This window comes from Orcinus orca, chromosome 19, assembly GCF_937001465.1.
Source record: "Orcinus orca chromosome 19, mOrcOrc1.1, whole genome shotgun sequence".
Lineage (NCBI taxonomy): Eukaryota > Metazoa > Chordata > Mammalia > Artiodactyla > Delphinidae > Orcinus > Orcinus orca.
In genome coordinates this window covers 45,534,555-45,812,064 of record NC_064577.1, presented here as the reverse complement: position 1 = coordinate 45,812,064, position 277,510 = coordinate 45,534,555, and the positions used below count along the sequence as shown (strand labels likewise).

The 277,510-nt window shown below is 53.2% G+C and overlaps 10 protein-coding genes and 1 long non-coding RNA gene across 32 annotated transcripts; 5 read left to right on the top strand and 6 right to left on the bottom strand.

The window, feature by feature from the left end:
• Positions 1 to 163: 163 nt before the first annotated feature.
• TMEM92 (transmembrane protein 92) lies at positions 164 to 4,992 on the bottom strand. 3 transcript variants are annotated; one of them, XM_004282621.3, is made up of 5 exons: positions 4,796 to 4,960; positions 2,226 to 2,251; positions 1,328 to 1,417; positions 990 to 1,185; positions 164 to 751 (listed from the first exon to the last, which is right to left on the bottom strand). In XM_004282621.3, exons 1-5 carry the CDS (start codon positions 4,862 to 4,864, stop codon positions 638 to 640), a joined length of 495 nt encoding a protein of 164 aa, XP_004282669.1. In that variant the 5' UTR covers positions 4,865 to 4,960; the 3' UTR covers positions 164 to 637. The 3 variants fall into 3 exon arrangements, 1 of the variants encoding a protein (XP_004282669.1); XR_007473721.1 differs by lacking the exon at positions 164 to 751 and having other exon boundaries at positions 1,054 to 1,185; positions 1,268 to 2,127; positions 2,226 to 4,953; XR_004478552.2 differs by lacking the exon at positions 164 to 751 and having other exon boundaries at positions 1,054 to 1,185; positions 1,268 to 4,992.
• A 60,514-nt stretch (positions 4,993 to 65,506) lies between these two features.
• On the top strand, positions 65,507 to 81,556 carry COL1A1 (collagen type I alpha 1 chain). Its single transcript, XM_004282622.3, has 51 exons — positions 65,507 to 65,740; positions 67,241 to 67,435; positions 67,568 to 67,602; positions 67,703 to 67,738; positions 67,827 to 67,928; positions 68,771 to 68,839; positions 69,074 to 69,118; positions 69,278 to 69,331; positions 69,513 to 69,566; positions 70,087 to 70,140; positions 70,261 to 70,314; positions 70,644 to 70,697; positions 70,785 to 70,829; positions 70,946 to 70,999; positions 71,120 to 71,164; positions 71,332 to 71,385; positions 71,636 to 71,734; positions 71,821 to 71,865; positions 71,963 to 72,061; positions 72,191 to 72,244; positions 72,389 to 72,496; positions 72,574 to 72,627; positions 72,895 to 72,993; positions 73,177 to 73,230; positions 73,317 to 73,415; positions 74,049 to 74,102; positions 74,304 to 74,357; positions 74,475 to 74,528; positions 74,628 to 74,681; positions 75,126 to 75,170; positions 75,262 to 75,360; positions 75,620 to 75,727; positions 76,158 to 76,265; positions 76,474 to 76,527; positions 76,742 to 76,795; positions 77,008 to 77,115; positions 77,203 to 77,256; positions 77,376 to 77,429; positions 77,569 to 77,730; positions 77,819 to 77,926; positions 78,080 to 78,187; positions 78,294 to 78,347; positions 78,454 to 78,561; positions 78,985 to 79,038; positions 79,153 to 79,260; positions 79,603 to 79,656; positions 79,949 to 80,056; positions 80,148 to 80,430; positions 80,537 to 80,727; positions 81,013 to 81,255; positions 81,371 to 81,556. The coding sequence occupies exons 1-51, from the start codon at positions 65,638 to 65,640 to the stop codon at positions 81,515 to 81,517; spliced, it is 4,392 nt and encodes a 1,463-aa protein (XP_004282670.1). The 5' UTR covers positions 65,507 to 65,637; the 3' UTR covers positions 81,518 to 81,556.
• Positions 81,557 to 90,667: 9,111 nt separating this feature from the next.
• On the bottom strand, positions 90,668 to 100,374 carry SGCA (sarcoglycan alpha). Its single transcript, XM_004282624.3, has 11 exons — positions 100,337 to 100,374; positions 99,754 to 99,812; positions 98,752 to 98,874; positions 98,494 to 98,648; positions 98,229 to 98,301; positions 97,688 to 97,886; positions 97,099 to 97,261; positions 95,987 to 96,195; positions 95,759 to 95,785; positions 91,130 to 91,322; positions 90,668 to 90,823 (listed from the first exon to the last, which is right to left on the bottom strand). The coding sequence occupies exons 1-10, from the start codon at positions 100,357 to 100,359 to the stop codon at positions 91,142 to 91,144; spliced, it is 1,212 nt and encodes a 403-aa protein (XP_004282672.2). The 5' UTR covers positions 100,360 to 100,374; the 3' UTR covers positions 90,668 to 90,823; positions 91,130 to 91,141.
• Positions 94,245 to 95,080, top strand: LOC117197750 (spermatid-specific linker histone H1-like protein). The gene is given in 2 exon segments (XM_033410996.2): positions 94,245 to 94,805; positions 94,808 to 95,080. Coding segments are annotated over 2 exon segments (525 nt in total). The 5' UTR covers positions 94,245 to 94,483; the 3' UTR covers positions 95,011 to 95,080.
• Positions 100,375 to 113,155: 12,781 nt separating the features above from the next.
• On the top strand, positions 113,156 to 129,327 carry PPP1R9B (protein phosphatase 1 regulatory subunit 9B). Of its 4 annotated transcripts, XM_004282625.4 has the most exons (10): positions 113,157 to 115,050; positions 118,728 to 118,860; positions 120,177 to 120,297; positions 122,163 to 122,267; positions 123,300 to 123,435; positions 124,024 to 124,176; positions 124,287 to 124,340; positions 126,856 to 127,085; positions 127,418 to 127,514; positions 127,706 to 129,327. In XM_004282625.4, exons 1-10 carry the CDS (start codon positions 113,677 to 113,679, stop codon positions 127,757 to 127,759), a joined length of 2,457 nt encoding a protein of 818 aa, XP_004282673.1. In that variant the 5' UTR covers positions 113,157 to 113,676; the 3' UTR covers positions 127,760 to 129,327. The 4 variants fall into 4 exon arrangements, with proteins under 4 accessions (XP_033267002.1, XP_033267001.1, XP_049558618.1 ...); XM_033411111.2 differs by lacking the exon at positions 127,418 to 127,514 and having other exon boundaries at positions 113,156 to 115,050; XM_033411110.2 differs by lacking the exon at positions 127,418 to 127,514 and having other exon boundaries at positions 113,156 to 115,050; positions 126,837 to 127,085.
• Positions 129,328 to 132,779: 3,452 nt separating this feature from the next.
• On the top strand, positions 132,780 to 147,648 carry SAMD14 (sterile alpha motif domain containing 14). 8 transcript variants are annotated; one of them, XM_033411116.2, is made up of 11 exons: positions 133,544 to 135,704; positions 136,028 to 136,204; positions 136,941 to 136,995; positions 141,485 to 141,651; positions 142,085 to 142,373; positions 143,098 to 143,185; positions 143,276 to 143,350; positions 143,457 to 143,616; positions 144,832 to 144,951; positions 145,039 to 145,194; positions 146,005 to 147,648. In XM_033411116.2, exons 3-11 carry the CDS (start codon positions 136,953 to 136,955, stop codon positions 146,158 to 146,160), a joined length of 1,254 nt encoding a protein of 417 aa, XP_033267007.1. In that variant the 5' UTR covers positions 133,544 to 135,704; positions 136,028 to 136,204; positions 136,941 to 136,952; the 3' UTR covers positions 146,161 to 147,648. The 8 variants fall into 8 exon arrangements, with proteins under 8 accessions (XP_049558626.1, XP_049558624.1, XP_033267013.1 ...); XM_049702667.1 differs by lacking the exons at positions 133,544 to 135,704; positions 136,028 to 136,204 and adding an exon at positions 132,784 to 133,487 and having other exon boundaries at positions 141,485 to 141,646; XM_004282626.4 differs by lacking the exons at positions 133,544 to 135,704; positions 136,028 to 136,204 and adding an exon at positions 132,790 to 133,487.
• Positions 147,649 to 147,906: 258 nt separating this feature from the next.
• PDK2 (pyruvate dehydrogenase kinase 2) lies at positions 147,907 to 164,354 on the bottom strand. 5 transcript variants are annotated; one of them, XM_004282627.4, is made up of 11 exons: positions 164,052 to 164,354; positions 162,063 to 162,204; positions 154,816 to 154,887; positions 154,284 to 154,468; positions 153,723 to 153,812; positions 153,456 to 153,533; positions 151,024 to 151,100; positions 150,835 to 150,933; positions 150,559 to 150,666; positions 149,776 to 149,889; positions 147,907 to 148,977 (listed from the first exon to the last, which is right to left on the bottom strand). In XM_004282627.4, the coding sequence occupies exons 1-11, from the start codon at positions 164,167 to 164,169 to the stop codon at positions 148,837 to 148,839; spliced, it is 1,224 nt and encodes a 407-aa protein (XP_004282675.1). In that variant the 5' UTR covers positions 164,170 to 164,354; the 3' UTR covers positions 147,907 to 148,836. The 5 variants fall into 5 exon arrangements, with proteins under 5 accessions (XP_004282675.1, XP_033267017.1, XP_033267019.1 ...); XM_033411126.2 differs by having other exon boundaries at positions 163,960 to 164,072; XM_033411128.2 differs by lacking the exon at positions 162,063 to 162,204 and having other exon boundaries at positions 164,052 to 164,182.
• A 3,807-nt stretch (positions 164,355 to 168,161) lies between these two features.
• Positions 168,162 to 198,563, bottom strand: ITGA3 (integrin subunit alpha 3). 2 transcript variants are annotated; one of them, XM_004282630.4, is made up of 26 exons: positions 197,091 to 198,561; positions 189,778 to 189,905; positions 189,379 to 189,458; positions 187,011 to 187,260; positions 185,385 to 185,471; positions 184,816 to 185,023; positions 184,161 to 184,357; positions 182,412 to 182,500; positions 182,149 to 182,285; positions 181,895 to 181,981; positions 180,881 to 180,948; positions 180,670 to 180,806; positions 179,924 to 180,073; positions 179,735 to 179,832; positions 179,289 to 179,436; positions 178,941 to 179,015; positions 178,251 to 178,330; positions 178,064 to 178,141; positions 176,901 to 177,003; positions 176,612 to 176,794; positions 176,309 to 176,431; positions 175,456 to 175,569; positions 174,400 to 174,498; positions 170,776 to 170,901; positions 170,274 to 170,415; positions 168,162 to 169,519 (listed from the first exon to the last, which is right to left on the bottom strand). In XM_004282630.4, exons 1-25 carry the CDS (start codon positions 197,294 to 197,296, stop codon positions 170,305 to 170,307), a joined length of 3,162 nt encoding a protein of 1,053 aa, XP_004282678.1. In that variant the 5' UTR covers positions 197,297 to 198,561; the 3' UTR covers positions 168,162 to 169,519; positions 170,274 to 170,304. The 2 variants fall into 2 exon arrangements, with proteins under 2 accessions (XP_004282678.1, XP_033266999.1); XM_033411108.2 differs by lacking the exons at positions 168,162 to 169,519; positions 170,274 to 170,415 and adding an exon at positions 174,201 to 174,290 and having other exon boundaries at positions 197,091 to 198,563.
• A 10,481-nt stretch (positions 198,564 to 209,044) lies between these two features.
• Positions 209,045 to 251,461, bottom strand: LOC125962204 (uncharacterized). Of its 2 annotated transcripts, none has more exons than XR_007473723.1 (3): positions 250,620 to 251,461; positions 222,701 to 222,836; positions 209,045 to 209,527 (listed from the first exon to the last, which is right to left on the bottom strand). It is a non-coding gene; the product is annotated as an uncharacterized LOC125962204 (long non-coding RNA). The 2 variants fall into 2 exon arrangements; XR_007473722.1 differs by lacking the exon at positions 250,620 to 251,461 and adding an exon at positions 244,032 to 246,228.
• Positions 249,940 to 255,148, top strand: DLX3 (distal-less homeobox 3). 2 transcript variants are annotated; one of them, XR_004478559.2, is made up of 4 exons: positions 249,940 to 250,503; positions 251,544 to 251,734; positions 253,306 to 254,529; positions 254,863 to 255,148. XR_004478559.2 is itself a non-coding variant. In XM_004282631.3 (3 exons), the coding sequence occupies exons 1-3, from the start codon at positions 250,179 to 250,181 to the stop codon at positions 253,651 to 253,653; spliced, it is 864 nt and encodes a 287-aa protein (XP_004282679.1). In that variant the 5' UTR covers positions 249,940 to 250,178; the 3' UTR covers positions 253,654 to 255,148. The 2 variants fall into 2 exon arrangements, 1 of the variants encoding a protein (XP_004282679.1); XM_004282631.3 differs by having other exon boundaries at positions 253,306 to 255,148.
• A 12,473-nt stretch (positions 255,149 to 267,621) lies between these two features.
• DLX4 (distal-less homeobox 4) lies at positions 267,622 to 274,798 on the bottom strand. Of its 3 annotated transcripts, none has more exons than XM_033410846.2 (3): positions 274,311 to 274,798; positions 270,694 to 270,890; positions 267,622 to 267,842 (listed from the first exon to the last, which is right to left on the bottom strand). In XM_033410846.2, exons 1-3 carry the CDS (start codon positions 274,573 to 274,575, stop codon positions 267,735 to 267,737), a joined length of 570 nt encoding a protein of 189 aa, XP_033266737.1. In that variant the 5' UTR covers positions 274,576 to 274,798; the 3' UTR covers positions 267,622 to 267,734. The 3 variants fall into 3 exon arrangements, with proteins under 3 accessions (XP_033266737.1, XP_004282681.1, XP_033266735.1); XM_004282633.3 differs by lacking the exon at positions 267,622 to 267,842 and adding an exon at positions 267,849 to 270,289; XM_033410844.2 differs by lacking the exons at positions 267,622 to 267,842; positions 270,694 to 270,890 and adding an exon at positions 270,937 to 271,874.
• Positions 274,799 to 277,510: the final 2,712 nt, after the last annotated feature.

Genomic DNA, 277,510 nt, shown 5'->3' with positions numbered 1-277,510 from the left:
CAAAGCATCTGTCAAGATCCTCTCCCAGAGGGTGGCCCACGGAAGTACTGTCCTCCCAGGCTCATCAACGGTGGGATTTCAGGCACAGTGACCCCCCCGCCAGCTGTGTCCCCCAGCATTGCCTGGGCTCACCTCCCCACACAGTCACAGGCAGACTCTCCGATTTAGTGAGAACTCATGTTGCAGGGGAGGGGAGGGTACAATGGCGTCTTCTCTAGTCAGGTAGAATGGAAGGCAGAGCCCAGGGAGAGCTCAGGCAGTCCTGTCTCCCAGAGTGCATCAGCTCCCTCCAAAACATCTCAGAGCTGGCCGTCCAGTCCACACTCGTACCGCCAGAGCGCAGCTCCCTCCACTCTCAGAGCACCTCGTTCCACCGCTGGGCACCTCCAACTGTTCACGTTTTCCTCCAGGCAGCCTCTACCTTGCAATGGCAGGTGAGGGAGGGGTGGACATGTCACTCCAGACCAGCCCTTGGGACAAGAGAAGCAACTGGCGTGGAACCGGGGTAGGAAAAGCAATAAGTTAAAGCCGAGAATGGCCAGAGGTCTGGCACGACGGGCGGGGGCGAGTCTCTGGCTTGATCCAGGAGGCCCTGGGGAGGAGGCGGCTGACGACAAGGTTCCAGGCAGGAGGTGGCTCAGAAGGCGGGGTTGTCGATGCCTCTGCGCACCCCTGCGTGTTCTTCAGGCCTGAAGCTGTAGGGAGGGGGTGGCTCCACGGGGGGCAGACCCACGACGGCCTTCAGGATAATCTGCAGGGAAAGGAGGGGACAGAGGCTTCTTAGGGCCTGCCACTGGCCACGGCCACCCATGTGCTGGTGGTGGCATGTTTACCAGGGAGAAGGGTGACCCGACGCTGGTTGCAGAGCCCTCCCTAGGGCCCAAAGGCTTGGCGTAAGGACACCCTCCACTGCCCCCGTTGCTCTAAAAATCTGAATGGGGAGGCACAGAGAGCCGAGGGACAGGGCAGGGGTTGGGCTGGATACCAACCTCGCTGTAGGGGGGTGGGGGCTCACAAATGGATGCTGTGACCCTCTCTGCGGGAGTAACGGGGGGCCGTTCTGGGGGCCCCTCATGATCCGTTGGGGGGTCCTGCTCCGACTTTCTGCAGTTGCGACAGAAGCGCTTAGCCAGGCCACAGATGCACAAGAGGGGTATGATGATCAGAAAGACGACGACAAAGATCCTGGGGTAAGGAACCACCAACGTCAGCCTGAGTCTCCAGCCATGCCCGCTGCACCTCCCTCCCTCCCCTGACCTACACCCACCCCTCAGCAGGAAGTCCAGTCCAGTCCTGGGTGGGCCAGAGGAACCGGCCCAAGGCTCACCTCAAGGGGCCAGAGAAGAGCTGGAACTGCTCTGGCTGGTACTGCTGGCAGCAGCTGTTACCACAGCAGCTGAACCCTTTAGGGCAGGTGCTGCGGACCGGGTCAGAGAGAGGCCATCGGTACCAAGGTGGGGAGGCAGAAGGATCCCAGCTTCCCTAAAACTCACCCACGCGCTCAGGGCACGAGCCGCACCCCTAGCAGGGTGGAGGTACAGGCCCCCTGGGCTCAGTGGGAGGAACCTGGGGCTGGGATCAGGACCTGGGTTTCAGGCTCAGCTCACTACTGGCCTCATGCACTCGTGCCAAGTCACATTCCTTGCTAGGCCTCACTTTCCTCATCTATAAGATGGGTGGAATGAAGGTCCTGTCGACCTCACTGGGCGGGTGTGGGGACTGAGTGTTGTAGTGGCTACAACATCGCTCTAAGGAGATGTAGAGGAAGAGGGACAGTGGGGAGGGGCCAGGAGCTAATTCCAGGAAGAGTGAGCTGGTGCTGGTGGCCACGGAGCAGGAGGTGGGAGGGACACGGTGTCCCTGGAACATCCAGGGCTGACTGCTGGAAACACTTGGCTGCCCAGAGGCCACCCCCCTCAGCCCCTCCTCATCGTGCTTGGGCTTCTCAGCGTTTATAGAGTGAGAGTGTTTGCCCTCGCTTCCAGGGAGACCCTCAGAGGGGAGGTGGCCTAAGGCTGGCGTCAGAAGGATGGGGATTGGCCCGCAAATGTGAAACTGCCCGTGGATAGGCTGCTGGAAGGAGTGAGGGGCGGAGTCTCCCTCTCTGGGTCGGAGTATGGCTTCTGGCTAGAAGGGGAGAGGGTGAGGATGATGAAGGCAGGCAGGGCAGGATCTGGGATGTCTCCTCCCCACAGTGGAAGTTACAGCCCAAATCCCAGACTTACAAGAAGAGACCACATGTGGCTGCAGCCTGTGGAAGAAAAGAGGCGGAGGTCTGGGTCATAAACTGGGGGCTGGGGTTTCCACCAGGTGCTGCCCAGGTACCTCACTGCTAGCAGGTCCCAGAGGATCAGCATCTTCCCCCACACTTGCTCTCCACCTCCCTCCACATGTTCCCCGGGTCGGTGGCTGCAGCCCCAGCGCCACCTCGTGGTCCCAGCTGTCCTTCCTCTCCTCACCACACCTCCTGCCACATTTGCTCACCCCCAGGTCTGTAAGCTCACGGCTTCTGACCACCCTTCCAACCCATCCCCACCACGGCCAGGACTCCAGCAACCCCCGCGCCCACTCCGTCACTCCCAACACTGCTGCAAGTTTCTATCCCACACATCTGAACACCTAAAACCTTGCTGGAAGCCTCCTTCAGTGGCTCCCTGGGGCCCAGACACCATGACCAGCCCTATCCCCCATTCCCACTCCCCCTGGCCCTCCTGCACACCCACCCACTGGGAGTTCTCTGAACACGTCTGACTGTTTTACACATGCCTGCAGGAACAAGCTCCTCCCTCCCTCCCTCTTCTGCACTAGTTCTGTGCCACACGGAGGCTATCATTACGGAATTTAACCTGATTAATAGCAAATACGTGCGTAAGCCCTGCTTGGAAAGTTCTTTCCCCAGGTATCTGAGAGGCTGGCTCCAGCGCCTTCTCTGACCATCTTCCTTAAAATTACATCTACTCCCCCAAAGCACTCCCTTTCCCCTAACTGTGCTTACTTTATCTGCATAGCTCTTGTCCACATCTAACATACTATATATTTTACTTTATCTTGCTACTTGTTTGTCTCCTCAGTAGAATGTAAACCCCGCCAGGGGAGGGATTTTTGTCTATTGAAAACCAATACTCACGATTTCGGCAGACTGAATGAAAGAGCACTGACAACCTGGTTTCCTTTCATCCTGGCTGCTCCCAGACCGTGGGGGAGGAATGCAGGTAGAGGAACACAGCAAACGGGAGGTTATCTGTCACCCCACCCCAGCCTCCAGGGAGATGAACAACCATGGCTCAAGAATAAGAAGCCAACTTTGGCGAGACCACCATGTCTTTTTTTTTTTTGGCCGCGCCACCAACATACAGGATCTTAGTTCCCTGACCAGGGATCAAACCCGTGCATCCTGCCGTGAAAGCGTGCAGTCTTAACCCCTGTCCTGCCAGGGAAGTCCGAAGACCACCATGTCTTTATACCTTGAAATGACAGTTCAACTGTTAACGACAATAACAGTAAAGCTAAGATACCAATGACAGCCAATAAGATTGGGGCTGATTCCCACAGGTCTTGGCCAGTGGGCTCAAGAGCAGGAATGAACCCCTGCAGGTTGGCCCAGAGAGGGTAAGGTGACTGCAGAGTTGGGGACAGCCCACGGGGTCCAGGCACTCAGTGTACCCCCTTTCCCTCAGATCCCATCCCCTGTCCCTCCCCCTTCTCCTGGCCCCCAACTAAGAAAGACAAGCAATGAACAGGTTTACGGAATTAATCCTGAGCTCCTGTTTGGAGGAGTAGGGGATCCTCTCCCAGATCCTCTTCCCCCACCCCCATTTTAAACAGGTGGTGGTCTCGACTGAGGTGGTGTCAAGCGTTGGGGTAACCTTGGGTAGTTTCAACTTACTTACATGCGCACTGGGGGCATTAACAGCCTGCCCCCTGGAGTTGCCGGGAGGAATCAACAAATGCTCAGCCTAGTGCTGGCACCAACCCACCACCGCTGATGATAGAGAAGGAGTAACAGGGCTTCTGGAGCACAGCCGCTCAGCAGGCAGTGAATGTCGTGGGGAGCAGGCCTGGGCCTTCCCTCAGACTCTTACACAGAAGTTAAAAACCCATGTTCTAGACCTATGTCAGTTTCTAGGATAATCTCCCATCCCAAAACTGGATAGACTGCCCCCATCACTGGGGCAGGGAGGGATGAGGGGGTGTTGAAACCCTGCCTCATCCTCGGAAATCACAGGTTTCAGAGGTCACCCCAGTCTTGGGTCAGGCAGCCAGGTCAAATCCTATCACCAGCTGTAATCCTACCCCCACTCCTAGAAAGGGAAGAGGGAGCCTCCTTTCCTCTAGGGCACAAGCAGAGAAACACAGTCCCAGAGAGGGCTAGGACTTCCCCAAGGTCACCCAGCACTGTGAAGAATGGAGCTGGGGAGATAGGCTGACCAGGCGTCCAGATCTCAGTCCAGACCTCAGGCCCTCCGCTAGTCCCCGCTTTCTGACGCAGCGAGAAGGAGCCAAGGCTAACGTGAGGGTCAAAGTCCCCAGTCACCAAGAGGAGTTAAGTGTCAGATGACGGTGGGCGCGAGTAGTTCCCACGACACAGTCCCCCACGAGATGAAGGAACCCAGGCCTTCTCAGGGCCTCCCTCTGCTCTTACCTCCCCGGCAAAAAGAGAAAGGAAGTTGCTAACTGCATGTGGTAACGAGGAAATCCTGACAGTGGAAGGTGGTGACCGGGACCCAGAAGCAGGCCCCTGACCCACAAGAGTAGGGCCCCGAAAGTTCCACAACTTTACCTCCCAAGCGCTCACCTGTTGGAGGCCGGCCAGCAGGCCGAGCAGCAAGGTGGGTACTAGGCCAGGAACCCAGGTGGCTGACATCCTGGCAGGGGGGCCACTGAGCTTCCGTGTGTAGGGGGAAGAGGGGAGAGGCGGGGCCGCGACCTCTCCCACGACTCTCCACCTATAGGGCCCCGCCTCAGGATGGGGGCGGAGCTGATGCACCGGGGTTGGGCCGGACCGGGAAGGGAGGGGGAGGGGAGGGGGAGGGAAGGGAGGGGAGGGGGAGAGGAGGGAAAGAAGTTTGGGTTGGGTTTTGGGAAATGGGAGTTAGAAGAGAGTATCTGATTAAAAAATATTTTGGTGTCAGTTTAAGACTGCTGAGCTACCCCTTCCCAACCCTCAACTGCTCCACCCTCTAAGTGATCCCAAGCTTGAGAGGGACTGCTGCGCCTACCAGATGGACAGAGGATGCAGGCAGAGGGAGCTGGACCACTGGAACTCCCTTCCCACATGGACTTCTGGGGGGCAGAGGTTGAGGGAGAGAGGAAGCGAAGGCCCTGGAGTGGATTGAGGGGATTACAACGGAGGGAGGTGTCACTTTTTTTTTTTTAAGTTTTTTGGCCAAGAAGGGAGGGAGGGGCGGCCTGATTGATTTCTGGGTCAGGAGAACCTAGAGTAGAGTAGTACCCCGCCCCCACCCTCCCTGAAATCCTGGAAGGAGGTGTTGGTACACTTCCTCCACTTGACTACAGTGGAAATTAAGGCCCCAGGATTCGGAGACTAGTGCCTGAGTCCGCAGCTGGGGCCGAGCGGAAGCCAAGCGAGCTGGGGCGCGTGCGAGCAGGTCCATCCAGATTTCTGGAGAGGCCCCGCGGACGCTGTCCCGGCCGGGTGGGGCTGGATTCAGACCAGCGGCGGCCGCGCCCCGCCCCGGAGGCGTGCTGTGCTTCCCGGATCCGACCGGCAGGTGGCAGCATCGCTCAACGCGGACTTTCCCCGGAGCCGGGCAGCGCGGGGCTGGGACCTGGGGCTGGGTCTCCCTGGGCTCCCTACAGGGGGACCCGGCTGGAGTGTCCGGTGGGAGGCCGTCTCGGTGGGCGATACGCGAAGGGTGAGAGCCAGACGCCCAGACACAGATGAGACGTAAGGAGACCTTGTGGGAGTTGGAGAGATGGAGCCCGGACCCCTGAGGACGGGGGCGAAATGGAGATGGTGGGTGGGGTGCTGCTCCCAGACCTGGGGAAAGGGGGAGGGCTCCAGGAGAGGATCAGTTCCTAGGTATTTAGACGTCTCCTGCTGCGTCTCAAACCTGACTTTGCCACTGAAAGCTAGCCCCAACCTAGTAAGAAAGGACAGCCGTCGTCCTTTGGCTTCTTTTTCTTTTTTCTCTCAGCACTTTCTCCTTATCTCTGTTTCTCATCTCTCCCAGTCGTGTTTTCTCGGTCTTATGTTTAACCTCTCCTTGGTCGGCCCCATTTCTCCCAGTCTCTGTTTTCCTGTTTCAGTTCCTCCCCATCTCTGTGTCCATGCATTTTCTCTTCATTTCTACATGTTCCCTGTTTTCCCATCTCTGTTTCTCCTCTTTGTTAATCTCTGTCTGTCTCAGTGGAGGTGTCTGTTTTTCTGTCTCTGTTTCCATTTCCCTTGTCTCTGGTTTGGTCCTGTGTCTCCCTGTCTCTGTGTCTGTTTCTCACCAACTCTCCTGGTCTCTCTCTCTTTCTCTGTCTCTGTTTCTCATTATCTCTTGGCCCCTAAGGACAGAATCTTCCAGTTTCCTGATCCAAGCTGAATTGGGGTCTGGCCCCAGAGAATGCCCTCTCTATTGGAAGTTCCTGATCTTGGAGAAAGGATGGGGGGGGCACGGCATGTCTTTCCTCCTCCCCCAGCGGTTGGCTCTGGACCTAGCCCACCCCTCTGCCAAGGTGGACCTAGTCCAGAGAGTACTAGAGCTTTCTCCTAGCAGCACCCACGCTGCTGCTTCCTTAGTGAATTTGTTGCTAACTTGGGCTTCCAGGGCCCTGCTACACCAACACCCAAGACCTGAGACACCCCTAACCTCCTGCCTCTCTGCCCAGGCCTGGAGCCCTGTGGAGGTGTGGCCCTTAGGGGAGAGGAAGATGGGTGAGCTTAGGGGAGGAGGGTATCCTAAGGAGTGGAATGAGGGTGCTGAGAAGGGCATGGAGAACCTTGAGGGGTAGACGTGGGAGGCTGAGGAGGTGAAGGGACGAGGCAGGTTGGTGCCCTGAGGAGGAGGGCAGGAGGATGACGCCGCTTCCTTCAGGCGTCCACCGACACAGATGTCGCATTGCCAGACAAAATACCGGATGCCCAGATAAATCTGAATTTCAGGTAAACAATGAATAACTAGTATAAATAAATATGTCCCATGCAATATTTGGGGCATACTTATACTAAAATGTATTTGTTGTTTATCTGAAATTCTAATTTAACTGGGTGTCCTGTATTTTTATTTGTCAAATCCTGCAACCCTACCCACATCCCTAAAATGTCATAAGAGAATAGCTACTCTATCCTCTGCCCCACATCTCCCCAGTGGGAAAATGAGGCTCCTGGGCAGAGTCCAGAGGGCCTCTGGAATCTGCCTCTGGATCCCCAGTTTTTTTTATGACATCAGACTTCCTTTCTGTGCTCCTTCCTGCATATGGGAGGTGGGCAGTCCCAGCTCAGGCCAAGAACACCAAACCCTGTTGCCAGTGTCACCATGACTCCCAGGGCCCCAGCATTCCTGGTGGGTGAGGTCGGGTGGGGGTGAGGGCACAGTGGGGCCCCAGACTGAGCAGACCCGGGGCCTGTTCTTGTCTAGAGGCAGGAGGGTCCTGGACAAGGACAACATCTGTTCAACACTCAGTCTGGCAGTGGGTGGGCAGTGTGTGCACACATGTACGTGTATGCTCAGACATCCAGGGACATACGGGCAGGGAGGCCCAGAGACCTCATGCAGTCAGTGGATCCTTCTAGATTCCGCTCCAGATTCCATCTGGGGTTTCCCCGAAGCAGCAAAGTTGAAATGTCTTCCTACTGGCTCAAGCCTCCCTGGCCCATTCCATAAAGAAGGAGCTGATTGTGTGCCCTACAAGGGCCCAGCTGCAAGGGCCTTGGAGGTCAGCTGGTCCACCCGCTCTCTGCTCAGAGAAGCCAGCTGGAGCCCAGAGGGGCAGAAAGGCCAAGTCACAGGGGACACTGGGGCTGAGTCAAAACCAAACCACGCAGGTCTTAAGACCCCACACCCAGTGGCAGCCTCAGAGGCGGCACACATGTCGGGGCTGGGGAGCTGCTGCTTGGGATGGAGGAACTCCTCACTGGAGTGGGAGGCCTTGTGCAGCCTGGCTCAGCCCAGGCCCAGGGGCCGGGCCCTGGGGAAGGGGCAAGAGTCAGGCTGAGTTCTGTTCGTCTCAGCCCCCTCCCTGCCATACTGTGGTGGACACTGATACCCATAAATGACTTATGGTGCTGGGCTGGGATCTTTCCTTGCAAAGTCCCCAGAGTGTTCTGCCGTAAGCTGGCTCTCAGTCTGCAGGGACAGTGTTAGGTTGTGTTCGTAAGTGTGCCACTTGCTATGGCGTGCGGGGTGATCTTAGTCAAGAAAGCGAACTTCTTTGTGCCTTTCTAAACTCATCTGCGAAGCGGGTGCGGGGGTGGATAACAGTACCTCCCTTGTCACTTAGGGTCATTGTGAAGATTAAGTGGCTCAGTGTCTGGCATAGAGTAATGGTAAATAAATATTACCTTAGTAAGAATAAGCTACAATAGCCAAGACATGGAAGTCACCTAAATGTCCACCTAAATGTCTGGCATAGAGTAATGGTAAATAAATATTACCTTAGTAAGAATAAGCTACAATAGCCAAGACATGGAAGTCACCTAAATGTCCATCAACAGATGAATGGATAAAGATGTGGTGTATACACACACACACACACACACACACACACACGCACACACACACAGTGGAATATTACTGAGCCATAAAAAAGAACGAACTAATGCCGTTTGCAGCAACATGGATGGACCTAGATGTTATCGTATTAAGTAAGTCAGACAGAGAAATATAAATATCATATGATATCACTTATATGTGGAATCTAAAAAATTGATACAAATGAACTTATTTACGAAACAGAAATAGCCTCACAGACATAGAAAACAAACGTGGTCACCAAAGGGAATAGTGGGGGAGAGATAAATAGGAGTTCGGGATTAACACATACACGCTACTATATATAAAATAGGCAAACAACAAGGACCTACTGCACAGCACAGGGAACTACTCAATATCTTGTAATAACCTATAATGGAAAAGAATCTGAAAAAGAATACATATGAATCACTTTGCTGTACACTTGAAACTAACACAAAATTGTAAATTAGCTGTACTTCAATAAAAGAAAAACACACAGAAAATAATAATAAGCAATAAATGTTTCAGTCCTGGCAGAGGAAAAGGGCCCAAAGCTTTCTCTCCTTATTTCACATGGAGGCAGAGAATGAGGTGCTGAGGATTAACGGTCTTGCTTCCCTCTGAGAATTGTTCTCAGCCTTTCTGGATGGGCCACCCAAAGTCCAGCTCCAACTTCCCCCAGATGCCCTGCTCGCTAGCCCCCTCTGCTGTCCATTAAGTGCTTTGGGCCCCACCCAAGGGCCAGGTCAGAGTCAGTGGGATGGGTGACCAACCTCAGAGGATGACCTTGTGTGGACTACTAGAGGGCCACAGGGGACCGGATATGGCAGTGGTGCTGGGTCCAGAGATTTGAGCAATTCCCTCTCTTCCTGGCTTGTCTCCCGCTTCTGCTCCCCCAGCTGCCCGCTGAGCACCGCCTGGGCTGGCCTCACAGTGGCTGCCCCCGCCGCCCTCATGGGGGCGTGATGTGCTTATCACAGTTGTCCCTCTGCCACTGACTGCCCCCATCCAGTGTGGCTCCCCAGGGCCATCAGGGCTGTCCTCAAGGCCTCCAGCCTGGTCTCCTCCTTGCCCCTGTGGGGGCATGTCACCCTCTTATTCCCTAACTTCCAGAGGCTCCCCACTTCTGCCTGAATAAAGTTCCATCTCAGGGAGACCTTCACCTGAGGTGGGACCTTGGGTCCTTCACCTGTCCTCATGGTGTGCTCGCTCTCCCTGTCCTATGTTCTCTCCAGCCACACGCCCAGCCCTTTCTGCTTCCCTCCTTTCCTCTGCACCTTGCACACGTGCCCCATGCCCTCCCTGCAACCTAACAAATTCTGATCCATCCTTCAAGGCTCAGCTCAAATACCACCTCCTCCAGAAAGGCTTCCTGGACTTGGATTCTCCTGCAAGAAGTGATGGTCCCCTCCCTGCTCACCCCCACGCAAGCCTTTTCTCTGGGCCTCTCTGATGCCCTTGGCCATTCTCGCTGAAGATGTGTGTACATGCCCTAATGTTCCCACCAGGCTGCAGGGGACCGCCCAGTTCTGATTCAGCTTTCATTTCCCATGGTGCTTTGTTCCAAGTAAACACTGGCTGCTCAGGGGCCAGATTTCTCCCAGGGGATGAGGAATTAATTCTCAGAGTCGTTGGTGGGGGGCCCTCGGTTAGGGGGGTTGTTCCAGACTTGACCGGGCTCCCCACTTCCACGGGCTGTGTGGTTTGGGGAATCCACCTCTTCTGCTTCCTGTTTCCTCCCCAAGTGTACACATACCCCCCGTGTGGGTGAGATGACACCCCAGGGACTGAGCAACTCCTACGGGGCGGGGCATGCTGCAAGGAATGCTCGGCTCACTCTACACCTTCCAAGAGAGGCAGATGCATGCTAGGTCGCCAATAGGAATTCCTGGCCACGAGACCAGGGTCTGAGTCTCCTTCCCAGCATCTTTGAAAACTGAAGCCCACCAGCCTGTCACTCATTCTCGAGGTGATGGGTGTGGGTGTGGGGAGATAATGTCTTGAACTGAGCCCCGGGCTTAGCCACAAACCCGTGAGCCGGGAGGATGGAGTGGGTCATGCCACCTGACAATTAACGGTGCAGGGAGCTTATTATCCTAATGAGTGGGTTGGAGGAGCTCAACTAATGCTCACCTTCCCGGAGTCTTAGCAGAGACAAAAACGTCATTTGGGAGCCATTATCCTTCCAAAGTGTAGGTTTCCGGGGCACAGCCAGGGGTGGGAGGGGAAACACCTCCAGTGGGTAGGTGGTGGGGAGTCAGGGGGAAGGCTGAGCTAAGGAGCTTCGGCTGTCTGGGGTGGCAGATGGAGCACAGCCACTAAGACTCAGATGGGAGGGGCTCAACTCAGGTTAAGGGTCTTCAGAGCCCCCCAGCCCTGGTCCCCTGCTTCTGGGGCTCCTTCTCCCCAAGTCTTCCCTGCCCCTCGCCCCCTACAGCCCCTCTCCCACCCCCACCCTCGATGTTGACTTTTAAGAGATAGGACTCTGTAGTTAGAGAGAAGAAAGGGGTTGAGGAACCCCTAGGGCCCCCACTTTGTAGCTCTGCTCTTGTTGGCCCCTTGAAAGAGGGCTCTTCTACACCCTGCTCGTGGGTGCCTCTGCTCAGATCCAAATGTTACAGGGGACTGTGGTTAGACTTCAGAAGAACTTCCCAGTCCGAAACAAGCTGGGGGTTCAGGGCTGCCATCGGAAAGGGTGGCCCCTCTGTGGGCGGGGCATATTGAGGGGAGGGCTTCTACAGAGTCTGGGGACTGAGACTAAAATGCAGAGAAAGCACAGCTTGGGACATCCCTGAAACTGTTCACCAATTAGGGACCTGGGAGTTAGGCGAAGAGTGAGTGTGAGCAGAGGGGCGGGGAAGCGAGGTGGGCAGAGATCGCATCCTTCCGCAAATCACAGCTCGTCTAAGCAGCCACATCATCTGGCCCCCAGCCCAGGACAGACTTGGCTGGAGTCGTGTGCATGCACGCGTGGGTGGGCGCATGCAGTGTGCGTCTGCATGTGTGTACATACGTGTGTGCACACCACCCAGCTTCCTGTGAGGATGTGGCAGCCCTCTCGCAGCACCCCCCAGCTTCCTCATCCCCAGGCCAGCCTTTAGTGGGCTGCCTCCAGGGTCCCCCTCACCCCAGTGGCCCTGTTAGCACTTCCTTCCTCCCTTGTTAGCACCTCACAGCCCCTCTTCCTCCTCGGCCCCTGCTGCCCCTGGAGAGAGGCCCGTGGCTTGCAGCCCAGTTCTCCTCTTCCGACTCCGCTTCAGCTTCTATCTTCTGAAGCTTTGTTCTTCTCCCAACCGCTAAGCCCCCTGCCCTCTCCATCCTCCCTCATCTACCTGGAGAGGTCCTTTCCTGAACAAGCCAGGCTGGGGGGTGAAGTTGGTGCCCCTACAGTTCAGCACACACTCCTCCTCCAGGCTGAGGCACAGACAAAGTGAGCCCCTCCGTCAGCCTCTCCTGCCTAGAGGGTGGGAGAGTTGGAGAGGGAACCCTGTTCTAGGGACCAAAGCTAAGTCCTGGTGCCAGCTGTGCCGCCCTCTCTGCAGCGCTGAGGTGGGGAGGCGGGTTGGTAGCGGAGAGGGATGGGGTAGAAGGGTCCCCTTCTGCCCACCCCCTCCAGGGCTGCTGTGCCTAACCTGAGCCTGGGCTGCCGAGTGGGGCAGGGTGGTCCAGTGGCCAGAGCCAGGCTGTCGGGCTGCCAGGACTGCAGGTTTCCTCTACTGAAGGGCCCCTTCCCAGCCAGCTTTGATGTGTCTGCGAGGTTAGCGAAGGATGTTTGGCTTCAGGGCCGCGTGCCAGGATAAACTCCCTCTGCCTGTTCAGCGGTTGGTTCGCCTGCCTCCCCCAGACCAGGGCCTGGCCTCCCCCAAGGCCAGGGCTGCCCGGCCTGCTCAGGGGGTGGGCACCGAGTAGCTGCGGTTACTGCTACCGGGGAGAGGCCCCGAGGTCCTTGGACGTCCATCTCAGAGGCTGGCGCTGGTGTGCCCACCTGCCTGCTTGCTGGGTGACCAGGCACCTGGCCCAGGTGGGGTTGAGGGGCCGGAACCCAGCTGCTAGGAGGGGTGGGGATGAGTTGCAATATGGGGGAGGGGTGTCCACGTGGAGCTGCCTGCACAGGCTGTAGCTCTTCCAGATGTGCTGAGGCTCCAGATGTAGGGATGACTCAGCCTGGAGCGGGGAGGGGTAGGCGATCCATTGTGGGGGGTGGTGAGCAGAGGGAAGGGAGGGCCCCCCGAGCAGCTGCCAGCTGCTGCTCCCCTTCTTCTGGAGCCCCCAGCCCCCTGAAGCCTGCGGGCCGGTGGAGTGGTAGCGGCCCAGATGTGCAGCCCTCATTTCCAGAGGGGGAGAGGAGAGATGAGGCCTCAGAGCAAGGGGCCCAGCTAGGGGGTCGCCCATCACCTGGAGAGAGAGAAGCTGAAGGTGGGGTTCAGCAAGTGCGGAGGGGGGCTGACAGAGGGGGTCGGGGGGACGGAGATGCGGGCAGGGAGAAGCTCAGGACTGAAGCATCAGAACCCCTCAGTTTCGCTTGGTGTGGGTGTGTGGAGCTGGAAGGAGGGTACAGAGGACGCGTCTGTGTGCGTGTATCCTCATTTCGGGAGTGTGGGTTACACATGGGCAGGGGTATCTTGGGGTGAGCATCTTTGTGTCTGACTCCTATAAGCTGTGTTATGAGCTGGGTATTAGAAGGTTATGTGCATGCTGGGCGTGGCAGGCTGTGGGGACATGGTCCCTGCGGTCCGTCTGAGAGAGAAAGAATGTGGAGACAGCATCTGTGTAGTATTGGCGGGGTGGAGGGGGTCGCGGAGCAGGGGGTTGTGGTGGTGCACACTTGAGTGAAGCCATGTGTGCCCTTCAGTGCTGAGGGTGGGGCCCTGGGACCTGGGGAGTCAAGAAGTGTCAGGCACACTCGACCAGGGCTCCAGAGTCCTGGGGCTTCCTTCACCTCTTCCAGCCTCCGCCACTTCCTGGGGGCGCTTTTGGGGAGTTTCCAGAACCCTCAGAGCTGCAGTTTCTCCTACTGGGCCTGGCCCGTGTGATCTCCTCTTCTCCTCTTGCAGGGCAGCTGAGAGGCCACTGAGCTTGGGATTGGGTGGGTGAGGGGGGGGAGTGGCTGGCACCTTGTGGGCTGCAGCGCGAGGACCAGGTGTGCAGCTGGGCTGGGTGCCTCTCCGCGCACCCCTCCCTCAGCTCCACAGAGCAGCTGTCCCGGCCTCCTCTTTGGCCTCCAGGAAGGTCTGCTGGCTGGGCCTCTGGAGCTCCCTGGAGAGCCCCACCTGTGCCAGCTGCCCATGCCAGGGTAAACAGGGCACTAAGTGTCTGGGCTGGTGCCGGCGCGAGCTGGGCGATGCTTCTCCACATAAGGCTCACTGTGGCTTGGGTTGCCTCCTCCAGCTAAATGACAGGCCTGAGCCTCAGGCCCCATAAACAGTGTTTTCTGGGCAGGTGGGGGTCATGGGGACCTGGTGCACAGACGGATAATCAAGTTTAATAGGGAGACACGTGCCACATCTAAGGAGGGCTGTTGGAGCCCCGGTCAGGTACGCCTGGGCGCCTCTGCCCCCCTCAGGCAGCAGCTCCAGCCCGCTGCTCCCGCAGGTTGTTGGCGCCCACTTTCCTTGTGAATGAAAATATCCCCTCGGCGGTGACGGGGCTCAGTCAGCTCATCGCGTGCTGTCCTGTCCCTCTTCACAACCTGTCGGTGAAGCCCGGAGAGGGCGAGCCCTATCCCCTAAATCACCCGCATGAGATGTGAACTTGGATGTGTCCATGGTCCTCCAGACAGCAAGACCACTCCGCTCTATCCCTGGGCCATCACGCTGCCTCCTCCTGAGACCCAGGCCTGAAGCCAGCTCCTTTCCGGGCTCTCCCAGCCTCTCCATTTCCTCCCCCTTCCCTCCTTCCTTGCTCTCAGCTCCTGTCCCCCCACCTCCTCTGGGGCTGAGTCCAAGTGAGAAGGGGACACTTATTTCTCTGCCCTCTCTCTGGACTCACCGATGCCCACCTCCACAGGGCAACTGAGGCTAGAGGAGGTGGGGGGTGAGCCCCAGCTCAGCCCCAGCAGTGCCTCCCCCGAGGGGCCGGTAAAGGCTGGGTCTCTGGGGGAGTGGAGCAGGCTCCCAGGGGCAGAGGAGAGTCCCCGCTCCTGAGGCAGGCGGCAGGCCCTTCACCCATTCCCCTGGAGAGCAGGGAAGAGGGGCCGAGGAGCCGGGGACAGTGGCCAGTGGGTAGACGTCCAGGCCCACGGGTGCCACGCAGTAGAGACGGGGCTCCGGAAGCTCCCCTCCCTTCCTCTGTCATTATCCATCTCAGTGTGCATGTCTCTCTCTCCCACTCTCTTCTCTCTTGCCTCTTCCCTCCCCTCCCATCTCTACTGCTTGAGGGGAGCAGCCCCAGTGTCTGAAGCCAGGTTCCCAGTGAGGACGGTGGCTTTGTCCAGGGAAGTCCTTGTCCTAAGCCCATGGTCTCCAAAGAGCCATGTCCAGCTCCCCCCTTTCTTGGCCCAGGCCCTCCCCCAGACCCCCTTTATGTCCGGGGTCCTCGGAGCGAGAACCACTCTTGCCCTTGTCAGGTGGTGTGTATGGGGGGGTGCCCTGTATTTAGAACTGCTCCCCTAGGCAACCAAGGGGTAAAGGCAGTGCTTGCTGTCTCTCTCTCTCTCTCTCTCTCTCTCAATCTCTCTCTCTCTCTTAATCACTCTCTCGCTCTTCCTCTCTCTCTCTCTCTCTCATCCCTGGGAAGGCAGCACTCTAGGAGGCTGGAGCCTGGGCTGCATTTCTGGGTGACCAGATGCCCGGTGTACACAGGACAGGACAGATCTATGCCGTTGCTTAGGTGTAGTTCTTAGCAATGCCCCAAAGCACCCTGATTTGGACTACAAGTTATATCCCCATGGTCCTGTCAGGCCTGGAGAATCTCACAGCCTCCCTACTGGCTTCCACCTCCCGGGAGAGCAGTGTAGCCTGCTTGCGTCTCACCCAAGGACAAGGAGGCCAGACAGCAAAGCGGGGAGCTGTATAAATAGCCCATTGGGGGGAGGCCCCCCAGCATCGGGTAGGGCGGGTCTGCTTGCTGGAGAGGGAGGAAGGAGAGTTGTGGTTGCCCCCAGGCAGCATGTAATTTAGGATTTATTTTGGGGCACTCTTTCCAGCTCTGGGTGGGGCTGAGGTTAATTTAAGGGTTTAATGGGGTGGGGGTTGGATGGGGAGGAGGAGAGGGAAGCCCTCCCACTTGGGCCTGCCTGGGAAGAGGGTCCTTTCTGAGAATCCCCTGCCCTCTCTCCCTGAGTCCCCCGCGGAGGCCCTCACAGACCCCTCTGGACCCACCTTGTCTAGCAGCAGGTGGTGGTTTGCCGTCCCCTCCAAGGCTTGGGGCTCCAGGTCATGGGTCCCAGCCCTCCTCACACCACCAGGCACCAGAAGCAGTTGATGGTTGAGGGAAGTGATGATGGCCGGTCCCTGCTGGAGGGTCCTTGGGCTGGGGACGCAGCCGTTCCTGGGAGGTTTCTGAGCCACGTCAGCTCTTGCTCCGAGATGCTCCGTTCTCTGTCCTTCCCCAGGGTGCTGGGCTCCCAGTCTGCTGGCGGAGACACAGGCTCTGCCCTCGGGAGCCCTCAGTCTGAGGGGAGGCAGGACACAGGCTCTCCCTTCAGAGTGACCAGTCATGTCATTGTTTTCTCTTCAGCCTTTATTTGTTTACAACTGTATAGTCTGTGTTTCTTCCTGGTACTTAAGCTCTGTGATGGCAGGGACTTCATCCTGTCCCTCAAATATCTTCAGCACTTGCTAAGCACAGAGTAGGAGCTCAGTAAATATTTCCCACATGAATGAATGAATGAACAGGGAAACTGTGTCTGATCGGAAAGCCCTGGATCAAGAGGCAGCAGTGGACAAAGTATGAGGTCTTTTCCCTTGGCTTTCTGGGCCCCTTCACCTTGCAGCCTCCTGCCCCCTCTGGGCCTACTGTTTGAGGCCACCAGCCACCCCGAGCTATTGGCTGCCACCCGAATGTTGGGCACCCCTTACATTCCCTCCTCCTGCAATCCCTTCAGCTCCCATTGCCACTTGACCAAATCCTGCTAGACTTTCAAGGTCCTACCCAGAGTCACCTCCTCCATGAAACCCGCTTGGATCTCTCCACTGGATTTAACATAGCTGGTTCTCTGTACCTGTCCTGTCACTGCATAAGTTGGCCAGGGTCATTGCTTCTCTCTGCCCTAGACCATAAGGCCTGGGGGTCAGGCTTGCCTGGAGCCGTTCTGGAGCCTGGCACCCCATGGGGGCTCAATGAGAAGAGGCAGTGAGCTGCCCCAGCGTCCAGATGGAGGTGTGTGCTCCTCTCGGCCCCAGCTTCTAAGAGCTCTGGGTGATCCTCTGGTGAGAAGTATATGTGATGGTTGTTCTTCTTGGCGGTGGGGTGTGATTTCTGGAGCCAGGAAGGACAACATAGACCCGAGGGGGGTTGGGGTGGCACGAAGTTTCCCTTAGAAGGATGTTGGGCCTTCTTCTGGTCAGAGAGAAAGAGTGAGGTGAAGGAAGGCATGTGGGGAAGCGTTGAGGGGACACTGAGGCTGGGGGAGGTTGGTGATCAGAGACGGGGGAGGCTGTGGGACAGAGAGAGGGGAGACAGGACAGAGATGGGTGAGGGGCCAAAAGCCTCTTGGTCCCTAGACCACACGTCCCTTCTCAGGTCTCATCCCACCTCATCTCTGTGACCGCTGAAACTGCTGGCCATGCTTCCTTTAGGAAGCCCCCTGGGGGCTTGGGCGACCCCTTACTCCCCTGATTTCCCTCCTACCTCTCTGGTTACTCCTTCTCCAGCTCCTTTGGAGGCTCTGCCTCCTGCATCTCCCCTCGGGTTTGGGCCTGGCCTCTTCTCCGCACACTTTCTCCAGGGGCCCTAGTGGGCGTTCCCCTTGGATCCCAACAGGTATTTCACGGTCACCGTGTTCAACAGTAAACCACTCAGCCAGATGTGCGAACCAGCTCTCATCCTTCTGCCAGTTGGTCACCAAGTCCTGTGACTCCTGCTCTCAAATTTGGTCAATCCAGCCATCTCTTCCCGTGCCACTGCCACCGGCTACTGTCACTTCCCACCTGGACCTCTGTGGCGGCCTCTTATTCACCACCCCACCTCCAATCTGATCACTTCCCAACCAATCCTCCACACTTCGTCTGGAAATCTTCCTAAACCACAATTTTGGTCATGTCATCCTACCCGCTCTTCACTCCAAGTACTCCGGCAGTTCCCCATCCATGACCTGACTCCTCGCAGCGTCTACACTCCTGTGGGCCCTGCACTCGGCTTGCCCTCACGACTGGCCCCTTTGCAGGTGCTGTTCCCTCTGCTTGAAACTTCTAGTTACAACTTCCCTCCCATCCTGGTCATCATCGGACTCTGGGAAGTCTTCCCTGATGCCCTTCTCCTGAGCTTGGGTCAGAAATCCCCTTCCAGGGGCCGCCAGAGCCTTACTTTCCCCCGTCAAAGAACTCGTCGCATTGAATAGCGCATCTCTCTACTTCTGGAAGCTCCACTAGAGCGGAGACTGTAACTGCCCACGGGCCTTGCGCAGGCATAGTTCCATAGATGGAATATTCATTCAGGGGAGACTTACAGGCAAGAAGGAAGAAGACCGAGGGTTGCCTCCCTGCACCCGCCACCCCCCACCCCCCACCCCCACCGGGCTGGGCCTCTGAAGGCCATGAGGTGGCAGAGGCTCCAGGACTTGGGGATGGAGCAGGAGGCCTTGGTTAAAGTTGCTGGGGTACTGGCTCTGGGGTCAGAGCTGAGGCTGTCTCCCACCTGTGCTGCTTGCCTTGTGGAAGCTGGCCTGCCCAGGAGACACACAGAGTCAGCAGAGAATTCCAGCTCTGGGCCTGGAGGTAGGAGAAGGCCTCTGCCTCCCAGGGTGGGCCAAGGCTGCCTACCGGCAGCCACCAGCAGCTTCAGTGGCAGCCTGGGGTCCAAACAAATGCCACTAATAGATATGACCAGCATCTCACCCCAGTTCATGGCCAGGCCCAGGGAGAAGATGCTGCTGCCTGGTGTCTACAGACAGCTTCAAGTGGAGATCTTTGAGAACTTGTTTTCTACCTTAAAAATTCATAAACATTTTACTTCTTACCCCATACTATGTCCTTGTATGTTTTTTTTTAATTAATTAATGTATTTATTTTTGGTTGCATTGGGTCTTCGTTGCTGCACACGGGCTTTCTGTAGTTGTGGCGAGTGGGGGTTACTCTTCGTTGTGGTGCACAGGCTTCTCACTGCGGTGGCTTCTCTTGTCGTGGAGCACGGGTTCTAGGCGCGTGGGCTTCAGTAGTTGTAGCACACAGGCTCAGTAGTTGTGGCTCGTGGGCTCTAGAGCGCAGGCTCAGTAGTTGTGGCACACGGGCTTAGTTGCCCCGCAGCATGTGGGATCTTCCCAGACCAGGGAATCGAGCCCATGTCCCCTGCATTGGCAGGCGGATTCTTTTTTTTTTTAAATTAATTTATTTAATTTATTTATTTTTGGCTGCGTTGGGTCCTCGCTGCTGCACGTGGGCCTTCTCCAGTTGCAGCGAGCGAGGGCCACTCTTTGTTGCAGTGCGCAGGCTTCTCATTGCTGTGGCTTCTCTTGTTGCAGAGCATGGGCTCTAGGCGCGCGGACTTCAGTAGTTGTGGCACGTGGGCTCAGTAGTTGTGGCGTAGGAACTTAGTTGCTCTGCCTTATGTGGGATCCTCCCGGGCCAGGGCTCGAACCCGCGTCCCCTGCACTGGCAGGCAGACCCCCAACCACTGCGCCACCAAGGAAGCCCGGCAGGTGGATTCTTAACCACTGTGCCACCAGGGAAGTCCCCCTTGTATGTTTTAATATCAAAATAATGCTTTAAATCACTTACCATTGGGGAAATTTGGACATTCTGGGAGATGAGGCAAATGATCAAGGCTGAGCTGTTCTTGCCCTTTTCCTGGGTTTGGAAAGAGTGCAGGACCAGGAGCCATCAGCCCAGGTCCTAGGCCCTGCTCTGTCCACACTGAGCATGACTGCGTGTGCTGAGCCGGTGATGCCGCAGCTTAAGACAGTGGCCGCCATTAAATGGAGCAGTGGGTGTGAAGACTTAATGACTCACACATGGAACCTTAGGTGCCAGGCTGGCCGCCCCTTCAGGGACTGCAGAAGCGGGAGGGAGCAGCAAGCCTGGCCCCACCGAGCTTCCTGGGAGCAGCCTGGGGGTCCAGGCAGCAGCTGCCCCCTCTCAGGCTAGAGGAAAGGGTGAGCTCACCCTCTGGCCCAGGGAGAGCAAGTGGGTAGGAGAATAATTAAAATGCCAGAGGTTAGGAGGTGAAGTTTCTATGGAAAGAATGAAGGCCCAGTGCTGTCAGCTGCTGCTTATCCCAACCCCGCGCTCTCTGCCAAGCCCACATTTGATTTTTATTTCGGGAGCCGCCAGCACAGCACTTGGAAGGGAGCGGAGAAACCTCACTCCCGCTCGCCCTGCCACGTCTGGAGCTGGGGCCCCGCTTGGGGGAGGGGGCTCCTGGGAGCCAGAGGAAGAGCCTAGAAGTCCAGACCCCAGGACCAGGCCAGCCTCAAGGATCGGGTGGCGGGTGGGGCAGGAGTGGGAAGGGAATGAAGACCCCAGAAGGATGAAGGATATATCTTCCTGTTCTCACTGGCGTTTGCTCCTTCGCTTCACTCACTTGAAGCTGAGGAAGAGACAGGTCATCCAGCCTAGACCCTGCATCCTCGCTCCCACTTTTGTCCTCTACCCTGACTCCGGGGACTTCTGATGTCCACTGGTGTGTGCATATATGTGGAAGTGTTCTAATTCCAATCTTTTCCCTCATGACTTGCTGTGTGACCCTGGGGAAGTCACTATCCCTCTCTGGACCTCGGTCTCATCTGTGAAATGGGAAGTGGATAAGATCAGCAGTTTCAAACTGGGCTCTACAGAGGCGTCTGCAGGCCTGGGCCCTGCCTTCCCCAGACCACCCTCTCCTGCACATCTCTTATCTGCCTCTTCCAGGGACTGGGGAGGTGGGGGCAGCCGCTGGCCCATCCCCTGAAGAGCACTGAGCCCCCTCTTCCTGCAGACAGGAGCCGCCGCTGGGGCCAACTCGCATTCTCCCGCTCTCAGCTTTCTCCACTGCCCATAATACACTCCAGATGGTTTCTCCATCTGAGAGCCGAGGCAGCAGATTCCAGAGGGAAAGTGGTTGGGCTCCTCTCTGGGCTCCCCTTTCCATCAGGCTGGAGAGAGGAGGCCGGGGCCAGGGACTGGGGCGGCAGGAAAAATGGAGTGGGGGTGGTGCTAGCTCTACAAGAGGACGGATGCGGGGAGATCCCCCCAGGCATCTCACAGCCAAATGAGGGGCTGGGGACAGTAGGAGAGACCATGGGCTGTGCTGAGACGGAGGCATGGCCCAAAGCACCTCAGGGATGCCAGCATCCCTGAGCTCTTTCTCTGACTGGGCAGCCCACCAGGGAGCTGCTCGGGGGCTCCGGGCCCTGGGGAGGAAGGCTCTCCAGTGTTCCCAGTGTTGGGGAAGAAGCATCACCCAGTGAGCCACACACTTTGGTTCCAGTCCTGCCTTGGCTACCTCGAGACTCTGCAACTCTTGAGGTCTTGGAGTCTCAGGTTCCTCGCTTGTAAAATGGGGACAGCGAATGCTGACCTTGGGGTGCCGGTGAAGGTGACATGGATAATGTACAGAAAGGCCGCCGCCACATCCTCAGGTGTTCAGGGAATGCCCTGAGCACACAGCTTGCCTCTACCTTAGGAAAAACCCCTGTGAGGGGAGAAAGCCTGTCCCAGTCTGACGCAAATCCCTCCTTCTGCAGCTTCCCAGTGGTTCCCTCTAGAACTCCAGGGGGACTTTGAATCCCCTCTTTGGAGACCGTTCTGGGAACAGCCTTGGCAGAGACGGTGCTCTGGGCCCGAGGCTGAGCCCAAGCCCAGAGCTCGTCTCCTCCCAGGCCCCAGCCCCCTACACCTCAGACTCAAGACTTAGCCCTGGGCCTGGAGAGCCACGTAGAAGCAGAGGGGGTTGAAGGGTGGGCAGTCTGTCCCCAGCCAGGCCCCTCCTGCCCCTCCACTTCCCTGCCAGGGCAGCCTCCCAGCCAGGCTCACCGTCTCCACCTCAGCTGTACCAAGGGGAGCGCTTCGGTTTTTCCACCAGAAGAGCCAAGAGCAAAATGAGAAACAAAGCCAGCCGGGGGCTGCCGTCCCGCTGCCTGCCCCTTGGTACATGGAGGAAAGGGGAGAGCAAGCCCCCAGCCCCTTCCCTATGCCCACTGCCGCCCTCCACCCAGGACACCGACCTGCTCTAGGACCCCAGGGGCAAAAGGTTTAGCTGGGAGGGAAGGGGAGGACCCTCGCTTCCCCACACCGACTACGAGGCAGACAGTCTGTGGTTCTCCAACCCAGCCCTGGAAAAGAAAGAGCAGAGAGGCCGCCTCGTCACTTCCCCACGCTGAAGGTGGTGATGGTGGTGGTGGCGGGGGGGGGGGGCAATGTCAGAAGGGAAGGGACAGAGTCCCTGCTCTCAGGAGCTCCCCGTCTAGACAAAGAAATGAGACCTCTGGGCCCCTCCTGCTTAGAAAGCCCCCCTCCCGGGGCTTCCCTGGTGGCGCAGTGGTTGAGAGTCCACCTGCCGATGCAGGGGACGCGGGTTCGTGCCCCGGTCCGGAAAGATCCCACATGCCGCGGAACGGCTGGGCCCGTGAGCCGTGGCCGCTGAGCCTGCGCGTCCGGAGACTGCGCTCCGCAACGGGAGAGGCCACAACAGTGAGAGGCCCGCGTACCGCAAAAAAAAAAAAAAAAAGCCCCCCTCCCTACCCAGCCCCCTCCCTCTCATTGAGCTCCCTCCCCACTAAACTTCCTCCCCTCACTGAGTCGCAGTCTCCCCACTGCGTCCCATTCCTTCTCCACACCTCTCCCCACCACGGCTGCCCCCTCTGTAGGGACCTCATCTCCAGCTACTCCAGGAAACCGCAGCCCCTCAGAGATGCAGGTCGTGTCCCACCTGGCCTCCCGTACACCTGGCGGGCACCTGGCAGTGTCCCCTCGAGTCCAAAGCCCACCCTCCCCAAGCCAAGGGCCCACCCTCCTGCCCCTCCACCCCTTGTTCTCCTGGTGCTGCCCTCACCTGCCACTTGGCCGCCTCCTTCCTATCTGCCCGAAGATGCACCCTAGTGTCTCTCCCCCTCCTCCACTCCTGAGACTCCAGTCACCTTGACTCTCTCCTCTTCCCAGCTGCGCTTCTCAGAAGAGCTTCCATCCGTCCCTCAACCCGCTCAAACTGGCTTCCAGCTGAGACCCTGCAGAGGGCCACACCCAGAAATAAGGGCAAACTAGACCAGCTTCATCGCATCGAGACGATTTACCTGTACTTTGGCTGCCAGAAGGAAGTGAAATTCTCTGAGGAAGAGAAAATGGCCACGGGAACCTCTACAACCTGTCACATACAAGGTCCACCTTTCAACAAAATATTGCCAGGCGGCTCTCTTCCTCTTCCTCCCCCACCTCCCCGACTCGTTCTTTTTATTTTCTCTTCCCTTCCCTTCAAGAACAGTTCAGTGCAGAAGCCTTTAGATGGGCCAAGCAAGGTAGGCGTCCCCAGGGTGGGGGGTGGGGAGGGATGCAGTGGCCCAGCACATGGTTTGGGAGCTCAGGTGAAGTAAGGAGGGTGTCTCCAATGGAGGAGAGTCAGAGCAGACAGACAGAGAGAGACACGAGACAGAGAGAATCAGTCAAAGCTCAGTCATATGGGCAGATAGGCTGGCCCAGTGTCCGAGCTGCAGCAGAGAAACAAGAGCATCTAAGCAGGATGGCAGCCTGGTCAAGATAAGGAGGACGTCCATGTAGGGTAGAGCTCAGTAGGGCAGACTGCACCCTGAGGGGATGAAGAGGGCATCTGGCCAGGGTGGCCAAGCACTGGGAAATAGAGTCACGGGGTGAGAAGGGCATCCCTAGAGGGGTGGGGCAGGGTGTCCACAGGGGAGCTTGGGAGGGTGTCAGAGCTTGGTGGGGTGAAAAGCGCATCCATGTGGGGGGAGGGGTGGTGTGGGTGGCCTGAGGCAGGGTGTCAGAGCCCAGGAGGGCTGAGCGGGGGTCTGTGTGAGGTGGCGAGCGGTGGCAACAGAATATGGGTTACCCACAGTAGGACTGACCCAATAAGGGAATTTGTGGAGAGAATGGACTAGGTTTCTCACTGTTGGTGAAAACTGTTGTAAACATGGAAGAGGAAAAACTAGAATGAACCCTGTGGACTGGAATTGGAGGTAGGAGTGAGCACTTACGATTTTCAAAATAAATAGATACAGAAATAAATGTTGCTGTGTGTGTATGTAGATGTTTATATTGTGCATGTATGTGTCAATGCGTGTACACTTATGTTTCTATTGAATACCTACGTATATTTCCCAGCTCCATTCACTGAGAGGGCGTGAAACAGTTACATCTTAATAAGAATTAGCATAACTAGCACCCACGTCTGAATTTTTAAAAATATTTATTTATTTAATTGCACCAGGTCTTAGTTGCGGCTCGCTGGCTCCTTTAGTTGTGGCATGCACGTGGGATCCAGTTCTCTGACCAGGGATTGAACCGTGGCCCCTGCACTGGGAGCGTGGAGTCTTATCCACTGTGCCACCAGGGAAGTCCCCACGTCTTAATTTCTGACTACCACTGTCCACTACAAGGACCTGGGGCTCCTTGGAGAAACGGCTGATTACAGAATTGGAGTGGGGAAAATACAAGGTAAGACTGGATCATCTTGTGCCAGAAAGTAAAGTACTCAGAAATGATTAATATGACCCAGCAATTCCATTAGGAAGTATACCCAAGAGAAATGAAAACGTATGTCCACACAAAAACTTGTACCTGAATATTAAGAGCAATACTACTCACAATAGCCAAAAGATGGACACAACCCAATGCCCATCAACTGATGAACAGTTGGACAAAATGCGCTATATCCATGCAATGAGGTATTAGTCAGCCATGAAAAGGAATGAAGTAATTATACATGCTGCAACTTGGACGAGCCTCTAAAACATTATGCTAAGTAAAAGAAGCCAGTCGCAGAGACCACATGTTGTATGATGGCATTCATATGAAAATGCAGAATACGCAAATGTACAGAGACACAGAGTCGATTAATTAATGGTGGCCAAGGGCTGAAGTGGGGATGGGAGGATACGGGGATGATAGCTAAAGGTTATGAGGTTTACTTTTGAGATGATGAAAATGTTTTAAAATTGACTGTGCTGGTGGTGTAACATACCTGTGAATATGCTAAAACTCATTAAATTTTACACTTAAAATGAGTGAATTGTATGGTATGTAAGTCATACCTCAGTAAAGCTGTCTTTATTACTCAAAGGATGATGGAGACTTTTCAAAAGAATACAGAAGCCAGCTGGAAGGGACTTCCATTGGCTGGATATGGATAATTTGAGCATTAAAGTAAATTATATTAATGAATTATCACTGATTGAATAAAATAGGAATCCAAGACTCCATACGGACATAAAAAAATAAATACACAGAAAGTTTGTGGAGGAATGGGATATTTACATATTTTCAAAGCATGTCACCACAAAATAATTATAAGGGGAAAAAAGAGTAACTTTACAGTGGTACAGTGGAGAAGCCTGGCAGACACCAATTTAATCAAATGATCAAAGGGAAGGTCAACAGTAATGAGACAAATTAAAATCATGTATCACCTGATAGGATGAAATGAGAGAGACACAGCATCACTTCTGTGATATTCTTGCACAAACACATAACCTGAATCTAACCATGAGGAAACTTTGGACAAGCCCAAATTAAGATAGTCTACAAAGCAACTGGCCTATAACCTGCAAATGTGTCTTTAAAGTGCGGCTGGGCCCATGAGCCATGGCCGCTGAGCCTGCGTGTCCAGAGCCTGTGCTCCGCAGCGGGGGAGGCCACAACAGTGAGAGGCCTGCATACTGCAAAAAAAAAAAAAAAAAAAAAAGACATAAAACAGACAGTGAGGTCCATTGTAATCAAATTGCTGAAAATGTGTGACAATGAGAAAATCTTTTAAAAAGCCAGATGGTAAAAGGGACATTACATACTGAGGCACAAAGATAAAATTATCATAGACTTATTGTGAGAGACTATACAAGCCAGAAGACAGTAGAATACATTGTTAAAGTTGTGGGGGTAAAGGGACTATCAACAGGTCTCTAAACTCAGTGACAATATCCTTAAAATGAAAGTGAAATTTTTCACACACCCACAAAAATGTGAGAGAATTCATCATCAGTCGACCTACACAATAAAAAATATTAAAGAGGGCTTCCCTGGTGGCGCAGTGGTGGAGAGTCCGCCTGCCGATGCAGGGGACGCGGGTTCGTGCCCCGGTCCAGGAGGATCCCACGTGCCGCGGAGCGGCTGGGCCCGTGAGCCATGGCCGCTGAGCCTGCGCGTCCAGAGCCTGTGCTCCACAACGGGAGAGGCCACAACAGTGAGAGGCCAGCGTACCGCAAAAAAAAAAAAAAAAAAAAAAAAAAAAAATTAAAGAAAGTTTTTCAGGCAGAAGGAACATACTAGATGAAAATTTAGATCTACACAAAGGAATGAATGAACTAGAAATGGAAAATATGTAGATAAATAAAAAATATATTTTTCTCATTTAAAAATTGTTTAAACATAATTGACTAAAGCAAAAAAGATAACAATGTACTGTGGGGTAGAAATAAAATGTATAACAACAATGACACAAAGAATTGGAAGGGGAAATGGAACTACACTATCGGGTTGGCCAGAAAGTTCGTTCAGGTTTTTCTGTAACATCTTATGGAAAAACCTGAACGAATTTTCTAGCCAACCCAATATTTTACGTTTCTAACTTTTACATAAAGTGATATAATGTTACTATGTGAAGGAAAACTGATAGGTTAAAGATGCCTATTGTAAACCTTAGAGCATAGGTCAGCAAAATTTTTCTGTAAAGGGCCAGATAGTAAATATTTTAGATGTTGAAGGCTACATAGTCTCTGTTGCAACTGATAACTCTGCTGTTGTAGCATGAAAGTAGCCTTGGACAATATGTAAATGAGTGAACACGACTGTGTTCCTATAAAATTTTATTTGTAGATTCTGAAATCTGAGTTTCAAACTATTTTCTTATATCCCAAAATCTTCTTTTGAAATTTTTCAAACTATAAAAAATGTAAAAACCATTCTTAACAAACCCCCCAGGCAAAAGAACCCCCAATAATTTACATAGATACCTCTGAAGGAGGTGGACATAACTTCTTACTCCTTAAATGTGGACTGGGCATGGTGACTTCCGTCCAAACAGTCCAGCATGGAAAGGGATGAGAAGGGTAATTTTAGAGAAACCTGACAAACACTGCCCCAGCCAGGTGGTCAAGGTCAACATCAACAGTGATAACTCATGTTGACTGTATGTACCCTTTATATGATGTGATACAAATGGCAGTTTACCTCTGTGGTCTTCCTTCAGAAAACCTATAACTCTAGTCAAAGCATGAGGAAAACATCAGAAAAATCCTAACAGAGGGATATGATACAAAATATCTGACTGGTACTACTCAAAACTGTCAAGGTCAGTAAACAAGAAAAACAGTCCAAGAACGTGTAATCACTAAGAGGAGCCTGAGAAAACATGTTGATGAAATGCAGTGTGGTATCCTGGATTGGATCCTGGAACAGAAAAAGGACATTAGGTAAAATGTAGGTGACGGATGAATGGATAAACAAAAGTGTCCATTGACTGATGAATGGTTAAACAAAATGTGGTATGTACACGCAATGGAATATTATTCAGCCTTAAAAAGGAAAGAAATTCTGACACATGCTGCAACATGGATGAACCTTGAGGTCATTATGCTAAGTGAAACGAACAGGTCACAAAAGGCAAATACTTTATTATTCCATTCATATGAGATGTCTAGAGTAGTCAAGTTCATTGAAACAGAAAGAAAAATGGTGGTTGACAGGGGCTGGGGGGAGGGGGAACTGGGGAATTGTTTAATGGGTAGAGAGTTTCAGTTTTGCAAGATGAAAAGAGTTCTGGAGATTGGTTGCATAATGATGTGAATATACTTAACACTACTGAACTGAACAGTTTATAATGGTTAAGATGGGGACTTCCCTGGTGGCGCAGTGGTTAAGAATCTGCCTGCTCAATGCAGGGCACATGGGTTCGATCCCTGGTCCGGGAAGATCCCACATGCCGCGGAGCAACTAAGCCCGTGCATCACAGCTACTGAGCTGCTCTAGAACCCGTGTGCCACGACTGCTGAAGCCTGTGCACCCTAGAGCCCATGCTCTGCAACAAGAGAAGCCTCTGCAATGAGGAGCCCACGCCCCGCAACGAAGAGTAGGTCCTGCTCACCACAACGAGAGAAAGCCCACGCCCAGCAACAAAGACCCAACGCAGCCAAAAATAAATTAAAATTTTTTAAAAATTAAAAACAAAATGGTTAAGATGGTAAATTTTGTGTTATGTGTATTTTACCACAATTTTTAAAAATCAAGGAAATCTTAATAAAGCATGAACTTTAGTTAAGAATAATGTGTTCTTAATTATTCATTAATATTAACAAATGAACCATGTTATTAATACAAGATGCTAGTAATAGGGAAAGTTGGGCACAGGATAGATGGAAAATTGTACTCTGTACAATATTCTGTAAATCTAAAAGTATTCTAAAAAATAACATTTGTTATTTAAAAAATTGTTACTTCAAGGGCCATAAAAAACAGGCCATGGACCATATGCTGACCCCTGCCCTAAAGCAACCACTAAAAATATGTGAAAGTAGTATAAGTATTAAGACTTTAGGGGAAATAAAAGGAATATTTTTAAACAGACAGTTAATTAAAAAGAAAGCAGGAAAAGAGGAAAAAGGAAATGAAGAATACATGGGACTAATAGAAAACAAATAGAAAAATGGTAGATTTAGACCCACCCATACTAATAATTACATCAAATGTAAATGATCTAAATGCTCCAAGACAGAGATTATCAGACGGGATTAAAAATAAACAAACGGAAGACCCAACTATATGCTATCTTTAAGACTGACATTCTATATTTCCACAGAAATGATGTAAACTAGAAGAGAATGAAATGATATATGTGAAGTACTGTAAAATAACTGGCAAACTGGCAAACAAGTGAAAATATCCTTTATAAATATATTTATTTTATTTATTTTTATTTTTGGGTCTTTGTTGCTGCGCGGGGGCTTTTCTTTAGTTCCTGCGAGTGGGGGCTACTCTACGTTGCAGTGCACGGGCTTCTCATTGGGTGGCTTCTCTTGTTGCAGAGCATGGGCTCTAGGCTTCAGTACTTGTGGCACTCGGGCTCAGTAGTTGTGGCTCACGGGCTCTAGAGCACAAGCTCAGTAGTTGTGGCGCACGGGCTTAGTTGCTCCGCGGCATGTGGGATCTTCCCAGGCCAGGACTCGAACCCGTGTCCCCTGCACTGACAGGTGGATTCCTAACCACTGTGCCACCAGGGAAGCTCTGACAGTATCCTTAAAAACTGAAGATGATTCTGGTCCAAAATCTAAGGAGCTTGGAAGTCATAACTCCATACTAATAACAAAGAAAAAGCTAAACAAACCAAAAAATCAACACCCCCCTGGGATCTATCACGGAGCAGACTACTCCCTCCCAAACTGGACAGCAGACAGGCAGGTACAGAAAATCACAACTTACCTAGCAGAAACCTCTGCAGGAACCAGTGCCAAGGTAGGAAAATCTAAATTGTAGTTGATGAATTTCAAGAGACCTACTCATAGGACTATAGATATTTCCCTTCCCCCCACACCTCACCACCATACTAAAGGCCTATTTACTGCAATTCCTTTTACCCAGCACATCGCATCTGGTTATCAAGAAAAAATTCCAAGGCATAATAAAAGGCAGAAAACACAGTTTGAAGAGACAGACCAAGCATCAGACTCAGATGTGGCAGAACTGTTGGAATTATCAGAATAGGAATTTAAACAACTATGATTAATATGCTGTGACGGTTAATTTTATGTGTCAGTTAGATTGGGCCAAGGGATGACTACATAGTTGGTAAAACATTATTTTGGGGTGTGTCTGAGGGTATTTCTGGAAGAGATTAGCATTCGATTCAGTAGACTGAATAAAGAAGATTTGCTCTCACCAGAGTAGGCAGGCATCATCCAATCTGTTGAGGGCATGAATAGAACAAGGAAGAAGGAAGGACAGATTCTGTCTCTTTCTTGTTCAGTTGGGATGTCCATCTTCTCCTGTCCTTGGACACTGTAGCTCCTGGTTCTCAGGCCTTTGGACTCCAGGACTTTCACCTGTGGCCCCCAGTTATCAGGCTTTCAGCCTCAGACTGGGAGTTACACCATTGGTTCCCCTGATTCTCAGGACTTTGGACTCAGACTGAATTATACCACTGGCTCTCCTGGTTCTCCAGATTACAGACAGTAGATTGTAGGACTTCTTGGCTTCCATAACCGTGTGAGCCAATTCCTATAATGTTTCCTCATATATCTGTATCTATATCTCTACCTATCTATCTATCTATTTATCTATCTATCTATCTATCCTATTGGTTTTGTTTTTTCCACAGAACTCTGACTATACTTATGCTAAGGGTTCTAATGGATAAAGTAGATAGCATGCAATAACTGATGGACAATGTAAGCAGAGGAATTCTGAGAAAGAATAAAAGAGAAATATTAGGAACCAAAAACACTGTAACAGGAATGAAGAATGCCTTTGATAGGCCCATTAGTAGGCTCATTAGTAGGCTGGACATGGCTGAGGAAAGAATCTCTAAGCTTGAAGATGTCAATAGAAACTTCCAGAATGAAAAAGCAAAGAGAAAAAAAAAAACCTGGAAAAAAACCCCAGAATAGAATATCCAAGAACTATAGGACAACTACAAAGGGTGTAACATATTCATAATGGGAATACTAGAAGGGTAAGAAAAGAGAAAGGAACAGAAGAAATATTTGAAGCAATAATAACTGAGAATTTCCCTAAGTTAATGTGAGACACCAAACTGCAGATACAGGAAGCTCAGAGGAAAACAAGCAGAAGAAGTGCCAGAAAAAAACTATACCTAAGCATATACTATATTCAACCTACGGAAAATCAAAGACAAAGAGAAAATCTTGAAAGAAATCAGAGGAAAAGAGCACTTTACCTGTAGAGGAGCAAAGATAAGAATTACATCTGATTTCTCAGAAACCATACATGCGAGAAGAGAGTGGGGTGAGATATTTAAAGTGTTGAGAAAAAAACTCACCAGTCTAGAATTCTGTACCTTGAGAAATTATCATTCAAAAGCACAGAAGAAATACTTTCTCTAGAAAAATGAAAAATGAGGGAATTTATTGCCAGTAGATCTGCCTTGCAAGAAATGTTAAAAATTCTTCAGAGAGAATGAAAATAATATAGGTCAGAGCATTAGAGAAAGAATAAGTGATGGTAAAATAAAAACTTTTATTTTTCTTTCTTTTTTTTTTTGGCTGCACCGTGCAGCATGCAGGATCTTAGTTCTCCAACCAGGGATTGAACCCGTGCCCCCTGCCTTGGGAGCACAGAGTCTTAACCACTGGACCACCAGGAAGGTCCCTTATTTTTCTTATTCTTTATTAATCTAATATATAGCAGTTTGTTAAAAATAATAATAGTAAAAATATATTTGATTATATATGCCTATGTGTATATATATACCTTATATAAATATTTATGTGTAAGTGAAATGAATGACAGTGATAATACAAGGGACATAAGGGAATAATTAGGATTATTTTGTTATTATAAGGTACTCACACTACTTGTGAAGCTGTATACTGTTATTTGAAAGTGGACTTGGGACTTCCCTGGTGGTCCAGTGGTTAAGAGTCTGCCTTCCAATGCAGAGGATGCAGGTTCAATCCCTGGTCAGAGAACTAAGATCCCACATGCCATGGGGCAACCAAGCCTGTATGCTCTAGAGCCCACGTGTCACAACTAGAGGGTCTGTGTGCGACAACTACCGAGTCCGTGCGCTCTGGAGTCCACGCGCCACAACTATAGAGCCTGTGCACCACAACTACTGAGCCTGCGTGCTCTGGAGCCTGTGCACCACAACTAGAGAGCCAGTGAGCCACAACTACTGGACCCACACGCCACAGCTAGAGAGCCCACGCACTGCAACTAGAGAGAACCCCATGTGCTGCAATGAAGAAGCCCGCATGCCACAATGAAATATCCTGTGTGCCACAACTGGGACCCAATGCAGCCAAATAAATAAATAAATAAAAGTACTTAGAATAATGTCCAGCACATAATTAAAAAAAAGAGAAAGTGGACTTGGATTAGCTATAAATGTATGTTGCAAACACTAAGGCAACCACTTTTTAAAAAAGTATTATTAATATTCTAAGAAAGGAAAGAAAAATGGAACCATGTAAAATGTTCAGTTAAAAGTACAAAAGACTATATATAAAATAGATAACCAACAAGGACATACTGTATGGCACAGAGGACTCTACTCAATATTTTGTAATAACCTACATGGGAAAAGAAACTGAAAAAGAATGAATATATGTATATGTATAATTGAATCACTATGCTGTATACCTGCAATTAACACAACATTGGAAGTCAACTATACTCCAATAAAACTTTTTTTTTAAGTACAAAAAAATTTTTAAATCTTTTTAAATTAAAAAAAGTACAGGGACTTCCCTGGTGGGACAGTGGTTAAGAATCCCCCTGCCAATGCAGGGGACACAGGTTCGATCCCTCACCTGGGAAGATCCCACATGCTGTGGAGCAACTAAGCCCATGCACCACATCTAGTGAGCCTGTGCTCTATAGCCCACGAGCCACAACTACTGAGCCCATGTGCTTCAACTACTGAAGCCTGTGCTCCGCAACAAGAGAAGCCACTGCAATGAGAAACCCGCGCACCACAACGAAGAGTAGCCCCCGCTCGCCGCAACTAGAGAAAGCACGCATGCAGCAACAAAGACCCAGTGCACAAAAATAAAATAATAAATTAATTAATTAATTTTAAAAAATTAAAAAATAAAAATAAAAGAAGTACAAAAGGCAGAAAAATTGTGGAAGACAAAAATAGGAACAAAGAACAAGGGCAGTGAATATAAAACAGAAAGTACGGTAGATATTAATCCAACTATATCAATAATCATTTTAAACATCAATAATCTAAATACACCTATTAAAAGACAGATTATCAGAGTGGATCAAAAAACAAGATCCAACTCTATGTTGTCTACCAGAAGCCCACTTTAAATATAAAGACACATATAGATTAAAAGTAAATGGAGGGGCTTCCCTGGTGGCGCAGTGGTTGAGAGTCCACCTACCAATGCAGGGGACAAGGGTTCGTGCCCAGGTCCGGGAAGATCCCACATGCCGTGGAGAGGCTGGGCCTGTGAGCCATGGCCACTGGGCCTGTGAGCCATGGCCACTGGGCCTGCGCGTCCGGAGCCTGTGCTTCGCAACGGGAGAGGCCACGACAGTGAGAGGCCTGCGTACCGCAAAAAAAAAAAAAAAAAAAAAAGGAAATAGATGGAGAAAGATATATCATGTTAATGCTAATCAAAAGAAAGTAGGAGTAGCTATATTATTTTCAGAAAGCAGACTTCAGAACAGTGAAAGTTATCAGGGATAAAGAGGGGCATTACATAATGATAACACAGTCAATTCTCCAAGAAGACATAACAATTCTTAATGTGTATGCACCTAACAACAGAGCATCAAAATTCATGTGACGAAGACTGATAGAACTGTAAGAAGAAATAGATGAACTACTATTATAGTTGGAGACTTCAACATCCCTCTATCAGAAATGGACAGATCCAGCAGGAAGAAACTCAGTAAGGACATAGTTGAGCTCAACAGCACCATCAATCAACTGGATATAAGTGATATCTATTGACTACTTCACCTCATAGCAGCAGAATGCACATTCTTCTCAAGGTCACATCGAACATACATCAATACAGACCTCATTTTGGGTGATAAGACGCATCTTAACAAATTTAAAAGAAAAGAACTAATACCATATGTGCTCTTTAGATCACAATAGAATTAAATTAGAAATCAGTAATAGAGAGACAGCTGGAAAATCCCAAACTAAACAACACACTTCTAAATAACACATGGGTCAAAGAAGAAATCACAAGAGATTTAAAAATATTTAAACTAAGTGACAATGAAAACACAACTTATCAAGATTTGTAGGATGAGGAGAAGGCAGTGCTTAGAGGTAAATTTATAACATTGAATTACATATATTAGAAAAGAAGAAAGATCTAAAATCAGTAACTAAGCTTTGGCCTTAAGAAACTAGAAAAAGAAGAGCAAATTAATTCCAAAGTAAACAGATAAAAAAAATAATAAAAATTAAAGCAGAAGTCAATAAAATCAAAAATAGAAGTCAGTAGAGAAATTCAACAAAACCAAAAGGCTGGTTCTTTGAAAAGATCAATAAAATCAATCAGCTTCTAGGCAGGTTAACTAAGAAAAAAGAGAGATACACAGATTACTAATATCAGAAATGAAAGAGGACATCACTACAGATTCCAGGTACATTAAAATGATAATAAAGAAATATGATGGACAACTCTATGCCAACAAATTTGATAACTTTGATGAAATGGACCAATTCCTTGAAAGACACAATCTGCCAAAATTCACACAGGGAAAAATAGACTATTTGAATAAGCCTATATCTATTAAAGAAATTGAGTCAATAATTAATAACCTTCCCAAACAGAAAGCACCAGGGCCAGATGGGTTCACTGGGTTCTTGGTGAATTCTACCAAGAATTTAAGGCAGAAATTATATCCATTTTTTATAAACTCTTCCCAAAGATAGAAGCAGGAATACCCTCTATCTCATTCTATGAGACCAACATTACCCTAATAGCAAAACCAGACAAAAACATTACAAGAAAACTACAGTTATCTCTCATAAACATAGATGCAAAAATCCTCAGCGAAATATTAGCAAATCTAATCTAACAATGTATAAAAAGAATTATACACCATGACCAAGTGGGATTTATTCCAGGTATGCAAAGCTGGTTCAATATTTGAAATCAAATTAATGTAATCCATCACATCAAAAGGCTAAAGAACAAAAATCACATGATCATATCAATATATATAGAAAAAGCATTTGACGAAATACAACACCAACCATGATAAATATTCTCAGCAAATTAGGAATAGAGGGGAACTTTCTCCTCTTGATAAAGCACATCAACAAAAAACCTACAGCTAACATCATACTTAATGGTAAGAAACTTGAAGCTTTCCTGCTAAGATCAGGAAGAAGGCAAGGATGTCCCCTCTCACCACTGTCTTTCAGCTTGGCATTGGAAATCCGAGCCAATGCAATAAGACAAGAAAAGGAAGTAAAATATATACTGATTGAGAAGAAAGAAATGAAATTTTGTTCACAGATGACATGATTGTCCATGTAGGAAATCTGAATCAACCAAAAAAACCTCCTGAAACTAATAAGAGATTATAGCAAGGTTGCAGGATACAATATTACTAAACAAAAGTTAATTGCTTTCCTATATACCAGCAATGAACAAGTGGAATTTGAAATTTTAAAAACACAGTATCATTTATATTAGCACCCATAAAAACTAAATACTTATGTATAAGTCTAACAAAATATGTACAAAATCTATATGAGGAAAAAGACAAAACTCTGATGAAAGAAATCAAAGAAGAACTAAATAAATGGAGTGCTACTCCATGTTCATGTAAAGAAAGACTCAATATTGATGAGATCAGTTCTTCCCAACTTGACCTATAGATTCAAAGCAATTCCAATCAAAATCTCAGCAAGTTATTTGGGGGACATCAATGAACTAATTGTAAAGTTTAGATGGAAAAGCAGAAGATCCAGTAATGGCAACACAATATTGAAGGAGAAGAACATAGAGGATTAACACTACCCAACTTCAAGACTGACTATAAAGGTATAGTAATGAAGACAGTGTCACATCAGTGAAAGCATAGACAAATAGATCAACAAAACAGACTAGAGAGCCCAGAAATGATCCACATATATGTGGTCAACTGATCTTTAACAAAAGAATAAAGGCAACATAATGGAGCAAAGATAATCTTTTCAACAAATGGTGCTAGAACAATTGGACATCCACATGAAATAGTGTTTCTACACACAGACCTAACACCTTTCACAAAAATTAACTAAAAGTTAATCATAGACTTGAATATAAGGTGCAAAACTCTAAAACTCCTAGAAGATAATATAACAACTTACCTTGGGTATGGTGATGACTTTTTAGGTATACCAAAGGCATGATCCATGAAAGAAAGACTTGATAAGCTGGACTTCAATAAAATTAAAATTTTCTGCTCTGCAAAAGATACTGTCAAGAGAGTGAGAAGGCAAGCCACAGACTGCGAAAAAATATTTACAAAAGACATATTTGATAAAGGACTGTTACTCAAAATATATAAAGGTTAAAACTCAACAATAAGAAAATGAACAATTTAATTATAAGATGGACCAAAGATCTGAACAGACATCTCACCAAAGAAGATATACAGATGGCAAAGCATATGAAAAGATGCTCAACATTATATGTCATTAAGGAATTGCAAATTAAAACAATGATGAGCTACCACTACACACCTATTAGAGTGGCCAAAATCCAAAACACTGACAACACCAGTGAGGATGTGGAAAACAAGAACATTCATCATTAGTAGGAATGGAAAATAGTATAGCTAATATAAAAGACAATTTGGTGGTTTCTTCCAAATCTAAACATAGTCTTACCATATGATCCAGCAATTGTGCTCCTTGGTATTTACCTAAATGATTGAAAACTTATGTCTACACAAAAGCTTGAACATGAATATTTATAGCACCTTTATTCATAATTGCCAAAACTTGGAAGGAACCAAGATGTCCTTCAGTAGGTAAATAGAAAAACTGTGGTACATCTGAATAATGTACCACAGTTTATCTGTTATTCACTGCTAAAAAGAAGTCGAGCTATCGAGCCATGAAAGAACATGCAGGGACCATAAATACATATTATTAAGTGAAAAACGTCAGTCTGAAAAAGCTACGTACTGTTTCCAACTATATAACATCCTGGAAAAGGCAAAACTATTGAATCAGCAAAAAGATCAGTGGTTCCCAAGGGGAGAAAGGGAGGTGGAACATGACATTTTTTTTTGGCAGTTGAATTATTCTGTAGGATACTTTAATGGTGGATACAAGATATTTTTCATTTGCTAAAACATTAAAGAAAGATGTAATCCAAGTTTTACACAAACTCTTCTGGAGAACAAGTGAAAAAAAAAAAAACAAAAAACTAGAAACACTTCCTAACTTTTTGGTTGAGGGCAGCATAAACTTGATATTAAGACCAAACTAGGACATGACAAGAAAGCATAGTTACGGAACAATTTCTATAAAAAAATATAAAAATGCTAAACAATATAATAGTGATCAAATAGTAATAATACATCATGGCACATTTGAATTTATTCCAGGAATACAAGGTTGGCTTCACATTTGAAAACCAATTATGTAATTCATCACATTAAAAGTATAGAAGAGTAAAGTCATATTTCAATAAACGTGTAAAAAGCATTTGATAAAAATTCAACATTTATTCATGATAAAATTTTTTACCAAACTAGGAATAAAGGGGAATTTTCTTAATCTAATAATATCAAACAGAAAATTCTATAGCAAATTTCACACTTAATGGTCAAGTATTGAAAAATATCTCCTTGAAATTGGAAAAAATTGAGGATATCTACCATCACCACTTCTATTTAATATTGTATGGGAAGTCCTAGCCAGTACAATAAGGCAAGAAAAAATAAAAGATATAAGGCTGGGGCTTCCCTGGTGGCGCAGTGGTTGAGAGTCCACCTGCCGATGCAGGGGACTCCGGTTCGTGCCCTGGTCCGGGAAGATCCCACATGCCGCGGAGCGGCTGGGCCCGTGAGCCATGGCCGCTGAGCCTGCGCGTCCGGAGCCTGTGCTCCGCAACGGGAGAGGCCACAACAGTGAGAGGCCCGCGTACCGCAAAAAAAAAAAAAAAGATATAAGGCTGAATAAGGGAAAACAAAACAAAAAACCCCTGTGGCTAGGGGACTTCCCTGGTGGCGCAGTGGTTGAGCGTCCGCCTGCTGATACAGGGGACACGGGTTCGGGCCCTGGTCCAGGAAGATCCCATGTGCTGCGGAGCGGCTGGACCCGTGAGCCATGGCCACTAAGCCTGCGCGTCCGGAGCCTGTGCTCCGCAATCGGAGAGGCCACAACATCGAGAGGCCTGCGTACCGCAAAAAAAAAAAAAAAAAAGAATCCGCCTGCCAATGCAGGGGACACGGGTTTGAGCCCACATGCCGTGAATCAACTAAGCCCGTGTGCCACAACTACTGAGTCTGCATTCTAGAGCCCGCAAGCAACAGCTACTGAGCCCACGTGCCTATAGCCCATGCTCTGCAGCAAGAGAAGCCACCGCAATGAGAAGGCCGCACACCAAAACGAAGAGTAGCCCCCCACTTGCCGCGACTAGAGAAAGTGCCCAGTAACAAAGACCCAATGCAGCCAAAAATTAAACTAAATAAATAAATAAATTTTTTTTTTTAAAAACCTGTGGCTATTCACCGATAGCATGATTATGTATGTTGGAAACTGAAAATAATCTACAGATATGCTATAAGAATAAATAAATTTAGCAAGGTTACTGGAAACAAGGTCAACATACAAAAATCAATTGTATTTCTATAAGCTGACAGTAAGCAATTAAAAATGAAAAAAATTCATCAACAATACATTTTTTAAAAATAAAAAAATAGAAATAAATCTGACAAAGTATAGTCATGACTCTACACATAAAACTACAGAGCATTACTGAGAGGAAAAGAAGACAAAAAAATAGAAATACACTGTATTGATAGATCAGTTGTAACAATATTGTAAAGTGATTGCTTCTTTCCACATTTGATCTATAAATTCAATCCGACCTCAATAAAACCTCATACACTGCTGGTGGGAACGTAAAATGGTGCAACCTCTTTGGAAAATAGTTTGGCAGTTCCTCCAAAGGATAAATATAATGTTACCATGTGACCCAGCAATTCTAATATTAGGTATATACCCAAGGGAAATGAAACCATGTCCACACAAAAACTTACACATGAATGTTCACAGTGGCGTTATTCATGATAGCCCAAGTATTGAAATAACCCATAACCATCAACTCATAAATGGATAAATAAAATGGGTTCATCCATATAAAGAAATATCATCCATCCATAAAACAGAATGAAGTACTGATACATGCTACCACATGGATGAACTTTGCAAACATTATACTAAATGAAAGAAGCAAGTCACAAAAGACCACCCATTATGTGAAGTATCAGAATAGGCAAGTCTATAAAGACAGAATATAGAATTAATGATTTCCTAGGGTTGGGAGTGGGGGTTGGGGAGAGGAGTGACTGCTAATGGGTATGGGGTTTTACTTGGAGGGTGATGAAAACGTTCTAAAATTGATTGTGGTGATGATTACACAACTCTGTGAATATACTGAAGTCCACTGAATTATACACTTATTTACATGGGTGATTTGTATGGTATGTGAATTAAATCTTAACTCTATTATTTTTTTTAAAAACGTCCTGAATTTTTTGGTTTTGATGGAAATTAACAAGCTGACTCTAAAATTTATATGAAAATGCAGAAGGCCAAGAATAACAAAGATAATCTTAAAGAAGTACAAAGTACAAGGACTTAATCTACCTTTTTAAAAAAATTAATTTATTTATTTTTATTTTATTTTTGGCTGCGTTGGGTCTTCGTTGCTGCGCATGGGCTTTCTTTAGTTGTGGTGCACAGGCTTCTCATTGCGGTGGCTTCTATTGTTGCAGAGCACGGGCTCTAGGCATGCGGGCTTCAGTAGTTGCAGCACACAGGCTCCGTAGTTGTTGCTCACAGGCTCTAGAGCGCAGGCTCAGTAGTTGTGGCGCATGGGCTTAGTTGCCCTGCAGCATGTGGGATCTTCCTGGACCAGGGTTCGAACCCATGTCCCCTGCATTGGCAGGCAGATTCTTAACCACTGCGCCACCAGGGAAGTCCCTAAACTACCTATTAATTAGACTTATTACAAAGTTACAATAATTAAAACAGTATTTGCAAACTTGTAGACAAATGGACCAATGGAACACAGTGAAGATTCTAGAAACAGACCCACACCTATATGGTCCAGTGGTATGATGAGTGGAAAGAATGATCTTTTCAATAAGTGGTATCAGATAAATTTAATATCCCTGTGGAAACAAAAATGAACTTTGACTCCTACCTCACACTATATAGAAAAATTAGTCCTAGATGGATCATTAATCCAAATATAAAGGACAGGGACTTCCCTGGTGGCGCAGTGGATAGGACTCTGTGCTCCCAGTGCAGGGGGCCCAGGTTTGGTCCCTGGTCAGGGGACTAGATCCCACATGCATGTCGCAACTAAGAAGACTGCTGCCTGCAACTAAGGGGCCCACGTGTCACAACTAAGGAGCCCGCCTGACACAGCTAAGCCCGGCACAACCAAATAAATTAATTAATTAAAAAAAAACACAAATATAAAGGACAATAGAAATATGCCTTTGAAATCCTAAAGGAAAACCATTTGTCACCTAGAATTCTATACCCAGCAAAATTATCAATCAGGTGTGAGAGTAAATTAAAGATATTTTCAATGTTCAAAGTTTCAGAAATTATATCTCTTTTGCATACCTTCTCAAGAGCTTATTGGAGGATATGCTCCAAGAAACAAGAGAATAAAACAAGAAAGAAGACATGGGCTTTAGGAAATAAAGAAATCAGATGTAGGAAAGAGGCAAAGGGAATCCTAAGGAGGATGGTGAAAGGAGATTCCAGCATGAGAGCTGTTCACTGGGGCTAGAGAGCAATTAGTCAGGTTTAGGGTGGATTAAAAGTCTGCAGAAGAGATTGCTTCATGAAGAGGGAACTGACAAAAGACCTGATGTGCCTGAATGTCTTGACAGGGAATATGGACAACTGGGGTTGAAACAGTGGTCATTACATAGAAAATTAAATGAACCTCAGCAACAACAAAACAAGATTAACTCCAGGAGAACGAAAAGAAGAAGAGACCATAGTACGTTACACAGCTCAGACACAAATAACAATTAGATAATCATAATAGGGTCATAAATAATATGTAACCTTACTGGGAAATGAGTGGGACTGGAAGTGTGACTGAGAACGGTAGAGGTGAGGAGTTGGAAAGCATTAAATCCTTATTTTCCACACGGGGAAGTCACAAGAGAATGCCCAAAACTGAAAAAATCAAGAATTGGCAACAAAGTTTGTTATTTAGAGATATGGAGAATCTCTCTCAAAAGTATCAGCCGGCTGAGTTGAAAATCACTGGCTCTGGGGAGCAGGAAATTACGTATGAAGAGGTACAGGACTGCTGCTTTTCTTTACGTGCCCTGTAAATTCTTTGTGTCTTAAACCATGTACATAAACATATTTGTTAAGACTTAAAACTTCATCTAAAAAACTAAATGTAAACAGCAAAAGAAAGCTTCCAGAAGAAAACAGTGGAGAGTAACAAAAGACAATAAGTTCACGACTTTAAAATTAGGCAAAGAGTTCTTAAACACACTCACACAACTAGCCATAAGGAACATATTAATAATTGTATTTCAGTGAAATTAAAGACTTCTATTTAGCAAGAAACACCACTGAGTGAAAAGGCAAGCCACAGAGTGAAAGATATCTTCAATATATGTACCTGACAGAGGTCTTATATCCAGACTATATTAAAATTATCCTACAAAATAAGAAAAAGGGACAGACAATCCAATTTTTAAAAAATGGATAAAGACTTCACAGGCTTTTCATAAAAGAAAATATCTAAATATTTAATAAATGCATGAAAAGATATTCAACATAGTCAGAGAAATTTAAATTAATACCACAATGAGGGACTTCCCTGGTGGTTAAAAATATGCCTGCCAATGCAGGGGACACGGGTTTGATCCCTGGTCCAGGAAGATTCCAGATGCCGCAGAGCAACTAAGCCCGTGCACCACAACTACTGAGCCCACACTCTAGAGCCTGTGAGCCACAACTACCAAGCCCTCATGCCACGACTACTGAAGCCTGTGCACCCTAGAGCCCACACACCACAACTACTGAGCCCATGCACTGCAACTACTGAAGCCCATGCACTCTAGAGCCCGTGCTCCACAACAAGAGAAGCCACCAAAATGAGAAGACCGTGCACCTCAATGAAGAGTAGCCCCCACTCACTGCAACTCGAGAAAGCCTGCGTGCAGCAACAAAGACCCAACGCAGCCAAAAATAATAAATAAAATAAAATTAAAAATACCACAATGAGATACCACTACACATTTACCAGAATGTCTAAAATTTAAAAGACTGACAATACTAAGTGTTGACAATGATGTGGCCACTGGAACTCTCATATTGCTGGGAGGAGTGTAAATTCGTACAATTACTTTAGAAAAAAACTGGCAATAACTACTAAAGCTAAACATATGCATCCCCTGTAATACAGCTGTTCCACTCTTGAGTACATAGCCAACAGAAGTGCACATATATATGCACCAAAAGGGCATCGCCAGTTTGTTAGTAGCCACATTACTAGAAACTAGAAAGAATCCAAATGACTGTCAGGAATAGAATAGGTAGCTAAATGGTGGTATATTCGTTCACTGGAATACTATACAGCGATGCCAAAGAGCAAACTATTTCTACCTGCAACAACAGGGATGGATCTCACAAGCATAACGTTGAGTAAATGAAGCCAGTCACAAACAAAATAGTATACTATACGTATCCAGTTACACAAAGTTAAAAATAAGCAAAGTTATTCTATAGTGACAGAAGTTGGTTTATCTTGGGGAGGACAATAATTGGATGGGGTATGAGAGAACCTTATAAGGTACTGGTAACATTTTGCTTTGTAAAAGTTCACTGAGGTGTGCACTTAGGATTTGTGCACCTTGTATAGTAATTATGCTATACCTCAATTTAAAAAATTCCTCTTCCCCTCTCTTTCCCCTTCCCTCTTTCCTTCCTTTCCCTTTCCTTTCCTTGTTTTCCTTTCCTGTCTTTTCCTTTCCTTCCATACCTGAACAATTCAGCCCTAAAGCCATTTGGTAGGCCAGAGCAAGGTAGGGGCCCATGGTGGTGATGGTGGGAGCCACAGTGGTCCAGAGCAAGGAATCAGAGCCAGAGTTGGGTGATGAGGGCGTTCCCCCCTGGGGGATGGGGCAGCTGGTATGGTCAGTCAGACTAACGGGGGTGAAGGCATCCATGCAGTGGAATGGCCCCATGCAGTTTATTAGAGCCTGGCTGAGGAGAGTGTCCCTGCATGGAGATGACCTGGCATGGGAAGTCAGAACCACAGTGTGGTTAAGAAGGGTTCCACGTATATAGGGTGGCCAGGTGTGGGGCATCAGCCTGAGAAGAGAAAGGGTGGCCCAGTGTGAGGACTCAGGCTGAGGGGCATGTGAAGACATCCATACAGAGGGGTGGCCTGGAATGGGATCACAGAGCCCAAGCAGAAAGTGAACAGAATCTACACAAGGAGGAAGTGGTAGCAGAGATGGAGATGGGTTGTAAACAGGAGAATTGAACAAATAAATACATTTATTAAGGATAATGGAAGTCAGGTTTCTTGCTGTTGGAGAAGGACATTACAAGCAGGGAAAGGGAGAAAACTAGAATGAATCCTATCATATTGGGTTGAAATTGGAGGTATCTGTATGAACCCATAATTTTCAACATATACAGGTAAATAAAAAATAAATGTAGACGTGAATATGTGTAGGTGTATGCATTCCCTAGTTCTGTCCCTTAAGAAGTCTTGGGAGCACTGACACTGCAATAGCAATGAGCACCTAGCACCCACATTTTGGTTTGTTTATTTTTTATCTTTATTAGAGTATAATTGCTTTACAATGTTGTGCTGTACAACAAAGTGAATCAGTTATAAGTATACATATGTCCCCATATCCCCTCCCTCTTGAGCCTCCCTCCCATCCTCCCTATCCCACCCCTCTAGGTCATCACAAAACATCGAGCTGATCTCCCTGTGCTATGCAGCAGCTTCCCACTAGCTATCTGTTTTACATTTGGTAGTGTATATATGTCAGTGCTATTCTCTCACTTTGTCCTAGCTTCCCCTTCCCCCTCTGTGTCCTCAAGTCCGTTCTCTACGTCTGCATCTTTATTCCTGCCCTGCCACTAGGTTCATCAGTACCGTTTTTTTAGATTCCATATATGTGCGTTAGCATACAATATTTGTTTTTCTCTTTCTGACTTACTTCACTCTGTATGACAGACTCTAGGTCCATCCACCTCACTACCAATAACTCAATTTCGTTCCTTTTCATGGCTGAGTAATATTCCATTGTATATATGTGCTACATCTTCTTTATCCATTCATCTGTTGATGGACATTTAGGTTGCTTCCATGTCCTGGCAATTCTCAATAGTAGCATCCACATTTTGGTTTCTAAGTACCACTTCTCACTAAAAGGAATTAGAACTCTCTGGAGAAATGACTTGCTCCAGAGCTGGGGCAGGTAAAATACAAAATGAGCCTGGAACATCTTATGCCAGAAAGTAAGGAATTGCTCAAAGAATGATAGGGACTATATTAGTTTGCTAGGGCCTCCACAACAATGTAACACAGACTGGGGAGCTTAAACAGCAGAAATTAATTTTCTCATGGTTCTGGAAACTAGAAGTCCAAGATCAAGGTGTTGGCAGGTTTGGTTTCTCCTGAGGCCTCTTTTTTGTTTGTTTGTTTGTTTGTGTTTTCTTTTTTGCGGTATGCGGGCCTCTCATTGCTGTGGCCTCTCCCGCTGCGGAGCACAGGCTCCGGACGCGCAGGCTCAGCGGCCATGGCTCACAGGCCCAGCCGCTCCTCAGCATGTGGGATCTTCCTGGGCCGGGGCACGAACCCGCGTCCCCTGCATTGGCAGGTGGACTCTCAACCACTGCGCCACCAGGGAAGCCCACTCCTGAGGCCTCTTTTACCTGGCTTGCACATGGCCGCCTTCTGCCTGTGTCCTCGCAAGGTCTTTCCTCTGTCCACCCTGGTGCCTCTTCCCCCTCTTTTAAGAACGCCAGTCGTACTGGATTATGGTCCCAACTTCATGACCGCATTTAACCTTAATTACCTCTTTAAGGGCCCTATCTCCAAATACAGTCACATTAGGGGTGAGGACTTCAAAATGAATTTGGAGGGGACGTGATTCAGCCCATATCAGAGACAAATAAAAAAGATAGATGGCAGTTTGAAGAGGCTCCCACTGGCAGAATATGGACGATTTGAGTATCAAAATAAATAATAATCTTAATACTGATTAGAAAGAAAGAAAGAAAGATAAAGTTTTCCCATTGAGTAGAATGACAAAAGGAATGATGGAATTAGATCATCAACATTTGGCAACTATCATAATACAAAATATTTCAACCAAGCAATATCAATGGATGCTAAAATTAATGGGTCCAAGTTGGATGAGGAATGGGACTTTATACAGTCCTTTACAAAGTACCTCCCATCAAAAAACATTAATTACAATGGGAAAAAGAAGTAACTTTAGGGCTTTCCTGGTGGCGCAGTGGTTGAGAGTCCGCCTGCCGATGCAGGGGACACGGGTTCGTGCCCCGGTCCGGGAAGATCCCACATGCCACGGAGCGGCTGGGCCCGTGAGCCATGGCCGCTGAGCCTGCGTGTCTGGAGCCTGTGCTCCGCAACGGGAGAGGCCACAACAGTGAGAGGCCCACGTACCGCAAAAAAAAAAAAAAAAGAAGTAACTTTAAGTAGATAAATGTGGTAGACACTGTCTTAATCAAAAGATCAAAATTAACACCATCAGTAATGGGACAAATTGAAATCATGCATTACCTGATAAGATGCCGTGAGATCACAGCATCACTTCCGTGATATTTCTGCCCAAAATGCATAACTTGAATCTAATCATGAGGAAACATCAGACCAACCCAAACTGAGGGATACTCTACGAAATCACTGGCCTATAATCCTCAAAATTTACAAAGTCATGATCGTCAAGGAAAGACTACTTTTAACATGGTCTCTTTCCACACTGAAAGAAACGAAAGCGGCATGGCAACTAAAGGCAATGCATGACACTAAATTGGGTCTTTTTGCTACAATGAATTTTATTAGGACAAATGGTGAAACATGAATAAATTATAGTAATACATCTATAATTTTTATGGTTGCGTTGTGGTTATTTAGTAGAATGTCATTGTTTGCAGGATTTATACTGAAGTATTCATGAATGGTGGGAAATCATGTCAGCAATTTACCCTCAAAGGCTCCAGGAAAAAAAGTTGTTGGCACTATTCTTGGAAATTTTCTGTAAATTTGAAATGATTTGCAAGTAAGAAGAAAAAATGGTGACAAAAAGCTTATAAATATTATGCATATGGAAAAAGTATGTGCGTGTCTATATGCTACCAGCCAAGGGGTGGAATGTTTTGGACATCCATTGTTTCTGCCTTCCCTAGCATTCATTCCTCCTTCCTCCAGAAACAGCATTCAGATCTTATTCTGGGGAACTGCCCCTCCCCAGCTCTTGGTTTCTGTGTCACTGGTGTGGGCATGTGCCCAGGTCAATCAGCACATTTCATCGTTTCGGCCACAGTCATTGGTTTAGGGAAGGGCCAAGTTAGCTTAATATAGGTTAACACGGGGATAATTTTTTTCTAAAACTATTGTGCAAGAGGTTCTGTTTTTCTCCTGGGGTTGCCTAGCTTTTAGAAAATAAACCTGGAAGTGCCTGAGACCACCACATGGAACCAGACTGTCCGGGGGAATAAAAGCCATTTCAAAGAAAAGCAAAAGTGAGAGACAGAGAAACTGAGTCCTTCTGACATCATTTTAGCCCACAGATCCAGCTGTACTTTGACTTTTTGGTTAAATAACCCAAATGTATTTAACTTTCTGCATAAGCCACTTTGAGTTAGGCTGTTGGCACTTGTAACTGAAAGATTGATGACTAATGTTAGGAAATTCCTAATTCAGCTGGACTGGAGTCTGTGGGGATGGGGAGGGGGAAGAGAGTTGTGGCTGACAGACATGGCGGGGCCTCTGAGCGTCAGGATTCACTAGGAATCTTGGGGCCCTCAGGGGTGGGTACTTGAAGGTGCTTTTGAAAAAGTGGTAAGAGCAGGTGGCAGGGACACAATGACCAAGCAGTAGTCACTAGGCTTGTCCCCAACCAACTCCACCTTGAAACAGCTTGCTCCCAACTCAGAGCCCAGTGGTCACACCCTTGGCACAGCCCTAACGAGAGGTGCCTACCGGTCTGGTTCTGATCCCCACTTCCAACGCCATGGTAACTGTGACTTGCATTGCTTCACTCTGCCTCTGTTTACAAAGCACCCTCTCTCCAGTGTGTGCAGTTGAGCACCAGGACAACTCTATGAGGGTGGCAGGACTGGTATTAATCCCATTTCACAGGTGTGGAAAGTAAGGCTCAGAAACGTAAAGCAACCTGCCCAAAGTCACACAGCTGTTCAGTGGCAGAGCCAAGACTAGGGGACAGGGTTCCTCTCTCCAAGTTCAGAGCTCTCTGAGCTCTGAAATTTCTGAGAAGGGGCTGAGGGATGGGAGGTGTGGTGGAAGACAGAATCCCTCCCTTTGGATTTTGGGACTGCCCTTGAGTGAATGAGGAGGGGGTCAGGCTTTCAGGGGCACATGAGCCCTCAGGAGAGGGGAGTAGGATGAGAGCACTGTCAGGGGTCAAGATGCTGGTTGGGGTAGGGTAGGGGAGCTTCACAGAAGATATTCAATTCCCAGGGAGGAGCCAAGGGACAGCCTGACGCCATGCTTCGGGCAGGGCTCTGGGGAGTCAGGAAGTGAGGCCTCCTCCCACACCCAAGGAGTGTGCTGTTCAGTGGAAGAGACATACATAGGAAACAGTGAACTAACAACACAAATACCGTTAATAGTAACTATATAGTACCTAATAATTACTTACTTATGCCGGTACTGCTTTAAGTTCTCACAAAATCCACGAAAAACTTCTATTATTAGCCCCATTTTAGAACTGAGGAAACTGAAGCACATAGAAGGAAAGTAAGTTGTCCAGAGTCACACAGCTGGGAAAAGGAGGGGTTAGGATTTGAACTGGAAGTTGGAGCCCAGAGCCCAAACTCTCAAGAGCTCCACTTACTTCTAGCATATTCACTGAGCACCCACTCTGGGCCAGACCCTGTGCTGGGAGCCAGAATGAAGATGACAGGCCAGGGCTCCGTTGCAGGGTGGGATGGGGGAGAGCAACCAGCCAGGCTGGGCTTGGGCTCTGGTAGGGGAAGTGTGGGTCCTGTGGGAGAACCCTGATGGGGGCAGGTACCCAAGGTGAGTCTGGGCAGGATGAGGCGTCCGAGACACATAAGGGGGAGTAGGAGTGAGACAGTAGGCGGAGGGGAGGATGCTCCAGGCAGAGAAGGAGTGGCCAGCACCAAGGCTCCAAGCACCTCAGTGCCTCCGAAGCCCTGTAAGGGCATCAGAGTTAAAAGGCTCCTGTCCCCTGGGGTGGGTGCGGGCAGCTTGCCGGAGGGCCGGCCTGGAGGGCGGCGGGCGCCCATTTCAGAACTGTACGCCAAAGAAAGGGGGCCTGGGGTCAGGCAGGAAAAGCCCGGGATGTTAGACCCCGAGAAAAACGGGTCTGGGTAAGTGACTGAGGATAGTGACCGGCCGGGGAGGGCGCACGTGGCGGAGGCGGGAGACGTCCACGTGGGAGAGTCACACCCTGGGAGAGTCACACCCTGGAAGAGTTGGCGGCGGGGCTGGGGGCTGATGGGGCTGGACTCGCGCGGAGCCCGACGCACTCGGCCCGGGGCCCAGGAAGGCGGCTCGGGGCTCGGGTCCTGCCCAGGCGAGGGTGCCACTGCGCCTGGGGCAGAGCGGGGTGGAAGGAGCCTGCACGAGTTCGGAAGGCCACTCTGGCCTTTTGGGGAAGCGGTGGACGTGGGCAGGGAGAGCAGTAGGGAGGCTGCTGCAGGGCTCCGCAGAGGTGTCGAGGCAGGCAAAGAGCCGGCGGCTCGAATCTGAGCCATGGATGGAGAGATTGTAGAGCGGGGAGAACTCCGAGCCCAGGGCGATGGCCGTTTGTGGTGGGGGTTAAAAGCCCCCTGGCTGTCGGATTTTAGTTTGAGGCAGATGTTGCCACTCCCTAGCGATGAGACAGAGGGCAAGTTACTTAACCTCTCTGTATCTCAGCTTTCTCATCTGTAAAGTGGAGCTAATGATATAGCTCACATGGTATATTTCACAGGGCCGTTGTGAAGACTGAGGCGATGTGAGCGCAGGGGCCTGGTATTCAGTAAGTCCCAAGTAAACCGTAGCGGTTATTATTCTGCAGTTTAGGCTGTTTTGCAAACATTTAATTGTGAAGGAAAGAGCCTTTCGGAGGGGCATAAAAGATCTTGGGTTCTGGTCCTAGACGCTCCCTCACAAGCTGGGTGGCTTTGGAGAGAAGTGCCCTGGGCTTCTAGATCCTGTGCCTATTATGGGAACACTAATAACTCCCACACCGGACTTGGGGTAGAGCAGATGGGACAGTGTGTGAGCAGGATCTGTGATCCACTGGGAGAGGCTGCGCTGGAGGGTCAGTCCAGCTGGCACATGGGCTTCCGCTGGACAGGCAGGGCTGCGAGATCTTAGCCCCTGCCCCCCACCATGGATTCCCTTTAGGGATTTCTTTATCTGCTGTGGAATGTAGCCATGTTAGGCCATAGGGAAAAATGTTTCTCACACTCTTAGTATCAGCAATCCCTTAATGGGTCTTGTGCTCACACACCAACCTCCAAGTTTAAGCAAATTTTAAAAGAACATTGTGTTTCTAAAATAATACAAAATGTAACTTTGCAAAAGTAACATGAAGGATAGGACTTCCCTGGTGGCTCAGTGGTTAAGAATCCGCCTGCCAATGCAGGGGACACAGGTTTGAGCCGGGAAGATCCCATGTGCCGCGAAGCAACTAAGCCCGTGAGCCACTACTACTGGGCCTGCGCTCTAGAGCCCCCTGCGTCACAACGACTGAAGCCCACGCGCCTAGAGCCCGTGCTCCACAACAAAGAGAAGCCACCGCAATGAGAAGCCCGCGCACTGCAACGAAGTGTACCCACTGCTCACCGTTACTAGAGAAAAGCCCATGCGCAGCAGCAAAGACCCAACGCAGCCAAAATTAAATAAATAAATAAATTTATTTTTTTTAAAAAGGTAATATGAAGGATAAATGTTTCTTATCAGTGAGAGAGGATACTGTCTGAAAATTTCCACCAGTGTATCTATGCTCTGTGTGACAATAAGGTGGCATGAGTTCTCACATCCTGTCAATTTCTTTTCTTACTCTTTATTTGTACTAAATTAGAAAATTCTAAACCACAATTATAGGTCATTAGAAATGGCAGCAAATGTTTGGTGGCTGTCAGATGGTTGTGGATTCAAACCAAACAAGAATCTATAAATCACAGAGCTGTTTCTCCCTGAAGACTGTTTTCCACTCTCTTGGACACTAGGTCAACAGGTACAAAGTTTCCAAAAGTTAGAAGACGAGACTATATCACCTTGAGAAAGACAGAGGTTGACAAATGGAGCCATAATCCTCTCTTTGGTTGAATTTGACTCTGGAAAGAATTCTTTAAATTCTGATGTAATATTTGGATGTGGTTTTTAAATAATCTTAATAATATGTCACTGATTCCTTTCTCCTGCTCAGAAACAAAAATCACCAAGTGTTAAGAAAGAATCAGACTCTCATAATGGAGCAGTCACAATGCAGTTTTGTTTTAAGAAATTCTGTTAACTTGATACTCATCAGTGAATGTAATAATTTGGTGATTTCTGGGCAATACAGATGTTGAACATACTGCCATCTGAGCAGGACATATAAGATCTTAGAAGTGGTCTCGAGTGGCATTATCAATGCCGTGAAAAATGGCTTTATCTCATCATTCTTTTCAAAACTCCTTGTGGGAACCCTTTCCTTCCACAGCTAGACTATCTTAGGGTGGAAAAGTGGGCTCTGGAACTTGCCGTCCTTGTCTTTGCATAGGATGCTGAGAAGTATTCTCAGTGAACGAGATTGGATCATAGTCACAATTTTTAGTATTTCCCTCAACTCTATATTGGGTAGGACAGAGATCCAGAATAATAGTAATTTAAACAGGACAGCAATTTATTTCTTTTCCATCTAAAAGTCCAGAGACAAGTAGTCCAGTGCTAGGAAGGTGGTTCTTCTGTATTAGCTTGTCCAGAAACCCAGGCTCTTTCTGTCTTGCTGTTCTGCTACCTTAAGACTTGCCCTCATCTGCATGCTCCAGGCTGGCTCACCAAGACATGAGGTTCCAGGCAGTAGATGGAGGAAAGTGGGTGGAAATGTATGTCCCTATAAGGACCTGAAAGTCACACTTCAGCTCACATCCCTTTGGCCAGACATTGTTGCATGACCACGTCTAGCTGAAAGAAAGGATGGGAAATGTAGTTTTTATTCTGAGGGGTCATGTATCCAGCTAAAAATTGGGAATACAATTACTGTGAGAGAGAAGGGGAAAGGGATATTGGGGGCAATAGCTGGCATTGCCAAAATGCTGGTGAAAGTTCAGGAAACAGATAGGAATTGGCTTTCAAGAACAACTTCTTTCATCCTTGGAGGAATGCCTTTCCTGATGCTCCCTCAGTGGTGATTGCCAAACAATCCTTTCAATGCATATCACGCTTCACAAAATGATCACTTGAACTTCCCTGGTGGCGCAGTGGTTAAGAATCCGCCTGCCAATGCAGGGGACACGGGTTCGAGCCCTGGTCTGGGAAGATCCCACATGCTGCGGAGCAACTAAGTCCGTGTGCCACAGCTACTGAAGCCCGTGTGCCTAGAGCCCATGCTCCGCAACAAGAGAAGCCACTGCAATGAAAAGCCCGCGCACCGCAACGAAGAGTAGCCCCTGCTCGCCGTGGCTAGCAAAAGCCCACGTGCAGTGACGAAGGCCCAAAGAACCAAAATTAAATAAATAAATATTTTTTAAAAAAATGATCACTTAAGCAAGGAATCTTTTTTTCCTGAAGCATGGGCTTTAAGTGATAAAGCTAAAAGTTATCAAATGCTTTTCTCTGATATATGAACTACACATATGCTAAGAGTGTTTGGACTCTGCACATCATTGATTTTAACCAACTTCACACACATGGGTCACCTCTCTTTTGAAAAGAGAGATGAGATAAAGCTATTTCTTCAAGTCATTGGTTATGCCGCTTGAGACCAGTTCTAAGATCTCAAGCAGCTTGTTTAGATGCCAATATGTTCACTACCTGTGATAGTCCAAACCTAAACTCAGGAGACCAAAAATTTACGATTTTATCGAAGAGTATAAGATAGAAGGACTGGGCTTCCCTGGTGGCACAGTGGTTAAGAATCCACCTGCTGATGCAGGGGACACGGGTTCGAGCTCTGGTCCGGGAAGATCCCACATGCCACGGAGCAACTAAGCCCGTGTGCCATAACTACTGAGCCTGCGCTCTAGAGCCCGCGAGCCGCAACTACTGAAGCCCATACGCCTACAGCCTGAGCTCTGCAGCCAGAGAAGCCGCAATGAGAAGCCCGTGCACTGCAACGAAGAGTAGCCCCTGCTCACCGCAACTAGAGAAAGCTGCGTGCAGCAACAAAGACCCAGTGCAGCCAAAAATAAATAATAAAATAAATGAATAAATTTATTTTAAAAAATAGAGGGATTTATTAAAACCAAACTGTTTTCTCATAATGCATGCCATTGATACTATGTGATGCCCAACACTGCCATTTGATGAAGGAAATTTGCCAAAAGCTAGCTCTGCATACTCCCTGAGAAAAATGTGTGTCATTAATAACACAGCTGTTTTACAAGCTTCTCAGATAGTGTTACTTGTATCTGTGTTTTACTAAGAGGAATGCAATTTTGAATGCTGCCTACGTAGTTTTGTTTTTCTTCCTGCCTTTAGTGGGGAAAAAAATCCATCAGTTTTGTCCTGGAAAGCTTATTTTACTTCTGCTCCGGAAAAAAAAAAAAAAAAGAAGGCTCTAATGGTTTACCAGAAAGGTCACTGTGCTTTGTTTGAAAATGATGTGAAAGGCTTCGTGGCTTTATGCCACTATTTAACAAAGTTTCATAACACACAACACACTGGGGATTACGATGGGACGGATAGCCAGTCCAATGGAGTCCAGTGTTGGTAATTCAACATCATACTAGTTACACTTTTCTTTCTCAGTTGCTTGTGTGAAATCATCATACATGTCTGAGTTCTTAGAGATTTACATTTTTTTTGGAACCAGAATCTTCACTATTTACTTTTGTAACCCTGTTCTCAGTTGTAGTATTTGGGTTACTATTTTCATCACTTTTCTTCAGTTTTAATAAGCCACTTTTTTTTTTTTACATCTTTATTGGAGTATAATTGCTTTACAATGGTGTGTTAGTTTCTGCTTTATAACAAAGTGAATCAGTTATACATATACATATGTTCCCATATTTCTTCCCTCTTGCGTCTCCCTCCCTCCCACCCTCCCTATCCCACCCCTCTAGGTGGACACAAAGCACCGAGTTGATCTCCCTGTGCTATGTGACTGAATAAGCCACTTTTGAACGACTAACTTATTTGAGTTGAGGACACTACACATCACAAATTCATAACCAAAAACCCATAAAGGGTATTAAAAACATATTGCCTGAGACAAACTGCCAAGATTGATCAACCGAATTCAAACCTTGTATCGTGTACAATGTTGAAGAATGTGACAGTTATTAAGAACATAATGGGATTGCAGTGAAAATCTTAATTTTGCAATTCAAATTTATGAGTAAAATAATTCCATCCTTTCTTCCTTGGAGACCTCCAACACCTATGGACCACTGATGGGGAAAACACAGGTTATATCCTCAAGGAACCCCAATCTTGTGGAGAGACACAGTCCCTGTCCTCAGCGAGCCCTAAGTCTGAACAAGGAGACGTACTCCTACCTTTAATTGGAGGGATACTGCTTTCTCCCCCAGGGAGAAGAGGGAGGCAGGTCACATCTTAGACATGCAGACTGGTGATATCAAGACTGGTCTTCGGACAATGGACAGGAAGAGCCTAGAAGGCTTCAGAAAAGGAGGACTGTGGTCCTTTGCAGAGAGAAGACCACTAAGAAGGGTCCTGGGACAGAGCTGATGGTGCCCTGGAAGTGGGTCCGGCTCAGACATGGATGTCCACTCTGATGATGGGTGCCCAAGTCCCTTATCCATTGTCTCCACAGCGGCTGATAGCAGCTGACAAGCAGTGAAGGGACAGGGAAAGACAGGAGACAGAAAGGTACACACAGAGAGACGGATGTGGAATCAGCCAGAGATGCCAGGAGAAGACCTGAGCTAGAGAGATACAGAATAGATAGAAGCAGAGACGTCCCTACCCTCGGCCCTGCCCCCTCCCCGAGCCCCGGCGCCCCGCTGGCCTACTCCATTTCCATCTTCCTGTCTCTGAGCTCCCATCCAGGCTTTGGCATCACCTCACTAGGTGTCAGATGCAAACCAGGACCAAGATTCACATGTCCTAGGTCACTGCGGGGGACGCTGTCTGGGAAGGGAGGAGAGCGAGAGTGGACATAGCCCCCATCTACCATGTAGTACTGGCAGGAGCAGGTGGGTGAGGCCAGGCGGACCTGGACTTTGTTCACCTCTGTGTGCCTAGGGCCTGGCACAGTGCTGGGCCCAACAGGTCTCTCAGTAGTGGCTGCTGACTGACTGAATGGGTAGTACCCAGTCAGGATAGAGGATGGGCTATAGCATAGTGCTGAGAGCCTGGATTCAAATCTCTTCTGCAACTGCCTACCTGTGTGACCCTCAGCAAGTTACTTGACCTCTCTGAGCCTCAGTTTCCTCATCTGTAAATGAGGATAAGGATGTTAACAGAACCTACATCATAGGATTGTTGGAGGCATTCAGTGAGCTACTACCTGGCATACAGAAAATGCCAGGTAACTCTTAGCCTGTATCACGGGGGTGCATCATGGGTAGCATTTTCCTGTGTCTATTACATGCACGTGTGTGTGCTCAGTGGGGATGTGGTGTGTTTGGGGAGTTGCTTCTGGGCTGGGTGACAGTGTGGGAGGCGGGTAGTGTCGTGCGATGCGAAGAGGGCTAACACTGTGGCCAGACTCACAGCTTCCCCACTTCCTCGCTGGGGGTCCCCAGCAAGGGGCTTCCCCTCACCTACAGGATGGGTATAAAACCTTCCTTGGGGGGTTGTCAGGGCCTCTTGAGACACGACTGAGGACTGTAATTCTTCCCGGTGTTGTACGTGGTCTAGTGGCTGTGTTGATTTGCAAGTAAGGGACACAGAAGGTGACAAAAAGAAGACTGATCAGGCTGTTGGAGCACGTGGGTCCCTCTGAGCTTTAGGAAGGGGGTTGGGGGCAATGCCTTGACCCTTCTGGGTCTCAGGTCCTCCATCTTAATAGAGGTATTAAGACTGACCTCCCAGAGCTGTTGTGAGGGTTAGATGGGATGACGTGTGCGGTGCTGTCAGCTCACAATAGTTCCTCGGCAGAGGGAGGGAGATGGCATCTCTAGAGTCCTTTCCAGCTGGTGCCTGTGGTCCATTTCCAGCCATGTGATGCTATGATTTTTAGCCTACATGCACACAGATGAAGTATATGTGTTTGTGCAAATAGCCACTTCTTCACACTGTGGGGAGTGCCCCTTGGCATCCATCCTGGGTCTCTAGGACCTGTCGAGAAGAGTGGTTAAGCCAGTGAGCTCCGGAGCCAGGCTGCCCAAGTCTGAATCCCAGCTCAGCCACGTCCTGGCTTTGTGACTTCAGGCAACTGACTTAGCCTCTCTGTGCCTCTCTTTCCTCTCCTGAAATTGGAGACAATCATAGCAGCCACCTCCGAGGGTTTTGTGAGCAGAACATTAGTTCAAACGTGTGCTTATGGCGTAGCCTGGGACAGACTCTGCTGTTATTCCCAAGTCGAGCTGGGCCTGAGGGCTGTGCTCTGCTGCACGATTCCCACGCCTTTCCCGGCCAACAGATAGCTCATCCCCTGGAACAGTCCTTTCCAAGCTCTGACCAGTCTCCCTCAGGCAGGAGTTCCTAGAAGGGTGCAACCTGGGGCAACATGGCCAGTGCAAGCTGCGAAAAAAATCACGCTTCCAGGGAGGCCCCAGGAGGGACAGACATTTTGGAAAGTGAATGTTTATGAAGTTCAGCTCCGGGGCGGCGGAGGGGGGGGGGGGGCGGCGCAGGGCGGGAGAAGGAGCCTCTCTCCACTCCTCTCCCTTCTCATCCCCCCTCCCATGGAACCTCAGAACAGCCAAGGGACCTGAGGGGGTGGTGGGAGTGGTCTTTGGCAGGGTCAGAGGTCTGACATTCTGAGGTTCAAATCTCATATCTCACTGCTCCTTCCTGCCCTTGCCCTGCCAGTGACATCAGGAGGAGAGAGTGCAAAGGGGCAGGAAGGCCGGGGCGGTGTGATGGGAGTGAGGGAAGAAAGCGGCTGTCAGAGATGCAGGGGACTGCTGCGCCCAAAGTAAGCAGGAGGCCATGTGCACGTGCAAAGGGGAGTGTATCTGAGTGTGTGAATGGGTGTGTGTGAGAGAGAGCCACGTGAGTTGGTGGGTACAGGTGAGTGCATGTGTGAGTGTCTGACTGGGAAGGGAACCGTAGACCAACCTCACCAGCAGGGACTTTTTCAGTCCAGACTCCGGTTTTACAGATGAGGAAACTGAGACTCAGCGGTGGGAAGTGAAAAAAGGCCCAGAGTCACTAGGCAAGTCCGGTCCTAGACCCTGGTCTCTAGACAACGAATCCAGGGCTGAGAGGGAGATGGAGGAAGGTGGGGGGCAGCAGACACATTCGAAAGGAGAGGATTGGAAACTTTTCTAACTCCAGCCCTTCCCCTCCAGCTCCTCTCCACCCCCAGTTGTTTCTTCAGGCTGGAGAAGGAGGCAAGACAGGGCTGCCCAGGAGAAGAAGGAGGGGAGGAGGGGGCCGGAGGCAGCTTTGCAGGGTGCGGGCGCCCTGTGGGAAGGGTCCAGGCGCCAGCCCCCTCCTTTCCTGCAGACGCGGACTCCCCAGCTCAGCCGGGCCCTGTCGTCCTTGGGGCCCTCGGCGGCGGCCGCGGCCTCTCTCTTGCTCTCTTGCCAGACCCAGCCTCCAATGTGGGGAGGGCCTTCCAGAGAGAGCTTGGGGGGCTTCCCAGCCTGGCAAAGCGGAGCCTAAAATGGAGGAGAGGATTAGCCTAAGCCCACCAAAGTCCTGGCCTTCCCCTACCTGCCCCTCCTGTTTCCCCACCTGGGAAATGGGAGAAAGGACAAGAAATTCGATCTGTGTGTGATGTGTGAGGTGGCGTCTGGGGGAGTCCTTTAAGCCTCTCCTCCCAGCACTGGCGAAGCAGGGCCTCACTGCTGTCTTGCACAGGGCCTCCCTCCCCCTCCTCCAGAGCCCCCTGCCTGGGAGGGGCTCCCTCTGCCCTTCGTTTGGGGGAGGATGGGAAAAAGGGTCCACGCCGGCGAGGAGACGCTACAGCCAGAGCAGGCACTCCCGATGACTCACAGGCCCGGAACGCCTTGGGGAGAGGCAGCCGCAGCGGGACAGCCCCCTGCTCAGCTGGGGCAGCTGGAGAGGACCCAGGACCTGGGGGGCGGGGAGGCGACGGGAAGGCAGGAGGTCAAGAGGCAGAGCCCCGGAGAGGCTGCAGCCTGGAGCCAGGATTGAAGGAAAGGTCACTGAGAGGTGCCTGAGGGAGGGGAGACAAGGTGCCTCTCCACTGCCATCCTGGCCATAAATCCCACTCTCTACAAGCAGGAGCGATGAAGGCTCCACAGAACAGAAGACACCCCCGCCCGGCCTTCAGGAAACTCCCTTTCTCGAGAACCGTCTGAGAAGAGGAGCATGTCCTGCGCCATCCCTTCCTGGGTCTGAGAATGATGCCTCCAGTCCTGAGGAAGCAGGGGGGTGGCTTCAGTGGCCTCCCTGGCTTCTTGCCTGCTCCAACTTGCTTCACCGTCATGCCCCCCTCCAATTACGAGCCTCTTGTTTGGGAGGGGAAACTGAGGCCCAGAGTGGTCTGGGGACACAGGGAACACCACTGCTTCCCCAGGTCTGCCTGACCTGGCAGAGTTCTGGGCTCAAGGGGCCTGTGTCCTTCTGCTCTTCCTCTCCCCGGCAGAAGATGCAGCTGAAGACTTCAGTCTACGTGGCAGGCAGAGGGGGGCCTGCGAGGGAGAGGAGCTGGGAATGAGGTCAGCGGGTTGGACAGGCCAGGCCGTGGCTGTGAAGGCATCTGGGCTGCAGCAGTCTGGAAGGTAGGGGCCTCTGGGCCAGGCCACTCCCAGACCCAACCCGCCGTCCACCCGCCCACCATAGCCTCTTTCCCGTCTGCTGCTCCTCCCCTCTCTGCAGCCCACACTCCGCCCAGGCCAGATGGTTCACATCAAGCATCTTCCATGTGGCAGTTCCACCCTGCCCACCATGCTCCCTTCCCCCTCTAGCCACATGGCTCTGTGTAGAGTTGGGGAGCAACTCTCTTGCCCTGCCCCCCCACTCCAGGTCTGGCTGGGATCCCTGTATCATATCCCTGTATCATGTTAACCTACCCCCCAACCCCAGCTGCTTCCCTGGCCCCTCCAGCTCCTGCCCCCCATGCTTCCCCCCCCCACCCACCGCCTTCTTGAAGTACAGCAGAGATCTTACCTCTAATCCCTGAATCTCAGCTGTGTGACTTTAAGTAAGTCACTTCCCTTCTCTGGGCCTTGGTTTTCTCCTCTGTGCAAAGAAGGGAGGACAGGGCAGAATAAGCTCAAAGCTTCCTTCCAACTGAACATCTATTGTTCTATGATATTCCCACCTTGAAACTATAAGGTTCTGGATCTAGTGGAAGTTGAACACCAACTTTGGAGGGGTCATCTGGTCTACCTCTTTGCCTGTGCCCAAGCCGTATTTTCTTGTTGAGCCGAGATCCACAAATCTCACTCACTTACCTTGTACCTCCTCCTCCTCCCACGGGCCCCAGCCTTCTAACTTGAGTTCGTCTGCTGTCAAGGTGTAGGTTCTCTGGACAAGTCCTTGGCAAAAGGCTCACTACCATACCTTACTCAAAAGCAGTAACTGGCTCTCTATGGCCACCAAATTGATTATGAATTTCTCTCCTTGAATTCCAAGCCTCTAGAAGTTGGCCCCAGCCTATCTCTTACAGCCTTCTCTTCCACATCTCCTCTGCCCCAGGTGCGTTCCCTCTGTCTCTGTATGTGTGTGTGTGTGTGTGTCAGCCTTCCCAGGTTTGGGGATGCCTTCCCTCCCATTCCAACCTTGCATTTCAAACCCTCCCAGGCCCAGCTCAAAAGCACACACTCCTCCAGAAAACCTCCCTTGTCTCCCATTGGCATCCTCGTCCTCCCTTGCAGCTCTCTGGAGGCTTCCACTTACCTTGCTGGATAAGGAGGTCTTATTACTACCCTATTTCACAGATTGGGAAATGAGGTTTAGAGAAATGAGGTGACTTACTCAAAATCACACAGCCAGTGCTGCCTCGGGTGAGAGGCATTTTGGGGTTTATTTTATTCCCCTTCCTGACTCTGCACCCTCTGAGGGCAGAAGTTGTCCCAGAGCTCTCCCCAATGCAAGGCTGGCCCCAGGAGGTCTGCAGTAACCATTCACTGAATAGAATTGACTAGAGTGTCTGCAGTAGGCGCCAATCTCAGGATCTTCTTCCCTAAACAGGGTCCCTGTCCAGCCTCCTCTCCTCCAGGGTACCATACCATTCAGTCTCTCTGGTCAGAAGAACAGGAGTCATCCCTGCTCTTCACCTCCACACTCCCTCACCCAATCTAATCCCAATGCCTATAAATTCTGCCTCCCAAACCCCTCTTGAATCCACCCCCTTCTCTATCTTTATCCTCTTCCACCTGGTCCGGACTCTCCTCAGCTCTCACCTGGGCACCTGCAGTAGCCACTTTCCATCACAACCATCTTTCAGTACCTGCTCCCCTGAGTGACCATGATGACCTTTGACAAATGCAGACCTGATTGTGAGCCTCCCTGCTTCAGACCCTCTGTGGGGCCCAAAGCTGTAAGGACAAAGACGAAAACTCCTGATACGGCTTCCTTGGCCTGCCTGGCCTTTGCTTCCTGTGCTCCAGCCACACTGTCCTTCTCCGGATTTTGTTAGCATCTAGAACTCGCCATGCTCCCTCCTGCCTGAGATGCCTGACACTCAGAGCTCTGTGTTCCTTTCCTTCCTAACCTTTACAGTTGCAAGTACATGTTTATTTACATGACTTCATTCATGTCTGTCTCTACTAGACATAAGCTCCATGAGAACAGGCACTGAGTGCCCAGTGCCTAGCAAAGTGCCTGGCATATAAGGATGCTGAATGAATGATTCTGGATCCTTCCTGTGTCCAAGCCAGACTCTGTCCAAAGGGCTGCTCTGCCCAGAACTGGTGCAACTGAGCAAAGTGGGATCCACCCCTGCTCACCTTCCCATCCAGGAAACTCCAGAATCCCAGGTTTGCCCAGAGGAAGAACTGGTGGCTGATGTAGACGAGGAAAGACACCAGATATCTGTGGCTGAGGATTTCTTGTGGGAAGATGGGAGTGAGGTGAAGTCAGATTAGGATTTGGACAGGTGCCTCTGGCCCACACAGGCTGCCCCTTCATTCTTCTTTTTTTTTTTTTTTTTTTCAAATCCAAGGGTCAAAGAAACCTTTGCATCTAGCCCCTGAACACTTCAACCAGACAGCCGGTGGTGATGCAAGCCTTACCCCACCTTGATCCCCCCTCTCCTAGACTGCTGAAGCTCTCTCCTCTGGTGGAGTCCATGCACGCAGGAGATAGCCACCACCCCCCAGGAATGGATGGAGCACCAGAGATGCCAGAAGAGAATACGAGAGAAAAAAGAGGGAGGGAGAAGGAGTGTGTGGTGGAGGGGTGGGCCAATGGGACAGAGGCAGAGGAGAGGAAGAAAAGAACTAAGAAAAAGAAGAAACATATGTGAAGAGGAAAAAGGTTAAAAGGTGGGGGGAGATAAAGGAATAGAAAAAAGAAAAGAAGCAGGGGATGGGATAAAACGAGGGCAGAAGTGAACCAAGCCAGACAGGGGAAAATAACAATTCAATTGATTCACTCACTCAGCCTTTAACAAGAATTGACTCAGCCTTCAGACACTGCAAATGGGTCCAGTGATCTGATGATGACCTTGACAGGTCCCTGCCTGGGGAGCTCACACGTCAGCAGGAAAGATGGGCTTTGTGATCACAAGAGTGGACACTAGGACTGTGGCCCCCAAGCCTGACGACATCCCCATCCAGCACATTATTCTCAGTTGGGACCTGGCTGCAACCTGGTGGGGCTGGAGTGGGCCTGGGGAGTCCTAACGCCACCTAAGGACCATGCCCCATCCCTTCTCTCCCAGCTTGTCCCAGCTCCTTCCCTGGCTCCTCTGCCCCAGTTTCCCCCTCTTGGCCTGGGAGGTCCTGGAGAACGTGACGGGATCTGCAGGACTAGAAATGAAGCTTTCTCTTTAAGAGCACGGACTGAAGGTTCGCTCTAGAAGAAAACGAAGTGAAGACAGGGACTGGATGTGGACATTTGAGAAGAGGAAGATCGAAAACGTCACCCTGAAAAAGAGCTGCAGTGAGAGAAGCAGAGTCCCGTGAGAAAGAAAGAGGAGGGAGGCCAGGGGCAAAACGACAGACAAGGGTGGGGTGGGGGAATGTAAGAAAAGAAAGAAAAAGAGAAGGAAGGAGGGAGGGAGGATGAGGCATCTTACAAGCTCTCCTCCCCTTCGGAGCTAAACTCCTCCCCTGAGTTGTCTGCACTCTGACCCCATTTCCTGGCCTCCCACTCACTCCTCAGCCAGCTCCAGTCCAGGTTCCTCGTCCATCACTCCACCAAAACAGCTCACACTTAGGGCACCAATCACTGCCATGTTGCTTAATCCAGTGACCATTTTACTCCCTATCATACTAAGTCTCTCTGCAACATATAACTCTCCCTCCTTCTAGAACAATCTTCCCCCTGCATACATGACACCCGCAATCCTCTCCTCCTTGCCCTCCTACTTCTCCCACTCTTGTCCTATCTCCTGTGCAGGCTCCTCCTTCCCTTCCCAACCCTTAAACCCTGAGGGTCCTCAAGGCTCAGTTCTAGCCCTTCATATCTCCTCCCTCCATACTTTCTCAGGAGATAACTCCGTCCACACCATCACCCTATGGAGGCGGGGGTCCCACATTTGTCTCTCCTCTGGACTCCAGACTCAGACACCTAAGGGTTCCCTCCATGTGTCTGACTGGGTGTCTCATAGGCACCTAACACTCAACACGGACAAACTTAATTCATCATCTTCCCTCTAAACCTGGAAAGGATGAAGAGAGGAAGGGAAATCTCAGGCCAAAGGAGTTGGGTTGAGGCTGAGGCATTGAAAGCTGTGCCTGGAACCTAAGGACCAAAAGACCCAGAAAGTGCAAATGAAAAGGAAGAAGGGAGAACCCCCCACTCCTGGGGTCTGTCCCCAGCTCTGCCCGCAGGGGTCCTCATACCAACAGTGCAGGCTCCATGAATGGCGACATATGGACACCAAGTTCTTCACTGCAGCCTCACTCTTACACCCCCTCCCCTTCTCTGTCCTCAACCCCTCTCCCAGGGACCCTCTCTCTATCACCAGTCTGGGGCGGAAGAGCATTCTGAAGGGTCAGATCAGGGAAGGAGGGCCACGGAACCTCAGCAGGGGGACCAGAGAGCTGGAAAGGGCTGATCAAACTGCTCACCAGGTACACCAACACCTGGGCTGCCTCTTCTCTTTTACCCCACACCGTGCAGTCCAGACCGGGACTTGAGGGGCTCCGGGGGAGGGGGAGCTGGGGAGCACAGGCGCATTGAGGGAGGGCACTTGGGGAAATTTGGAGAAGGAGCGAACTCAGAGCTCAGCACTTTCTTCCTTCTGGTTTTCTTCTTGAGGAATTTTTTTTCCCTAAGTGCTGATGACTTTACCATTTCTTGGGGGTGGGGGGGAGGAGATTTTGGCTTTTGCTCCCCCCACTCCAAATGCCAGACAAAGTCTTACATTCCACAAGAAGCCAGAGCTTCAGAGTTTCCTAAAGATGAGGTGGCGTCTCCTCCCGCTCCGGCCTCAGCTCCTGCTCTCCTTCCTCCCCCCACAAGTCTCAAGCCCTCAGTTCTGGCCAAGGAGGCCCAGCCAGGCTGGGAGGAGACCCCAAGCACATTCTTCCTCTCACTGTCATGCTGCAGAAATTAAAGACACATCTTGGGGCTGGGCGCCCGCCAAGCGTTTCAAGTCGAAAAGTGGCAGAGGAGGCCCTGGGCCTCAGCTCTATGCCACGTGTAAAAGATGCTTGGAAACCTTCTGCCCACAACTCCTGGGACGGAGGTCTGCAACCGGACATTGGGGTGGTGGCTATCACACACCATACGCACAAAGCCCACCCCCCAATCCCAGGGGTCCCTAAACATTCTTCAGAACCACAGGCCCACGATGTAGCACGTCCCAATCCACGTCTCTGAGTCTTAATCTCCTTTAAGGTGGTCAAGTGAGCACGGCCTGAACAGGGAGCGTGTGGGGAGGGGGCTGTAGGTGGGAGTACTTCTGGCTGCAGAAACGCAGCAAGCAGGGAGGTGGGCAGGTCACAGCAACCCTCACCTCCAGCCTGTGACTCTCCACCCCAGACAGCCATTCCAAAGGGGTGACCGCGCTGAAGGGCAGGGCTCGCATCCCCCGTTAGGGAGGGGGCGCTCCTTGTCCCTGACCCACACTGGAGGGGGCAGGAACTACCATCTCAGCCCCTCAGTCCCCAGTCCTGCCCTGCAGTAGCTGGCACCAGCCGGGGGCAGATACTGGGCCGCAAGTTGCTGCCACATGGTGGGGATAATTGATGAAGGCCTGTCCCTCCATTGCTGTCTCCAGCCCTGCCTCTCTGGAAACTCTATATTTTCCCTTTAATTATAGCCCCTGCAGTCTCCCTCTGCTGCCCCACCCGCACGGCTCATCCTGGCTGCCCACGGCCAGCCGGCCAGCCGACGTGGCTCCCTCCCCTTCTGTTCTCTTGGTCTTTTTTTTTCCTTTGCCTTCGTTGCACAAAAGCAGCTGGGGGAGGGCGTGGAGAGGGGCAGGGGGAGGCAATGGAATCTTGGATGGTTTGGGGGAGGCGGGACTCCCCACTTCCACGTTTGCAGCTCTGGAGTGGTGGGGGTGGGGAGCTGCACAGGAGGGACTGGAGTCGATGGGGCTCCGCAAAGGGATCCTCACTGCCTTCTCTTGGGTCCACGTATTTTGGCAGGATCAGCCGCCCGGATAGATTGGGGTTGGGGTCGGGCGCTGTCAGGAGGCTGGGACCTAGAGAAGGGAGGACACTGGCTTCTGGAGGCATCTCCTCCAAATATAGCCTGTTGTTCTTGGGGTCCCCACTGCCTTTCAGGGTGTAGATGATTGTCTCCTGGTTCCAGGGACAAAGAGCAATGCCCTGGGTTTTCAGGAAAGAGGTGAGGCGGTGGGAAACATCCTCTAGAATAAGGTCACTCACCTGCAACCCCATTTCATACCCCCAAGGCAAGTCTCCCCCAGACACCCAAATTCTCCCGTATGTCCCCAACGCTGAGTCCAGGTGCAGACAGAGACAGAGCTTTCTGCAGCCCCCAGAAGGAGAACCCTCGCTCTGGTCAAGTGCTCTCCAGCACAGTTCTCTCCAGTTTGGCTGCGCCGGGTAGAAGGGTCTCTAACCAGGGCCTGGCCACTGGCCATGACAGACCCTAACACAAGACCCTTTTCTAAGTCGCCGGTGACCACAGCCCTCCGCATGCAAACTTACTCCCCCCAGCGTGGAAGAGTTTTAGCGATTTCTCACCACAACCCTGCTGCCCCATCACTCAACACCAAAGCTTCCTTCTGGAGAGACCGCGTAGTCAAATTTCTCAGCCAGTGCCTCAGCCTTCCCGCCCCATCTCTCTCAATCATGCTGAGGTTTGGGGAGAGCATTGTACTTCATCCCGGAGCCTCAGGCATGGCAGAAGAATTAACATCCTGAAATAAAAAACCTCTTGCTAGCACCCATCCCCACATATCTGATCCTTAATGTCTACAAATGAGTCCTTAACCTGTTCCCCAAATATTCCTAAGTTCCATACCCCAGCCACACCAGAAGACACCCCTAAACAGGCACATCTTTTTTCTGGGTTCTCCTGCTTTAGAGGGGTGCCCAGCTGGCCTCTTCATACCCATCCCCTAGCTCTTGCCAACGATGTCAGGAGGGTGAACGAGGCATGGCCAGCAGAACTCTCTCCCAATCACCCCCAATCCTTCCATCTTTGAAAGGTTCCCAAACCAGCTCCCCAATTCCAGTTCCACCCCCCAGGTCGGGGGTCCCAGGAAGAAAGCCGAAGAGGTGCCCCTACCCACTCTTTAGCCCACACTATATTGAGGACCTAGCCGCATCCCAGCGGCATCATCTCTGGCCCTGGCTGGGCTGGGGGGCTGGGGAGGCAGAGCTGCGAAGGGGGGAGATGTGCGGTGGACTCGCTTCCCTTCCCTTCCCTCCTCCTCCCCCTCTCCGTTCTCACTCCCAAATTGGGGGCCGGGCCAGACAACTCTGATTGGCTGGGGGACGGGCAGCCGGCTCCCCCTCTCCCAGGGGCAGGGTTCCTCCCCGCTCTCCATCAGGATGGTATAAAAGGGGCCCGGGCCGGTGGTCGGAGCAGACGGGAGTTTCTCCTCGGGGTCGGAGCAGGAGGCACGCGGAGTGTGAGGCCACGCATGAGCGGACGCTAACCCCCACCCCAGCCGCAAAGAGTCTACATGTCTAGGGTCTAGACATGTTCAGCTTTGTGGACCTCCGGCTCCTGCTCCTCTTAGCGGCCACCGCCCTCCTGACGCACGGCCAAGAGGAGGGCCAAGAAGAAGGCCAAGAAGAAGACAGTAAGTCCCACACTTTTGGGAGTCTAGGGCTGTTTGGTATCTTGCCCTGCGTTTGGTCCCAGGGGTCCGCAACTTAAACTGAGACTCGGGATGCTCCGGAGGCTCAGGAATGGAAGGAAGATGGTGAGGGCTTGTCCTCGGCGCCCTGGGATAGAAGGGACCGCACTCTGGGTCAGGGTGTAGATGAACGCCCCCCAGGAGTGAGAAGGGAGGATGCTGCACGGCGCGAGTTGGCACAGGAGGAGTTCTGAGCGCGCACTGTGAAGTACTGCGGGGAAAATGGGGTCTGGACGCCGGGTGGGGGGAAAGTACGTCGAAGATGGGATGGGGGCGCCGAGTTGGGAATTTGGAGCCCAAGCTATGAGTGATCAGAAAGGCTATGAGATGATTCATAAGGAAAGATTGTTTACCCTCTCTGCAGGCTAGACAATGTTCCTGGGGCCGCGGAGGTGCTGGGCGGAGCGGGGGAGGGGGCGCGGAGCGTGGGCGGGTTGAAGGAAGAGATTCGTCGGCGCGGACTTGGTCAGGCAGAGTCCTTGCGCCCTCTGCTGATCTACACTGGGCAGTGCGCCTCCTTATCCAGCGCTTCCCCGCGCAGGAGCCGGAGCGGGAAGACCGGGATTGTTGCCCGGTGTGGACCCCACCTCTAGACCTGGAAAATAAAGTTGGAGATAGGGTAGCCCCGTCTCTAGAAGTAGCCAGTCGGGGGAAATTGCTTAGTGTCGCCCGCCACCTAGTGGCCGTCTCGGTAGACGATCCGCGGTGGGCGTGGTTAACTAACTTCATTTACTATTTGCGGACTTTCTGGTTCTTTGGCTAAGGAGTGACCCAGAGGCACTGGCTGGCTTTGGGAAACGGGGGGTGTCACTGAGAGAGGCCTTTTGAGATGTCTGGGCGCCGGAGGTTAGGGCATATCCTACTTTTACGGTACGCTTCAAGTCTCTGGGCGGAATCCCACGCCAATCAGCCCCTCCCCCATCCTCCTAGCCCCGCCCACGCCATCCCACCTGCCCCGGGAATGGGGCGGGATCCGGGCTAGACCTCTTGTCTCTCCTGCCGTCCCCTCCTTCTGTCTCCACCCAAACCACGCCCCACAAGCCTGCCCTCTGGTTGGGGAGCTTCTCTTCCCACTCCTCCACCCCCCACTCTCCCACCGAATGGCTTTTTATTTCATTTGGCTTCAGCGCAAATGGTCTGGGGTTGGAGTTGGAAGCAACCCTGGCCTAAAACTTTGTTTAAATTCCTGGGAACTGGAAAGAGTTATAGCTTCCCTGGCCAGGCGCCGCGGCCCTGTCACTGGCGCTGATGAGGAGCAGATGAGCGTTTAAGGATTTGGGGAAAGGAAAAACAAAAACACAAAAAAAGGAGAGGCGGGAAAGGGAAAATCTAAATGTGCCTCTAAGACCGAGGGGAAGGGACGGTGGGGTTGGGGTACCTGGAGCCCCGAGGTGGGGGACTCGCGCGCTGCTGACAGCCCCCCATCTCCCCCTCTTGCCCCAGTCCCACCAGTCACCTGCGTACAGAACGGCCTCAGGTACCATGACCGAGACGTGTGGAAACCCGTGCCCTGCCAGATCTGTGTCTGCGACAACGGCAACGTGTTGTGCGATGACGTGATCTGCGACGAAATCAAGAACTGTCCCAACGCCAAAGTCCCCGCGGGCGAGTGCTGCCCCGTCTGCCCGGAAGGCGAGGGTATAGCTCGGGGCCTGGGCCGGGACGGGGGCGGGGGCTCTCCCTTGCCCAGCGCAGGGGAGGCGTCTGTTGCCGGAAGCACCTGGAGCAAACCTTGCCTCTAAGCCGAGTCTCTTCCCGCCCCCCCTCTAGCGTCACCCACGGACCAAGAAACCACCGGAGTCGAGGTAATCCTCTGCCCTCGACTTTCGCCACCCCGCCCAAGACTCTTCACGGTTCTCTTTCTCTAACCCCGCTTCTCTTGTTTCTTCTGCCCCAACCCCATAGGGACCCAAAGGAGACACTGGCCCCCGAGGCCCAAGGGTAAGCGGTGCCCTCTCCCGGCTGTTGGGGCTGGAGGTGGGCGTGGCTCCTGGCCTGCGCTCACCCGGCCCGCCCTCTCCCGCTGCAGGGACCCGCTGGCCCCCCTGGCCGAGATGGCATTCCTGGACAACCTGGACTTCCCGGACCCCCCGGACCCCCAGGACCTCCCGGACCCCCTGGCCTCGGAGGAGTAAGTGGAGAGTCGAGGCGTTCGTGGAAGGCCTTATGTCACCTCGCCCCCACCCCCCCACCGCGGGGTTTTTAGTTTGTTGGGGTTGGTTTGTTTTGGCAGATGGCATACTTCATAGTATGAAATAACTTCAAACTTACAGGAAGAAAAGGAGAGAAAAGTTGCAAAAATAATGCAAAGAACTGTCACATATCCACGATTTTTCACATTTGCTTTATCAGTTTCTGTGTATAAATATAATCATCTGGGTTTTTTTTTTTTTTTTCTAAACCATTTGAGAGTAAGTTGCTGGTATTATGTCCCTTGGCTCCTGAATACTTTAGCCTGTATTTTCTGAGAGCAAGAACATTCTCTTAACATGAGCGTTGCACAATGACTACATTTTGGAAATTTAACATTGATACAGTACTATTTATTATCTACTATGCAGTCCATATTCAAACTTCACCAATATTCCCAATAATGGTCTTTATAGCTTTTTTGTTGTTGTTCCTGTTCCAGGATCCAAGCCAGGATCATGAATTGCATTTAATTGTCATGTCTCTAGTTTCCTTTCACCTGGAACATTCCTCAGACTTTCTTTGTCTTTTATGACACTGAAATTCTCTGAAGAGGCCCGTTGTTCTGTAGACTGTCCCTTAAATTGGGTTTGTTGGATATGTCTCCATGATTACATTCCAGTGGTACGTCTTGGGCAGGGCTATGCCACAGGTCATGTTGTTGTCCTGCATAGCGTGTCACATCAGGAGGCACGTGATATCAGTTTTTCCCATTACTGGTGATATCTTCTGCCTTTCAACTCACTGCCCTGACCCTGCTTTCTCATGTACTCTCTCTTCTAGAACTTTGCTCCCCAGATGTCTTACGGCTATGATGAGAAATCAACAGGAATTTCTGTGCCTGGCCCCATGGTGAGTCACCAGCGAGGGATGTGGAGGACAGAAGAAGAGCAGATGAGGATCCAGACAGGATAGGCCAGGGAAGGGATATGGGGTGGCATAGATAACTTAGGAGCTCAAGAAGACCTTTGGGACCTCAGAATCCAGAGAGGATGCCAGGCGACTGGGTGGTCTGAATGGGAACCATGGGAGATAACCTTTCCTACAGAGGCTTCATTATGGCCTCCCTTTCTTTTTCTTCTGTAGGGTCCTTCTGGTCCTCGTGGTCTCCCTGGCCCCCCTGGCACACCTGTGAGTATCCAGGCTGTCTACACCGCTTTGGGCTCTGGGCTTTTGGAAAGAGGACTGGCATGAGGGCAGGGAAGGTGCTCAGAGATCTCTTGGTGAGATGGGGGACGGGTTGGCAGGGACCTACTCTTCTAACCCTACCCCTCTCTCCCTGTCTGCCAGGGTCCCCAAGGTTTCCAAGGCCCCCCTGGTGAGCCTGGCGAGCCTGGAGCCTCAGTAAGTGCTCCCCAACTTGTACCCTCTATGCAAATACACACTCCCTCTACAAATACATGGGTTCTCCTATCGATGGACCACCATCTGGGGTCTTTCTTACCTCCTTCTTCCAATCCTAGCCTTCCCCTTCTTTTTTCCTTATCCTGGCCATTCTAACATCCTCTCTTCCTGTCTCCTCTAGGGTCCCATGGGTCCCCGTGGTCCCCCTGGCCCCCCTGGCAAGAACGGAGATGATGTAAGTAGCCCTGGTAAAGAGATACCATCTGACCCCCACCACCTCTCCATGTGTTAGGTCCCTGTAATCTCTACCCCAGTGCCCCCACCACCTTTGGGGGTGATACCCAGAGAAAGGAGGGCATGTTCTCCTTGATTCATGGGACTGCCCTTGAACAAGGAGCCTCCTGGGATGTTTCCCCATCTTCCTAACAGAGGTGGCTGTCCCTCCCCTCACCCCAGTCACCTTAAAGCAGTCCCCAACCCCATCCCCTGATGTGAATGGCTTCCCACAGGCTTAACCACTCTGGGTACCTCAGCTTCTCACTCCACGTGGTGAGATTAAGATGCTGGTGACAGAAATAAACAGAAATTCCTTTGGAGGGACGCAAAATTCAAGCAAGGGTTGCGTGGTAGATTTAAACTGAGATAAGGTTCTGGGCCCCTAAGCCTGACCCTCAACAACTCCAGGAAGACCCAGGCCTTCCATACTTTTCCAACTCAGGGGGCACGGGCACGATGGCCTTTTCTCTTTCTCTCAGGGTGAAGCTGGAAAGCCTGGTCGTCCTGGTGAGCGCGGGCCTCCTGGACCTCAGGTGAGCAGGAGGATGGCGTGGCTGCCTCCAGGCTTTGCTGCATTTGGGCTTCATTTGGGAGCTGTGTCCACAGGGGTGTCTTCTAACAGCCCTGCCTTTGTCCTTTTCTTTTCTCTCCAGGGGGCCCGGGGATTGCCCGGGACAGCTGGCCTTCCTGGAATGAAGGGACACAGAGTGAGTCACCTTTGTGTCATCTAAGTTCCCAAAGTCCCAGTATCGCATTCCAGCCCTTTCCCCAAAGGATCCTGGTGTGCGTCGTGGTGGGTGGCAGCTATATAAGTTCCAAGGGATAGAGAGTAGACATCAAAGAGAACTTCCGTCCATTGGGAAGGAAATCCCAATAAAGGGATGGAGTGAGATCTTGGGCCAGTTGGGATTTAGTCTAGCTCAGACACAGGGAGATAGCTATGATGACCTCCTGAGGTTCCTCCTGAGGTCTGGGTGGCTGTCAAGGTTGTCCACAGTCTCCACAAGGTCTCACGTTGGCCCTCTTCCTATCTTAGGGTTTCAGTGGTTTGGATGGTGCCAAGGGAGATGCTGGTCCTGCTGGTCCCAAGGTAAGAAGCTGTATGACTGTCATGGTCCTCCACCTCCCCTGCAGTCCCACCATGAATGAATTTCTAACTCTATTCTCTGCTCTGTAGGGTGAGCCTGGTAGCCCTGGTGAAAATGGAGCTCCTGGTCAGATGGTGAGTGTGTCCAGTTGTAGAAGGAAGAGAGGGAACAGGACGTAAGGGCGAGATGGGGGCTTGGGGAGAGGGGTGTGTCTGCTGTCTCACTTGGCTTCTCTTGGTTTTGTTGTCAGGGCCCCCGTGGTCTGCCTGGTGAGAGAGGTCGCCCTGGAGCCCCTGGCCCTGCTGTAAGTACTCCTGGCCCCTTGGGGGACTCCAGGTTCTGGAAGAGGTTCCCCAGGAGCTAAAGGGACTGAGGTGAGCAGTGCTCCGTGAATGTAACTGGGGCTTTCCCCTCTCTCCTGCAGGGTGCTCGTGGAAATGATGGTGCTACTGGTGCTGCTGGACCCCCTGTGAGTACAGCCCTTAGACCTCAGTGCCTGGGATTGCAGAGGGGTCTCAGTGTCAGCTCTTGGGTCTGATACCAGGGGCAGGACTGAACCCCAGGGCCTCTTCTGTCCCAGGGTGTGACTTGCGGCTGCCATCTTCCTTCTCACTAACATCTCCCTTTCATTCACAGGGTTCCACTGGCCCCGCTGGTCCTCCTGGTTTCCCTGGTGCTGTTGGTGCTAAGGTGAGACCCCCCACCCTCCAATGAGCAGGGTTCCCACAGGCCAAGGGGTGGGCATCTCCCTGCTCCCCAAACCAGAGGGACCCAGAATCAAGAGAGAAGCCCAGTCCCCAACACCTTTGTCCTGGGGTCCCCTTCTCTGATCTTGGAGTCCTGACTCTTGGTCTCCTGTCATGGCCCTTCACCCCCTGCCATCCAGCCATGAGGTTGGACTCCCAGGGTGGCTCCTGACAGGTTCTTTCTTCCAATCCAGGGTGAAGCTGGTCCCCAAGGATCCCGAGGCTCTGAAGGTCCCCAAGGTGTGCGTGGCGAGCCCGGCCCCCCTGGCCCTGCTGGTGCCACTGGCCCTGCTGTAAGTGTCACCTCCTCAGTACCCCCGTGCCTGTCCCTAACTCAGAGTCCTTGCCTGTCACTCACCCACCTCTCTCTGTGTCACAGGGAAACCCTGGTACTGATGGACAGCCTGGTGCTAAAGGTGCCAATGTAAGTATCCTGCAGGTTTCAGAGCCGCCCCTGGTGCCCACCTTCCGCCCACCCTGTGCCCTCCACTCCTGGGCTTAACTTGTTCTGCCTCCCGCAGGGTGCTCCTGGTATTGCTGGTGCTCCTGGCTTCCCGGGTGCCCGAGGCCCCTCTGGACCCCAGGGTCCCAGCGGCCCCCCTGGTCCCAAGGGTAACAGCGTAAGTACTGCTCTCTCTCTTCTGCCCCACCCCATGAGCTGGCTCCCGTGGCCCTTGTCTGGGAAGCATGAAGATCCAGGCCAGCTGAGCATCCCCACTTTTCACTCATCTTCCTCTCCTCCCACTCAGGGTGAACCTGGTGCTCCTGGCAACAAAGGAGACACTGGCGCCAAGGGAGAGCCCGTAAGTCCCCCAGCAGCCCCTTGGGGGAGGTCCAAGGAGGAATGGGAGCCCCTGGTCCTGGACACCCAGCCTCAAGCCTGCTCTGGAGCTGGTACCAGGACAGCCCCTCACCACAGGCTGCCCCCTCCTCTCTGCTGTCTCCAGGGCCCCACTGGTATTCAAGGTCCCCCTGGCCCTGCTGGGGAAGAAGGAAAGCGAGGAGCCCGAGGTGAACCCGGACCTGCTGGCCTGCCTGGACCCCCTGGCGAGCGTGTAAGCGCCCCCTTCTCAGCCCCAGAGCCGGCCTGGTGCCCACTGTCTGAGCTCACTGACCTCCTCTCCTCCCACAGGGTGGACCCGGTAGCCGCGGTTTCCCTGGCGCAGATGGTCTTGCTGGTCCCAAGGTAACCTCTCTTCAGGGGTGGGAGGCTAACCCTGCCGCTCCCTGGACATTACCTTCCTCTCCCAGATGTAGTCAACCGTCTCCCACTCCCACCGCCCAGTCATTAGTGCCCACACTGGGGCTGCAGACCTCTCTCTTCACACGTAGCCTCACCTTGACCTTCCTACCACCACCATTGCCTCTCAAAGCACCACCCACAGCCCAGGAGGAAGAAGAGGCCAGCCCATGATAAAGAGACCCTAATTATTGCTGTGACTCCCCCCACCAGGGTCCCGCTGGCGAACGTGGTGCTCCTGGCCCTGCTGGCCCCAAAGGTTCTCCCGGTGAAGCTGGTCGCCCCGGTGAAGCTGGTCTGCCTGGTGCCAAGGTGAGACCCCAGCCCAGCCCTCTGCCTGGCTTGGCCCATGACCCTGCCCATCCTATGAGGGTTCTGGAGCAGGACCACAGATCCACCTTCTAGAATGTCCTCCGCCCCAGCCTCCACTCTCCTTCTCCCCGTCTTCCACCACCCTTATCCCCCACCCCACTCACACCTCTCTGCTCCCCCTAGGGTCTGACTGGAAGCCCTGGCAGCCCTGGTCCTGATGGCAAAACTGGCCCCCCTGTAAGTATCACTCCCCCAGGCCCACATCAGTCTCCTGACCTCTCACCCTCTGTCCTCACCTCCACTTTTGTACCTTCCATCCTCAGGGTCCTGCTGGTCAAGATGGCCGCCCCGGACCCCCAGGCCCTCCTGGTAGCCGTGGTCAGGCCGGTGTGATGGGTTTCCCTGGGCCTAAAGGTGCTGCTGTGAGTACTCAGTGAGGCGTATCACAGGGACAGACACACTTGGGGCGAGGGTGGGGGTGGGGGGAAGAGTCCTTGCTCTGGGGCCACCTCTGCCACTGACTTGCTGTGTGGCCTCAAGCCACTCATTGCCCCTCTCTGGGCCTCAGTCTCCCTATTCCATAAAATGAGAGACCTCTCCTGGCTTTACTACCATTGCTCTATCCCTGGAAATAAGTATCGTTGGCCCCCAAACACACACACACGCACACGCACACGCACACGCACACGGGGATAGGATGGGCCTTTTACATGATAGTTAGCCCCAAATCTTGGTGGGTTCTTTGAGGTTCAAAAGAAGATATCAGAAGAGATGAGAGCCATTTGCAGCTCAGGTCACCAAAGGCATACAATGGGGAGAAGAAAGGGAAGAGGGTGGAGAGAGGGGCCTAAGGGGCGGGTCGTCTGGGAGGAGAGGGCTCAGGGAGAGGCCAAGAGATGGAGCAGTGGAAGCCAGCAAAGGCCTTCCTCAGGGGCCAGAGCTGATTGACAGATTCAAAAGGTCCTTAAAAATGCCACTCAAAGTAAACGGGAGGGACCCAGGAGGCCCCGGTTCCCCACTTCAGCTCCCTCAACCCTAACTCTGTCTCCCCACAGGGAGAGCCCGGCAAGGCTGGAGAACGAGGCGTTCCTGGACCCCCCGGCGCTGCTGTAAGTATCGCCTTTTGGTCCCTGTCCCCTCCCTGCCTCCGCCCACGTCACATCCCTACATCCTGCAGGAGGGATGCGGGAGGCTCCAGCCCATCCCCAGGGCGTCAGGACCCCCAGCCCCCAGGCCCCCTACCTGTGCTCTCCTCCTCAGCTGCCCGCCCACCTCACCACCCTGACCCCTTTTTCACTCTCTCCCCATAGGGTCCTGCTGGCAAAGACGGAGAAGCTGGAGCCCAGGGACCTCCCGGACCTGCTGTGAGTGTCCCTGACAGGGAGGCCTGGGGAGGGGGTGCTGTGGGGCAGGAAAGGGGAGATAGCCCCCGTCCCCCTTCTCCTGAGCTTTCCCATGACCGCAGCATTTCCTCCTTGCAGGGCCCTGCTGGTGAGAGAGGTGAACAAGGCCCTGCTGGCTCCCCCGGATTCCAGGTGAGGCCTCACGGCTGTCAGGGTGTTGGAAGAGGGGCATGAGCAACACCTCTTCCAGATTCTAATCCCTCGCTTCCCTCCCCCATTTCCCACCTACAGGGTCTCCCTGGCCCTTCTGGTCCTCCTGGTGAAGCAGGCAAACCCGGTGAACAGGTAAGAGGTAGTAGGCCGCTGAAGAGATGGGGAGTGCAGGGAATACAGAGGGAGAGTCCGGCCCCCTAGCTAATCAGACAACCATCAACTAGAGGGATCAAGGTTAGACTCGAGGAAGGACTTCCCATCATGAAGGGTGCTACACAGAGGGGAGCAAAGAGCTGCACCTCTGTGTGATAGGATCTGGAAGGAGCTGCATGGCTGCTGGCCTGGATGACTTCTTTTTAGAGCTGCTGGAGTACTCTGGCTTTCCCTCAACCCCAAGTCTAGGGAGGGTGACACGTTCACGAGGAGGAGTAGAGGGATAATCCCGGTTCAATGCTGAGAAGGGATTGGTCTCCAATCACAGACCCCAAGGGCTAGCCCCCAGGTGGACAAGAATGTTTTCTAGTTGGGAGGACCAAGGTGGGTTCTGCTCACTGTGTGTCCCTCCCTCCCGCTCAGGGTGCTCCTGGAGACATTGGTGCCCCCGGCCCCTCTGGAGCAAGAGTAAGTAGAGCCTCTTGCTCCTTCTGCCAACATGCCCCGTGCTTGGCCCCGTCTCTGCAGCCGCCTCATGGGCCCTGTCCTTTCCTTCTAGGGCGAGAGAGGTTTCCCCGGCGAGCGTGGTGTGCAAGGGCCCTCCGGTCCTGCAGGTCCCCGTGGGTCCAACGGTGCCCCTGGCAATGATGGTGCTAAGGTAAGGGCAGCACAGGGACCAGGTCTCACCCTTCCTGTGATGGGGGCTGCCTGGCTGTGACCAAAGCCGGCTGGATGTTGGGGAGGGATGGGGGGACAAGACTGGGGGGGTCCATGTGCAGCCTGAAGTTCTGGGCTGTGAACCTTTCCTCTTAGCTAGTACCTGTCTTTGGCCTCAGAACCAAGCCTGGGAGAAATTAAGAGGGGGCTCAAAGCTGTGACCCACTTCTGAGACTCCAATCTTCTTGGTTGTCATACAGGGCGATGCTGGTGCCCCTGGAGCCCCTGGTAACCAGGGTGCCCCTGGCCTTCAAGGAATGCCTGGTGAACGAGGTGCAGCAGGTCTCCCAGGCCCTAAGGGTGACAGAGTAAGTTGAACTCCCCCCTCCCTCGAACCCTGTGTGGTTCCCATCTCTCTCTGCTTCAGATCCCTCAGCATCTCTCCTTCTACTCCTTTGGGTCTTCCCCTGTTCTCCTTAATCCTCCTTCTTCTCTGGCCTCTTGGCTGACGAATCCTTACCTATAGTCCAGGCCCTACCCTTCCCATGTGTTACCATGGCAACAAGAGGTGGGAGGGGGGCTCCTGGACGAGGAATCCCTCTACACAAAACAGGAGCTTCTTAATCTAAGTTCCCCGGAATCCCCACACAGACACCTTTCCCCTGAAAGATCTTGAGTCCTTGGCACAGGTGGGGGCAGGGCAGACACAAACTGAGGAGGGGTCCCAGACACAAGCAAGATGCCATAGGTCACCTCCTTGCCCCACACTGGAAGTCTCAGGCTTTCCTGTGTCTTTAGGGCGATGCTGGTCCCAAAGGTGCTGATGGTGCTCCTGGCAAAGATGGCGTCCGTGGTCTGACTGGTCCCATTGGTCCTCCTGGCCCCGCTGGTGCCCCTGGTGACAAGGTGAGACGGCTGCCTCCCCACCTTCTTCCCTAACACACAGCTTCCCCAGCAAGCCTGGGCACAGCTCTGCAGGGGGAGGCAGCTCCTGCCATGCTAAGCTGGTGATCCAAAGGTGGGGGGCCAGGAGGGAGGAGCACTCTCCTGGGTTCTCCGCCAGGAGTATTCAGCATGGGCCCCTGACCCTGCACCTCTTGTGCCTCCCTCTCAGGGTGAAACTGGTCCTAGCGGCCCTGCTGGTCCCACTGGAGCTCGTGGTGCCCCCGTAAGTACAGAAGAGCCAGTCAAGGCTCCATACTCCAGCCTTCTCTCCCTTCGTGCCGCCCCTGGCCCTCTTTCTGGCCCTCCTCCACCTTGGCTCCCACCTGCTCTGGTCCCTGTGGAGTTCTCCTCAGGCCCTCCTTCCCCACCCTCCAGTCCGTCCCATCCCACCTTCCCCCAGATCAGGGCATCTCTCCATTTGCCTCCTTTTCTTCTAGGGAGACCGTGGTGAGCCTGGTCCCCCCGGCCCTGCTGGCTTCGCTGGCCCCCCTGTGAGTACCAAGATCCCTTTCATCTTCCATCTCCAGCTAGGCCCTGGGGCCTTGAGTGACTGGATGAGGAGAGAGGCATTGGCCTGATTCAGAGAAGGAGGGTGGAGGGGGAATTGTCTCCCATTCAAGCATCTTCCTGCCTGGAGTTGCTGTCCTTCCTCAGCTGACTTCCTAGGCTCACCTTCCACTCACCATACTCCCTCCTCCCCCAGGGTGCTGATGGCCAACCTGGTGCTAAAGGCGAACCTGGTGATGCTGGTGCTAAAGGCGATGCTGGTGCCCCTGGCAGTGCTGGACCCACTGGACCTCCCGGCCCCATTGTGAGTATCTCGCCGTCTAGGCCCCGAGCTGCCGGCAGGCTGGATCCAGGACCGGCCCAGCCGTGACGCCTCTGTGCTCTCCTACAGGGTAACGTTGGTGCTCCCGGACCCAAAGGTGCTCGTGGCAGCGCTGGTCCCCCTGTGAGTACCTCACTCTGATTCTCTACTGAGGCTCTCCCCAGCCCGCGTTTGGAGGTGGGGCGGCTGGGCCAGGTGAGGGGCTGTCCTCCCTCTGATTGCTTCTTTGTCCTTTTCTCCAGGGTGCTACTGGTTTCCCTGGTGCTGCTGGCCGAGTTGGTCCCCCTGGGCCCTCTGTAAGTGTCTGTGGTGGAGACTCCACCGGTCTGGGAGGGTATGGGGCACAGGCCATCAGGAGCACGGTGGGCCCGACTATGGCTTCCGCAATGCTCCGGAATCCGATGGATTCTGATGGCCCCAATTCTCCCCAACCAGGGAAATGCTGGACCCCCTGGACCTTCTGGTCCTGCTGGCAAAGAAGGCAGCAAAGGCCCCCGCGGTGAGACCGGCCCCGCTGGGCGTGCTGGGGAAGTCGGTCCCCCCGGTCCCCCTGGCCCCGCTGGTGAGAAAGGAGCCCCTGGTGCTGATGGACCTGCTGTAAGTGCACTACGCTCCAGACGGGTCCAGAGTGGGGGCAGCGTCCCTGGCCACTGGAAGTCACCTCACCCCCACCCGTCCCCCACAGGGCTCTCCCGGCTCTCCCGGACCTCAGGGCATCGCTGGACAGCGTGGCGTGGTCGGCCTGCCCGGTCAGCGAGGAGAAAGAGGCTTCCCTGGTCTTCCTGGCCCCTCTGTGAGTGCCCCCTCACCTTGCGGATCCAGACGAGAACAGTTGCAGGACTTGGAGGGCGCAGGGTGGGGGTGTTGGGGTCAGCGGGGACAGAGGAGGCGGGTCCTAAGGTCCTCTCCCACCCCATCCCTGGCCTGACCCTTTCTTCTCCCTCAGGGTGAACCCGGCAAACAAGGTCCTTCTGGAGCAAGTGGTGAACGTGGCCCCCCTGGTCCCATGGGCCCCCCCGGATTGGCTGGACCCCCTGGCGAGTCTGGACGTGAGGTAAGCGGTTGCCGGCCCCACGCCAGTGCCGTCGGTGTGGCCGTCTCGGCCTTGGCCTGAGCCTCCCTCCCCTTGGCTGCCGTTCACCTTCCCCCACTCTCTGCAGGGAGCCCCTGGTGCCGAAGGATCCCCTGGCCGAGACGGTTCTCCAGGCCCCAAGGTAAGACGGCTGCCCCCTGGGGCCACAGCCCCACCTGCCGCTCCGCCTGGCCCTCTCAGCTGGGGCTGACCTGGATTCCCCTCCTCCCCCCCCATTCCCCTCTCAGGGTGACCGTGGTGAGACCGGCCCTGCTGGACCCCCTGGTGCTCCTGGTTCCCCTGGTGCCCCCGGCCCCGTCGGCCCTGCTGGCAAGAGCGGCGATCGTGGCGAGACGGTAAGTAGCTGGGCTCTGGCTTTACCGTTTCTGCTCAGGCCAGGGACTCTCCAGGCCTGCCGAGGGGTCTGCAGATGGACACCTGACTTCACCTAAGCAGGGGAGACGAGGAGGCCTTGCAAGGTGTCTGGGCCCCTGGCCTCCCTGGAAACACTGAGCCACAGCTCAGCCTTGAGGCCCCTCCTCCCGACAGTCCCGCTTCCCCCGAGGAATGGGGTTTGTTCCCAGGTGCTCGCCCCAGCTTACGTGAGGCCTGAATTTACATGAAGATGCACCTGGGGTCAGGAGAGAACGGTTATGGTGGGAAAAGATGAGAGGAAAGAGGGATTTGGCCTGGGGGGGTCTCACCTGCAGCTCAGGCCGTGCCAGCCCTCAGCTGGGCTCTCCCTGACCAGGATCTAATGCTCTCTTTGCTCTCCCCAGGGTCCTGCTGGTCCTGCTGGTCCCATTGGCCCCGCTGGTGCCCGCGGCCCCACCGTAAGTGCCCTGCTCTGGCCCTTGTGTGCTCAGAACCCTTGTCCAGATGTGGACTGCACCCCCTCAGTGCTAACAGAACTTCCACCTGACAGCCTGTCCCCATCTCTCTTCTAGGGACCCCAAGGCCCCCGTGGTGACAAGGGTGAGACAGGCGAACAGGGCGACAGAGGCATTAAGGGTCACCGTGGCTTCTCTGGTCTCCAGGGTCCCCCTGGCCCTCCCGTGAGTATGCCCAGCCCCTCCCCAGCGCCCACCTGCCATCTTGTCTTCTTTTATCATCTCCCCAAGTCCTGCTGTGTGATGGGGGAGGACACTTTGCCTCGGTTTCCCTCTCTGGACCATCCTTCTCCTCCCTAGTGGGGACCGGGGTCTGAAGACTAATGGATATTTCCAAGTAGCCTCTGAGAGAGTGAGGGGTGCGCAACGAGGGATCGTGGGAGGGGTCTCAGCCTATGGACACCCTGGGGCTAGACTTCCAGAATAACAAGGTGGCTGGCAGGGGGGCGGTTGCTGGCCACATTTGACCTACACTCGGCCTAAACTGTCTTCGCATCTCTCCTTCAGGGCTCTCCTGGTGAGCAAGGTCCCTCCGGAGCTTCTGGTCCTGCTGGTCCCCGCGTGAGTTGTGTCTTCTATTTATCTGCTCTTCCTGGGTCCCTCGCCTCTCTGGAGAAGGGTCTGGGGCAGGGGATGAAAGAAGGGAAGGGAGTTCTGGACCACCTTACGCAGCCCTCGCCTCCCCCTCCCCACTGCTTCCTCCCACAAAATTTCCTGGCCCAGCTGTGGGAGTGAGCCGTAATGAGGCCGAGGAATCAGAGCCCAGGCAGAGTGGGCTGTGGGCTTCTCTGCCAGAGCTGCGGTGGGCCCGTGCTTTCTGGCAGGCTTTCTCCAACCAGCTTCCTCCCTGCAGGGTCCCCCTGGCTCCGCTGGTACTCCTGGCAAAGATGGACTCAACGGTCTCCCAGGCCCCATCGGTCCCCCTGGTCCTCGTGGTCGCACTGGTGATGCTGGTCCTGCTGTATGTGGTCCCCCACCTTGTCTGCCCCTGGCCCTCCAGCCCCGAAAGCACTGAACCCCGGTAATCCCCCCTCTCCTCCCTCTCTGCGCAGGGTCCCCCCGGCCCTCCCGGACCCCCTGGTCCCCCTGGTCCTCCCAGCGGTGGTTATGACTTCAGCTTCCTGCCCCAGCCACCTCAAGAGAAGGCTCAGGATGGTGGCCGCTACTATCGGGCCGATGATGCCAACGTGGTCCGTGACCGTGACCTCGAGGTGGACACCACTCTCAAGAGCCTGAGCCAGCAGATCGAGAACATCCGGAGCCCTGAAGGCAGCCGCAAGAACCCTGCCCGCACCTGCCGTGACCTCAAGATGTGCCACTCCGACTGGAAGAGCGGTAAGGGCTGGCCCGGCTGTGCCTCCTCCCGCCGTGGCGGGGCTGAGCCCTGAGGCGCCCACATCCCGCACCTCCCCTGACGCCATCGCACCCTGTCGCACTGCAGGAGAATACTGGATTGACCCCAACCAGGGCTGCAACCTGGATGCCATCAAGGTCTTCTGCAACATGGAGACAGGTGAGACCTGCGTGTATCCCACTCAGCCCAGCGTGGCCCAGAAGAACTGGTACATCAGCAAGAACTCCAAGGACAAGAGGCACGTCTGGTACGGCGAGAGCATGACCGGCGGATTCCAGGTGCGTGAGCTCGATCCCGTAGCCGCTCTTAGGAGATGGGCTGGCCCAGGGCTCAGAAGGGCCTGAGGGTAGGTCCTGGGTGGACCAGACCTCTGCTAAGTGTGATCAGCTGGGAGGCAGGAGACCTGGGTCCTTGATACGGGGTCAAACACAGGGTGCCTGGGGGCAAGGGGTGCCACCTCTGGACGTAAGGTTCTCTAGGATGCTCTCAGGGGACTCCAGGGAGGGAGGCCAGGACCGGAGGCTCCAACACAGCCACTCATCTTCGCTCTTCCACTCCCACAGTTCGAGTACGGCGGCCAGGGCTCCGATCCTGCCGATGTGGCCATCCAGCTGACTTTCCTGCGCCTGATGTCCACTGAGGCCTCCCAGAACATCACCTACCACTGCAAGAACAGCGTGGCCTATATGGACCAGCAGACCGGCAACCTCAAGAAGGCTCTGCTCCTCCAGGGCTCCAACGAGATTGAGATCCGGGCCGAGGGCAACAGCCGCTTCACCTACAGTGTCACCTACGACGGCTGCACGGTGAGTCCAGCGGGGCCCCCGCTCTGCGCTTTGGCTTTCCGGGCAGGCTCAGTCCCCCCACCCCCTCACTGCCACTTGGTGACACCCCTCTCCCATTGTCTCCCTTTCACCCCAGAGTCACACCGGAGCCTGGGGCAAGACAGTGATCGAATACAAAACCACCAAGACCTCCCGCTTGCCCATCATCGATGTGGCCCCCTTGGACGTTGGCGCCCCAGACCAGGAATTCGGCATCGACGTTGGCCCTGTCTGCTTCCTGTAAACTCCCTCCACCCCAACCTGGCTCCCTCCCACCCAACCCACTTGCCCCTGACTCTGGAAACAAAGAACCCAAACTGAACCCCCCAAAAAGCCAAAAAAACGGGAGACAATTTCACATGGACTTTGGAAAATATTTTTTTCCTTTGCATTCATCTCGCAAACTTAGTTTTTATCTTTGACCAACTGAATATGACCAAAAACCAAAACTGCATTCAACCTTACCAAAAAAAAAAAAAAAAGAATAAATAAATAACTTTTTAAAAAAGGAAGCTTGGTCCACTTGCTTGAAGACCCATGTGGGGGTAAGTCCTTTTCTGCCCGTTGGGCTTATGACACCCCAACGCTGCCCTTTCTGCTCCTTTCTCCATGCCTTCTTGGGGCCTCCCCTCCACTGCTCCCCGAATCTAAGTCTCCCCAAAAGACGCAGGAAACAATGCATTGTCTGCCCAGCAACCAAAGGCAATGTTGAAACACCCAAGTGGCCCCCACACTCCCAGCCTACTCCCTTCACCCAGAACCCCCGAGCCCTGGGGGAACCCGGAGTTCTCAGACTGCCAAAGAAGCCTTACCATCTGGCATCCCTGTTGGCCCAGCAACATACCCCTCTTTGTTTTTGAGGGGGAGCATGCCAGGGGCACCACTGGCCCTTCACCACCGGGTTTGGAGAAAAGTCAGGAGGGGCCAAGACAGAGCAGAAACGTCGGATTTGAGAAACATGCCAATCCCCCTGTGCTACCCAGCTGGGTGGGAGAGACTGCTCTGTTCCTTGTGTAATTGTGTTGCTGAAAGACTACCTCGTTCTCGTCTTTGGTCTTTGTGTGTCACCGGGGCAACTGCGTGGGGGGCAGGATGGGGGCAGGGTGGAAGGGGCTCCCCGTTTTATATCAAAGGTGCTACATCTCTGTGATGGGGTGGGGTGGGGAGGGAATTACTGGTGCTATGGAAGTGGAAACGCACCCCCCCCCTTAGGCCAGCAAATGTTCCTTTTTGTTCAAAGTCTTTTTTTATTCTTTGTTTTTTTTTTTTTTTTTCTCTCGTGGATGGGGACTCGTGAATTTTCTAAAGGTGCTATTTAATGTGGGGGAGAGAGTGCCGGCTCCAGACAGGGTCACTTGCTCTCCACCCTCTCTTCATCCCCCTCGGCGGCGCCTCGCACCACCTCAGGCCTCTCTCCTCTCTCTCCCGACCTCTCCCGCCTCTGAAACCCTGTCAGCTGCATCCCATCCTCACGGCCTCTCTTGTAGTCTGTTCTGCGTTCTCTCTCACTGGGTTTCAGAGCACAATTTCCCAAAGCACAAAGCAGTTTTTCCCCCTAGGGGTGGGAGGAAACAAGAGACTCTGTACCTATTTTGTATGTGTATAATAATTTGAGATGTTTTTAATTATTTTGATTGCTGGAATAAAGCATGTGGAAATGACCCAAACCTATCTGCAGTGGCCTCCTAATTTCCTTCCTTGGAGTTGGTGGAGGGGAGTCCTGGGGAGGGAGCTTTGGGAGGTGGGTGGGCTCTCCTTCAGCGTCTGCCCCTTCCCTTCCCCTCTCCCTCTAGCACCCTTGACGGACCCTCCCCCTCCCTCTTGCCTTTCTTACGCCTTTACCCTTTCTGTTAACTCTCTCCTGCCATCTTCCTTGCATGTCTCCCATACCCTCTTGTCCCTTACAGTGCCAGACAGGCAACCCACTTGTGCAACAACACACACACACACACACACACACACACACACACACCTCCCTGCAGATCCTGCCCTGCCCAAACCTCATGCCCATGCCCATCAATGCCATCAACTCTCGCTGCTCCCCCCTACTGTTGGGGGCACCCTGCAGGGTTGAGGGGCTGTGGTCAGGGCACTGGGAGGCCCGTGGTTGGTGGAGGGAGGTGGAGTCCCTGGGAGCCCCCCTGGGCAAATGCCTAGGGTCATCTGGCCTCTTCTCCGTCCTAGCCCCCTCTGAACTCCTCCAAGGGAGCAGTCAGCAATACAACATGAGACAGGGCTGCTGAGCCTGCCCTGAGGGCCAGAGGAGACCTGGAGAAAACATTGCTTCCTCCTTCTTCTTCTGGTCTCCCCTGGGAGGGAAGGAGGGAAGCACCAGCCCTCAGGAAATCCTCCCCAGGGCCTTGGAGAGCTGCAGTCCAGGTACTTACCAGCTGCTACCAGGAAGGTGACAGGCCTTCCTGACCATCTCTCTTGGCCTTCTATATCCCCAAAACATGACCCCTGGGTGTGTGGCGGCCTGGGGAGATCATTTTGCCCAGCCCCTGCCTCCTGCCCTTTCCTTCTCATTTTTAGAAATTCCTGCTTCCTCTTCCTCCTTTCTCTCCCTCCCTTCCTTTTGCCCTCACCCTCTGCCTGCCCCTCCCTGCTGAGCTGAGAGCCTGAGGCCCCCACAAGGAAGGTGACTGGTCAGCTCCCCAATCTCAGGGAAGAGGCACAGCAGTGTGCCGTCCGTGGGCACATAGAGGATCCAGGGAGTCAGAACTCCGGAGCAGACCAGGCGCCCAGAGACCTAGAGACGGGGAGAAGTTGACAGCTGTCCCATTCCTGCCCCCCTCCCAAGGTCTCAGGAACTAAACCTTTGGGCAGGAAAGGCCCTCATCCCTCCCTCAGGTCCACAGAGAGATGGACCAGTCCTCAGAGGCCGTTGTCTGCAATACTAATACCTTGGCTGTCATTCAGTAGTCATGACGGTTAATTATGGCCTTTAATAATTCATCATTAGCACTTCTACCACATTCAGGAAAGTGTAGTACTGGAATTAGCCTAAAGAGGGCAAGAAATTGTGGCTGGTAAACAAAAGTTTATTCAATATGCAAATGACCCCAAGTTACCTCGTGACCCTTTGATCAATCCATTGAATGATTGCCTGCCTGACACCAGCCTAGGCAACTCCCATGCACCTGGACCTCCTGCCCCCTGAGGCCCTTGGCTGTCTTGGTCCCATCCCTATCTGCCCCCACAGGGGATTCAGAAGCAAGCCAAGCCTGGTGTCCAAGCTTTACCTGCCACTAGCCCCCTGTTCGTTCTCACTCTCTCCTCCCCTGCCCACACCTGTCGCACCGGCAGGTGCACCACGCTTCTCAACTTCCAGGCCTTTCTTTTTTTTTTTTTTTTGCGGTACGCGGGCCTCTCACCGTTGTGGCCTCTCCCGTTGCGGAGCAAATGTTCCGGACGCGCAGGCTCAGCGGCCATGGCTCACGGGCCCAGCCGCTCCGCGGCACGTGGGATCTTCCTGGACCGGGGCACGAACCCGTGTCCCCTGCATCGGCAGGCGGACTCCCAACCACTGCGCCACCAGGGAAGCCCCAGGTCTTTCTTAGGTTTCAAATGTCTCATTGTCCCCTCATTCTCCTGGCCAACCCAGGCTGAGTTTGACTTGAGTTTCCAAAGCTCTCCATGTCTATGGAATTCATCTCAGCCTTAAGACCAGACATTGGTGCCACTGTCATGCTGTCATGTTTTCACCCTGTTATTCTTTTCAAGCCAAGAGGAGCTGGCTGAGGCCGGAAGCCAGGGGCTGAGACGCAGGGCTGGGTGCAAGTCTGGGTGTAGATGCCCGGGAGACTGAAGAGAGAGACCATGAGGTCAAGAGGTGGCCTTTCTAGGTGAGTGTGTGGAGTGTGACATCGCTGTGAACAGGAGTGAGCACGTGTGAGAGGAAGAGCACGTCCAGACCAGGCCCTGTGTGCAAGCAGCCAGCGGTGTGGAAGGCTCTAGGCTTGGGCTTGCTGCAATGATAAACTCATTCTCCATCTGCTGTCCAGTACGGTAGCCACTAGCCACTGTGGCTATAGAGCGCATGACATGTGGACAGTGCCCCCGAAGGACTCCATTTTAAATTTTATTGTAATTAATTTTAAAAGCTACCTGTGGCTCATGGCTACCGTATTGGGCAGCACGGTAAAGGAGGGGCTACACCTCTCACTGCATATGCACAACTCTACACGTGGGTACGTGTGTGCACGCGCAATGTGTGCACACGCACGTATGAGGGCACGCCAGGTGACGCCGAGTGTCAGGGCGGTGGTGGTGGCAGAGCCCCGCTGTGCAGCCCCGCCTGTGTCATGTGGTTTGGGGCCAGAATGTGGTTGCAGAGTGTGTGCAGGACAGGAGGGGAGGGGGACAAAGGGGCCATTGTATCACATTCCCACCTCGAGCCCTCCTCCCCGCTGACATCAGAGCTGCCCTAAATACAGCTGCCCAGACCCGCTGCCTGCACGGAGGCACAGCGTGGACTTCCCACCCTGCTGCTCCGTGGGCTCACACTTGCTTCTCTGTGAGGGAATGGTCATGCTCCTGCGGCTGATTTTTCGGTCAAATCCAGACCGAAAATTCTAGAAAGAGAGGAGGCTTCATTTGGATTTTTTACCATTTTGCTCTCTCTCTCGGAATCGTGGGTCCATTTCGGGCTCGACCCCATCTCCTGGCAGGATTCTCTATAACCGAAACGTGGCGGATTTTCCCTCTTTTTTCTCCAGCTCCTTAACTGTCGGCTCCCCAGGTGCCCCCAAGACATCCCTAGGCAAAGCTGGCTGAGGTTGAGAGGGGCTTCCCTGCTGAGCGTGGGCGCCTCAGGCCAGGGGCACACAAGGCCCGGTGGGGCTGCATGTGGGGCTCTCAAAGCCAAGACCCACAGGAGGAGGGAGAGCGAGGTGGGTTCCCCCGGCCTCCCCTGAGCGGATGAGAATGCGCCCACCGACCTAGGAGTAAACTGCGTCGGTGTCCAAAGGGGCCCTGTACCCGTGGGGGTGGGGGGACGGTGGGGGGGTCTGTGTACGTGCGGACTGCTTCCACACACAGATGGCGACCTGAGGGACGGGCCTGGGCATTTGAGACGTGTGTACATAGGCATGACAGAGGGCATAGGAGAGTCTGTGTGATGAGGATGAAAGGGGGACAGTAGAGCAGAGAGGAGTGTGGGGGAAATGAGGAGAGGCTGGAGGGGTGGGGCACCATCCTCAAGTCCAGGGCCGCAGGGCTCTAGTGCGGGTGAGCAGCTGTGTCTCTGTGTCTCCTCCCAGGTGTGTGCTCCAGAGGGTACCCAATAGGGCTGAGAGATGTCCATGGATCAGGAAGCAAGACCCTGGAAGAAGGACGGCTCTTGTCTCGGAGGGTAATCAGGCCCTTACACACACAGAGGTCCAGCGCTTTGCAGAGGATGTGCATGGCAAGGCGCGGAGGGAGGTGAGTTTGGTCCACATGGGTGCTGGAGAGAGTGGGGTTTTCTCTGCGTAAGACAGTGGAGGAAAAGGAAAATGGGGTAGGGTGGGGACCAGAGCACATTTTAGAACAAGGAGGCCACATATTCAAGTGCTAGGTGACTTCACAGCTGTGAGGCAAAGGCCTGCCACTCCTCAAGGTTTCTGAAAACTCTGACACATGCAGAGGCCTGGTGTGAGGAGGTGTTCTGGAAAGTGCCTGAGTTCTGGGTTTGGGTCGATCTGAAGTGGAGATACAGGAAGGACCATGAAAACAGCACTGCGGTGGTGGGATGAATTGGGAGATTGGGATTGACATATATATACACTAATATGTAGAAAATATTAACTAATAAGAACCTGCTGTATAAAAAAATAAATTTAATTTAAAAATTATAAAAAGAAGAAAAGCACTGCCCGATAAAAATACAAAGTGAGGCACACACGTGATTTCTCATTTCCTAGCAGCCATATTAAAAATATAAAAAGAAACAGGGGATGTTAATTTTAATAAGATATTTTATTTAACCTAATATAACCCCAAATATTATCATTTCATCAGTACATTTGCAGCACATCTCAGTTTAGAAGCCAATTTCAAATGCTCAGTGGCCGCAGGTGGCCAGCAGCTGCCTTACCAGACAGAGCGGGATTGGACAGCAGGTCAGCGCCAATGAGCAGGTGAATTTCAAGCTCCACCCTCATTCACAGGGAGAGCTTGAACTTTTCGTAGAATGGAAATTGAGTCCATTTAATCCGGATCTTAGGGGACAGGGAGATCTCACAGACCTCTGGTTTTGGGGTGACCATGTGCATGTTTGTATGTCATAAAGTCTCCGTTCTCAGGAGCTGCCAGATGACAGGCACTCACCTAGTTCTCCCAAATTCTCACAAAAGCCTCAAGACAGTTATAATTAATATCTATGAGTAAAATGTCAGAGCTGTGATTGGAACCCTGCTCTCTCTGGCTCCAAATCCCAGCAGATACACCAACGGAGCTCTCTATAACACGGGGTCTAAGTGTGTGCGTGCATCTATCTCAAGAATAAGGAAGAAGTGTGCAGGTGGAGGCTGAGGCCAGCTGTAGGGGTCCCTGTGTCCCCTGGTAGCAGAGGGCCTTCTCACCAATTTGAGAGGTGGTGAGCTACCATCTAGAGTCAGGCCATGCGCGAGGGCTGTGTTTAGGATACAGGTGGAGACGCTGGGTCCTGTGGGCATCGTGGGCGTGGCACTGGAGGCGATCAATTCTCAGGAGGGGAACACAACAGCTATTTGTCCTCGGCGGTGAGGGACTGGGGTGTGACTGCCAGGTGGAATCTTGCCCCCTTGCCCTCCCCGCGTGCTGCCAGCGTGGCTGGGAGCTGGGAGCCCAGGCACAGCTCTCTGTCCTCCGCAGTCACTCCATGCCCCCAGCCCCTGTCTGGGCCACTTCCTCCCGGCCAGCAGCCAGGCTCCCGTGTGCTCCTGGTAGCTGAGCTGGGAGGGAGGCGCTGCCAGGATCCCAAGGCAAAGTCGCGCAGCAAAGGGAAGTGTGGCGCGGGCCTCGGACTCTCCTGTCCTGGCCAGCACAGGAAGAGCGCATAGGCCCAGGGTGGCAGCATAAGACTCGGAGTGGGCGGTCCCCTGCTCACGGGGTGGGGGGCAGGGATCAGGGAGGAGCCACCCCAGACAGCCAGCTGACCGAGTGGATCTTCCAATCTGAGCAGATTCTGTGCAGCTCCAGGTTTCAGCCAGATGAGGGGCCCCGGGGGAAGGAAATTGCACATGAGAAGTCGGAAAGCCCATGTGGTTGGGGCTTGTTACCTAAAGAGTTCTTCAGCCAACAGACGTTTATTGAGCACATACGCGGTGCGAGCTCGGAGCCTCTTCCTGCCTCCACAGATGCTTCTGGGATTAACTAACTAATGGGTGTGGGGTGGCCAGCAGGGAAGGGGGAGGCACCCACAAGATAACGGTAGAAACGTTAGCAATGGCCTTGCTCACCTCACCCCCTTTGCCCAGAGAGGAGCAGCAACCTCCTTAAGAGCTCGGAGTGGCCCAGACCTGATGGCTTCCCTTCACATTCCTTCCGAGCAACCTTCCTGAGTGCCTACTGTGTGCGGGCGCTGCACCCTCTGGGGGCACACAGAATCTTGCCCTCCTGGAGCTTACATTCTAGGGCCAAAGCGGACCCCAACAAGGCGCTCCTACAGGGCACATCCTATGGGAGAGCACGGAGGCTGGGCAGAGGGCTCTCTCTGAGCAGGGGAAAGGCCTCTGTAAAGACCTGCCATTTGGGCAGAGGCCAGAATGACTGCACTAAGGGGAAGTTGTGTGGACATGGGGACTGGGGGTCCCCGGCAGAGGGAAGAGCGAGTCGAAGGCCCTGAAACAGAGTTGTGTTAGAAGGCAGCGCGGCTGGGGCACACAAGCCGTGGGAGGGGTGGTGATGAGGTCAGAGGGGTGGACGGGGTCTCTATGCCTGGCCAAGAGTGTGGATTTACTCTCGGTGTCACGGGAAGGCAGAGGAGAGTTGACAGCAGAGGGACGAGACTCCCTGATTTTTCTTGTTAAAGGATGGGCCCAACGGGTGTTGGAGGCGAGACTGAAGGGGCAGGGAGGAGGCAGGGAGGCCACAGGGAGGCTGTTGTGGGGGGTCCGGGGTGAGACCCTGGAGCTGGCCTGGGAAGGTCGTTGTGGAAGCCGTGAGATGTGGATGGATTCAGGACATTTTTTGAAGCTGGGGATTCTGGGAAGTGAGAGAAGGGAGAGCAACTTGGGGTCCTCGTGACCCCCTTGCCTATACATTTCTGAAGAGCGGGATGCAGTGTTCAGAAACTCGGCCTCCTCTGGGGTCCTTGGCTCTGGGGGCATCGCCATTAGACTGGGGGCTGCCCTGCCTGTTTCAGCCTCCCCTCAGCCCCCAGGTTGGGCCCTTGCCTCCAGGTGAGAGAAAACTCCCATGCATCCCCCCTACCTTCCCCCTCCACACACACACACACACACACACACACACACACACACACACACACACACACGGGGAAAAGGGGTGATTAAGCATCAGGACAGCGGGTGGGGCCCAGGCCTAGTGTGAGGGGTGTAGAAAGGGGTGGCGTGGCCTCAGGGTGGGCTTGTCTGTATTCTGTTGGAGCTGCCCTCGGCGTCAGGGGCCTGGGCCAAAAGGCCCTGCTTCTCCCTCCCCCTCCTTACCTGGGTCCCCTCTGGGGCTTAGTCCCTGGCCTGTCCTCCCCAGGGAGCATGAGATGTGAGACGGGATGTGCCCTGGCTGGTAGGGGCAGGGGTGGAGCCGGCCTGCTTTGGTTGCAGCCACCTGAGAAAAGCAAGCTGTGGCCGCTTCCTGGTCAGCCAGTCTCTCCAGGGCTCACGTGGGGACCAAGCTGAGCTGGTGACCCCAAGCTCAACAAGGGCTGTGCAGCGTCCTGCGGACCTCGCCCCTGTCCCTGAGGAGCGCACCGGGAGGGGTCGCTGATCCGGGTCACTGATTCAGGGTCCTGCACCCCAACCCCCTCTCCATATCTAGGTTATGACTCCCAAAGGGACATCCCCCCAGGAGATCTGGATGGGTGAGAGCCTGGATCTTCTGCTTCCAGAGCCCCTCAACCCTCCAGAAGGCGGCGTGGAGGTGGACATGCCAGGTTTGAAACCAAGCTCTGCCACTTGCCTGCTCTGTGACCTTGGGTAAGTCACTCATTGTCTCTCGGACTCAGTGTCCTTGTCTATAAAATGGGGATGGTGATCCAGGTATCCCTCGCCATTAGGTTCATGGGAGGATTAACATCAGGGCTGCATATGCAGGTCCTTCGCTCTTACTTTCAGAGAATTTGAGAAAGGGCCAAGAGTCCAGAGGGCAAGGCGGCAGCTCCTGGCTCCCTCGAAGGGCTCCCCCAAGGCAGAAGGGGAAGCAGAGGCAATGAGGGCTGGGAAGGAGGCTGCTGAGAGGAAGGTACAGCGATAGATGAGCAGAACAGCAGGTTTTATTCTGGGCGACCTGATCCCAGATACCCTCATCCCATCCCATCCCATCCTCATCTCTCTGCTTATTCCAAGCCTGGGGTCCACTGGGACAGGAGCTGGAGTCGGAAGGAAGGATGTGGCCATGGGTCATGGCTGCTCTGTGCGTGGGGAGAGAAGGGAGGATGAGGCCAGGGTTGGAACTGGAGCGGCAAAGAGAAGAGAGGGTGGGGGTCTGCGAGGACCAGGCCCCGGTTCTCCTGCCTTCCCCACCCTGACCCTCTGAGTCCAAGTGCTTGGCACTGGGGCCCACACACCTGGCACTGCTGAGCACCCCCCACCACTGCCTCGGAGGGGCAGACAGGTCTGTGTGCCCTTTCCCATCCGCCCCCCTCACCTGCCCCAGCCTTGAGACGGAGGCCACCTTACTCCCAGAAAAGAGGCTGGCACTGCCCAGCCGGACCCACCTGTGTGGGCCCTCAGTGCTGGTCCAGGATGAGGGGCACCCGGGCGCTGTCCACTTGCGGGGGCAGCCGCTCGCCTGTGCGCACGTTGAACATGGGCAGGGTTGAGAGTGGCCGGGGCACCTCTCGGCTAGCTGCCATCTGTCTCAGCTCCTCTGTATTCCCACGGATGGTACAATGGTGGACCATCTGGATACTGGGGACACAGGGCCAGCAGAATCATCAGCTCTAGGAGTCAGCACCCACTTTGGGGTCCAGCCTGGCATTATCTCTGAGCCACCCTGAAGTCTTCCCCGCCTACAATGTGTGGGGAGACACACACGGGATGGGTGGGGGAGGACAAACAGGAAGTTCTACGGTGTCAGCTTAGTGTCCAGTGACTGAGGCATGGGGTCTGGGTGCAGACATCCTGGATTCAAAGCTGTGTGTCCTTTGAAAGTTGCTTAACCACTCTGTGCTTCAGTTTCCTCAACTGTAAAATGGGGATGATAATAATAGAACCTACCTCCTAGGATTGTTTTGGAGATTAAATGAGAAAATGCAGGCTGGGTGTTTAGAAAAGTGCCTGGCACATGGTAAGAGTTCCTGAGATACTAAGACATGAATAGATACCTACAGTGGTATTTATTACCAGAAGCCAGTGTTTGCTGGGCTCTATATTGTTTTTATATTCTGATGGTGATCCCCTGTGTTCCTTCTAGCAATCAGTTCCCTCTTCTAATATTCTCTCCCAGCACCGAACCTCCCTCCCCTCCCCGTCATCCCCATCTTAGTCTGGCAAATCTACCTCCTTCACCTTTTCCTAGATTTGCCCAAGTTCTTTCCTGCTGGGCTTTGACTGCCTGTATTTTGGACCCTCAGACCTGGGCTCCACTCCCTCTGTAACTTGACCCCCTCCCACCCTGCCCCAGGCTGTCCCCAGCATTGCTTAGCTCCAGACACACACAGAGTCTTGCTTCCTGTCTGTGTTTCGGACCAAGGCTCCTTGAGGCTGGAATGAGGTCCCACCCTCACCGGACTGGAAGCCCCAGCAGCGCCCAAAGGACTGACTACCACCCCCTTTAGTAAGTCCTACCTGAGCTCTAGCTCCAGTTTCCCCTAAGAAGGCTGAGCCTCGTTCTCATCTGACGTTCTCATGGGCTTGCTTTCTGCTGTCCGAACTTTAGTTCGTTTTGAGAAGTAGGGTAGGGTAGCACAGTGGTTAAGCATGAGAACCTGCTTTGGGTCTGAGTGTGAGTTCCACTGCTTACTGGCTGTGTTACCCTGTGTAAGTTACTTAACCTCTCTGTGTCACCATTTCCTCGACTGTAATGCAGTTGTTGTATGAATTAAGTGAGTTGATGCAGAAAAAACATTTACATCTACTGGTCAGCATGCAGCAAAAGATAGCTATTATTGTGGGGAGACTTCCATGGCTATTATTATCGTTGGTGCTGTTTTATTGTAGTAGGCCCACTGATAAACTTGGCTTCCAGTGGAAGGATGTTTCCGAGCCCTTTTACATGAACCCACCCACATTTGTGGACTCAGCCTGGAGACCTTTTCCCAGACTACCTGCTGGGTCAGACAAACAACAGGGACTTTTCAGTACAGACAATAAGAACTGGTTTTCTTAAAGGGGTGGGGGCCCCAGGCAGGGTGGAAGCAATCCTACTTACTGCTGGATTACTGATCAAATCTGGGAGGAGGAGATGATCCCTACCCATGCCCGTGTCTCAAGTCGTGGACACAGACTCCAGCTAGAGCCTGAGAGATCAGACTACAGAAAAGTTTTTCTAGCTTCCTACTGACTGTGCCGGGGAGGGTCAAGATGAGCTATTGAGTCTGGAATTTGGCAAGCAGAGCTGTCCAAAACACAAGTTTCCATTAGCAGGCAAGGGGAGGCTGAGAGGGGACGGGAGCAGGAAGCGTGTGGCAGCGGAGGCAGCCTGGCAGGTAATGATCCCTCCGGTGGGGGAGGCCTTAGTTGATGGGCCTCCTCCCCACTCCCAGCCCCACATCTGGGTCTCATTACTCTAGTAACACACACAGGTGGAAAAACGTTCTGCGGACAGTTTTCCAGAGCAGCAGCAGAAGTCAGACCCGCGGTGCCCTCCTCCGCAGTCCTTCCACATCAGCACTTGGGCAGAAAAACCAACTGGCAGGCATTCTCCCTCTCCACACACACACGCACGCACGCACGCACGCACGCACAGCCCCTTGAGCCCTGATTCTGACACACAGATCACAGGAGAGGGTCATTGGGCTGGAGGTTGGGCTAGAGGATGTTCTGACCAATAAAATCTGACGTAGGTGAAAAACAGGCAGCAGAATCACAATTTTGGATCATTTGAAAAATGAACCTGAACAGGCAGAAAGAAAAAAAATAGGATTTTGTAGAAATAAATCAACACAAAATCCAAACCAACAAGGGCTGATACCACGCGCACGCGCACACAGGGTAAAATTGCTTATTGACTCGAAACTGATGGAGGAAGCATAGTTTCCTGACACCAGCAGAGCTAGAAAGTTGACCCAGGAAAGGCAGACCTGGTGGAAGTAACTGGCCAGAAGAGAATCCCCGCAGTGGCAGGAGACGACACTCATCAAATTTGGCACAGGCCCCCAAATTGAGAAATAAAATCCTCCTTGTAAAATTTACATAGAAAATCACTGATCCCAGTGGGGGAAAATTCTACCAAATAAAAATGAAAGCAGAAAAAAAAGCAAATCTTTTTCATTGCTTTGTGTAAAAAGTTGATCAAGGAATTAAATCGACTTAGATAGATCAAGGAATTACATTGATGTTCACTCAGGAACATTTATTCCCCATAAAAATTCAAAAATGTTGGTATAATTCTGATTCTAAAAATGTATTGTTTAACCCAATGGATTTATATGGTGGGGTCAAAATGGGGGGGTTAAGGCGCCCTAGAATCAGCTGGCGAGAACATACACACCCCGTGGGTCCACCTGCTTGGCTCACTCGGCCACAGCCCTTCTCCCCAGGCTCCCTGGCATGTCAGATGCCCACACTACCTGGCGTCTGCCCCACCCAGGGGGGAGCAACGGGGCTCCTGTGACCCTCACAAGATTCTGGTGACCTCACAATGCTCCCCTGAGGTCACCACAGGGATAACCTTACCACCCTCTGCACCTGAGGCACAGCTCTGCTGAGGCCAGCGTGGGTGACCATCCTTAGCCCTCCTTCTGGCCACCCAGGGAGGGCAAGGCTCCGGCCAGAGCCCTACAGGGAAGCCTCTGAGGGAACCAGGAACTGGGACGCACCTCCTCCACCGAGGAGTAACTCAGGGGAGACTTCCAGCCACCATCCTGGAGGTCCTTGCACCCAGTTCCCTTCACTGGCCCCTGGAAGAGATGAAGAAAAACACTTCGCTGCCACCCCCATCTGGGCCCTTGGCCTCAAACAGTGCCCTGGGTGCAGTCCAGCAGGCCAGCACGTCCGGACTCCCGAGCAAGAGAGGGACTGGGTGCCATGCCTCCTCCAAAACCCACCGGAAGCCCAACATATCCAAAGTGATCCTGGGGGTCATGGCGAGCAAGGGGGCGCGCAAGCGCGTGTCCCTGGCTACCCTGAGGAAGGCCGTCGCCACCAGCGGCTACAACATGACCCGCAGCGCCTGGCGCTTCAAGCGAGCACTCGAGAGGCTGGTGGACAAGGGCATACTCAAGCAGGTGACAGCAAGGGGGCCACAGGCTCCGTCTTCATGGCCAGCAAGCATGCCTCCAAGTTCAAGCCCGAGGCAAAGAGACGGCAACGGCAGCGGCAGTGGCAGTCGGGGCAGCGCCGGCCTGGGCAGCGCCGGTTGCCCATGGGCTCCAAGCAGGGGCACAAGAAGCTCGCCAAGGGGGTTCGCAGGGCGGCCAAATGCCGCCACAGTTAACCAGGAAGGCTGGGCAAGCAGGGAGGGCTGCCAGGCCCGCCACAGGCTCAGTGCAGTGGGGATAAAAGGAGCCTAACATTTCACACCTGCCTCCTGGAATCTCTGGGGTTCAAGGGAGAGGGACAGAAAGAGGTCTGGAGGCACAGAGGACAGGTAAGGCCATGGGTGGGGAAAACCTGGGCAAAATAAGAGTGAGATAGATTTGGGAAGGGCTGGAAGGATTGAAAGCACCCAGATATTAGCTGGTCCAACCGCATCATCTTGCAGGTGAAGAAACTGAGGCCAGAAAGAGTCACAGTAACTGTGTGGCAGAAAGCAGCCTAGAACCCAAGTGTCTGACTCCCAGCAAACCGTGGTTGTGTGTGTGTGTGTGTGTGTGTGTGTGTGTGTGTGTGTGCGCGCGCGTGCGCGCGTGCGCGTGCACAGGCACGCGCTGGAAGCCTTTTAAGTTGCTTTCTAAAGTTGCTTCTCAAGCCCTTTCTCCCAGAGTGGCAGCAGATCCCTGAAGCTTGGCTAGGTCCCCTCTCCTGTCCCACTTTAGGCTCCTCCATGGAGACCAGAAAATGAGAAAACCAAGCCAGGACAGGTCGGGCCCAGCGCCCAACCAGCCGAGGGCTGGAGCGCACAGGCCGAGGGTAGCTTCATCATCCCAGAGTAATTTGGTTTGTCTGCTGCTCATGGAGGTTGGAGGGTCCAGCCTGCTAGTCTAGGAGACCTCCTACCCAGCCCCCAGATTTCCCCTACTCACTCAGAGGTGGCCAGGTCTCTCTTCAACCTGGAAAAACAAGGGAGGGGATTAGCTATTATCCACAACCCCTCCCGGTGCCAGGCCAGGCAAGGGGCCCTTCCTCCCTTCCTGGCTGAGGACTCTGCTCCCTGAGGGATCTGGGTCCCCACGTGGCACCGGTGCCACAAGGAATCCCACAACGTGAGCACCAGCCCCAGTGCCCTCCCTGCCCTCAGCCCCCACACTCACCGTCCCTCCCGCCGGCAGCACATAACGTAGGCCAGGAGCAGGGTGAGCAGTAGGGCCACCAGCAGGGGCACCAGGAGGGTGACCAGTGCGTCGGTCAGGAATTCTCGGGCTGTGGCCTCAGTGGGTGGGCAGAAGAACGGGTCGTGCTCCAGGATCCCATCACCTGGCGTGGGTACCTCGTCTGCCGGCTCTGGCACTGACTTGTCCACCTGCTCAGAGAGCCCAGGGCTGACCCAGGAGTGGATGGCCAGACACAGAGAACCTCAGGGCGCAGGGCAGGAGTTCTGGGGCCAACCTGCTCCATGCAACTGCAGGGATTCCTCCTGCCTGGCCTCCCCCAACTCATGTGACCGAGCAGAACAAGCACTGGTCTAGGTGCCAGGAAAGAAATTCTAGGAGAGGCAGGACCGCACAACGGTTAGAGCACAGCTCTCATGTCTGACTGCCTGGGTTTGAATCCTGTTTCAGACAAGTGCTATGCTGCAATGACTTACCCCTAGGTGCCTCGGTTTTCTCATCTGTAAAGTAGGGACGTTAATAGTGGTACCTGTCTCCTGGGTGGTTGTGAGGATAAAACATGTTGATTGCATAGTGCATTGCCCATGGCAGGTGCTCAAGAATGTTGATTACCAGTTCCTGCCTGTGCTGTCGGTCAAGTCACAGGAAGGGTTCCTAGCCCTGGGAATAAGATCTCTAGGGACCCTGGACCCCTCAGCTCAATATCCCAAAGAGCAGTAGTGAGCATCTTTGGTTTATAACATGGGGGTGAGAGCTATCTGTCCCTTATTTTAGGCCAATTTGCTGTGACACCTTAGAGGAAAACAGAGCTGTCACACAGAGGCCCCAGGTGGAGAAAGGAGTTTGGAACCATCCTGCGGGAGTGATTGTTCTAGCTGTTCCGTTGGGCACAGCTGGGGCTCCAGGAGCGGGTGATCCCTTGTCTGGATCATGGGCTCTGTTGCCCTCTTGTGGAAGAAGGTAGAACATGTGTGTGCGCAGCGCGCGCGAGTAGATAATTGAAGAAACAGGGTAATGGGATGGGATGGGGATGGAGGAGACCGTGATGGGGGCCATGCCCCGCCCCCACCCCTAGAACCAGGGTCCCTCCTCACCAACAACACGTTGCACCAGTCAACTCGGAAGTGAGGTGCCAAGGTGTCATAGCAGGACAGCAGTGGAGGCTGGCCCTGGGCACAGCGAGCTTGGCTGTCCGGGGATGCCACCATCTTCAGGCAGGTGGAGAAGGGTGAGGAAGAGCCCACCTTGATGTATACCCTGGGCCCAGACAGAAACCACTATCAGAAAATTGGGGGTATCACTGGGCACTGGAGATTTGAGGGTTATGGTCACCCTGAGATCTGGGGTTATGGTGAGAGTACACAGAGCACCCATCTTCTGGGGCCTTGGCCCCCAGGAATGTCCTTTGATGGATGGATCTATCATGTCCTTATGGGCACCAGGAAGTGCAGAGTTCAGGGTAACTAGGGTTTGGGCCCAGGAAGGGCAAGAGGGAGGAGATGAGGGGGTGGCCAGAAGGAAGTGGACAGTGATGTGATGCTGGGAAGTAAAGATGCGCACGGTGAGCGTGCAAGTGGTAAAGCCCCACTTGGAAGTTAGGGAGACCCATGTTCTATGCCCACCGCCTAGACAAAAGGCAAGCTGCCCCTTCCTCCAGGAAGCCCTCCTGGGCTGCATGCCTACCCTTCCTTGCGGCCCTCGATAGGAAGGGGGACTCGGCCCCCACGGTCCAAGGCAGAGGTGATGTTGAGCAGCTGGAGTTCCCCTGGCTCCCAGAGCCCCCCCAAGGCTGTGAGGAAACGGCCGGCAGGTGTCGAGGGCAGCACCTCCTCTACATCATGGCTGTGCACCAGGAACTCAGCCTGGTATGGTAGCAGGGGGCCTGGGAGGGCCAGGTGGGCACCTTAGGCCGCACCCAGCCCCCAGCCCTGCGTGGATCCTTCCTAAGCCTCCCCCCATCCAAGCTGGTCCCCATGTCCCCTCAGCTCCCTTCCTTCCTCCCTAATACCCCCTATATCACAGACCTCAAACGCCCTTCCTCCACACCCACAGCCTCAATTACTCACCCAAGCCTCCACCGTCTATCAGCAGAGCGGCCGAGAATACAACTCCAGAGTCTTTCCAGGGTGCCCTGCTCCCCACTACTCACTCTACACCCGCCTTCCAGGGGAGATCCCCCAAGACTGGCATTGGTGGGGTAGGGGTGGGGCGGGGCTGGCGGTACCTTCTGGGTCTCCAATCAACAGCACCAGCCTATGCCGGGTGGTGTCAAAGCTGTCCCGATTGTAGGCTGTGACCTGGAGGATGGGGTAGAGGGCTGAGAGGTGGGGTTAGGAGAGAACCTAACCCCTAACCCCGGGTGGTGCGGCTGGGCCTGGCGGGAGAAGACTGAGATAGCCCACCAAATTAGAGGCATGTGAGTCACGTAGATGAGTGAACGCCGGGTCCCTGTTGCAAGCGACACAGCCCACTGGGGCCCCTACTGGTACCTCGATGACCTGGCGTCCGCGATCTGCTGGGGTGGGGGCGCCATAGAGAAAGCCAGGCTGGTGGGGGCCGCGCTGGGCGTAGCGGAGCCACCTGGGCAGGTCTGGGTGTCCCTGGAGGTGGGCGTGGTAGGTGATAGGGACGGTGGCTGGGACAGCTGGCGGAAGGGAGGAGAGGGGATTGGAGACACAAGAGGAGCCTTCACCAGCCCTGGGCCAGGCGCCCCCAGCCCACCCCGGTGCCCCTCAGGCCCCTCTCACAGACGACGAGCTCAGGAAGGTGCAGGAAGTTTTCGCGATCCAGGGTGTGTACAAAGACGCGGCCCACGAGTGGGTGCAGGGTGGTCTGCTGGGCCTCGGTGCGCCCCAGCCCTGCCAGGAGACCTGTGGGGACCCACGACCCCCAGACACACGGCCCAGCCTCAGTCCTGGCCAGGGAATAAGGTCCCCTTTTCCACCAGCCCCTAGTGGCCCTGAGGGAGTGGAGACATGTGTGAGAGGAGGCAGATGGATTTGCTGGCTCCCAGGCAGGATGGGTTGGGGCCCTGGCTGTGCCGCACACTTTAATCAGTGACAAGACCCAGACCTTAGTTTGCTTTGGATTCACGGAAGCCCCTCACTCCTCATTTTAGGTCTCCATTGAGGGTCACAATGGGCAGGGACTGATGTCTGGCTGAAAGGGGTGTGGGGTGTGTGAGTGTGTGTCTGTGTGTGCGAGTGTGTGTGTGTGTTAAGAGCACTTGGAAAAGACCCCCAAGCTGACTGTGGGAGGCTGGAGGGGGTAGGAGGGAGGGAGAGGTAAGGACCCCTCGGAGGAGGCAGGTAGCCATTCTGGGGCCTCCACCCACCTCCCCTAATATACAGAGGGGAGAGGGCCCACACTGGAGGCCACTAGGAGCTGAGCAAAGGGGAACCTGAGCCCAGAGCCCCAGGGAGAGGACCTGCCCCAGTGACCCTCACACTCTCCCAGGGCCAAATTTAGCCTGGACCCAGAAAGAAGCCAGCCCATTAAAGGGCCCATGGCGCTCTGGGCCTGTGCAGTTAGGCCCAGCCTAGCCTAGGACACCTTGCCCCTCAGAGTTCCCAGCCAGCACCCCATATCGCAGCTCCCAGCCCCAGTTCCCTAGAGCCCCATGGGCTGTGGAATTTACACCCCAAAGTCCCTGTGGCCCTTGCCTCACCCCGACCCCCAACCCCTCCCCTGAGGAACTTCTCACCTCCCCCCCAACCTGGACCTCTCCCCTGAAGAAGACCCCAACTTACCCACAAGGAGAGAAATCCAGATTAGCACTGCTGCCATGGCTGTCCCAACCTGGCCCTGCCTGTGAGTGACAGAGACAGGAGCAGGGAGCAGGGAGGAGGGAGGAGGGAGGAGGGAGGGGAAAGGACGGGAAGATGTCCCAGAGCAGCTGGGCCCGGCTTCAGCCAGCGGGACCCTCCCCTTCCCCACCCAGAGCAGGCACTAAATCTAGGGTGGACACCCTCCTCACAGGATGAGGGCCCTCCAATCATCCCCTTCCTAGGGCCAGAGTATATTTTCTAAACCATCAACCTGACTGCCTGAGGCCCCCCTTAAAACCCTAATGGCTTCCATCGCCCTGAGCTCCGCAGCGGCTGATGGCTTTCAGGCCCTGCCTGTACCTGGCCATCCTGTCCAGAATCCCCTCTCTTCCTCCTTACCCCCTCCCCGCACACACACACTACCCCAGGCTTCTGCCCTGCCTCCCTCTGCTGCCCCACAACCTGATCATCTCTCCTGAGTATACACCCCTTTGCACGAGCTCTTCCCTCTGCCTGGAGCTCCCTTCCTGCCCTAATCCTACCTTTCATCCTACCTTCTACTCACCTTGCAAGACGCAGCACAGGCATCCTCTCCTCTCTGAAGCCTTTCTGTCCTCCCTCCTGTGTGGCACAGCCAACCACACAGTGTTGCGGGGTGGCCTGGGATCTCATGATCTTTGCATCCCTGGACCTAGCCCAGGGCCTGGCAACTAGTAGGTGTAGGGGGCGAGGTGACAGCTTCATGAACAGCACGTGAGGGCACCCATTCACCCAGCCCTCTCCTCAGACTAGGCACCCCCAGCATGCCCCCCAGGTCCGGGAAGAGAGAGAGCCTTGGACAGAACCAACCAGGTAGAGACAGGGAGTAAAGGAGGCCTGCAGGCCTGGACATGAATCCCACCTTGACCCATTCACTGGAGAATATGGCCTTGAAAAATCATCTGCCCTCCCTAGGCTCTGTTTCCACGACTACAAAGTGGCAAGAACAGTGCTCTCCTCCGGCTATCCTTGTGAGGAATCCACAAAATCGTGAATTCAGCACATATTACAGAGCACCTGCTATGTGCCAGGCACTGAGGGGGCAGAGATGAGCAGCCCCTACTCAGGTGGAGCTCTCACGTCAGCAGGTGATGACAGCTGCCCTCTGCCTGCTACTGTGCTGAAGGTTTTACATAGATTTACATATAGTAACTCATCCCATCCCCACGGCCGTTCCATGAAGCAGGTATTATCTTTGTCCCCATTTTACAGATGAGAAAACTGAGGCACGAAGGGTGTATAACTTTCCTGAGGCCACACTATAGACAGCTGAATGCATGTAAAGACCTCAGCCCGGTGCCTGACTCAGTCCAGGAGGCCGCCAACGTCCTTGCCGGTGGGGTACCACTTCCCCTTCCTTCCTGCATCTGCCGATGGATCTCAGTACAGGTGTGATGGAAGCGGTGTGCCCTTCTTTCTCTGGACCACCCATTCAGAGCAAGCAGAGGGGCACTCTCCCCAGATGCCCTGAGAAGGAGGCAGGGGACTGTGGGTGCCAGCGTTCCAAAATCCTCGGTACCTGTGTGAGCATTCTTCCTGGGCCTTGAGACATAGGGGGTTGCCACCTCACCCCCATAGGCGAATGCCCCAGGCAAGGACATCTGGGACCTGCCCTGAGTCAGCCTGAGAGGGAGGGTGTTGGCCTGAAGATTGGGGTGACCGGTGGGCATGTTACTCAGTCCTTGTCCCTTCCTGTCTCTCCCCACATGACCATCCCACCTGTCCTTGGATAGCCAGCAAATTCCAGAATGAGTGTCCACTTAGGCTCTCAGACAGGGCAGGGTATGTCCCAGAGTCACCTTGGTACCTCTCTGCCTTCTCAGAGATGGAGGGCAAGAGGAAGAAAGGAGGCAGAGGAAAGTCAGAGGGCTCTGGGGGAGCAGGCAGAGGTGCCAGAGCCTGGCTAGCTGCCCAGGCCTCAGCCCCTCAGTGGCTCCATGTGATTCCCTCCCTCCCTGGCTGCTGCCTCTCCTGCTATTTTTAGAGCCACCCAATCACACCCTCAGCTGTCTTAAGGTGGCATTGCCCGAACCCAGTGCCACCAGGCCCACTGAGGCCAGCCTTTCTTACTGATCCTTCGCTCTCTCCCCAAAATCAAGGGAACCAGGGACTGGGCCAGGAGGCAGCTGGAAGTCCCTTGAAAGTCTCCTCTGCCCCACAGATGACCTCCCCACCTCAGAGCTGTCTGGATTGCAATCTGCTGCTATGACACTGAGTGCCTTCCGTTCCTTGAGGCTTAAGGGTGGTGGTGGTGGGCGGGTGTCACAGGGTCTTTAAACCTATTCTGGAAATTTTAAAATAAAACTAAAATATATAGAATAATATATTGAGCCCCCGTATATCAATCAGCCAGCTTCAACAATGATCAACTTATGGCCAATCTCATTTCATCTAGAGCCCTCCCAGTTAATTTCCTCTGTCAATATTTCAGTGTGAATCTTTGAAAGATAATGACTTTTTAAAAATATAATCACAATTAAACTACCCAATGACATTATTTTACCATAAGGTTAATAATAATTCCTTAATATCAGATCTATAGTGCTCAACTTTCCAATTTCTCATAAATGTCTTTTTTTTTTTTTTTACAATGTACTTGATTGAATCAGGATCTATATAAGATGCACACATTGCAACTGATCGATAAGTCTCTTTGAAATCTCTTTAAATCTTTGGAGTCTCCCTCCAACTAACTCTCTGTCTCTCTCTGCCCTTGGGGTAACCAGGTCATTTGTCATGTAATTTCCCAGTCTGGATTTTGCTGATTGCATCTCTACTGTGTTCTTTAAAATATTCCTCTGACCTCTGTACTTCTTATAAATTGTATCTCCTGGACATTGTTTTTTCTTGTAAATTGTAGTTGGATCGAGAGTCCTGATCAGGTGTATATTCCACTTTCTTTGGCAAGACCACTTCATAGGTGGTCATAGGAGCCCATCTTGAGCTCCTGATTTTGTCCTATCCAGCTGAAGCACCCATCTAGGTGAACTGGAGGGTCAGTTCTGTACCTGGGTTTTTCTCAGCCTTGTCTCCAAAAGCCCAGCCCAGGTTCCCATGCCTCTGCTTTACTCCTGCTACTCCAGCCCTGACCTCAGCTAGCTGATTCTCTGTCCCTGCTGCTTTGCCTTCCGCACCTGTCTCCCCAGCTTTCTGCCCCATCTTGGCCCGTCAGTGTCTCAGTTTAATCCCTTGGGTCCTTTGTCCCTGTCTCTCCCCATCTCAATGAATGTTTGCTGAATAAACGAATGATTGAATAATATATCATCTCCCCAACTCTCTCATTCCACTTCCGTCTCTATGAACCTGTTTCTTGATCTCTGAGAGCCATATTTTCTTCATCTGCATCTAAAACGGAGGGTTAGATGTTGGCATGAGGGACAAAGGAAAGGGATTCTCGTCATTGTGATCTGACTGTCGCATCTGCCTCCCAGACTCCACCCACATCTTTCTCCTGCATCCTCTTCGCCGCCTCCAGCACTATAACAAAGGGTGCGATCTGACGGTCTGCCACGAGAGGGCGCATTCGCCAGTTCAGGCCCGGACTTGCGCCTGCGCATTATGGGGCCCGAGCCGGGTGGCCCGTTGGAATGGCAACAGAGAGCCCCGCCCCAGGCTACGGATACGCGTCAGAGGTGCTTGCTAAGCTCGGCGGCTAGAGGGGGCGACGGAAGAGGGGACCCGCGGCCTCTAGCCCTTGCTCGTCCTCCCCTTCCGGGTCCGGAGGATGTTCTTCCAAACAGGGAGGAGAACCCGCGAGGAGGCAGGGCACTGGAGACAATGCCCTGTTTCCCACTCTCTCCATCATTTATATCATTTCTCCGACTTGAAACACTTCCATTTTTCCCCACCCCCACGACGTTTGGGGACACCAGCCTGAGGACCTAAGTGTACCCAGAATCTTACCCCCCTTTTATCGGTGAACTTCAGTCTTCAGAGGGGTTCCTTGAGCCTCGTGGCCGCCCAAAGCTATCAATCATGAGTCTGAGCATGCCAGAGACCATCCCTGGCCAAACTTTTTAGCTTAGAGGAGAAACACAGAAGGAGAGGGACTGTCTGAGGCTTCACAGCGCAGTGTTCCGCACAGCTCGATTGCTGCACTTGGAGCCTACAGCCCTTCCCTTTCTGTAAAGTGGGGGCAATATGGGTCCACGAGATAACGGAAGAAAAAGTGCTTTGTAAACTGTAAAGCTCTGGAGAGAGTAAGGGGTCTTTTATTTATAACAGTGCAAGGCAGGAGCCGCCCAGGGCCAGCCCACTGGCACAGCCCAGGAGCTGGGAGAGGTCAGATTTAGAAGCTACCACTCAGCGATAGAGGATTAGGAAATAAAAGAAACAAAATCTCACTCTTTTACCAAGGACCTGCCAACATGGGCCACGTTCACACCAAAACCGTGAAGAAGGTGGCCCGGGTCGTCAATGAGAAATAATACAAGTTCCTGGGCAACGAATTCTGCACCAACAAGCGTGTGTGCGAGGAGGTGGCCATTATTCCCAGCAAGAAGCTTCGCAGGGAGAAAGCAGGCTATGTCACACATCTGATGAAGCAGTTTCAGAGAGGCCCAGTGAGAAGTGTCTCCATTAAGCTGCAGGAGGAGAGAGAATTATGTGCCTGAGGTCTCAGCCCTGGATCAGGAGATCATTGAAGTAGATCCTGACACTAAGGAAATGCTGAAGCTCTTGAACTTTGGCAATCTGTCCAACCTGCAGGTCACTCAGCCCACAGCTGGGATGAATTTCAAAACACCATGGAGCCAGTTGACTCTGCTGTGCTGTAATATTTTCACCGTAAACCTTGGGACCAAAAAAAAAAAAAGGAAAAAAAGACTCAGACTTTTTTTTGCAGATGGTATGATTATACAGAAAACCCAAGAGATTCCATAGGCATGTTGTCAGAGCTATTAAGAGAGATCAGCAAGGTTGCTGGACAAAGTTTAACATCCAAATACAAATAAAATACAAAATTCAGCAGTGTTTCTATACACAAGCAATAATTTATTAGAAACTGCAATATCTTTTTAAAAAGAAATAATTCACAATAAAATTAAAATTGTACAGAACCCAGAAAAATATTAGAAAAGATATCTGAAGATATTTGTGAAGAAAAACTGTAGGCTATAAAACCATAAAAACTATAGGCTAAAAAAAGAATAAATTGAGAGATGTATTAAGTTTAGGGATGAGAAGCCTCAATGTCACTAAGACAGTTCTCTCCATAAAAATATGTCGACTCAAGGCAAGTCCGCTGAATATTCCAACAGGATTTTTCAAAGAGCTAAGCAATGATTCTAAAATTCATATGGGAGAGCAGAGGACCAAGAATAGACTAGACAATTCTGAAACGAAGACTTATTTGAAAGCGATAGTAATTAAAACAATGTGGTATTGGTGCTGGGCTAGACAAAGAGATCAATAGAATAGAGTGCCCAGAAACAGATCCAAGCATATGTGGAAATGTGATTTATGATGGCAGTGGCATTGCAACGTAATGAGAGAGAATAGGCAACTCAATAAAAAGTGTTGTGACAGTTGACTTTTCATCCATAAATATTAATTCCAGATGGATTAAAGACCTAAAAGTGAGAAACAAAACTTTAAAATAATTAGAAGAAAATGTAGGAGATCTCAGAGCAGGAAAAGTTTTCTTAGATGAGAGACACAACTCACAAAAGATTGATTTCATTACATCACCAAAAAAAAAAAAGATTTCTTCTATGAAAATGACGTTATAAACAAAGTTAAAAGACAAGCAACAGCCTAGGTGATAATATCGGCAGCATATAAAGCAGATAAAAAGTTAGTATCCAGGATATGTAAAGAGCTCCTACAAATCAATAAAGCAAGCACAGAACTTTTGAGTGCCACCCCAAAGGGCAGTCTTTCCCTTATTCCTTGCTGACAGAATCCTGATTCAAAAGTCAGGGGTCTAGGCTTTGGGTGAGGCTGGGCCTTCCCCATCTGCATCAGGTGAACAGTGATTGGTCTAAATAGAGCATGATAATACAGTTCTTCTGGTCAACGATTAGTTTAGGTGTGGACCTGGATGCAGTTCTGTCCACTGAGACCAGAAGGAAGAGCTCCTGTGGGCCTCTAGGAAAAAGACACTGAGAAGAAAGCATCCACTTTCTTCTGCCTCTGGACACTGTTGTCTGCATGAGACGCCCGGAGCTGAGGCAGCCATCATGGACCATGGTGGGGCCAGTCTAGGAAGCAAACCAACATGAGGAGGGTCTATAGAAAGATGGAAAGAACCTCTTCCTTGATGTCATAGTTGAGTCTCTAAATGAACCAAACCTGGGACTCCTTGTTATGTGAGATAATAAAATTCCCTTTTTTGCTTAAACCACTTCTAGTTGGGCTTTCTGTAACTTGTATCAACAGCTGCACTGGAGAGCAAAGGATGTGGACGTAAGCAATTTGCCTGGAGGAAACCCAGATGGCCAATAAGCATGATAAGATGCTCTACCTCAGAGGCAGGGAATGCAGATTCAAATGAGATACCACTTCACACCCATCAGATTGGCAAAAATAGAAAGTCTAACAAGAGCAAATGTTGGCAAGGATGTGGTCAGATAGGACATCTTGTACAAATGCTGGTGGTGAAAGCATAAACTGGCTTAGAGAGCAGCTTGGCAGTACTAGTCCAGGTGACAGGGTGCCTGCAACCCTGGCTTCCTGCTCCGAGCTGTGCACTCCAGAGATGGGTTAGACAAGCACAAGGGTGTTCATCGCAGCCCTGCTTATAACAGCAAAACACAGAAACAACTAAAAGGCCCATGAGTAGAGGAACTGATGAATAAGTTGTGGCTTATTCATATGATGAAATAGAAAACAGAAGTTAATATGAATGAACCAAAGCCACATGTATTAATGTGGCTGCATCGTGGAAAACACCTCAAGTGAAAAAAAGACGCAAAATGATACACACAGCATGATGGTCATTATATACATTTTAATAATACAGAAAACATTACCATACGCTGCTTTATGAATACTTAAATGTGTAGGGAAAGTATGAAATTATGGGCTAGACTTAAAAGGTAAGGAAATTCTGACATATGTTACAACGTGGGTGAATCTTGAGGACATCCTGCTATTCGAAATAAACTAGTCACAAAGGGACAAATACGGTATGATTCCATTTATATGCTGTACCTAGAGTAGTCAAATTCATAGAGACAGGAAGTAGAATGGTGGTTGCCAGGGGCTCGGGGGTGGGGCCTGGGGAGTTATTGTTTAGTGGGTAGAGAGTTTCAGTTTGGGAAGATGAAAAAGTTCTGGAGATGGATAATGGCGATGGTTGCATAACAAGGCAAGTGTACTTAATGCCAATGAACTGTACACTTAAAATGGTTAAAATAGTAAATTTTATGTTATGTATATCTGACAATTAAAAATGGTAATTTAAGAATTATGGGCTAGGGACTTCCCTGGCGGCGCAGTGGTTAAGAATCCGCCTGCCGGGCTTCCCTGGTGGCGCAGTGGTTGGGAGTCCGCCTGCCGGTGCAGGGGGACGCGGGTTCGTGCCCCGGTCCGGGAGGATCCCGCATACCGCGGAGCGGCTGGGCCCGTGAGCCATGGCCGCTGGGCCTGCGCGTCCGGAGCCTGTGCTCCGCGACGGGAGAGGCCACGGCAGTGAGAGGCCCGCATACTGCAAAAAAAAAAGAAAAAGAATCCGCCTGCCAATGCAGGGGACACGGGTTTGAGCCCTGGTCCGGGAAGATCCCACATGCCGCAGAGCAACTAAGCCCGCGTGCCACAACTACTAAAGCCCGCGCGCCTAGAGCCGGTGCTCTGCAACAAGAGAAGCCATCGCAATGAGAAGCTCGCGCACCGCAATGGTAGCCCCTGCTCGCCACAACTAGAGGAAGCCCGCGTGCAGCAACGTAGACCCAACGCAGCCAAAATATTAATTAGTTAATTAATTTTTAAAATTATGGGCTATAAAGGATGCATTCCAAATTTGTGAGAGTGGGTAGGGTGGGCAACAGGACTGGGGATAAAGAGAAAGGGGATTGGGGCTTTGTAGCGCAGTGGTTGAGAACCTGCCTGCCAATGCAGGGGACATGGGTTCGAGCCCTGATCTGGGAAGATCCCACATGCTGCGGAGCAACCGGGCCCGTGAGCCACAACTACTGAGCCTGCGCGTCTGGAGCCCATGGTGCACAACGAGAGAGGCCAAGATAGTGAGAGACCCGCGCACCGCGATGAAGAGTGGCCCCCGCTCTCCGCAACTAGAGAAAGCCCACGCACAGAAACGAAGACCCAACACAGCCAAAAATAAATAAATTAATTAATTTTAAAAAAGAGAAAGGGGATTGAACCTGTGCCCCCTGCATTGGGAGTGTGGAGTCTTAACCACTGGACCACCAGGGAAGTCTCTGATAGCATTTATAAATTCTGTTTGTTATGTGATTCTCTGAACTTTTCTTTTTTTTTGGCCCCTACCAGGGATCAAACCTGAGCCCATGGCAGTGATAACACCAAGTCCTAACCACTGGACTGCCATGGAATTCCCTGAACTTTTCTTATTTTTAAAGAAACTTTTCAAACTAAAAGTAAAAAAGTAAGTGCACATTCTTTTTCTTTTTTTTTTTTCTCTCAGAAACAAGAGTTCTCTAAAGTAGAACTGCCCTGAAGTGGCAACATTTGTCACCCAACCCTCGCCCTCAAGGCCACCTGAAGTGCAAAGGATTGAGTGTGGAGCCTGAAAGCTGGCTTTGCAGACAGTACCTAGGCCAGGCGCATGCAGCCTGGCCAAGCCCGGTGGAACCAGTTGGGAGGGGAGCTGGCAGGGCCAGGATTCTCTCTCCTTTGACCTTGGGCAGGTGAGGCAAAGGCTGGTGGGAAGGTGGCTCTGAGAGCCAGTCTCTTCCCCAGGCATCCACTGCAGATCCAGAGAGAAGATGAAAAGCAGAAACCAACATCAAAACACAGGAATGTGTAATAATAGCAGTTGGAGCAGTTCTTCGAATCTGCTGATGACAAAATAACATTGCTCAATCTTTCCAGTTATTTTTTTTTCTTTGACCTCCCTGCATATCTCTGGACCTCCGACGGCTATGGCTGTCTGCTTTGCAAAATACATATTTACAAACCCTCCTAGCCTAGCTAAATATAGGCTTTCTTTTAAAGCAACTGATGATTTGGAGAAATCTTTCCTCTGTCCTAACCCTTCCCTGCCCCCAACACACACACACACACACACACACACACACACACACACACACACCCTGACTCTTCCTTCTTGGTCTCCTTCCTGAATCTCTAAGAGGTATCTGAACTTTCCAAGTGACACTAGAATGAAGCGTGGAGGGTGGATGAAAGAAAGCGGGGCAGAGCAGAGGTACCCAGGCAAGCCAGTCTCCCAGCTGTGGGAGGACCCCAAGGGGCACTCTTTCTGCAGGGGCACTGGGGGACTTGAGACACTAAGAGGAAGGAATGAAAAACACTTTGGGAGGTAGAGAAGGAAGGTCACCTTCACTCCAGGGATGATCCCAAAAGCTTTGGAGGAGCTGCAGGCAGGGGGTGCTTATATTTCAGAATTTCATATAATAGACCTTAAAAGGAAACAAGAGGCCCTATAGTCCAATGAAGACACACGTGGAGATGCAAATACCGATGCCCACTTTCAGTCGTACCTCCCCACACGTGTACACGTGTGCACACACACACATACACATTCAGATATACATGTAATCAATAACAACCAAGCTCCTACTTTGTGCCAGGAGCTGTTCTAAATGTATTTAATTCTCACAACACTATGAGGTTGGTCTGTTATCTCCATTTTACACATGAAGAAATTTGTTGAAGTCCCTTAACTGGGCAGTGGCAGGTTGGAGATTCTAACAAAGATGGTCTGGCTGCAAAGCCCATGTTCTGCTCTGTTCCAGAATTGGGAACAACCAGGATCACCTATGCTCGGGAGACACACTCAGACATTCAAATTTGAGCAAGTTGAGGAAATTGGGGCTTAGGGAGAGGAAACAACTAGCCCAAGGTCACTCAGCAAATGGGTGGAGCTAGCGCTCGGTTCAGACCTTGTGAACCCTGGTCTCTTTCCTCCAAAACTGGTAAGTCACTTCCCACTTCAAGTCTCAGCCTTCCTCATTCACCCTGGGAAGGGGTCAGCCAAGGGCCGCTAAAGGCCCTTCAACACTGACATCCTGGATTTGAGCTCTCCTGTATATAAAACATGTACACATAGGCAAGCCTTTCCAGCATCCTTGGATTAGCCCAAGTCCCTGGCAGAGGAGGACAGATGAAGGAGAGTGATTGGGGCAGGGGCCACTGGCTCACTACAAAACGACCAAAGAGCGGGGTCTAGGCCAGTCTTTGCTCAGATGACCCTAGCCAGGGAAACACCACTTTCCGAGGCTGAGTCTCAAGGCCCCAGGGCTGGGAAGACAAGGCAGCCTTGGCACCCAGCCTGGATGTGAGCCCAGGGTGCTAAGAGCTTGGGATTTATCACAAATCAGGTCTGTCCCTGCCTTCATCACCTTCATCACCTGTCTTTGCAGTTAACACCTGGTGTTTAAAACTATGAAGCCTCGGGCTTCCCTGGTGGCGCAGTGGCTGAGAGTCCGCCTGCGGAAGCAGGGGACACGGGTTCGTGCCCCGGTCTGGGAAGATCCCACGTGCCACAGAGCGGCTGGGCCCGTGAGCCATGAGCCATGGCCGCGTGTCCTGCGCATCTGGGATCAGAGGGCCCCCATCAGATTTGAGGGTAGGTGGGAAAACAGGGAGGAGCTTTATCTGGAGAATAAAGATTACCTCTCCCTATAGAAGCCTCCAGGCTTTTTAGCAAGAACTGGGGAAGGCACACACCCTATTTTCTGTGTTCCACACTTTCACCTCAGTTTACCCTTATCAGAGCACAGAGAGGCTAAGGGATTTGTCCAGCGTCACACAGCTAGTAAGTGGTGGAGCCAGGATTTGAACTCTGGCAGCCTGGCTCCTGCGCCAGCTTTGGGAACCACTCTATTCCACGTCAGAGGTAAGGAAGGAACTTCCATTCAAAGACCATCAGGCAGCTCCACAAAGGAAAAAGGAGAGAAAGAATGGCTAAATTACCCTGGGAGATAAGTAAGGATCTGAGGATCACAGCCTGAGGAATGAAAATTAGGTTCAAACCCTTCAGTTTGGGCGTAACCCTCCCCAAAGTAACCGCCCTCCTCACCCTCCCTGCAGGTGTGATTATTGCCTCAGGCAGGCAGGGACTGGGTGGAGAAGATAACAGCCATTCCCCACTCCTCTCACAGGCCAGCCGGCCTGGCGCCTGACCCCGGGGAAGGAGTGAGGTGCTAAAGCACTCATTGCTCCATAACAGCTTCTTCGGGAATACTGGCAGGGGGTGTCGCCCAGGAAATAACGATCCCCCTCGTTAGCCTCAGTCCTCCGAGCTCTGGGCTGGCTCCAACTGTCCTGCATCCCGAAGTACTTAAAAGAGTTTCACTCTTGGAAGTCTCAGGACAAGGGGGACGCAAGCATCCCGAGTCTAGTCCACTCCAAGCTGCTGCTGGAGATGTTGTTGGGGGTCGGGGTGGGGAGCGTCCACTGGGCCTGACTTGGTTCCCACCTCCTCCTCCCGTCCTTTAGAAGCTGGATTCCCCACCTGGCCAGAAGCATGGGCACTGACCCCTTGGGCTGGGACCAGTTAGAATGACTCACCAAAGGGTGTGGGAGATTCTGGGCGGAACACCCAGGGGCCTGTGCCCTCCCCCAATCCACACAAGAGCTTCTGAGGACACCGCCCAAACCCCCAACTAGGTGAGACTTCTGTCTCACCCAACTTCTATAGTGAGGTTGAGCGGGGGCGGGGCCGGGGGCGGGGGCGCTGTGGGTGGGGAGGTTCAAATCCCAGACTTGAGCTTGGAAACCCAAGTCCCAAACCTCCTGCTCAGAACCCAGATCGTTCCTCTCCGTTACCCTCAGGATTGCCAGCCTCAAGATCCAGTCCTGTGGTTCCTCGCCCCTCCCTGTCCCAATATTCAGGGTTCCCAGGCGGCTTCCCACACCCCATCCCCCACGCTCTTTTGCACGTGCTAACCAGTTTATATCCCACAAAACCCACACATATCCCAACAGTGGAGAGGTGAGAGGATTCCTTTCGACAGCCCTTCCAGGCAAGGGCAGTGGGTAGTGGGAGATTGGGGAGAAGAGGAAGAGGATGGAAGGGAAGAGGGCGGGGGAGGAGGCAGAGGCTGCAGGAAGGCCCGAGATGCAGGAAGCAGCTGGGAGTGGGGGGAGGCTTTGTGCCTGAGTTGTTCTCTGGGTCCTAGGGTCCACAATGTTCATCATTTTCTGGGATCTGTGGAGTGAAGCCGTGCATCTGGATCTGTCATGGTCTAGGGGGTGGACCTTCACTCCCAGGCCCTGGCATCTGGGGAAGGGTAGAGGGCAACCCCAGGCCCCTTGTTGTGTATGTGGGGGTTGGGGGGAGCATCAAAACAGCTGCCAGGACAGGGAACGTATAGGTCACTGCCCCCCTTCCCCCTCCCTCCCCACACACACTTGCACACAGTGGCCAGAATCCTTTAGAGTAGAGATCCAAGCTAGAGCTCTCACTGGTGAAACTCTGGCCCGAGGCCTCCAGAATTCCTCCTCCAAAACTCCTTCTTCCTGTTTGAGAGGCAGGAGTGCTCTAGTAAGGCCGTGAAGACAGGCATACCACCCCTTCTTTCCCAGCCTGGGTGCAGTGCAGGCAGGTGACAGGACACCCTCTTCAGAATGGCAGAGGGCAAAAGCCAGCTTCGGACTGCCACCTGGGTGATGAGGACCATCTCCTTTCTCTCTTCCCCTTCCTCCTCCACCATAAGGCCAGCAACACTGGGCCAAGGTTTCACGCGTTAAAGGGTGCAAAATATTCCCTATGGGAAATTGTTAAAATGCAGATTCCAGGGCAATCTGAATTTTTAAAATTTTCAAAGTGAACTATACTAGGAAGCTCCAAGGACATTGAAGGAAATGATCCTTTGCCCCTCCCCACTATTCTCCCTCCACACCTCGGGTAGAGGAGGGCCACACTGAGACCACAGTGGTTGGCTTGCCAACCCCCAATATTTAGTGGGAGTGCGGTTATGTGGGTTGGGATGGAAGGGTTGAAGTGTACAAGCCAGCGTCTGGGGTCAGTGGAAGGCTGTGGCGAGGAACGGGCAGGGGAGGGGAATACAATCGCGTGGAGGGGAAGGGGAGGGCTCACAGGCTCCGGCCCCGGAAATCCGATCCCTTTAGGACCCAGAGGTGCCAGTCCCCAGCGGCGGCTGCGAGAAGGGCAGCCGCTTGGTCTCCGGCAGCCGCCGCTCGGGCAGAGCCAGAGAAAGACCGAGGCTCGGGGCGCGGGGGGGAGGGAGGGAGGGAGGGTAGTGCAGCGGCGGAGCGGCCCGGGCCGGCCGAGCAGCCATGGGCGCCCTGGTGCCGGGCCCCCCAAGAGCCAAGGCCCCCGGCCGGGGTTGGGGGTGCCGGGGCTACCAGCCCCGCTGACACAGCCTCGGACGATGTGAGCCGGCGCCTCCGCTGCTGCTTCGCGGGCAGGGCTCGCAGTCCCACCGGCCCCGGCCGCCGCTTTTCTAATTTGGGTGGGGGCGACCGTTCCAGGCCGCTCGGTCTTTGGTAGAGGGGCTGGCTGTCTTTGGCAGCTTGACTGGGGGAGGCGACCCACACAGGGCTCTCGGAGATATTTTTTCCCTTTTTTTTTTTTTAAAGCGAGGTTAACTGTTTTGAGCAGCTTGGTTTTGGGGGGAGGCTAAAAAAGGCCTTTCGGGGTTCCTTTTCTCTGGGGGAGGGGGCGGTGGTCCCGACTTGGCCAGCCGCCTGTTGGAAGGGGGGAGCGGGAAGCGTGGGGATGAGAACCCGGCTCCCCCCACTATGATGAAGACGGAGCCGCGGGGGCCCGGGGGTCCCCTCCGGAGCGCTTCCCCGCACCGCAGCGCCTACGAGGCGGGCATCCAGGCTCTGAAGCCGCCCGACGCGCCCGGGCCAGACGAGGCACCCAAGGCGGCCCACCACAAGAAATATGGCTCCAACGTCCACCGCATCAAAAGTATGTTCCTGCAGATGGGCACGACGGCGGGCGCGCCGGGCGAGGCGGGCGGCGGCGCGGGCCCCACTGAGGCCTTGCGGGCGCCCGAGCGCGGCGTGCGCCTGTCGCTGCCGCGGGCCAGCAGCCTAAACGAGAACGTGGACCATAGTGCCCTGCTGAAGCTGGGCACCAGCGTGTCGGAGCGCGTGAGCCGCTTCGACTCCAAGCCCGCGCCCTCCGCTCAGCCTGCGCCGCCGCCGCACCCGCCGTCCCGGCTGCAGGAGACGCGGAAGCTGTTCGAACGGAGCGTCCCGGCGGCCGCGGGCGGCGACAAGGAGGCCGCGGCGCGGCGGCTGCTGAGGCAGGAGCGCGCCGGCCTGCAGGACCGGAAGCTGGACGTCGTGGTGCGCTTCAACGGCAGCACCGAGGCGCTGGACAAACTGGACGCCGACGCCGTGTCGCCGACGGTCAGTCAGCTCAGCGCCGTCTTTGAGAAGGCCGACTCGAGGACCGGCCTCCACCGCGCGCCGGGGCTGCCCAGGGCCGCGGCCGCCGGGGCGCCCCAGGTCAACTCGAAGCTGGTCAGCAGGCGGTCCCGGGTGTTTCAGCCGCCCCCGCCGCCGCCCGCCCCGTCGGGGGATGCCCCAGCCGAGAAGGAGCGCGGCCCCGGAGGGCAGCAGCCCCCGCAGCACCGAGTGGCCCCCGCGCGGCCGCCCCCCAAGCCTCGGGAGGTGCGCAAGATAAAGCCGGTGGAGGTGGAGGAGAGCGGGGAGTCGGAGGCCGAGGCGGCGCCTGCGGAGGTGATCCAGGCGGAGGTGACGGTCCATGCGGCCCTGGAGAATGGCAGCGCCTTGGCAACCACCGCCAGCCCCGCGGCCGAGGAGCAGAAGGCCCAGGCGGCCCCCGAGGAGGAGGCGGCGACCGTGGCGGCGCCTGAGAGAGGGGTGGGCAATGGCCGGGCCCCGGACGTGGCCCCCGAGGAGGTGGACGAGTCCAAGAAGGAGGATTTCTCGGAGGCGGACTTGGTGGACGTGAGCGCCTACAGTGGGCTGGGGGAGGACTCTGCGGGCAGTGCCCTGGAGGAGGACGACGACGAAGATGAGGAGGAGGGTGAGCCCCCCTACGAGCCCGAGTCGGGGTGTGTGGAGATCCCGGGGCTTTCGGAAGAAGAGGACCCGGCCCCGAGCCGGAAGATCCATTTCAGCACGGCGCCCATCCAAGTAAGTGAACCCCCTCCCCGCCCCCGCGCCGCCCCTGCCACGTGCACGCAGTCGCCCCCGCCTCGCCAGCCAGCCGGGTTTGGCAGGCTGAGTCAAGCCCTGTCACCCAGCCCCCTTCCCAGAAGTTACCACCCTAAGGGGGGCGTGGGGGACTTCCAGCTGTTTGTCAGAGGGGGAAGATTTTTAGGCCTGAGCCGGGGTGGCCTGCTCTGACCTGCCCTCAGGTTTCTGAGCCCGCTGCCCCGCCCAGCTCTGGGGCTCACCTGCCCTGCCCTGCGTGGGTCCTGGGACACCTGCTTTCCCTTCCTTTCCCAGACCTTCGTCCTCCAGAGGCTGCCAGAGGCGTGGGCTTGGGTGGTGGGAAGGTGTGTCTGTGTGTGTGTGTGCGCGTGTGTATCTGTGTCCTCAGGAGAGCCTCCCCACTTTGGTCCTTACTCCACTCTGGGCTGGAGGAGCCTGGGGAGCTTAGAAACAACCCCTGCTTTCCCCCTGCACCAGAGCTGCATGGGGGGATGGAGGAGCAGGAATGTGCAGTGGCCTGCAGCCCTTCCTCCACAATGTCTGTAGCCCTCACCCCAACTTTACAGAACTGAAAGAGGGAAGCAGGTCTGTGAGGTTGAGCTGAGCTGGGGCCATGTGACTCGGGCCCTGTTCCCCGGGGTGTGTGCTGGGCCAGCTCCCGAGGTGGGGGTACAGGGTTCCACGGGGAGCAGGCGCTTTCTGTGGGTTTTGAGGAGGCTAGGCCTTCTGAGGGGTGTGGAGAAGGGAGGGGGTGAGGCTGGGAAACCCCCAGGTGCTTTTGCTCTTGGCCTTGGCAGGACCCAGGCGCTCTTGCCTCATTCTCTGGGTGCCCTCTTTTTTGGGGACTCAGCTGCGTGTACACACACACACACACACACACACACTATTGGTGATTGGTTTGTGGGTTGTGCCAGTGCCCTGAGATCCTCAGGAGAATGTTGATGGTGAGATCCCTGGGAGAATTAAGAACCACAGCCCTCCTACTACCACAGCCTTTCCTACTACCCTCCATTCTCGGCTGGCACATTCAGCCTAAAGGCTCTTTCTCACCACGCCAGGCTCAGCTGTGCCCAACTCCAAGTCGGCTTCATGGGGGTGTCCAGGCCAAGGAAAGTCCAGCCTTTACCCCTCACCAGTCAAACCCTCATCTGTTTGACTGAAGTTTCCATAACTACTCCTGGACACGGAAGCTGCCCAAGTTTCCTCTCCCCTGCCCCAGCATCTTAACCTCTGTTCCTCTCCCACCTCCACCCCAGGGGGCCTGAAAAGTGCTACTCCCCGCCTGGGCCAGCCCCTTCCCCCAGCTGTGACCTCACAGGCCCTTTCCTCTCCCCTCTCCTCTTCTGAAGGTGCTGGCATCCTGGAGGGAGAGAATTGAAGATTATGGGTGTTTCTGGGGACACTGAGGACAGAGGTGGGGACCACTGAGGCGGTCAGGACCTCCCCCACCACCACCACCGGCAGTTCTCTGAGCTGTCTGATCCCCTCAGTTGGAGTTTGGTCTTTCAGCCCTGGGCCTCTGACTGTCTATATTTGACACCTTACCCTGATTTTTGGGTAGAAAATAGCACATGATTTGGAACAGTGCTCTCTGACTCCCTGGTGACTGTTGCTCGCCTGTGTGTGGGAGCCTGTGGTGTGGGGTGCCGCCTGTGCGTGTCTGACGTTTGACCTTACTGGGAATTTCCTCCCCCCACCCCCCAGTTTTTCCCTCTCTTTGCTGCGCCCCCTGCATTGATACTAAGTCCAGGTCTTGTGCCCCTTGGATGACCCAATTGTTGCCTTTACGGAGGCTTCTGCTGAGGACAGAGAGCTCAATTCCAGATTGTCACCTGGAGAGGGGGGACTGGGTCCAGGGCCCTGAGGTAGGCTGGGCACATGGTGGTGGGCAGTGGTGAGGGGTGGTCTGGGACCTCTGAGCCTGAGGCCTGGGTTTCCTGCAGGGGGCAGGATTTGATAGGCTGAGAAAAGAGGGGAGGGCGAAGCCCAGGACAGGCTGTGAGGGTGTTATGGAGGTCACTGTGTGTGTGTGTGTGTGTGTGTGTGTGTGTGTGTGTGTGTGTGTGTGTGTGTGTGTGTGTGTGTGTGTGTGTGTGTGTGTGTGGTCACTGTGTGTGTGTGTGTGTGTGAGACCCACCCTCCAGTCTCATCCCGCCCTGTCACAGGCTAACCCCCGTGACCTTGGGCAGCGGACCTGACATTTTGCACTATGTGTGGATGAGGTAGCCCGTCCCTCCCAGGAGCTTGGGGCTGCTGGCCAGATGTCAGGGGGGCAGCCCGACTACTGCACAATCCACAAGGAGCTTTTAAGGGTTTGTGTTCAACTTTCTCTGATGCTGTGAAGTTGAGGGCAGTGAGTTAAGTGACCACATGGACTCCTCCAGCTAGGAGCCCCCTTGTGGGAGTGGTGGGGCTTCGCGGGGGTGACAGCAAACCGAGGCTGGGACACGAGAGTGCCGCTGCCGGCCTGGGTGCCCATGGAGCCTGCTCCTGGAGGAGTGGGGCCCTGGCAGGGGCCTTGGGGGAGACGGTGCCCCACTTCAGCTGCTCAGGCCTCAGGCCCAGCCATCTGATAGAGCTGCTGCCACCCTTCGTCGCCCCCGCTTGGCTCCAAGTGGTACCAGCCTGTCGCTGCAGGCAGTGAAGCAGGAACACGTCATGGTACCCCAAATGGTGCTCATTAACCTCCCACCAGGGGCACCCTGCCTGGGCCCAGAATTAGGTACTCCTGCAGAGCCCTTGTCCTAACTTCTCTGCTCTTTGGAGGAGGGTCAGGCTGGGGAATTTCCCTTTCTGCTGAGAGACAGCAGAGGGGTACGGGGGACAGTAAGGCCGGGTTCGCTGTGGACAGTGTCAGAGGCTGCCACCTTCCCGCTCTCCTTGCTTTCTGCAGGGCACTGGGCCCAGGACCTCTGCCCAGGCCTCCTAGTGCCCTGGGGATAGGGGCGTACCTCAGAGAGCTGAGGTTCTAGAGGGAGACTGAGGCCTGGCTGTGCAGGCAAGGCCATAGGGGCTCCTCTGGCCTGCCCTCTCTCCATGGGGGTAGAGGTGGTCCTTCCTGCCTCCCTCCTCCACCCTGGCCTCCACTTCAGGTTCAGGTCAGCTGGGTCCTGGGTGCCCCTCTGCCTCTTTCTACCGCTCTCTCTCCTCCCTTCCCCCTCCCTGTGTCTCCACTCCCGTCCGCCACCCCCCAAATGTGGCATCCTCCAGCATCTCCTTCACTCTTTCTCCTCTTCCCCTCTTTCACTCATCCTGTTCCTTCCTCTCTCCTGCCGTCTGTGTCCGTGCCCACCCTCGCCTCTGTCTGGGACAGGGGCTGTCTGTCCATCTCTCTCTGACCTGGGGACCTGGGTTCCTGAGTGTGACCGTTGCTCCGGCATTGACCTTCCTTTCTTACTCCAGTTGGCCATGCTCATGTGGTCGGAGCTGCAGGGGAGTAATGGTGTGGATGCGGCAAGGCTGGCTCCCTTTCTCTCTCGCCCCACAGTTCCGGAACCAGAAGGGCCCCCACTCTGAGCTGGGGTCATTGCGGGCTGGGGGAGGCCTGTGGCAGGAGGGGAGCGCGGCGGGGGGCGCAGCCTGCCCGTTGGGCCCCCTCTCAGCGGTTTAGCGCTCGTCCTCCTGCGGGCTCCTCTGACAGGCGGCCTCCTCCCCAGGTGTTCAGCACCTACTCCAACGAGGACTATGATCGCCGCAACGAGGACGTGGATCCCATGGCAGCCTCTGCTGAGTACGAGCTGGAGAAGCGGGTGGAGAGGTTGGAGCTGTTCCCTGTGGAGCTGGAGAAGGGTGAGCCGGGCCTCCTGCGCCTCCTCCCCCGTGCCAGCTTCCACCCTGGACCCTCAGGCGCTTCCACAGAGACGTTCTGCTTCTACCTCTAACTGGGCCTCTGTCAGCGCCCCACGGCCCCACAGACTCAGCCCAGCCCAAGCTCCTACCGCCACCACCCCTGTCATGCTGCACTATGTGCTCCTGAAGTCATCAGGCCCCCCGGGAGCACTGGGGGCTGGGTCCTGGGCTGTGTGGGCCAAGCCTTGATGGGAGAGCGACGGTGGAGGTGGGGGGCAGGCCTGGGTGGAATGGTCACATCTAACTACGTCCTTGTGTACAGTGAGGGGGCCGGGAAAAGAAGGGAGGGGCCGCTATAACAGCATTTAACAGGAAACCTGACCAGACTCGGGGGGATCCCCAAGGAAGTGTTGCTTGAGTTGAGCCCTGAAGAGGAGATCAGGGGAGTGTGTGGGAGAGAGGAGAGACCTGGTGGATTCAGAGGGTGGGGGAAGAAGGGTGTGCAAACAAGGCCTTGTAGACCACTTTTTTCTAAGATGGACCGGAAGTCTTGCAAGGCCTGGGAAAGGTATTCTAGAGAGACCACACCAGGCTGTGCTGTGGGGTGAAGGGTTATAAGTGGATGGAGACGGGCCACTGCGGTGTGGACAAGACGATGGCCATGCAGGAGGTGGATGAACAACTTGAGAGCTTCTTAGAAGGTGGGATCGGCAAGAGTCGGTGGTTACTTGGCTTCCACAGAGGGTACGAGGGGGCGGGAGGAATCCAGGTGGCTCCCAGGCCCCATGAAGGAGTGGCAGACAGGAAAAGCCTGTTTGTGGGGGAAGATCATGAGTTTGGATGTCAGAAGCCCGTTAGACAGGCGGGGGCAGCAGCTGTGGAGAGAGGAGTGGGTCTAGGGGGAGACAAAAGCGGGAGGTCTTGAATTGTAAAGGCTGTGAGCAGCGATGAGGCTGCTTAGGGAGAGGGGAGATCATCCCCATCGTGGCTCCCTCAGTGGTCCTGTGGCCACCACACACCTGCATCTGCATCCAGACAGTACCCCTCAGCACCTCTGCTGCCCGTCTGTTCTTTGGATGGGGCAGAGGGCAGGCAGTGACCCAAGAGCATCCTAGTTGGCAGAGAAGAGGTGGCCAGAACCATGTCCCTTCCCCAGGTGTGGGACACCCCCACGTGGAGACTGCTTCTTGAGGTGAGGCCATACCTCAGCGTGAGGGTAGGGGATGGGGAGTCGCTCACTCTGTCCCCTGCAAGCCCCAGGCTGGAGCTCCTCACCCCACCCCCCTACCTGCCTCTCATCACCCTCTGCTTCGCAGATTCCGAGGGCCTGGGCATCAGCATCATTGGCATGGGGGCCGGGGCAGACATGGGCCTGGAGAAGCTGGGCATCTTCGTTAAGACTGTGACTGAAGGCGGTGCGGCCCATCGGGACGGCAGGTACCGCCTCCCCTTCCCTGATCAGCCATCATGTATGGGGCGGGCCACTACCTGTGTGGGGCTCAGATGTTCGTGGAGCACTACTGTGCCAGGTGCTGGTCCAGGCCCTGGGGGTACAGTGAACAGAACAGGCGGAGTGCTCGCCCTCATGGCACGTGCATGCTAGGAGGCTATATGTAGGTGTTGTGTGTCCTGGTTTTGAGTGTGTGTTGGGCCATGGGGAGGAGAGCACGGGTGTGGAGGCTCTGTCCTAGCAGAGTACCTGTGAGCTTTTTTTTAGTTTAGCAAACACTGAGCCTCTGACCCTGTTGTAGGGCTGGTGCCAGGCGCTGGGGAGTCAGTGTTGAGGCCTTGCCCTCAGGAAGCATGTAGTGTAGTGAGGCAGACGGATGAATAGTGGATACACAGAAAATGGTGAAACAGAGAAAAATACAGGGTGCCACTAAACCCTAAAACAGGAGGGCTTGACCTCTCTGGGTATCAGGGAAGTCTTCCTGGAGGAAGTGATGTTGGAGTTGAGACCCGAAGCATGAGCAAGAGTTAGCTAGGCTGAGGGAGTGGGGCATGCAAGGCATTGCAGGCAGGGCACCGAAAGCAGGCAGGTATAACTGGAGCTAGAGACCACAAGGGATCAGGTGTGCGGTGAGGCTGGAAGAGCCAGTGGGGGCATGCCAGGGAGGAGGCTGCTTCTTGCCTGTGTGCCTATGTTTGGCCTCTGAGGCTGGAGGGTGTGAGTTCTGTGGGTCAGAGGGCTCAGGAAGACCCCCTGGAGTTACGGGCAGCCCAGTGACCCCTCTGGAGCCTCCCTACTGTGTGTGGATTGCAGAGGGGGAGTGGGAACAGCTGTAGGGCACCCCGGGTTATTGTAAGTTAAAGGCTGATATCAGGGGTACCTTGTGGTACCTCTAAGCACAGACCCCTCCACGTGACAGAGGTGAGTGGGTGTCCTTGCGAGGACCGGGGTCATGATGCTGGAGGTGGGGTTGCCTCACTCAGGGAGCTTCTGTCTGCTGCAGCCCAGGTGGCATGGCGGGCTGGGGTTGGGGGGTCAGAGAAAAGGAAGGAAGGCCATCCCTGCTCTTTCACTTACCCCCTCATTTGAACTTTCCAGAGCCTTTCCCATGGTCTCTTGTTGGCCGGGTGGGGAGTGTGTGTGCATCTGAGAGTGTCCCCACACGGGGCGTGTTGGTGTGAGCTGTTTACAGTAGGCTGTCTCCTCCATTTCTGTGTGGGAGCCCTGCGAGGAGGCCTGGCACTCTGGGGGGAGGTGGGAGTGGAGGAAGGAGGTGGCCGAGGGTCCCTCCCACGCTTTCGTCCCCCTCGGCGGCCTGTCTGGACCACCCCCATCTCTCTCCTTGTGTGGAGAACAAGGGCTTCCAGCACCACAGCTGGAGCGTGTTGGGGGCTGTGCACCTGTATGGGGGCAGGGGGTGACCCTGTGGGACTGTGTGAGAACACAGGTCTCAGGCATTTGGAGGAAATCTGCGGACTCGGGTCTGCACGGAAATGGATGTATAAGAAGGCTGTGTGTTACGTGTGCGCGGCAGGCCCTTGCTGGTGTGCATGGCCGTGATGAGCTCTGTGGGTGTCGCACTGGTCCGCCGAGTGTGGTGGAGGAGGGGAAATAGCTCGTGATTGTCATGGCAAGTGTGCTTGCCACCATTCCTGGTCCTGGATGCCTGGTCTCACTGCCCATGGGCCTGGCTGATACCTGGTCCTCCGGCCTCATGCATCTTATGCAGGTAGACAAAGTACCAGGTCCCTGTGGGGACTGAGCCTTGAGTTACTGATGGGAGGGGGGCCATGTCTACCCCAGCTCCACAGTTCGCCTCGTGACCCCCCCTAACCAGTGTCACCTCCCTTAGGATCCAGGTGAATGATCTCCTGGTGGAAGTGGATGGAACAAGTCTGGTGGGAGTGACCCAGAGCTTTGCAGCCTCCGTGCTCCGGAACACCAAGGGCCGTGTGCGGTGAGGCCCGGGAGGGTGGGGGCGGTGGGTGGGAGCAGACAGGAGGCTCAGCCCTCATCTGGCCACTTTGCCCAGCTGCCCACGCCTAGTGAAGACTCTGGGTGGCCCAACTTACAGAGGAGCTTCCACCACCTCCCTGCCAGAAGGAACTGCTGTGTGCCTATCACCTGCCCTGTCTGCCTTCGCATCTCTAGCCCCTGACTGCTGCTAGCCACCAGCACTCAGGCTTCAAGGCCCGTTGTCCACCATGCCTCCACACTGGCCTCTTGGGCTTATTCTCCTTTCTCCCTGCCTGTCCTGACTCATTCATTGACGATCCAAGACATGCAGGGAGGATGCTATCCAAATTGCAGTTGATCCCTCCCTCCTCTCTAGCCTGGTGATTCCTGTGAAGACTCCTCCGTGGGTCTGTCAATTAAAGGGGTTGGGTTAGAAGCTCCCTACTTTCCTCTCTGGCATAACATTCAAGGACCACTCTCTGCCCCCTCCAAGAGGGGCACTGCCCCCAGAAAAGGGTGGTAGAGAAACAGGATGTGGGTGGCCACGGAGAGGAGGGGCTGGTGCCTGGAAGTTCCACTATTTCCTCTCCATCCTAATCTCTAGTTGCCATCATCCCGCCCCTTCCTGAAGCTCAGGGCCTTGGAGTGCACACAAGACACCCGTCTACAGCCCCAGGGTCAGCTTCGCCAATCCCCTGCCTCGTTTTCTCCCATGTGGTGGGGGAAGAGCTCCTATGCTGGCATCTCCCGAACTCCTGTCCCCTGCGGCCTAGCCTGAAGTTTGGCTGACGTCTCCCCACCCCACAAACTGGCCAGAAGGGCTAGTGGGCCTCTGCTTCTCCTGGGAAGGAAACCCAATAAGGGCCCCCTGCTACCCCATTCATTATTAACACTCTGCAGTCTCTGGACTCAGTTCTTTCATTTCACCTCCCTGGGAGGACCTGGATGTGGAGAGGGGAATACCAGCGGGGAGGATGGTGGCATTTTCCGGCCAAGGACAGAGACAAAGGGAACGATGCTGGTGCCTCTGCAGATTTATGATTGGCCGGGAGCGGCCGGGTGAGCAGAGTGAGGTGGCCCAGCTAATTCAGCAGACCCTGGAACAGGAGCGATGGCAGCGGGAGATGATGGAGCAGAGATACGCCCAGTACGGGGAGGATGACGAGGAGGTAGGGACTCCGCCTGGCTGGCAGCGTCATCGCCCCCTGGTGGCTTGATGGAGTATTATAGCCGTCCTCTGCCTCTGCCACTTTCCAGGCCTTGTGAAGAACCCCAGAGCAACGCTCCTATCCTGGGGGAGCCCCCAGTCTGAGGGAGGCGATGCAGACCTTTCCCTTAAAGAACCTCTAGTCTGATGGAAGAGTCACACCCTCTGTCTTCAGAAAGCCTTCCTGGTCCTACAAGAAAAACGTAGTTCCCTCTAAGAGCCCCCACTCTGAGGGGACCTAGTCTGAGGAAGGAGACAGTTCCAGACCTCAGGGGACCTGCTGTGTGAGGGGGAAAGCAGAGGCTGTTTCTTCAGGGCCCTCAGTCTCACAGGGGAATTACCCCTGTCTTCTGGGGACTCTCCAGGCTGTTGGGGGTAGACACAAACCATGCCCCTGGGTGACCCCCAGTCTGATGAGGGCAGCGTGAACCACACCCCTGGGTGGCCCCCAGTCTGACATGGGCAGACTGCTGCTGGCCTAGGCCCCAGTCCTCAGGGCTGAGGGAGGTTGTGGTGGGCAGGGTGCACAGCCGCCTGTCTCCCTTCGCAGACAGGAGAATACGCCACTGACGAGGATGAGGAGCTGAGCCCCACGTTTCCAGGTGGCGAGATGGCCATCGAGGTGTTCGAGCTGGCAGAGAACGAGGATGCCTTGTCCCCTGTGGACATGGAGCCTGAGAAGCTGGTGCACAAGTTCAAGGAGGTGGGCAGAGGGGTCCCTGGGCTGGTGGAAGGCAAGGGCAGGCTGGTATCCAGCCCCGCAGTACTGCCTGCCCCAGCCCGAGCTGAGTGCCTGCGCCCCTGCCCCCACAGCTCCAGATCAAGCATGCCGTGACCGAGGCGGAGATCCAGCAGCTGAAAAGAAAGGTAAGGGCGGCGGGGAGTGGGGGCGGGGCGCTGGGGGAACGACCCCTCCACCCTCACACTGCACACGCTGGCCCTTGCCCTCCACCCACAGGTGCGTGCAGAAGCAGCCGCTCTGAGGTGAGGGAGGGTAGTGTTAAGAGCACAAGCTCTGGACCCATCTCTCCACCACTGACTTGCTGCTCTAGGTCTCATTCTCCTCACCTGTAAAATGGGTTGATAACAGTGCCAACACCGTAGGATCACTGTGAGGATAAAATAGAATAATACGCGTAAAGTCCTTAGTACAGTGTCTGACACATAACAGGTGCTCAATAAAAAGTTGTGCTGTTAGCCGTCAGCGTTCTAACAGCTGAACGTGGATGTCTTCACGTTCACACAGTCCCACACGTGTCCTCTACACACAAGCCCAGCGGTAAACGTAAACCATCCAGGGGTCCAGGCACGTGGTACCCACAGACTCACTCACCCAGACACCCAGAGACACCCACTCTGCTCAGACATAACACGGGGACAACGGACCCATGCTTCACATGGCAATACCTCTGTGTCCGTCTGCTGTGTCCGTCCGCTGTGAGACGCAAGAAGAGTGTCACAGGACGTGCGCATTCTCACAGAGATGCTGATGCTACCAGTTGGTGCACACACGTGACATCTACAAACACACATATGTGCTATGTACAGACACCCACACAAGCACACTGGGTGCCCACACCCTCACAGGCATAGATACACAGACTTCTGATACACAGTCTGTACTGGGTCCCTGCTGGGCCTGGACATTAGGAGTCCCAGTTCCCCTGGGGCTCCCAGTGTGGCAGGGAGAGGCAGGGGCACATAGGGACTGTGCAGACATGGTACACACATGTGCACTCCCACATGTGGGCTTAGACTAGCACACCTGGAGAGAGGAGAGCGTGAAACAGCCCCAGGGGGAGGGCAGGGTTTAGATGACTGAGGCAGGGGAAGGGCATTCCTGGCAGGGAGACCAGCGCAAGCTTGGAGGCTGGCTTTGGAAGGAGGCCCACAGGCTGTGGCAGCTGTTCCTGTGGGGGAGAAGTGGGAGACAGCTGGACTGCCAGGGTGGGCTACGCTTGCAGTGTCCTGACACCCTGCTAAGGGCTCCAGCCTTGACTCTTTGGCTGTATGGGGCCACGAGGGGGAAGGTCACGGCCGACAAAGTGGGAGGCATGGGGGTGAGCAGGACTTGGAGGCCGGCGAACCAGTTAGAAACCCGGGTGATGTCCCGGCAGGGAGGGGCAGGGCTGCCCAGGGCACAGGCAGAGGGAATGGATAGGAAGGGCGGATCTGAGTTGCATTTTCTAGGGCGAGGTGACAGGCCTTGTTCCTGGGTAGACGCAGAGCATGAAGGGGAGGAACTGCTGGGCGCCTTCTAAGTGCTCAGCGCCATCTGGGACCTGTGATGGGCGAAAGCAGATTTGATCCTTGCCCTTGTGCGGCTTAGAGTCTCTGCACCGACACTGGTATCACAGAAGCTGACCCGGGCTCTAGAGGAGAGGACAGGGCCCTGAGCTAGAGCCAGCAGAGCCTGATGCAGCCGGGCTGCGTGTGGGCCGTGCTGTCAGAGGGGAATCACGGGAGACTTCTTGGGAAGTGATGCGCTAAGGAGAGGGCCTAAGGGTGAGCTAGTGGGAAATGACGAGGCGGTGGGAGGGTAGGTGTGGGCATTCCAGGCACAGGGAATGGGGAGGCAAAGGCCCTGCAGCAAGAGGGAATGTGGCAGGTCTGAGGATGTGCACGAAGGCCCGTGTGGCTGGGACACAGAGGGCAAGGGGTGTTTGCAGCCAACGAGGTTTGAGGGGCAGGCAGTGGGGCTTGAAGCTGAGCCCTGGGGTGGCAGTGAGATGACGGCACCTTTGGATGGAGGTGGGCTAGTCAGAAAAAGAGGAGTAGGTTTGTGTGGGTGGGGGCAGGGTGCTTCTGAGGAGCTGGGAGTAAATTTGGGCTGGAGGTGCGGGGCTCAGTACACAGAGGTGGTGAAGGAGGTGAGTAGAGAGAGAACAGAGTCCCCAGGACTGGGCTGTGGGCGCTGGGAGGTCTGCACTGGGGTGGCCAGGGAGCTGGGAGAGGAGCCAGGACTGTTGAGGAAGCCACAGAAGCCAGGGCTCCAGAGAGGGGATAGAGGGCAATGGTGACCCTCACCTGCCCTGCTCCTTTACCTCCACCATCTCACTGCAGCCTCTGTGAGCTTGGCAAGGAAGGAATCACTCCTGCTTTGCAGATGGGAGGACTAAGGCTTAAGACAGAAGTGGCCTTACCCCAAGTCCCCGAGCTAATCAGTGACGATCCTGGGCCTCCGGCCTTCTAGGAGTGTGGCACGTGTCAGGGCCCCTGGCTGGGAAGGCTGAGGTGGTGGTCCCACCTCCTCCCTCTCCAGCTTTCAGTTCTCAGGCCCAGCCAAGGAGAGTCAGTAGCTGGGGGGCAGTGGGCTCCGTATCTGCGGGAATCATCCAGCGACTCTGGCCCCCGCCAACTCAGGGGTGTTTCTTCCTCTCAGCTGCAGAGCCTGGAGCAGGAGAAGGGGAGGTGGCGGCTGGAGAAGGCCCAGCTGGAGCAGAGTGTGGAGGAGAACAAGGAGCGCATGGAAAAACTGGAGGGCTACTGGGGCGAGGCCCAGAGCTTGTGCCAGGCTGTGGACGAGCACCTGCGGGAGACCCAGGCCCAGTACCAGGCGCTGGAGCGCAAGTACAGCAAGGCCAAGCGCCTCATCAAGGACTACCAGCAGAAGTACGTGGCTGGGGGCTGGGCTTCCTGGGCCTAGGGGGGACTGAGAGGCCTATGGTGGCATTCCCTCCCCACCCCAGCCAAGTAGGGAGGCAAGGAGCACAGAAGTTGGAGGGCCCTGTGGTGGGGATGCCCGGGTTTGTAATGACTGGGCGCCAGAGGCAACAAGCCAGGCCCCAGAGGCTTTGGGAAGAGCTGGGACCTCCCGACCCGAGGACAAGGAGCCGGCAAAAGCTGCCCAGGTGGAGCTGAGGACGGGGCCGAGGACCCTGAGACTCTGGATGGAAGCTAGACCAGACCCCCTTACCCACTGTCTGTCTCCCCCTGGTACCCAGGGAGATTGAGTTCCTGAAAAAGGAGACGGCACAGCGCCGGGTTCTAGAGGAGTCAGAGCTGGCGAGGAAGGAGGAGATGGACAAGCTCCTGGACAAGGTAGGCCCAGGGGTGCCCTAGGGACAGGCAGGTCAGCCCCCGTCTGGCACCCACCCTGTGGATCCTGCAGGGAGAGAGAGGAGTCATGCTGCTGGCTGGGAGCTCAGGGTCATGTCTCCTTCAGGGGGGCCCGAAGGGCAGGGACCATGCCCAGCGCCCAGGCCTGACTCCCTCTCCCCTTTGTTTTTCAGATCTCGGAACTGGAAGGAAACCTGCAAACACTGAGGAATTCCAATTCTACTTAACAGGAATCATTCCTTGACCGGACAATAATTAATCCCCTCCCATTGTCCTCCTCCCTCCCCTGTCCTCAATACTTCACCCCGCCCCCTACCAGCCTGGGGACAGGTGCCCCGACTCCCCCACCCCTCCACCCCACCTCCCCCAGCTTCAGGGACCAGAGGGCCCATATTACAGGCCCCCTTAAGGTGGCCCCGGGCAGACAGGTGGCTGGAAGGATGGCCTCCTTCTAGCCTTTGGGGCTGAGGCACAGAGGCCATGGGATGCCACGGGCTGGCCTGGGTGGTGGATGGACACGAGGACCTGCAGACCAAACTGCCAGACGTTACAACCTCCAGCCTTTGTCTCTGGACTGGAAAGGGGCCGGGGGCTCTCCCAGCATCTCACCACCTGGAGGCTGCTCCCTGCTCACGGGGCTCCTAGGCGGCCCCTGGGCCTCTTGACTTGAGTCTACCTTCCTGTCCCTTCCCCGCTCCCCCGTCATCGTGCTGTTCTGTTGCATCCTGACCCTCCTGCTGGGAGGGGTTGCCTCTACACCTCTCCTCCCATCCCTGTCTGCCCTCCCAGGATGGGTAGCGTCTACCCAGAGCCTGGAGGCTGGGCCTGGCCCTGCACTGATTTCTCACGTATCCTGCGTGAAAAGGGGAGAGTCCGGGACACCTGATGTCCAGCTCCCCCTTTGCTCGGGGCAGCAGCCCTCAGTCTCTCCTTGTGCCTCCCCTCCCCCAGGTGTCAAATAGCCATAACCTCTTCCTGGAACTGTTCTGCGGCCTCTTTGGGGACCAGGTTTCCTGGCCGACCCTGGGAATAAGCGGGAGGACAGGTCAGCTTAGGGGGCCTGGTTTTAGGCAAGGGGAACATTTGTCACTGGAGAGCCAGGCCCTGTCCTGCCCTACGCAGGGCCACACCTGGAAGCCTTGTACTAACACGGCAGAGATTCGGCCTCACCCCACCCACACCCACAGTTTTCCAATGTTTTGACTGGAGGGCAAAATTTTACTACTTTTCATCTTTTTGGAGACCAGGGCTGCCCTGCTGGCAGCCTGCTTTCTAAGTGAAATCGACTCCGTTTCCCCACTTTAACCCCAAATTGGGGCTTGGACCAAGGGAGGTGAGACCCTCACCCCAGGTCCCCTCCCCTTTCAGATGACATCTCTCATTTTGCCTCTTCTCACGCCCCTGCCTCAGCCTGGGTTTTTGTTCTTTTTTTAAAAAACGACGCTTGTTCCATCCATTTTGGCTTTTCCTCGTCCCCTGTAAATAGACCATGCCATCGATCAGTATTTCTCAGCACCCACTTCCTGCCCCCAGACGTGCGCCTACCCCCAAGGAGCTGGCTGTCTCAGTGCCTGGGCCCGTGCACTTCACCTCCTCGGCCTCAGCAGATGGAGGGGGCGGGGCTGGGTGGGCGGGGCCGTGGGGGGGTGCTTCTGGTTTCTCCGGCCGGGGCCACCTCTGTCCCGCCTTCCACAGGACTGCGTCTCTGTATATAATATATATATGTATGTATTGTTCCCGGTTTTGTACGGACCATGCCCTCTGTCAGGTCGTCCCCATAAAAGCAGCCCCCAGAGCCTTGCTGCCTGGTTTCTTGATTCGCAGGAGGGGGTGGGGGGCAGAGATGCCAGTCTGAGCCCAGTGGTCTCCCGCTAGTGCTACCTCTGACCCTGAGGATCTTTATACTGAGAACCCTTGTTCCCGCAAACCCCATCTGCCGCCATCCCCCCACCGCCCCCCATCCCTTCCGGGCAGGGCTGGGGTTTCTAGAGATTTCCTTAGGCTCATCGCTTTCCTCTTTTTCAAGGTCTCCGATGGAATTCAAAGGATGGGTTGGATACAGTAAGGTGAACCCTGAGTCCCTCCCCTGAGAAGTGTAACCTGATGGGGATACCCAGCCCCTAGTTTTCCGGAGGTGCAGCTGGGGGTGGGAGATGATATGTCAGAGCAATTTTGTCGCCTGGGTTCTAGAGATTCCCTCTGGCAGTAGCCAGAGAGGCCTTAAGTAGTCCTAGACCTCTGCTCTGTGCCAGCAGGTTTGGTTGCTAACTCGCCAGTTCTAATACCAACGGGTCTGGGAGTCCAGATGCCAGGGTTCCAGGGACAAACTTCAGTGAAATCCCAGACAGAGATGAGAGCAGGGGGCAGTGGGGCCTCTCCTTGCTCTGGGAGCTGTGTGCTATGTGTGAGAAAAAAGTACAAGACACTTGTGTTCAGTGGCCCGGCCACCAAGAGGATTCTCACAGTCCCCTTTGCCCTAAAGAATGGAAGTCCCAACATTAGGGCCCTTCAAAGTCACTTTGGTGGGTCCCTGACAAACCCGAGACGAGTGGCCTCTACCAGAACTCCCAGTGGCAGTCAGCTCCTGGGGTGGCCACTCCCTTCTGGATGGCTCTGTCACACAAGTCTCCTTCATGTCAAGCCAAATTCTGGCTTCCCATAGCTTCATTCCAAAAATCCTAGTTCTACACCTCAGGGCCATATATAACCAGTCCAATTCTGCCACCCACCTAAGAATCACCTGGGAACCTGGAGATGGTGGCCATGCCTCTCTAGGCGTTTTCTCTTACAAGTGGATCTTCCTTGGAACACTGCTGGGAAGACAAATCCAGGTGGCTGAATCCCAGGATCGGAAACCACCAAACCACAAGGTCACAGGTCATATCTCCAGAGTTACAGGTGACTCGGGCCCTGCTCAGGCAACCTGGCCAGGAAGACCCAAGGAGGACTTCCCTGGTGGCACAGTGGTTGAGAATCCGACTGCCAATGCAGGGGACCCGGGTTCGAGCCCTGGTCCGGGAAGATCCCACGTGTTGCGAAGCAACTGAGCCCATGCGCCACAACTACTGAGCCTGTGCCCTAGAGCCCATGAGCCACAACTGCTGAGACCACGTGTTACGACTACTGACGCCTGCGCACCTAGAGCCTGTGCTCCGCAACAAGAGAAGCCACTGTGATGAGAAACCCACGCACTGCAACGAAGAGTAGCCCCCACTCGCCACAACTAGAGAAAGCCCGCACGCAGCAACGAAGACCCAACGCGGCCAAAAATAAATAAATTCATTAAAATAAAAAAAAGGTCCCAAGGAGTGAAGTGGCTGGATCTTCCTGGGTGGCGAGGCAGACGTGGGGGTTGTGATGAGGGCTTCTGTTGATCTGACCAGAGCAGAGCATCCAGGGTGGGGTCCTGCCCCCATCTGTCCTGTGTATTAGGTGAGGGGCTTGCACCCTGTATGTTCCAAAAGGTGGAATCCCTTTGGAAAGTAGCCCAAGTCAAAGCCTGAGTGTGGTGCGTGGCTGGGGACGGTGTGTGTGGCTTTGCGAGTTCCTCAGGCCTGAGAGGTGACTCACCTGTGAGCTATGTCAAGTAGCCATGGGCAAGCCTGTGTGAGGCGTTACCCCAGCCCTGCCCTGCCACCTCCCCAGTTCTTAGGAGCTTGCGTAGGTTTGCCACAGCCCCAACATTCGCCATAAGGGAGGGAAATCAGATGAAGGGAGTTTCCCAGCTCCCAGAAATTTAGGGGGTCCTCCTGAGTCTTATGGTCTATAGACACCCTCCCATAGAATGTGCCCCCAACATTGACATTACATACCTATCATCTCCCCACTCCCTTCGGGGGCTATATAATCAATCCCTCACTCCAGCCTACCACCCAGATTTCACCAAATGCCCACAAACTGTGTTTACCAGACACAGCCCCGATAACACCTCCAGAGTCACCACTCCCTCCCCAGATCTCCACAGTCCAGCCAGCAACCCATGGCTGCCAGCAGATTCTAAAGACACCCAGAGATGCCACAACTCCCACGATCTCATTGGATCTTCAGCCCCTAAAGGTTATGAATTCTGTCCTTACCCATGGTCCTAAGACCATCCGGGCTCAACATGCCACCTCCCAGAGCCCCTCAGAGACCTGGGACTGCAGAGACTTTGGCCATCGGGGAACTCTATCCCTACAGACTGCACACTGCTCCCCTGGGCTCTGGACCCCCTTGCCCAACCTCACCACTTGCTCTTGAACAGACAAAGGGGGTAACAGAAACACCTACCTCATGGGTTTATCGTGAGGGTGACATTAATCATCTGAGAAAAGTGCCTAGCACAGTGTCTGGCATCCCCTGCACCATCTCGGGACCGTAGCTAGCTGTTGATTATTGTATTCTCTCCCCTGGCTGGCCTGCCACCACCTCCAGCTCACCAGGTCCAAGTCTGACCTCATCCCCCCACGCCCCCTCCACCTACAGGGCCTCAAGCCAAGGCCTGCAGTCATCTAGACCCCTCCTTCTCCTTCTGTGGCCAGCCAGTCCCCAAATCCCGTCAGTTTCTTCAATTCTACATCCTTAATCTTCCTCATCACGATCTTTGATCTTCGTGCCCACTGCCATCACCTCTCAACAGCCTCATGAGTGGTGCCCCAGCCTTCAGGCAGCCTTCTCCAAAGGAGCCGAGGGGTTCTTCCTAAAATGCAGATCAGAGCCCCTCACTCCTCTGTTACTTTTTCCCCTGTGGCTGGTAGGATGAAGTGCAAGCCCCTCTCCCCATCCTTCATCTTCCTCTCCTTTCCTCCCCACCCCCACAAGTCCCCCTAGCACTTCTACCCTGGCCTGGCCTGCAGAAGTTGCCAACAGGTCACCTCCTCCGGGAATCCTCCTGGATCACTTCCACACGCAGCCCCCGCCCCGGTCCTCACCCGCCCCCGGGCGAGGCCTGGCTCCCTCTGGCGTGCTCTCCCCGCGCTGAAGTGTCCTCTGTGAACCAAGGCTCACAGCACCCGCTCTCTTGAGGGCCTCCCCACTCGTCTGTCCCCCTGACAACGCTGCGAGAGCCACGACGGCCCGGACCGGGTCGGCTCTGCTCTCCACCGTCCCCTCGGGCCTCGGCGCGTCCGACTGCTCTGTGGGCTTCTGTTGAATGGATGAATCAGGAGCCCTCACAGGCCTTGCAGAGGAGGCAGAAGCCCCGTAGGTCCTAAGGTGGGGCCGCATCTCCGTCCGCTCACACCCACCCCGACTCCCGCGGGCCGAGAAGTAGCGGTAACTAGAATCCCCTCGCCCGGCTCCGCCAGCCGGGGCCGCCTCCTCCCTCCCCCGTGCTCCCGCTGCCTCCGCCCCTCCCTCCCTCCCTCCCGTTCTTTGTCTCCCGGGCGCCCGGCCTCCCCGCCACGCGCCCCCTCATCGCCCCTTCCCTGGGGACCCCCCGCGGATCCCCGTTGACACGACGCTAAGAGTATCCGCCTGCCAGGCGGGGGACCCCGCGTCCAGCCGGGCGGGGCGGGGAGACGGTTTCTCTCTCTCTCTCTCCCTCCCTCTCTCTTCTCTTCTCTCCTCTCCTCTCCTCTCGTCTCCTCTCCTCTCCTCTCCTCTCCTCTCTCTCTCTCTCACACACACACACACACACACACACACACTCGCACACACACGCGCACACACACGCACGGAGCATCCTCCCGTCAGGTCTCCTGGTCCAGCCCCTCCCGCCGTGCCTCCTGCTTCCTGCAAACCTTCTCCTCCTCTCTCCGAACTCCCCCACCCCCACCCCCACATTCCCTCCGGCTCCAAGACCCCCCTCGCTGACCCCTACCCCTACTCCCGGGATGGAGCGGATGGAGCCAGCCCGGAGCCCCCCGAGGCCGGGGTGACTGTCCCCCGCCCCTCTCCCGCCTGGCCCCAGCCCCAAACACCATGGGCCTGAGGGGATTCTGAGGCGCCGGACGCTGAAGATGACAGATGCTGGAGGTGAGGTATTGGGACCCCAAGAGCCCCAAGTTGGACGGGGAAGCGGAGCTGGGGGGTCTCCGGCTTGCGGTGGGAACCCGAGTGGGGTTGGATAGGGCGAAGAGACAAGGACCTTTCTTCGCCTGTCCCTAGGGCGGCCCGCACAGAGCTAGGGTTCTGGGCCGTTAGGAGATGGGGTGGAGATAGGATTTGTGTCCCTAATCCTCTCCCTTTGCCCGAGGTCCGGAGAGATTAATTTTTTTAAAAAACTGGTGTTGGGGGAGGGGGGAGAGCTTAACCCCTTCTTGCCTGGTGCGGAGTTGGACTAATGGATCGGACAGAACTAGCCACTTGGCTCTGATTGGGCAATAGGGGCCCCGAGAGTGCAGAAGGTGCCCTGTCCTCCACCCTCACCCCATCTCCAGAGGTGCTTGCTGGATGCCCCCAGCTTGGGCCTTATGGGAGGGGGTCGCCCCTTTCTCTAGCTCCACTCTGCCTCCCCCTGCCCCAGCCTCCTCTCCCAACCATCCCTCCCCAGTTGCACTTCTTTCTCGGGCTCCTTCTCCTCTTCCAGGGCCCCTTTCCTCTTTCCTTCCCCACTGAGGGCCGCCTCTCTCCTGGCAGCCGATTTTGCCCTTCTGCACCCCTCCCCTGGGCCTCACTCAGGGCTGCTGGAGCCCTGTCTCTACTGCTTCTTCCCCTGGCCCTGCTGCCGCCGCTGCTCTCAGGCTCATCTCCTTCTTGCTCTTTCTTCCTCTGCAGCTCTGTAGACTGACTCTCCACCAACCTGTCTCTGTCCTGCTCCCCATTTCCTCTCCAGGGCTTGTGTACCCTTTCTTTGTCTTTCTCCTTCCCCTGGGTCCCAGGAAACTTAGAGTTCACCTGCCTCCCTTTCTCATAGGGAAGGGTCAAAAGTTATTGGTGTTCTTCCTCTGGGAATTGGGAAGTTTTGGGAGGAAGGAGTGGCCTGGTAGAGTCAGAGCCCAGACTGCATCCAGAGAACAGGTTCATTTCCACCTTGTAGTGGTTACCTGGTTTGAATGTGCATGTATGAGTGTGGCGTGGGTGTGTGTGTGTGTGCGTGTGTGTGTAGGAGTGTAATGTTGTAGGAGTGTAAATGGGGGGATGTCTAATTTACCAAGGTTCAGTGTTGGAAGTGGGGGTGGGAAGGGCCTGGTGACATTCTGATGTCATGCTTCCCAGAGTTCCCCAAGGGACAGCGTAGGGAGGGTCCCCCATACACCCCCCAGGGAGTTAGTTGTTGAAGAAAGCGGTTTGTGCTGAATCAGAATTCATTTGGCACTGATGTGAGCTGGAGGCCCCAGCCCACCCCAGAGCATACCTGAAAGAGGATGGCATCCACAAGAGGGTCTCCACCCTAAACTGGGACCTTGAATAAAGAGCACATGGGCTCTCCATTCTCAGGTGGTCTAAGAGAGGAAGCACCCTCAGGGAACCTCCATTCTGATGGGAGAGGCAGTTCTTATCTTCAGAGATTCCCTCTTCTGATGGGGAATACTGCCCCTTCTCCTCAGGAGCTCCCATCTGATGTGGCAGAGATATGACCCAGTTAGGGAATCAATGAAGTATGAAAAATTACTCATTTCCTAGTAGTGGGGAAGAGTGGATTTAGAAATTATATAGACAAATGAGAGGAGTGAGGGCTATCTAGGACAGCTTTCTGGAGGAGGTGGCAGCTAGGTCCTGGTCAGATGAGCTTTGCGATTGAAGGAGGGAATTCAGTTCATTCTTAGGGCAGCCTCTCTTCCCATCTACCCCTTCAGGACAGGAAGAGAGGTTCTAGAACTTCTCTGTTACTAGCACCCAGGGTTGAAGAATGGCAGGAGGGTTCCTGGAGGGCCCACATCCCTGGCTCCTTCTCATACCTCATTTCCTGCTTGCAGCCCCAAGCATCCGCAGAGCCTGGGGTGGAGGTAGCTTTGAAGCGTATCCGGTCCTAGCGAGTATGGATCAGCTCCCTTACCTCTACCCCTGTCCCTTCTCCCAGCAGTGTTCTTTCCTCATGAGCAGGTTCCCAAACTGCAGATCACCACCCAGGACAGAGCTGAGGGGCAGGAGACTGTGGTCAAGGTCGAGTTCTGCCTCTTATCTCCTGCATCTCAGTTTTCCCATCTGTAAAGTGGGGATACGAAGAGTCCCAAGCCTGGACAGTTCACAGTGAGATGAATCTATGTAATAACAGAAGAGGAGAATCGGAAAAGACCAAGCAGGCATGAGGTAGCTTTCCCACACCTGTCAAGTGGGTGGTCTAATGCAGTGCTCTGCCCTTCTCATGGGGACCTGAGTGTTAGAAGTAATTGGAGATCACGTCCCAGGCATGCAGCATGCCCCTGACCCTGAGCTTCCTCCTTCTCCCCTCATCTGATATTCCCCTGCTTCTCTGACACCCAGGCTTTGGTTTAGGGATGCTGCAATCCTACATCTGCTAGGAAGCCTGCCCAAATTGTTCCGGTTACATATATCCTGCTTTCCCATCTGCCCTCCCTTTCTTACTTCCCACAAACAAAACCAAACCCCTGTCCATCCATATTTCTTCCCAGAACATTATCTGATGCATCATAGAGATTTGGCTCTACACTGTTCTGCTACGGGTACTCTTTATACCCTTCTGCATCTGTGAGTCTGTCTTGAACTGTGAGAACTGTGACTTTGTCAAGAACAGTGGCCCTGTTGATGATGCCAGCTTCCTGAACAGCTCATGTTCAGGAAGACAGGTGGTGAGTGCACCAGTGATGAGAGTGGGGGGAGGCAGGACTGGGTGATGGATGGGAAGATGGATGGGTGGATGGTATAAATTGACGGATGTAAAAATGGGTGGATGGTTGGATGGGGCGGATAGTGGATGGATGGGTGGCTGGAAAGATAGATGTTTGGACAGATGATGGATGGGTGAATGAGTGGACGGTGAATAGGCAAGTAGATGCATGGATAAGTAGGGACGTAAGTAGGTGGGTGGATGGAAGAACCTGGGTTCTCATTTTGATCTTGCCATTAACTTATTATGCGACCTTAGATCAGTCATTCTCCTGTCTCTTTCTTTATTTGTAAAATGAGAGGATTGGATTTAATAGTCTCCAAGATTTCTCCCAGATTTGATATTGGACAGCTTATGATGATTAAAAGCTTTTAGGGAATGCTAATGACGGAAGGGCCCAAGACAGTGACGGGGAGAGAAGTTCAGTGACCCGTGTGCAGGCACTCAGCAAATCAGCTTGGACCCGGGCTGCAGGACAGCCTGTGTCTATACCTGGACTCGCTTCTACCTCCTGCCTGCCCCAACCATCTGGGCTGTGGTTCAGATGATTTCTCTTTCAGGGGCCAGAGAAAGAGTTGTAAGGAGAGGTGAGGGCCGGAAGGCTAGGAGCAGGTAGCCGTTGGCAGCTCCCTTGCCTGCACCAACCTGAACCTCTTATCCATGGTCTTCTTTTCCTCTTTCTCCTCTTGTCCTCCCAGCTCTCTTGAGTCATGGCTTCTTCAAAGCTCCGAGAACCTGCGGATGAGGTTTTCGGTAAGTTCTGTTTGGCTCTATCTCTAGTCAAGGCTATCGGGCCTTGGGGAAGAGGAGTCCTGGTAACTTCAGTGTGTGTGTGTGTGTGTGTGTGTGTGTGTGTGTGTGTGTGTGTGTGTGTGTGTGTGTGTGTGTGTGTGTGTGTGTGTATTTTGGCCTTACAGCCTGATTTTTTGTCACCATTATCTGAGTAGATATCCAATTACAACAACGATGATAATAAGCGTCCCCATTTATTAAGTGCTTGTCTCATGCCAGGTACTAGGCTAGCACCCCCATTTCACATGCACTGTATCATTTAACCCTCACAACAAGGCTAAGGAGTGTGCCCACTCGTCCTACGCCTAGGACACGGAGCACAGAAGTGACTTGCTTTGAAGATCACACTGCAAGTTAGTGGCAGAGCTGGGACTAAAACTCCAGACTGCCTAACTCCCTGCTGGCAGCCACTGTGCCGTATGTACACCAGTATTCCCCAGCGCAGGTGACACAGGTTACCTCCGAGCTGCATAAATAAGGGACCTCATCTGCATGGATGTGCAGGGAAATCAAAAATGCATAACACACACTCAGCATCTACACCCTCGGGGCACCCCCAGACCGACCCCCCTGTGTTCTCACTGGGGTGCATGGACACCCCCCCACCCCATCATTTACCCCCTGCAGCCTGTCTATTGTGTGGATTAGAGAAAGACCACTGACAGGGCACAGCTCCCAGCATGCACTGGGGTGGAAAGGCTGTTTACCAGCTGGGTTCGGTGGAGGAACGTGGAGGGCGCGGTGGAGGCAGAAAGCTCGCGTATGCAGCCCTCAGGACTCTCAGCTGGGAGGGGCTCCTAGCTGTGGAATGCCACAGGGCCTCCAGTTTCTCCACCCCTGCCTCTCATCTCTACCTTCCTTGCCCTCTCCTCCTCCCACTTCCCCGGTCACCTCTCTCTCCCCTGTGGCTGCCACAGGCCCCGGCAATGCCAACGCCGCCTGCCGGAACTGCTGCCTCCTGGCTCCTGGGGAATTGCTTCCCGGCCTGGCCTCCCTGGGGCCTGTGCATGGAGGCTTTGCCTCGGGGACGCCCCCAGCCTCGAACTGTCTCTGGGCCTCAGACTCTGAGTCTCTCCATCCCCACGCAGGCCCAGCCTGACCCCTGGCCTGGCAGAGGCGAGCTCCCCGTTCCTTGGGCTTTTTGGCCTCCGCTCCCCCACCCCCGACCCTTCCTGTTTTCCTTCTCCCTGACCTGCTGAGGTAGCTGCCTGCCTGGCAGCCTTCCTGAAGAGAAAGGCGATGAAATATTCATGACTTCCCACTGCCCAGGGCCGGGCTAACTCCCAGGGAGAGAGGGAGAGGGAGAGCAAGATGGTGGGAGGGATGGACAAGGTGATGAGGGCCTGGTAGAGTAAGGGACCAGAGGAGAGGCTGGCCCCACCTTGCCTCAAAAAGCCCCAAGCCCCTTAGGAGTTCCTTTGCTCCCTAGACCCTCCACGGTAAGATGACCATGGTTTTGATGTGGCCCAGATTCACGTGCAGAGAGCCCTTCTCCACGGCCCAGGGCGGCTGGGCACCAGCTGCGCGCTGGACGGGTCGAGGAGGCTCATGAGCTCCCTTCCAGGAGCCCTGCCTACTGTCCTTAACTCCCTCTGCACCCTGGGCCAAACTTTCCTCTCCAAGGAAAGTAAGGGCCTGTAAGGTGAGGGGTTGGACTCACAAGTCACTCCCATCTCTGCCTCAGAGGACGTAGAGAGGGCTTGGTGGTTACACACGGAGCCCTGGAGCCGGAGCCCGAAGGCCTATGACCCTGGCCTGCTCTTCACCAGCCCTAACCCTCGGGCAAATGAAGGCTGCCCTGGGGGTTCTTGGAGTCGCTTCCTCCTTGGGTTGTGGGGAGGTTTAAACGAGCTAGTAACTGTAAAACGCTCAGAACACTCATATACACATACACTCTCTCACACACACACTATTCTATGCCTGTGTTAGTGCAATGAACAGAAGAGAGAAACGTCTGCCTTCACGGAGCTGACGTTTTAATGGGTGGAGAGACAATAAACTAAATTAGTAAAATATATGGTATGCCAGAGGATGACAAATGATATAGGAAAAAATTTAGCAGTGGGGGTTTGGGGGGTATTCTAAATTGGGTGGTCTCTCAGTGAGAGAAAGCATTTAAGCAGAGACTTGAAGGAGGTGAGAGAGAGAACTGTGCAGAAATCTGTGGCAAGAGCCTTGCAGGAAAGGGAAGAGGAAGTGCAAAGGCCCTGAGGTGCAGGATAGCTGGTGTAAGGAAGAGCCAGGAGGCCAGGGTGGCTGGAGCAGAGGGAAGAAGAGGGAGAGAGTCGCTGAGTTGCCTGAGTCTGGAGGCCGTGGTAAGAACTCGGCTTCTTACTCTGTGAGAGATGGAAGTCACTGGAGGGTTCTGAGCGGAGGGAGGCGTGACCTGGGCTGACATGTTTTATCAGGATCACTCTGGCTGCCGGGTTGAAATTAGGCCGTAAATGGGAAAGGGAGGAGGAGGGAAGACCAGCCGGGATGATCTGTAATAATGGAGGCAAGAGGTAGTAGTGACCTAGACCAGGAATGCTGTGTGTTCTCCCTCTCCTTTCCTCTCCCCTCCTCCTTCTCCCCACATGTATACATGTATGTAAGTGCGTGTGTATATAGACACATATACACAATATTTTACTGTGGGAAGTCAAAAGTAGAGAGACTAGCACAATGTACCCCATCATACGCTTACGTACTCATCTCAACCTCAACCATCATCAACTCATGGACAGTCTTGTTTCATCTACATCCCCTTCCACTCTCCACTCCTAGTCTCCTGGATTATTTTGAACCTAACCCAAAACATCATGTCATTTCACCATAAATATTTCAGCATGTCTAGATATATTTCCAAAGTAGAGCTAACAGGAATTGTGGACGGATCAGTTTGCAGGGTGAGAGGGAGAGGGAGGAATCACGGGTGACTCCAGGGGTTTGGCCTGAGCAGCTGCAAGGATGGAGACGCCATTCACTGAGCTGGGCAGACCGGGCAGCTTAGGGGGTAGGGAGGTCAGTTGTCCAATTGTGACATATACGTTGAAGATGCCCATTGGACATCCAAGTGGAGGTGTCAAGTAGGCAGCTGGACACATGAATTACCAACTGGGTCTGAGAGGAGTGACTGGGTGGACAGTGGGGCCTTTCAGTGAGCCAGGGACAGAGAACCAGTTTGAGGCAAGGTGGTGGGTTCGTTTGATGGGCTGAGTTTGAGGTCCTTGGGTGATTCTGACATGGTAAGTTCCCTGGCAGGTGCTGAGGTGCCCAGACTTGGAATTCAGGGGAGGGGTCAGAGTTGGAAATAGGTATAGGTAGTAGTTCAGCCACTGGGGTGGCTTAGGGGGTGTCTGCAGACAAGGGAAAGAGGAGCAGGCAAGGCAGGGCCTTGAGTGATGGGATGGGGTCCCTGAGATCATGAGGGGTGGAGTGGTGAAGAAAGGTCTTAACCCATGCTGAGGTCTGGGAAGAACCTGTTCTGCCTGGAGAAGCTCAGGGTCACTGCAGAGTGAAGGTTGCATTCTCCGGTGGAGCAAACGGAAAGTGAAACTTGGAGCAGGAGGGTCTATGCATAATCTGTTGGGTTTGCCTACTCTTCCGCCATGTCCTCATCCAGGACCTAGCCCTGGGCCACGGACCCCAGGACGGGAGAGACAGCCTTCAGGGGTCTGTAGGCTTTCCTCTCTGCCACCACCGCTGGCTTTTGGGGGTCCCTCTGCTCCAGTTAACTGTGAGCCCTCTAGATGCTCAGCAGTGCTGTCTCTGAGCGTGACCTTGAGCGTGGCACAGCAAGCCAGTGTCCCCAGCAGGGCCAATCTCTGGAGCTAGACTAGCCAGGCTCAAATCCCAGCCCACTGCTAGCTGCTGGCCTCAGTCAAGAGACTTAACCTCTCTGATCCTCAGTTTGCTCAGCTGTGAAATGTCCCTAGCAGCTGTGCCTAGCCTGCGGGTTGTTCTAGGTAGACAAGGTGTTGTATGTATGTCCTGGCGTGTAGTGGGCGCTTCCTCAGTGGTAGCAGTTACAACCATGCTCTCTCCGGCCTCATCCTCCAGTCCTTCCCTCCACAAACCTGCCCTCCCATTGCCCTGGAGGTGCCCGCCCCCAGCTTCCCTTCCTCCCAGCACTGCCTATACCAGTTTTGCCAGCCTCCTCTCTTGTAAACTCCCATCCAGACCTTAAGACCCAGCTTTGGTGTTTCCTCCTCCAACCCATCCAAACAGAGCCATCCTGTCCTCTGTGCCCGTGAGAGGTTCCATCACACACTGTATGTATGAGCTGATATGTCCAGCTCCCTGCGAGACTGTGAAAGACCCAGCTCTCCATCTCATAGGACTATCAGTGCCCTGCACTTGGAGACATTTGTTGAATGCCTGGGTGTGAGTACAGGTGGCCACTTGAGGTGGGCCTCCGGGATTGCTGTCCTCATGTGTCTGGTCTCTGCCCCTCTTCCCTGGTTTGCAGACCTGGACTTGGCTGTGCCAGAGACCGTCAGACTGGACAGCAGTTTACACAAGGCCCGAGCCCAGCTACTGGCCAAGGGCCGGAGACACAGGCCCTCCCGCTCGAGGCTTCGGGACAGTGCCAGCTCTGCAGAGGATGGTGAAGGCTCCGATGGGCCCGGAGGCAAGGTTGGGGCAATCCACCCAGTCGCACATACCCCAACCCACCCTTCTTGCTCCTGGATAGTCCCTCCAAACCACTCTTCCAGGGAAACCACACCCCTAGACTTCTGACATCATAAGGCTAACAAATATTAGCTGCAGTTCAATTCTGTCTCATCTCATCCTTTCAAGGAAGGTATTATCCCCATCTTCCAGACGAGGAAATTGAGGCTCTGAGAGGTTCACTAACAAAGTCACACAGTTAGTAAGTGAAGGAGGCGGGATCCAGCCCCAGCCCATGTGACCGGAAGTCCCATTTCCCACCTCTCGCTGCCCAGCCACCTCTCGGCCCAAGGCACGAGGAAACCCTCCCTCCAAGTCCCGGAAGGACCTAGGAGCCCGCGCTCCCCTCCGGGAAGAGGGGAGGAGGGTTGGCGGTGAGCGGCTGCCCCTTCCCCAGGTGACCGATGGCTGCGGGAGCCCCCTGCACCGGCTGCGCTCACCTCTGCACTCGGGCCCGGGGTCCCCAGCCGGGAGCTCCTTCTGCCTGGAGCCCCCGGGGTTGCGGCGCAGCCTGGACGAGGACGAGCCGCCGCCCTCGCCGCTCGCACGCTACCGACCCCTGCACAACGCCGCCTCGCACGAGGGCCTGGCTGCCGCCTCCTGCTCGCCGCCGCGCTCCGCGCCCTCGTCCGACAGCTCGCCCAGCTTCGTGCGCCGCCATCCCCGCGCCGAGCCGCACAGCGAAGGTGAGCGGCGGCCGGCGCGGCGCCCCCTGCTGGCAAGAGGTCCCTTGGGCGCCGAAGTGTGTGGCGGGATCCGAGGGGCAGGGTGGCTGAGGAAGGTGGGGAATAAAGACCACGGTTCTTTCACTCATTTCCCGAGCGCCTTAATATGTGCCAGGCACTGCTGGGCACTGACACACACAGAAGAGCAAGCAGATGCAGTTCTCGTCCTCACGGGTCTTATAGCTTCGAGCAGAAACAATCAAATCATCCATTGATTAAACGTATAGTTACAAGGTGTATTAAGTGCTATGTGAGAAAACAGTGCGCGGGGCGGGAGAGCATATATCAGCGTGAAACCCTCCTGGGAGCAGTTGGGAGCATCCTGGAAGGCTTCTCTGAGGAAGTGACATGTGAGCCAAGATTAGAAGGTTGGCTACAAGTTGGACAAGATAAAATTAACAGTAAACAGCAGTGGTCCCTACTTTTTCAGCGTGGTTTATGGTTTGTCTAAGGCTTTCATCAACATCTTATTAGGTCTCATGAAATAGGCAGTGTCATTATCCCCATATTTGAGATGCAGGAAGCTCAGAAGGTAGTAACTTGTCCCAGGTCACACAGCTAGTGAAGGGCACCAGAGCCAGGTTACCTGATTCTAAGTCGAGAGAATTCCTACCACCTCACTGGCAGCTGGAAGAGGCAGACAAGCCACCACCCAGGCTGTTTTCTTCCTTCTCTTCCACAAAAGATGACAGCCGGGATGCCAGCCCACCTGAGCCCGCCAGCCCTACCATCGGCCTGGATAAGAAGACTCGCCGCAAGTTCCTGGACCTGGGGTGAGTGGAAGAGGGGCCAAGAACAAAGGCTTGGGGATGGGGGTAGCACAGTGGGCAGCACTGTCCCACTCCCCCTCGCCCTCCCCACAGGGTCACCTTACGCCGAGCGTCCACTAGCAAGAGCCGGAAGGAGAAGGGCAGCAACCGTCTGTCCATGGGCAGCAGGTAAGAGGTACCCACAGCCCCTCAGCCGCAGCTTTTGCCCCCAGCTCCCTGTGCGCCCCAGCCCTTGCCTTGGTGCCCACACCCATGCAGGGCACTCTCTCCACAGGGAGTCGGTGGAGGGGTCCGGCAGGTCAGGGGGCTCCCCGTTCCTGCCCTTTTCCTGGTTCACAGACAGTGGCAAGGGCTCGGCGTGTGCTGGCAGCACCACCTCCCCGGCCTGCTCCCCTAAACACGAGGGCTTCAGCCCTAAGAAGTCAGCTTCTCAGGTGAGTCTGTGGCCCTCTGGCTCCCATACTGGCCCCCAGACTCAGGTGACATGAAGACATACTTCACCCTGGCTTGGGCTGGGATCCAGGCATTCCTGGAGTCCATCTGTCTGTCTATGGAGCCATTCCGTGATCCATTAATGCATCCAGTTTCTGAGTTCAGGCATTCGCTCATTCACTTGTTTATATGCTGAGTGGCTCCTTCATTGATTCGTTCATTGCTGCCTCCATGATCCCCTAGTACACACCCGGCCTGAGGGCTCCTCTATCCCTGCTAACTCTTCTGCCTGGCTCAGTTCTGGCTCCATGTCCTGTCTTAGGAGCTGGGCTACGTGTGTGGTGTGGTGATGCTTGGGGGAAGCAGAGATGAACAGGACCCCAACCTAGCTAGTGCTCAGAAAGTGCACTAGCTGTGGGAGAAGTGGGAGAAGTGAGACCGAGTAGCAGAAGCAAGAACGGGCATCTGTTTACGTTCCCCGGGACTCCGCGGTCTACAAAGCTCTGAGTGCATGTTTTTGCTTTACTCTCACAAAGGCTCAGTGAAGTGGGGAAGGCAGACACACTCACCCCCATTGTACAGATGAGCAAATGCAAGCCCAGACTGAAGGCATGTGCCTACAGACTCAGTTGGATTTAGGTGCCAGGCGCTATGACTCCCAGCCCTGTGCTTGTTCTGTGATTCTGTTCCTTATGTGCAGCCTGGTCAGAGATCAGAAAACTGGAAATTCAGGGGAGAAGGGATCCCTCCCTTTCTTCCTTCCCTTGTGCTGGGCCCTGGTGAACAGACACAGCCCAGGCCCTCACAGAGCTCACAGTCCAGTGAGGACAAAGACATCTAACCAGGTTTTTACGAGCCAGGGTGCTAGAGGCCATGCTGGGGAGGCACAAGGCAGAGACGTCCGACCCAGCGCGAGGGAATCCCAGTCCGCTGTCTAGAAAGCGACACCAGTCTGACCTCCTCCATTCCTGCTAACTACTCCGCCTGGCTCAGTTCGAGCCCCACGTCCTCCCAGAGGCCTCGGATGCGATGTCTCGCACGGGTCACCGCACCCTGCGTGGCCGCCTAGCTCCTGGCTCACTATGAGGGCCCTGAGCAACTCCTGGTGCTCAGCCCTGGGCTGCAGCTTCCTCTGGATGGGGCTGGAGGGTCGGGGGTGACTGCCTTGCGCTTGGAGGTGAGCTCTCTCCTCAGCAGCGTGCCCCCCTCCTGTCTAGGAATCCACTCTGAGTGATGACTCCACACCCCCCAGCAGCAGCCCCAAGATTCCAAGTGGTCCCCGGCAGGCGGCCAAGTGTTCCTACCCCTACCACACACTGTCCCAGTCTTCGGATGAGGTAAGCAGGCCCTGACGTCTGACGCAGCCAGGTGTGCGGGCCACGGGCCACGCCTTCCCCCCTCACACTCCTTGGTCTCCGCCCCAGTTTCTGGATGAACCTCTCCCCACCATCTACCACTGGACCAGTCAGCAGGTGGGCCAGTGGCTGCACAGCCTCAACCTGGAGCAGTACGCTGCTGAGTTTGCTGCGAGGCAGGTGGATGGGCCGCAGCTACTGCAGCTGGATGGAAGCAAACTGAAGGTGGGTCAGAGTACAAGGACCACGACCCAGCCAGAGCCTGAGGCAACCTTCAAGAATTAGGATCCCCTCATCCTGACCTCTCCACTCCCGTTAAGACCACTGCCCTGGCCTCTGACCTCTAGGCAGGATCCCCGGCCTGATCGCTGCCCTCTAGTATGGGTTCCCAGTCTGACTCCAGCCCAATTCCTCAGTTTGACCTTCAAGCTCCAGCCCAAGTCTCCAGGTTGACCTCTGACCTTGAGGACTAGCCTATCATCTGACTCTTCACTCTAATCAGTCTCCCGTGGTCACCTCACCTGATTCTTGGAGTCTTAGTCTCCAAGACTAAGAATCTTGGAGGCTGGTGGTTGTGGGAGGGAATGAGTCGGGGGTGGGGTGGGGGGCGGTGGCAGGGGGCTTCTGGCCTGTTGTGCACCCTCTGCTGAGCTGCTTGGGGAAGCGGTGGTGCAAAGAGTCCCCCAGGAAGTCTCTGGGATGGAGAGGGGACTCAGCTACTGACTAGCTGTGTGACCTTGGACATTTTGCTCCCCGTCTCTGGGCCTCAGGGGATCAGGCAGGGTCATGCCAAGGCTGAAATCCTGAGTGGAGGAATATGGGAGCCAACCCTCTACCCTCATCTCTCCCAGTCACTCCCATTCCAAATTCTTGCCCTGAGGGTTCTGATCCATCAGCAAGTCTGGGAGGTGGAGGCTGAGGGCTGGCAAGAGCTCCGGATAGAATACACCTGGGGCACAGAGAACCCGGGGCTTGGGTTGGCCAGGCCTGGGTGGCTCCAGGGCTCTTCCGCTCACCCTTGGATTCCTCCCCCAGAGCCTGGGGCTCAGCAACTCACATGACCGGGCGCTAGTGAAGCGAAAGTTGAAGGAGCTGGCAGCGGCCGCTGAGAAGGAGCGCAAGGCCCAGGAGAAGGCTGCGCGGCAGCGTGAGAAGCTCCGGCGCAGGGAGCAGACGGCCAAGAGGAGCTAGGGGGACGGGCAGGCAGCTGCTGGGCTCTGAGGGCACAGGCCGCCCGGGGAAGTGGGGCCTGGCCCCATGCTCTCAGGAGGAACAGCCCTCTCACCCTGTCTTCTATCTGGACCCAGATTCCTCAGAAAGGGAGACCCCAGGGGGAGGACCCAGTAATAAACCCCATTTCAAGGACTCGTCTGGCACAGGGTTCCTGGGGGAAGTGGCAGATTATGGGCAGAGAAGCCAGGGCTGAAGCAAGTCTGGGAGCCCAGAAGTGCCTGAGTCATTCTGACCCTCTGCCCTCAGGCCATGGTGGTCCTGGGACCAGCAGTGAATTAGGAGGCCTGCTTACCTACCAGAAGCCCTGGGCTCAGAGGGGGCCGGGCATCTCTGCAGGAGCAGGTAGATAGAGCAGTTCCTTGCCAGCTCTCCCAGGTGACTGTGTCAGGACAGCCCTGTTCTGCTCCGCAGGGAGGCTGGTGGGCCTGCAGCACGTTGCATGCAAGGTGGGCTCCCAGTCTGCACTCCTCAACAGGAGGGCAGAGAAAGCATCATGATTACCCCACATCATCTCTGCAAGGACTTCAGAAGGAAGGGAGGAGGCAAAGCTCCTCCTTTTCCCCGTCCCTGTCCTGTGGGTCTCTGTTGAGATAATGCCCTTGCAGGTGTGCCCCTCCTGAGGCCCAAAGCCTGGTCTTTGACCCACTCTCCAAGCTGGGCCCACTTCTGCTGCTCCCTCAGGGGCCACCTGGGCCCTCCCTGAGGACAGAGCAAACTTGGGAGCTGGTGGCCACGGAAGACACCCCCTACCAATGCCTAGATGGTCCTGAACTGGCGAATCCTCATCCCAGCCAGAGAGGCAGAATCTGGGAGGTCCCCCGGAGGCTGCTAAACTGGAAAGGTCCATCAGCTGTCCCCCATCTGCCCTGGTCCCTAGCGAGGCCTCAGTGGGTTCCAGAACTGGCAGACAGCACGGGCTCCGGTTCCTGGGCCACAGGGAGGGGTGGGGCCAGCTCCCTGGGTGGGGGCGGAGTCCACCCCAGCAGCCCAGAGCAAGCCATCTGTCCTTGTGGGGAGGGAGTGTGCGGCTACGGTGCTGGCCAGCGGCTAGCCCAGCTTCTGGAGCGCTGGCCGGAGTTAACAACGAGGCCAGCGGCCTCTGATTAGAGACCTCCCTCCGCCTCCTCCCATCCGTCTGGAGCGGTGGACAGGACCCGATGCATGCCTACTCCCCTCGTTCCAGCCCAAGCGCTGTGGCCTGAGGGCTACCCCTATTCCTGGGTCTCAGTCCTTTCCTCCTCTCTGCTATCTGTGCCGGGAGAGGGGCTTCAGAGAGGGGACTGAGATATGGGGGCATCAGTACCATCTGGGCCCAGAGGAGGGGCCAGTGGGGAAGGTGAAAAGTTCCCAGGTCCTTGAAGCCATCAGGAGTTATCTGGGTGCCCACCTGCATGTGAAGGGGGAGGCGGTACTCAGTTTATTTCAATAAACACTTACGACGTGCCAGTGACCTTTCTGTCTGCCCCAGCTGGGGGGTTGGGCTGGGCCCCGAATGTGGGAGGCCACAGTCCCGTCCCTGGGTGCCGCACCGTCAAGTGCTCTGAATGGACAGCTGTGGCCGCTGTTACACTCGGCACGCACTGAACCATGTCCTGAGCCGGGATCAGGTGTCCCGAGCGCGTCATGTGTTGGTCACAGGGGCTGCAGTCTGTATGCGTTTATACGTGAGGATCTCCCTCCCCCAGGAAAGCAGCGGGGCTGCAGTCTCATTCGATCTCCTCTTTACTGTGGATGTCACTGTCACCATCACAGCCACTGGGAGGAGCACACAACTTTAACCCCCTGTGTGCTAAGGGAAAGGGCTATAAAACTAGCTATGTACACACAACGTTCTAGGGAGAAAGCCACCCCAAGCACACGCGGGCACAGTGGGAACTGGGGTCTGGAGCTCGGTGGGGGACCGTGTGTGGCAGGCAGGTGGACGCATGTGAGGACATGCAGGGGAAGGGCTCGGGCGGCGGCAGAAACATCGCTGGGGCCACCTGCAGGCTTCAAGCAGCTTGGCTGGACGGCCAAGCTCTGGGTCCTCCCAGGCTCCTCGGCTTTAGGGGTGAGCCCCAGGTAAGAAACCCCTCCCCCCTAACTTTGACCTTAAACTCAGTGGAGGAAGAGACTGTAGGACCAGGTCCCCAACCAAGGGTCCCCTCCCACTATGCCAGATGTGGCGGGTACCTGGCCCCTTCCTAACACTGACACCAGACCAGGGCCAGGGTACCGGCACGGGCCAAGGGAATAAGGCAAGCAGGGGTGTCCACTTGGAAGGCCAGGGCTGTGGAAGGCAGTGAGGGGGACCTAGGACCCCCAGCAGAGAAGTGGCAGCTCTGGGCTCAGAGAGAAAGAATGCCATGGAAATGTATCTCTGGGACACCCTATCAGGGTGGAGGCATCCCCCAATCCTCAGGCATTGCCCACAGAGTCTGGACCCAGGGAGATCCCCTAGGAGTCTCCACGGGGACAGAGATTGGCACTTAGGGGCCACCACAGACCAGTCACCGCAGTGACTCCACAGAGACAAGAAGCTGGTCATCAGGGAGAGCCTCCCCCAACCTGGGGTGGGGACAGGGAGGGTCACCATGGTGGCCGGATGCAGAGACAGCAGTCCATCCTCCTGGGCGCAGGTGAGTGGGGCGGCCTCTAGCTGACACGGTACGTGGACGTGTTCTTGGGCTCCGTGCTGGGCACACACCAATCGCCGGCCTCCTGGATGGTCTGGTAGTGGCGCCAGGCTGACTTGTTGTAGACAGGCAGGCGCTCCACCGAGTCCGTGGACAGGGCCTGGACGGCATCAGGGTCAGCCTCTCCTGCTTCCCTGCGCCTTGCCCACTCCTCGGCACTCCAGCCTTGCCCCGGTACACTCTGGTGGCCGCTGACTGTGGCCCACATGTTAGCCCAGCCAAGTGCCAGACACGGGCTGAGATGACTAACCCGGAAAGACCCATGAGAGGGTCTGTCCCTTCCGTGGCTCGCTCCTGCCCATTCAACAAGGCTGTTCACTTAAAGGTCAGGGAGGGATAGGAAGGAGGCTAGGCTCTGTGACCCTGAACAAGGTCACCAGCTCTGGGCCTCAGTCTCCCCGAGCTGAATCAGGAGTTCTCTGTGGTCCCCCCTTTCCTTTTTTTTTTTTTTTTTGCAGTACGCGGGCCTCTCACTGTTGTGGCCTCTCCCATTGCGGAGCACAGGCTCCGGATGCGCAGGCTCAGCGGCCATGGCTCACGGGCCCAGCCGCTCCGCGGCACGCGGGACCCTCCCGGACCGGGGCACGAACCCGTGCCCCCTGCATCGGCAGGCAGACTCTCAACCACTGCGCCACCAGGGAAGCGCCCCCCCCCCACCCCGTTTCCTTCTGAGTCTAGCAAGTCAAGGGTTCCCAGAACAGGGTCTTACTCATGCAAACCACAGACTCCCTGAAACTGCCTGCCAACTTAGGAGTGCCTGGTGGCTGGGAACTATAGCTTCACTCTGATTCTCAGTTTGGAATCAGGAAAAGGTTGGAGGGATGGAAAAGAAACCTAATAACAGGCCCGACCTATCAGCAAACTCCCCCAGCCAGACTCTGCAGGCAGGGGCACTCACCTTGAGATAGATGACAGCGTCGGTCCCAAAGCCCTCCATGGAGAAGAGCTGCAGGTCCCCCTGGAAGTACTTGGCATACAGGCGGGAAATAGGGAGCCCATACCCGAAGCCAGCCTGCAAGGGGGTGAGAAGGGAGCGTGAGGAGACACTGGCCCTGGGCTTCCTGGAACTGCAGGGACCCGATGTGCTGAGTGAGGAGGGCCAAGCTGGGGTCGTGCACGGGGACTCCCAGAACTGGGGTGGGGAGGGGACATGAGAAAGGGACAGCTCTGAGGCAAGGTGGGGACTGTGGGATAAAGGAAATCGGTCTGGCAGAGGGAGGAAGGCTGCGGAGCATGGGGCGGGTGGGGAGCAGTAAGCAGGGCAGGGAGAGGGGCTCGGGACTGGTAGCCAGGGGTCTGGGCAGGTCACGGGACACCTCTCTGTCTCAATTTCCCACACCCAGCTCTGCCTACTCTGCTGGGAACGGACAGGGAGGTGTTGGTAAGCTGAATAACTCCAAGAGAGAGGTAGTTACTTGTGGAGAGAGAGAGGGGAAGGGAGAGTTGAGCAACAGTGACAGACAGAAGACACCCACAGATAGGTAGGTAGGTACAGGCTGGGAGAGACAGGAAGAGCAGGGAGGCCCAGACTCAGACTCACACACAGCCACACAAGGACGGAGGGACCATGGGAGGTAGGGAAGCGAGAGATGGGCAAGAGTGACAATTTGATAAGAGACCCGAAGGCCAACAGGCATCCTTCAGGAGGCCAGTGGGGGGAGCCAGAGAGAAGCCGTCTCACCAGTGGGGTTCCCCCGGTGCCAGGCTGAGGCGTGGGGGCCGTGGAGTACATGTAGCTGAAGAGGCGCTCAATCTTCCTCAAGGGAACACCCCCACCTCGGTCACTCATCTGGGGGACGTGGGACACGTCAGGGTCTCCAGACCTCAGTTCTCTCCACACCCCACCCGACCTTCTCAGATCTTCCTCACCCCCAGGGGCTTCCCTCAGCCCATCTCCTGGCAGGAGGGAAGTCTCCACACCACTGCTCTCTGGTCCCCAAAGTCAAGGGTCACATACTTTGATGGAAAGATCTTCCTCGCCCAAGGCCACCATGACCTTGAGAGGTGGGAGAGTGAGGCTGGATTCATGGCTTTCCACAGTCGCTCGCATGGCATTCTGTGGTGGAAAAGGGGTAAGACACAGTGAGAGCAACCTAGACCCCACCACTCCCACCCCCCACAAAGGACCATCCCCCAGCCTCCTCACCTTGAAGAGTTCGAAAAGCATGTGGTAGAGGTGGGAGGGGACATAGACCATGTGAATTGGCTGTTTGGAGTTGGATGCTGCCAGGGAAGTCCAAACCACAGATCAGGAAATTGTCAGGAGGTCAGCATTCAGCATTCATTCACCAGCATCTAGCACCCAGCACTCCACCACCAACCACTGTCCCTCCATCGTCCATCCATCTGCTCATTCGTTCATCCGTCTAGCCATTCATTCAGTGTCCATTCATCCATCTCTCTCTCTGTATAATATCCATCCATTATACAGTGTCTGTCTGTCCATCCAGCCATCCATTATCCATCCATTCATAGTCATATCCATTCAATATCTATTCGTTCCTCTATCTACCCATTCAATGTCCACCCAACCATCCAATTGTCCCTCGATCTATGTATCTGTTCAAACATCTCTTTCCCATCTATCCATTCATTCAAAGTACAGATCCATCCTTCCATTCATCCACTGTTTATCTACCCATCTATCCATCATTCATCCACCCAAATAATATCTGTCTATCCTAAATGTAGCCTACTAGCGTTCACCTTGATACCAGAATCCCCTGTAGAGCCTTTTCACCCAGAGGAGAGGGGAGGGGGCTGCCCAGGTGATTTTGACACCAGCATCCTACTTCCCAAGAATCACTCTATCCTGGAGAGTTTTCTTGGTTTTATAGACTGAGTGTCTCTTCCTGGTGCCTGGCACAGAGCTTTGCATGTAGCAGAAGCTCAGTAAATGTGCAGTGGATCAATGAAGGAAGGAAACTCGGGCCCTGTGCTGAGCAGTGGAGACATAAAGTTGAATAAAATTCAATCCTACCCTCTCAGAAATTCAAGTCTAGACAGAGAAACGCACAACTGACTTTCACATTAGGTGTTGTACCCAGAGCTGTGTGCTAGGCCCTGGGCTTGACCCCAGGGATCCTGAAGTAAAGCGGCCTGTCTCTGCCCTTTGGTTTCTGCCAAGTAATGCAAACAGTGCAATTGAGAGGCACACCTGGGGCAGGCGGTGCCTAACTCTTCCTGGGAAGGCTTTTCAGAGGAGGTGGACTTGATCCAGGTCTTAAGGAAAGACTAGGATGTGGGCAGTGCGACTTCCAGGCACAGAGGCGTGAACACCTCAGGTTTCTGGCCCACAGGCCAGGGTGGCTGAGGAGCAGGTGGGTGGAGGGGAGGGTAGAGGCCCTGATCCTCCTCACCCCTGCACCTCCAAGGTATTTATCCAGTTCACCCCCTTCTTTTCCTCTCTGCTGCCTTCCCTTCCCCTTGCCTGAATCTGCAGTGACCTCCTAACTGGTCTTCCTGTGTCCTCTCCTGCCTCCTCCAACCTCTAAATATCTTTTTTTTTTCTTTAATATTTATTTGGTTGCACTGGGTCTTCGTTTTGGCAGGTGGGCTCCTTAGTTGCGGCTCACAGGCTCCTTAGTTGCGACATGCATGTGGGCTCTAGTTCCCTGACCAGGGATCGAACCTGGGCCCCCTGCATTGGGAGCACGGAGTCTTAACCATTGTGCCGCCAGGGAAGTCCCCTCTAAATATCTTTAGAATGTTATTCAGATCCTGTCATCACCGTGCTTCAAACCTCCGGTGGCTTTCTGCTGTTCTCAAAATCCCAGCTCCTGTCTGTGGTCCACTGGCCCTGCATGCCTAGCCTCTCTCCCACCCATCACCCCTTTAATCTCCTAACCCCACCACACTGTTCCTTCTGGTCCTTGACTACCCCATCCAAAGTAGGACCCTTGTAGCCATCCTCTTGTATCCGTTATTCCCTTTCTTCTTTTAGTAATAGATGCCTCCCTCCCCTGAAGTTTTGACTAGCACGTGACTACCCAGCTAGAGACTAAATTCCCAGCCTCCCTTGCAGCTGGGAGACTTGGGAAAGTGCTCTGTTCAGCTCTTAGGCCCTGCCTTCTACATCCTCTTTCCCCTTCTCCAGGCTGGAACTGACACATGAGGGTGGGTAGCCAGCTTTCACCATTCTACCCCAGGGGCTGGGGAGAGGGAAACCTCTCTCTCAAATTAAACCAGTTTTTGGATTTGGGGAAGACAGCCAAACTCATATCCCACCTAATACACTGCTCCTATCCATCACTGTCACGTTACCCCATTGTGTTTCCTTCCTGTCACTTATCATGACCTGAAGTTATCTTGTTTGTTATTTGTTCATTGGTTAAAGGTCCCATTCCCCAACCTCCCCAGTACCGAGAATGTAAGCTCCGTGGGAACGGGGACCTTGCCTGTTGTGTTTACTGCTTAATAAATATTTACCAGATAAATTAATAATAATAATACAATAATAGCTCTGCTTCTCCCTCAACCAGGTAACAGTTCACTTCCTGAGTCCCACCTCACTTTCCTCTCCCATGTGCCCAGCGCTTAGACAGACAGACAGGCAGACACACAGCCTCACTCCCTCACTATTCATCTCCTGGATCTCCAGGTCAGGTGAGGCCATGTAATACTTGTCACACAGGAGCTTGGCCATGTCGTAGGCATCTGAGAGAAGAGAGGGGTCATCAGGGAATGGGGTGACCTCTCCCCAGCAGGCAGTCCTCTTGGCACCAACACTGAACCCATGGGGACGTGGCCCCCACCCACTGGGGAATGGGTCACCGTCTGGCCAGGTAAGACTGGGGGATCACTGGGGCTCCTCTGTGGGCTAGGCACGGTGGGGACACAGCTCACCTTTCACCACCTCAGAGACGCTGCAGTTGGGGTCGATGCTGCCGATGTGTTTGGGGTGGGCTGGGTTGGTGCTGCCGTCAAAGATCAAGGCTGCGGGCGGGGAGGGCGGGCGCAGTTAGCGGGGCCGCACAACCCCAGCGCTCCCTCCCCCCCGTTCTCCAGTGCTCCACCTCTACTTCTGACACTTCTGACCCTGATGCCGCACCCCCCCACCCTCTCTCCCCTGACCCCTGACCCCTGGCCCCTCCAGCCCTGGCCCAGGCCAGTCTTGGACCTTTGTAGGCCTGAAGCAAGTCTTCTCAGAAGTTTCCTCCCCATACATTCGACATTATATTTAGTCTTCTCTTTTGCTATACATTTAAAAATAATTTTTACCTTTTTGTGTAATTAATGACTGGCTACGATTTCTCAACTATCATAGTTAATACTCCTGGAGTAAGAAACACCAGACAACCACCTGTGTCCTAACGTAAAGAGACTTTTACGAACGCCGCGCAAAGAGGCGACGCGGTTTTGCCTTCTGTAAACATGAGAACAGCGACCGGCCCCGCGCCCGCTCACTGTGCTGGTTGATCAGCATGCGGATGGAGATGCGGCTGAGGTAGAAGCGGTCCAGGAAGTACTGGATGTTCTGGTTGGAGACGGGGTCGTCGCCGTAGGCGTCCTTGTACTCCAGCACGCCCTGCGCCATGGTGGGCACCACGTCATTGTGGCGGTTCCGGATGGTGACCAGGGCGTCGGTGAACCTGCGATGGGGGTACACGTCGGCCCTCACCCTGCCCCAGCCCTGGGACACCCTCAGAAGCACCCCGCTTCTCTCCATGGTGCCTTCACCCACTCGACTCTCCCCAGCCCACTCCTCCGGAAGCCCACCCCAAATCTCCCACCGCCTGCCTGACAGCCTGGGAGCTCCACAGGGGCGGGGCCTGGGTCCCCCCATCAGACTCAGGGCACACCAAGGATCGGGGGCTCTCTGCCCCCTCAGACTGGACACCCCTGAGGGTGGGGGCATTTCCTTCATCTCGCTGGCATTTCTGCCCCCGGGGCCGTGGCCCACACCTGCCCTCCCGCCCCCAGCTGAGGCCTCACTCACTGGCTCAGGGTCCGATGGTCCTCAGGGTCCTTGTCCAGGAACTCCATGATGTCCAGGAGACTCTGGACATACCTGTGTGCGGGAGGGGGCGGGGGACGCCTCAGCCCCAGGCCAGGCCCCGGCACACCCGACTCTGCTGACCCTGCTTCTGTCCTGCGCCTCCAGTGGGCGCCGCCCAGAGCTGGGCCCCGTGGGTTCTCTCACTCTGCTCCCTCCGTACGTGAGTCTCCCCAACGACACCGCGAGTTATGCAAGAAAGTCTCTAATTTGTTGGTACCTAGAGCGCCTCTGCTTGACATCCTAGAATACCAGTCCTCAAAGGGGGTTTGGTGACCACCCCACCCACAGGTCTCCCGGATTAGGAGACTGAGGCCCAGACCGGAGAGGGGGCCTTGCCCGACACCAGCAGCGAGGGCAGGCTGGGGCGAGGCACTTAGCTCCCCAGGGCCCGTCGTGGAAGCAGATCTTAGTGTTTGTCCCGCAGGGTTGCTGCTGCATCCCACGGGCACAGGGGGCAGAGTGGCCAGCCCAGAGCTCTCCCAGAGCAGGGGTTCAGGGAGGCCCAGAGCTCTCCCAGAGCAGGGGTTCCGGGAGGAAGATGACAGCCTCATACTCCCGACTCCAGGCACCAGGAGCTGTGCAGGCTCCTAGGGAACTGGATTGTAAATGGTGGGTGGGAAGGACTCGGGGTGGGGTGGGCATGCCCAGCTCTGACACTGGGTAGGGCTGGAGCCCACGGAGAGCCTGAAGCGACCCGGGCTGCCCAGATGGTGCCAACCTGGAGCCACTGTCCCCCCCGCCCCTACTGCGAGGCAGGACGCCACTGCTTCCCTGCTAACGCCTCAGCCCGCAACAGCCCATTCTCCTGGGGAAGGCAGAGAGCTGAGCCTCTCTCCAGCAGAAACACTTCCAGCCGGCAGGAAGGAGGGGCCACGGAGAGCTCTGACCGGGGCGGGGGGCGGGGGGAGGGCCCCCGGGGCCTAACAGTGTCTCTAGAAGAGGCCCCCACCACAGTCGGAAGCATTCCCAGGTACACAGTGCTTTGACCCTGACAGGTAAGAATGGCAGTAATTAGCCCCATTTCACAGTCTCCTCAACTGAGGCCTGAAGCAGGTCCACAGCTGGGAGGTAGTATAGTGAAGACCGGCCTCCAGCGCACCTGCCACTATACAGTGCTGGCTGCTCAAAGTGCTCAGCCCGTGGGGCCTGCGGTTCCCTCTGCCCGGAGTGCCCTGCCCCCTCCAACCACTAGCTGCTACTCTCCCCTCTGCTGCTTAAACCAGTAGAGAAGAGGGTAAAAGGGCTAGCTTCGAAGCTGGCTCTGTCGAGTTCCTGGCTGGGTTTTTCCACTTTGAGCTGCGTGGCTCTGGGTAAGTCATGGAACCTCTCTGGGCCTGAGTTTCCTCATCAGAAAAGGAAGGGTTTTGGACCTACTGCTGTCACTGCTTTCTGGTGAGAATTCAATGTGATAATTAACACAGTGCCCAGCGAACAGTGAGCACTCTCTAAACGTTTGCTCTTGTTTCGAACAGTGGTTCAGACACTGTCAACAGCTGAGTGCACCCTCTGGGTCCCCAGGCGGCACACGACACACTTCTCCTGGTTGTACTGGGCAAAGACTCTGAATCACACCATGTCTGAATCTGTCATGCTCTGGACGGCCACTGATGGCAGGAATGGGGCCGTGCTCGCCCTGCTGCGCCTGCCTGCCCTCCCCACCCAGGGCCCGGCACGCCGCCTGGCAAGAGGTGGCGTAGTCACTGGTAGGGGGAGCCGACAGAGCAGAGGAGATCAGCTCCCCCTCCGTACCCCCGTAGCCCCAACAGACAGCGGCCCTCCTTCGGCCTCACCTCAGGCTCCCTGGAGAATAAGAACAGACAACACTTACCCAGTGACTGTTAGAGCTCAGAGTCTACACAGGGTCTCTCATCTCCCAGCCGCCTTCATGAGCATGAGGTATTTCCCCCCTTTTGCAGACAAGGAAACCAGCTCAGAGAGGGCAGGTAACATGCCCCAGGCCACACAGTAAGCATTCGCACTGGGATTCCAACCCAGGTCTGTCTGATGCCAAGTCTACACCACACGGTCAAGTGCTCACTGTCTACACCGGTCCTAACAGCGATGCTGCTGGTGAAGGCGGCCCAGCAGCTACCGGCGCCGGCCTTGTGCCAGGGCTCTGCTCTGTGTTCCCCTATTTTAACCTCCACAGTGACCCTGCGTGTGTGTGGGGCGCTACCGCTAGACCCATTTTACAGATGAGGAAGTTAACATGCAGAGCTGGGATCCTCTCTCACAGGCCTGTGTTATCCCTCATTCCTTGACCACACCCAGAAGAAAGCGTCAGGCTCATGGGATTCTTAGAGGGAGAGGGGATTTGGGAGGAGAACCTGCGAGTATGCAACGGTGGGGACAGGCAGAGAGAGGAGAGCGAGGAGACCAGCTGAGGGGTGGGGGCCCTGGAACCCCTTCCCAAGACCCTGGGGGCAAGCAGAGAGAGCTAGGGGCCCCTGACCAGCTTGGCCAGGAGCGGGGGCGAGGGTAGGATGAGCACTCTCGCTGCGGGCCCCGCCCCTCTGGGGCTGCCTAATGAACCACAGGGCGCTGTCACGTGGCCAGTGAAGTAGAACAAAGGGCACCAGGATGGCCTGGCAACGAGCGGCGCCCGTGGGCAGGGCTCTGGGGAGAGCGGCAGCCTCAGGCCTCCGTCTCCTGACTGTGAAGCAGGGTTTAGAATCCCTGCCTGCCTCCCTCGCAGGGCCGTTCCTTCAGGGCAGTGGTCCTGAGTGTACCCTTGGAAGGAAGAGGAGAGGATAACAAAGACTCTCCCAGGGGAAGCTTGACTCTGGCCTGAAGCCCCCCAAGGGCCTGGCAGACCAGACCTCAGCCCTGGGCCAGATCTTGGTCCTAAAAAGGGAAAGACGCTGGGGAAGGAGTGGCGCTGGCTCCTGGGCTGCCCACCCCCGAGGGCCAGAGAAAGAGCTGGGCTTGGACACTGGTCTGGACCAGTGGTGCAATGACAGATGCGCAGCCTGCCCCGGGCCTGGCAGAGCAGGCAGTGGGGCCAATGTGACGCCCTAGGGAAGGCCTCCCTGCCGACCCCAACAGTAAACATGGCCGCCCAGGACTTCCTGGGTGAGATCTAGAGCTTCCTTCCCCTCCCCTCCACCGAGGTAATGTGGAGCCCCAAACCCTGCCTCTGGGGCTTTCCAGCCATTCCAGAGCCCTGGATTTAGGAGCTGGGAGGAGTGGAAAACGGGGAGAGGAGGGAGCGAGACAGCGTGTGTGTGTGTGAGTGTGTGGGTGCGCGTGTGTGAGCGTGTGTGTGTGTGTGTGTGCGCGTGTGTGAGCATGTGTGTGCGTGTGTATGCGCGCGCATCTGTGTGAGCGTGGGTGTGTGTGTGAGCATGTGTGTGTGCGTGTGTGTGCGTGTGTGCGCGTGTGCGCGCGTGTGTGAGCGTGGGTGTCGGAATGAGTGCCCGGCAGCTGGGGAGGAGGCGTGGGTAGCCTTGCGTGGGGGCAGAGGAGTGGTAAGCATGTGTGAGTCTGGGCGCCTGCGGGTGTGTGTGCACCACGTACTAGTGTCCACAGCCGCTGGGGACCAGGGGTGTGAACAAGGCAAAGGCCCTGCGAGGAGGGGAGAGGGGGCAGACGTGTCCTCCATCTATCTGGAAGCTGCTTGTGGAGGGGTGATGGGCACGGCCCTGAGCCAGGCCGACCTGGGTCCCATTGCTGGCGGTGCCACTCAGGTTCCCGTGTGTGAAGTGGGCTTCGTAGCAGCAGGCGCGGATTAGAGGAGACGATGCTGGTGCCCGGTCTCCATTCTGATTACGTAAGTGGCGGCTGAGGGATTCAATGGCAGGGTTTGGCCCTGGGCGCCCGGAACCTGTGAGGTGGTCATTCTTTTCAAGGGCAAGGACTGGGTTTGGGGTCTACATACCTTGCTGACGCGAGGGAAGTTCAGAGAAGGTGCTGGTGACACCCCCTGCCACCCCCTTCCCTACAGCCCTGCAAAGGCTCTACTGGTGACAGGAGGGACTCGCTGTCGTTTGATTCTACTCTGCAGTCATCACTCAACCCTCCCTTTTCTCGAAGTACATCCCCACCAACTCCACGCCCTTCCTCAGGCTGTCTTTCTCTCCTGAGAGGAGGCAAGGTTACCCCTCTGTGCCCCCACAATACTAGCCATCAAACCCTCTCTGTAAAGAAAATCTACTTTCCCACTGACTTGCTCTGCGAGCTTAGAAATCTCTGACTCCTGGTCACTGTCCCAGAACGCGGTTCTCTCCTTTCCCTTCAAGAACGCAGCCTCCAGATCACAGAGCCTGGGCTGGGATCCTGGCTCTACCAGTTATTACCTGAATGAGCTCAGACAAGTTTCTTACTCTCTCTGAACCTCAGTTTCCTCGTCTACAAAATGGGGATAAGAACAAGGCCTACTTCATCAGGCTGTTGTGAAGTTAAATGAGTTAATACGTGGACACGCTTAGAACGGCTCCAGGCATGTCTGCTTCTGTCATCGTCATCATTATTATTACTACGCTGTGAAGAGAACCTCTGCCACAGCACATCGTCTTTGTCCCGGAGGTGCTGTTGCCAGAAGCTCGCAGACATCACTCACGCTTAGAGAGTTCCGTGTACTTTCACATCCAGCAGTGGCATCTGACCCTTAGCAACAGAACGGATCCCCATTTTACAGATGAGGAAGCCGAGGCTCAGAGGGGCCACGTGGTTGACCAAACATTAAGTGTCTAGCAAGCAGCAAAGCCAAGCCTCAGAGTCAGGCATGCCGGCGCCACCACCCAGGGCTTTCCTCTACCTTCCAGTCACTTCCAAAACAGGTTCCCACAACACCAAGTCTGTCCAGTTGAAATAATACATCAGGTTTGTTTAGAGCCAGGAATTCTCCACTTGCCCACAGTGATTCCTGCCTGGAACCTTTCCCCAGCTGAATAGAAACTCCATTAGCTGTTGCCACAGATTAACTATTACCTCTGCTCCTCCAGAGAGCAGGTGCTCAGGGCTTGTCCATTTCCAAAGGGGAGGTTTTGCTCCTCACTCATCAGACTCTGAGGCTAGCGCGCCTCTTGCCAGGCTCTCTGATAGGTCGTCCCCCTCCTCTCCTGCAAACTCTACCCACCTCCACCGCCTCCATCATCCAAGCTGGCAAGGGGGTTCCCCCAGATAGGGAGGTCTGCCCTCTCTCACAGGCAGCCGCCTCAGAGAGTCCTTCCTTCCCTCAGACCACAGTCTCTCTTGCTGCAGCTGATGCCCATTCTCCGGGAACAGTCTCAGCAGGCCGTCTCTTCAGTGTGTCAGCACACTCTAGCAATACCTTGGCCTGCTCCCCTCTAAGTGAGTCATGCACTGGGAAGTCTTCCCTTTTGTCTAACTTCACTCCCTCCTGCTGCTGCTGGACATTACTTCCCAGCTCTGAGGGAAGAAAAACGTCAGGCCAGGCCCCCCGACACGTGTAACCGCGTTTCAGGAAGGGACTCTGGGGGCCTCGGGGGCATCGCGGGCAGTTCAGCAGCTCCCTGCCCTCCCTCCCCACATCCCCTGACTCTTCTAGGAACACGGTGTCCAGGGAGGGGCCTGGAGTCAGGGACCAGCTGGAGAGGCAGCCAGGTGACTCAGCCGGAGGAGGGCTGGGGAGAACAGATGGTACCTTCCGTCCCTCCCCATGCCTTCCACACTGCCCGATGGCAGGAAATGCCAGTTGGCTCAGAGGTCTTGGACCTCTAAGGGACAGGGCCCAGCGAGGGGTGACCTTGTTGGGCCACATGCAAATCAGGCTCTGCCCTCTGTCCCCCCGTCCACCTTCACCGCTTGCAGTAACAGCACTGTATCCACAAAGTGAGCGCTCAGATGCCCCAGCCGGGCCCTCTCCGGCCTCTGCACCTTTGCACAAGCAGTTCCTTTGGCCTGGAATGCTCTTCCCTCCCTTCTAGGTCAGGGTTCAGTTAGGCACCCTGTAAGGCCAAGTGACACGTCACCTCCTCTCTGCGTCCATTTCAACTGCCCCACAACTTTCTGATTCAACTGAAATTCACTGTGCACACATCATGTACCTGGTCCTTCCTTACCTTCTCCTCATTTAATTAGAGTAAGTCACGCATATGCATATTCATGCATAGAAAAAAGCTGGAAGGGCACCAATAAAGGGCACTTACAAAACCTTAACAGTGTGTGGTTAAGGGGTGGAGGGTAGTGGTTGGCATTCCCTTTTATCTACTTTTCTGTGTTCTCCAGGTGTCAACGTGAACATGTCATACTTCCGCAACGAGGGGCAAAACCCAATCAATGTTATTTTAAAATAATACTTCGCTTTTAATTTAAATAGAGCTAACTTTTCAGCGGCTTCCTGCTCCTGCCACTGTGTAGCTCTTAGCTTGCCCTCTTCTACTCCCCCCGTGCGATCACAGGCTCCCTGAGGGCCGCTGCTGCCTGTTTAACCTAACACAGCACTGGGCTCGAAGTAGGTGCGGATGCCGCGAATCCGAAAGGAAACCACAGTCACACCACACCTGCCACCGCCAGAAGCAAGGGCAAGATTTCTGCACACACGCCACTGAAGATCAGCCACGATGACGCATTTACATACCCAGTTACCCAGCAAATTCTTGCTCCTTCTCCATGTGACTGGCCTCTGGCTAATGGCATTCAGGTACTTATCCCTGGACAGTTTCTGAGTAAACTTTACTGAGGATTTCTCTCTGCTACTGCTGCTCTGTGCAATAGACCTCTGGTCTTTGCCCATCCAAAGCTCTCTGGAGTTGGTACTGAGCCATCCTTGCATCTATTCCAGTGTTTTCCAACATCCAAAACACGCTGACGTGTTTGGATTATATAATTTGAAGGTTAGCTTCTTCCGGTGTCTGCTTCCCACAAAGTTGCCTCAGGTAAATACTACCCAACAGGTGCCAGATTTTCAGGACCAGGGCTGGTGGCAAATGCCGACATTAGCCTGATTTGGGTTTGGGGCTGTGAAAATGATGATTTCCTAGGCGGATCCTGTGTTTCCAGAGAACGGAGGGTGGTGAGTATAGGGCTGTGTCCCCTAGACATGGAGGCCACGAGCTTGATCTGAGTCCCTGCTCTGGCCTAACATTCCCACTTGACCGCAGGAACCCCCCTACCTCTCGGAGTCCCTGTGCCTCTCCTCTTTCCCCGCCTCCCTCAAGGTTCCTGGGAGCAGGGGGCATCTGACAATGGGGTGGGAGGTGCGGGGACCTATTCAGGGGTCTCACCAGCTCTGTACCAGCTGCACCGAGGGTGTGCTCAGCACCCGGTCGGGAAGCAGGTTGATTTCTTTCATGATGTTGGCCAGGCGCACGGGCAACTCCTGCCTGAGGAAGGTGAATGAGGTTTTCTCACAGGCATTGCTGGACCCTGGTGGGAGAGGGAAGGGTGAGCTCACAGAGTTACAAAGCACTGGAGCCAGAGGACATCTTGGGGGTGGGGGCGGGGTCAGGTCACTACATCCTTTATTTCCTTGAGGGTTCAGAAGAGAAGAGATGGAGGCATGGGACAAGGAGTCTTTCCTGACCCCCCCTGCACTGACCACCACACCACCCAGCCTAACCCTTAGAGAGGTTGCATCCTCTCCTCACCCCCAGCTGAACCCTGCTTGCCTTCAACCACAGGGAAAAGGGCCACCCTGGGCCCACAGGGAGCTGCCTCCAGCCCAAGTTATTCACTTCTCTTTCTTTCCCTCCTAGTAGATACTCACTTCGGGGGGGCTGATCCAGGTGGGCAGAAGGGCCTGGGAAATCCATCCCTACCTTGGGATGAGCTCCCCCTGGCTGAGGGGAGCTATGCTCGGACCACCGCAGCTGCAGGGTCCCAGTGTCATCTCTGGCCCAGCTGGTCTTTATGCCCACTGTAGAGCTGCCCTATGTTAATGCCCGCCCACCTGTGAGGTAGACAGGGCCTGAGAACCGGGGCCCAAATACTTTGATCCTTGGTCTGGCTTGAAAATGAAGAGGGAGTAGAGGACTGAATGAGGCCATGGCCTAGAGTCAGGAAACCTGGGTTCTAAGTCCAGGTTCCGCTTTTAACTGTTATCCAGTGCATGTCACCATCCTTCTGAAGGTCTGTTTCCCTCACTGAACTCCAAGTGGGGGACCAAACTCTACTGTGAGCCCCTCCCTCCTGTGACAGTTCTGTTAACTGGGGTCCAGTCTGGACTGGACAGATGCTGGGGGCTGGGAGTGGGCTCAGGAGGCTTTCCTACATGGGCGGAGCTCAAACAGGGAGGGGGGTAGGCGGACAAGTCTTGGGGAACAGATGCCCCGTATCATGGCTGCCACCTCCCCGCCCCGTCCCACCAGTGACACAGCTGTAACCTAAGCCAGGCTCTGTCTCCTCAACTCTTGAGAGACCCGGGCAACCCCCCCTGATCTCCAGCTGGCACCATGTGTGAACAGACAGGGTCCACACAATGCCTGTTTCAGTCCCGACGTTGGCACAGCCTTGCCACCCCCAGAACACTGATGGTAGGCGACCCTGGCCCAGGATCCCAGGGGGGCAGCCAAGGATGGGTAGGTACAAGCTACCTGGCTCCATCTCATGGTGCCCCGGACCCCTGCCCAGCTGGGGTAAGGCGGCCAGGCCACAGCAGATGTGATCTGCAAGTGTCCTTGCCCTCTAGGACAGCTGGGAGCCAGCTCCTTCAGTGCGCGGAGGTGGACCGGCCAGGGCCTCACTCCTGTTGACTCATCTGAGAGAGCCCCCTCCCCCAAACGACCCCTCCGCGCCCACCCCCGCGCAGGTCTCCTTCCAGATGGCTGCACCTCCCAGTGCTGCCTTGTTGCCCCCACCAGCATCCCCCTCAACTCCTCTCTGACCTTCACTTTTAGAGTCGCCAGGACAACCCCCAGTAACCCTTTAGTGCCTGGTTACACCCTCCTGCTCCGACATCACCGCCTCACTGCCCCTTCCTCTCCGAGACCCCTCACAAAGCCCGGGAAGACATCTTGGACCCTTCCTTCTCAGTGCCCCCCCCCCTCCTGCTAACAGTTCAGTCTCTTCAGTAACGGTGCCCTTAACCCTTTCAAGCCCGGCGGCCGGCCCCTTCCTCCCCGTTAACCCTTTCCTGTCTGGACCCCTGCAAGCAAACCTTCCCTGTCACTCGGCCTCCCTTACCCTCCTCGTTAATCCTTCATGGCCAGGACTCCTTCACTCCACCTCCACCCCCCGCGGGCCCTCGCTGCCAGCCGCCTCCCGCCCACTTGTACCGAAGTCCAGAAACTGCTTCATGGAGAGCGGGGACGGGGAGAACTTGCTGAAGTGCTCGATGTACTTGGGCGCCCCTGCCAGGGACGCATTCTTCAGCAGCGCGCGGACCCAGCGCATGGCGGCGGCGGCGGCCGCGCCTCGGGCTCGGGCTCCGGTCCCCGCCCGGGTAGCGCTGGCGCTCCGTTCGGCCCAGGTGGGCCCAGCGCCGCAGCAGCCGCCTACACCCCACCCTGGCCCTGACGGGTCTCCGAATCCCGGCCAATCGGCTCGTCGCGGCGCCCCGACGTTGCCAATGGCGGCTCACAAACAACTCCGGGAGAGCCAGTAGCCTCTCGCCCCGGCACGTGGCTGCCCCTGGGCCCACCCCCTTAACACGTTGTTTACCCGGAGCGGCCTGGTGTTTTCGAGAGGCCTCGCCGAGAGCCCGCCTCCCGGGCGTCACCACGCGCTTTCCTCCTCTGCGCCTAGCCCGGGTTAACCCCTCCCTCCCCAGAGGCCCGTTATTCCCTTTCCTCTTACACTCCTTCCTTTCCCCGCTCCCTCCCTGAATCTCCTTCACTTGCCTTCCCTGAGATTGTCCGGGTAGCTTTCAACGCATTCCTTTCCTCCCAAAGGGGTCTGATTCACCTGTCCTGAATTCCACGCACCTGCTTTCCCTCAGGGGGTCTGGTGGGTTTCCAGTCCTGATGAGTGACTCAGACTGTGAATGTTTGCTAACTTCGGGTTCGGGGTGCAAGCCCACGCTAATCCCTCATATAGATATGCAACCCACCCACTTCCACAAATATCTAAGCGCTCAGGAAAAGGCGGCATTTTGCTTTTCCAGTTAAAAAACACCCAACCCCCTAACTAACGCCTAGCGGCGGCTACAATAAACTTTTCAAAACACTTTTATTTTATTACTCCCTACTCATTTGACCTGAGAAAGCAACCTTTTCTGCCCTGGGCTTCTTTAGAGAAAGGTCCTTTGAGGTGATTTGTGCTGGAGGCCGAGAGCACAGCCTTGCCCAGCAGCCCGGCTCTCTCGTGGGAACATAGCGCGCCCTCTTGTGGTCGAACGCCGTAAGTCCTGTTCCCTCCACCCCTCCCGCTTTCCCCTTTGAGGTGTTTTTCACCCTTCAGTCCTTGTCTGGCACTCACCAAGTGCCTAACAGGTGCTAGGCTTATATGCTGGGAACGGGAAACATAGACAGGATTGGGACATGGTCTTTTCCCTTGATTATTTCAGTTCTCAGTTTGAGAGAGAGCTGCATAAGTAAATAATAGTTATAACAGAATGCAATTACAGCCAATGCAGAGCTACGTGCAAGGCGTCACGATGGAAGGGATCTCTTAGCTGAATGAATAATAACCTATGTGCCAGGCACTGTTTGCATGCATCATCTCATTTAATTCTCCAGACAGCTCTACTGTGCTACTCTTATCCCATTTTATAGATGAGGAAAGAGGTTCAGGGATCATTTTCAACTGCAAATCTGAAGGTGTTACTTCTCTTGCTCACAGCCTTTTGATGGCTCTCCACTTCTTACTGGAGCCTTTCTAGCTCTCACATGATCTGATTTGGCCTAACTCTCCAGCCTCATCTCTCCACATTCCCTGCTCAACTCCTAGCCATACTTATCTACTGCCTTGAACCAGCCTCCAATCTCCCCGCTGTTGCTAATGCTGTCTCTTACCCATGGACCATTCTTTCTTCTCACTTTCACCTACCCATTCTTCAGGCCCCTGACCCCCCAGGCTGGGTTATGGGCTCCCTCCAAAAGTTCCTTAGGCCTCCTGATCTAGCACTACTTTAGCTCTTATCACACCAAGTGGTAATCATCTGCTGACTCATCCGTCTCCCCAACTAGACTTTAAGCTCCACGAGGGCAGGGCTGTCTTGGTCTTATTCACCACTGTCTCCAGCACCAGGCCCAGCACCCAGCACATTGAACGGAAAAGAAGGAGAAAAAAGAAGTTGGGGTCACTGGGAAGACAGGCCACAGAGGTATCAGGGAGGACCACTGAACATCCCTCAGGCTAGCCATTAGGTCATTGACAACGTTGGTGAGTGCAGTCTTCAAGTTGCCCAGAAGAGTGTATGAAATACTATATGTGAAAAGCCTAGCCCTATGCCTGGCACACAGTAAATAATTAATAAATAGCAGCTATTACTATTATTATCAAAACTAAAGTAACAAGGAAAAGGCCATGACCTCTGAGGCTACATGTAAGCGACAGAGAGAGATTTCCCATGATCGTCCCCTTCGAGCTGGACTTCCGTAATGAGGTTCTGAGCTTGGATTAAATTCCTCCTGCAGAGATGGCTGAAGGGTGGTGATGGGCGTGGTGTGGTGTGGTGTATCAGTCCAGCTAGGTTAGGTGATGGGAGGTAACAAAACCCCCCAAATTCCCAAATTTCCCACTAAATGTACAAGGTGGGTTGGTGGGGGGCTGTCAAGGCCTGACAAAGCTTTATCTCAACACAGGCTTCCACAGCAGCAGAGTTAGGAGAAGCAGAACTGGGAGAGGCACCCCCAGCAATGAACTGTCTCAGCCCAGAATTGATCCCCTTCCCTCTGGCTGACAACTCATCAGCCGGAATGGCCTCACGTGGCCTCATCCAACCAGGAGGGCCCAGGAAACGCAATCCAGCCCTGTGACCAGAGAAGAACATTACCTTATGGATTCTTTTAGTGATATAAAAGCCAAGACCCTCTTCTGAGACTGTTCGGAGGTGCTGCAGCTCCAAGGTGCTCAAGAAGCTTGGCATTAGAAAGGGTCCTTTTCTATAAAGCGGACATTGCTGCATCTCTGCCAGTATGTTTCTTTCATGAAAGGGTAGCTGCACCAGTCCTGGAAAATGACTACTTATTCTCACAACCGTGTGTGTGAGACAGACAGTGTGTTCATATCCAAACAGGTGCTCACAGGAGGTGGGGGGCTGGGCCCGTGAAGCTGGCCAGAGGGATGTGGAGATCCCACTTCTTTCTTCAGCAGGAAGTGGTTGCAGAGGACTGGACCGAACTGCACGGAACTCTGCTCAACCTGAGCTGGGCTTTGACAGCCTACACGTGTATTATTCCTGGCCCAGTGAATGACCCAGATTCTGGAAAACAAACTGAGGTCTCCAGTTACTGGTTGAGAGCTCTGGGTAGGGGCTGGGGTTTTCCTGGAGGAATTGGACATTTCACTGTCAATCAGTGACAAATCCCAGCACAGAAAGTGAGGGGGTGGGCTCTGGTAGAGAGTGGGGAGGGCAGACAGCTGGCACAGGAAGGCAGACACGTCAGGAGGAGCCCGAGACAGCGGCTGGGTCTGAGGGCTCTGAGTAGCTGAATTGAAGATCTGCCTCTAGGCTTCTCTGGGTGGTAATTTCCGGCCTTCTTTCTTGCCAAAGGTCACCGCCTTAGGGACAATTAACAGAAGGACCTGTGCCACGATTTAGGACAACCTTAGCGCAGAGGAGGCAGCGAGAGCTTGACCCGCTGTGGACTGTGGCTGTGGACTCAGGACAGCAGCACGTCTGGAGCAGCTGCCGCTGACTAGGGCTCCAGGTACTCCCGCCCAGAGGCTAGGACGTGGATACTATGACCTTTCAGTTTTTCCGGGCTTGGGTCACTGGTCCACCTTTTGCTCGACTCATCATGGGGCCTAGGGCTGGTTGTGGGGGAACTGAGGCAGTAAAGCAGGTTCTTGTCTGAATTTAGCCGCCCGCCGAGGGCTCTCGGCTCTCCACCTGTGCACCCAGCCTCGCCCCACCATTCCCCGGGACCACCTGCTTCTACAGCACAGTGGCTTCCTGCTTCTTCCAGACCCTGCCCTCTACCACCTCTGCCCCAGGCCTGGCACACTCACCACCAAGAAGCCATTTTGGGTTCCATCCAGTCTACTCGGGTCTTTTTCATTGATCTCATGTTCTGGATCTCAGATATGTGACCATGACCATCCCTTAGACTGGGACACCCCTGAGAACAGGAGCAGGTGTCTCCGCCATAGAGCTTCACCCTCCCAACCTCTGTGAGCCCTGCACCTGGCTTTGTCCACCTGGGGGTCGGCTAGGTAGCATGATCCGTCAGACCGAATGGCGTTGGTGAGGCGCGGGGGTGGACGGAGGCAGAAGCAGTGTGTACAAACTGGGAGCTCTTTACTGGCTGCCGTGAGAAGCCTATATACAAAGAAGGCACGAGGAGGGGGAGGGAGCTCCCCTGCTACAGTACCATGGAAGTGGGCAGGGGTTGGGGAGGGGGCCTGCCAATAGGCAGGGGTCAGGAGAGGTTTTCTGGAACCAGCCTCAACTTCTGGAATGGGCCACAGGGGAGAAGGCAGAGCTAACCTGGCTCTGAAAGCCAAGGACAGCCAAGACCTTCACTTCTAGGTCTCCAGCCCACGGTCGGGGGGGCAGAGGGGGGTCTGGCTGATGTGGTATCATGGGGCTCCCCCCCGTTCTACATTCAAGTGTCGCTCCCTCTGTGATCTTGCGGGGGTCCCTCCAGGCCAGGATGGTAATGTGGCTGAAAGGTGGTATCTGCTCTGTATCCTTCCAACATCTCCCTGGCCCAGGACCAGTCCCCTCTTCTGTTGAGGATTCCATTGTGCTCCCAGGGCAGTCCCAGCACAGTGTGTCCTGGCTGCCTAGCACTGTGTCCATCTTTGTTTCTTAGGGCTGAATTTCCTGCTAGTGCATGGAATGGCCATGGCTGAGGACAGAGGTTTCACAACGATTCATGAAAGAAAGCCATCCTGGGGACCTTCCTTCTAGTTCCTTCTGCTCTTGGGTCTGAGCATGCCAGGTCCTGTGAACACCCCCTTGGACAACCTTAGGCAGGCTCCGACTCTCTGGCGTGGGTATCGGGAGCTGCACCGGGGGCCTGTCAGTAGTTTTCATCTTGAGGACAGAGTCAGTCCAGTGACTGTGGCGCACGATGGGTCCAGTGTGACAGAGGAGGTGTCACCACATTGGGGGCCTCTTCCTCCTGGCTCTGGTGGAGGCCCTTTGGCGTGGTTACGGCACAGGTAGAGGCTGGGACACGCATGTCCATGCACCATCTGGGGCGCACAAGCACAGTCCACAAGCAGTAGGACCCATATGTGCTCATATGTGTCCAGGGCACAGGGCTGCAGTGCTCAGCAATGCAGGTTCCACGGCCCCAGCCCTCCTTCGGGGAGAAGGCCATGGCTGGAGGGCACGTGCATACACTTGAACAGGTGTGTGTGCCCGAGCCTGCTGGTGCCAGCCAAAGGCAGTAGCCCCTGTGGACCGTCAGGGCATAACTTATGATAAATAGAAGAAGGGGACACTAGGGGAGCAGGGGTGGGATCAGGGAGGATGTCAGTAGTATCGGTCGCGAGTCTGCCAGCTGGTCACCCAGTGCTTCTTGGTGGGCAGGGTGCTCCCTGGAGGTGGGTAGCGCTCCTCCTCCCGGATCCGCACCCCGTGGTACTTGGGCATGATCCGGTAATAGCGGGTCCGCTTAAAGAAGTCACACTGGAGAAGGGGAGAAGAGAAAGGCCCTTAGCATCCAGCTTTTGCGCCAGTGGGAAGATGTGCCCAGCCCCTTCCTTCCCCACCCGGAGGTCCTCAGAGCCAGGACCCCTACCCAAACACAATGCCATCTCCCTGCGCTGAGACGGGGAGGACAAGGTTCCCCATCCCAGGCCCCAGAGGAAGGAGGAGTTGAGGAAGGCAGAGAGGAGAGGGAGAGGCAGATGGAGACAGAGGGGCAGTCGCTGAGACTGCTGACGGAATGGCTGGGAGGGGTGGTGATCTACCCTGACCACAGTGTCGGGAGGGGTCAGTTTGTCACCCCAGGGGACTCCCAAGAGGAAGAGGGCTGGCTCCCAGAAGAAGGACTCTACTAGTGCCCTCCCTCTCTAGAGGTGGGGATGGGGTGTGGAATCACTCTGAAGTTCGTCTTGTGGCCTACAAAGATGAAGCCTGGCCTTGGCCTTGACCCTTTCCCGATCCCCAGAAAGCAGAGGGGGCACAGGGAGGGTTTTATGGTTCCCTCTGGGGGTCCCAAGTCCTTGAGGGGCTCAGTGGGGAGGCTGGTGAGAGCAGACACCCCGAGCTCTCCCAGGGTGCGGAGAAGGAGGCCGACAGAGTGGCCTGTTCTTTGTGGTGGTGCTGGGGACAGAGTGACGTGCAGAGAGGGCCCAAAAAGGAAGAGGAGCAGACAGAACAGAGTCAGAGGCCCCAGCCAGCTGGGGGCTTGGGGGAAGGGGCCCGGAGGCCGCGTTACCCAGTGGACCAGGGGTGGGGGGCTGCCCCCCTCAGTAGTCGTCCGTCAGCCTCTCTGTCTCTGATGGCTGGCTCTTCATCTCCGCCTTCTGCCTCTTAGCTTCATACAGGGCCCGAGTGCGGGCTCGCTTGAAGAAGCCGCACTGCGGAGGGGAGGAGGTGGGGAGGGGCCATCAGGGGGGGTTGGGGGGTCCTTGCCAGCAGCACTCATGAACGGGGGCCCGGATGCCTGGGTCCCAGCCCCAGCTTGGTGATGTAGCAGGAGCCAGAGCTCCTGGTTCCCCTTTCTGGCTTGCAGGTCCCCCCATTAACCCAGGCAGGAGCATCCTGGGTGAGATGAGGATGGGGCAGGGGGTGCGACTGGGAGCTGCGAAGAGGTAGGGGGGACTTGGGGGACGGGGGGGGAGATGGAAGTGAGGACTGAGATGAAGGGAGAGTTGGGGAGGGTCTGCTGGCAGGAGGTCCCAGAGCGGGCGCCCCAGTGGCGGGCTGGGTGTCCTCACCTTCCACAGCAGCAGGATGATGAGCCCGAGCAGCAGCAGCCCGGCGCTCACAGCCACGAGCACCAGCCACAGCTCGATCTCGGCCGGCAGCTCCTCCACCAGCTCGGAGTCGATGTCCACGGAGAACTGGAGGGGCGAGAAGGGGCTCAGCCTGTATCCATGCCCTCAGGCCCCGAGCTCATCCCTCCTGTTCCAGCTGGACCCAGGACCCTGCTTTTTTTTTTTTTAGTTGCACATATTTATTTTTAATTTTTTATTTATGTATTTATTTTAAACATCTTTATTGGACGATAATTGCTTTACAGTGGTGTGTTAGTTTCTGCTTTATAACAAAGTGAATCAGGTATACATATACATATATCCCCATATCTCTTCCCTCTTGCGTCTCCCTCCCTCCCGCCCTCCCTATCCCACCCCACTAGGTGGTCACAAAGCACCGAGCTGATCTCCCTGTGCTATGCGGCTGCTTCCCACTAGCTATCTGTTTTACATTTGGTAGTGTACATATGTCCATGCCGCTCTCTCACTTTGTCACAGCTTACCCTTCCCCCTCCCAGCGTCCTCAAGTCCATTCTCTAGTACATCTGCGCAGGACCCTGCTTTTTGATCTACTGCCAGTAGGGGGCACTCAGGGACTGGAAAAGCCCCTGCCCGCCCACTGACAGCCACAGATTCCTCCATCCTCCCCTTTCTCCACAGGAGCAGCCTCAGATCTGGGAGGCAGCCTGTAGTCTGCGTTTGTGACCCACACATCTGGGCTTGGGTACCAGCTCCATCCTTCACAAGCTGTGGAACCTTGGACAAATAATTTCACCTCTCTGAATCTCCATTTCATGCTCTCTGATAAGGGGATCATAATGCCTACCTCATAATCCAGTAGAGAACCAAAAGTAAAACCAAAAGCATGGGTTCTGGAGCCAGACTACCTGGGTTCAAGCCCTAGCTGTGTTATTCACTAGTTGTGTGACCTTGGGCAAGTCACTTAACCTCTCTGTTGTTCATCTATAAAATGGGGATTATGCTAATAATACCTACATCATCACAGGTTGCTGGAGAGGATTAAATGTGTTTAATATGAGGAAACTGCTTTGAGCAATAGCTGGTACACAGCAACACTCCATAAATATTTACAAAAAAACAAAGAGTGCATAGCATACAGTACAACTTTTTCTTCCTCTACAATGAAGATATATATATATAATATATATGTTTTATAATATGAAGTTATTTCATATATTTTAAATATACATTTATATATGGAAAAATATTTTTTCTGATGCTACATTATTATTTCTTAAAAAGTTATTTAGGGGTCTTCCCTGGTGGCGCAGTGGTTGAGAGTCCGCCTGCCTATATAGGGTACACGGGTTCGTGCCCCGGTCCGGGAAGATCCCACATGCCGCAGAACGGCTGGGCCCGTGAGTCATGGCCGCTGAGCCTGCGCGTCCGGAGCCTGTGCTCCACAGCGGGAAAGGCCACAACAGTGAGAGGCCCGCGTACCACCAAAAAAACCAAAAAAACAAAAAACAACAACAAAAAGTTATTTTGATTATTTTTTTTAAAAGATGACATGAAGAAAATTAAAGGTTCCTAGTAATTTTACTCCATAGCAAAAGCTATCTTCAACATTTTGTTGAATCTCTTTCCATATATATATATATATATATTTTTTTTTTTTTTTTTTTTTTTTTTTTGCCGTGCTGTGCAACATGTGGGATCTTAGTTCCCCGACCAGGGATTGAACCTGCGCCCCCTGCATTGGAAGCGTGGAGTCTTAACCACTGGACCGCCAGGGAAGTCCTCTTTCCATATTTTTAAATGTATGTGTTAAACATATATATATTTTCTTCCACATAAATGGGATCTGTGTGTACTCTATGCACTCTTCTGCGACCTTTTTCATTATCTTTCGATGTCAATTAATAAAGATCAACCTAATCTCTTCTGATGACTGCATAGTCATTGTAGGAAATGTACCATAATTTATTGAACCAATCTCCTACTGAAAGACATTTAGATTGTTTCCAATCTTATGCCATTATAAACAATGCTATAAAAATATCCCCATATATTTATGTTTGCAAACTTGTCCTATTAGCTCCTTAAGATATATTATCATGTGCAGGATCAAAGGAAATGTGCAATTAAAATTTAATAGATATTGATAAATTCATCTCCAAAAAGAATCCATCAATTTATATTCCAATCAATAGCATTTCCTTCTACCTCATCAGCACCGGACAGCATTATTCTTTTTAATATTTTCTAATATGATAAGAAAAAAATCTTATTGCTATTATTTTTATTTCTTTACTATTGAATTGAACCTTGGTATTTCACTCTATGTACACTGCCTGTTTATCTCTATGCCACCCTTTATCTTTATGTATTAAAAATATGTTGGGCTTCCGTGGTGGCGCAGTGGTTGGGAGTCCGCCTGCTGATGCAGGGGACATGGGTTCGTGCCCCGGTCCGGGAAGATCCCACATGCCACGGAGCGGCTGGGCCCATGAGCCATGGCCGCTGAGCCTGCGCGTCTGGAGCCTGTGCTCCACAACAGGAGAGGCCACAACAGTGAGAGGCCCGCGTACCGCAAAAACAAAAAAAACAAAAAAAAACATATACATATATATATATATATATATATATATATATATATATTTGCCTTTTTAGTTTCCTTACTCTTTTGCTGTACACAGATTTAAAATTTCATAGTCTCTTATAACTGATTCATTTTACTGTACACCTGAAACTAATACAACATTGTAAATCAACTATACTCCAATAAAAATTTAAAAAATAAAATAAAATTTCATATAGTCTAATTTGTCAAATTTTTCCTTTGTGACTTCTGGGTTTAATAAAATAACTCCCTTTTTCCATAATTAAAGATTATTAAATTATTTCCTGAATTTTCTTCTGGTATAATAGATTTTATTTCCGATATTTAAATATTTAATCTAACTCAAATGTGTTTTTGTTTACGGTGTGAGGCAGGGGTTTGCCTTTACTTTCCAAATGTGTTCTCCCAATACTACTTGTTTACCTTTTTCTCCTGATTAAAAATGCCATCTGTATAATAAAGTCAATTTCTATCCTGTTCCATTGATCTTTCTGGCCCTTCCTATACTACCTTAATTCATTTTAGGAAATGTATCATAATGTATTTAACCAAAACTTCATTCACCTCCTATACCTCTCCCCTTCATATCTCCACTTATATCCCTTTCATAACAAATTATTAGGGATTTTGTCATATTTATTCTTCCATATGTAACTCAGAATCAAGTTTGGGAACTTTCTTTTCAAGTTTCCACGGAGATGGCACATCTTCACAGAGATGTCGTGCAGATCAAATGAGCTCACGCAGAGGTTCTCAACCCTGGCTGCACGGTAGAATCACTGGGGGGCACTTTTTAACATACCAACACTGGGGTCCCACCTCCACAGACTCAGATTTCATTGATCAGGGGTGTAGTCCAGACACCAGAAGTCCTCCAGAGGATTCCAACGTGCTGCCGAGATTGAGACCACATAGCTAAAGCGTGCGAACATGCTCTGGAAAGATGCCCTGTTCTCCCATGCCCTGGCCAGGCACTGCTGTCTCCTAGCACGGTCACTCACCCGCACCGTCTTGTTCTCCATGTTGATGGTGGGGACGCTGGTTCGGAGGAACAGGGTGGCCCAGCTGGCTACCCTGACTCGGTCAAAGTCTTTGTAATCCTGGAGGGGGGAAGGATGGGTCAAAAGAAGCAGCTGAAGCCCCTCTGAGCCTCTCTCCTGACCCTCCCTCAGGGTCAACAACAACCCCCAGGACACCATCCCCCCATCCTTAAGCAGCACCCAAAAGGACCTGACACCAGGCCTCTCCTCCACACACGAACACACGTCATTCATTCATCCGTGCGTCAGGTCCTGTGCTGGATGCTGGGGACAGCAGAGACAATGAAGGTCACCGTCTAGGTCCGGCCTGTGGGCTAAATCTGGCCCATGACCTGCCTTTGTAAATAAAGTATTTCTGGCACACAGACACGCCCATTCATCTATGTATTGTCTGCGGCAGCTTCGTGCTACTGTGCAGAATTGAGTAGTTGCAACAGAGAGCACGTGGCCCACAGAGCTGAAAAGACGTTTAATCTAGTCATTTACAGAAAAAGTTTGGTCTAGGTGGCACAAGATGGCTGGCACTGCAACCCAGAGCAGAGCATGGTGAGTGGCACGCGTGGTTTCTGAGAAAGTTCTGTGCGTGTCCAGAGGGGAGAGGTCATTTTCAGCTGGAAAAGTCAGAAAAGACCTCGCTGGTGGTCTCTTGAGGGAGACTGTGAAGCCTGAACAGAAGTTTACATGCAGAGATAACAGAGGCGAGCTGGCATCCCGGGGGAAGGAACAGCACGGACTAAAGCAGGGAGGTGGGAAAGCAATGGACACGTGACAGAATAATGAACATGTGAGAGACGGTCATCTTGGCTAGAGACAAACTTATGTCATATCCCACACGCAGATGCACAGACTAACACTGACACAGCACACAGCAACAGGTGCACAGCCCAGCAGGTATCAATCTCCAGGCAGTCACTGACACACACTCGGGCACACACATGCACCCTGGCCTCATCCTCTTCCTGTTGCTCTCCCTGCCCGGAGGGGTGGCAGTGGAGACCTCCAGACCCCAGCACTGACCTCGATGAAGGTGCTGTTCCACACTCGTGCCTGCACTGTCACGTTGGTGATGACGGGGGCATCAGGAATCCGGCACTCCAGCCACACACAGCGGGTGTGGTCACCGCCACAGCTCTGAGGTGGGCAGGGAACACAGAACACGAGACAGTCTGGGTCTCTAGATTCTCCAGGCTTCGCCCCTGGCTTTGTCCCACCCATGGCTGACCTGAAGGGGCCTGCCCTAATCCCTTCACTCATGCACACTGCACTTACGTGTTTAAGGCACATTCTTTGGGCCAGGCATACGTAGATGCCAGCGACAGGGGGAACGGGAAATCTGATCCTTGTTCGTGTAAATGGGGCCCAATCCCAAACGCCACCTTTCCAATGCCTTCCCACGCTGAGCCTTTGTTCCTGCCGGCTCCCTCTACCTGGAAGGCCACTTCTCCCTCTCCACCCAGCTAGACTTCAACTTGCTGCCCAGGCCTGCTCCCTTCTCCCTTCTGACAGAGGGCGCCCTGCACCCTGTCTTCACCTTGCCTCTCCCCATTCCCAGCCCTAATGATCAAAGCTTTGAGCATCTATATCACTCCCAACAGGTTGGGGCTCCTGGGAACAGAATCAGTATTTCTTCCTTCAGTCCACTGTCCTGGCTGCTCCCCAACGCAAGGCAAGGGCAGCAGGGTCCCTCTGAGGGCAGGAGATGAGTCCCTCCCCCCGACTGGAGGCTCCTGAAGGCAGGGGCCACATCACCTCATCAGACTGGGTTCTCCTGGGGCGTAGCACCTATCTCCCTTGCTTCGTGTGCCCCCAGGTGCCCACCCACCCTGTGATGGGCGGGCGCAATCCCCTCCAACCTTGCCCCGTCACTCACCAGCTGGATCTCAGACTTGGCTTTTTTGGCAGCAGCCAGAGTGACCGGCAGGGGGCCCTGGCCTCCCCCGGGGTCCAGTTGTCGCCGCCTGCGTTGTGGAGATGGCGGCCTGTCCCCAGGAACCTGAGGGGGAAGAGGTGATTTGCTGGAGGGAGGACCAAAGGTGAGGAGAGGAGGAAAGGGCAGGTGGAGGGGCAGGCCCCAGAGATGTAGGAGGGGAGGGAGAGGAAGACGCCGGCCTTTCTGCCCTGCAGCTTGCAAAGGAAATGAGATGCAAGTGAAGGCTTCCCCTGGTGTCCTTACAGAGAGAGTGAGGTTGAGAGGGTTGACGAGGTCTCCAGGTGGCCGGCAGTGCCAGGACCCATTGCCGTGGACCGTGATCTCCGTGGGGTATAGCAGCCACTTGCCATTGCTGACTTCATATGGCCACTCCAGCCCCAGGATCAGGGCACCAAGGGCAGCCAGCCCTTCCCCCACTGGGCCCACCTGCGGGTACAAGGGGTGTCATGGCTACTGTCTCCTGGAAAACCACCTCCATCTCACCAACCCCCACCCTCACACCCTCAGACCCTGGACCCAGAGGTCCCCTTACCTGGAACTCATACTTGAGGGGGCTTCCCACATCCTCCACAGTTTTCATGCCAGACTCACCCATCACTGTCCCCCCAAAGAAGCTTTGTAGCCGGTGACTCACCCTAGGGGTAAGAAAGATGCTGGAGTCACAGGGGATGGGAGGGGCCCTTGCGGGGGCGGGGGCACCAAGGTTAGCTACAACTCCTCTGATATCAGGCAGACCTGAGATAAACCCCAGCTCTAGCATTTACTAGGTGTATGGCCTCAAACAAGTTATTTATCCTCTCTGAGCCTCAGTTTCTTCATCTGTAAAGTGGGGTTAATCTGTTAAGCAGGGTCACTATATAATGGGGCTGTTGTGAGAAGACAATGAGATGATGTATATAAAATCCTTAGCATTGTATATACATGCCACATCTTCTTTATCCATTCATCTGTTGATGGACACTTAGGTTGCTTCCCCTAGAGTCTGTTATACAGAGGGAAGTAAGTCAGAAAGAGAAAAACAACTACTGTATGCTAACACATATATATGGAATTTAAAATTAAAAAAAAATGGTCATGAAGAACCTAGGGGCAAGACTGGCATAAAGACACAGAACTACTAGAGAATGGACCTGAGGACACGAGGAGGGGGAAGGGTAAGCTGGGACAAAGTGAGAGAGTGGCATGGACATATATACACTACCAAACGTAAAATAGATAGCTAGTGGGAAGCAGCCGCATAGCACAGGGAGATCAGCTCTGTGCTTTGTGTCCACCTAGAGGGGTGGGATAGGGAGGGTGGGAGGGAGGGAGACGCAAGAGGGAAAAGATATGGAGATATAGGTATATGTATAGCTGATTCACTTTGTTATAAAGCCTAAACTAACACACCATTGTAAAGCAATTATACTCCAATAAAGATGTTTAAAAAAAAAAAAAATCCTTAGCACAACAAGCTCTCATGAAATGGCAGGGCCACACCAACACCTTAGCCCCAGAGTTTCTGATTCCTCCACTGCTACCTGCTTTGCAAGGAGAATAATAATAATAGTAACAATAATGATAGTGATGTTGTTATGTCTTGGCCTAAGGATACCAAGCCAGGAGAGGTGTCTCAGAGGAGCTTGAGAGACACCTTAGGGAGGGGAGACCCTAGCTCAGGCCCAGCAGGCTGGGGTTGGGGGGAGTGGTACCCACATGCTGAGCGAGGCCTGGAGTGTGTAGTCCACCAGCAGAGTCAGGGTTATGGGCCACAGGTCATCCTGGTGACTTGACCTGGGGAAAGAATGGGGAGGGTAGGGGAGGAATGTGTCAGCTAAGGCTGGGGTGGGGGGGCCCAGGACATCTCAACCCCGACATAGCCTGGCTTCTCGAGGTCACTCACGTGGAGAGCTGCAGCTGTGCCTGGAGTTCCCTTGTGTGCAGGGTCACCCCAATGACCTCGAAGGCAATGAGCAGCTCCATCTGCCATGAGGGTGAGGGAGGCAGAGAGGGGCATTTGGGGCCAGGCAGGGGTGATGCCATGGGGAAGCGAGGGGCTGAATGCTACGCTAAGGAGTTGGTTCTCTGGCCTCCTCCTCCCATTCAGGGTGCAGTCTCCCACTGCCACCTGTCTCCACTTTTCCACCTTCCTAGCCCCTTCTGTTTCCCTTTTCCCATTCTCTTCTGTTAGTAATATCTCTGCTACTTTTGAGCCACATGACCTTGAGCAATCACTGAAACTATATAAGCCCATGTTTCCTTTCTGTAAATCAGCACCTACCTCCTCAGAAGGTTGTGAGAATTATATCATATAAAAGAAGCACAGCCTTGGGGTCAGGGCCTGGCACATAGTAGGTGCTCAGCAAAATCGCTTTCCTCACCTCCACCTGCTCTGGCTTTGTGCATAGCTCCCTAGTGGCCCCATTTTTCTGTCTCTGGGTCTCTCCCCACCCCCTACTGTATCCCCCCCTCCTCCACTCTGGCTCTTTGCTTCAAGGAAGCCTGGGAAGCAGGCAGGCAGAGTGAAGATAAGGAACTCATCAGAGGAGTAGCCTGGGACCCACAGGGTTGGGAGGGTGTGGTCGGCGCTCACCCTCTGGTTCCGTTTGAAGGGGTTCCCCAGCTCGCAAACAATGGTCATGGTCTCGTTGGCTTGGCAAGCTCCAGGCTGAAGAAAGAAGACAAATCAGGTCTGGGTGGTCAGACTAGGGCTTGTCCAGCCCCTCTCCTGTGGTACAGGGCCTGAAGCCCTAGAGGCCTGAGAACCCATGTGTTCCCCTAGCAGCAGAGACACTGCAGGCACCTGAGGAAGCCCAGCCTAGAGTAGTTGGGGGGGGCGGGGAACACATGGCAAATGACAACACATGTACATGACATGTATGAAGGATGCATATACGTGGTGAAGACGTGATTGGGCTCCGAGGGGGCGGAAGGCACTCACGGGGCGCACTGAGGACAGCAGCAGGGCGGGAGGCACCGCCAAGGTGAGCAGCGCCTCGTGGGCGTCTTCCCCAGCCCGCTCCCGGCTTGGGGTGTTGGTCAAGTTGATGCTCAGCAGCAGTTTTCGGAAGTCTCTACTGTATGGGAGCCTGAGAGGGGAGGAGCCCCGGGCTGAGCCCAAAGCCCCGCCCCCGGGCCCGCCCCAGAGCTGTTAGGCCCCGCCCCCCAGAAGAAAGCCCCTTTTCTGGCCAGGGAAGGCCAGTCTGAACAGCTCCCACCCCGCTAATTAAGGTCCCTCCTCTCCGATTCGCCTCTCTCTGAGACGCCTCCCCTCAGATCTTACCAGTTCTCTCCCCTCTTCCAGACCAATAGGGCCCCGCCCCTCAATTCCCCAAAGCCAGTGAAGTCCGCCCCACCCTTGGCCAATCCCCGCGGTCCAGAGCGCACCTGCTCAGCCGCTGCCCCAGCTCAGACACGAAGGCCGCCTGCATCTGCAAGTTGCTGTCGCACTTGTTGTCCGGCCCGCACTCCTTCTGGAACTGGACCTGGGGGTGGTCGGAGGCGTGGAGGGCCCACCACTCACAGCGCCCTCTGGCCCCACAGCTCTCCGGGTCCCTGTCCTTCGGCCCCACCCACCTCCGTGTGGTTCTCCAGAGCCTGCGCCTGGTTGAGGACCGGGTAGGCGTCCAGGGACCGAAGCCCCAGTCGGGGGCGCTCAGGCATCCGCAAAGGTAAAGAGTAGTTCATGGAGATGATGATGGGTCGGAGTTTGTCACGGACGTTGTCCTGGGAAAGGAAGGTGCGCTGAACCCAGCTCTGCACTGCCCTCCAAACCAAGTTGAATCCTCACACCATCCTAAATCCCTAGGGAGGAGCTGAAGGCCCCCACCCCGCCTCAACCCTGAAAACACCCTGTAAGGCTGAACCCCCTCCTGTCTGGTCACCAAATTGACCCCACTGGTACCACCTTGACCCACAAGTGAGAAGGTGGGGCTCCTCCTCTCCAGGGAACCCTCTGGGGGAAGGGTTGAGCTTCCCTTCATCCCTGGGGATCCCAGGTTGAGTTCTTCCTTCTCACCCTGATGTCCCAGCGAGAGCCTGAGCCTGCCCCTACTAACGGATGCCTTTTCCCCAGAGGTGAGCTGAGGCAAGAATTCCACACCCCTCACTGTGGCCCCCATCCGTACTCCAAGGGTCTCCTCTCTCCTCTACCATGGGCTGTGTGCTGTGCACTGTACCCTCTACTTACCTATGGCCTTCCAGGCCGACCTGCCACCTCTGTCTCTGGGGAGACCTCATTCCCTCACCCTTGACCTTGGGGACTCTGGCTACCTCTTCCTGGGGCCATGGAGCCCATGTGCCACCCCTCGCCCCTCCCTCACCATCAGGAGCAGCTCCAGCGTCTGGCAGCGCATCTCGGGCATGGAGAAGAAGCCATGGAAGATAGCTGACTGACTGCGTGCAAAGCGGAGCCGGGGTGGGCGGCGGTCCCGGTCGGCCTCCAGAGTGTAGGCCAGGGCTGCGGTGCACAGTGTGGTCAGCAAGTGACCAGGTGAGCATGCCCTCCCCCTCGCCCTGCAGCCCAGCACTCACTGATGTTCCGCCTGTAGTTGGGGTCCCCGGCACTCTGGTTGTAAGCAAAGCACAGCTCTACCTGCACACTGTTGAAGGTGGGGGACATGGAGGAGGGTCTGGTCACAGTGGGACCCAGATATCCAGGCCCTGGCTTTCACCCCCTTTCCTGGGCAAGGCGGAACAGGGCCCTTCAGGGAAAAGGCAGGGACAAAACTGGGGAGTCCACAGGGTTGGGCTGGGGTGTCCCTGGCCCCTTCCCTCCCCACTCTCATCAGAGCCATAGAAAACAGGGTTAGAGGACACCAATGGGGAAACGGAGGCCCTGAGAGCAGAAGTTGCCTGACGTCATTAGTCAGTTGTTGGCCCAGCCCAGTCTTGGGCAGGATCCCCAGTCCAGATCTCCCTCCCCACCCCGCCCCCCACTTCCCTGCCCTGTCTCCCCCTGCCTTCTGATCCAGTACCCTCATTCACACACAGACCTTGGGGTCATCACCATCATTACTGTAACCATCTTAGCAACTAACATTTTTTGAGCACTCAGGGTTTACAGAGAGCCATGCTAAGGGCTATTTGTATATTATCTCATTTGATTATCACAGCAGCCCTGTGAATTGGTTATTAACTTTGTTTTATAGGCAAGGAATCTGAGATTCAGAGAGATTAATTTGCTCAAGGTGGCTCTCTCTCCTTCCCCGCATCCCATCACCTAAGTGTCTTTCTCTTCCCTCCCCTTCCAGGATCTCACCCCCCAGAGCCCATCCCCACCATTGCAATGGCCATAGCTGGAATTTGAACCAGGCAGTCAGAGCTCCCACTCTCAACCACCGTGCCCTATTGCCCCCACCCCCAATTCACCCATGACCTCCTGCAAGGAATTTTGCTTTTTAATGAGGTTGGGTAGGGAGGGCCATGCTTACCCAAGAATCAGCCCTTTAATGGTGGGATATCGGGAGTTGCCAGGGGAGGGTTTTGGGAGAGCCTTCCCGTACATCAGGAGGAATGGGTGGGCAGAGTGGGGCCTGAGGGTCTCACCAGGAGGTGGCTGTGCAGAGTGCAGGATCCAGTACAGATGGCCTGGCCACCAATGTCCTGTGGAGGATGTTGATGACAGGCCGGGCCCTGCATGGAAAACCCGCAGACATCAATGCCTCTGGTCTGTCCCAGGCCAGGCTGGGGTCAGGGCTCAGGTTTGCGCGGACATGATGATGAAGGTGGACAGAGCTGGGGCTCCACGCAGACAGGGATGGAGGAGAGAAAGGCCCCCATCCACTGTCGCCCTGGCTCACCGCAGCAGCACGATGTGATCTGACAGGCTCCCCACCAGCAGGTCTGGGTAGAGGTTCTCATCCACATCCATCTGCCCACTCAGGGAGTAGCCGAAGGTGGCCAAGCCAGGCAGTCCCAGCTTCTCTCCGTGTATTACCTGGAGGCAGAGGGAAGTGGTGAGGACAGGCTCTGGGGTAGGCTCCAGGGAGTGGGGCCCAGGGGGAATAGGGAGGGGTGGATGAGGGAAAGGAGGAAGGGCCCCTCCGTCCCTGTCCATCCATACCTGCTGGGGCTGTCTGAGGAGCCCCCTGGAGCTGCCGTGGTAGATGTACACTTTGCCCAAGCCCTCGAAAGGGGCTCCCACGGCAACGTCTGGGGAAGAGATACAGTACAGGGTCACCCCGTGTACTATGGGCCCCACAGTTCCCCAACCCTGTGCTCCAGGCCACAGAGCCCAGCATGGCATTGACCTCCCTGTCAGACAGTGCTCAGAGCATCAGAGAACAGAGCTCTGTGGCTCAGGATTAAAACTGGGACCATTGGGCACCCAATTGCCTCTTTTATATGAGGGAAATTAGGCCCAGAAGAGGGAAGTGACTTACCCAAAGTCACACAGCAAGTTAATGTGTCCAGCAGGCCTAAACCCCAGATTTCTGACCACTGGCTGTTGTTTGTTTTCCCTTATTGCAGTGCCTTCCTTCTCCCCCACCAACCGCCCCTCCAGACACATGGTCCTTCTAATGACATTTACCAGCAGGGTCACAAAAGCAGGTGTTATCCGTTGGTGACTTTGCCAGGTAGTTATCAAGCACTCATCTCATCCAAGAGTACTGGCAGTAGGTACTACTTTGTTTTGTTTTTTCTTTTGGCAGTAGGTACTACCGTCCCCACTTCATAGATGAGAAAAAAGGCTCAGGAAACCCAAAGTCACACAGCTAAGGAGTAAAGAAGAGGCTCTAAGCCCATGTCTGTCTCTGTGTGGGGGCTGGGATTTTAATCACAACACTCTAGTGAGCTTTACTTGTTAAAATGGCCAGGCTTTTAAATTCTAACCATTATTTGCACAAATAAATCCAAAACGTTTTGTCTTCTTAAACTTTCTAGTTTTCTGCTTTTGATCTGATAAGGTCTAGGTAACCAGAAAGCCAAGCTTGTTAGAAAAGGAAAAGGAAGTAGGTCCTGAGTGACAACTGGGCAACTCTTGTATCAGTAAGTGCTTGGGCTCATTAACTAGACTTTCTAGCACCTGTTTTGTCTCTTTAGCGGCGCCTCTGCCTTCCTTTTGGTTCTCAGGTATGTTCTGGGAAGTTGAGGTTGTCAGAGAAATGATTTACAGATACGCCAGGTGCTCCCGTGGCAACCAGGCTCGACCCCTTGATTTGTCCCTCTCCTTGATACACCAGGTCCGATTGGTCCCCAAGTCCTGCAGAGCACTAATGGCATCCCCTATATCTGGGACGTCTACCTTGTCCCAGCGCTTAACGTCCCACACCTGATATACTATATTCTTGATCTTAACACCCCCAGCCTGGCTCCCCGCATCCATCCATCCCACATCTCCCTCCAGAATCATCTTGCAAGGTACCAAGCTATCATATCAAATCCCTGCCCCCAGATCTTTTTGGACACCGCTCTGCCATAACCCAAATATAAAGCCCTAGTTTTTCTGCCTGGCTTTCAAAGCGTCCACCCCACCCCTACACCACCTCTCCAGCCTCATCTCTGATGCGAACAACCCACACTTACTAGACTCGAGCACATCAGGCAAGTGGACCACACTCACGTTGTGCCCCTTCTCTTCCCTCCACTGTGCACACTCAGCCCAGCCTTTGATGCCCAGTGGTACGTCCACTCCTCCAGGAGGTCTACCAAGCTCGCCTCTGTGGGGGCTCCCTTTGCACGCTGTCTCTCCAGCACCGCTGTGAGCTCCCCAGACCTGGGCCCCAGCCTGTCTTCTCTTCGGACCCTGTCAAGCCTGGTATGCAGCTGGCTCTCAGTCAGTGGATGCTGGGGCAGGAGTGCTGGCTCATACCCTGGAATCCATCCTGGTTGATGTCACCGATGCTTGCCACGGAGAAGCCAAAGGCAGAGCGACTGGGGCCGTGAAGAAGGAGGGAGGGGTGGGCCGGGAAGGAGGTGCCTGCCTGGTTCATGAAGACATAAATAGCACCCCCTACCTCCTCTTTCCGCTCAAAGTAATAGGGGGCACCCACCAGGAGGTCCTGCCACCTGCACAGGAGAGAAGAAGGTGGAGATGGGACATGCAGCATAACTCTTATTTAGCAGACACAACTGTGCCAGGCAGCGCACGTGACTCTAAAAATGGCGCCTCTGGCCATAGGTCGTGGGAAGGACAAGGAAGCATCACTGTGACCCGTCTAATAGAAAACACACGTTGTGGAGAAGCCATGTAGACACAGGTCACACCCAAACAGCCCACATCCACTAGAGCCATACAGATGACAGGCGTAGACGAGGAGATGGAAGCCTCATGAAATTGACATGAAAATACCCAGAATCCCATAAAGTCTGATTGCAGATCAACATGCAAAATTGACTAGCAAATCCCTGCAAACAGCATGCAAAGAAATGCACAATTGCAAACCTCCATTTCTCTGCCCTGCTTTGGGCAAGCCCGCCCCCCTCACCATAATCCCGGCCCCAGAGAAACGTCCCTGTATTCTCACCCATCATTGTTCAGGTCTGCCAGGGCAATGGCGCTGCCAAAATAGGCGCCCACCTGCCTGCCCTCCAGCACCTGCCTCCTCCGCAGGTCTCCACCCGCCTCCTGGCTCAGCAAAAAGACAGCGCCCACATGTTGGTGCCGAGGGGCACCCGTCACAATGGTGGTGCTCGTAGGGTGCAGGACGGCACTGCCCACCTGCATCGTGTAGCCTGGGAAGCGGGGAAGGTGGTCAATCAAGGCTCCAGTAAGTTTTGTCCCCTTCAACTCTGGACCCACCTCCCAATATCCCCCCATTATCTTCTATTCCTCTATTCTAAGTTGGGCAAGAAGGTGGACCTTGGATGCCCAGCCCCCAGTCCTGCCTGCACACTGGACCGTGAGCTCCATGAGGGTCATGACTCTGCATCTTGGGGGCATATAGGTGGTGCTCAATAACTGCGTGCTCGCTGAATTAAATGCCACTAGTCGCACTGCACCCTGGCCTCGCTCTTCCACCAGACACTGAAGGTGAGAGGGCCACTGAGCCCCTTTCCTCCTCTCCACCCAAAGGGCCACCACAACTGGACTCACCAATGTAGAGGTTGCCTTGGTCCGCTGGGTCCTTGTAACTATATTCAGATAAATCCCAGTCCTTCCGCTGAATCATGTAGCTGTTTCCTTCACAAGGATTTGAGGAGGGGGAGTATAAGTCACCACTCCTTTCCTCCACTATGTCCAGGCCCCCCACCTCCAGATAAGGATAATAATAACCCCTTTTATTTGTGAGTACTTTGCCATTTGCAAATCACTTCCTCTTTATTTTAACAATTCTGTGAGGTAGAATGATGACCCCCATTTTGCAGATGAGAAAAGTGAGGCTCAGGGATGGTGAGCTAGTTGTCCAGCTGGAATCCAGTCATCCAGGCACCCAGATACTAGATGACATTTCCCTCACCCTAGACACCGAAGCCAGACTCCACACCATTATATCCTCGTAATCCTGCCCCAAACTCGGGCTGCCTACCCCTACCCTGCTCCCCAGGGCTGCTGCTGGAGAGTACCTGTGGCCCTGCCAAGATTCTACAGGACCAAGGGGTGGGAGGTAAGACTAGCAGAGCGAGCAGAGGCCTCGGCCTCGGGCAAGCCCAGAGCGGTGACTACGCCCTGCGCTACCTGTGGGTCAAGAGGACGAAATAAATAAATCATTGGGATGTAACAGAGAGCATAAGAAATATAGTCAATAATAATGTAATCACTTTGCATGGGGACAGATTGTTTCTTCACTTATAGGGGTGATCATTTTATAATGTATTTAAATGCTGAATCACTATGTTGTACACCTGAAACTAACAAAATATTGTATGTCGACTATACTGCAATGAAAAAAAGCAAAACAAGATTCTGGGCTCCCTCTGCCTGTTGGTTCCGCAATAGTAGGTGCAGTAAGGGAAAAGGGGCCACTGTCGCTACAGCCTATGTGGTGGAGAGAGGCAGGTGGAAGGGGTGTGAGCCGTCAGACTCCTGAGAGGCAGTATGTGGTGTGGCAGATACAAGCATGACTTTGGATACAAGGAAATCTCTGCGGCCCTCCCAAAAGATTGCCCTGTATGTACTGACATGAAAAGATGCCCACAGTTTATCGATGTGTGAAAAGGAAGTAGCAGAACAGTATGTTTAATGTGGTTTTGTGTGTGTGTGTGTGTGTGTGTGTGTGTGTGTGTGTGTGTGTTAAGATACCTATACATTCTAAAATAAGTCTGGAAGGAGCCACAAGACACTTAGCAGTATACACTGGGAAATGGGACGAGGAAGATGGGGGAGAAGAAGGGCACTTTTCCTCTTTACTTTACTGTACCATTTAGTAGTTGTACCAGGAACGTGCTTTATTTTTTAAGTTTGTAAATGGTTAACCTGGAGTCAGATGGACCTGCATCCAATACAGGTTTCAGAACTTACTGTTGATTTACTTCACCTCCCTGAGGCTCAGTTTTCTGTAAAATGAGTATAATAATACTCGTATTTTAAGATTAATTCAGAGAATAGGTGTAAAGCCTCTGGTACCTAGTAAGCACTTTAAAATAGCAGAGGTCGAGGTAGTTGCTGGTGATGGCAAACGAATGCTCTCCTCTGCCCTCTCGTGTGGAGGCTCTGGCAGGCTGCCCTCGGGCCTAACGGGGTGGTGGCCTCTGCCCCCTTCCCTTCCCCCACGGTCCCCACCTTTCCAGTTGTAGGCACCAGGAGCGCCAAAGTACACAGTGTTTTGGGTGAAGCCGCCGCTGGCGCCCAGCTGACACATGCCGGTCTCCAGGTAGTCGGTGTTGCTGTTGCACATCTCGTTGTGGTAGGTCTGCCAGTCATCACTGGGGTCCAGCTCCAGGTCGTTGCCCCTCACGTAGCACTTGCCCACCATGCGCCGCTGGTCCTCCGACCCCGACCACAACACCTGGGTGTAGCGGTGGGCACAGACCTGGGGACCCCAGCCCCCCCCCAACGCACACAGCTGAGCCCGCGGCAGGGACTTGGGAGCAGTGTCTCCACAGCCCTGTGCGCCTCTGGCTTTGCAGGAGGGCAGTGGAAAGAGGTCTCCCAGCTTTTCTTTCTTCCCACAGTGGTGCTTGGACCTGCATTGCCTTTCCAGAATTCAAAAACCTGCTCTGAAAGCTGAGAACACTTTTGGAAGGCCAGAAGGTACTGGAGTTGAGAGTGGCTGAGGGATCTTGGCAAAACGAAAAGGGAAAAGGATGAGAGAATGTGGGGTTCAGGCCCTTGGGTCTAAAAGGAGCTAGACACAGGGCTTCCCTGGTGGCGCAGTGGTTGAGAATCTGCCTGCCAATGCGGGGGACACGGGTTCGAGCCCTGGTCTGGGAGGATCCCGCATGCCGCGGAGCAACTGGGCCCGTGAGCCACAACTACTGAGCCTGCGCGTCTGGAGCGTGTGCTCCGCAACGAGAGGCCGCGACAGTGAGAGGCCCGCACACCGCGATGAAGAGTGGCCCCCGCTCGCCGCAACTAGAGAAAGCCCACGCACAGAAACGATGACCCAACACAGCCATAAATAAATAAATTTAAAAAATAATAATAATAATAAATAAATAAATAAAAGGAGCTAGACACAGAGCAGGTTAGGAATTTGTGTCTCTGCTGTCCCCTGATGGCCTCGCCCTCTTAATGAAAGGTCAGTATTAGAATAACAACAACCACAGCAGCAGCGGCTGACACTTACTGAGTGCTGACCGTATGCCAGACACAAGTCTGAGCTCTTCACATATTCATTCTTTTAAGCCTCCTACCAGCCCTATGGAGTAGGGATAATTATCTTCCCCATTTTAGATAAGGAAACTGAGGCACAGAGAACTAAGAAACCTGCTTAAGATCTCACATCTAGAGAGAGGCAGGGGATGTTCAAACGAAGGCCGTCGGGGCTCCGGGGTCTGAGCTCCTAAGTATCAGGCTGTGCTGCCTCTCTTGAAGCTTCTCCCTGCACATGGGAGGTGCTCCATGAAGAGTTATTGGACAAATCAATCAGAATAGGGTATTTGCAAAAACAGCCAGGGGCCAGGGGAAACCCAGAAGCAGGCCTAGTTCTTGTTTGCTCGCCGTCTGTGTCCCCGTCCAGCCGTGAGCCAAACCCATGCTCGTACTGGCCTGAGCCTGTCCCGGGTAACTACAAGGTTTGTAGTGCGGGCTCAGTGCAGGGCACACAGGACGTGCTCACCAAAAACGGACTGAACGAATGGATGGGTGAGCAGAAAACTGCTGAAGGACCCAGGATCTAGAACTGACTTAAGTGGAAACCTGGACCCACACCATCCTTAACAAAAGACTAGAAAGGGTGTTTCAGTGAACTGGTCAAACCCAGAGCTTATGACAGTGTTCAGAGGTGACAGAAATCACAACGTGATCCAAAGGTGACGGCTATGGGGGTGACGGTTGACTGGAAAGGAGTGGGCTTTCTGGAATGATGTAAATATGCTATTTCTTTAGTGGGTGTTGGTTACACAGTTGTATAAACGCAGTTCAGTTGTCAAAACGCAACTGAAACAAAATTTGTACATTCACTGTATGTAAATGTTACATGAATTTAAAGGTGAAAAATAAATGGTCTATCTGGGACTCAGAAACTGAGGAGGTGACAGCTGACAGCAGGGAGGGGGCCCCCAAAGCCCAGCCGGGTGAGCTGGGGCAGCAGGGCTGTGCCTCTTCCACCAGCCGGCCTCCCCGGAAGGAGCGCGCCCAGGCCGCACTGCCTGAGGCCCTCTCTGCCCTTTCCATCTCACAGTTCCCTCAGCTCATTCCTACGAAGGGTGAACATCCCCCCCCCCGGGGGGGGGCAGTGGGTGCTTCAGACAGGACCCAGGCTGGCCCTTGGAGAGCGCCAGACACCCTCCCTACCCCCAGCCCCTGCTACAAGTGCAGGATGAAGGGACACACATGCCGTGGAGACGTACAGCCACAGAAATGGACATTTGCAAGGCACCAGCTCATGCACAACGGACCCTTCTCCTGCCCTCTGCCTCCCTCCGAAGCTCCTGGGAGACGAAGGGGAGGGTTGGGGGGGGGACACCGACGGCGAGCGCCCACTTACCAGGACTCTGCCCGCAGGGCCCTGGCTGGCCACAGTCACCCCAAGCCACATGTCCTCAATAATGTGATGGTCAGGGTCACCTGTGGGCATGGGAGGGGTCATGAGCCAGGGCACCTCACCCCACCTTCCCAGCATCAAGAGCACCCAGGGGGCAGGGGTTGGTCTCTCCCGGATCGTCCACTCCAGCAGGGCAGCCCTCCCTCCCCGCCTTCTCCAGCCCATCGTAGTCCGAGCTCCACAAATCCCATCTGGTCCCACTCTAGGACTCCCTCTTCCCAGCCGGACAAGAAGGGACTAGAAGCTACCCAGGTGAGCCTTCTGTCTCTTCCAGTCATCCTCCCTGTGCTACGCCCTCCACCAGGCTCCTGACCCAGCGCCCATTCCCAGGTCCTCGCTCACTTTTCTCTGCAATGTCCATCCGTTCACAGTCGTCCTTGTGGGCAGTGAGTGGGCACAGGTACACAGCACCGGTCTGGTTGGTATAGCCATCAGGCACAGCAAGGTCCCGCGGGGCGCCAGCCAGGAGCCTGGGGGCAAGAAGGGAGGTAGACCCGGGCCCACAGTCCCCAAAGCCCGCTTCAAACAACTCACTGCTGAATGTGCGTGGGCCGGGCCTCCGCTCTGTGCCAGGCTCTGCCGTCGGGAGATGAATGGCTCCCCGCCCCTGCCCTCGAGGAGTGCCCAGGGTAGGGGAAGGCAGGCAAGGAGACAGACACCTGTGGTCAGTGCCTCATGAGAGGAGAGCAGGGAGCAAACCAGCCCAGACTCTGCGTGGGGGGCAATCAGGGAGGCCCACAGAAGAGGGGACCCTGGCCTGAGTCTGATGACCAGGGCTTACCAGGTGAAGAAGGGGAGGAGGGGCTCTGTAGGCCAAGGTCTGGCCTGTGCAAGAGGCGGGAAGCATGAGCAAGAGAGTGACTCAGGGACCTGCAAGGCCCTCGGTACAGCTGGAGGCCAGAAACACGGGGAGGGACAAGAGGCAGGGTGGGAAGGGCAGCCACGGAGGGGCTTCAAGCAAGGGAGCGACATGGCCAGATCTGGGCTCTGGAAGAACTGTTTTGGCATCTGAGTGACATAATCAGATCTGGGTTTGGGAAGGAATGCTTGGCCTCTGAGATGAAGCCAGAGGGGAAGAGAGCAAGGCTGGGGGAGTCCTGGTCCTACCTCTTTGAGCCACATCTGAGGACTTAGATCCGGGGGCGGGCGCTGAAGAATGTGGGCGGGAAAAGACAACTGACCCTAAACAGAGCTGGGTGAGCTGAGGTCAGCAGGGCCCTTATGTGACCTGGGCGATGTCTACTGTCCCCCCCCAACCCTGTTGAGACAGACATATGAGGGACAGGGGTGGTGGCAGGGGAGCTGGGTACCTGACACTTTGGACAGTGTGGCCCCGGGGCAGAGTTCTTGCTGCTGGGCATGAGAATAGGGATGGGTGAGGACTATAAACCACCTTGTCCCCAGCCTGCCTGGAACCCCTCTTTAGGGACACCAACTGCAAGTCTCTGCAAGGTTCTTAGGGCTCTAGCAGCCCTTCCCATACCGGAGAGGTGACTAGAGGAGAGGAAGGCAGTGATCAGCTTTGAAATATCATCTCAAAAGACAGCTCTTGGACCACCAGAATCAAAAATCCCTGCGATATTTGTTAAAAAGGCAAATTCCTCAGCCCACCACAGACAACCTGGATTGAATCTGGGGGTGGAGCCCTGGAACCCGCTTATTTAACACGCACCCCAAATGTTCACACCACAGTTTGAGAACCCAGCTCTACCACCCCTTGCTCTCCCAGCATCATCTGTCTGCAGCCTCTGGACGTTCTGCCAAGACCGCCTCGTCAGTCCTGCTGGACCCAGCCTCCTGGGTGGCAGGCACCTCCTAGGTAGGTACCCCTCCATCCGGCCCCAGCAGTGCTGTCACCTGAGGTGCCCAGCTCAGAACTTGGGTGCCAGGCCCCCTGCCAGAGTCTGCACGTGCAGAGCAACAGCCCTGCCTGCAGCTCCTGCCCGGGACCTGAGAGTGAGGGCTGCCGGGAGCGGGCAGGGCAGGGCCCGGGCATGCCAGGGCCTGGGTGCCTCGGCCCACTGGGTGTCAGGAATGCGCTGCCTGGGGGTGCCGGGAAGGGGACTCTGCCTGCACCTCACACCTCAGCTCAGACCTCACCCTGGGGAAGGGTTCCTGGGGGCAGGGGTATAGCTTCTCTAAGCAGAGCAGGGCTGGGAGCTCCGGCAGGAAGGCTGGCAGGGGGCCAGTGTGGCAGCCAGGCCCTGTTAGTCACCCTCTGTCTGGGCTGGGTGGGGTGCCTAGCGAGTCCGCTGCCTGACCACCCATGGGCATCCGCCCCCAGCCTGACAGGTGCGAGAGGGGAGCTGCTGCCTGTGGGAAAGGAATATCTCAGCCTTGGAGCTGAAGGGCCTGGTTCTAGGTTTGTTCTGCCTCAAGGGACAATTTCTTTTCCCTCTCTGAGCTGTGAGTGCCTCATCTGTAAAATGGGACAGCAGCTGTCCCACCACCCTCCAGGGTTGTTGGGGGAAAAAGTGGGTTCATTCTTTGAAAGGGCCTCCCGACTATGAAGCCAAGGCCAACGTGAGCACTGTCGTTCTGCTTTCTTGTGGCACCAGGACTGGCCCTAGCACCCCCTCAGGCCTTGCTCCGGGGACCCAGGAATTTCTGCCCCACTGGGTTAGGGGACCTGAAGCACAGGCACAGAGCAGACTAGTTCAGGTGTTCAGATGGGGCAGAGGATCCAGGCCTAAGGCAATCAGTCAGGTGGGGTGGGGCACTGGCAGCTAGTCATTCGAGGGTGGGAGCCCAGATTTGGCTGGAGGTGGCAGCTGGGGGTTGGCTACAATGACCTTGAAGGGGTGGGTCCAGGCCTCAGTGGGCAAGGGGCCCCTGGAGAGCCCAGGTTGCATTCCAGGGCGGGCGATGCAAGGGAAGTGTTGCCGTGCCTACAGCTCTCTGGGCCCAAGTTGTCAGGGTGGGAGGTGGCTGAGGAACAGGGTGGCCACGCCCTCCCAGCTCCCTCATCTTAGAGGGAGTGGCCTGAGGGTCCCCGCCTCTTTGCCTCCTGTGGTACAGAGCAGGCAGAGCTGGGCATGAATAGCAATTGGATCGACATAAATCCCCTTGCCACCTACACCCTCTCCACTCTCACCCCGCACCAGCCTTGTGCCCATTGATGGGCGGTGGGGCAGGGTCCTAATCCCAGCCCCCACATCCCAGGCCCCTCCCTCCTCAGAGATTCCACAGAGAGCACCTCCCACCTCCCTGTTGTATTTTTAGCTCCTACTTGGCCTGCTTAGAGGCCCTTTAAGGCCCTCTGGCTCCCAGCCCAGGATCCAATGGGTCTACAGCCAGAGGACTGGGAGTAGATGGGGGAAGGAGGGTGCACAGAGGGCCGGGTCCAGCTTCCTCCAGCCACAGTCAGGTGTGGGAAAATCCAGAGGGTGGGAAAGCTCTTACTGGTATGTAAATGAATGTAAGTTACTATGCAAATGAGCACATTGCTCCTGCTGTTGGATCTGGTCCAGATCAAAGAGTCGAGAAGCTGATCCCTCTGAAACCACCACTGAGGTCACCCTCCCAGCAGCAGCCAGAAGTGGGATGCTAAGTGGAAGGCTGTGCCCAGCCCTGGGAGCAAGGAGGAAAGGAGACCGGACTGCCTCCTTCCTGGAGTCAGGCTGGGCTGGGTGGGAGCAGGTGTCTTTCCAGGAGGTAGGGAGACGAATAAAATGACCTCGCAAGGGCTTTCAAACAGCTGCCTCTTCTCCAGCCAGACAGCCCCTCCTGGCCTTTGTGGAGGCCCCTGAGCCCCAAGTCGTGGAGAAGCACTTTCTCACTCCTGCCCCATCACTCTTCCTGGGGCAGTTCAAAGCTCATGGAATAGCCAGGTAGAAAGCAGTGGAATCAGAGGAGGCAGGGGAATGGGGCCCAGGGGTGTCAGGGCACCAGGCTGGCTCACCCCAGAGAAGAAGGCCCCCTGAGGGATACTGGGGTGGGGTAATGCTCAGAGAAACAGCCTGTAGGATTCAACTTCCCAGACTCCTCACCTCAGGAAGGCACTGGGGTAGCCCCAGTGGAAAGACTTCAGTTAACAATGAGGGTCCAGCGGGCCCCCATGCCTTACTCCTTAGGCCAGGAAGCCAGTTGGGGAGGGGGCCCACTCCAGCTCTGAGCCCTGGGGTGGGTTGGGGGCAGCTCTCAGATGCCTGGATCCCAGCTCTGTGCCAATCCTCCTGACTGAGTTAGCCATGTCCCCAGAGGCTTCTCCTGCGGTCGCGGAAACTGCAGTCCTCTCAATCCCCGCCTTACTTCTCCTTACGCTGCCCCCCAGCTCCCTTTCCCCTCTGGTGACGCAGCCCTAGAATCAGAGCAACAAGCCGGAGAAAGCGAGAGAATGAGAGAGGACAGGAGAAAGAGGCCTTGCTCAAGCCTCCAACAATAAAGAACAAGGCTGTTTTTCTCATTTCTTCTCCCTTTCCCTGGCTCCTTAGTATTTTTCCACATTGATTCCTTAGGGCATTCTTCATGTCATTTAACCTCAATCTCCCTTGCTGTTACCGCCATCCTCTTCCTTCTTTGTTTAGTTCTGACCAAGCCCCTTTCACTTCATTTTCTACAAGATCAGGCTTCCCTTACCTCCTGCCCAGTTTTAAGCTCTCTGGCTTGGCCTGGTCATTGGAGACAGCCAGAGAAAAAGGACACTACGCATCCCCGCCTTCTGCTTGCAGCCACAGCTGCTATGCCCATTTCCTCTGGCACGAGCCTTGGAGGCTGCCAGGTGCCTACCCTGCCCAGGGAAACATGTTTTAGGAGAGCAAGTAAGCCTAGTTCCTGCCTACCTCAGGTATGACCTCATCTTCCAGGAGCTGCAGCCACCCCCGCCCCAGGCATCCCAGACACCCTCATTTCCAGGCAAGAGCCCCAGAGGTATGTCCCATAGCCCACAAGGTCAGGCCGGACCAGGACACCTGGATTCCCAGGAGGGAATGACAGAACAGGTGCTGGGGGAAGGGGGGGAGGTCAGTGACCATCTCCCCGAGGAACAGTCCCTCTGCTCACCCAGGGGTCCTCACGTATCTCACCAAGAAGCCCAGAGAACCTTGGCTCCCTGTCCTGCTCCTGACCCCTCACTCCAGAGGCTGCGAAATTGGGGCTGGGGTTGCAGTAAGCCTCCGATGTTGTGGGCATGGAACCTCAGTCTGGAGATGAAGGTGATGGGGAACAAAGACACACCTGGGTTTTTAACCATTCCTGGAATAAGGCCATCTTTGAGAATATAACGAAAGCTATGCTCTCCCCTCCTCCAGGCCCCAGAACAAGGCACACACACGCAAGATTTTGCATACACTTTCCAGGATCCCTGCATCCCCTGAAAACCTTCAGTGAACTTCAGGCTAAGACTTTGCTCGGGATCATGAACCCTCCCCCCTTTTCCAAAGGGACTTTGAAGCTAACAAAACCGCCACTTGACTTGCTGGATGCCCTGGGCTGTGCACTCAGGCAGCTGTTTACATCTGGCTATACAGCTGGCTGTAGCTCAGCCCAGCTGGCCCAGCTGATTCTCCCAAAGGGTCACGGGGCAGAATTCAGTGAGATGAGGAGATGACCCAAGATGCAGAACCACCCCTGGAAAAGTCTGAGGATACCCAAGTGAGTCCCCCAGAACGCTATCTAGACTACCTGCCTCTCTGAGATTCATTAGTTTTAGAAACTTCCGGGCTCCTGGCAGGCCTAATGCCATCTCTAGCTGCCCAGGAAGAAAAGTGGGACCCCTCTGCTCAGCCCTCTTGGGTGAGGTCCTTGGTTAGTGAGGGCGCATCCAGGTCCCAGCTTCAGCACAAGAGCCCTCAGCTGCCCCTGGGAGAAGAAGGCAGATGCAGAGCATTTTACACAAATTATCTTATTAAAAGCCCACCATCACCCCATGAAGAAGGCATGTGGCTCCCCTCCCCCTGACGTGTAAGATAATTAAGACTCAGGTATTAGTGACAGATTCAAGACAGGAAACTGGCAATGGGACTTGGGAGCCTCTTCTTTCTCCACAGTGCCAAGCTGCCAACAGAGGCAGGAAGGAGTACATAGATCCAGACCCAACCTCTCCTTGGGGAAAACTGGCCCAGAGAAGAGAAATATCCTGCTTAAGGTCACATAGCGAAAAAAAAAAGGGGGGGTGTGATTACAGAATCTATGATTTACTCCAGCTTTGCATTATCTACCCTTGCTTTTCTGATATTCTCTTTACACTCCATTGCCTCATATCATGCAGATTCAGCACTGAAAATCGGAAAATCTTTTTCTGGGCTGGGGCAGAAAGAGCACCAATATAGAAACGTGTGCTGATGATCAATTAGGGTCTCCAAAAGATGGAAGAGTGGCTAAGGCCAGACCGCAGCTGCTGGGGCCAGGCTGGGAAGGGTGTGGTGGCCCTAGCCTCTGCAGAAGCTAGATGGAATTGAGGCCAAGTAGGTAGGTGGCCTGGGCAGGGGCTGGACCAGGAGGGCAGGGAACAAGGCTGGGGCAGTCTGAACTTTGGACATTGCAACTTCCTCAAGTTTCTACAGGTTCCAGCCAGAGTTGAGAAAGGTTTCAACACACCCTTTATCCGACCATGTCCTCTTGCTCAGCAGGGTTTGACATCTCGGTAGGTCAACCAGAAGGGCTACTGCCCAAAGAGGGCCTGCCTGTCCCGTCCTAACAACCTTCCCTCCCGTGGCAGCCTCACCTTCCCCAGCGGCCTCTTCCCCTAACTGCCAACCTCAGCACGCTGAGCCCATGCAGAGAAACTTCTCAAACTTGGACATGCCCCACTGGGCATGACTAAGGGGGGCGGGGGTGGCAACACAAGCAGCTGGATGCGCTCCTTCCCCTCTCTCCCCTCTGCCTAGCTCTTTCTCCTCCTTGCAGCTGTTGGGGAAGGAGAACAGAAGAAAGAGAAAAACACTATTTCCCTCCTGAGACCAAAACAAACACACTCAGGGTTGAAGATTCAACATGAATCCGTGGAATGCGAGGAGGACGTCTGGTGGGAGGGCATCACTGCTGGGGGTGGGGGCAGGTTGCAGAAGACCAAGCAGGAGTTGGGACAGCAGCGCCTCTCACTTCTACTTCTGCATCCTCAAGGGGTCAGAAGGAGCGCCTGGACAGCTCCAAACGCCCAGACTCGCCCATCACTTCACTCTCCAACCGCCAAGCAGTTGAGAAGGCCCTTCAGTGTGGTTCTGCAGAGGGTGTGGCTGGCGGGGCCGCAGACTATGTGCGAGGTGGGGGCGGGCTTAAATGCATGTCCCCGTAGGTTCTTCCCAGGAAAAGGGAAAGGTGTTTATCTTGCAGTTTTCCCCAGTTCCCAGCCCTGGAGAGAAGAGGCATTCGGTATACTAAGCACCCAGTTCACTGAATGGGAGGGGGGTCAGGAAACGGGGACCCCATTTCTACTCTCAAGAGAGGTTTAAAGGCCTGAGGGGCTGAGTCTAGACAGGTTCTGGCCGGGTCAGCACTTGCCAATAATTACTGCCCCCATCCCACACCCAATCCCTTTACTTCCCGCCAAGCCTCGGCAGCAGAAGGGCTGCCTAGGTCCCCGCTCCCTTAATCGTCGCTCCCCAGAGCTGGAGGCCTGCGAGCCTGGAAGCCAGCTGGCCCAGGGCTTGGACTCCACTCGGGATCCGCACCCTGTTCACACACTCTCCCATCCCACCCCGGCCAGTTTCACTTACAGGTAACGCTGCTGCCGCTCCGTCTGCCGATGGAGGGCGACCGAGTAGCCGAAGAGGCTGCCCGGGTTCCCGGCCTCCTTCACCACCAGGAATCGGGTGTCCAGGTTGAAGGCGGAGGCGACGCGGTCGCTGGCGGCCACCATCAAGGCGAGCGCGCAGAACATCGGGCGTAGGACGCGGGCGGCGCGGCTGGGGCCGGGGCCCATGGCTGCGGACGGGAGCCGGGGCCCGGGCGAGAGCGCGTGAGGGCGTGGAGCTGGGAGTGAGGACCTGTTCACCTGATCCCCCGCGCCACCGGAGAACACTCTGGCGTCCGCTTAATTGAGCCCCGAAGCGCTGATCAATTTCTGGCCCCCAGCCCTGGCCAGTTTCACGTCCGCTCACGGTCTGAGCTCTCAGATTCCCCTCTGAGGTCCGCGGGTCTGTTCTCCCGCCTGCACTGTTCCGGGTCACCGCCCCCCTGCCCCGGGCACCCTGCCCCCCAACTCGTGCCGGCCGCGCCCACTTGGCCGCACTGTCGCCTCCGATCCGGGCTCGGCAGCGGATCTGGGCAGGCAGACCTGTCGACAGCAAGGAGGACGGGAAGGAGGGGTCCCACCGCGCGCGCCCCGCCTCTCCACGCCCAGCCCCGCACCTCCCCACCTTGCGCGCCCAGCCGGGGCTAGGCTTTCCTTCCGGGGAAAGAGAAAAGGTCCCGGCTCGGCCGCCTCCTCTTAAAGGGGCAGCACCGCCCCTCCCTCTCCATCCTCCCTAACCCGGCTCCGCCCTCTCCCCCAAACACCTGTCCGGAGCCCCCGAAGGCTTGGATTACCCCTCCCCGCCCCTTGTTTCTCCCGAGAAGCGTCGCCTCCCGAGCAAGATGGATTGGACGGGCGGGGCCGGGGGTGGGATTTGTCCCGCTGCTTTGCTGCGGAGGCTACAGCCGCTGGAAAGGCCGTTCCGGACGCGGCCACCTCTGTGGGTCCGGCTGGAGAGCCCCGGCGTTGGCGCATCTGGGAGCCGACATCCGCAAGCCACTGGCTGGAATGCCCTCGCCTCCGCCGCGCTGTGAGCCCCTGAGAGAAGGTTAGCGGTCTCTGGGCGTTCTTCCTCGTACCCAGCCCTTCACCGTCCTTATCAAGATTTCTTTCTTTTGCCCACTCGCTCCCACCCACCCTGATCCGAGCTGGGAATGGTCGCTCAACAAAATCAGACAGATATTTAGCGTTGGTAATAACCAAGCATCGCTAACTGTAATTAGCAACAAGACAGCGTTTTCCCCAAAGGGCTGCGCCTTCTGATATCTATTTTGTATCATGGATGTCCGGTAGATGTGGAAAGAAGTCCCTTCTCTTTAGAGTGTCTGCGTGGCCAGGGAGCTGGGCCCAGACTGGACCCATTTCTCATCCACCCTTGCCTTCAGGGCCCAGCCCAGCAGAATTCCAAAGGCCCCCTCCAACCACGCAGGCTCCAACCGAGCGTTTGGAGACGGCGGGGGACTCCAGCCCCCACTGGTGTGTAGTGGGTGGCGCCAAGGTGGAGGAGTTAGGTGGGCGAGGCCCAAAGGCCTGGTTATCCGCAGAAGAATCGAACTGAAAGGGAACTTAAAGAGATCACTCTGTATTTTCTTGAGTCTGACTAAGATTTCCCTTATTGCAGCACAAAGACCCATTTTTCCCCTGACCATTCTTTTTTCTAGGCTAAAAGAGCTTTCTTATTTTGGTCCAGGAGTTCAGTTCTCAGCTCTTACTTCCTTGAAATTCATTTTAGAGCCCCTATCTCTGAGAGTTTATGATAATAAGAAAACCACCATATAGTAGTGCTTGTGCAGCAGAAACTACGCTAAGTGCTTTACAAATTTTTTTTTTTTGCGGTACGCGGGCCTCTCACTGTTGTGGCCTCTCCCGTTGCAGAGCACAGGCTCCGGACGCACAGGCTCAGCGGCCATGGCTCACGGGCCCAGCCGCTCCGCGGCATGTGGGATCTTCCCGGACCGGGGCACGAACCCGTGTCCCCTGCATCGGCAGGCGGACTCTCAACCACTGCGCCACCAGGGAAGCCCACAAATATTATTAAATTAAATTCTCACAGCAATCTTTGAGGTGTTATCTCTGTTTTAAGATGAGAAAACTAAGGCTCAGGGAGGTTAAGCAACTTGAAGGCTATGCAACTCGGATTTTAATCCTGTGTTATCTGAGCTGCCCTTCTTGACCACTTATGCTAGTAATTAACATTTGTACCATACTCAGGGCAGATCTAGGTTTTGTGGGGCCTTGAAGCTTGTACAATTTGGAGCCCTCTTTAAGGAAAAAGATAAAGAATTAGGAGTACAAAATTAGATTCAAAGAATTAGGAGTACAGAATTAGATTCAGAGCCTGGGAAGGGACTCGAGATGAACTTGTGCTTATGAATCCTTTCACCTGCAGACTCTCATATTCTCCTGGCCTCATTTGACTCCTCATTTGACTTAAGGAGGAACATGGATGTCCAAGGTCACGCAGCTCATGGGAGGTAGAGCTAGGACTGGAGGCCACTGGCCACAGCTGTGTTTTTAAGAGACAAACTCCAGATGTTGGTCAGAAAGCCAGACATGCCTAAACAAAAGCAGCTGTGATAGCAGCGTTCTCTGCGGTGTTTGGGGAGTGGACACTCATCCCTGTCTGCCCTTGGAGCAGCATTTGTTCCCAAGCTTTGACTCTCAGAGCTGCCCAGCCTCTCTCCATGGTCTGCTTTGCGGCCCAGAGTCTCCAGGGGTTAGGACATGTGGGGCCAAGGAACAGGAAGCTGACCTGGATGGAAGTTGAACAGTTACCTTGCTCTCCTTCCAGCTGGCTGCTGGGTCCTCCACCTCATTCTTAGAGAAGGAGGAAACAGACAGGGCCAGGAGCCCAGGGGCCAGGGTGGACACTCAGTGTGGACAGGGGCCCCACCTGAAACAGCTTTGAGAGTTCTGTGATGACAGATGGGCTCCATGCCAGGTGTTATCTCTTTGGCCATCCCAAACAGGAATGACCAGCATGTCCGATCCCAGGGCTGGGAGCAGGAAAGGGATGAGGGATGGTTTTTCCACTCTGGGGAGTGTCCAGAGGGAATGTGGGAGTGGGAGCACGGGTGCCTGGTAGGGGGAGGGCCCAAGCTAAGGAATGTGGGGGAGTGTCGGACAGATCTGGGGGAGATGGAATGGGAATGGAGGGATGAAGGGACTGGAGGGATCTCTGGGCTGGAGAGATGCAGAAAGAGAAATCCCCAGTTCATGCCAAAGGTCCAGAATCCTCTGATGTAAGTGACATTATCATCCACAGCCTCATCTCATCCTCAGTTGACCCATGCCAACCCTTCCCTGCAGAGAAGGGACCCACCTAGAAATGTAAACAAGGAGAATAACATGTGTAATGAGGAGTCTGAGCCCAGTTTTTGATGTTTGACTGCTGACACCTTTTAAGCCGTCCCCTCTCCCTCTTCCCCTTGTGCCTCCCACCTGGACAAGCTCATAGCTTGGTAATAAAAAAAAAAGAAAGCCTGGGTGCTGTGCTGCCTCCTTTGGCGTCCATGGGAGATTCGAACCTTGCAAGCCACTTTCCTCACAAATGCTCACCTGGCCTCACTCCCTCACCACAGTAAAAACCCAGGCCAATCTCCTTTCCTCGCTCTCTCAAGCCATTTTGGACCTGTTTGAGAAGCCAGCCCTGCTCCTGCAGAGACCTCAGTTATGTAAATAATAAACCTTTTCATTCCCTCTTAGCGTGCGTGTGGCATCATCAGTCTTGACATTGAACCAAATCTTGGATGGGGTCCATCTGCCTCTGTGGGCAAACATGACAACATACAAACTGTGGGTTCTGCTGTAGAGTCAGGGAGGCTTCCTGGAGGAGGAGTATCTGGACAAGTGAGAAGGAAAGGATTATTAGCAAGAGGGAGCCTCAAGAGAAGAACGCAGAAGAGTTGGGGCCTAACTTGAGATGCAGTTTTCCCAGTTGTAACATGACAACGTCATATTCTGTAAAGGTACCTTCCATTTATTCAGTGCCTGCTGTGTTCATACCAGCCTTCCTCTGCTGCTCCCCCCTGACACACACAACACTTCCCCCCCTCCCCATCTCCCTCTCCCAGAGCCCCAGAGCATACCACTTGCTCACTCACTTCTCATAGGAAGGTTAGTGCAGAGATGGAGAGATATGGATGGAGTGGAACTGTGGTTCCACGAGGGCTGGATGCAGGCCGTCTTCTGTCCTCTCACCTTGAGCAAGTTCCTTTCCTCCTCCAGGCCTCGGTTTCCCCATCTATGAAACGAAAGGCTGGAAGGAATCCCTTATTATTCCTCACCTGGCATCCCTTGTGTCCCAAGGCTCCTAATATTCCTTGAACTAAATGGACCAAATCTCAGCTATGGAACTAAGACTCCGGTCTGTATCTCTGACATGAATTGAAAATGCAAATTACTGGGGAGGGAGCGAGGAGCAGTGAAGCATGAATGGGTTTATCAGATTTCCTTTCTCCTGTGCCCCAGATGTGGGGGAGGAAAGACATCCAGGCCAGGCAACTTCTCTGGCTCAGAATCTGTCAGTTTCAAGCATTCCTTGACAACCTGCTATGTACTGGCACAGAGCTGAGAACCCTCAGGGGTTCAAAGATGAATGAGGGCTTCTTCAGGAGGCCAGGGTTTCATCCTGGCCTCATGTTCTGAAAGCTCTCAAATTTAAACATTGCATTATGTTTCAGGGCTGGTGATTATGGAACAATGGGGGTGTTAGAAAGAACATTTTCGCTACAGCGTGAAGCTGGCATTACCAAGACGAACTGGGCTGGGGAGCAGGAAGGGGCTGCTGTAATCATTTAGGCAATGGGTGAAGTGGGCTGAGCAGGGGCAGGGGCAGAGGGAGGGAGGGAGAGAGTGAGTGAGAAGGATCCAGGGCGCTGATTTGACTCGGACTTCAGGTACATGTGTGGTGGGGTACGCAGCGGGTGGGGGAGGGAAAGAGCAGAGGGGTTCCAGGGATAAATGGACAGTGACCCCCACAGGGGCCTGGCGAGCAGGCTGCAGACATCAGGAAACTTCCATGCTGGCCAACCCCTTTGTCTTTCTAGTTCCTTCAACCCTCTCCATGGTCCCCTTGCTGCCCGCCACGGCCTGGCCTTGCTGCACAAGCCCTGCCCTCCTGGCTGGGAGATTAGGACTCTATAGCATTCTCTACCTCATGCCAAGGTGGCCTTTTCAAGTTTGGGAGGCCACGGGGACCCACCTGGTAGCCCCAGCTGAGCTGAGTCACCAGCCCCCTAGGCCCTTGCCATTTCTTGGGGAGATGCCTTCTTATTGGCAGGGTTCTTATTGGCCAGGTGGGAAATCTGGACAGGTGGGGGGCTTCATCTGCCTCCTCCACACACTCCTACTAACTTCCTAGAGCTACTGCTAAGGGTGGAGGGCCATGTGTGGTTGTCTATGGAGCACTCCTATATACATGTTGATTGGAACATGTATCTGTGCACATGGTCCCTTGCACATTCACACCTGTTTGCCTATGTGACTATGTGTCTCTGAATGTTTTATGAACATTTGAATTCAGAAGGGAAGCTTACGTTTATTGAGCACCTACTGTGTGTCCCGCCCTTTATGTATGTTATCTTCTAATAACCTTATGAGGTGGAGATGTCTCCCACTTTACAGCTGAAAATACTGAGATGCCCAAGGTGCAAGAGGTGTGAATATCTCCTCCAGGCACCCTGCATCCCCCATCCCCCAGTCATCTTGGCTGCCTTCTGTTCTTCCAGGACACACACAGCTTAGAAGTCACATCCTTGAGATCATCACCTGTCTGCTCTCCCTGGAGTAGGGATTCTGCCCTTGGGTTGTCTTGGTCCCTTCTACCTCCCCAACCTGGTTTCAGCCCCCTCATCTCACTGAAACCTTATCCACTTGGGAACCAGCCTCCTCTGGGGGGCACGCCTGGTAGTAGACTTTGGTCCTTTGCCCCTGACCTCTCTGGGGTGGCAGCAGTGACCCTGTTGACTGCCCTCTGCACCTTCTCTTGGCCCTCCTCCTGCACTATCTCTGCCCAGCACCCTCACCCCCTTGCGGGATTCCTCAGCCCACCCTGGGCTGCTGTTCGTGCTCATCCCTCTGCCTCCCCGGATCACCCTTTGTGCATTACCATCCTCCCCCATGCCGATGACCCCCACCCAAGCACCTCCAGGCTCCAGCCTTGATGTTCAACCCTTGCCAGTCACCTCCAGCTGGCCACCCACAGGCTTCCCAGATTCTGAGCGTCCGGAACGGGCTCAGCACCTCCCCCTTGTCCCCACAGCCTGCTTCCCTGTCACAGCCTCTGTCGCAGCGCCTTGCCCCTGGCAGGATTCCACAGACACGCCAGGGCTGGTCCGTGCCACTTGCTGATACCTCTGCCTCCCTACACCCCCTCGTTCACTTGGGAAATATCCACTTGTTCTTTGAATTCTTTCATGAGTTTTCACTTCCTTCCCTCACCCCTGCCCCATGCACCCCTGTGTACACACACACACACACACACACACACACACGGATGTAATCACTCGTGCATCTTCCAGGCCTTGCACTGACTTGTAGGCTGGGCTCATGGTATGATTAGAGACTGATAGGGCCGTGACCTTGGACAAGTCCCTTCACCTCTTAGTCTCAGTTTCCTCACTATAAATTGGACACAGATACCAGACTCACAGGTTTGTTGAAAAACAGCAGAACTGGGACCCAGAAGTCGCTCACTAAGTACTAGCTGTGCTCACTGTCCATTACACCTGTATTTCCAGCACCCATGACAGTCCCTCACACACAGTAGGTCTTCAACCACTGCACGTCTGGCTGAATTCAGTTGGCCACATACTGTTTATGGCCCTAAAAAAGTGAACCTGGTAGAGGTGAGTGAGAGGCCAGCTCTGTCTCATAAATACCCTCTTGCTCTCCTCCCCTCCCCTCCCCCACCGCAGGATCCTGTTGGGACAAACGTCTTGGCTCAGTGGGTTGAAAAGGAAAGTCAGAATTCTGAGGCATGAATTGCTGTGCCCACTGACTCACTTCCTCCTCCCCGCCCGCTCCGGACGGGCCAGGGCCCTGAGTAACGCAGGTTGTAGCCTCCTCCCAGCTCTCGCCCCTCATCCCAGCACCGCCCCGTCCCCAACCAGCCCCTCACTTGGGACCTCACCCCTGAGCGGCCAGCGGCAAGAAGGGCAGTGGGGCGAGTTGCCGCTGATTTGAAATCTGCTTGCAAGTTTCAGTGAGCTAAAGAGTAGATGACAAGGCAGACGGCGCGGGGAGGTGCAAGCCTGCTCTAGGGACCCAGAGTCTGATGTGCAAGCCAGGGCACCCTTCTGGACTCTGATCTGGGAGACAGCAGACATTCCTCCTCCTCATGGCCCTCTCCTTTCCTGCCAGGATCACAGAAATTCTCACCACTGGGCAACCTTTTTGTGGCTTAGGGCCTGTTTCCTGAAGGTTGCTATTAAAAGGCGGGGAGCCCTACCTGGCAGGGATGGGGCAGGATGTTACAGCATCACACACAGAAACCAGGGCCCTGGGGTATAAAATGACTCAGGCAGCCATGAAGGTGGGAGTGGTGGTGGCAGGGAGGAAATGGTGCTGGGGGAAGAGCTGGGACAAAGAATGATTTAGTGGGGAGTGGGCGGGGCAGGCAGGGGTTCCAGACAGGCCCTAGCACTGCCCTGTCCGCTTAACTGTTAGCATGATGAGGGCAATGATGGAGATTTCACTTTCCTGTAAAACAATCCCCCAGGGGCTTGGCCTTTTCTCTCTGGGGGGTTGTCCTGGGCATCAGGGACTCATCTGAGGTAAAGAGTCAGATGGGGCTTGGAGGATGTGAAGGCCACTCCCGAAGTGGCTGAACTGCTCTGGACCACGCCCCCGACAGGTATAGCTCTGCGATGGGTGAGAGCACAGTCCACCACGGCTGCTGAGAAGGGAACTTACGAGTGGAGTGTGGAGAGGTGGGGGGCACTGAGATGCAGTAGGTAGGACACTGGGCAGTAATCACAAGTACAGCTGGCTGTAAGGGACATGCTCAGGAAAGCACTAGAGCCTGGAGTTTGGGCTTCAGCTTGCTGGCCTTGGAACTGAAGGGAAGTGATGGGTTCATGCCTTGGAGTAAGCTGACAGCCTTTGTGGACTCAAAAGCTTCCTCTGGTTGGGAGTCAGGGAGACCCATCTGGGGGCTGATGTGGAGAGAGAAGTGAGAAGGGGTGAGGGGCTGCCTTACTGTAGAGATGTAGGTGGACTGTCGAGATATTTGGACGAGGAGTGTGGGCAGGAGTTGGTGGCTATGGGATGCAGGGCACACGGGAGAAGTCAGCAGTAAGGACAGCCAGCGAGTCGGGGACCTCTAGGGCCTCCTACGTGGAGGCGCAGGTCTGGCTGGCAATCTGCCCGAGGCCCCAGGGCAGGGCTAGAGATAGACATGGAGGCCAGAGGCCAGGAGGGACCCCAAGGTTTGTACCCCAAACCCAGGCCTTTCCCCAAGAGCACCAGCCTGAGCTCTGCTGTTGATGAGGCCAGTGGTCAGCCAGGCCCACCACAAACTCACTGAAGACAACCCCTGCGGTCCCAACCCCCGCAGGCCTCTCACCACCTGCACCCTGGGCTCCGGCCCCTCAGCTCTGCCCTTCCTGCCTTTTGACCCCCTGTTGTTCTAGCTCTCTTGGTGACCCCATTTGTAACCCCAGAAGCCCCACCTCATTCATTCCATGCCCACCCTCCTCTCTGCACCCACAGACACCCTGAGAAGACCTCAGAGTACTGCACACCCACCCTCGCCGCCAGTGGGCAAACATGGTCTGGGGCCTGGCCTCACCTTAGGGAACAGGGCCCCCACCCCAATGCCATTAGCCTCTAACCCACCTCTGATCAGCTCAGTTTATTTACAAAGAGGTGATGATCATGCCCACCTCTAGGGACTGTTGGGAGGCTGAGATCATACGCAGGGAGCACCTGGCATCGGGCTACCCACCATATCTTTCCCTTCTCTCCCCTGAGACAATTGTCACCTGGCCCCAGGAGGCCCTCCTCCTCTCCTCTGATCTGACTCCACTTAAAACACTACCTTGGGTGCCTTGCAGAACCAAACCTGAAGCCCAGGTCCTCAGCCGGGGGCTTGAGGTCCTCCATGACCGTCCTGTTCACCTTCTGCCCTTGCCCTCTGCACTCCCGTCCTCCCCACACAGCCCCAACTGCCAGGCAGATCTTCATCCCCCAAATGCCTGCTCGCCCCCTTCTTTTTTTTTTTTTTTTTTTTTTTTTTGCGGTACGCGGGCCTCTCACTGTTGTGGCCCCTCCCGTTGCGGAGCACAGGCTCCGGACGCACAGGCTCAGCGGCCATGGCTCACGGGCCCAGCCGCTCTGCGGCATGTGGGATCTTCCCGGACCGGGGCACGAACCCGTGTCCCCTGCATCGGCAGGCGGACTCTCAACCACTGCGCCACCAGGGAAGCCCTCGCCCCCTTCTTGAGGACTTTGCCTGCAAGCAGTGCTCCTACTTCTTCCTGCCCATGAACAACTCCTCGTCCTTCAAGGCCAGCTGAAACCCATCATCTTCCCAGGCTCCCTGGATCTCAGTGGATGTTTTCTGCTCCAGCATAACCCTGTTTCTCCCTCTGATATAGCATCTGTCACATTTGGCCAGATGTCACTTATTCACTTGAGCAAAGTTGCTTAAGTTCTTTGTGCCTCAGTTTCTATGTCTGTAAAATTGAGTTTAAAATTGCACCCTAAGCATGGAGTCATTGTGGAGAGTAAAAGAATTTGCACAATGTCTATCACATAGTAATAGCTCAATAAAAGTTATTTTTCATTGCAATGGGTGTGGGGGTGGCAGTGGCTATCTCTCCCCCTATAGCTCAATACTCCAGGAAAAGTAAGCTCAGACCCCCCTCTCTCTCCACCCTGCCAATAGCTCCTACCACAGTGCTCTGCTTGGAGTCGAGGTCAATGATGTACATTGAATTGAACTCATCCATTGAAAAACTCATGAAGCTCCCTGTGGGTCCCCTTCAGCCCCATTCCCTATGAGACGTGGATACGTCTACGTGAGAGAAATGGACACTTGAGAGCTCATGGAGATATCAGCACCTGGAGAGCCCCATCATAGCACCTCCATCACGCAGGAGCCCAATTGGCCTTCCCCAGGGCTCAGACTGGGACCCCAACACAGGAATGGGGAGACAGGGGAAAGAGGGCATCCTGGAAGACTTCCTGGAGGAGGAAAGTGGGAAGAGCTAGGCTGAGAAAAGAGATAACATTTTGTATTGGGAGTCTCATTGTGCCAGGCGCCTTATGTATATTATGTCTTTTATTCTTCATGACAAACCTGTGAGGTCAGTTCCATTGTCCCCTTTTCCAGAAGAGGAAACAAAGACTTAGACTGGCAAAGTGAAAGGCCCAAGGTCATGCAGCTGGTGGAGGGAGCAAGATTCTCATCCAGGTCTGTTGGGCTTTGAGGGACTGCCTATCCGAGAGATGGCTGAAATTGAGGATGGTGGGAGAATTCCAGTCCCAGGCCAGCTGCCCACTCAGCCAGGGAGGTTATGGGTGGGGCGGAAACAACCACCGGAAGTCAGGGACACACAGCAAACAAGGGTGCCAGGAAAAGAACTGGAGCTGGGGCCCTTCCTCCCGGCCAGCTCTGTGCCCCTGACTGCCTGCCATCTCCCATTCTCAGCGCTTCCTCCAAGGGAACAGGGAAAGCTGAGTCGGAGCCCAGGGAATGGCCCTTGAAACCCTGGAGGAACCCTGCCAGGCCTAAGCCCCATTGTCCCCGGGGAGAGAGACAGGGCAGGGTCCCAGGGGTCTTGTTCTGTTTGTCTCAGATGGGGCTCAGACTGGGGCCTGGCACAGGCAAGGAACTCAATAAACGTATGTTGAATGGAGACACAGCAGGCATGGCATCAAAGCTACCAGCAGGAGGTAGAGACCTCGTCCTGACATGGTTTCTGCCCCACCTTGTGACCCTGGGTGAGTCACAGAGCCTGTTATCCTGGAGTGTACCCCACATTCCAGGAAGCTTGAAGCCCTTCCAGCTCTGACAATGAAGTTCTATTCATTCTTTTACTCATTTGCTAACTTGGTATTTCAGCAAACTACATAGTAGAGTTCAGTAAATATATTTTGGTACCAATGAAGTAGTGGGCAGAGTGGGGGTGATAAACGAAGGTTGATTGGAGGGCAGTGATTAGTTAGAGCAGGGCCTCTGGAGGCAGACGGTCTGGGTTTAAATTCTCCCTCCATCACTTGCTAACTGTGCAACCTTGGGCAGTTTACTTACCCATGTTGAACTTCGATTCCCTCACCCATAAAATGAGGATAATAGGCGTATATACGTCATAGGGTTAGTGTAAGCATTAAATGAGATAATACTACAAATAAAGCGCTTAGGAAAGAGGTACATAGCAAGTGCTCAATAAATGTTAGCTATTATTATCCCTTAGAAGATGAGTGAATTTCAGTAGGAAAAGGTGGATGGTGTGTGTGAATGTGATAGTGGTTGGGTGCAGTGTTAGAACAGTATATACTAAGGCCTGGAGGCAGAAAAACCCAGTGCAAGTCTAAGGAACAGCAAGAGGCCAGTTGGGGGCAGATGGTGAGAGGCCTTGGCTAGGCTAAGAAACTTGGACCTGATCATATAGGTTGGCAATTCCCAATTGGTGTTCCCTGAAGCACCAGGGTTCCATGAGATACTACTGGAGGTTTTGTAAATATACAAGGTGGGCTGCAGGGAAGGACTGGGATATTCACATGCAGAAGGATGAAGTTGAATCACTACGTCAGATCCTATGCAAAAATTAACTCGAAATGGATCAAAGACCTAAATATAAGAGGTAAACCTGTACAACTCTTAGAAGAAAGCATAGGGGTTCGTCTTTGTGGTCTTGTATTTGGCAATGGACTCTTAGTTATAACACCAAAAGCACAAACAACAAAAGAAAAAATAGATAAACTGAATGCTGTGGGCTGGATGTTTGTGTCCCCATCCCCCCACCCGTATTCATATGTTGAAATCCTAATTCCCAAGGCAATGATTTTAGGAGGTGGGACCTCTGGGAGGTTATAAGGTCATGAGGGCAAAGCCCTCGTGACTGGGATTAGTATCCTTATAAAAGAGGCCCACAGAGCTCCCTAGCTCCTTTCGTCACGTGAGGCTAAAACAAGAAGTCTGCAGCCCAGAAGAGGGCCCTCACCTGACCATGCTGACACCCTGATCTTGGACTTTCAGCCTCTAGAACTGTGAGACATAAATTTCTGTTGTTTAGAAGCTACCTAGTCTGAGGTATTTCATTATAGCAGCCAGAATGGATTGAGACACTGAACTTAATCAAAGTTGTGCTTCAAAGGACACCTTTAAGGACTTGCCTGGTGGTCCAGTGGTTAAGAATCAGTGCTTCCACGGCAGGGGGCATGGGTGAGATCCTGCATGCTATGTGGCACGGCCTAAATAAATAAAAATAAATAAATAATAAAAATAAATAAAAAGACACCTTTAAGAAAGCAAAAAGATAACCCACAGAATGAAATAAAATATTGATCCATCATATATCTGATAAGGGATTTGTATCTGGAATATATAAATAGCATTTACAATTCAATAATAAAAAGACAAGTAACCCAGTTTAAAAATGGGCAAAGGATCTGAATAGACATTTCTCCAAAGAAGACATACAAATGGTCAACAAGCACATGAGAAATGCTCAACATCTCTAATAATTAGGGAAATGCAAATCAAACCACAATGAGATACCACTTCACACCCACAAGGATGGCTAGAACCAAAAAGTCAGATAAGTGTTGGCAAAAATGTGGAGAAATTGGAGCCCTCATACGCTGCTGGTGGGAATGTAAAATGATACAGTGGCTTCAAAATAGCCTGGAATTTCCTCAAATAGTTAAACATAGAGTTACCATTTGACCCAGCAATTCCACTCCCAAGTATATACCCCAAGAGAAATGAAAACACACGTTCCCACAGAAACTTGTACATGAATGTGCATAGCAGCATTATTCAAAATAGCTCCGAAGTTAAAAACAACACAAATGTCCATCAACTGATGAATCAAAATGTAGCTTATCCACACTATGGACAATTATTTGGCCATGAAAGTGAATGAAGTACTGATACACATTACAATATGGACGAACCATGAAAACATTTCGCTGAGTGAAAGAAGACACCACAAAAGGCTGCATCTAGTATGATTCCATTTCTATGAAGTGTCCAGAACAGGCAAATATAGAGATAGAAGGTAGATTAGTAGCTGTCCAGAGACGAGAGGGAGGGATAAGGGGGGCAGGTTGGGGTATGGGGTTTCTTTTGAGGGTGATGAAAATGTTCCCAAATTGATACTAGTGATGTCTGCACATCTCTGTGACGATACTAAAAACCATTCAATTGCATGCTTTAAATGAGTCAGTTGTATGATTTGTGAGTTCTATCTCAATAAAGCTGTGAAAAAGAAAATACAAGGTGAGGAGAGTGTGAATTTATCATCAAATTCGTTTGGGAAATGCTGAGTTAAGGAGGGGAATGTTTGCCTTGGGACTTCCTTGGGCCAACATGTGTTGGCAAACTCCTGGCATGGGTGAGAGGACGTAGCATTTCCCTAAATTGTGACCATAATTTGACCATGGAACCATCTTCAAAGGAACCTCTCCTGACCTCTCCCAAAACACTTTCCACAGGACACAGTTCGGCAAGTTCAGCTGTAAGCAGTGGGGAGCCATTAAAGGTTTAAGCAGGGAAGAGCCTGGCTAGAGCCTCACTTAGCAAAGGACAGGCTGCTACGGGGAGAATGGATGCAGGCAGGACAGCCTAGTGGCTTCGTGCCAGCAAGGGGGTTAAAAAGCATTTGAATAGACATTTCGCCAAAGAAGATACACAAATGGCCAATAAGCGCTTTAAAAAAAGATGCTCAAAAAAAAAAAAGGACGCTCAACATCATTAGTCATCTGGGAAATGCAAATCAAAACCACAAGGAGAGGGCTTCCCTGGTGGTGCAGTGGTTGAGAGTCCGCCTGCCGATGCAGGGGACACAGGTTCGTGTCCCGGTCCGGGAAGATCCCACATGCTGCGGAGCGGCTGGGCCCGTGAGCCATGGCCTCTGAGCCTGTGCGTCTGGAGCCTGTGCTCCACGACGGGAGAGGCCACAACAGTGAGAGGCCCGCGTACCGGAAAAAAAAAAAAACCACAAGGAGATACCACTTCATACCCATCAGGTATGCAGGCAGAGGTGGTAGGGGTCTAAATGCCACCTTTGGGTGGGACCACCCTGCTCCCTCTCTCCTTAGCTCCTGGAATGGGTGCTTCCCCACTCCCTGGGCTCCCTAACCCAAGCCCTAGGAATTCCCAGACCTCCCTGACCCAGACAGGAACCCCAACTATCCTGGTACTTCCGGAGAGGATGCTGGGGGCTCTAATCTATCTCAGCAGTGTTTACGTCCTTTTTCCTGGAAGTGGGATGGGCACCAGCCTGGCCAGGCTGGAGGACTATGGAGGAAGACTCCAGATCTGGGGTCCCATGAGAACCCGGTGGGGAGGGCAACAGTGGCTGGGAGCAGGTCGGCCTGCTCAGGGCAGGCGGGTTGGGGCAGGGGTTTGTCCAGTCCCAAAGTATATTATTTCCTACACAGCCTTCCTTCCCCCAGGCAATGAGAAGCACACCCGGAACTCAGGGCTGAGGGAACGTGGAGAACTTGGTCTTTGAGTCTTAAAAGTCTTAGTAATAATGGTTAACATTTATTAACTACTTACTGCATACTCTATCCCATGCATATTACATGACAAGACAGTGGGCCAGGGGAGTATCATGAAGTGAGGGCAGACCCACAGAGCTAAATTGGAAGAGCACACACGAGCACCTCCTTGCCTGCCCCGACTCCAGCTCTCCTGCTCCGTTGCCTGTCCCAAGGCTCTAGGAGTGCGGGTGGGGAGCACCCTGAGACTACCTCAGCCATCCCCCTACAGCCGGCGGCCGCCGGTTCCCTCCAATTCCCAGCTGCCTGGCATGGGAACCGTCCAGAGACTTCCTTCAAAAGACATCCTTGTTGTCTTGATCTGAGGCCACGGGAGAGGGGGAGTTGAAGGCTGCTGTTCCCCTCCAGGCTCCCAGTAGGGCAGGAAAGGGGACTCCCAAGGAGTTTTGGGGCGCCCACCCAGGGCTGAGCACTTCCAGACAGGGTGACAGCGGGCAGACAACTCTCCAGGAGGGGGCACAGTGGAGCGGGGTGAGGACCATGGTTAACTTTCCAAAGACCAGACCAGTTCATTTCGGTCCCAATACCAAGTAAAGGGGCCCCTGAAGGACAGAGGCTAGATTTTCGGAAGAACATCCATCAGCAAGGCTGATGAAGACGGGCACCAAGGCTTCCTTCTCTTGCAAGCCTTCTGTGGCTATATGAGTCGGCTGTGTGGGGAGGGGCGGGCACCATTCACTCCCCAAATATTTACGGACTGTGTTCCTGGCGCTGGGCCCAGAGCCAAGGAACTTGGGTCAGGCCCTGGCTGCATCCATTACTCTTGTCTCACTCAGGCAAGCAGGCCCTGGACACGGGGAGGGGAAGCCGGAGGAGGCAGGAGCCTGGCTCACCCTCTGAGGGGGATGGGAGATGCAGAGAACAGTAGCCAGCCTCCTGATCCTCCCACAGCCCACCAGCCCAGCAGGAATCTGGTTGCATCCCAGAGGCTCCTGGCCTGCTCTCAGGGGAGAGGTCGGAGAGCTGGGGGCAGGGAGGGGGCCCTCCCTGGCTCCCGGGATGACGGTGGGAAGAGTCTCTCTTGTCACACTGGCTTGGGTTATTCAGCCCCCTAGGAGGGGGGCTCCCCCAGGGCCAGGCTGGGTCAGACAAGCTGCTGCCTGCCTTACATCCTGGGCGGGAGGCCGTCCCTGAAGGCAGAGCTGACAGGAAAAAACAATCAAGGAGCTTGACAGGGCTGGGGGTGCCGTCCCAGGCCTGTCGGCCTCACAAGCGGCCCCCACCCAGGGCACACCGCCCCATCATGCGTGGCAGCCTCAGACACACCCTCAGAACTGCCCTGGGGCGCCAGAGGCAGGGGCCGGCCCCAGAAAATTACGATACTCTTCCTGGGCAGTGTACAGGGGCCAGACCTGTGTAGCTCCCTCCCTCTGGGCCAGGAAACTGGGGAGCCCTGCTCCACTCCCAGGGCCTCTGCCCGAGAGCTTTCTCGAGCCTTCTCCCTTGTCCCCTCCTCTGCCCCCATCACCCACCTCTGCCTTCTAGTCCTGTCTTCCTCTGCCTCTCTGTCCCCTCTCTCCTCATCTCTCATCTCTGCACGGACAGGCTGGGACAAGAATCCAGGTGCCACCCACCCAAGAGAGGTCTGGTGGAAGGAGGGGCCGGGCCAGGAGAAGTGGCTGTGCATCCCCAGAGCGTGTTGAGGACCCAGACACTCAGCTTTCTCGGTCCCGTCCGGCCCCACCCGTGCCCTGGGAGGTCTGAGGCAGCAACATAGGAGCAAACGACACCTCTTTCCCCCTTGGCATGTTTAAGTAGCTAAACTTGAACTTCAGCCAAGCCTCTCCCAACCAGGCAAACACCTGCTCCCCTTCCCTAAAGGCCACCCTTTCCCTGATAACACCCCTGGGGACAGAGGGGGAAGCAGCACCACCTGCCTCCTGGGGAGCCCCATTCAGCTCTGGCCAGCGGGGGGAGGGGCTGTGGGCCTGAGAGGCTCCAGGCCCTGTGGGTCCAAGGGCTCCAGGGAAGGATGGGCCCTCTGCCCAGTCACGGCCTCTCCTCCCCAGACCTGGGCTTCCCTGGCTGGGACTAGTTATGGGGATGGGCTGGTCCCCAGCCAGGGCAGCAAGGGCAGGTCTGCCCTAGAATCAGGGTTCGGTGGGCATGTGGCTGTCAGAGGAGATCCGAGCACCCCCTCTTCTCCCCTAAATTCTGGAAGGTCCTCCTGCCTCTCCGGGGCCCCCTCCCTCAGGAAGTCTTCCAGGTGGTGTGGACCCGTCTCTGGTTGACCCAGAAAGTGCTGGTGGGCACCTGCCCTGTGCGGAGCGCACCTCGGCAGCATGGGGGAGACCCGGAGGAGCCCTTGGCCCTGCTCTTCAGAGGTCACTCAGTGCTCAGTGGGGAGACAGGCAGAGCAGGCCCTCCACTCAGGTGGGGGGCTGGTGTGCCTGTGTTTGGGAGCGCGGGTTGGGGCTGAGGATGGGGACAGCCTCTTTAATGAGGGCATCTGGGAAGGCTTGCTGGAGGAGGTGACATTTGGAGACGGGCCTCCATGAGGAGGGTCCTATCCCTCTTGGGGGCTGTGTCCACCACTGCTGCCCCCGCACTCCCACACCGACCTGGAGCCTCCTTAACCGCCAGGAGCAAAGCACGTTCCTTGCCCTCCTGCCACCTCACCCAGGGCCGGACTCTCCTGCACCCCCATGACTTCCCAGCTGTGTCTGGGCTGGAGCCTCTCAGAGCCTCATCAGTGCGAAAGAAATGGTCTAGCACTGCCTCCTGCAGTCTTCCTGCTGATCGACTGGGGTCCTGTGAGTGACAGGTCTGAGAGAAGAGAGGTCCTGCACCTCTGCGCCAACAAACTAGACCTACTGCAGGTGACTGGGGTTTCTAAATTGTGAGAGGCAAAGGAGATACTGTGGTAAGCGTCCTCCCACTTGCCCTGGGGGGAGCTGAAGCCCCCCCCCCCCACCTTCAGTCTCAGCTCCTCAGTGCTGCTGACTCTTCCCTTGGGGCCTTGAACCCCTGTTTCTTTGAGTGTCAGAGTCCTTCCACCCAAGGATAGGCCTGGACAGGGCAGGGGTGGGGGTGGGTTGGGAAGGGGGGCTCCTTCAAGCTCCCAGATGTCGGCAAGGTGAATCTCCATGGCCTCCTCCAGCCATCTCGGCCTTTGGTCACTGACATGCTCCACGGTGTTTGTGTGTCTGCGTAACATCTGGCTGAAAGGTCTGACCTTCTACAGCCTGCACCAGTGCAGGAAAGGGCTTGGGGAGGTTAGCTGAGTGCAATGGGCCCTAAACCACATCCAAGCTCCCCTGCCTGGTTCACATGAAACCCACGGGTCACCCAGGGAACTCGAGTGCTCCAGATTTCTAGGCTCACCCTTCCCCTTCTCACAATAAAAATCATACTGGGGGCTTCCCTGGTGGCACAGTGGTTGAGAGTCCGCCTGCCGATGCAGGGGACACGGGTTCGTGCCCCGGTCCGGGAAGATCCCACATGCCACGGAGCGGCTGGGCCCGTGAGCCGTGGCCGCTGAGCCTGCGCGTCCGGAGCCTGTGCTTTGCGGCGGGAGAGGCCACGGCAGTGAGAGGCCTGCGTACCACAAAAAAAAAAAAAAAAAATCATACTGGAACAGCATGAGCCCCCCCACCCCGAGGGTCTGGCTTTTGCTGAATTGTCTTCTCTGTCTCTCACCTGTGGGCTGTTGGCCCTGCACTTTGTCAGCCCAGGTGTGGAATGCACCCCCTCCTTCCTTAATTCCTCCTTGAATACTAGTCACCCAAGGCAGTGAAGGTGGAGGATCATTCCTGCGGGATGGGGGTGCTGGAGGAGGGAGGGGAGTGATGAATATCAGATACCACTGGTCTTCAAGCCCCACGGCTGCCCTCTCCTCTCACGGCCAGCCGCCATGTTTTCATCTCACCCTGGTCACCCACCATCTTGTTGGTTCTCAGCCTCTCTCTGTCTCTCTGTCTCCCCCCACCCTCCCGCCCCGCCCACATCTCTCTTCAAGAACTCTCCCCTGAAACCCCGAGTGCTCCAGGCTGTTAGCTGGGGCCAGGCTGCTCTTCCTTTCATGTCCAGAGAGAGCCCAGCAAGTTATTTCCCAAGCATAGCCTCCTCTCAGGGGAATTCTGCTGTCAGCTTTTATAACAGCAACTGTGGTTTTGTTTTCTTCCCACTCCACATAGATGGGGGGGAACAAAGCAGGAGTAAGAACCTAGGACTCTAACTGCCGGTCTAAGAGCTGTGTGACCCTGAGCAATTTCACAGGTCTCTCTGGGCCACCATTTAATTTTGTTGTAATGTGAATGTTTTATTGAAGTGTAACATACAGACAGAAAAGTGCATGGGTTTTCACAAAATGAACACAATATGTGGGACTTCCCTTGTGGTCCAGTGGTTAAGACTCTGCACACCCAACGTAGGGGGCCCGGGTTCGATCCCTGGTAAGGGAACTAGATCCCACATGCATGCCGCAGCTGAGTCCGCATGACACAACTAAAGACCCCACATGCCACAACAAAGATGCTGCGTGCTGCAACTAAGACCCGGTGCAGCCAAATAAATAAATAAATAAATAAAAGATCCCACACGGCATACAGCACGGCCAACATCAACAAAAAAATCAAACTTCTAAAACAAAAAATGAACACAATATGTAACCAGAATGCAGCTCAAAAAAATAGATTAATTCCAGCATCCCCCAAAGCCCCTCTCGCCTCCCCCTAATCTCTGCTTTCCCTAAAGGTAATCACCACCCTGACTTCTACCACCACAGAGTAGTTTTGCCTGGTTTTGAACTTCCTATCAACAGCATCGTACAATATGTGTTCTTCTGTGTCTGGCTTTTTGTTGTTGTTGTTCGGCGTTAAGCTTGTGAGATCCTCCATGTCGTTTCTTGTAGTTGTAGTTTGTTCCTTTGAGTTGCTGTATAATACACCATCATGTGAACATATCACCCTTTATCTGTCTATCCTACTGCTGATGGACATCCAGCTTTTAAAATTTGCGGCTGCTGACCATAGTGCCGTGGTGAACACTCTTGCCCCTGTCTTTTGGGGCATAATGTATGCCTTTCTGTTGGATACATGCCCAGATGGGAAATTGTTAGGCCATAGGGGTTGGATAAGTTCAGCTTTAGTTGATGCTGCCATAAAGGTTTCCAAAGTGGCTGTGCCAACTTACTCCCACCAGCTGGGTACAAGAGTGCTACATGCTTCACATCCTGCCAACACTTAATAGTGTCGGGCTTTTCCCTTTTAGCTCCTTATGATGTCTGCATCTCCCTGGTGACTGATGATATTGAGCATCTTCCCAGATGTTTACAGGCCATTTGCAAAGCCTTATTTGTGAAGTGCCTATTCAAGCCTCTTGATTTTCTGATTGGGTTGTCCACTTATTCCTATTGATCTGCAAGACAAGCCCTGGACACAAGCCCTTTGCATTGCAAATATCTTCTCCAACTCTGTAGTTTGCCTTTTCACTTTCTTCATGGTGACTTGTGATAAATAGAAGTTCTTAATTTTAGTGGAGAATAATTTATCAAGTTTTTTTCCATTATGGTTACTTATGGTACTTTGTGTGTCCTGTTTAAGAAATCTTTGCCCACCCCAAAGGCATGAAGATATTCTATGCTTTCTTCTAGTTTCCTTACCTTTTATATTTAGAACTAAACTTATCCTGAATTTATTTTTGGTGTGGCATGAAATAGGGATCAAGATATCTTTTCTCCAGATAATAACTAGACTTATTGTGGTGATCATTTTGCAATGTATACAAATGTAGAATCATTATGTTGTACGCCTGAAACTAATATAATGTTGTATGTCCATTATACTTCAATTTTTAAAAGATACTTCTTTTCCAAATGAATATCCAATTGACCCAGCACCATTTTGAAAAGACCATTCTTTCCCCAGTATAGCATAGCAGTATCATCTGTGTCAAAAATCAAGTGGTGGGGCTCCCCTGGTGGCGCAGTGGTTGAGAGTCCGCCTGCCAATGCAGGGGACATGGGTTCGTGCCCCGGTCCGGGAGGATCCCACATGCCGCCGAGTGGCTGGGCCTGTGAGCCATGGTCGCTGAGCCTGCGCGTCCGGAGCCTGTGCTCCGCAAGGGGAGAGGCCACAACAGTGAGAGGCCCGCGTACCGCAAAAAAAAAAAAAAAAAAAAAATCATGTGGCCATATTTGTGTGGATCTGTTTTGGGGCTCTGTATTTTGTTCTATCTGGTCTATTCTTGCACTAATACCACGCTGTCTTAATATCTGGTGCTGGAGTTCTTTTGCTTTGCCCTTCTTCAAGAGTGTCTTGGTGTTTCTTGGTCTTTTGCATTTCTGTATAAATTTTATTTTTTTTTATAGGAGTAAATTTAGAATCAACTGGCCAAGTTACACACACAAACTCACACACATACACATTCTCACTAGGAGTTTGATTGGGACTGCATTGAATCTATAGATTGATTTGTGGAGGATGAACACCTTTACAATATCTAGTCTTCCAATCCATGAACATGGTATACCCCTCTGTTAATTTAGGTATTTTAAAGTATTTCTCAGTAATGTTTTGTGGTTTTCTGTGTATTGACTATTCTTGCACTATTTTGGTTAGATTTATTTCTAGGTAAGTATTTGCTAATCTTAAGGTGTATAAATGGTGTTTTTAAAAAAATTCCTTTCCCTAATTGTACATTGATAGTATATTGAAGAACATTTGATTTCTTATACTGATCTTGTATCCAGTGACCTTGTTAAATTCACTTATTTAGTCTAATATTTTGTATATTTTATGGATTTTTTCTGTGTATCATATGTCATCTAAATATTAGTAGTTTTCCCAATGTTCATAGCAGCATTATTTACAATTACCAAAGTATGGAAGCAACCTAAATGCCCATCAACAGATGAATGGATAAAGAAGATGTGATACACACAAACACACACATATACACCCAATGGAATACTCAGTCATAAAAAAGAATGAAATTCTGTTATTTGCAGCAAAGGTTGGACTTGGAGGGCATTATGCTAAATGAAATAAGTCAGACAGAGAAAGACAAATACTGTATGATATCACTTATATGTGGAATCTAAAAACTACAACAAACTAGTGAATACAACAAAGAAGAAACAGACCCACAGATATAGAGAACAAACTAGTGGTTACCAGTGGGGAGAGGGAAGGGGAGAGGGGCAATATAAGGGTAGGGAGAAAAAGGGTTATGATGGGATTACATGAATTATGTGTGTGAAACTTTTGAAAATTGTAAAGCACTATAGAATTTAAAGAATCTTTCATTCAATAAAAAAAAAATAAGATAAATGATTCAACACCCCTCCCCACCCCAAAATACTGGTAGTTTTATTTCTTCCTTTACAGTTATTATAACTTTTATTTTTTGCCTCATTGCCCTGTCTGGGACTTGCAAGTGTAGTGCTAGTCAGAAGTGGTGATAGTGAAATCCTTGTCTCATTCCTGATCTCATAGAAAAGTTTACAGTAATTCACCATGAAGCTTGATGTTGGCTCTGTGTGCGTGTGTGTGTGTGTGTGTGTGTGTGTGTGTGTGTTTGGAGATACTCTTCATGGTACTTCTTTTTTTTTTTTTTTTTTGCGGTACGCGGGCCTCTCACTGTTGTGGCCTCTCCCGTTGCGGAGCACAGGCTCCGGGCGCGCAGGCTCAGCAGCCATGGCTCACGGGCCCAGCCGCTCCGCGGCATGTGGAATCTTCCTGGACTGGGGCACGAATCCGTGTCCCCTGCATCGGCAGGCGGACTCTCAACCACTGCGCCACCAGGGAAGCCCCATGGTACTTCTTTTTTGGACACATTTTTCTGATAAGAGAAGGAGGACCTGGGGTGGGGAACACTTGGGGGAGGAGCACCCCTGGGAATGGCCTGCTCCTCACTCAAAAACCAAAACGGAGCTATCTCCAAAGGGGGAGCACCTCCCTGATAACTCCCCTTCATGTCCTCCACCAAGCTTCAGTCTAGTCTAAGGGGTCACTAGGTGTTCCCCTTAGGCTCAGAAACATGAGACCACCAGTCCATTCCTGTCATTCCTCAGGGAAACTGAGGCTCAGAACAGGGTGGTGACAAGCTTCAGGTCAGCAAGTTAGTGGCAGGAGCCAGAATTAGAACTCGGGGTTCCTGGATCCCAGCCCCCCTTCAGCCACTGCTCTCAGGCCAGGAGTTGGGAGGTGGCCAGAGGGCAGAAGGAGGTGTATGTGTTTTAGGTAAAGGACAACTTTGTCCGAATATCCACAGATGCTGTGTAAAGAAGGTGGGTAGGCAGCCCCTCCTCTGGCAAGAGAGGGAGGGGGGCTGGGGCTGGTAGAGGTGGGAGGTGGGTGGAGAAGCTGACCCTCACTTCTGGTCCTGCGTAGTTTGGAAGGGGGCTTTGGGGGAACTCTCAGAAGAGACTAGAAAAGGATGAGGAACTAGACATGGGGTCCAAGATTGGAGGGCCTGGGAGGCACATGGAGGGGCCCTGGGCCCTGGGCTGGGGGTGGTGGTGGCGGTGGCGGGGAGACACTGGAGCAAACAGAGACACAGGATGTTGAAGTCAAGCAGCATTCTCCTCTTCTGTCCTCCCCTCCTTCCCTGCCCACGGGGAATGTTAGGAATGTGATGAACTGATAAGATCGGGACTCCCACTCTACCTGGCGCTGAGTACTGGGGCTGGGGTGCTTCGCCACCCCCACCTACAGAGGGGATTTTCTTGAGAGTTGGGAAGTTTCCAATAGATATAATTCTAATGGAGGAGCTGCACGGAAGGTGTGAGGGAGGGGTGCTCCTCATGTAGGGCAATGGGCCACATGCCAGGGCCATGGGCATGGCCAGATGCTTTCTAGCTGAGCTGAACCATGTGTCAGAAGGCAGGGGGCTGGGTTGAGCGAGGGGGTTCCCAGTTGCCAGGGAAGCTGGAGCAGGAAGAGAGGGGAGTGGGAAGCAAGGCCAAACAGTGGCTGGCACTCTTCCAGAGGACAGGGCTCCGTGGCTGCTGGCCAAGGAAGCCATCTGGGGGCCCTGTCCAAAAAGTGACCCCAGGGGTGCTACCACACCCCTGCTGGGTCTGGAGTTCCGGTGTGTAAGGAGCAGACTGGGGCTCCTGCGGTCCTCATTGAGGTTGGTCCAGGGGGTCCTCCGATTCAATTCAAGGCAGTTACTTGGACCCATGGACACTCTCGGGTGTGTTCTTTTTTTTTTTTTTTTTTTTTTTTGCGGTACGCGGGCCTCTCACTGTTGTGGCCTCTCCCACTTCGGAGCACAGGCTCCGGATGCGCAGGCTCAGCGACCATGGCTCACAGTCCCAGCTGCTCCGCGGCATGTGGGACCTTCCCGGACCGGGGCACGAACCCGTGTCCCCTGCATCGGCAGGCGGACTCTCAACCACTGCGCCACCAGGGACAAGACTCAATGCTTCCAGCACACGGGAGACCAGTGCTCTGGAGGTAAACACTGGCCCTGGTTACCCAGAGCAGGGGTGGGGTAGGAGCCAGGTTTCAGGAAGGCAAAGGCGCACAGTGACCCCAGGGCACGCAGGACCTGGGTCTGCTCCTGGGGCCCACTTTCTGCTCTCTGGATGCACATGTCTGAGGAAAGCTGCCAGAACAGAGCCGTGCATGGGAGGACGAGGGGAGGGGAGGGGCTGGTGGTTGGAGGTTGGGCCTGGTTGGAGGAGGAACAGAGATAGAGAAAGCCGCAGCCCCCCGGGGACCTCTGTGCGGCTACACCTGAGACCCGCTGCGAGCGACCCGACACAGGGATGGGAGGCCATCCAAACCTCGCTCAGGGCCCACTGCCCGTTGGTTCTTGCTGCAGAACAGAGGCAAGGGGCACCATCCCACGTGGCTGCAGTAGGAAGCGACCGAGGCAGCAGGCCTGAGCCACAGACACCTAGCTGCCCTTACTGACCCGCGTCTGCGCATGGGACGGGCTGCTGAGTAGAGAGGAGCTGTGCGAGGTGCCTAGAACAGAGCCCTTGTCTCGGCCACTTTTGTTTCCTCCTTACACCTAGCACAATGCCTGCTGGCACATGTGAGGAGTCCAAAGTGCTTGGGGAATAAAAACCACGAATGAATAAATGATGGATGAATAAACAAATGCGGTAACCCATCTGAGTTCCCAGCAGCCGGAATCCTCATCCGTTAGAAGTGGACAGACCTGCCACCTGGTGGTGATTGCGCTAACTGCAGCACGCGGTCAGGGCCCAGCATCGCCCGTCTCCAAACCGCAGAAGCCTGGATTGCAACGGTTCAGACTCATCCAAGGGCCACCTTGACCCTTCTCCTGCCTCCAGACCACACCCCCTTCTTTTCCGGCACACTTAGGCAGTTTTCTCTTATTTTTAAAAATCTCCAAGGAAAGAGATTTCTCCTTGGAAAATCCTACCTATGATCTGACCTCTTATCCTCAAGACAGAGAAAGACTGAGAGGACGAGAGGGCACCTGTCCCCTCATCCAGACGGGATGGTCAGCCTGAGGAGGGGCCAGGCCCTGGACTGGCAGGAATTCTGTCTGTCTTCCGGTTTCTCCTTCGACTTCTAAATATATTAAGTTGGCTGGTTTGTACCAGGATGGGTTGTTGGCGCCTGCCTCTCTCCATTTGTATGAGAAAACTTGGCCTCTTCCTCCTCAGAGGAAGGAAGGCAGATTCCAGGCTGCTCTGCAGGGTCTGGGCAGCCCCAGTGGGCACCCGGGGCCCAGAGACACACTGCCATTCACCTCACAAGGCAGATAACTGTGGGGACCCCCCAGGGCCTGTGATGAACTCGGTGGCTCTAACATGGGGAAACGCCCAGCCTGGGGATGCAAGACGTTGCTGTGTGACTGTGGGCAGGTCACCTGCCCTTTCTGGGCCTCAGCGACCCCACCTGTATAACTGGGGGTGCCTCTGCCTCTTCATACCTGGCTGACGTCTATGGCGTGTCTCCCCTCCTTCCACTGGCCCAGTTTCCATAGCTGTCTCCATCCTCTCCATTCCTCGTCTTGCTCTTCACCCCCAGGGCCAGCTGCAGAACAAATGGTGACTTCTCAGATGTCCCTGTAAGGAAACATCCCAGTGTGGTGAAATCATTGGTTGCCCACCCCTGACAACCACTCTTCCCTTCCTCCTTGGTCACAGACCCCACTTTTACTGGGGACAGCAGGATCTCTGGAGGGGAAGCCCAGGAATAAGCGCAAACATTTCCCCGAGCAGTGGGTGCCTGGCTGCACCCACGCCGCTCCCCCTCCCCCATTCCATCCCTGACGCTGAGCTCCTTTGCCCACAAAACCACACCAAAGGGACTTGATGGTGCCCTGGGGAGAACGCCAGTGTCATTCCCAGGGTGCTGTCTTCCAGTGTTCCTCTGTCAGCCCCTGGGTGCCAGAGTGGCGCTCAGCTCCAATGCATGGGCCCCACAGCAGCTGTGCTGGGGCTCAGAGGCTCAAAGTCTCTCACATAAATGCTCCTGCCACCTGCCTAATCAGGAGCTCAGCCTAGGCCGTGGGGCTGGGCAAGGACGGATGCCTTGGCTAACATCTTCTCTCCACTCCCCCAGCCGATCATAAAACAAAACCCCCTATGCTTTTTCTATACCTGTCCCTCCCCGGTTTTCTGGAGAGGCAACTAACCCTCTGCAAACGCTCATCTTCCTGGAGACCAACGCTGCTGACTGGCACGCCATGCCTCTGCCAGGGCGGGGACCAGGACGGCCAAGCCTTTAGGGGAAAGACCTCAGGGAACACAGCTAAAGGTTAAGAGAGGCGGGGGCTGACAAAAGAGTGGAATACGGCAGGTAAACTGCTTTGCAAAGGAAAGTGCTTCTGATCAGCTGAGGAAATGCTATTCATGGTAAATATCTGCTTGTCATTCCTTTGTCCAAAGGGGTAGTCATTGTGTCAAGGTGGGAATGATAGGGAGTCCCAGTGTCTGGGCAGGAGGAGCCCCAGGGAAAGAAGGCTGCATCCTGAGTCACAGGTAGCTTCGAGCCTGAAGGAGGTGACGAGGCACAGAGAGTGGAATGGGTTGGGAGGGTGAGAGCGGAAGGTGGGGGAAGGGCCTTGGGAGCTGGACTGAGAAGGGATGCTGGTCAGAACAGCAAGTAGGCATGGGTCTCACTGGGCACGAAAGTGAGGTGGAAGTTGTCCCCAGGCACTGGGAGAGCTCATCCCCGTATTTCAGGGGCTGGCAAACTATAATCCAAGGGCTAAATCCAGCCGGCTGCCTGATTTTGCAAACACATGTTATTTATTATTGTCCGCGGCTGCTTCCTTGTTGTAACAGAAACCATAGGACCTGCAAAGACTAAAATATTTCCTATCTGGCCTTTTACAAAGTTTGCCAACCTCTGCTGTCCCTGGTCTGCCGATCTTCCACGTAACAATTGATGAGCACCTACTACGTGCCAACCCTGTGATAAACTCTGACTGCAGTGCCAGCAACAAGGGGTATCATCCTGCCCTCTCGGCACTCACAGTCTAGAGGGAGAGACTGGTAAGTAGAGAGACTGACTGTCTAACCAAGAGGTTTTACCACGGGAAGCCAAATTGCTGTCGAATACAACAGCGGGCACACAGTAGGGAAGAGAAAAGCACAGAGAACCTAGGAAGCCAGAGGCAAGGCTCTCAGCTAGGGGACCAGGCTGTGTATCATAGAAGGCTTCTTGGAGGCGAGCTTGGTCTCCAAGGACAAGAGGGGGTTGGCACCTGAAGAAGGAGGAAAGACACCGAGAGGGGGCTGGAGCCCGCAGGGTTGAAGTGCTGCTGGTGTGGGCTTGAAGGTGAAGGTGATGCACCGGAGGGCTTTGAGCTGGAGTATGGTTACGGAGGAGGGGCGGGCTGAGGGAGACCTGGTGCAGGACATCTGGGGAGGGATGCTGAGGCCTGGATATGGTGGGGGGCAGGGCAGTGAGATGGGGATGTCGGGAAAATTGACAGGTATTTGGGAGGCAGGACTGATCCTACACTCGGGGAATGACTGATTGTGGCAGATGGGAGCGTAGTGCATGGAGTGACATGGTGCCGTTGCTGAGAAGAGGAGCAGTGAAGGAGAATGTTTAGGATGAAGACGGCAAGTTCAATTTCCAACAGATGGAGTTTGAGCTGCCTTTGGGACAACCAAGTCAGGGGGAAGGTCTGTGCTGGAGCTAGAGATTGAACGCCATAGGAGTGGAAGAGACTGTGCGAGGCACATGTGATGTGAGAGCTGAGAACAGAGGCAAGAGCAGGATCCCAGGGACATTACTGAGCATATACGATGTGCCTGGCTGAGTGCAAGGCGCTGGGGACAGAGCGGGAATCAGACGTAGTCCCTGACCTTGAGAAACTCACTGTCGAATCGGTAAGAGAGACACATCGATAGATCATCTCAATATAATATGGTAAGTGATAAAATGGATGCGTGCTTGTTTGGCTCCAGGGAGCTGGACAAAAACGATTTAGTGGAAAGCACTTTGGCTCGCAGCTGACCGGGTAACGGACAGCTGAGGATGCTTTTGCCTGCGCGTCATCTATTCCCCCTTCTGGTAAGAGCCCCCCAGTTTCCCTTTAGGGAAGCACTTCTCCACTCCCGTAACCAGTGTTTGAGGGAGCTGGCTCCCTCCAGCCTCCCTCCCACTCGGGTGAGCACATCCAGGCTTGGCAACTCCCTTTGAACACCACCATGCCAGTGGTCCAGGGCATCTGCTGAAGCCCAGTCCCAGTACTTTCCTGGTTAGGACTGCTGGGTGAGGATAATGGAAGCACAGGCTGCAGGAGGAACCAGAGAAAGCAGACAGAGAAAGAGAGTGGACCTGGCAACATCATCTGAGCTCTGTGAAATGAATTCTACCCGGGCCCTGGCTTTCAGAAGGCAGAGAATCACCTCATGTGTGGGTGACCAATTTTTTAAAGTCAACCTGGGACACAGTCATACCAGACAAAATGTATAAGGGCATAATAAAATCATATATAGTATAGACATGTTTTATGACTTAAACATTAATATATGAAAATAGTTATTTATTTGAAATTATATGTTATTCTCTGTTATTTACTTTTCTGGTCCATAAATGCTGTTATATAAACAAAACAACAATAGGACTAGTTAAAAGAGATTAGTACTAATTGATAGTGAGACCAATTAAACAAATAATATGTGCGAGAAAAATATAACAATATTTTTATAACATCTCTTTTGTTCTCATATAATTTTATAAATTTATTTTAACTCTTGAAAACTTTTCATTGGATATTAAAATTCTGTGGGCTATATTACTGTGTATTCTTTTTTTTAAAATTTATTTATTTATTTTTGTTTGAGTTGGGTTTTTTTTTATACAGCAGGTTCTTATTAGTTATCTATTTTATACATATTAGTGTATACATGTCAATCCCAATCTCCCAGTTCATCCTACCCCCACCCCCACCCCCGCCACTTTCCCCCATTGGTGTCCATACGTTAGTTCTCTGCATCTGGGTCTCAATTTCTGCCCTGCAAACCAGTTCATCTGTACCATTTTTCTAGGTTCCACATATATACGCTAATATACAATATTTCTTTTTCTCTTTCTGACCTACTTCACTCTGTATGATAGTCTCTGGATCCATCCACATCTATACAAATGACCCAATTTCGTTCCTTTTTATGGCTGAGTAATATTCCATTGTATATATGTACCACATCTTCTTTATCCATTTATCTGTCAATGGGCATTTAGGTTGCTTCCATGTCCTGGCTATTGTAAATAGCACTGCAATGAACACTGGGGTGCATGTGTCTTTTTGCATTATGGTTTTCTCTGGGTATATACCCAGTAGTGGGATTGCTGGGTCATATGGTAATTCTAATTTTAGTTTTTTAAGGAACCTCCATACTGTTCTCCATAGTGGCTGTACCAATTTACATTCCCACCAACAGTGCAAGAGGGTTCCCTTTTCTCCACACCCTCTCCAGCATTTGTTGTTTGTAGATTTTCTGATGATGCCCATTCTAACTGGTGTGAAGTGATACCTCATTGTAGTTTTGATTTGCATTTCTCTAATAATTAGTGATGTTGAGCAGCTTTTCATGTGCTTCTTGGCCATCCGTATGTCTTCTTTGGAGAAATGTCTATTTAGGTCTTCTGCCTATTTTTGGATTGTTTGTTTCTTTAATATTGAGCTGCATGAGCTGTTTATGTATTTTGGAGATTAATCCTTTGTCCATTGATTCATTTGCAAATATTTTGTCCCATTCTGAGTGTTGTCTTTTCATCTTGTTTGTAGTTTCCTTTGCTGTGCAAAAACTTTTGTTTCATTAGGTCCCATTTGTTTATTTTTGTTTTTATTTCCATTACTCCAGGAGGTGAGTCAAAAAAGATCTTGCTGTGATTTATGTCAAAGAGTGTTCTTCCTATGTTTTCCTCTAAGAGTTTTATAGTGTCTGGTCTTACTTTTAGGTCTCTAATCCATTTTGAGTTTATTTTTGTGTATGGTGTTAGGGAGTGTTCTAATTTCATTCTTTTACATGTAGCAGTCCAGTTCTCCCAGCACCACTTATTGAAGAGACTGTCTTTTCTCCATTGTAAATCCTTGCCTCCTTTGTCATAGATTAGTTGACCATAGGTACGTGGGTTTTTCTCTGGGCTTTCTGTCCTGTTCCATTGATCTATATTTCTGTTTTTGTGCCAGTACCATACTGTCTTGATTACTGTAGCTTTGTAGTATAGTCTAATGTCTGGGAGCCTGATTCCTCCAGCTCTGTTTTTTTCCCTCAAGACAGCTTTGGCTATTTGGGATCTTTTCTGTCTCCATAAAAATTTTAAGATTTTTTGTTCTAGTTCTGTAAAAAATGCCATTGGTAATTTGATAGAGATTGCATTGAATCTGTAGATTACTTTGGGTAGTATAGTCATTTTCACAATATTGATTCTTCCAATCCAAGAACATGGTATATCTCTCCATCTGTTGGTATCATCTTTAATTTCTTTCATCAGTGTCTTATAGTTTTCTGCATACAGGTCTTTTGTCTCCCTAGGTAGGTTTATTCCTAGGTATTTTATTATTTTTTTTACAACGGTAAATGGCAGTGTTTCCTTAATTTCTCTTTCAGATTTTTCATCATTAGTGTATAGGAATGCAAGAGATTTCTCTGCATTAATTTTGTATCCTGCAACTTTACCAAATTCATTGATTAGCTCTAGTAGTTTTCTGGTGGTATCTTTAGGACTCTCTATGTATAGTATCATGTCATCTGCAAACAGTAACAGTTTTACTTCTTCTTTTCCAATTTGTATTCCTTTTATTTCTTTTTCTTCTCTGATTGCTGTGGCTAGGACTTCCAAAACTATGTTGAATGATAGTGATGAGAGTGGACATCCTTGCCTTGTTCCTGATCTTAGAGGAAATGCTTAGAGGAAATTTTAGAGGAAATTGAGAATGATGTTTGCTGTGGGTTTGTCCCATATGGCCTTTATTATGTTGAGGTAGTTCCCTCTATGCCCACTTTCTGGAGAGTTTTTATCATAAATGGGTGTTGAATTTTGTCAAAAGCTTTTTCTGCATCTATTGAGATGATCATATGGTTTTTCTTCTTCAACTTGTTAATATGGTGTATCACACTGATTGATTTGTGTATATTGAAGCATCCTTGCATCCCTGGGATAAGTCCCACTTGATCATGGTGTATGATCCTTTTAATGTGTTGTTGGATTCTGTTTGCTAGTATTTTGTTGAGGATTTTAGCATCTATATTCATCAGTGATATTGCTCTGTAATTTTCTTTTTTTGTAGTATCTTTGTCTGGTTTTGGTATCAGGGTGATGGTGGCCTCATAGAATGAGTTTGGGAGTGTTCTTTCCTCTGCATTTTTCTGGAAGAGTTTGAGAAGGATGGGTGTTAGCTCTTCTCTAAATGGTTGATAGAATTCACCTGTGAAGCCATCTGGTCCTGGACTTTTGTTTGTTGGAAGCTTTTTAATCACAGTTTCAATTTCATTACTTGTGATTGGTCTGTTCATATTTTCTTTTTCTTCTTGGTGCAGTCTTGGAAGGTTATACCTTTCTAAGAATTTGTCCATTTCTTCCACGTTGTCCATTTTATTGGCATAGAGTTGCTTGTAGCAGTCTCTTAGGATGCTTTGTATTTCTGCGGTGTCTGTTGTAACTTCTCCTTTTTCATTTCTAATTTTAATGATTTGAGTCCTCTCCCTCTTTGTCTTGAGTCTGGCTAATGGTTTATCAATTTGGTTTATCTTCTCAAAGAACCAGCTTTTAGTTTTATTGATCTTTGCTATTGTTTTCTTTGTTTCTATTTTATTTATTTCTGCTCTGATCTTTATGATTTCTTTCCTTCTACTAACTTTGGGTTTTGTTTGTTCTTCTTTCTCTAGTTCTTTTAGGTGTAAGATTAGATTGTTTATTTGAGATGTTTGTTGTTTCTTGAGGTAGGATTGTATTGCTATAAACTTCTCCCTTAAAACTGCTTTTGCTGCATCCCATAGGTTTTGGATCGTTGTGTTTTCATTGTCATTTGTTTCTAGGTATTTTTTTATTTCCTCTTTGATTTCTTCAGTGATCTCTTGGTTATTTAGTAACATATTGTTTAGCCTCCATGTGTTTGTGTTTTTTACGTTTTCTTCTTTGTAATTGATTTCTAATCTCATAGCGTTGTGGTCAGAAAAGAAGCTTGATATGATTTCAGTTTTCTTAAATTTACTGAGGCTTGATTTGTGACCCAAGATGTGATCATTCCTGCAGAATGTTCCATGTGCACTTGAGAAGAAAGTGTAATCTGCTGTTTTTGGATGGAATGTCCTATAAATATCAATTAAATCTCTCTGTTCTATTGTGTCATTTAAAGCTTGTGTTTCCTTATTAATTTTCTGTCTGTATGATCTGTCCATTGGTGTAAGTGAGGTGTTAAAGTCCCCCACTATTATTGTGTTACTGTTGATTTCCTCTTTTATAGCTGTTAGCAGTTGCCTTATATATTGAGGTGCTCCTATGTTGGGTGCATATATATTTATAATTGTTATATATTCTTCTTGGATTGATCCCTTGATCATTATGTAGTGTCCTTCCTTGTCTCTTGTAACATTCTTTATTTTAAAGTCTATTTTATCTGATATGAGAATTGCTACTCCAGCTTTCTTTTGATTTCCATTTGCATGGAATATCTTTTTTCATCCCCTCACTTTCAGTCTGTATGTGTCCCTAGGTCTGAAGTGGGTCTCTTGTAGACAGTATATATATGGGTCTTGTTTTTGTATCTATTCAGTGAGCCTGTGTCTTTTGGTTGGAGCATTTAATCCATTCACATTTAAGGTAATTATTGATATGTATGTTCCTATTACCATTTTCTTAATTGTTTTGGGTTTGTTTTTATAGGTCCTTTTCTTCTCTTGTGTTTCCCATTTAGAGAAGTTCCTTTAGCGTTTGATGTAGAGCTGGTTTGGTGGTGCTGAATTCTCTTAGCCTTTGTTTGTCTGTAAAGCTTTTGATTTCTCCATAGAATCTGAATGAGATCCTTGCTGGGTAGAGTACTCTTAGTTGTAGGTTCTTCCCTTTTATCACTTTAAATATGTCATGCCACTCCCTTCTGGCTTGTAGAGTTTCTGCTGAGAAATCAGCTGTTAACCTTATGGGAGTTCCCTTGTATGTTATTTGTCATTTTTCCCTTGTTGCATTCAATAATTTTTCCTTGTCTTTAATTTTTACCAATTTGATTACTATGTGTCTTGGCATGTTTCTCCTTGGGTTTATCCTTTATGGGACTCTCTATGCTTCCCGGACTTGGGTGGCTATTTCCTTTCCCATGTTAGGGAAGTTTTCGACTATAATCTCTTCAAATATTTTCTCGGGTCCTTTCTCTCTCTCTTCTCCTTCTGGGACCCCTGTAATGCGAATGTTGTTGTGTTTAATGTTGTCCCAGAGGTCTCTTATGCTGTCTTCACTTCTTTTAATTCTTTTTTCTTTATTCTGTTCCGCAGTAGTGAATTCCACCATTCTGTCTTCCACGTCACTTATCCGTTCTTCTGCCTCAGTTATTCTGCTATTGATTCCTTCTAGTGTATTTTTCATTTCAGTTATAGTGTTGTTCATCTCTGTTTGTTTGTTCTTTAAATCTTCTAGGTCTTTGTTAAACATTTCTTGCGTCTTCTTGGTCTTTGCCTCCATTCTTTTTCCAAGGTCCTGGATCATCTTCACTATCATTATTCTGAATTATTTTTCTGGAAAGTTGCCTATCTCCACTTCATTTAGTTGTTTTTCTGGGGTTTTATCTTGTTCCTTCATCTGGTACATAGCCCTCTGCCTTTTCATCTTGTCTTTCTGTGAATGTGGTTTTTATTCCACAGCCTGCAGGATTGTAGTCTTTTTGCTTCTGCTGTCTGCCCTCTGGTGGATGAGGCTATCTAAGAGGCTTGTACAAGTCTGCGTTGGGTTTTCCTTGCTGCGTGCAGGCTTTCTCTAGTTGCGGTGAGTGGGGGCTGCTCTTCATTGCAGTGCTCTACTCATTGGGTGGCTTCTCTTGTTGTGGAGCAAGGGCTCTAGGTGCGTGGGCTTCAGTAGTTGTGGCACGCAGGTTTAGTTGCTCCGCAGCATGTAGGATCTTCCTGGACCAGGGGTTGAACCCATGCCCCTGCGTTGGCAGGTGGATTCTTAACCACTGCACCACCAGGGATGTTCCTATTACTGTGTATTCTTTTGTTTTTTGTGGGTTTTTTTGCGGTACGCGGGCCTCTTACTGTTGTGGCCTCTCCCGTTGCGGAGCACAGGCTCCAGATGCGCAGGCTCAGTGGCCATGGCTCACGGGCCCAGCCGCTCCGCGGCATGTGGGATCTTCCCGGACCGGGGCACGAACCCGTGTCCCCTGCATCGGCAGGCGGACTCTCAACCACTGCGCCACCAGGGAAGCCCTGTGTATTCTTAAGATACATAAATGTGAGGCTTTTAAAAAGGAGAACAGAAATATAATAGGACAAATTAAACAGATATTACCCATATTTAATTTAAAAAAGAGCAATGACATGTTTCTTCCTGTCCCATGGCATGGTAAGGTAATTTGACTCTCTCTTTTCTCTTCCAGTAACTGAACTACCTGAGGTCTTTATTTAGGATGGCCTTCTCTTCTTTTATGTAATAGTGCAATTCCAGACAGGCAAATGTAAAATTCACTTGGACCTACAGCTTTGCTCTTATCAATCCTACATTATACTGATTCCTTGGTGTCAGTCCAGTACGATGACGTGAAACTAAAAATCCTCTCAACATAAACATTGGAGAGTGGAATACTTAGGATTTTACTTACTGACAACAGCAGGTTTTTAGACTTGTAGTAATCAGTTTATAGCTCTTGAGAAATGTCCTACTTTTATCTACAGACTTTTGGTCGACCAGCTTTTATCAATCCAGTCTTTTGCATCTATGAGTTCATCATATAGACTCTCCGTATCCAAAACGTCCATCATTTTTAAGGACTCAGATGTCACCAGAAGTTTAACTTCTTTCTCAGGGAAAACAAAGCACAGAGGTAATTTGAAGTTGTGAAATCAAAGGTGAAATGATGCGATGGTTAATTTTATGTGTCAGCTGGATCGTGTCCTTGGGGTGCCCAGATATTTGGTTAAACATTATTCTGGTTGTGTCTGTCAAGGTGTTTCCGAATGAGATTAGCCTTTGAATTAGTAGACTGAGTACATTGACTCTGTAGATTCCTCTCTCCAACGTGGGGGGCCTCATCCGGTCCTTTGAAAGCCTGAGTATCAGACTGAGACTGGAACTTACACCATTGGTTCTCCTGGGTCTCAGGTCTTGGGATGCAGACTGGAACCATACCTCATCTCCCTTGGGTCTTCAGCTTGCTGACTACAGATACAGAAGTCTTCTCAACTACCATAACCACCTGAGCCAATTCCTTATCATGAATAAGTATATATCTATATATAGATAGATAGATATAGATAGATATGGATGCCCATATCTACCTATCTACCTATCATCTATCTATCTATCTACCTATCTATCTAGTCTGTCTATATATCTATCTAATGTTCTATTGGTTCTGTTTCTCTGGAGAACCCAGACTAATACAGTTTTCAAATAAGTTAAAGTTTTAGTAGAGAAATTAAGAAATTCTTGAAGCAGTCTTATTTCCAAAGTATGAGGGTTTTTTTTCTGTATATGAGTTTTTGTCACAATGTACACATGACATTGAACAACTCAGATGCCGTTGGTTCATCCTTTTCTAGGCTCCTCATGGCCTCTCCAAAGATCATCATGCAGTTCTGGAGAAACAGCATAAACATCTGTTTTACTGTAATCCCTTTCTCTATGCTCATCTTTTTTTTTTTTTTTTTTTTTTTTTTTTTTTTGCGGTACGTGGGCCTCTCACTGTTGTGGCCTCTCCCTTTGCGGAGCACAGGCTCCGGACGCGCAGGCTCAGTGGCCATGGCGCACGGGCCTAGCTGCTCTGTGGCATGTAGGATCTTCCCGGACCGGGGCACGAACCTGTGTCCCCTGCATCGGCACGCAGACTCTCAACCACTGCGCCACCAGGGAAACCCCATGCTCATCTTTAATGTACTTCCAAATTAGAGACATTCTTTTTATCTTACCCTTTAAAAATACGATTTTACAGCAGGTCAACATTCTAATATCTCTGCCATGGACAGCAACTGAGCTGTTTTGTAGGCACATGCCTGAGGAAGCGATCTCATTAACCGCTTCTGCACATTTTGAGAAAACTGAAAAGTGACTGAAAAAAATTCATTATGAAAACCTCAATATCACAGAAAAGTAAATCACACTCCTTTCAACAGCAATGTGCACAGGAGGTGCGGTCCATTTAGCAGGTAAGATCTTTTCTATTTTTTGGTAAGAAGTTTCCAGACTGAATGGAATTTGCCAAAGTTTACATTTGCCCTGTCTGCTGAATATCCAAGATAGATGAGCAAGATTACTTTGTATGTGGATAAGATATCAACAACCTTTCGTTTTGTGCTTTCTGTGGATTTTTAAAAACCTTCATAGAAATCAAGATGACCATTTGAAACTCTGTTTTTCAAATCAAGGTACCTAAGAGGTGAGGTGGAACATCTTTGTTGCCATGATTCAGACTTGAAATACATGGCATGACTGTTGGTGAGATCTGACAAAATCAGCTCTCTACTGTTGGAGGTCATGACGTAGGTTATCGAAAAATCCCCTTTTGCTCTCCCAGGGGACATTTTAGTTGCACCGTCTGAATCAGGTAATGTAACTTCACTCAGTTTCACAGTGCTCTCAAGGAAACTATATGATGATACCTGCTCATTCGTGTAGGATGCCTGAGCCACTATTTGTGAGTGAGGATTGTGTCTTTTGGGAGATGAAAAACTTTTGATTGATTTATAATTACTTGCCTGATTCATCCCAAATTTGTTGAGATTCCATATATATGAGTCTCTGTGTTTGCTTCACGGCCCCTTCTTCAAGCCCAAATTCTATTCTGCATATTGTGCAGTTCTCTGTTTTGATTATTTACCTCCCCATTCCAGTTCTATATGTCTTTCTGTCATTAAAACAACACAGTCATTCAGAGAAAGACAAATATTATACGATATCACTTATATGTGGAATCGAAAAAATAGTACAAATGAATAAAACAGAAACAGACTCACAGACATAGAAAACAAACTTATGGAATTAATATTGTTAAAATGGCCATACTACCCAAAGCAACCTAGAGATTTAATGCGATCCCTATCAAATTACCTATGACCTTTTTCACAGAACTAGAACAAATAATCCTAAAATTCGTATGGAACCACAAAAGGCCCAGAATTGCCAAAACAACCCTGAAAAAAAAAGAACTAAGCAAGAGGCATAACCATCCCAGACTTTAGACAATACTACAAAGCTTCAGTAATCAAAAGAGCATGGTGTTGGCACAAAAACAGACATATGGATCAATGAAGCAGAATAGAGAATGCAGAAATAAACCCACATGCCTATGCTCAATTAATCTTCAACAAAGGAAACAAGAATATACAATGGGAAAAAGACAGTCACTTCAGCAAGTGGTGCTGAGACAGTTGGACAGCCGCATGTATATCAATGAAGTTAGAACACACACTCTCACCATACACAAAAATAAACTCAAAATTGCTTAAAGACTTAGACATAAGACATGACACCATAATAGTCTTAGAAGAGAGCATAAGCAAAACATTCTCTGACAAATTGTACCAATGTTTCCTTAGGCCAGTATCCCAAGGCAATAGAAATAAAATGAAAATAAACAAATGGGGCCTAATCAAACTCATAAGCTTTTGCACAGCAAAGGAAACCATAAACCAAATGAAAAGACAACCTACAGAATGGGAGAAAATGTTTGCAAATGATGCGACTGACAAGGGTTAATTTCCAAAATATACAAACAGCTCATACAACTTGACAACAAAGAAACAAACAACCCAATCAAAAAATGAGCAGAAGACCTAAAGAGACATTTCTCCAAAGAAGAAATACAGGTGGCCAATAGGCACATGAAAAGTTGCTCAACATAACTAATTATTAGAGAAATGCAAATCAAAACTACAATGAGGTACCACCTCATGCCGGTCAGAACGGCCATCATTAAAAAGTCTACAAATAACTAATGCTAGAGAGGGTGTGGAGAAATGGGAACCCTCCTTCACTGTTGGTGGGAATGTAAGTTGGTGGAAAACAGTATGGAGGTTCCTCAGGAAACTAAAAATAGGATTACCATATGATCCAGCAATCCCACTCCTGGGCATATATCCAAACAAAACTATAATTCAAAAAGACACATGCGGACTTCCCTGGTGGCGCAGTGGTTGAGAGTCTGCCTGCCAATGCAGGGGACACGGGTTCGTGCCCCGGTCCGGGAAGATCCCACATGCCGCGGAGCGGCTGGTCCCGTGAGCCACGGCCGCTGAGCCTGTGTGTCGTACCGCAAAAAAAAAAAAAAAAAAAAAAAGACACATGCACCCTTATGTTCATAGCAGCACTATTCACAATAACCAAGACATGGAAACAGCCTAAATGTCCATTGACAGATGAATGGATAAAGAAGATGTGGTACATATATACAATGGAATATTACTCAGCTATAAAAAAGAATGAAATAATGCCATTTGCAGCAACATGGATGCAGCTAGAGATTATCATACTAAGTGAAGTAAGTCAGAAAGAGAAAAGACAAATACCTTATGATATCACTTCTATGTGGAATCTAAAATATGACACAAATGAACCTATCTGTGAAACAGAAACAGAATCAGGGACAGAGAGCAGACAGATAGTTGCCAAGGGGGAGCGGGTAGGAGAGGGTTGAATTGGTAGTTTGGGATTAGCAGATGCAAACTGGCGTATATAGAAGGGATAAAAAACAAGGTCCTACTGTATAGCACAGGGAACTCTATTCAATATCTTGTGATAACCTATAATGAAAAAGAATTTTTTAAAAAAGAATATAGATATATGCACATATATATGTATAACCGAATCACTTTGCTGTACACCTGAAACTAATACAATATTGTAAATTAAGTAGACTTCAAAATAAATAATTAAAAAAACCCCACAGTCCTTTAGCCTTTTTCACCTGGTGGTGTCATTGGTATTGTAATTATTCTCATCTTCATTATCTGAACTCTTAAAATACATGGTCACAGTATTCACATTGTTAAAAATGAGACTATCACCATCTCAATCCACAGGCCAAGTCAAAGGTAGACTGCTAAAGTCTCTTAAGTTACTCACTTCAGTGCCGTCACTCAGAGTGATGCAATGATGATGACCCATTAGAGTGAACCATAAATCACAGTTGACAACACAACATTAGCTGAATTTATGTCTACTTTTTTTGGGTTAGATTTACTCCTATGTATTTCTTTTTTTAGCAATTGTAAATGGTATTGTATTTTTACTTTCAGTTTTCATTCCTATTATATAGAAGTATGATTGATTTTTATATATTCATCTTATATCCTGTGACCTTGCTGAACTCACTAGTTCTAGGAGGGTTTTTTTTTTTTTAATATATTCCTTGGATTTTCTTTGTAACACATCATGTCACCTGCAAATAGGAACAGATTTGTTTCTTCCTTTCTGATCTGTATGTATTTATTTAATTGAAGTATAGTTGATTTATAATAGTGAGTTTCAGGTGCACAGCAAAGTGATTCAGATACATATATATATATATATATATATACACACACATATATATATATACACACACACACATATATATTTCAGATTCTTTTCTTCTTAAAAAAATTTATTTTTAAAATTATTTTTATTTTTTTGGCTGCTTTGGGTGTTCGTTGCTGTGTGCAGGCTTTCTCTAGTTGCGGTGAGTGGGGGCTACTCTCTTCATTGTGGTGCACAGGCTTCTCATTGCAGTGGCTTCTCTTGTCGTGGAGCACAGGCTCTAGGCACGTGGGCTTCAGTAGTTGCAGCGCGGGCTCAGTAGTTGTGGCTCGTGGGCTCCAAGCGCAGGCTTGGTAATTGTGGCGCACAGGCTTAGTTGCCCTGTAGCATGTGGGATCTTCCTGGACCAGGGATCGAACCTGCATACCCTGCATTGGCAGGCAGATTCTTAACCACTGGACCACCTGGGAAGTCCCTCATATTATTTTCCATTATAGATTATTACAAGATATTGAATATAGTTCCCCATATTATACAATAAATCTTTGTTGCTTATCTATTTTTTATATAGTAGTGTGTATCTATTAATCCCATACTCCTAATTTATCCCTCCCGCACCTCCCTTTCCCCTTTGGTAACCATAAGCTTATTTTCTATGCCTGTGAGTCTCTTTCTGTTTTGTAAATAGATTCATTTGCACTATTTTTTAGATTCCACATATAAATGATGTCATATAATATTTGTCTTCCTCTGTCTGATTTACTTCACTTAGTATGATAATCTCTAGGCCCATCCCTGTTGCTGCAAATGGCAATATTTCATTCTTTTTATGGCTGAGTAATATTCCATTATATTTACTTTCTTTATCCATTCATCTTCTTTATCCATTCATCTGTTGATGGACTCTTAGATTGCTTCCATGTCTTGGCTATTGTAAATAGTGCTGCTATGAGCATTGGAGAGCATGTATCTTTTAGAATTAGAGTTTTTGTCTTTTCTGGATATATGCCCAGGGATGGGGTTGCTGGACCATATGGTAGCTCTATTTTTAGTTTTTTAAGGAACCTCCATACTGTTTTCCATAGTGGTTGCAGGAAGGTACATTCCCACCAACAATGTAGGAGAGTTCCCTTTTCTCCGCACCCTCTCCAGCATTTATAATTTGTAGACTTTTTGATGATGGCCACTCTGACCAGTGTGAAGTGATATCTCATTTTGGTTTCGATTTGCATCAAATCAAATCAAGTGAGGTTGAGCATCTATTCATGTGCCTGTTGGCCATTTGTGTGTTTTCTTTGGAGAAATGTCTACTTAGGTATTGTGGCCATTTTTTTAGTGGGTTTTTAAAAATATATATGTTGAGCTCTATGAGCTGTTTGCACAGTTTGGAAATTAACCCCTTGTCTGTTGCATTGTTTGCAAATATTTTCTCCCATTCCGTAGGTTGTCTTTTCATTTTGTTTATGGTTTCCTTTGCTGTGCAAAAGCTTTTAAGTTTGATTAGGTCCTATTTGTTTATCTTTACCTTTATTTCTTTTACCTTAGGGAGCAGAGGCTGATCTAAGAAATACTGCTATGGTTTATGCCACAGAATATTTTGCCTATGTTCTCTTCTAAAAGTTTTATGGCATCATGTCTTATATTTAGGTCTTTAAACCATTTTGAGTTTATTTTTGTATATGGTGTGAGGGAGTGTTCTAATTTCATTGGTTTACATGAGGCTGTCCAGCTTTCCCAACACCACTTGCTGAAGAGACTGTCTTTTCTCCTTTGTATATTCTTGCCTCCTTTGTTGAAAATAATTGACCGCAGGTGTATGCGTTTTACTTCTGGGTTCTTTATTCTATTCCATTGATTTATATGTCTGTTTTTGTGCCAGTACCATGCTGTTTTGATTACTGTAGCCTTGTAGTACTGTCTGAAGTCTGGGAGGGTTATGCCTCCAGCTTTTTTCTTTTTCCTCAAAATTGCTTTGGCAGTTCTGGGTCTTTTTTGGTTCCATATAAATTTTTAGGATTGTTGTTCTGGTTATGTGAAAAATGTCATGGGTAATTTGATAGGGACTGCATTAAATCTGTAGCTTGCTTTGGGTAGTATGGCCATTTTGACAATATTAATTCTTCCAATCCAAGAGCATGGGATATCCTTCCATTTCTTTGAATCATCTTCAGTCTCTTTTATCAATGTTTTATAATTCTCAGCATATAGATCTTTCACCTCCTTGATTAGGTTTATTCTTAGTTTTTTGGGTTTTTTTTTTTTTTTGACACTTTTTCTTTTGGCTGCACCATGTGGCTTGTAGGATCTTAGTTCCCTGACAAGCGTGGAGTCCTAACCACCAGGGAATTTCCTTTGACACAATTTTAAATGAATTTTTTTTTTTTTTTACTTTCTCTTTCTGATATTTCATTGTTAGTGTAAGGAAATGCAACCGATTTCTGTATACTAATATTGTATCCTGCAGCCTTGCTGAATTCATTTACTAGTTCTACAAGTTTTTGTGTGGAGTCTTTAGGGTTTTCTATATAGAGTATCATGTCAACTGCATATAATGACAATTTTACTTCTTCCCTTCCAATTTGGATACCTTTATTTCTTTTTCTTGTCTGTTGTTGCCAGGACTTCCAATACCATGTTGAATAGAGGTGGTGAGAGTGAGCATCCTTGTCTTGTTCTAGAGTTTAGTGGGAAGGCTTTCAACTTTTCACCATTGAGTATTATGTTGACTGTGGGTTTGTCATAAATGGCTTTTATTACGTTGAGATATAATCCCTCTACATACACTTTGGTGGGAGGTTTTTTTAATCATGAATGGATGTTGAATGTTATCAAATGCTTTTTCTGCATCTGTTGAGATGATCTTGTGGGTTTTGTCTTTTCTTTTGTTATTGTGGTATATCACATTGATTGATTTGCATATGTTGAACCATCTTTGTGACCACAGAATGAATCCAACTTGATCATGGTGTATGATCCTTTTAATATATTGTTGGATTCTGATCTGTATTTATTTTTAATTCCTTTTCTTGCCTTACTGAGGTGGCTAAAACTTCCAGCATTATGTTGAATAGCAGTGACAGAGTGCACATCCTTACTTTGTTCTTTATCTTAGGGATAAGGCATTCAGTCTTTCATCATTAAATATGATGTTAGCTACAGATTTTTTTTTGTAGATGTTCTTTAGCAAGTTTAGGAAATTCCTTTATTCCTAGTTTGCTTAGAATTTTCATCATGAATGGGTGTTGAATTTTGTCAAATGCTTTTTTCTGCTTTAATTGATAGGATCATGTGATTTTTCTTCTTTAACCTGTAAATATGGTAGATTGCATTGACTGATTTTTAAATATTGGATTCTCTTTACTTCCCTGGAATAAGTCCCATCTGGACATGGTGTATAATTCTTTTATGTAATGCTGAATTCTATTTGCTAATATTTTGATAAAGATTTTTGTATCTATATTCAATAAGGATTCACTTAAAAACTATCCTTTTTTTAAACATCTTTATTGGAGTATGATTGCTTTACAATGTTGTGTTAGTTTCTGCTGTATAACAAAGTGAATCAGCTATAGGCATACATATATCCCCATATCCCTTCCCTCTTGTGTCTCCCTCCTACCTTCCCTATCCCACCCCTCCAGGTGGTCACAAAGCACCAAACTGATCTCCTTGTGCCATGCAGCTGCTTCCCACTAGCCATCCATTTTACATTTGGTAGTGTATATATATCAATGCTACTCTCTCACTTCGTCCTAGCTTACCCTTCCCCCTCCCCAGGTCTTCAAGTCCATTCTCCACATCTGCGTCTTTATTCCTGTCCTGCCCCTAGGTTCATCAGAACCATTTTTTTTTTTTAGATTCCATATATATGTGTTAGCATACGGTATTTGTCTTTCTCTTTCTGACTTACTTCACTCTGTATGACAGACTCTAGTTCCCTCCACCTCACTACAAACAACTCAGTTTCGTTTCTTTTAATGGCTGAATAATATTCCATTGTATATATGTGCCACATCTTCTTTATCCATTGAACTGTTGATGGACACTTAGGTTGTTTCCATGTCCTGGCTATTGTAAATAGAGCTGCAGTGAACATTGTGGCACATGACTCTTTTTGAATTATGGTTTTCTCAGGGTATATGGGTATTGCTGGGTCATATGGTAGTTCTATTTTTAAAAACTATTCTTTTTTTAATCTTAAGGTTTATCCTTTCACTGTTTATAAGCAAATATACCCCCCCGTTTTTTAGGTAACTGGCAACATACTATACACATTTCTCTCCATCTTTATTTTTTTACTTTATTTTTTACTTAACAATATATCTTGGAGAGAGTAAGCTTCAAAAACAAATCAGGGATGACATCAAGGCAAATGGTACAGTTGGATGCTCCAAAAATCAGCCCTTCCACTGAAGCAACCAGTGACAATTGACAGAATCGACTTTTTTGGAACTCTGAAATCTAGTAAATACTTACAGCTCTCAGAGGAGTGTGTAAAAAAGAAAAGAGATGCTAAATGTTGACATTTAAGGTCAAGTCACTGGGACTTCCCTGAAGGTCCAGTGGTTAATACTCCATGCTCACGATGCAGGGGGCACAGGTTTGACCCATGGTCGGGGAACTAAGATCCCAAATGCCACACCATGTGGCCAATAAATAAATAAAGTTAGTATTAAAAACATAGTTTAAAAAAAAAGATCAAGTCACTGACTGATCACTGAGATATTAGAACAGAAACTTCAGTGACCACACACGATAAGGCACATAGTCTTTGCAAAACTAGTTTGGAAAAGTTACTAAACAAATGGATGACTATATCCCTCAACAAGCAACAACAGCAAACTCGGGAGGAGAAAAGAATCTGATTTCCAGAGTTACCACATTATAATATTCAAAATGTCTACTGTTCAACAACTACAAAAAAATTACACAGCATACAAAGAAACAGAAAATATGGCCCATTCACAGGAAAAGAAATTGACAGAAACCATCCCTAAGGAAGCAGACATTGGACTTACTAGATAAAGACTTTAAATCAACTGTTTTAAAAATACACCCAAAGAGCTAAAGAAAAGCATGATAAAGAACTAAAGAAAACCAAGAGAATGGTGTACGAACAAATAGAGAATATCAATAAAGAGACAGAAATTATAAAATGGAACCAAAATTCAAACAAAAAAACAAAATGCAAACAAAATTCTATATTGTTATGCACCTAGAGAATATCATACTAAGTGAAGTAAGTCAGAGAAAGACAAATATTATATGATATCACTTATATGTGGAATCTAAAAAATAGTGCAAATGAATCCATTTACAAAACAGAAACAGACTCACAGACATAGAAAACAAACTTATGGTTACCAAAGGGGAAAGGGAGGGGGAAGGGATAAATTAGGAGTATGGAATTAGCAGATACAAACTGCTATACAAAAAGTAGGTAAGCAACTAGGATTTACTGTATAGCACAGGGAACTATATTCGATATCTTGTAATAACCTATAGTGGAAAATAATCTGGAAAAAAATACATATCTGAATCACTTTGCTCTACACCTGAAACTAACATGATATTTTAAATCAACACTACTTAATTAAAGAAAAAACGCTATGTTGTTATTGTTTTTCCTTTCCACACTTGAAAAAAGATTTCACCCCACTCTGATTTTGCTCGCACGGTTTCTGAGAAGTGTGGTGTAACTCTTATATTTGTACCCTCCCTCCCCAGCTTCATTCAAGATTTTCTCCCCACTGCCCCCTCCCCCACAGTTTGAATAGACTCCAATCTCTGGCTCTCTGACCACAAGAGCGTCCCCTCTGTGATCTCCTTGCTGCCTCCCTCTGACCTCGTGGGGACCCCAGCCTGGACTCTCCTCCACTTTCCACCAATCACTCTACCCTCCACTTCTTTCCTTGCCCAACTTAAGAGTCCCCTGGAAACCACTTGAGCAACCCTCGCTAAGGTCCACTCCTCCCTTGCCTGCTAAGCAACCTCTACCTGGTCAACTCAATAATCTGCCCACAGCTGCTGCTGAGCCCAGCTGGAGAGCAGCCCACCACCTGGGACCCCCACCATGCTTCCTGGGGTCACTGCAACCCCATGACCTCTCACAAGCAAGAGGGCTCTAGGGGCCCTGGGTATTCTTCCATTTCCCCTGGCCAGTCCTCTCCCCGGTCCCCATGGCAGCAGCTACAGTTGGGACCTACCTTTCTCCACTGTCCTTAAACCTCTGGGACCAGCCACCATCTCCCCTCTCCTCAGCTACTAACTTCACACCTACTTTGCATACACACCTATACAGGAACCCCCAAATGTCTTGAACAGCTCTGTTTCCTCTGAAATGTTTCAAGCATCCAGAAAAGTACAGAGAACGGAGTAGCTACCACAGAAGTGAAAAGTCAGATTGCCTGGGCTCAAACTGTGAATCCAGCATTTACTTAGCTTCTCTGTGCCTCAGTTTCCCCCTCTGTCAACTCTGTGCCTCAGTTTCCCCCTCACAGGGCGGTAGGCGGAGTGAACGAACTCATATGCGTAGAACGTTCAGTGAAAGCTAGCTCTTATCGGGTCATCTTTCCTCTTGACTCAATTGAAGAGAGAACTTGCTGTAAGGCTAACCCCTTGGGTGGGCTTCCAGATCCTTTCCCAAGTCCCCTCTGCTGGCTGCTGTAATTGACTTCTAAACAGACTTCCTCCCATTTAAAGCACACAGACACCCCTCCCCATGTGCCAAATGCCCTCCAGCAACCACCCTCTCCATTCCTCTTCCTTTCAGAGTCAAACTTCACTTGTTCTCTGCACACCCTCCCTCCCACTTACCCTTCAGCCGGCCATAAACTTCCCTTCCCCTGAACCCACTCTTCCTTGAAATCACCAAATGCCTCCTTGAGATGTCATCCCGTGGGCACATCTCAGTCCCCATCTGGCCATTCACAGCAGGATTTGACTTTGCTGACCACTCCATCCTCCTTGAAACACTCTCCCAGCCCCCCACAAACTCAGGGCCACCTCCCTCTGCATTGCCTCACACTCTCTGGTCACTCTCTCACAGGTGCTGCCCTGAGACCCTCGACCCTCTGTTCTCTCTCCACCCCCCCCCCCCGTTCTGGACCATCAGACCCATGCCATCGAACTTCACTTACCACAAGTTGTCCCAAGCCCCCAATTTACATCTCCAATCCCAGCTTCTTTACTGATTGTTCAGATCCATGTAGCCAACTGCCTGCTGGACAGCTCCTCCTAGATGTCTGAGAAACCCTCAGACTCAGCATGATCAAAATGGAGCTGATGGGGCTTCCCTGGTGGTGCAGTGGTTAAGAATCCGCCTGCCAATGCAGAGGACATGGGTTCAAGCCCTGGTCCGGGAAGATCCCACATGCCGCGGAGCAACTAAGCCCGTGCACCACACTGCTGAACCTGCGCTCTAGAGCCCGTGAGCCACAACTACCGAAGCCCGCGCACCTAGAGCCCGTGCTCCGCAACAAGAGAAGCCACAGCAATGAGAAGCCCGTGCACCACAACAAAGAGTAGCCCCGGCTCACCGCAACTAGAGAAAGCCCGTGCACAGCAACGAAGACCCAATGCAGCCATAAATAAATAAATAAATTTATTAAAAAAAAAAAAAAAATGGAGCTGATGGGGCTTCCCTGGTGGCGCGGTGGTTGAGAGTCCGCCTGCCGATGCAGGGGACGCGGGTTCGTGCCCCGGTCCGGGAGGATCCCACGTGCCGCGGAGCAGCTGGGCCCGTGAGCCATGGCCGCTGAGCCTGCGCCTCCGGAGCCTGTGCTCCACAACGGGATAGGCCACAACAGTGAGAGGCCCGCGTACCGCAAAAAAAAAAAAAAAAAAAAAAAAAAAAATGGAGCTGATGGCACAAGCACTTTGGGCAGAATCTTCTAAAGGAGAATGCACGCCCACGCCGCGGCTCACAATCCCACTCCTCGTGTCCAACAGTGTATACATATGTGCACCAAAGCACATGTACAAGAACGCTCACAGGACCACTGCTCATGAGGACGCCAAACTGGAAACTATTCAAATGCCCATCAACAGTAGAGCAGGTAAACAAATGTTGGCACGTTCCTATGCTAGAATACCCGCCCACAGTACTGAAAATGAATGATTTATCCAACAATATGGATAAATCTCACAAACATTATGTTGAGCAAAAGAAGCCAGACAGGAAGGAGTACACACTGTACACTTCCAATTATATGCTTAAGCTGAGCTGTGGTGCTGGGCGTTAAGACCCTGGGGAGCAGTAGCTGAAGGGAACAAGAGGGGGCATCTGAGTGCCCTGCAGGTGATGATTCCCAGCCTGGTCCTCGCCCTGGGTGCTAGTTACACAGCAGTGTTTGGTGCAAATCACTGATTGTGGTATGTGCACTTTTCTGCATAAATTTTATACTCCAATGAGAAGTCGAAAAAAACAGGACACATCCTCTTCCCCATCAAGCACCCCCTCTCCCTGGTGTTCTTTCTCTCAGAGAATGGTCCCAACTTTCCACACAGTTGCCCAAGTCAGAAGTTGAATGTTATTCCCTGCTGTTCCCCGCTCCTTGTCATATACAGCCAAGCACTATCACTCTACCTTCCAACCATGTCTCAAATTCACCCACTTCTCTTCACCTCTACTGCCTCTTCCTTAACCCAGACCCAGCTCCCCCCTCTCCCCTGCTTCTGCAGCAGCCTCCCAGCCTCCAATTTTGTCCTTCTGAGTCAACCCCACACAGCTGCCAGAGGGACTCTTCTGGAATGAAAATCCGATCTCCCCTGGTTAAAAATTTTCAGTGATTTCCTAAAGCCTCCAGATGAAGCCCACCCTCCTGCTCTGGAGTCCCAGGGGCTCTGTGTTCTGGGGCTCTGACTCCACTCCAGCCCCAGCGCTATGCCCCAGGAAGTCTCACTAGCCTTTGCACAGGCTTTTCCCTTGGCCGGAACCCTCTCCACCCCCTCATCCCTGCTCTTCCTGGCCGAGGCCCACACGTCCTTCAAGCCTCAGCTCAGATATCCTCCCACCTCCACAAAGGGTTTGGGCCCCCTTGGGCTGTCACAGCAGCGTGTGCTGCCCCCATCCCAGCACATACCACACTCACTGTAGTGAAACTGGCTGCATGTGTATCCACTTCCCCCACTAAACCTTGGGCTCCGTGGAGGAGGCCATTGTGTGTGCCTTGTTCACTACTCCATCCCCAGAACCTAGTACGGTAGAAGCTCAGGAAGGATTCGTTGGATGGATGAAGGACCCCAGAAAGAAGAAAAACATCCCGGCTGCAAAGTGCTGAAGGCCTGGGGTGGATCTCCAAGGGGGTTGGTGAAAAGGTAGGGGGAATTTCCCCCTTAAGAGACAAGAGCTCTAGAATTAAACATCTTAGAACATCAGAGCTTGAAGGGACCTCAGAGGCCATCTAATAATCCACTTTTTTTTTTTTTTTTTTTTTTGCGGTACTTAGGCCTCTCACTGTTGTGGCCTCTCCCGCCGCGGAGCACAGGCTCCGGACGCGCAGGCTCAGCGGCCATGGCTCACGGGCCCAGCCGCTCCGCGGCACGCGGGATCCTCCCGGACCGGGGCACGAACCCGCGCCCCCTGCATCGGCAGGCGGACTCTCAACGACTGCGCCACCAGGGAAGCCCCTAATACTCCACTTTTTGATTTATTCATGAGAAACCTAAAGGAAGGAGCCACTGGCTGGACAAGAACGGGCGGGAGGAGGGAGAGGCGGCAGCTGCAGAGTAAGGCAAGGTGATGATGAAAGTGAACATTTAGTGTTGACAGGGCTCCTACGATAAGTAAAGATAACATTCCTTCTGGGGATGTTGGTGGGGTCCCACAGGTGGCCCGCTTCCCAGGTCTCCCCAGTAGAGCTGGACTCGCCTCCTCACAGTGACCACTAGATGGCGCTAGCTCACCAGGCAATGAAGAGAGCAAGGGCTGGCCGGCTCACCCTCTGCTTCCGTCCTCCTTCCTAAGTTCCTCCCCTCAGACCTGGCACTCTGTGAGACCAGCTGTTGTGGCCGTGCCCAGGTGGCATAATACTTAGGCTTCAGGGAACAGCCTGCTTCAACAAGGTACCTGTTTTCATGCCAGAGAGAGGGTGGGCAATGGACTCTGACCTGGGCATTGGCCAGTACTGCCCCTTCTCCCTCCCACCAGCCTCCCAGAGGCACCTGACTGACTGCCCCTCCATCACCCCTCCACCAGGGGCAGGACTCTGGCCAGGCTGACACCTGCTCATCTTGTTGGCTCGGGCGAGGTGCAGTGGGTGGCACTGGTCCCACTGTATCCTCTGGCAACCTCGTCACCCTGGGCTGGCAGGTGCCAGCCCAGTGGCTGGTGGCTTCAGTCCTGCTGGTCTGACAGGCCCCTTTGGGGCCATATGGCCCCATCTGGGAAGCTGCTTCTGCGCTAGAGTGGGACAGCTTGACGCCGGTGCCTGCTCCATGCTGCCCCTTTTCCTAACCCCACAAGCATACCCAGCCAAGATGATTCAGCCCCTCTCCAGTATTAGGGGGTCTCAGTTATTCATTCAACAAACATCTACTGAGCACTGAGGTTGTGTGTGCCAGGACCTGCCCTATGTAACTGGAAGGTAGTAGTGAACTGGACAGATGCAGTCCCTGGTGTCCTGGAGCACAGAAGGCAATGGGGCACCAGATACTAACCTCACATTACCAATTGTTTAATTGCTCGCTTAAGTCCCTAATGCTGCAGTTTTAATCCACTTCTAGAACTCTTGGACTTTCAGAGCAGAATGCAGCATAGAAATTATCCTAACATAACCCACCGTCACCACCACCCTTTCATGATTCCAGGATTCCGGACTCCCAGCCCAGTGCTCTTTCACTTTACTCAGGAGCGGCAGTGAGGAGGGAAGGGAGTGAGGCCTTTGTGAGAACCGTGTGAGGAAGATCGACTCTCTGCTTTCTCTGAATTACCTGGCCCTTCTCTGTCTCAGTTGATGGATGGATGAATGAATGAGCCCCCGCGAAGGGGCTTATCCGACGCTTTGGAGAGCTGGGAGGTCCAAAGCAGGCCCTGCCCGCCTCCCCCGCTCTCATCCTGGGAGGGGGAGCCGGCCTGCCCAGTGCCCTTCCTGCCCCCAGCGCCGCGGGCTCTCTAGGCGCCCTCTTGGCAACAGAACAGAGGGCATCCAGAGCGGGTGGTAACTCGTCCCGCCACGGGCTCGGAGCGGCGGGCGATAGGCGCTGGGGGGACGCGGAGATAGACAGATAGCTCTCCCCTAGCCCGCCCCCCGCCCCCACCTTTCCCACACCTCCCCGGAGCCACCTGGACCTGGCGGGCACTCCTGCCCCTCGGCCCGCGGACTGTGGCCCTCTGTCTCAGCCAACGGCAGCTATCAAAGCCCTTAGAACCCTGGCAGCCCGCCCTGGCGGTCTGACTTTGGCAAGGGGCACAGAGCCCCCTGCACGCTTCTCTACCGGACAGAGTCTATGAAGGAGACCCTTCCTCGGGGCTGGGCGAGACTTGGGGAGGCCGCAGAGGCCAGGACTGACCAGAAGGTGGAGCGCTGGCACTGCGTGTCCCTGGGACGCGTCAGCCGTCCAGGCAGGGAAAGGGGACAGGAGAAGAATTGACGGGGAGCCCTGCGTGAACGTTATATGCAGCAAGGAAATGATATTTGGAGGAGCTCCCCCTCCCCCCACCAAGAAAGGCGGAGAAACAGAATTGAGAGTGGAATGGATAAATGCGCTAAAGCGTTGGGAACCATTTGGATGCCCTAGAGGCCTGGCCTTGTGGGCTAGACAGAACTGGGAGGTGGGGGTCCCCGGGGAGCAGAGCCTCTTCTTCAGAGCTTTCTTGTGGGGAGGGGGTTCAGTGGAGCATCATGGTTCCCAACTACCAGAGATCGGGAAGGTGCTGAGTTCTATGTACATAGGTTTACAACTACACATTCACACACAGACACCCCATCCCATGGTCCTCCACTCACACTGCTTACAGCCCCCCCCATATACACTGGTACACTTTCTCACACTCACACTCCTGCACTCACGTACATTCTCTGCATGTAAATGAACTCTGTACCTACTGCGGAACACTTGAAATCCTCCCGTCACACACCTCAAGTACACGCATCCCCTACCCCTGACCTCTAAAAAGGCCCACACTCCCCCGGTGCTGTCCCAGATACACAGAATCTGCCCCCAAACTTACCGAAGCACACAGATATCCAGCCTGTGTCCTGCCCATCCTCATGGGGACCCCAGGTTCCCTGTTCCCTCCAGCAAGCCTAGGCCATCTCTGAAAGTTTTGGAGATAACTTTAACATCGCCACACACAGGCTGTGCACCTCCACCCTCTCTATAAGCCCCTCACCCACACACCTGCCTACCAGGCCCTCTCCAACAGGACCCTCCCTGGACCCAGTGATGACTTTCATAGGCCCAGGGCACTTTTGCCTGATGGGCCCCTTCCTCCATTAAGAATATATATATTTTGATTTATACTTTATGACTGCATTGCTGTAAAGACAATAAATAATATACACTCAACCATTTTCTTCAACCTAAAAAGTTCTCCTTTCTTCTGATTTTAAAAGAAATTAGAACATTATCAGGAGCTCTGGGGGCTTCTACTTTGGGCGTGTTTATCTGCCTGTCATTTCCCCCCACACACACACCTTGGACCACCTCCCTCCACAAACACCCAATAGGCAACTTCCCCTCCTTCTCTGTCGCACCTGAGCCCACCTTCCACCCACAGCCAGAGAGACAGACAGACTGAAGGATCCTGGGGACTCTACAGATAGACACCCTCCTCCCACTCTTTCCTTCAGAGACACTGGGGGTTTATCTGGGCTGAGGGAGGGACCCACAGGAGGAGGAACAGAGGGGTCTGTGTGAGTGTGTGTGTGTGTGTGTGTGTGTGTGTGTTGGGTAACAACAAAGAATGAGAGAGAGAGAGAGAGAGAGAGAGAGGAACGAAAGAGCTCAAGAGCATGTTTTGCCTGGAAGGCAAGACTTGCAGCCAATCAGAGCGCTGGGGCCTCCCTCTGCGACTCCACTATTGAGTCTATAACCGGCTGGCCGGGCGGAGCTGGTAGCATTTGACTGTGGCTTGGGACGCTACGAGAAGCGCGCCGCGACCGCCGGAAGCCCGGCGATGGTCTAAGCGCCCCTCGGCCGACCCTCCCCAGAGACGCTGCCGGGCCCTCCCCTTGCCCTCCGGACACGCACCCCCGCCTCGTCTCCTCCGCCTCCCCCGCGCTCCTGCCGGTTCCGGCGCTCCGGCCGAGGCCAGCCCGGGGGGTGGCGCGGCGCCCGCCAGGATGAGTGGCTCCTTCGATCGCAAGCTCAGCAGCATCCTCACCGATATCTCCAGCTCGCTCAGCTGCCATGCGGGTTCCAAGGACTCGCCCACCCTGCCGGAGTCTTCCGTCACTGACCTGGGCTACTACAGCGCTCCCCAGCACGACTACTACTCGGGCCAGCCCTATGGCCAGACCGTGAACCCCTACACCTACCACCACCAGTTCAACCTCAACGGGCTTGCAGGCACGGGCGCGTATTCGCCCAAGTCCGAGTATACCTACGGAACCTCCTACCGGCAATACGGAGCCTACCGGGAACAGCCACTGCCCGCGCAGGACCCAGGTGAGGACCACAGGGTCGCGGGAGAGTGGGGGACACGGGGAGGTTCCCGAGCGAGCGAGAGAAAGGCGAGGAATTGGAGCGGAAATCTAGGGAGGCGCCCCGGGTAAGAAATGTACCTGTCCGAAGTTAGAGAAGGTGGGCTAGATGACCCCCAGAGGGGACAGACGACCTTCCAGTCCCGAGACTGCGCGCCTTCGGGGCGTGGTGCGTGTGCGGCGCCGTGGTCCTGGGTGAGGATCCGGGTGAGCGAGGCGAGGACGCAGGGGCTGTGATGTCAGAGAACCTCCTGCTCCAGGTGCTCTCCGGGCACTTCAGCAGGCGGTCCTCCATCGGGCTGTAGAGGGCTGGCGGGTAGGCAGCGGGCGCTGGAAGCTCTGCGACCCCGCTTTGGATCTGGGCTGGGGGGGGGAGGGAGAAAGGTGAGGGGGACACGGAGAGAGACCCCTCAGAATTACCGGAACAGGGAAGGAAGCAGCAGCGGAGAGTGGAGAAACTGAAAAAGAGAAAAGTGGAGTCGGCGTAAAAGTGGAGAGACAAAGTGAGAGAAAGGACACAAGAAAGGAACAGAGGAAAGGGCGAAGGAAGGAAAGAAGAAGGGAGTCTGATGTGTCTGCAACTTTTCTGAAAATCTAAAACTATTCTAAAATAAAAAGTTTAAAGAACAATAAAGGAAGGGAGGACGGAAGGGAAGGAGGGAGAGAAGCGACCGACAGCGTGGTGCGGGTGACAGGGCGGCGGGCAGACGGTGGCGGGAGCTGCGGAGAGCGAGGCGGCGGCCGTGCGCGTCCGGTGGTAGCTTGGCGCCGGGACCGCGCTCTGGAGGCGCGGAGCTGGGAGCGGGGGAGCGCCGCGTCGCGGGCGGCCGCCGGCCCGGCACTGTGGCCGCAGCTCCCACCCGGGGCGCCGGCGGCGGAGCGAGCAGCCGGGAAGTCCCGGGGTGAGTAGGTGGGCCGGAGGGTGGGGTGTCCCGCGGGGCCCATGAGGGCCCCGGGGTCGCAGGCCGAGGCTGAGCCGCCCACTGACCCGTGCGTTGCCCTCAGTGTCCGTGAAGGAGGAACCGGAAGCCGAGGTGCGCATGGTGAACGGGAAGCCCAAGAAGGTCCGAAAGCCGCGCACGATCTACTCCAGCTACCAGCTGGCCGCCCTGCAGCGCCGCTTCCAAAAGGCCCAGTACCTGGCGCTGCCCGAGCGCGCCGAGCTGGCCGCGCAGCTGGGCCTCACGCAGACGCAGGTCAGTGGTGGGCGGTCGAGGGCCGCGAGGACTCGGCGGGGCCCCGCGGGACCCCGGGACTCCCCAGGCGCTGCTGAGCCTAGATGGCCTCTTAAGTTCCCCGCAGGGCCTTGAAACCCTTGCCTGTGGGTGGAGGGGCCCCCGGATCTCAGCCTCTGTTGAAGTTTGTGCATTAGCACGTGTGCAGGCGTGCAGATTTGTGAACCTGTGCCACTGAGTCTCTCACAAGGAGAGATGTCCTCCCTGCACCCCAGAACTGACAGCTCCCACAGGCCCCCAACAGTGTGGGTCACTCACAGGGTTGGTTACTGATAGGAGTCTACACCGTGTCTCCCCCCAGGCTGGGCATGTGTGTGTAAGAGGTGTACGTATACATGTATTCATGTATATATTTGCACACAGGCTAATGGATCTGTGTACACGTGGGAAAACACACTTAAGGAGTGAGACCTTTCACGGGTCACTGTGCTTATAGATGGCAAGGCAGATGTACTTGACTGGGCACGGGGGTGAGTGCATGTACAAAAATGTGTGCTTGTATCAAAAGACTGCATTCCTGCTCGGCACCCAGTGCTCCACCCCTTTGTGTGTGCCCGGAGCCAAGAACAGAGATTCCCCACAAAGGCGGACAGGAGCTCAGAGGTGGGACTCCCCCACCCCCAGTCTGTCCCTAAAGCCCCCAGCAGCCTGTCACTGCTCAGGGGAGGAGTGGCGGACGCCTGGCTCCCTACAGGTGTTGACACACGGGCCTGGGTTGCGGCTGCGTGGGGCCTGGTCCGCCGGGAATCTGGGTCACCCGGTGAGGAGCTGATTCATTGTTTGTACCAGTCATGGGGTGGAGAGCAGCAGGGGGAGGGGGAGAAACCCCAAGGGAAATCTGGGGAATCATGGCTCACCTGCTCCCGAGTCCCCAGGTCGCCCCCATTAGCCAGCCCTGGAGGGCTCCTGAGTGTGTGAACGTGGGTGCTCACCTCTGCAGGGTGTTTATCTGGCTGTATCTGTGCGTGTGTGTATCTTTATAGCCTGGTGTCTCGTGTGTGAAGCTGTGAGTGCGTACGTTGCCGCGCGTGGAGATGCTTATGTGGGTGTGCATTTGTCTCTGTGTATCTGTGCACCTCTGCTTCTGGGTTTCCAATGTGAACAAAATACCACAAACCGCCCATCTCCCACCTGGGCTGCCTTTTCTTCAGTGCTTTACTACGTCAGTAGGATGGCTGGCTGTTCTGAGTTCGTTATTTGTCTTAACTTATTTGAGCATCATCATAACCCTAGGACGTAGGTAATAGTGCTGCCATCAGCCCCATTTTGTAGATGAGGAAAGCAAGAACCAGAGAGGTTAAGTAACTTCCCCAAGGTCACATGCTTTGGACCTAGACAGTCAGTAGTTCCTGGCCGAAGTTCTGTCCCCGACAGAAAAAAGATGCTGGCCTGGGGGTTCGGGTGCCTGGGTTTTGCCTGGATCTCGTGTGACGGTGGGTGCTGGCCTTGCCCTCTCTAGGCTGGGTTCCCTGATGGGTTTTCACTCAGCGTTCTGCGAGGCTAACTAGCTCCTCCTTTCTTCTCTGGGGCAGGTGAAAATCTGGTTCCAGAACCGCCGCTCCAAATTCAAGAAGCTGTACAAGAACGGGGAGGCGCCCCTGGAGCACAGCCCCAATAACAGTGATTCCATGGCCTGCAACTCACCACCGTCACCCGCCCTCTGGGACACCTCTTCCCACTCGACTCCAGCCCCCGCCCGCAGCCAGCTGCCCCCGCCGCTCCCGTACAGTGCTTCCCCCAGCTACCTGGACGACCCCACCAACTCCTGGTACCATGCACAGAACCTGAGTGGACCCCACTTACAGCAGCCGCCACCTCAACCAGCCGCCCTGCACCATGCCTCCCCCGGGCCCCCGCCCAACCCTGGGGCTGTGTACTGAGCACCCACCTGGCCTGAACCTCTCACGAAGGAACCCCAGGACCAAGCAGAAGGCGCCTCCGTCCTAGCCGACACTCAGGAATCATGGAGGAGCACAGGGGAAAGGACACCCCTTCTCCCCCTTCCCTTGCCCCTTCCTCCAGGGACCCAAGAGCTTCCAGATGAAATTTGCATGGACCAAGGATGCCCCCTGAATTTCCCTTCCCCTGCCTAGACACTGGGGTGCCCCTCCAGATGTTTGGGAACTTCACTGCAGCTGGGACAGCTGTTTCCCTTCTGCTCCAAGAGCCTGGATTGGCTTTAAATGGCTCATCACCTTCCAGATTCTAAAACTTAGTACCGAGTCCCTAGACTGGATTCCTTGGGCACTGGGGACACCGCGGAGCGTCTTCAGGTCAGGCCTGGGCTGGGGCACCAGGCACTGTGGATTCTGGGACCTGCCAGGCCTGAGTTCCTGCCATGGGGACCTGGGCTGCCCCTTAACTGAGCATTCCCTCTGCCAAAAAGACATTGAACCTTGAGACTGGGACTCAGGGTGGGGACCTCAACGAGCCCCGCCCTGAACTTTTAGCCCTCATTTAGGGTTTGAGGGTTAAACCAAAGAAAAGCCCCCAAGTAAGGGAAGCTTTTAATATTTGTGGCTTTAGAGAGAACTCAAGGAGCACCTCCCCTCCCCCGCTTTGGTCGGAGGGGAGGGGTGGGTCCCAGGCATCCTTCCCGAGGACCCAATTCTTCTTCCATGTACAGGACTTTGCACAACTTTGGTTTCAAAAGCTGTTGAAAAACAGGAAGACAAAGGGCATTGTTAACAGATAGGACCAATCTCCCCTGCGTGGGTGCCTCTGCTCGCCCGCACCCCACCTATTCCTCTCCTCCAGTAAGTTGGCAGTTTTGGCGCCAAACCCCAAATCTCCAAGGCAAGACAAACCCCAAAACACCCCCTTTCCGGTGGTCTTGGAAACGGATAATTCCCACCAAGACGGAGAATGTCGGGTGAGGTGCACGGGGCACATGGGAAGGGTTATAACTCGGTGCCTTTAGGGGTGAGGGGGTGGCTGTCTGAAGGGTCAGTGGCACTGCCCCTTCCTGGCCCAGACGCCCCCCAGAGCTAACTTTCCTCCACCCCTGATGTGGTCGAACATCGAAGAAAAGGAGAAGTAGAAGACTGTAGCTATATATATATATATATAGTATGTATTTTTTTTTAAAGCAACAGAGAGAAGCAGCCTCCTCCCTACTGTGGTTTCCTATTTATGTGGCCCTTTCCTCCTGGATGTACCTGCCTGTGCGTCGCGAGCTGAGAGAAACAGATGTGGGCTCCGGCTGGATTTGGGTTTGTGGGAGGCGCAGGCGAGAGGAGAGACGGATCTCGAAGAGTCCCACCCCAGGGGTAGAGGAACGAAGCCAAGTCCCACCCCCTCCCAGCCTTCTCATTTCTGCTTTCTTATTGGACCCATCTTTATATATAACATTAATAAAAAAGAAGAAAATAACCACTGAGCTCTTTGAACTGGAGGCTAGAGGCAGGCAGCTCTTGGCGGAGGGCCGGGAGTTGGGGAAGGTGTCTGGTGGGGAAAGCCCTCAGAGCCTCCAGGGTCTCCTGGGGGAGTCAGAGCCCTGGGGACCTAGTGCCGGGGCTCTGGGCTCGAGGACTGGGCTGGGCCTGGCGCCGGGTAGTAGGTACTTCTGACCCCATGGCTGCCCCCACGGTCTGGGGAGTGGAGGCTCCCAGCCCTGGGCCCGCCTGACTCCACGCTGCTTGTGGCTTGGCGTCCCCTGCCAGCCAGCAGCCCTCCGCCACTGCCACCGGGTCATCTCAGGGCTGCTCTGTGATCTTGGGCTCACACGCAGACACGCTTGCACATGCGTGTAAACCGCCTGCCTCCATGCCCTGGCCCCTCACCCTCCTGTCTATCCCTTTCAGCTGGGGGTGAGGGTGAGGCCTCAGGCAGGGGGAACGCCACTGGTCCCACAGCTGGCAGGGACCCCAGGCCACTGGGATCCAGGCTGGACCATGGAAACAGACAAGGGGTCTCCATGTTGACCTTCCCTGGGAGTGCTCGGGCCCTGACTCAGAGCCCTCTTGCTGCTGCGGCTGCCGGCCTGGGCCAGCAGTGCCGCCACCCTCCTCTTCCAGCTGCCAGACTCTGGGGACGGAGAGCTGGAGGTGGCAGGAGGAACGGAGGGGTGTGTGTGTGAACAAACGTCTTGGCACAGATGGGAGACAGCGTGAATGCACGCACACGTTTGTGAAGCCACCTCTCTCGCTTATACACACACGTACCAAGAAATGCATCTCTCTACCATCGCACATACACGGACTCCCACCTCAGGCAAACGTGTTGCCCTCTGAGGCCAGTACACAGACCCAAACGCACACCTGAGACATGGTAGCATCACATAAATATACAAATCGTACATTCCAAGGGGTACACAGGTGCACACACACCTCGCTCAAGTCACCCGAGTATCCCGTGCACACACACAGGTATAGGCAGCCCCTGTACTGGAAAAAGTCTAGGATGGAGTCAGCAACACCACCCAGCAGCCCAGGTGACCCAGCTTCGCCTGGAACCTCTCTGTCAGAATCTCAGTTTCCTCATCTGTCAAATGGGAACAACAATCCCGACCCTTTTGGCCTCTGTGGCTACGGTGAGGCACAAGGCAGAATAAGGCTGAGAAGGCAGAAGACAGAAGGGCCTTGTGGAACAGCAGGGCTCCAGAACGTGGGGGCCCTCCAGCCCTCACCTCACCCTCTGCCTCTCAGAAAATACGCCTCGCCTCCCCTCCCACCACGCCCGAGGGTGGTGGAAGGGAGGAGGGCCTCCAGCCCACGGACACCAGCCAGGCTGGCAAGGGTTAAGTGGCAGCTGCCAGGCGGGGCTGAGCTGAGCAGTTTGGGTTGAGGGCTGCGTGCAGGCAGGAGCAGCGAGGCGGCAGCCGGGCAGACTTACTGGAGACACTGCATTTTATTAGGACTGGGCTGCCAGCAAAGGGAGGGAGAGGGAAAAAAAAGGGCAGAAAGAGAGAGGAAGGAAGGAGGGAGGCTGGGCGGGCAGGCTGGCGGGCGGGCTGCTGCGGGATGAAAGGATGTTGTAAGCTCCCTAATTCCTCCCTGCTCATCCCTGCTCTGTCAGGCTGGATTAACTGCCCGGGTGACCTCCCTCAGGGTCAGCCCCGCCCCTCACCTCCCCTTCCTCCTCTCCTCACCTCCAGGCCAGGCAGGTGGCCCTCTTCACAGCCCTGGTGGGTAGGAGAGCCACGAGGACAGGGACTTGGGTGGGGGACCTGGCAGAGTGCCTAGGTGGGGTAGCTGAGCCCATCTTCTGCCAGGTGCTTCTTGACTACACCCGTTGCCTCGTGACAACCTTCAGGGAAGAAGGGGGGGCGAGGGAACCCTAGTCTGCCCTGAGGATCACTGTTCTCCAAACCTTAATAAGGGCTGGATTTGCTAAACTCCTACTCTACGCCAGGCACTTTGCATGTTATCCTCGCAACAGCCAGGGAGGGGGGTGGTATAGTGTTCAATTTTCAGATGGGGAAGCTGAGGCTCAGAGAGGTCCAATCTCTGTCAAGTTCACATACCTAATCCATGGCAATGCTGGGATTTGAACCCTGGTCTGTCTGGAGAATGCGTGCTCTTCATGGGCTTTTCTGCAGCTCAGGTTACTAAGACGCCAGGGCAGAGTGTCAGAGAGCTGGGCAGCTGTGCCCACCCCAACCCTCCAGGCCTCCTCCCTGAGTTCTTCCCTGGGAGAAGTGGAGGCGGGAGGGGCTGGGCTTCTTCCCCAGGGCTGATGCTTGGAAAAGCTTAACGCTGTAGTCAGGAATGTGCACGCTGGAGTCAGCTGACCTGGAGTCAGTCCTGCCTCCACTGCTTTCCTGACTGTGTGATCTTGGGCAAGTCACTTAACCTTTCTAAGCCTCAGTTTTCTCATCTGTAACCTAAGAATAGTGCTACCTGCCTGGCAGGTAGTTGTCTCAAGGACTAAATGGATAATATGTGTAAAACGTTTCCCAAGGCACCCAGCACATGGTGCGTACTGCTCGGGGTATCAAAGTTGCTGTTGACCATGGTGACAGTGCAGATGGGGTTTACTGCCCACCCAGCCTCCTGCCCCATCCCACCCTCAATGTGCCTGATTCAGACCCGGGCCCCTGGCTGCACTTACCACACTGGTCGATCCACCGATCTCTAGGTGCGCTCCAAAAAGGATTCAACCAACATTTATTGAGCACCTGCCCTGTTCCACGCACTGTTCTAGGAGCTGGTACCACGGATGACTGAAGCCTGGGGAAGGGAGGCACAGACCTGGGCTACGAGCTCCATGGCCAGAAGCAGGGCCCACCCTGGACAGGCCCCCAGCTGGGCAAACCTGACGCAGTCAGAGGGACTGGATGGGTTGTCAGAGGAAAGGGCAGGGGCAGGCGGTGGTGGGTGGGAAGGAAACGTAGAAAGCCTTCACGGGGGAGGTGGGATTTGAATTATGCCTCGAAAGAAGGATGGCAGCATGACAGGCAGAGATGGGGGTCTGCGAACATACTCCCTGGAGACCCCACCTGCAGAATAACTCCTCTCCTAGGACTCACGGGGTGCAGAGGAAGGCTTGTGGGCGAGCCTGAGAGCAGGAACCTCGAGGGCCCTCACGGGTTGGCTAGAGCTGATGCTGAAGGGAGGGGAGGCATGGACCCAGTGGGTCCTTAAAACCTTCCCCGGATGCAAGGCTCAGGGTCTGCCACTTCCCAGCCCCTCAGACCTGCTGGGAGCCACCCTGACTCTGAGAGCCTGGAGAAAGGAAACTCCTGCCCCTCTACTGGAAGGAGACGGCCCCTGCCCTTCTCACTTGTGGAAGTGGACGAGAAGGATGGTCTCTACCCCTGTCCTTGAGGCCCCTCCCTTTAAGGGGTCCTAGGCACTAGTGGATCTTAGAGACCTCGCCCCAAATCAGCCTCTGCACACCACCCGCCTGAGCAACACACCATCACTACCACTTACTCCCCGGGCCAGCAGAGCCCCCAACCTCCGCAGGGAAGGGATTCTGGGCAGCTGAGGCCAACCGGACACTTGATGTGCAGCCTCCCAGCCTAGGGGAGGGCTTTGGTTTGCCAAGTCAGGCTGAGTAGCATCAACTAAGCCCAGCGGGGATGGAAGAGGAGGGCAGGGGGATAACAGGAGGGGGAGGGGAAGGGAGAGCCTTCAGCCAGCACCCTGGCCTCGGTTTTTCCAGCTTTAATTGCAGCGTTAATCACCTTAACAAGCTGTTTACCAACCACCCAGCAGCCTGAGGCTGGGAGGCTTAGAAGCCAAAAAGTGCTTGGAGATGAGTTTCCTTGGCCCCAGGGAAGGCGGGTGGGAGGACGATGTTTATGGGGGCCCTGGTGGGGCTTGGGCCAGAGGGAACAGGTTGGGGGGATGGCAGAGAAGGCTGGAGCCAGGGAGTCAGGAAGGCCAGCCTCCAGCTCTTTTCAGGGGCCCAGTCCCCAGCCCCAGAAGTCAGTTCCTCAGGGAAGCCTTCTTGGACCTCCAGCCCGGGCCGCCAGCCCCTGGCTTTCTCCTTTGTCGCTCAGCCGTGCTGGTCACTGCTAGCCGAGTGATTCTTCCCAGGCCCCCAGTCCTAGCTCTGTGGAGGCAGAGCCTGTGTCTCACCTTTACTGTCTCGTCCCCCGCTTATAGCACTGGGCATGGACCACGTGGAGAATTTTTGTTCACCCTGGGGAGGGTTGCTGGGCTGCAGAGCAAGGGGCCTGGGGAAGTCTTTTATACCAAGGTCCCTGGGGGCAGAGCTGGGCAGGGTTTGAACTGGGACATCAAGCATGAGGGCAGGGGCTTTGGTGTGTCCACCCCATGCGCGTAGCGCTGACTGGAGAGCAAGATACTCAGTGGACATCAACTGCCCAGATGAGTAAGTGAAAAGAGCTCTTGGGACCCCTCACACAATCCCTCCCACTCCCATCAGATGAGGGAGTGTGGGGCTGAGGGGGGAATGATAACTGCTGTTGGGGGTCAACCAAGACAAGGAGAGGAGCACCTGGCACCCCATCACCAATCTCTGCTTCTGAGCGACTGAAGGAACTGACAGTGACTGCACCCTCACGAGGCATCATCTCTTCGGGAAGTGGCCGCAGAGCGACTGTGTTACTTGCCCAAGGTCACACAGCAAAGGAGGGGCAGTGAATTTAGGAGACCTCCTGGCAGAGGAGAGAGTGTGGAATTGGCCTGTTGAGCCCCGAGGTGGGCTGTCTGAGAGAATGAGTGACTTAGGGACCCAGGGCAGCTGGGATAGACACCTTGGTAGGAGGCAAAGCTGGGGAGGGGACTGAGACGGGGCGGGGCCTCAAGGCCCCAATTCCTGGGTTGTCTCCTGGAGCAAATGGGGGCAGGACTGGCAATGTCTGCTGAGTAGGCAGGGACCAGAGACGCCGCACCTTGGAGGATTAGGTGGGGCGGGGGAGGGGGTATCCCCCCACTCTGGGCAGTTCATCTTGCACCTGGTAAATGGCAGTGGCAGAAGCAGCAGCAGCAGCGTGTCCTTCCCTGCGCACTGAGGGCGTCTGGCCACATCATGCAACGCGTGTGGCATTGTCCCATGCCCACCCCTGGGGCCAGTCAGGCCTGCCCTGAGCTCAGGAATCACCAATGGGGGAGGGGGCGTGACATGCCCTCAGCTAAGGGAGGGTCAGGGGGAAAGCTGAGGAAAGCAGGAGGCCAGAGGAAGCAGGAGGCTGGCTGGTAAGGAAGGGAAGTCTCCCAAGTGCAGTCTCAGATCCTCCCAAGATCTGAGCAGTGAAGATGCTAACGGAGCACATACTGTGCACCAAGCCCCAAGCCAGGTGCTCTTACAGGCACCGTCTCAACTGCCTGGCAAGGGCAGTGCCATTATTATCCCACTTCCCAGGTGAGTTAACTGCGGTTCAAGAGGTTCAGTAGTTTCCCCTACAGTCCTCCAGTCTAGCCTTCTGAATCCCTGGCCTGCGGGCCTCTCACCACCCCATGGCCTCTAAGACTGAAATGGAGAGGAAGCAGAGACGGGGCCAGGCTCAGCTTTCCCTCCTGTTCCCAGATCTGCCCTGTGCCCTTGGAGACACCAGGGTGTCATAAAGTAGGACACACATGTGCAAACACCCAGGCACACGTATGAATACTTCTGAGCTCTAACCCTGACTTTGACGCTCATTCACTGTGTGTCCTCAGGTAAGTCATTTGCCCTCTCTGAGGCTCACTTTCCTCATCTATAAAATGGAGCTAATCATATGTATCTTTCAGGATTTCTGAGGAAATTAAATAACACATATAAAGGGCTTAACACAAAGCTTGGCCCAGTGATGGAGCTCAATAAACTATACTGTCGGTTCTAGATGAAACCAGCTTTTATGCAGTTAGGACACTCCTCAGTTGACCTTGCGAGTTCTAGGTGCCCTCAATGGGCCCAAAGTTGACCCTTCCTCCTAAGGAGGGGGAGTCTCATATAGAATTCCTCCCTCTACTGCGAAAGTCCTTTCTTGATTCCAGCCTAAGTCTGCCACATGCTTCAGATGTAATGGAAGGACAGCCACCCAGGACAGACCCCTGTGCTGGGCCTTAGCACCAGCAGAAGGGAAGAGGGCAGGGTTTAACACAGGCGTACCTTGTTTTATCGCACTTCACAGATATTGCCGTCTTTTTTTTAACAAATTGAAGGTCGTGGCAACCCCGAGTTGAGCAAGTTTATCAGCACTATTTTTCCAAAAACATTATTTTTAAATTAAGGTACGTTTTTTTTTTAGACATAATGCTATTGCACACTTAATAGACTACAGTATAGTGTGAACAACTATAGTGCAGTGTAAACCTAACTCTTCTATGCACAGGGAAACCAAAAATGTGTGTGACTCACTTGATCGCAACATTCATTTTGATTGTGGTGGACTAGAACTGAACCCGCGATATCTCCGAGGTACGCCTGTATCTTTCAGTTACTAATCAGCTAAAGAGCTGCTTCTCCACATCTACATATTTGCAGTGGTTCGTTCATTTGTGTTTCCACTGTAACAGGAATATTTCCCCTCATTTATTGTAAGACTAGTGAACAGCATCCTATATCTATCTTGTATCCAGCCACTATACGGAAATTTTCTTACTTCTGGAAGATCTTTCCCCCCTAAGGTGTCTTGAGTTTTCTACGTATACAATCAAATATCATTAAAAAGAAATCTTTTGTTTTTTCTCTGCTTTTGCTTTTTCTCTGATTTTTTGTCTAGCAGGAGGGATTCTGGGGTTATAGCAGAGGTAATCTTTCATGAATGAAGAAGTCGGGAACTTCACTTGCCTCTGCATTAACTCTGGTACGGGATGATCTCACCTCTTCAGGCACCTTCTCACCTGGGCTGCTCAGAGGGCTGTCCTGGAAGCACAGTCAGAAGTCCTCACCCTTCAGCCAGTGTCCTGCACAACATCCTCCCCTCTTCACAAAACAGCTTCTGTCCAGCCCACCCCTCTCGCTGTGGGGTGTTTGGGGAAGACAGACTAGGGTTCTGCTCACAGGTGGAGACCAACAGAGGAACAGGGATATCTGCACAAGACATCTCAGGGACAGAGAAGGTTTTTCTCGCTTGGCAGTCAGAGATAATACTAACAACTAATCCTTGCTGAATCCTGACTGTGTTATAGTGCTTTTTGTTGTTTTAACTCATTTAGTTCTCACCACCCTAAGAAGCACATGCTATTAATTACTATCTTCATTTCCCACATGAGGAAGGTGAGGTACAGAGAGGTTAGGAAACGTCCCCAAATTATATAATGTTATAAACCGATGTTACCTCAATTAGAACAAAGAAATAGGGGAGGGGGAAGGAACTTGACCGTGGTCATAGAGTTGGACTTGAACAAAGGCCTCTGGCTTTCATTTTTTTCTTGTGTGCGTGTTCCTGGGGATGGCTATACTCTTCACCGTTATGTGGTAAGTTGGTGGGACAGAGGAGGATTTAGGCAGATGGGGGAACTGGGGCAAAGGAATAGGTCACCATATCCCCTGGCATACCTGGTGATCCGCTGGCATACCTGGTGTATTTCACAGTGCACCAAGAGTGCACTCTCCCTGTCTCCATGACCTTCTTCCTTTTTTTTTTTTAATAAATTTATTTATTTTTGTCTGCGTTGGGTCTTTGTCACTGCACGCGGGCTTTTGCTCGTTGCCGTGAGCAGGGGCTATCTTCGTTGCAGTGTGTGTGCTTCTCATTGCGGTGTCTTGTCTGTGTTGCAGAGCACGGGCTCTAGGCACGCGGGCTTCAGTAGTTGTGGCGCATGAGCTTAGTTGCTCTGCAGCACGTGGGATCTTCCTGGACCAGGGCTCGAACCTGTGTCCCTCGCATTGGCAGGAAGATTTTTTTTTTTTTTTTGCGGTACGCGGGCCTCTCACTGTTGTGGCCTCTCCTGTTGCGGAGCACAGGCTCTGGACGCGCAGGCTCGGTGGCCATGGCTCAGGGGCCCAGCTGCTCCGTGGCATGTGGGACCGGGGCACGAACCCGTGTCCCCCGCATCAGCAGGCGGACTCTCAACCACTGTGCCACCAGGGAAGCCCCTCCATGACCTTCTGAGATATCATTCTGATCATTATCCCCACTGCACAGTGAGGAAATAAAGATCCTGAAAGGTAAAGGGACTTGCCCAAGGCCTCTCAGCTGTGCGTCTGCATTCCAGAGACTCCATGAAGTTTCTCGGGACGAGGAGACACATTTTACTTTCCAAGGGGCTGGGGGAATAATTCTTATTGTTTGGATGGGGCTGCCAAGGGGCTGGGAGTGGGAGGGAGTTGAAGCCAGGGATGGTCCCAGGGCAGATTCAGGCTTTGGAGAAGGAGGTAAGAGGACCTGAGGACGTCACCAGGGGTGGAAGAAGCCTGCATTGGTGGATCCAGCTGATCCCCCTGGGCTTGGGGAATGTGACAGGAGCCCAGCAGAGGCATGTCAGCAGCCTCCCACAGTCTGGCTTCCCCCAGAATCTGTTGGAGCAAAGAATTCCCGGTGGCTCCAGGGCTGGGAGGAGGAGTTTGCAGCAGGCCCCAGCTTGCAGGGGCAGAAAAAGCAGCTCCTGGGGCCAGCCTGAGAGGAGTGGTCTGGTGGTTCTGTGGCAGGCATGGTGGGAAGTGGGAGGGATGGGACCTGGGCAAGGATCCCAGGCCCCCACTCACACTTAGTCCTCTGCCCGCCCCACGCACTGAGGCCCTCCACCCCAAAGAGAGTGGGAGCATCAGGCTTGGGGAAGGGGTGGTCAGGCAGAGAAAGGAACCGCCGAGGGGAGAGCCCCCCAGTTGGAGAGGGGAGGCCAGTGCCCTGCTCCCTGGCAACCTCCAGTCTGAGGAAGAAGCACTAGTCCTGATGGGTCAGGCAGACAGGACAGAAAAGGTGACCGCGGGCATAGGCTTCCAGGCCAAGGGGACTCCTGAGCAGAGAGGGGAAGGAACGATGCCCTCCAGGGAGCCTCACGACTGGAGTGGGATCATCTAGATGCCATGCTCCTGGCCTCATGATGTGGCCTGTATGTTATGCATCAGCTTGACGTGCGGAGAGGGAGAGAATGGGGGCTACAAGCCAGAGTGGAAGTCCTCGGGCTGGCCAAAGGACCCGACCCAAAATTCAACTGAACTCTGAAAGGGCATGGTTCTGATGAAGCTTGGAGGAATATATTCCACATACATTCCACAGAAAGTAGAACCGTCCCCTGGAAAGGAAGTGACCTCTCCATCTTGGGGCCAGAGACGCTGAAGGCCTGGCGCTGCGCAGAGTTGCATCAGAAACCTTGGTGTTTGGAGGAAGCTTGAAGGCAACTCCTTTCCCTTCCTGGGCTGGCAGGCACGTCTCCCAGGATGCCACTGGGGCTGAGTACCTTAGAGACATCAAACTGTGGGGACTGAAAAGAGCTGCAGAAGACATCCATTCTGGTGGGAGAAGCAAAGCCCTGTACTCCGGGAGCCTCCAGTCTGATGGGAGAGACAGGCTGTGCTTTACAATGGAAAGTGGTGGTGGATACACATCAACCCCTTACACACACACACACACACACACACACACACACACAGGATTTAGGAAGTGAAATTATCTAAGCTTCAGAGGGGGTGTGTAACTTGCCCGAGGTTACACAGTAAGTAGGAACCAAAGCAGTGCTTTCCTCACCACCCTGTGACCCCTGAGATCCCTCCTCCTTGAGTTGCTGTCAGGGCAGGGGCGCAGAGGGTTCAGTGGAGCCCTCCGAGAGGACAGCCTCTGGGTTTCTGTGCCAGGGCTGGAATCTATGGCTACGTCTGGGAGCCCCAGGATGTGCCAGGAAGGGCTGGGACGGGAGCTCTTGCTGGAGCTCAGGAAAGGAAGCAGGCAGGGCTTCAGGGAACAAAGAAAATAAAGTTATAATCAAATTATCAGGTTCTTGGCCATTCAGTCTCTCTCCCCAACTGCTTACCAGGGAAATATTCTCAGAAAATAGGAGATGGACAGCCAGGAAAAGGGGGTGGGAACGAGAAGGGAGCGGGAGAAGCTCACACACAGGGAAGCCAGTCTGTGCATTTCTGGGGACGTTTCAGTCTATTTTCGCATGTGTTTAAGTCCCTGGGCATTTCCTCTTGGTTCATCCCTTTGTGTTGTGCTTCACTCTGTGAATACATAACCTGGGAGTGTACCTCTCTGTATATGTCCATGTACCGCCATGGAAGGTTTCCTGTACACATGCTCACGTGTGTCTCACATGCAGCTCTGTCCACTCCACGTATGCTGGTGTGTGTGTGCGTGCACTTTGTTCTATGGCAATGTGTGTGCCCTTATGATGTCCCTGTGCCTGGGTCCTTGCATCTGCCTGTCTCTGTGCACTTGTCCGGGGCCTTTGTACTTTGATGTTTGGGGTAGAAGAAACTTTAATTCCCCCGCTGTTAACCAATCCGAGCTGGCCAGGAAAGGGGGAAGGGGAGGCATGAGGAGGCAGCCACTTTTCTGTCTTTTTCCATCTTGGAAGGGGAGAGACAGCCGTCGCCCAGGGACTCACTGATAGGATTTCTCCCTGGCTGTCCCAGGCCCAACAGCAATGCTACTCAGAGAAGGGGTGGGAGAAAGGGCTGGAGAAGGGGGAATAGAGCTGAAGGGCCCCTCCTCTTCACTCCTCCTTGGCATGGGAGAAGCCAGGAGACAGATGGGAGAGAAGGGAAGATATGAAAGAGAAATACTTTAGGGTCAGTGAATTTTTCTTTTCCACCCTTATTGTTAAAACATTACTCATCTCTTGGAACAGGGGATCCCAGGCGAAGGGGGACCTTCGACCCTTGAAAACCAGGTACTTTGGGAACAGGGTTCAGAGGAGTTTTTGCAGAGGTCTGAAGCCCATCCCCACACACTGGTCCCAGCCTCCTACCTTCCACACCAGTCCCCTCTAGGCACCGTACCCACCTCCACCTGCAAGGAAAGAGTCATCCCAGGTGAATTAGGGGTGGGACACACCTGCAACACCTTCCTTCTCTGAAGGAAGAGGCTTCAGTGGTCCCAAGGACAGAAAGCTGGGAGGAGATCTGCCACCACTACAACGGCAAGAGTTGAGGTTAGATGTCAGACAGAATTAGAAAGCTGATTATCAGATCGGGGAGGAGAGAGAGTGGGTGTATCATCACCTCCTTGGAAGCAAGAAGTCAGCGTATGTCTCCTCTGGCCCTTCCCCGCTCTACCCACATCCTTTATAAGTTCTGGGGAAGTCCTTGATCTCTAAGGCCTCATCTACACAGGCCTCAGCTACCCAGATAGCATTCCATTGACTCTGGATACAGTCCCAGAGGCAAGTTCAGGCATCCAAACTCAAGTGAGGCTTGGAGCTGAGTAATCAGCTGCTAGGGCTATGCAGACATTTTGTCCGGGGAACAGCCAGCTCCGCACCCCACCTTGCAGGGCAGATGTGTGGTGGGGGACGGGCGGTCTGTCACTCGGTCTTCCCAGCCCCCTCCCAGCACCGCAAGCTCCCTCTTCCCACCTGCAAGTAATTTGGCCAATGGGAGGGCAGTTCAGATGGCAGTGTGGAATCCCTCTAGATCTGTGTGTGCTTGGTGGGGAGGGGGCAGACTCCTTCCCCCCAGACCCAGTGTGCCCTTCTCCTCTTCACAGCGGCAAATTACTTGTAATTATCTCGCATCGAGAGCCTTCAGGAGCTGCTCCCAAAATTGCTTTAATTGAATTAATTGAATCTCATTTTGTTGGGGGAGAGATGGGGGACATGTCTTAAAATAGCACGTGGGGAGAGGGCAGGACAGCTCCCAGTCAGCTTTCCTGTGGCTGAGACCCGTGCAGGTGAGAGAGTGGGCTCCAGGCTCAGCTGCTTCTAGATCCCGGCGCTTTTGCATTTAGGTCCTCGCCTGTGTCCTGCTCTCAAAGGTGATGACCCGGGATGTGTGGAGTTCTCTAGTCTCCAGCCCCTTTTCTCCTCCTTGCCCTGAGGAGGCAGGTGGGCTGGAGGCAGGAGGTGAATGGATGGCCGTGGCAGTATGAATTCAGCATCGCTGTGACCTCTCCTCTTCGATAATCATACAGCAGCTATGAACACCACTTATTAAGCGCTTACTAAGCTCCAGGTACCATGTCAAGCATGTTACAAGCACCATCTCATTTCATCATCACAACCGCACTGGGAAGCAGGTCCTATTAGTGTTCCCATCTTAGGGGGCAGAGAAAGGAGGCGGAGAGAGAGGTTAAGCAACTTTCCAAAAGTCACACAGCAGAGCAGGACTCTTTGGAGGCCAAAAGCCCAGTTCTAAACCATTCAGTAGTGTCCCCCCTGCCTTACTGACCCAATTTTCCCAGAGGGGTGTCCTCACAGGAAGAAACCACAGCCTCCCTTTCTGCAGCTCCAGTGGTTTGTGGGAAGGGAATGGGGTACCTCTTCCACTGGGGTTCATTTCCATCAGCAGTCAGGAGCCCAGGGAAACTGGACCAGCTCCCAAGTGGACAAGGTTTCCTGTTTCCACTGAAAAGGGAGGATGGAGGGGTGTAGGGAAGAGGGGGCACCGTCAGCTCAGCTGGCCGCTGGCTGGAAGAGTAATTACACTCCTTCTGCTACTTAAGTTTACAATCTGGGCTGTTGTTTTAACGATGCGACTCTTGTCGGGCTGTCCAATTAATCTCGCCTTTGGAGGTTTTCCGAGATGGAGCGGTAGATCTTATCTCAGGTCTGTGGAAAGAAGAGTGTGCAACCTGCCGTGGGAGGGAACAGCTGCCTTGAGGACCTGTGGCCTTCAGAGAAGACCCAGAGGAGGAATCTGGGGCTGGGGCTACCGAGAGAGCCGGTGGAGATGGGGTGGGTGGCGAGGGGCAGGAGAAGGCATCGGTGGGGAGGAAGAGGAAGGCGTTTCTCTTCCTGGCATCCTCATTCCTCACTGCTCCTAGAGCTTGTCTTTGACCCACCCTGTGCCATTTGCCACCCCCAGGAGACCCCTCCATGTATATTTTGGGGAATGGGGGTGGCCTAGGAGGGGCTGATTGCAGCCCTTTTGAGGTGGGGGGCTCCCACTGACTCTCATAACCCCTCTCCCCTACATAAGACTCCAATTTGGGCTTCTCTGTGGCCAGCCTGGGTTGGTAGAAGTGCCCGGGTGGGCTTTCCAGTTTGCTTGGGGACAGGTTTAGGTAGTAAGAGGGAAGCTTGACTTGGGAGCTTCTAGTCTGGAACTGGAGGCCCCTCCCCCAAGGCCTCGGGCCAGGCTGGGCTGGATTCCCCGAATTATTTGCAGCCCCTGTCCTCAATCCCCCTGCTGCTGGGTGCCAGGTGCGCGCATGCGCGCGTGTGTGTGCGTGTGTGTGCGTGTGTGCGCGCATGCGTGCGTGTGCGTTGACTATGCCCTCACTGCCCTCTGCACTTCCCTTAGCCTGCCACTTCACACAACTGGCTTGTCATTGTCTGGCCTCTGTTAGCCCACAGGGTCTGCCTAGGTCACCTTGATATCCCCAGGATCTAACACAGAGCAGCGGCTCTACAAATGTTCGTTGGATGGAGAAGTCCAGTCCCTTCTGGGGTTCTCCTTCTCCTCTCCCTCCTGCTCCCCCTTCCACTAGGTGAATTGGGGCCTTTCCACCCCAAGGAGCTCACTTCTCCCAGGGGAGGACTGGACTGGGTCAGTAGGTGTGGCCTCCCCCAAGGTGAGCAGGGGCTCTCCCTGGGCTGAAGGTGGGCACAGGGGGCTGTGAGGTGCCTGGCTCCCTCCAGAACTGGGCCAGGAGAGAATTTGCTGTGAGGATCACTCAGACTTTGATCATTCCCTGTATTAGCATCTTCTGGTTTCACACTGGAGTGTCTGAAAATATGGAAATTACTAGAACATTCCAGAGCTAGAACCGGATAGCCAGTTAGTGGTAGAGGAGGATCCAGTGCCTCTGGTTCGGTGCTGGAAGGGTCAGGTGGGAGAGAAGAGAAAGCTGAGCAGAAGTCATGAGATGAACGTACCTCAGAGCCAAGGCCCAGGTTTCTGTACAGACTTTAATCTCTGGATGCTTATATACGGGGGCTGGTAAGAGCCTGGGGGCTGCTAGTCAGACTGGTTATAAATACGAGCAGTTCTATTCGACAGAGACAGCTGTGAGGAGCTAAACTGCTGGGCTCACCCCACCTATTTGGGGGCATCTCTACCTACACTTGTCCCCATTCTCCCCAAAGTGTTACCCTGCTGGCTTCCAGAGAGTGTGTGCATGTGGGTTTGTTTAGGTATTAGGAATAGGAATCAGACTCTTAATAATAAATACTCATTGAACTAGATGGGTAATTGGGTCCATTATCTACTCATAGTGGGTAGACATGGGGAAAAGGGGCTTTTTTAGGAAGAGGGTAAAAATTACCCGTAGGTGGACAAAACTCTACTCCACCCCATCTACATCATAGGATGGTGAGTAGGTGTATCAGTTATGGGGGGAAAATCAGGAAAAATCAGTGGGTGGGTCTCGATGGTGGTCAGCTTGGAGACTCTGGGTGTCCACTTCACTCCTGCTTTTACGCACCCGTGGGTTGGGCAGGGCCCAAGGCACACAAAGGGAAAAAACACTCAGTGTTTGTTGCTGGTTGAACCCCAGGCTGTGGTGGGACTGCAGTCCTTTCAAGGACGAGTGGCAAGGCTAGGGGTCCTGGGAAGTCTGAACTCCAGCCAATGAGTCTCTCTCCAGAGCCTCTGACCAGCTGGAGGGAAGGTGTCCAGTCCTTGGTGGTGGTGGGGGGCAATGGCCAAGGCTGTCTGGGTTATGAGGCAAGGAGGAAAGGACTCCACGCCATCCTTTTTCTCCTCTACCTCCTCCTCCTCCTGAGAAAAGCCATCTGGGTCTGGCTTCCTCCTGGCCCAGGAGGGGTGCAGGTGGGCTGGGTCCTGCCTGGGCGCTAGAGGAGGGCTGGGAGCCTGACCTGCACTTCCCCAGATTCACATCATCTGAGGTGGAGCCAGGACATCAGGGGAGTGATGCTGATACCAGGCTCCGAAGTTGTTGCCATAGGCACTGGTGGGCAGGGCCCCTGCCTTGGGCAGATCCCAGGGGGGTGGAAGGGGTGGGGAACAGGGAGACAGGGAGGGGGGCCTCCCAGGGAAGTCCCCTTCCTGTCCCCCAGAGTTCTGCTTCAGGAGCTTCTTGTACTTGGAACGTTTGTTCTGAAACCAGATCTTTACCTACGGGGAGAAAAGGGGAAAGAACGGAAGGTCAGGAGTGTGCCTGTGGAAGGGAGCGACGAAGGGAAAGGGACCCAGCGAGAGGGAGCCGTCCTGGGAGAAGAGCAGAAGTTGGGAACATTCGCTCCAGCCCTCCGTAAGCCCCTGAAGGCCCTGAGTTCCTGCATCTGAGTCAGAATACAGTTCTCCCAGTCTGGGTACCCTCCTCTACCCCCTGAATCACCGCCCTACCTCCCCCGCACCCCCGCACACACCTTTTAACACATTCCCCCAATTTACTGGGGGCCAGCTAGAACTGTGAAAACAGGGCTTGGGGACCCATCAGTCGTTCACACCTGAGGGTGAGCTCCCAGAGAACACACTTGGGGAGGGTTAGCATGCAGGAAGGATGGGACTGGCCCCACCTGTGTCTGGGTGAGGCCAAGCTGCGCGGCCAGCTGGGCCCTCTCGGGCAGAGCCAGGTACTGCGTGTGCTGGAAACGCTGGTTCAGGTGCTGCAGCTGCAGACTCGAATAGATGGTCCTCGGCTTCCGGAGCTTCTTGGTCGAGGCCTGCGGGCGCCGCTCCGAGGGCTCCGGGGACAGCGGCGGCTTCTCCGAGTCTGGGGGGCGGCCCGAGACGATGTGTGCACGCATAGAGGGGCTGACGCGCCGTCTCACGGCTCATCTGCATCTCGTTTGCATTCCGGCCACGGGTTAGCAAAAACTCGGACTTGGGGCTCGGCCCTTCTCTACCTTCCGCTCCACCCTCCTTTCAAACCCCACACGTCCACTGTGTGCCACGTGGGACTAGCCGCAGTTCTTGCCCTCAGGGAGCTCCCACTCTTAACGCTCCTGTGACCCTAAGGGGGACAGCGTCACTGGCCGGAGCGAGGGTCGGGGCGGCGCCCAGCGGCGGGATGACAGAGTTCAGCCGCGTGCGGTGACGCCAGCTTGGGGCGGGGCGGGGAAGAAGGGCTGGGTCGAGGGCTGGGCTGAGGCCAGGAGAGCACGGGGGAAGGGCGTTCCGGACGGGGTGGGGGAACTCAAAAGCATTGTTCGGAGACCCGAGACAGTGTCTGCGTGGCAGCCTCCCCGCTGCCGGAAGAGGGGTGGTCAGAGGGGCCCGGCAGAGTGGGCCTTGAACGCCAGGATGAGCACCCTTCCCAGCTTCAGAGTATGGAAAGTGCCCCAGGGTTTGCCATCACCTCCCCTATTGTAAGGGCCTCCCTCTCCCGAGGCACAGCCTCCAGAAAAGTGACCATCTCTTCCATCCGCCAAGGCTGGCTGGCTAGAGTAGTGGCTTTCGGGGGCCCTAGAAGCCCGGTGGTGCAAGGCAGCCCCCTCCTCCGCCCGGCCGCACCCACGGAGGGGTTCCCGGCTAGCACGGAAGGTGACCGGGGTTCGGAGAGAGCGCAGCGCCGGCAGCGCAGGCCCTCTGGGTCGCTGCTGGATCGCGCTTGCGGTGCCGCCGCGGGAGATCTGGTCACCTCCTGCCTCCCGGCCCAGCCTCTCGAGGAATCTCGGTCTGGGAACAGCTCGGCCCCGGGATGGGGGTGGGCGAGGGGTTCCCCTCTTCCGATCCGGGAGGCCCCAACTACGCCACTCTACGGGGACACTGGGACCATTCGTGTAGAGAGCAGTGTTGGGGAGGACGGAGCGGCCGAAATGCCCGCGGGCTTAGGGTTCGTTGCATTCCTCGCAGGGCTGCCGGCCGACCTCAGTCGACAGAGCGCTGCGCCCGGGTGCCCAGACGCAGCGGGGGTCCGACCGCGTCCCCCACCCCCTTCCTCCGGTCGGGCTCACCCCGCACTTCAGGTTCCACGCCCTCGACCGGCCGCGGTGACCCTGTGCCTTCACCTCCCCCGCATCCCTCACCCTTGGCCTCAGGCGCTGCGGGCTTCTCAGATCCACCCCCCTCGACCCCCGCCTCAGCCAATTCCCAGAAAAACCGTTGGGTTTCCGCTCCCGCCCGCGCCTGTCGGGCCTCCCCTGCTTAGACCCGGCTTGCTCGCCGCCCCGGCGACCACTCGTGCCTCTCTGGCTGCGTGAAACAATTCGGACCGTGAGGCAGAGCTAGCGGGGAGCCTACCCCAGCTGCTAAGCTCTCAAAGCCCTCCGCGCCCTAACTCTGCCAGCAGACACCCCCCCACCCTTCCCAGTTCCTTTCCCGACAGCTGCTTTCTCCACAGCAGTTGCAGAAGTCACGACTGGATCTGCCCAGGTCTTGATTCAGGAGCCCAAGGGCCTCCCTTGAACCATAGCGGCACCTGCCTGCTCATCGGGGTGGTGGCACGCAGCTCACTTGGAGCCAAACCTCTCCCCGAGGCTGGGGTGGACAAGAGTGGCGGCAAAAGGAAGACCCCCCAAGCCCTCTCTCACACCCCCATCGTTTAATCTAGAGTGAGCCCAACGCCCCAATTTCAGTAGGTAGATGCTATAATCTAATCTCAGGACACGTATGGTTTTCGTTGGATCCGGAGAAACTTTGTAAAGAAAAGGAACCCTCCACTCTCGTCCTTAAACCAAGAAAAGGGAAGGCAAGAGTGTAGAAGACAGGACTGAAAATACCAACCCCAGTTCCAAGAATTCTCTTAAGGACAAAGTTATCTTATTCTCACCCCACTAAACAGACACACACGCACACACAAATGTACCACATCAGCATATACTGAAGCGAAGAGGCCAAGGGATTCGTTTTTTAGAAACTAGATCATTTGTAGAAACACCCCCCCCCAACTGCTCCTCTTCCAACCACAGACCCAGAAGCGGGAAAGAGGCAGCCCCAGTTCTAGCACAGAAGGCAGTTAACTTTGGGGGGCTTTGAGGAAGTTCCCTAAAATCCTCTTTTCTGGCTTCATGCAGCTAAAGCCAATGTGCAAACGCCAAGCCTGGAAAAGAGTCTGTGTCCCCGACCCGTGCGCACCCTTTCTTTGGGCCTCAGTTTGCCCATCTCTACATTCAGAAGCTCCTAAATCTCTAGGGTCGCTTCTGGCTCTGATGTTTAGGAGCTCATGTGTCTCAGCAGAGCCACGAGGGAAGGGAGGGGGACATCTTGGTCCTGGCTGAGTCCCTAAGTCACCCAGTGCATGTGCATCCTTAGAGGAAACTGTGCCAAGGACAATGGTGGGGGTAATTAGGTGGGGACAGGGAGTGCAGGGGAACCGAGCTCTAAACCCAAGCCACTACAGATGGATGTATGTACTGTGTTGCATGGGTACAGGCTGTGCAAGGCCCAGGACCAGGAAGACAGGCCAGCTCCCTGGCTTCTTTGAGGCCTTCCAGTGAGCACTTTCTTAGGAGCTCAAAGGTGCTCCAGGCAATGTAACTGGGGCCTGACCTACCCCAAAGGCAAGGGGCGGAGATAACAGGAATGGCCAGTTCCTTTGGCTGGAAGGCTGAGATCTACTGGGAGAGACTGCCTGACCCACCTGTGGCTACATTCTTAGAACAATGGGTAGTAGGATTTAGCCCCGGATTCTACCAGGTCAGCTTTTGGTCTCGGTCTGGCACTTTCGGGTGCCAGCTGGGGAGAGGGGGAGGGGCCCCGAATAAACCCCCACTTCTACTGCCCTCCAGCTGGGACCTGATTTCTACTTATCAGGCTGTGGCTTGAGCACTGCTTTCTGAGACAAGAACGCCGAGAGGGGCGACATGGAGGAGAGAAGGAGTGCATGATGGAGAGAATCCTAGGGAAGGGGCTAGGCACCTACACCCACATCTGGATTGTTTCAGTTTTCCGTTATAAGTAGGTACACAACCCCGCTGCTCCAAGGGGGTGGGGTAGGGAGCCCTGCCACCCGCCTTCACATAACTGCAAATCGAAACCAGGTCGGTCTTGAAAGGAGACCTAGATCAACTCGCCCCCGCCCCTCCCCCCTGTCTCCCGCCCCATCCCTTCGCCCTCCCCCCAACCCCAGATCCCGTGGAATCTGAGTAAGGTCTGAATCCCGCCAGCTGCGCCCAACCAGGCGAGGGCGAAGTTCAGGGGCTCACTGGAGCAGGACCCCGGAGGTGGGAAGAGCCGCTGCGGCCGTACTTACCTGGCTCCCACTCTTGATGAGACTGCTGAGACGGCGCCGTGGGTAGCTGGCAGGGCAGGTAGGAGTCTCCGGGGGTCGCCGGCCCAGTGTAGGGATAGGGCAGGACGTGGCCATACGGCCCAGAATAGGGCAAATCGGAGGCGGCTGCGGTTGCGGGGGACAGGCCAAGCTGGTAGGCAGCCACTACCGATGGGACGGGGGCGATGTCCGGGAAGACGGCTTTGGAGGCGTCCGGGCCAGGGAGCGGGCAGGGCAAAGAGGTCATTGCGGCCGGGGCCGGGGCCGAAGGGCCTAGGCCATGGCCCCGCACGGAGTCCGGTCCCTCCGCCAACTCTCTCTTTTCGGAGCCTCGGGCGTTGGAGCCTCGGGCGTTGGAGCCCCCAATCAGCCTCCCCCACACTTATCCCGGGGAAAGTGTCTCTCTGCGCCTCATCCAGCGGAGAGCGCGCGCCTGGGAAAGGGGTTCCGGGGGGTGCCCCCCATGGCTTTTCCCCTCCCCCCTAAATCCATGCCCCCCCGCCCCCCGCCCCCCCGCTCGCTCTTGGCTTCGGTTCCCGGGACCCGACGGGGTCCCCGCCCACTTAAACGCCGCGGATTGGCTACCACACGCGGTGACCTCATGGAGGGCTGCAGCCGGGGCCCGCCCCTCCGGGGCAGCCCTGGGTAGGGAAATTCAGAACCGGGAGATGGGAGGAGAGCGGTGCGCACGGCCCAGGCCCAGCCATCTCGGGATCAGCTCCGAGAGGCATGCCGGGGTTGCAAGGCGATTGGGGCAGTCCGATCATAACCGCAGAAACGCAAGGAAGTTGACAGGGCCGCGAAGCCTTGGCGGAGGCGCTGCGGCTGCGGGGGCGCAGGGAACCTGCGGGCGCGCTCTCCGACTCTGGGGGATCTGCGCGGCGGTTGTGATCCCGCCGCCACGGACCTGCAGAGGAGTCGAGAGCAGCCAGCCAGCCCCGCAGCTTATTCAGCGCGTCGGAATGCGTCGCTGCCGAGCGCCGGCAGTTTGTTGGTAAACAGACGCCGGGTCGGAGGCGGTACCGCCCGGCGCCCAGCCGGCCTGCACGCGCGCGGCGCGCACACCCCCGCAGGGCGCCCTTGGCCTGGCACGCCGCGACCGCCGCGATTGAGCCTCACCGCCCCTGTCGCTTCCGCTTCCGGCAGGGGCCAGGGTTTGGTTGCGATACCGCAGCTCCGCAGGCCCCCGAGGCCGAAGGAGGGGTCCGCCGTCTGAGCTTCTGCCAGTGCGGCGCCCCGCCTTTCCTGGCGCTGCTTGAGGCTGAAGCCTCGCACGAAGCCGGACAAAATCCGAAAGCGGGAGGCAAGTCCAGTTTGATGGCTCCTCGGAGGGCGTAGGAAATACGGCAAGCCGGGCTCCGTGGCCAAACCTTCCCATCTGTGTACAGGGCTTTCCTCTAAGATCTTGGTGGGTGGGTGTCTCTGTGGCCACAGATACACAACTACACAGAGACGCCATTCAAATACAACAGATACACTAGCGTTTACCAGCACACAGGTGTCTACAACGATGTTCACATTAGCATCCCTCCATGAACAGAGGTTCATGTATGGATCTGCAAATGCAGAGCACGGACTGTGATGTGTACACACCTACACACCCAAAGATGAATAGCAACACCCTGAATAAAAGCACTATGGTTGTCTTACACAGACCCGCAACAGACCCAAACTGTTGGTGCACACTCTAAAATACAGAAAACCCAACCATATAAACATGTATGTACTTGTATGCATCTTAGGAGACACCAGTCCACACACATTTAGGCTGCTCCATGTTAGCGGACAGTTACCCCGCCCAGAAACCTGTCAGTCCTCACAGATTCACCAACAGACTCATATACAAACCCTCTGTCACTTGAATGTGCAGATAATTCATGTTTGTATACACATGTGCTCTCGTTATCAGGGTGCAGCGTGAAGGCAGCAGTCTTAGAATTGGGGAGTAGGAGAGGACAACAGAGAAAGAGGGAAGCTTAGAAGAGTAAGAGAAGGCACTGGGGGGTGGGGGTAGCCACGAGAGACAGAGAGATTTGAAAGGGTGTGCAGTCAAGTGTCCTGAGGGAAGGAAGAGCAAGTCGGCATCAAATTGGAAGCCCTGCTGGAAGGTATAGAGATGAATTTTTCCAAGAAACCACTCCTCTGGCACCTGACTCTGAGTTCTCTCGCCTGAAGTCTTGGGGCTTCAGGAGGAGGAACTCTGTGAGGGAGCCCCCTCCCTGGATATCTGGAACCCACTTTCCTCTCATCCAACAGGGTGTGCAGGGTTTGCATGGTTGAGAAATGCTATTTCCATGTGCTATTTCCCCCTTTGTTCCCCAACTCTAGCCATGCCACCACCACCTCCTTAGAGCTGGGGCTAAGAACTTACAGAGATATCCCCTTCCAAATCTTCCTTCCTGCCACCACCATTTTCCTCTGGAGAGAGGCGGCCACACAACAGTACCGTGATGGGTTTCAAGGACTGCATTTCAGCATGCGCCAACGGAAGAGAATGCTCTTTGAGGTGGGGTGGGCTGTCAGGGAAGCTTTCACAAAAGAGGTGCTATTGAGGTGGAACTTAAAGTTTGGGTTGCAGGACTCTTCCTCCCAGGGCCATGTACACAGAGTCCTTTCCATGCTAGACCTAGCAAGAAAGGACAGGGTCAGCTTTTCCAGAGGCCCCTAAAGCAGTGACTTGGGGCACCCTCCAAAGCCAGGCGACCCGTAGCGAGAGCATCTCCTAAGCTCAGGGGGCGTGGCTGAACTCATGCAGGATCTTCTCCTCCACGTACCGGTAGGAAACATCCTGCAGCCCTCTAGAATTTATGAAGCACACTCACAACATACAAGCCTTGTGTATCTTCACCAAAAACCCGTGAAGTGAGTACTGTTATTATCCCCGGTTTACAGATGAGGAAATCTCTGCTTCCATCACCACCTCCCCCTTCAGGGCTCCCTCTTCCCACATGCTGGAGGGTGTGGCGCTGCGACACCTCTTTGGGAAACTTCGTGGTCTCCTCAGATGCAGAATCCCCAGGGAGTGGTCCCCTCCAACAGGTGCCACATCTCACCAACTTTGGAGACTGGAGGGGCAGTGGGGAAAGGTGGAAGGGATAGGCACGGGGGCTAGGAAGGGCTGTAAATCTGAGTTTGATCAGAAGGAAGGGAGGGCGAGACTGAGAGGCCTGAGGCCTGGGTTC

What these genes read in the sequence shown, in the direction of transcription:
- TMEM92 (XM_004282621.3), bottom strand. Translation starts at nt 4,864, where the DNA reads ATGTCAGCCACCTGGGTTCCTGGCCTAGTACCCACCTTGCTGCTCGGC. An exon ending in TGCTGGCCGGCCTCCAACAG is followed by an intron (nt 2,252 to 4,795) that starts GTGAGCGCTTGG and finishes TTTCTTCCACAG; the next exon opens with GCTGCAGCCACATGTGGTCT. An exon ending in GCCACATGTGGTCTCTTCTT is followed by an intron (nt 1,418 to 2,225) that starts GTAAGTCTGGGA and finishes CCCGGTCCGCAG; the next exon opens with CACCTGCCCTAAAGGGTTCA.
- COL1A1 (XM_004282622.3), top strand. Translation starts at nt 65,638, where the DNA reads ATGTTCAGCTTTGTGGACCTCCGGCTCCTGCTCCTCTTAGCGGCCACC. An exon ending in CTGGTGCTAAAGGTGCCAAT is followed by an intron (nt 71,866 to 71,962) that starts GTAAGTATCCTG and finishes TGCCTCCCGCAG; the next exon opens with GGTGCTCCTGGTATTGCTGG. An exon ending in CTGGTCTGCCTGGTGCCAAG is followed by an intron (nt 72,994 to 73,176) that starts GTGAGACCCCAG and finishes TGCTCCCCCTAG; the next exon opens with GGTCTGACTGGAAGCCCTGG.
- SGCA (XM_004282624.3), bottom strand. Translation starts at nt 100,359, where the DNA reads ATGCCTGTGCTGCGTCTTGCAAG. An exon ending in ACTGGTGCAACGTGTTGTTG is followed by an intron (nt 96,196 to 97,098) that starts GTGAGGAGGGAC and finishes CTCTCTGAGCAG; the next exon opens with GTGGACAAGTCAGTGCCAGA. An exon ending in AGAGACCTGGCCACCTCTGA is followed by an intron (nt 91,323 to 95,758) that starts GTGAGTAGGGGA and finishes CTGTGTCCCCAG; the next exon opens with TATCCAGATGGTCCACCATT.
- PPP1R9B (XM_004282625.4), top strand. Translation starts at nt 113,677, where the DNA reads ATGATGAAGACGGAGCCGCGGGGGCCCGGGGGTCCCCTCCGGAGCGCT. An exon ending in TCAGCACGGCGCCCATCCAA is followed by an intron (nt 115,051 to 118,727) that starts GTAAGTGAACCC and finishes CCTCCTCCCCAG; the next exon opens with GTGTTCAGCACCTACTCCAA. An exon ending in CCCTGTGGAGCTGGAGAAGG is followed by an intron (nt 118,861 to 120,176) that starts GTGAGCCGGGCC and finishes TCTGCTTCGCAG; the next exon opens with ATTCCGAGGGCCTGGGCATC.
- SAMD14 (XM_004282626.4), top strand. Translation starts at nt 136,953, where the DNA reads ATGGCTTCTTCAAAGCTCCGAGAACCTGCGGATGAGGTTTTCG. An exon ending in CGTCTGTCCATGGGCAGCAG is followed by an intron (nt 143,351 to 143,456) that starts GTAAGAGGTACC and finishes CTCTCTCCACAG; the next exon opens with GGAGTCGGTGGAGGGGTCCG. An exon ending in TGGATGGAAGCAAACTGAAG is followed by an intron (nt 145,195 to 146,004) that starts GTGGGTCAGAGT and finishes TTCCTCCCCCAG; the next exon opens with AGCCTGGGGCTCAGCAACTC.
- PDK2 (XM_004282627.4), bottom strand. Translation starts at nt 164,169, where the DNA reads ATGCGCTGGGTCCGCGCGCTGCTGAAGAATGCGTCCCTGGCAGGGGCG. An exon ending in GACCATCGGACCCTGAGCCA is followed by an intron (nt 154,469 to 154,815) that starts GTGAGTGAGGCC and finishes CCCCCATCGCAG; the next exon opens with GTTCACCGACGCCCTGGTCA. An exon ending in AGGAAGATCTTTCCATCAAA is followed by an intron (nt 150,667 to 150,834) that starts GTATGTGACCCT and finishes CACGTCCCCCAG; the next exon opens with ATGAGTGACCGAGGTGGGGG.
- ITGA3 (XM_004282630.4), bottom strand. Translation starts at nt 197,296, where the DNA reads ATGGGCCCCGGCCCCAGCCGCGCCGCCCGCGTCCTACGCCCGATGTTC. An exon ending in CAACTACAGGCGGAACATCA is followed by an intron (nt 180,807 to 180,880) that starts GTGAGTGCTGGG and finishes TGTGCACCGCAG; the next exon opens with CCCTGGCCTACACTCTGGAG. An exon ending in CGCTGGAGCTGCTCCTGATG is followed by an intron (nt 180,074 to 180,669) that starts GTGAGGGAGGGG and finishes TTCCTTTCCCAG; the next exon opens with GACAACGTCCGTGACAAACT.
- DLX3 (XM_004282631.3), top strand. Translation starts at nt 250,179, where the DNA reads ATGAGTGGCTCCTTCGATCGCAAGCTCAGCAGCATCCTCACCGATATC. An exon ending in ACTGCCCGCGCAGGACCCAG is followed by an intron (nt 250,504 to 251,543) that starts GTGAGGACCACA and finishes CGTTGCCCTCAG; the next exon opens with TGTCCGTGAAGGAGGAACCG. An exon ending in TGGGCCTCACGCAGACGCAG is followed by an intron (nt 251,735 to 253,305) that starts GTCAGTGGTGGG and finishes TCTCTGGGGCAG; the next exon opens with GTGAAAATCTGGTTCCAGAA.
- DLX4 (XM_033410844.2), bottom strand. Translation starts at nt 274,575, where the DNA reads ATGACCTCTTTGCCCTGCCCGCTCCCTGGCCCGGACGCCTCCAAAGCC. An exon ending in TCATCAAGAGTGGGAGCCAG is followed by an intron (nt 271,875 to 274,310) that starts GTAAGTACGGCC and finishes GTGTCCCCGTAG; the next exon opens with AGTGGCGTAGTTGGGGCCTC.